The following is a 288,358-nucleotide window of genomic DNA, read 5'->3' on the forward strand; positions in this document are numbered from 1 at the left end:
GCAATCACCAACTAGACATTAGTTGCCTAGTTCCCCTTTTGGACATCTTTGTCCTAGCTCACTTCTAGTGAAATTCAAGGAGTCATGCACTGATCCGGCCTATCCAACATCAAAATTCCATATTGAACAATTAGCAGATACGGTTAGTTGCAGCAAAATAGAGTGGAAACCTTTTCGATTGAAGTAGTCGACATGGTTGTCCCTTGGTGCAATGATGGGAATGTGCGAACCATCTATCGCACCAACAACAAAGGGGATTCCTCTTGCTGCCTCAAACTCACGCGCCAATGTCGCAAGTCGAGAGCTTGAAGGCCATCTGATGTACATATCCCTAAGGCCAAATTTCACGATTGCCTTGCAAAAATCAAGTACAATTCCACAAGATGTACTTTTGGCACATCCATAAGTGTCACCAAGGCCCAAGAGTCCATCGCCAGTAGCAAGTCTGGTAAGAGCGATGGCTACTCTATCTTCTATTGGCACAGTCTTGCAAAAGTTTGTGGATTTCTTCTGCATAAAGGATGCAAGCTTCCCACAAAGGTAATTGAAGGTTTCTTTGCAGACACTTAGACGGCGCTTGAACATGCTAGCATTGTAAGCACTTAGGAGATAGCATCGAACAAAGCCTTGTGGACGTGGGTATGCCCACGCTCGCTGTCGTTCATGGCCCCTCCTTCGGTTGGCGATCTTCTTGAGGCTTACAGACGTGCCATGCTCTCGCAAACATGCAACCAAGTTTGCACTATGGACTCATCATTGCGAAAGCTGTGCTCCTTTAGCAATTCATAAATGGCTAAAGAACACAACCATGCACAATAGAGAGCCATTTCCTTGGATATGGCCATTGAATCCTGCAATCGTTGAAAGGGTACAAGATATTTAGTTCACAATCTTCTATAATTTATTGCATTTTTTTAAAACTTTGAAACCTTGAGAGATTTTCATACACTTTGGAAGCACAACAATAAAATCTGCAAGCTTTGGACGCTTTGACAAATTACAACAAAACTCTGAAAAAACATAGAAGCTGTGAAACATGGAAAGCCTAAAACTACTTGTCACCCCCCTAGACTCCTTCAAAAAATCACTCATAGTCATGCGCATAGCAGCTAGTATATTGAGTCTCTCCTTCTCCAAGGCAATATTCTGGCTAGCGGTCTCCTTGAGATGCTCCAAGAGAAGTTTTTGTGTACCAGCCATCTCGACCAAGGACTCCTCGTACTTCGGAGCAACTTTTCGGCTTGAGGACATGGTGGGTTGGTCTTCTCTTGATGTGGGGAGGGGTTTTCTTCTAAGGTGTCACCAGTTGTTGGGGTAACATCCTCCATTGTTGATGAAGAAGCGTGGCTAACATGAGTAACAGTGGCTCTGCATCGTAGTATTCATCCACTATGTCGAACCATTTGCATATATGCCTCCTATCATTATCAAAAATTGAGTTATGGGCTTTGTCCTGACGGTATTGTTGCAATACTACTTGCCACTTTTTGCGGCAACTTTCACTATCTTTATCAAAGTCATGGTAGGTGGCGGCTAGTTTAGTAGCCACCTTTGCCCATAAATTAATCCCTTGCTTCCCGAGATTATTGAACTCCTCATTCATGCCCCCCCCCCCCCCCCCCCCCGGATATGAATGAGTTGGTCCACCCACCAATCTTTCCACTTGCTTTTCTTGTTGTCGTCGTCATCATCATCTTCCAAGTCGATGGTGCTCTTATTCTTCGAGGCTTTGGGCTTCTTTGTTGCGGTTTGGGTTTGTAGCACAACCTCCTCGTTGGTGACTTCTTTCCTCTTCGACGATTTGGCACGGCCTTGGGTTGAGAAGCTCGCATGGGATTAAGGGTCGGGTCGGGTGATGGAGTGGATGCCACATGATCGGGGACACACTCCATATTGGAGTTAGGACTAGTGGCACTCAAAGGGGGCGAGGGATGAGAAGGGTTTGTAGCCATAGGAGAATGTGAGCTATGAGCATTTAGATAAGGAGAGGGATGAGGTGGTGGAATTTGAGATCCATAATTCGGGGTCTAAACATAAAGGGAGAATTAGGAGAGATGGAGGGAGAGTTCATCATGGCTTGGTAGCCATGAGGTGGCATGTGGAAAGAAGGGTGGGGAAATGGATAGAAAGTGGATTGAGAAAATGGAGGTTGGGAGAGAATAGAGTCGTCATCTTCCCGTTGGGAGTCGAAAAATTGATTTGGGTTGGAGTCCATGGTACCTACAACGCAAAAAAAAAAAACCAATGTTAAAGATGTGCACACAAAGTTGAGATCAATGCATAAAAGTGCGAATCGCTAAACTCAATGCGACCTTAATGAATTGATTTGCACTGCCGTCGGCCTCTTAACGCTTCAACCCTACAAGAACGCCATATTAAAAAATGTTGGTACATCATAGAGCATATCAAACAAGCTTAATATAAAAATACAGCATGTCAAATAAACTTTGAACTAAAGATAACTCATTATGCTTGAAAAGCCCTCAAATGTAAAAGAGCATGGCCTTGAGCTTCTTGAAGAGACCCTCAAATGTAAAAGAGCATGGCTTACTCTGTGCATGCACCTCAAATGTAAAAGAGCACGACCTCCTTGATCTCTGTGTTGATGCGACAGAGCTCACAAGCTAATTTGCCATTTAATAAGGATTGGAAGGGGGGGGGGGGGGGGGCGGGCTTTTGTGAGCGTTGCACTTGTGGAGAGCCGTTAAATTTTTTTAAGGAGGGGTAGGGGGGTGGGGAAGGTATGTAGGCTATTTTGGGAAAAGCCAATGGAAGGGTACGTTGAAGGCAGGAGGGCCCAATATCCTACGTGGAAGGTGGAAGAGCCATGGGCCGGGGGGGGGGGGGGGGGGGGGGGGGGTCGGAAGACTTCACAGCGATTTCTATCGTGCGTTGGCAAGGAAAAGTGGATTGTGCCGCCGCCCACTATGAACGCGATCACTTAACTGTCACACTGCGATTGGCTCCAGCTGAAGGCACGGACTGTGTTGCTGCCCACTGTGAACTCAGCCTTAGTTTGGGGAAGAAAAAGGAAGGGTTTGAACCCGAAGGGAAAGGAGGTCAAGTGGCGCTCTTGCCTTTTTCATCTCTCTCTCTCTCTCTCTCTCTCTCTCTCTCTCTCTCTCTCTCTCTCTCTCTCTCTCTCTCTCTCTCTCTCTCTCTCTCTCTCTCTCTCTCTCTCTCTCTCTCGACTTGTCGACAATTCATATACCTCTCCCTCTTTCATGGCGTTTGCAGGAAGTCCTTTAGGTGGGGCTGAGGTGTCTTTCTCTGTGCAACACTAGTCTGCATTCTCCTCTCCGTGTATATTGTGTGCTATTGTGCTTCCTCTCTGTGTATCACATTGTGCAACCTTCAATTTGTGTGTATTGTGTGTTGCCATGCCTCTTTTGAGAGCTTGGATTAGCTACCTATGTAGACGTGCATGCGAGGAGCGATCAACCGCCGCAGGCGTCAGGCAAACAAGAACAAAAGCAAGAGAGAAAAGGGGGCTCCATAGCACAAGCGCGCATGTCAGGGGGAGAGAATCTTGGGGGTTAATATGAAGTTCCCATTTTTGTGTGCACCACAACAAAAAATGAGAAAAACAATAGGAATCTGAGATGACAAAGCTTGGCAGCAAATGAAAACGTAAAAGTTGGCGCAATCACCAGAGCGGGTGGGCTCGTGCACAGTGCTTGGTACACTGGGGTGAAGTCTTCGACGCCAGCAGAGTGAATGGAGCGAAAACGTGCCCCGAGGGGGGGGGGGGGGGGCTGCCTAATATGTTTAACAACATGGAGGGGCGACTGAGTTCGTAGTGCGAGCATCTGCCTGGATGGCTTAGCCCAGCAACACGAAGTGTCGGTTTGATTTGGTGAGGGCTCAAATCCTAGTCTCCCCCTAGTAAGGGTAAGAGAAAAGGTTAGAGATCAATTCCTCGGAGGCAAGGATGGGATCACAACAAATTTCGATGATATTTGAATAAAATGCAGAAGCTGCCAGTAGTAGGGGTGGCCCAATCACTTTTATTGCTTTATTAGAGGGTATCTCATGTGATACCCTCTGGAAATTGAAGGAAAAAGGCAGTGGTGACTAGGCATTGGCTAATGCATTTGGTAGTGGAGAAGTCGTGGCAAGAGAGGCAATGATGGCGATTTGAGAGGGCGCTGCAAAAGGTGGCAAGCATGGTTAGAGAAACTCCACATGGCGATGGGAGTTGGCACCGACGATGCGCGAGGAGCGAGGGGGTGATGTTTCTTATTTAAAAAAAACTCTCAAGGCTGAGAGTGTAAACATCAGCCAGGATTTGTCGATTGGCTTAGGGCAATCGATGAAGGGTGATCACGACTGACCCGCCTAATGTCAAATCTAGAATGTGAAATTATGTTGGACTGAAGTTTTAGCCTAACAAATGAATCCCACAAAGGTATGTCGTGAGAATATTCCTTGTTAATGAATAAAACAAGCGCGAGCCAGTAGGTCGATAAGAGTCGGGTTTATTTTTATTTGTAAAGCATGCGGATTAATTAAAAAATGCATAGAGAGTGGGGAAAGGCAAAGGATGGCAAGCTTGAAGTGGGAGTTAAAGTGAACAAAAGTAACACAAGCAAGACAAAAAATAGGCAGTATCTGTGGCCTGCGAGTGTTTTCTACTTTTTGGCATGTTATAGGCCTTACTGTCCATATGGATGAAGATCATTCAATTCTTGTTGCTAGACATGTGTCCCTCAAAAGAGCCACTTGAAGATAAAGAAATCATGTCAAATGTTGTTTCCAAAGCTACATTCATTTTTCTTTGGAGGGGGTGCAACAAATGTTCAGAAGTTTGAACACAAGAATCTTTTTAAAACTTTTGATTCTTTTTGGCATGCCCAAAGGGCAAAGGCTTACAGTTGTGTTCTCTTTATTTGGTTAAAAATAGAAAAAAAAAAGAATTAGGATTGTTTTTGTGTTTAACTTCGGGGTTGTAAAAAACGAAGACTTTTAATTTGTAGCTAAGTTAGTGGGCACTCATTGTGGAAAGCGCATTGCAAGAAAATGATGAAGCCTCTGGGTAAGCTCGAATATCGAGAGACATGGAGAAGTCCATTCAATATCAAAGGTGAATTCCCTCCATTCCTTTCGGAGTTCCATAATCGTGCAATAATTCTTCTGTTGCCGTCAACAAAAGCTCTATTCAAGATCATTGTCTACAATTTACAAGAGTATCGCATTAGAACCACACTCTTATACCGTAAATTGGATGATAGTGCTACTTGACGTAAGCTTCCCAAGAAATCCCTCATACCCTCAAATATTGCACCATCGATAACCATCGTAAGCTTATCGCAAAAACTAAGAGACTGTTGTGGTGATTAATTCATTGGGAATTTATCATCATAATGCCGATTTTCATTTGCTACTGGAAACATGATATTGGGACGCCAATAAATTTAGATTTCTTGCACGTAGGCCTACTCAATTGAACGCCAGATTTCACCCTGCTCTTGTGCTACTCTTTTGGACCAAACGTCGTCATCCAACAGCTAAGTAATATTTTTTTCGTTTCTCTTTTATTTACTTGTTACTCTGTACATGATCATATCCATATATAAATAACCATTCACTATATATATACACACACACACAATTTAAAAAAGAGGAAAGAAAAGAAAAGAAAAGCACACCAACATGGCTCATCTTCTGCAGCCGTGCAACGTGTAATAGCTTATCTTCTAATTCCTACCTTCGCATGCGAGCAAGTGATTGTTGCACACCACGAAACTACACCTGCTTCAAAGCAAAACAAAATTAGCAGAAAAGATTTCACATTCAAGGATTTCGATGACACTAAATATGCTATCATGGTGCTGCATGGGTTAGTCAACTAGACGACTATCTTCATGATGAAGACTTTCCCAAGAGTAACATGGTCAAGTTTGCATCAAATCACCTCAGGAATTAGAAGATAAGCTATTACATGTTGCACGCACCAAAATTGCACCTACTTCAAAGCAAAACAAAATTAGCAGAAAGGCTTTCACATCAAGGATTTTGATGGCCCTAAAGATGCTAGCACGGTACTGGCATGGGTTAGTCAACTAGATGACTATTTTCATGATGAAGGATTTCTTGAGTATGACAAGGTCAAAAGTGTGCATCAAATCACCTCGTGAGTAGTGTTGCACTATGGTGGAATGCCACTAAACAGCACGATAGAAGACCTCGCACATGGCATGCATTCAAAAATTTGTTTCTACCTCATTTCTTACCCACATAGTACAAAGCTAAAGCATGCCGCCAGTGAGATTTAATTTGCCAAGCTAGAAATGAGGATATACATGCCTACACTAATCATTTTTGGAATTGTCTCATTCAGTTTCAAGCCATTGAACATGTCAACCACAGGAAACTATATGGGTTAGCACTGCAAATTGGTGGTGAAGTAAATATGTTTGAGCCAGACTCACTCAGTATCAAAAGCCATTAATTTGACACTCAATGCAGAGAAAAGAAATGCGGACATCAACTGGTCAATCTACTAACACTAACCGAAACAAGAGAGTTCTTTCCTCTCCTAACTTTGACAGGAACAAAAACCAGAGTCGTACTTTCTTCAAGAGATGCAGATTTGATAACTATGTTACATCCTCTCAACCTCATGGAAACAACAACAACCACATGCAACGGAGAGGCAACCAAAATTGTTCTAACAATCAACACCCAAATCAATCTTCCAAGGGTAATAAAAAGGTGAAATGTTTCAAATGTTTTTAGATTGGTCACTATGCAAATAAGTGCACAAACAATGTTGCTAAGAGAAATGGGCATCCCAACGGCCAACCTAAAGGAGTCACATGCAATCACAACCAAAGACAATTCAACAACAACTACCCAAACAGTGCACAAATTAACCTCATCGAAGATGCTATTCCCGACAACAACAAAGTTGACGTCAATTACGGTGAGGACTTCGATTTCAAGTATGATGCCAATGACAATCCTTCTTTAGGTATTCCTAGTTTTCCACACACTCTACTCGAAGTGAAAGGCGTAGTTAAAGGTGAAGATATCATAATTTTTTTAGATGATGGTAGTAGCCATGATTTAATCTCTGCATGATTGGCACAACAACTTTCTCTCTCTCAACTCCTTTACCTCACAAAGTAAAGACTGTCTTTAATAATTTGTTAAAAAAACAATGATCAATCTGAGCTAGGGTGGATGGATCCTAAACTTTACCATGATGCATGAGTGAGAGAGAAGTGTGAATATAGTGTGACTCAAGTGAATTAGGTTCCAAGATAGATTAGCTTGGACTCATAAACACGATCTTGATTTAAGTGCAAGTGATCACAAGCTCATAAGAAGCATTGCATGTAATATACACAAACTTGGAGTATTTTCCATTGAGAAATGGGTCTCTTTTATACCAGGTCATACATACTTTCATCAATAGGATTCAAAAATCAAGAGCAACACCAACTTCTACTTTTTATCTATCAAATGAATCAATTCAAAGGGCTTCATGCATTGATTTTTGTGCCAAAAAATGTTCCCAACTTGCAAATCGTGATTAAATGATAATGTTATGACAATAACTTTGGGGAGAGTCTAAAAGAGCACGCACTAATTATGCTTATGATGTTCTTTCTACATGCTATCAAAAAGATGAGAAGATGCAATACCAGTTCAGGGTATATGGCTCCATTGTTTGCTGTAGAGCATGGTATGAGCTACATGGAATACCAAAGACATCATTTTACCGCTACAAGGAAAAGTTTGAAAATGGTGTAATTCACTATGTGCATGGGAACACATGTACATTGAGAAGAGGACTTCAACATACTAGTTTAGCATGAGCATTGCTAAATGAGTTTGTGGATAACAACTCAGAGAAGATGCCACATAGAAGTAGAACACTACTAGATGGCTCAAGGGAGACTTAATTAGTGATTCCATCAATGTACAAACAAGTGGATATTTTAAGTGAAATAAACACGACACTTGGCCAAATGGGCTATGAGAAGAAGCTATCCTAGTCTTCTTTTGGAAGAATTTGGAACAAAGAGCACTCACATGTCAGTTTAACATAGACAAGTTGTCATAAAAACTAATATCTAACCAACCCAAATGATTTTCTCATATTAAACTGATCACTTAATGTGGGAGAATAAACGGGAACAAGGGTTAAGATAGTGAGATGTGCTTATAGATCTATCTCAACACGGGGCCAATGGTAAAGGGGCCCAAATGAGAGATGGTCTATGACAGAGCAACGCTAACCAATGGAGCATAAGACCTTAGAGATAGCTTCATTGAAGACCTCCAATAGATAGTGTAAAAGTCCTTTGACCTTAGGTAAGCTAGGGTTGAGCTTGAGGTGGGAACCCGGCCCGAGCTTGAGGTGCTTGAGGTGCTTGAGATGCTTGATGATTGAGGTTCTTAAGATGCTTGAGGTGCTTGATGATTGAGATGCTTGAGATGCTAGGGTTTCACTTGAGGTGAGAACCCAGCCCAAGCTTAAAGTTCTTAAGGGCCAACCTTATGGTGGGAACTGGGCCTATGCATGAGGGGCTTGAGGTGTCAAAAGGTCAAGATTCAATCCCTACAAGGAGGGGGGGGTGTGTCACGGGGACGTGGCAGCTGTTAACATGTCACGAGGACGTGGCAACTGCTAACTTTAGTTGTTGGCTTCTTTTCAATGGGTTTTGTTTTTATTTTTGATACCCTCTTCTTGAAGTAGCAAACGTGAACGGTAGTTTCACCCGCAGATGGGTAGTGGTCAGCACTGGAATTCGTATGGTAAGAGGATGTCTAGGCTCATAGCAAGATCATATAGGTCCCCCCGTCGCACTTAGCAAGTTGGTGGATACTAGGAAGTGAACTCAATAAAGGCCTAAAGTCAAGATGAGACTACCAACAGAACATTGCACTTTTGGATGCGGTCCCAATGAGAATAGATGGTCAAATGACCACAGGGAGCCCAATGAAATCATTTCCTAAAACTTAGGGAACTGCTATTTTGGGCCACGAAATGTGTTCGCGTCACTACCTCCGGTATGACTAGGGGAACATTTTACAACTCTTCCACGAAGTCAACCGGGCAACCGGTTGGGAGATTTTTAGGCGACAATCCCAAAACGGGAAAATGCTTGTAAATGCGCCAAGTGTCAATTTTTCATGCACTTTCCTCCTACAGAAAAAAGGGCGCTGATTTTTAAGTTGGGAAGAGGCCTCATTTGCTCTCTGTCACACATGTTAAGAGCTATGGAGTGCTTCCTTTCCCCCTTGTGTACAGTGCAGTGCCAGGAGTGATGCCCTGCACGCTACGCACTGCTCTCTCTCTCTCCCCTATGAGCAGTATGTTATGCCACTCTAGTGGGCTTTTCATTTGACCAATGTACAGTTATGTGGGTTCATGCACGATTACCGAGGCAAGAGCCTCTTGCACAAGTACTCGATTAGCTAGTGGCTAATCCCCCGCAGGTACAGGTGAATTCGGAGAGGTTTCATGTGAGAAATCTCGTCCGATTCAAAGAGCAAGTAGCCCTACAAGTGCGGGAGCTCAAGGTCTTGCTACAGATGTGACTGCCACGCGAAACGGAGCCCAAAACAAGAAATTACAGCTTGTTGTGTATTTTTGCAGGTTTAGGGTTTCGGCCCTAAACGGACCCTAATACCCCCAGGAGGTTCGGGGACGCGAGGGGACCGTTGTACAGGCGATCTAGCGCATTTTCGGGGCAGAAATTAGAGAATTCAGCGTGCTGCAGATTCTTGCCAGATTTTGCAAAGTGTCCGTATGTGTCGGGAAAGTCATCCATTGCGTGGGGATACTGACTGTGAAGCGTCCTAGTACAGTTATGCTGCCAAAATCGGGCCAGAACAGGTGTTTCTTAGCCTAGATTGTGCGGGGCAGCTCGTAGGAGATCACAGGTTTTATTCCCTTTGTTAAAGAATAAAGAAATACCGAAAGGGGCACCAAATTTGGGGCCTACAGGTTGTCGGCGTTTGCTCAGAGCATTCTAGCTTCAGAGCCATGTGTGTACTTAGGTGTTAATCCCCGTGACAGGTTACCTTTGCAAAGTACTCTGTGTGTGTCTAAAGTAAAGAATTTCAGGTGAAAGCCAATGCCTACCGCCCTACGGGCCGGTTTCATGGTTCCATTGCCAGGATATCAATCACTTTTTCCTTAAAGGGAGAGCCTCGGTTATTTTGGGTAAAGACACAGAGTGCAGGAACGTGGGATTACACTATGGCTGACAAGGGGAAGGGTTTTATGGAAGAGGGTTCCTCTTCAAAGGACATGCAGGAGATCCCTATGGTTTTCGACATTGGCGAGAGCTCACGGCCACGTCAGTCTGTACCTCCTGTCAACGTCAATGTCCCTCCAGTAGTACTGGGCTTTATGACTGGGCAACTTGAGGATGATGCGTTCAAGACTCAGTTAGTTGCCGCGGTGAATGTCATTTTGTAGCTGGTGCAGAATCCAAGGTTTATGGAGTTCTTGCAAGTGCCACCAGTGCAACAACAAAATAGGAAACCTATGCCGCGTATGGAGCTTGTTGAAAGGGAACACTCGCATGTTGCGGAGTCAAGGGCTCCAAAACCGGTTCCTCCTGTGCTTGAACAGGTGTCTAGAGCGCATATTCCAAAGGTTATGCCAGTTCAGCCCGCCACCTTTCAGAGCCAGCATGCTGTCTTGAATGGACAGGGAACTGGATACCAGGCTATGCACTCGGTTTTTCCACCACCCACGGTACATCCTGGGTATTTTGGGGGTGGATCAGTGTTCCAAACTATGGCTGGTTATGCGCTTGGAAGTCAGTCGTACATGCCAGGAACAGTGTTCCATGTATGGTAGTATCGGCATGTAGCAGGGTTTTCAGAGCAACCACGGCCAGTTTGGGGTGCCACAGGGTCATTTTGGCATGGTTGGTTTTTCTGGACAGCAGCCAGATATCGCACCTCTGACGCAAAATGTGAATGGCCAAGATGTGCCGATCATGCCTACTACAGTGCCATGTTGCAGACCATCCCTTATGACAACTTGGGGACACTCGAGAAGCTGAAACCTTACAAAGAAGGTGGTGTAGCTGTAAAGTTCAGTACCTTCAGTGGTTTTGAGGATAAGACCTTTTAAAGGCCCTCACTTTCCTTCAGTAGTTTGATACAGCTTATGCGGGAGGGAATTTTACAGAGGCCTCGAAGGTCAGGAAAGCTGCCACTTTCTTAAAGGACAATGCCCTTACATGGTGGACGACATTGTTAATGCAAGGACAGGCACCTGCCACTTGGGTATACTTCAAGAAAATGTTTGCATCTGCTTGGCTGTCAAATGAATTTGAAGCCGACGTCATGACACATTGTCACCAGCTTACTTTAGCTTCATGCAAGAGCTTGCTGGAGTACAATAGGAGGTTTGTAAAGCGTTACTCTCAGTGACCTCCTACAAATTTGTGCCATTGATAGAGCAGATAGAGAAGTACTGTTGTGGGCTGCCTAAAGGGATTCGTGATTACTGTACAAAGAATAGAGTGGCTACCCTCACTCAGCTTATGGAAGTTGAGAACACTGGTCTTGCCTTGTTGAAAGGAGAGGACATTGGATTTTTGAGCCACGACAAAGGAGGGCAGCAAAAGAAAAATTCAGCGAATAAGCCCTTTGTGAAAACGCCTCCTTATGCGTCACAGGGGTCAAAAAAGGCCACCAAAGACAAGGATTCAGCCGAGACTTCTGGAGCACAGGCAAAGAAACAAAAAAGGAAGCCTTTTGTACGCAACGAGGAAAAGAAGGTCCTAATGGCTGAGAACAAATGCTTTATATGCGAGCAGCCTGGTCACTTTGCTATCAATTGTCCACAAAGGAAAAGACCAGCTGACTTAGAGGATAAAGAAGACCAAAAAGGCAAGAAGCCTAAACCCACAGCAAGTTTAGTGCCAGACATGGTGGGTGACAGGCCCAACACAGATGCCAGTGAGTTATGCAGGGCATGGGGTAAAGTTAGGGATCAAACGGCACTCATCTTCTTTGATCCAGGTGCCATAGCCAACTTTATCTCACCAGAGTTAGCTATGAAGCTAGGCATCAGAGCTGAAGAGATGGGGTACACATCAGAGGTAGGGTTGGCATGTTGTGGCCACTCAGAGTGTGTTACTCCCATCATTGGAAAGTCACATCTACATATTCAATCGTATGTGGACTTAGAAGAGTTCTACATCATGCCGCTGGAAGGATGTGACGCCTTGTTGGGGATCCCGTGGATGTTCCGAGTGCATGGAGTCTTGGATGCCTACAACAAAAAGATCATTGTACAACATAGGGGCAAAACTCACATCTTGGATGTAAAGCTTAAAGGAGAGTCAGTCCCTATTGTATCTGCTTCTGCTATCACTTCTGTAATAAAGAATCATCTTTCTGTGTACTTGATTTTTGCACGTGATGTTTCAGATAGTGATCAATCAAATTTATCTGTGTTGGATAAACAAAGGTCAGCATTTTCGCAAAAGTTTAGTGACAGTTTTTCTGATTCATTACCATCGTAATTGCTGCTAGAGAGACCAGAGGAGCATCGGATAGATTTGGTGCCAGGGTGTAGCCCACCAAATAGACCTCCTTATAGGGTTAGTGCAGCGCAACAGAAAGAGATTATGGGCCAGGTTGAGGAGTTATTAGAGAAGGGGCTCATTCAGCCTAGTTCTTCACCCTTTTGCTCCCCAATGCTCCTAGTGCAAAAGAAGGATGGCTCATGGCGCATGTGTAATGATTACCGTGCGTTGAATAAGAATACCATCAAGAATAGGTTTCCTATTCCTATAATTGATGATATTCTCGATCGTTTAGAAGGTGCTACAATTTTAGTAGGATAGACCTTAGGAGTGGGTACCATCAGATTTGTATAAGGCCAGAGGATGTGCACAAGACTGCGTTTAGAACGACATTTGGTCTTTATGAGTTTCTAGTGATGCCGTTTGGACTAACAAATGCTCCTGCCACGATCAACAGAATGATGGACCGGATTTTCTGCTCGCATCAACAGTTTGTTGGGACTTTCTTCAATGACATGATAGTGTATTCGAAGAATGAAGAGGAGCATAGGCGTCACTTGACCATTGTGTTCGAAGAGCTGTACAGTCACATGTTACTTGTCAATCCTAAGAAAAGTGAATTCTTCCTTGAAGAGATCCACTTTCTTGGCCACATAGTCTCAAAGGATGGTGTTAGAATGGATCCCGCAAAGGTCGAAGCTATCAAGACATGGCCAGACTTGAAGACTGTGCACGATGTCAGAAGCTTCTTGGGATTGTGTTCCTACTATAGAAGGTTTATCAAAAATTTTGCAGAGATAGCATCGCCTCTTCACGCTTTGCAAAAGAAAGAGGTCACTTTCATATGGACCCAAAAAGAGATTTCAGCTTTTAGTCTCTTAAAGAAAAAGTTGATTTCAGATCCAATTATTCTTTTTCCAGATCTCAGGAAGTCATTTGTGGTCCAGTGTGACATGTGTGGCAGTAGCATCGGAGTAGTGCTAATGCAAAAGAGCTCTTGGCCGTGATTCATGCGCTTTCTAGTTGGAAGCACTACCTCTTAGGTGTTGATTTTATTGTCCAAACAGATCATCAAACCTTGCGATACTTCTTGACACAGTTAAAGTTATCCGAAAAGCATATGCGATGGGCAAACATTCTTTCCATGTTCCACTTTCAGATTATGCATGTGGAAGGTAAGAAGAATGTTGTGGCTGATGCGTTATCAAGAAAGCCACAAATTTCAGTTGTGTCAGTTCCTTATCATCATGAGCTAGATGACATCCTTATCATCATGAGCTAGATGACATGAAGGAACAATATACTGTTGATGAAGATTTTGCAAGGATCTTTGAACAGTTACCAGAGGGGTTGACAAGATCAGCGATGTGGCTTACAGGCTGAAATTGCCTGATGCATGGAAGATTCATAATGCGTTTCACGTGAGTCTTCTAAGACCCTTCGTGGGTGATGTGCCAGATGAGGATCAGCCAGAAGTTGAGAAACTTGATGAGATCCTCGTACCTGAGCAAGTTTTGGCACATAAGGACAGAAAAGTTAAAGAACAAGTTGCTATGCGCTATTTGGTGAAGTTCAAGAACTATCCGCCTATGGATGCAAAGTGAATGGAAGAGCATGAACTGTCAGAGTCACCAAATGTATTGCAGCTTTACCATGAAGCCTTTGGGTTACAGCCTACTTATGCCCCAACCCAATGTGTGCAAAGGAGGGGTAATGATAGAGCTAGTACATCAAATGTACATATGAATTCAGTGTAATAGATGGAAATGACAAAAGTATGAAGGTCTCATTAATTCATTTGTATCTATGTGTTATGACCTTTATTGCGGATACACGTGATGATAAAAGAGTGTTAACATCACAAAATCATCAATGGTGTGTATTAATGATATGCAATCGAGGACGTTTGCGATATCGAGAGGGGGGTATGTCACGGGGACGTGGCAGCTGTTAACTATGTCACGAGAACGTGGCAATTGCTAACTTTAATTGTTGGTTTCTTTCCAATGGGTTTTGTTTTATTTTTGAGACCCTCTTCTTGAAGTAGCAAACGGTCGGACATTGTATGGCCAATGTGAACGGTAGTTTCACCCGCAGATGGGTAGTGGTCGGCACTGGAATTCGTATGGTAAGAGGATGTCTAGGCTCAGAGCAAGATCATATAGGTCCCGCCGTCGCACTTAGCAAGTTGGTGGATACTAGGGAGTGAACTCAATAAAGGCCTAAAGTCAAGGTGTGACTACCAACAGAAAGTATCCGATGGCTGGGCCAAATTGCACTTTTGGATGTGGTCCCAATGAGGATAGGTGGTCAGATGACCACATGGAGCCCAACGGAATCATTTCCTAAAATTTAGGGAACTACTATTTTGGGCCACGAAATGTGTTCACGTCATTACCTCCGGTATGACTAGGGGAACATTTTACAACTCTGCCGCGAAGTCAATCGGGCAACCGATCGGGAGATTCTTAGGCGGCAACCCCAAAATGAGAAAATACTTGTAAATGCGCCAAGTGTCAATTTTTCATGCACTTTCCTCCTACAGAAAAAAGGGCGTTGATTCTTAAGTTGGGAAGAGGCCTCATTTTCTCTCTGTCACACAGGTTAAGAGCTATGGAGTGCTTCCTTTCCCCCTTATGTACAGTGCGGTGCCAGGAGTGATGCCTTGCACGCTACGCACTGCTCTCTCTCTCTCTCTCTCTCTCTCTCTCTCTCTCTCTCTCTCTCTCTCTCTCTCTCTCTCTCTCTCTCTCTCTCTCTCCCCCCCCCCCTATGAGCAGTATGTTATGCCCCTCTAGTGGGCTTTTCATTTGACCAATGTACAGTTACGCGGGTTCATGCGCGATTGCCGAGGCAAGAGCCTCTTGCACAGGTACTAGATTAGCTAGCGGCTACTCCCTCGCAGGTGCAGGTGAATTTAGAGAGGTTTCACGTCAGAAATCTCGTCCGATTCAAAGGGCAAGTAGCCCTACAGGTGCGGGAGCTCGAGGTCTTGCTACATATGCGATCGGCACGCAAAACGAAGCCCAAAACAGGGAATTACAGCCTGTTGTGTATTTTTGTAGGTTTAGGGTTTTGGCCCTAAACGGACCCTAATACCCCCAGGAGGTTCGGGGATGCGAGGGGACCGTTGTACAGGTGATCTGGCGCATTTTCGGGGCAGAAATTAGAGAATTCAGCGTGCTGCAGATTCTCGCTAGGTTTTGCAAAGTGTCCGTATGCGTCGGGAAAGTCATCCATTGCGTGGGGATACTGACTGTGAAGCGCCCTAGTACAGTTATGCTGCCAAAATCAGGCCAGAACAGGTGTTTCTTAGCCTATATTGTGTGGGGCAGCTCGTAGGAGATCACAGGTTTTATTCCCTTTGTTAAAGAATAAAGAAATACAGAAAGGGGCGCCACCTCAAGCACAGCCCTAGCTTGCTTAAGTTTAGGTCGGGTTCGCACCTCGAGCTCAGCCCTAGTTTACTTAAGGTCAAAGCACTTTTAACACTAACCACTGGAGGTCTTTAATGAAGCTAACCCTAAGGTCTTTTAAGCTTCATTAGTTAACCTTGCTCTTTGATAGACCATCTCTCATTTGGGCCCCTTTACCATTGGCCCCATGTTGAAATAGATTCGTAAGCACATGTATATATTCTATCCCTTGTTCATGTTTGTTATCCCATATTAAATGATCAGTTTAATATGAGAAAATCATTTGGGTTGGTTAGATATTAATATTTAATGACATTACCTCTCTCTTGAAATCATAGTCGTCCTCGACTATGAGATAAAAGAGATAAAGTCATAGTCATTAGTCAGTTTGTCTTAGCGGGCAGAGGATCCCTTTTTACCCTACTACATCATTCCAAGATGGATGACTAATCCATTTGGTGCTTAGGGGACATAGCTTCCGCAAGTATGTCTGCTCTTTAGTCCATTTCATCCTCCCAAGTAGAGTGACAAATTCTACATGGTGTTTGAGAGACGTCGTCATCCCAAACATGATTCTTAGTATGGATACTACTTAAATTTGTGCACAATAAAAAGAGAACTAGTCTTATAAGACAAAAACGTTTTTCATTTCAAATGCATTTCCATATGCTTACTCTAGTGCAACATTGTAAGCATTAACAAGGTTCATATTATCCTTAAGCTAGGCTCCTTGCATCCATTTAGCATCTTTAAAAGGATAATTCTTTAATTTAATAAGATATCGTCAAATAATCTTACCGGTTCTTAATACCTTGTCTTCATGTCATAGGATGGACTCAGGTTGTGGACTCAGGTTGAAGTATTTCTTCTTGATCTTCGATTTTTGGAGGGTCTGCAAACTATTGCTTCTTTTGATGGCGCTCCTTTGTAAGGCTTATGTAGGTTCTCATGGAAAACATTGTGCACGAGCCAATGGTTGAGCAACTTCATTTGATAAGCCATCTCATTGACTGGCTTAAGAATTTTAAGGACCATAGTACCTTTTTGCTAGTTTAGCATCATACTCTTGGTGGTCCGTAGGACTCTTGCCTGTAGAATGCCTTAGATGAGCCTTGAGGAACTTTAGCAAGACCCAATCATTTTCCTTAAAGGCTAAGGCTCTTCTGTGCTTATTAGCAGCAGCCCTTTTTTGCATTTCCTGTGAGATGGATATAACCACTTTAATCTTTGGAAAAGATTCTTGTAGGTCTCGGTTATATTCATCAGCAGGGCGAAGATCTTCCCATGTACTTGAAGTAGTAAGGGACTTTTGGATCTTCCCTCTTTAACCTCAAAAGGTGCTTTCCCCATAGAAGTATGTACAATGTCATTGTAGGCATACTCTATAAGAGGTAGGTACTTCTATCATCGAGAACGTTGATCTACTTCCATGACATAGGCTTTTAGTAGATTCAAGAATCATTAGATTAGTAATTTCACTTTGGTCATCCGTTTGTGGATGATAGGCCGAAAGAGAAATTTAATCTACTTCTTAGATTCCAAAAGAGACCCTTCTAGAAATTACTGGTCATTCTAGGATCTTTGTCCGGCACTATGGATAATGGAAATCCATGATGCTTGAAAATTTGATATCTGAAGAGGGTTGCCATTTGATGTGCCTTAATAGTATTTTTGACAGGCATAGAGTGTGTTTTCTTGTTAAGCCTGTCAACTGAAACAATCCAAGTTGCTTCCCTCGATCAATTTTTGACTTTTGGTATACCACGCATTTTGAAACATACTCTTGTATGTTTACTTTTCATGGTAGACCAACAAAAATACATTTCTACTCCTCGAAGAATAGACTATGGAATTCCTCTTTGCCCTGCATAAGGAGAAGTATGGGATTCATTCATACATGACTTTCGTATTGTATGGGTGATTAACACATAGCCTATTGCCGTTTGGAAGATAATCATCCTTCAAGGTGAATGGTTCTTTTTTCTTCCCTATTACAAAGGCTGTAGTTACATACTTAAAGTCTTGGTCAGTAGCATACTCATCTATCATAAAAGATAGATCATTGTGAGTTGCTATAGACAGTACATTTACTCTTTGTTGTTGTGAAAGTGCATCGACCACTTGATTGTGCTTGCCAACAATGTGAGCAATATGAAATTTAAATTGCAAAAGAAAATTTTCCCATCTCATTTGTTTGTCAGAGAGCTTGGTTTGCGTCATGAAGTTTTGAGGCTTTGTGATCCATTTGTAGGATGAATGGAGTCCCCAAGAGACAGTGTTTCCATGTGTTTAGGACATATAGAATAGCTAGTAGCTGTTTTTCGTATTTTTCCAATACTCAATTATCGAAGTTGAGTCTTTGACTCTCATATGCTATGGCATGCCCTTCTTGAAGCAAAATAGCTCCAAGGCAATTACCACAAGCATCACATTGGACCTCAAATGGCTTTGAGAGATCTATTAGTGTGAGCACATGTTGAGAGATAAGATTCTCCTTAAGCTTCTTCAAAAGCTTCTTGCACTTTTGTAGTCCGTGAATACTTAACGTTCTTTTTATGTTAAGTCATGTAATAGACCTGCTATTACTGTGATATTTTATTTTTTTATTTAATGAAGCATCTATAGTATGCACACATACCTATAAAGCTTTGTACCTCATGTAGATTCCTTGGATTAGGCCATCCTCTTATTATCTCTAACTTTGTTGGATCCATACGGATGCCATCCTTAGAGATAATGTGACCTAACTATTGAATCTCTTGTAGAAAAAATTCACTTTTCTTTTGATTAATTAAAAGCTTATTCTCTCTCACAACTTGAAAGATTACCTGGAGGTGTCACTTGTACTCCTCAAGAGAATTTGAGTGGCCTGAAGATTTTTGTCCATCATGAGTTTGAATGCAATCTGGAGCATTTGTCAGGCCAAAACTTTGTAAATTATCAAGTAGATCTTCTATGCGCGGCATGGGAAATCTATTTTTCATAGTAATCTTATTTAGTGCTCTATAGTCGACACATATGTGATATGTGTCGTCTTTCTTTTGCACTAAAAGCAATGACGAACAAAATGGAGAGGAGCTAGACCTCACCAACCCTTTTTCCACCAATTCATGCAATTGCCTCATGATCTCCTCTTATTGAGCTTGCGAAACTAGATAAGGAGGCTTGTTAGGCAGTGAGCTTCCTGGTAGGAGCTCAATTGCATGGTCATCATCCCTCGTTTTAGAGGTAGCTCACTAGGGTTGTCATCAATGAAAACATCTTGGGATCCATTTAGGAAGTTAGACAACTCTAATTCCTCTTGATTCCCTTTATTGCAAGGATATGGTGTTCTCCGACTCATTAGCATCTATGTACATGCTCTTTTCCCTGTAGTAGGTGAAGTAGATTCTCCTTTCAGGGAAATTCATGTTGGAAGCCATGCGGTTAAACCATGGTGCCCCAATGATAACATTCTCATGTTTAAGAGGGGAGATGAAGAAATCCTTTTTGTCCACATAGCTTTGGACATGAAGCCTCAATTTTCCAATTAAGGGAGTAACTAAGATGTCTTGTCCCTTGATAGATCCATCGGCTTTTAATGTATCTCCCATCTCATGGGCTTGTAAGCCTAGCTTGGTGGTCAACTCCGTGGAGTTGAACGAGGGTCAACCAGGGTCAAACAAAATAAAGGCATCATGTTCTTCCATCTTTCCCCAAGCATAGGAAAGGAGAAATCCTTGGAAATGAGCATCCTCTTAGAGGCTCTAGGAGTCTCATTGCGGGCAATTCTATTGGGGCAAGGATGATAACCTTGGCCTTGCTCCCCACACTTAAAACATTTGTGGTCCTTACGAAAAGCTTCTAGCTCTCTAGGAGAGAGTTTATATTTACCTTTGTAAACTCCCTTCTCCTTGGACCAATTGTTGTTGTTGTTGTTGGAATAGCTTTGGTAAGAATTTTGGGCAATCGTTTAGTCCGCCATCGTCGTGGAGCCACATCTTTGGAGGAACTTAGGGATTCATTACTTTCTTGTTCTTTGGATTCCTCCTCTCGTATGGGAGAGAGTCTTCTTTTGGGGGTCTCATCAAGAGGCCTCCTAAGCTCTCTCTCCTCTTGGAGAGGAAAGGAAATACCATAAGCATGAAGTTGTTAAGTAACTTCGCCTTGCAAAGCGGGGTTGCCCATAGCTTGTTGCAACCTAGTGACAAGATAATCAAAAAACATGGGGGCATCATCATTGGCACCTTAAAAAGATGAAAAAAGTACAAATATCCCTATGGAAGGATAGGGGTTATCCTGTCCAACTTGACTAAAGTGTACAAAGTAAAAAAGAGGGACAAAGAGCACTCCTAGAGTAAATATTGAACCCAATAAGTCTAGAAGGCTTATAGAAAGCAAGGGTAACATTTGTCCACTTCTATCAAATGGACTTCTGAATATCTCTAACACTCCTTCATTATATCCAAGAGACTAAGCCTGAGTTGGATAGGGTTTGCAGTGTTGACTCTACTAGAGCAAGACTTTCCATAAGAGGAGGATCAAATCTGCATTGCACTTCCTTGAAGTTGTAGATGTCTCTACACACCTTGGCTAGAGAGAATACACTCCCCTTGAAGCACTACTTATGATTAACATCCTAGTCCATTATATGAGTACCATACCTATGTACACGTAATGAACTATATTCTCATTAGATTCCACCTTCTTATATACTACCATGATTATATCATAATATGAAAAATGAAACATGATTACAAGTTTTATTTAGATCTAGCAATTTGAGATACTATATTTAACTAGCAGTTTTATATTTGGGCATACCTATATGCGAATATATGAGAAGCATCACATCTAACTGAATGACTTGCCACATTTATGCCTATTCAAGATTTTCCCCAAGTGAGTTCGGATCCATTTATCATGATGCATTATTGTTATCTCATAGACATGTCCATGATAAATATCCCCACAGACATTGTATTAGAACGCTAGTGACATTGTTGTTACTTAATCCATCAAAGTAATGGCCATTCATTTTATCTTGGATTCCGTATTTACATCTTGTGCAGGCCATGTTTATGTATTGAGGCCACATCATTAATAAATCTTGTATTCCATATTTATGTACGTCTTGTTACAAGCCATCTTTAATAAATTATAGCTTAGTCACTCTCCATGTTTGCTATGATTATATATTGCCATGATTATATCATAATGGGGCAAATGAAACATGATTACGGGCCTTATTTATATCTTACTTATGATTAACTTCCTAGTCCATTATATGAGTACCATCCCTATCCTATGTACACATAATGAACTATATGCTCATCATATTATACTTTCTTATATATTGCCATGATTATATCATAATGGGGCAAATGAAACATGATTACATTCTTATTTATATCTTACAATTTGAGATATTATATTATTTAACTGAGATTTACGATCCATAATATGAGGCACTACTTATGATTAACTTCCTAGTCCATTATATGAGTACCATCCCTATGTATACATGATGAACTGTACTCTCATCAGATTCCACTTTCTTATATATTGCGATGATTATATCGTAATGGGGCAAATGAAACATGATTACAAGTCTTATTTATATCTTGCAGTTTGAGATACTATTCTAACTAACATTTATGATCCATAATGTGAGGCACTACTTGTGATTAGCTTCCTAGTCCATTATATGAATACCATCCCTATGTACACATTATGAGGTGTATTCTCATCAGATTCCACCTTCTTATATACTGCCATGATTATATCATAATAGGGCAAATGAAACATGATTACAAGACTTATTTATATCTTGCATTTTGAGATACTATTTTTAACTAACATTTACGATCCATAATATGAGGCACTACTTATAATTAGCTTCCTAGTCCATTATATGAGTATCATCCCTATGTACACATGATGAAGTGTATTCTCATCAGATTCCACCTTCTAATATACTGCCATGATTATATCATAATAGGGAACATAAAACATGATTACAATCCTTATTTATATCTTACAATTTATATTTAACTGGGATTTACGATCCATAATATGAGGCACTATTTATGATCAACCTCCTAGTCCATTATATGAGTACCATCCCTATGTACACATGATGAATTGTATTCTCATCAGATTCCACTTTCTTATATATTGCCATGATTATATCATGATGGGGCAAATGAAACATGATTACAAGCTTTATTTATATCTTGCAGTTTGAGATACTATTTTTAACTAATGATCCATAATATGAGGCACTACTTATGATCATCTTCCGAGTCCATTATATGAGTACCATCCCTAAGTACACATGATGAAGTGTATTTGCATTAGATTCCACCTTCTTATATATTGCCAGGATTATATCATAATAGGGAAAATGAAACATGATTACAAGCTTTATTTATATCTTGCAGTTTGAGATACTATTTTTAACTAACACTTACGATCCATAATATGAGGCACTACTTATGATGAGCTTCTTAATCCATTATATGAGTATCATCCCTATGTACACATGATGAAGTGTATTCGCATCAGATTCCACCTTCTTATATACTGCCATGATTATATCATAATAGGGAAAATGAAACATGATTACAATCCTTATTTATATATCTTACAATTTGAAATACTATATTTAATTGAGATTTACGATCCATAATATGAGGCACTACTTATGGATAACTTCATAGTCCATTATATGAGTACCATACCTATGCTCCATTTACACTTTCTTCTTGCAAAACTAGCTGAATGTTTTCTTTCTCAGTAAATCCTCTCAACCGGCTATCTGAAAATGTTTAACCGGCTTAAGGCTACCATGCAACACACTTTTCCAATGCCCAAGTCCTTACTAAAAAAGCTTGGAAGCATATTTACCGCAACATTATTGAAAATCAAATGACCCAAACTATTTATAACCGGCTCCTGTCAAGCTTCTAATAGCTCAACATATTCGTAATTTTATTGAAGCCAACATTCACATGCTGGATGAAATTGATTTTTGAGATGGTCAATCTTTCCCATGGGATGATGATGATGTTCATGCAAAACTGTTAGAATGAAGACATTACAATATGATGCGGCCTTTGGAGTCGAGGGCTTCATAGAGTACTCTAAGCTACGCCCTGCGTCAATGTTGGGATAGCCTTCATGGAAACGGCAAGGCCCTAAAGACATGGTAAACTCTACGAGTTTCCATCATGAAGCAATTCCTTGCAAGCGATGCAAAGGACAAAGTGCTTACGAAATGGCGGAGCTTCAAGCTGCTCTCAACGAGTCTATCCACAAATACGTGGACAAGTTTTGGGATTTATATTTCAAGGCTACTATCACTATTTCAAAAGATAGACTTCGCCAAGCAAAAGCAACAATTCTTCACAGGATTACCTGAAGAGATAGTCGAGTACCTCAACTCCCAATGGCCTGGTTCTATAACCGAAGTAATCCACCACACTATGATTGCTTTGCGCATCAATTTCCAACAAGGGGCTAGAAGGAATGCCAAGCTCATGGAAAGCAAAGACAAAAGTGATGCAAAGGGAAAAACCAATGCCCAAAATTCTTCCCAAGGAAATTCCAACAACAACAACAATCAGTCCAAGGGAAAGGGAGTTTACAAAGGTAAAAATAAATTCTCTCCTGAAGGACTAGAAGCCTTTGTAAGAACGACAAATGTTTTAAGTGTGGGGAGCAAGGACATGGCTATCGTTCTTGCCCCAAGAGAAATGCCCACAATGAGACTCCTAGAGCTTCCACGATCGAAGCTCCAAAAGAGGATGCTCATTGCAAAGGATCACCTCTCTCCTATGCTTGGAAAAAGGTAAGGGAGCATGACGCCTTCATTTTGTTTGACCCTGGCTCTACTCACAACTTCATATCAACGGAGTTGACCACTAAGTTGGATGTTCAAGCTTTCGAGATGCGAGACACTCTAACTGTTGATGGAGATTTCAAGGGACAGCAAGCCTCCGTTACTCCCTTGATTGGGAAGTTGAGGCTTCATGTCCAAATCTCCGACGATAAAGAAGACTTTTTCATCTCTCCTCTCCAACATGAGGATGTTATCTTAGAGGCACCATGGTTCACCCGCATGGCTGCCAACATGAAGTTCCCTAAATGGAGAATCTACTTCACCTACAGGGAAAAGAGCATGTATATAGATGCTAGTGAGTATGGTCGTACTATACCACTTGTAAATCCTCCTGCTTTTGATAAATCAATGAAAATCTCAGTTTCTACGTACATGATTTATGTCAAAGAATTCCTAAAAGGTCCTAATGTTTCATCAAATGTAAATGATAGGAAACAAGAAGAGTTAGACTTCTGTATTTTTCTAAATGGATTCCAAGATGTGTTCATCGACGATATCCCTATGGACTTACCTCCAAAACGAGGGGATGATGACCATCGAATTGAGCTCATACCAGCAAGGTCACCACCTAACAAGCCTCCTTATCGAGTTTCCCAAGCTCAACAAAGGAGATCATGAGGCAAGTACAAGAATTGGTAGACAAAGGGATGGTGAGGCCTAGCTTCTTTCCCTTTTGTTCTCCAATCCTTTTAATGCAAAAGAAAGTGGTACATACTGCATGTGTGTGGACTATCAAGCACCAAACGCAAGCAGAAGATCTGTTTGATAAGCTACAAGGCTCTACCTACTTTAGTAGGATTGACCTTAAAATTGGCTATCATCAAATAAGGATAGTGAATGAAGATATTCTAAAGACCGCGTTCCGTACAAAGTTTGGTCTTTATGAATATCTAGTCATGCCTTTTGGCTTGACTAATGTACTAGCCACGTTCAATTGTTTATGGAGAAAATACTTGGACCCTATCGCAAATTCAGTGGAGTATTCTTTGATGATATCATCTACTACTCCAAGTCCTTGGAGGAACACAAGCAACATCTCCAACTGATTTTTCAAGCTTTGAGGGAGAACAAGCTTTTTATCAATCAAAAGAAGAGTGAATTTTTCCATCAAAAGACTCAATACTTAGGTCATATTATGTCTCAAAATGGTATCTGTATGGATCCATCAAAGTTGGAGGTAATAAAAGCATGGCCTAACCCAAGGAATCTACATGAGCTAAGAAGCTTTATTGGTATGTGTGCATACTATAGACGCTTCATAGCAAAATTCTCTCAAATAGCAAGACCATTACATGACTTAACAAAGAAGAATGTTAAGTACTCATGGACTGTTAAAGAGAAAAATGCTTTTGACAAAGCTCAAAGAGAAGCTTATCTCCCAACCAGTCCTTATGCTTTTGGATCTCTCAAAGCCATTTGAGGTCCAATGTGATGCTTGTGGTGATTGCCTTGGAGCAGTTTTGCTTCAAGAAGGGCATGCCATAGCATATGAGAGCCGAAGGGTTAATGCCAATGAATGAGTCTTGTGCATATACGAAAAAGAGCTTTTAGTTGTTCTACATGCCCTAGACACATGGAAGCACTATCTATTGGGGACTCCATTTATTTTCACAAACGGACCACCAAAGTCTCAAGTACTTCATGACGCAAACCAAGCTTTCCAACAAACAAATGAGTTGGGCAAAATTTTCTTTGGCAATTTTATTTTCATATTGCTCACATTGCTGGTAAGCACAACTAAGTGGCCGATGCACTTTCAGAACACGACCAAAAGTTAATGTGGTGTCTATAGCAACTCACAATGATCTATCTTCCATGATAGATGAGTATGTTATTGACCCTGACTTTAAAGACATAATGTCAACCCTTGCATTGGGAAAGAAAGAAGAACCATTCACCTTGCACGATGGTTATCTTCTCCATGGAAATAGGCTATGTGTTACCCACTCCCTTCGTGATGAGAAAGTCATGTATGAATCCCATGCTCCTCCCTATGTGGGGCATAGAGTCATTCAACCTACTCTTCAAGGGGTAGAGACGTACTTCTATTGGCCTACCATGAAAGTTGACATACAAGAGTATGTTTCAAAATGTATGGTATGCCAAAAGACTAAATATGATAGAGGGAAGAAACCTGGATTACTACAGTCATTGCCAAGCCCTAATTCACCATGGGAGAGTATATCCATGGATTTTATCTTTATTTTAGCCAAGTTTCTCCATGGGAATATGGTCAATAGTCGACAGGTTTAGCAAGCAAGCACACTTTATTCCTGTCAAAAAGACTATTAAGACGCACCAAATGACAACTCTCTTCATATCTAGATTTTCAAACACCATGGATTACCAACATCCATTATGTCAGATAGAGATCCTAGAATGACCATTAATGTTTGGACAGGTCTCTTTGAAACTTTAGTACAAGATTGAATTTCTCTTCAGCCTATCACCCACAAACGGATGGCCAAAGTGAGATAGCCAATCTTATGATTCTCAATACACTAAAGACTTATGTTACAGAAGTAGATCAACGCTCACAATGGGAGAAGTACCTACCCCTTGTAGAGTATGTGTACAATAATATTGTCCATAATTCTACAAGAAAAGCACCTTTTGAAATCATAGAGGGAAGACCTAAAAGTCCCTTGCTACTTAAAGTACATGGGAAGATCTTCGCTGCCAATGAGTATAGCCGTGACCTAAAAGACGTTGCCGATGAGTATAGGCGTGACCTACAAGAATATTTTCAAAAGATTAGGAGGCTGTATCCATCTCTCAACAAAGGCAAAAAGTTGTTGCTGACAAGCACAGAAGGGCCCTAAAGTTCAAAGAAAATGATCAGGTCTTACTTAAGTTTCCCAAGGCTCGATTGAGGCAAACGACGCGCAAAAATCCTATGGGCCATCAAAAGTATTATGCTAAACTAGCAAAAAGATACTATGGTTCTTTTCAAATCTTGAAGCCAATCAATGAGATGGTTTATCAATGCAAGTCGTCCAACCATTGGCTCATACACAATGCTTTTCATGTGAGCCTACTTAAGCCCTACAAAGGAGAGCCACCAAGTGAATCACTTATTGAAAACCCTCCAGAAGTCGAAGACCAAGAAGAGGTGCTACAACCCGAAGCTATCCTTTGACATGAAGATAAAATACTACGACATGGACGGTATCTTATTAAGCTCAATCCTTTTGAAGCTGCTAGGTGGATGCAAGGAATACAACTTAAGGATAGTATGAACCTTGTTGATGCTTACAATGCTACATTGGAGTAAGAAAATATACATGTTTCTTTCAAATGATCAATGTTTTGTCTTATAAGACTAATACTCTTTTTTATTGTGCACAAATTTAAATGGTATGCATGCTTAGAATCATGTTTGTGATGATGACGTCTCTCAAACACCAAGTAGAATTTAGGACTCTACTTTGGGAGAATGAAATGGACGAAAGAGCAGACATGCCCGCGAGACAGCTATGTCTCCCAAGCACCAAATAGATTAGTCATCCATCTTGGAATGATGTCGTAGGGTAAAAAGGAATCCTCTACCCGCTAAGAAACATTGACTAATGACTAAGGCTTTATCTCTTCTACCTCATAGTCAAGGACAACTATGATTTCAAGAGAGAGGTAATGTCATTAAATCTATATCAAACCAACCCAAATGATTTTCTCATATTAAACTGATCATTTAATGTGGGAGAATAAATGGGAACAAGGGTTAGGATATATACATGTGCTTATGGATCTCAACACGGGACCAAGGTAAAGGGTCCAAATGAGAGTCCGTCAAAGAGAAATGCTACCTAAAGGAGCTTAAAGACCTTAAGGTTAGCTTCATTAAAGACCTCCAAAGGTTAGTGTTAAAAAGTCCTTTGACCTTGGGGAAGCTAGGGTTGCGCTTGAGGTGGGAACCCGGCCCAAGCTTGAGGTGCGTGTCATGCTTGATGACTAAGGTGCTTGAGGTGCTTGTCGTGCCTGCTGACTAAGGTGCTTAAGGTGCTTGTCGTGCTTGCTGAGTAAGGTGCTTGATGGGCTTAATGACTAAGGTGCTAACGTGCTCCATGACTAAGGTGCTTGAGGTGTTCCACAAAGTCAAAGCACATCCCTACACAAGGGGGGAAGAGCCCTCTCGCCCCCATTGTAGGAGCTAGAGAGAGCACACTGTTGGGGTATAAAGCCCAATGTGGTCGCCCAGGTAAGTGGGCGGGCCGCCAGGTATGTACACATATTCTTTTGTAAAAACCTAATAAGAACTCACTATGCTCTACACATTACAGTAGAGCGAGTTCACCATATCGTCGTGCTATTCTTCTCGCACTCTCTCTCGCATCACACTTCCACTCGTACTCCTTCAACTGGTATCAGAGCTCAGATCGAGGCTCGGGGCAGCACTGCAGGAGGCTAGAGTCACCAACTCAGATTGGAGTGAAATTCGATAGGCAAAGACACGGCCCGAGCCACTGAGGTCATCTCGGCCACCGTTCGGCTTCGACAAAGGTCTGCGCATGCCATTTTCGACTACGTGGTCTCGACGGGTGCAGATTCGACTCTGCAAATTTGGGGTTTTCGGCCTACGACTGCAGGTGCTGAGGATATTGACACTCCCAGAGTGTTGATTTGTGGCTGTCTACACATCGAAGGACGGCTCACAGTTCTTGGAGGTGTGTCACATACGACACGGACGCATCTACACACAGACTGTAGGCGACATCCACTAGTTCATCAGGTAGCTTGTGTTTGCTGCTTGATATTCCAAATTTCATCCTGACATTGCATGTACTTCCACATGGGATGTATTGTCAGAGATGATGTATGTTTGTTGAGGGTTTGTTGGCTGTGAGTCACGCAGCAAACAACCGCCGCAACGGTTACAACATATAGTGGGAAATTTGTGGATGTATGACTTTGTGGGAAGTCTATGTACTGTCAGATTTACTGCAGCCTTTGTTGAGGGTCGAGTGAGGTTTTATTGAGCTGGGGGATTCTCGAATGTTGAGATCCTTTCGGTGATACAGGTCTTGGAGCGATCCCTCGAGCACCCTTAGATAGGCAGCTAGGATGTATTGACTGTGAGTTAGACAGTTGGGATTGCATCTTTGCTTTACTGCCGTTGAGGCATTGTCGCAATCTATGCTTACAGGACAGTGACAAGACAGTCAGAGACAGTACAGGTGCAGGATAGGTTTACCCGCAGCTTACAGTGTCAGAGAGACAGTGTTTTTTGAGCTGTTTTTTGGTCTGTTTTTTAGTACACCAGAGCCATTTTACAAAGGAGACTCTGCCCAAATTTATGCAGAATCTGAAGCTTTCTTGGTTCATTTGACAGGTTGATATTGGTTCAGAGGTCAATTTACAGGGGAAACTCTGCCGAATTTTTCCCAGGAAAGTAAACCACTGTGAAGCGTAGCTATGGCTGGATCACAGGACACTGCTCTTTACAATATCAAGAAGCTGGATGGAACCAATTTCCCATTGTGGAAGCAGCAGATTTGGCACGTGTTGGTACAAAAAAAGCAGATAAAACCTATAAAGCTCAAGGGGATAAAACCAGAAGATATGGACGAAGATGAATGGAGCGAAATGGATGAATTGACACTTTCTACCATTATGCTGACTTTGGCAGAAAGCGTTTACTTCAATGTAGCAGACGAGATGTCGGCTTATCAAGCATGGTTAAAGCTGAGTGATCTTTATGAGAAGCAGAGTGCAGCTTCACAGGTATACTGGCTTAAGAAGCTTGTTGACTTGAAGATGAAAGAAGGGACACCTATGTCCAATCATCTGAATGAATTCAACACAATCTATAGTCAGTTGTCAGCTCAAGGTGTCAAGTTTGATGAACCTGTTAGAGCTATGTTCCTGTTGATCACCTTGCCGGAAAGTTGGGACACTTTTCGCACAGCTTTGAGTAATTATGCACCTCCAGATGGTTTGAACATAGCAGGTGTAGAAGGAAGTCTGCTTGCTGAAGAAACCAATAGAAAGACAATGGACAAAGGCAAAGGAACAGCCTTAGTTGTCAGGGAAAGGACCAAAGAAAAGTACAAAGGTGGAAAGAGAAATCAGTCTCGTAGCAAGTCCCGCAGTGCTAAAGGCAAGAGTGACGTAGAATGCTACCATTGTGGCAAGAAGGGTCACATGAAAAGAGACTGCAGAGAATGGAAAGCAGAAAAAGGCAAAGAGAAAGCTGAAGACCATGGTGAGAAGAACAAGTCCTCAGTGAAGATTCAAGAAATAAATGTGACAAACACTGTTGCAGAGGATGACAGTCTAGTGTCAGGAGACATCTACTTCTCGAAGAATACAATGGACTCAGCTCTTCTTACAGCATCTAATGGAAATGCACTGAGTGACTGGATTATAGACTCAGGGGCATCACTTCATGTGTCTCCAAACAAGGAGTGGTTTACCTCTTATGTGACCTCTAAAGATTATGTTCGGCTAGGCAATGGGCAGACATGTGAGATCTTAGGTGTTGGAGATGTTCAATTGAAGTTTCAGAATGGCTCTTCTTTCACGCTGAAGAATGTGAGACATGTTCCCGCAATTACAAAGAGCTTGATTAGCACAGGTTTACTTGATGATGCTGGCTACGTCACCACTTTTGGACAGAACATGTGGAAGATATCCAAGGGTTCTATGACAGTAGCACATGGAGTAAAGTCTGGAGGACTTTACATGATTTATGTATCAAATGTCTCTAAAAATGTAATCAATGTAACCGAGCAGCTGAACGTTTCTTTGTGGCATAGCCGGTTAGGACATATGTCCAAGAAGGGAATGGAAATCTTCTCTCGTTGTGGTTATTTGCCTGGCTTTTCATTTAATGATTTTGAATTATGTGAACATTGTCTGTATGGTAAGCAAACACAGCAGCCACATAAGCATAGAAGCAATAGAAGAGATACACAGTTGGCACTTGTTCATAGTGATTTGTGTGGACCTATGCCTAACCTATCTCTAGGGGGAGCTTGTTACTTTATGACATTTACAGATGATTACTCGAGGAAAGTATGGGTTTACTTTCTCAAGCACAAGGATGAAGCGTTGAGTGTTTTCAAAACGTTTGTGACACTTGTGGAGAATCAGAGTGGCAAGAAGCTTAAATGCTTACGCACTGACAATGGTGGAGAGTATGTTTCAAAGGCCTTTCAGGATTTTTGTGAGTCAAAAGGTATAAAATGTGAACTTACTGCTCCTTTACAATCCTCCTCAAAATGGTGTTGCTGAGAGGATGAATAGGACCATACAAGAGAAGGTCAGAAGTATGTTGTCTAATGCACAACTGCCAAATGGTTTTTGGGCTGAAGCTGTATCAACAGTTGTTCATCTTGTAAATAGATCTCCTAACAAGGTTTTGTAGAAGGATTCAGTGCCAGAGATGGTATGGTCAGGCAAAATGCCCTCATACAAGCATCTCAGAGTCTTTGGTTGTGAGGCATATACTCACGTTCCAAAGGAATTTAGGAACAAACTTGAGCCAAAGAGTAGAAAGTGCATCTTTCTAGGCTATGGTAATTCTGGTGAGATGGGGTACAGACTTTGGGATCCCGAATCCAGAAAGGTTGTCCGCAGCAATGATGTTCACTTTAATGAATCCAAATATCATTCTAAACCAGAGAGGGTTGAGGAGATTAGAAGAGTTGTCTTCCAAGAAAATGGACCTACACGTGCAAGACAAAATGTGAGGGCTCAAGAGGAGCAAGGACAGGATAGAGTGGAACCACAGGTTGTGACTGAGCCTGAGCCACCTATTGTGCGTAGATCTGGACGTGTCACGCGACCTCCTGATAGGTTTGTTCCATCTATGAACTATGTCATGTTGATTGATTGCAATGAGCCTTCATGTTACAAGGAAGCAGTGCAAATGAAGGACTCCGGGAATTGGCAATTGGCCATGCAGTCAGAGATGACAGCTCTGCATAAAAACCAGACATGGAAGCTAGTTAAATTACCACGGGGCAAAAAGGCTCTACCTTGTGAATGGGTTTACAGGTATAAGATCACCGCTCATGATAGTCAGCCAAAGTACAAAGCAAGGCTTGTTGCCAAGGGCTTTAAGCAAGAACAAGGCATTGACTTTGAGGAAGTCTTCTCTCCGATGGTCAAGATGACTACATTGAGATGCTTTCTTGCATTGGTTGCCATATTAGATTTGGTGTTGCACCAAATGGATGTCAAGACAGCGTTCTTGCATAATGATTTAGATGTGGAAATTTACATGCAGCAGCCAGAAGGGTTTGTTGAGAAAGGCAAGGAAGATTGGGTATGCCAGTTGTTAAAGAGTCTTTATGGCTTTAAACAATCACCGAGGGCATGGTACCATAAATTCCACAAGTTTATGCTTTCTCAAGGCTACAAACGTAGTGAGTTCGATCACTGTCTATATACAAAGAAGGCTAAGGATGGTAGTTGGCTGATCCTTATTTTGTATGTGGATGACATGTTGATTGCTGGCAAGCACTTGGAAGAAATTTCAGCTTTGAAGCCAAAGATGGCAAAATCGTTTGACATGAAAGACATGGGTGAGGCAAGTCATATACTTGGTATGTGCATTGAGAGAGACAGATCAAAGAAGTTGATTTGGTTATCTCAAACAGAGTATATTGACAAGGTTTTGCAATGTTTCAATATGGAGAAGGGAAAGGCACTGAGTGTTCCATTGCCACCATATGTCAAACTTAGCAACCAAGATTGTCCTGTGTCTGAGGAAGAACAGGCTGAAATGGATAAGATTCCATATGCGTATGCAGTGGGTAGTTTGATGTATGCAATGATTGCTACTCGCCCAGACATTGCATTTGCAGTGGGAGTAAGTCGATACATGTCAAACCCAGGCAAGAAACATTGGGAGGCAGTGAAAAGAATATTGAGATACCTGAAAGCTACAAAGAGTATGCGTATATGCTATGGGAGTCAAGAGCTAAGTGTAAAGGGTTTTACACACTCAGATTATGCAGGTGACTTAGACAACCAAAGGTCTACGTCAGGGTATGTCTTTACATTGGCTGGTGGAGCAGTATCATGGCGTTCTAGATTACAAGATTGTGTTACTCAGTCTACTACAGAGGCTGAATATGTTGCAGCATTAGAGGCATGCAAAGAATCAATTTGGCTTAATCGACTAGTAACAAACTTGGGAATCAAAGAAGAGATGCCTGTGTTATATTGTGATAGTCAAAGTGCTATACAATTGGCTCGCAATCCAGTTTATCACTCAAAGACAAAGCATGTGGATGTGAAGTATCATTTCATTAGGCAAATGCTCGAGGATAAGCAACTTCAGCTTGTCAAAGTTTACACCACTGAAAATCCTGCTGATCTACTTACAAAAGGACTTCCCTCAGAGAGCTTTGCACATTTTCGCAAGCAGTTAGGTGTAGGGTAGTACATCACTTCTCTACATCTCTTGTATATTAGCTTGTATAGTAGCTTCTCTCACACTTAAAGTACCACATTGGACTTTAAGTGGGAGGTTGTTGGGGTATAAAGCCCAATGTGATCGCCCAGGTAAGTGGGCGGGCCGCCAGGTATGTACACATATTCTTTTGTAAAAACCTAATAAGAACTCACTATGCTCTACACATTACAGTAGAGCGAGTTCACCATATCATCGTGCTCTTCTTCTCGCACTCTCTCTCGCGTCTCACTTCTGCTCGTACACCTTCACACACACACACCCTCACACAAGTCAAGCCTTGCCTAATGAAGCAACATGAACACATGTGAAGTTCCTCTCCATGTTGCCCTCATAAGGTGCCTAAAGCCTATTGGTTGGCTCTCAAGGGGTCCAATGATAAGTTAGCAAATTTAATTAATTGTGTATGCATTTATAAAGTCCTCTCTCTCTCAAAGAGAAAAGGGGGACACTTGTCCCAAGGCTAGCATGCTTGCTTGATATACACTTTGCATGTGAATGGTCAGGCTTGAAGTGGTCCAATGAGCTTCCATCATGAGCTAGAAGAGGGGGTCGACCAAAGAAGCTAGGGGCTTGCTTGTAGGTCTCTCTCTCTCTCTCTCTCTCTCTCTCTCTCTCTCTCTCTCTCTCTCTCTCTCTCTCTCTCTGTCTCTCTCTCTCTCTCTCTCTCTCTCACACACACACACACACACACTCATAATGTGAAGTGCAAAGTGCGAGAGCTCCATCTCCTTCTCCAAGCTTGTTGAGAAGTTGAGAGCCTACACCAACACTCTTGGCTATGGAATGCAAATCCAACCAACAGCCATGCTCAAATGCTTACGCTTTCCATCTTCTCCATCTTCATTACTATGCTATTATGTATGCTAAGCAAGAAGAGTGATGATAAGTGAGGAACTATTTCTTTCTTCTATGAATGTTCCTTGTTCCTCTTCCCTACTAGCTCTCTCCACCTTTGAAGGTGTTTGAGGCCTCGGGACTGAGGCCGGTTATGGTTAATGCTTTTTACAAAGTCTATGTTATGCTCGTGATGCATGAAGCTTTCCATCTTCATTGCATCACCTCGGTCACAAGGAACACAAAGATTGTATTGTACCAAGTCTCTCTTGATGGGAGAATCTATAATACAAAAGCCTATTGGAGGGGAGACCGGCTCCACAGAATTTCGGTCCTCAATTGTGTCAAGTTCTCTTACTCTCTCTCTTGCAAAAGTATTGATCATTCCAAGTTAATCACGTATTATGGTTATGTTGCTACCGCTAATTAATTCACCCTCTATGTTCTCAAAGTAGTCTCACAAAAATGTCCACTCTAATTCTCTTAATTCCGTTATACTCAAAGTTCATAGCCCATTTCCATTACACTATTGTTAGTTAGGGGTGTTGAAAGAAAACATCGTGTTTGGCAATGCCTTGGTCGACATGTATGCCAAATGTGGCGTACATAAAAAGCATAGAAAGTACCTGAGGAGCTACCTATCCGCGATGTTGTCTCTTGGACTTCGTTGATTGCGGATATATCGAACATGGGCAAGTCCATGAAGCTCTGGGTTGTTTTCAACAGATGTAAAGCGAGGGCATCTCTTCAGGTGCAATCACTTACCCTTGCATCCTAAAGGACGACACATTTGGCAAACATATTGACCAAGGCATTGCTAAGCACGATGTTTTTTTTCAACCCTTTACTAGCAAAGTAATTGCATCTTCAAAGCGTGTGCTGCCACTCAAGATGTTGATAAGGGCAAAGAATTCACGATGAGATTCTTAGTCAAGGGATGTTGAAAGAAAACGTCATATTTGGCAGAGCCTTGGTCGATATGAATACCAAACATGGTGTCCTTCACAACACACAAAATGTGCTTGAGGAGCCAACTATCCAGATTGTTCTCTTGGAATTCATTGATTGCAAGGTATGTTAAATGGGGGGCAAGGCCAAGAAGCCCAAGGATGTTTTAAATCGATGCAAAGCAAGGGCATCTCTCTAGATGCAATCACTTACACTTGCATCTTGAAGGTGTGTGCCACCACTTAAGATGTTGATACATGCAAAAGAATTTATAATGTGATTGCTAGCCACGGGTTGTTTAAAGAGAACGTAGATGAAATCACCGACACTATCATCTTTAAGGGTATGGGCAAAAGAATTCACGATCATATTGTTAGTCAGGGGCTATTGAAAGAAAGTGTCATGCTTGGCAATGCCTTGGTTGACATGTATGCCAAATGTCGTCTACTTCAAAACTCACACAAAGTGCTTGAAGAGTTGTTTGGCCCGTCGAGCGGCAAGGCCATGAAGCTCTGGGCCATTTTCAATGGATGCAAAGCGAGGGCATTTCTCCAGATGCAATCACTTAAGGGTTACATCGTGCCACCACTCAAGATGTTGATATAGGTAAAAGAATTCATGATGAAATTGTTAGTCAGCAGTTATTGAAACAAAATGCCATGCTTGGCAATGCCTTGGTCGATATGTATGCCAAATGTGAAGTCCTTTAGAAAGCACAAAAAGTGCTTGAGGAGGTACCTATCCAAAATGTTGTCTATTGGAATTCATTGATTGCAGAATATGCCAAACAGTGGCAAGGCTCTCTTTTCAACGGATGTAAAACGAGGGCATCTCTCTAGATTCAATCACTTACGCTTGCATCTTGAAGGCATCTGCCACCACTTAAGATGTTGATAAGAATTAACCATGAGATAGTTCGTCACATACTATTGAAAGAAAACGTCATGCTTGGCAATGCCTTAGTCAATATGTATGCCAAATTTGGTGTCCTTTAGAAAACACAAAAAATGCTTGAGGAGCTACCTGTCTTCAATGTTGTCTCTTGGAATTCATTAATTGCAAGATATGCTAAATGGAGGCAAGGCCAGGAAGCTCAAGGCCATTTTAAACAAATGCAAAGTGAGGGAGACTCTCTAGATGCAATCATTTACACTTGCACATCTTGAAGGCATGTGCCACCACTGAAGATGTTGATTTATAATGTGATTGTTAGTCAGGGGCTACTAAAAGAAAACGACCTACGCTTTCATCTTGAAGGCATGCGGCACTACGCAAGGCACTAATATGGGCAAAAGAATTCACGATCATATTGCTAGTTAGGCATTGTTGAAAGAAAATATCATGCTTTGCAATTATTCCTGGCTAGGCTGTTTTCAACGGATGCATCTTAAAGGCATGTGCCATCACTCAAGATGTTAATAAGAATTCACCATGAGATAGTTAGTCATGGACTATTGAAAGAAAACATTGTGCTTGGCAATGCCTTGTTCGATATGTATGCCAAGTGTGGCGTCTTTCGAAAAACACAAAAAGTGCTTGAGGAGCTACCTGTCTGCAATGTTGTCTCTTGGAATTCATTAATTGCAAGATATGCTAAATAGGGGCAAGGCCACGAAGCTCATGGCCGCTTCAAACAGATGCAAAGTGGGGACGTCTCTCTAGATGCAATCACTTACACTTGCACGTCTCGAAGGCATGTGCCACCACTCAAAATGTTGATTTATAATGCAATTGTTAGTCAAGGGCAGGTAAAAGAAACGACCTACACTTTCATCTTGAAGGCATGGGGCACTACACAAGGCACTAATATGGGCAAAAAAATTCACCATCATACTATTAGTCGAGCAGTGTTTAAACAAAATTACCGGCTATACCCAACAAGGGCAAGGCAAGAAAGCCTTGGCCTGTTTTCGACATGTAAAGTGAGGACATCTCTCTAGATGAAATCACCTATGATTTGGTCTTGAAGGCTATGCCTACCTAAGGTGCTTGTTCTCTCTCTCTCTCTCTCTCATAAGGGCAAGGCCAAGAAGCTTTGGGTTCTTTTTAGTAGATGCGAACTAGTAGATACAAACCGAGGGCATCTCTCCAATTGCAATCACCTATACTTGCATCTTGGAAGGTGTGCGACATTATGCAAGATGATGTTATATGTTGTAGGGCTGTTTTTAGTAGATGCAAAGTGAGGTCTTTCCAAATGAAATCACCTATGCTTTAGTATTCAAGGCTATGCTTACTTGAGATACTTGTTGCCTCTCTCTCTCTCTCTCTCTCTCTCTCTCTCTCTCTCCAAACCTTATATCAGATTCTCTGTGATGTAACTCTCTGGTCTCATAGGTCAGTTGGGGGTACCCAACTGTAAAAAATACAAAAAAAGAAACGAATCTAAATTGATACCCTCTACAACGAGACAGTGAGCAACAATTGATGCGAGGAGTCAGCAAAGCGAGATGCAATAAACGAAGAAGGTATCGGGCACGAGAGGGTCGCACGCAAGGAGCTGCGGGCGCTCGTGCAAGACGTCTATAGTATTTTTTGTTTTAAAGTTTTCCTACATTAACAGCATCTCGCGCCGCTTGGGTTGGCTATAGTGAATGTCTCCTGAGGGAAACCGTGTGAGTTCAAAACTTTCATAGCACCTTTTAAAAGGTTAAGGGGCCACGATGGTTGCAGCCTTGATATAGGGGGAGGAATCTTCCTTATATATGAATAAAATATTGAAGCTCCCAATAGGGGTATGAAGGACGAGGTTAGAGCATGGTCATGCGAGGCTTAGTTCTCACTAAGCTTTGACAGCTACTAACAACAACGCAAAGCGTCCACGGCCGGTAACAAGTAGAGAGAGAAAAAGCAAGGCACAGGTAGGGGAGAGAGAGAGAGAGAGAGAGAGAGAGAGAGTTGACCGGAAGTACACCGGCATAATTTTGTGACTATGCCTATTTAGGCAAAGTTGGCGTACTAAGCCTGTGAGAAGCGTTGGAAAGCTGCCATGAGTCAAGGCCTGTCGCGTGACCATAGCCTTAGTATAACATTTCATTTCTCTCTCACAAACCATAATCACAAACATCAAAAAACGTAGTGCTGTAGTGCTTGGCACTGCGTTGATCGACATGTATGCCAAATATGGTGACGATCGGATGGTCCAATTGAGCGATGATCGGATGGTCTAAATCGCGCACACCCCGCCGTTCGATTGCCGGCGGTAGATCCCTCCACCCTCATACTGTGTTACTTAAAGAGGAGGTCAAACTGGCATCTCAATCACGGACGAGGTCAAACTAGCGTGTCAATCATGATCTATCTATATCTGCACAAGATATGGATAATTTATATATATATATATATATATATATATATATATTACACACACACACACAGAGAGAGAGAGAGAGAGAGAGAGAGAGAGAGAGAGAGAGAGAGAGAGAGAGAGAGAGCACAACGAGCCGGACGGCAATTGGGCAGCCAACAGTTGATGCTGAGGAATCTTCCCTTGCTGGCTGGCGATATTGAGCACAACCTCTCCGGCAACAGCTCGGCCAGCAAGTGGAAGAGGGTTGCAGACTTTTGATTGGATGGCAGGAGGCTGGAGACGTTGCCGGGGGAGGTGAGGCGTGGGCTACAGCGGCCAGCCAGCCACTTGCCAGCCAAAAAGAGCACTCGACATGTATGCACTCGCCCCTGCAAGATTCTCTTTGGCTGGCCGGCTGTGCTCGTGCTAAGAGAGAGAGAGAGAGAGAGAGAGGGGCCAGTACCATTTTACATATAATGGAAACTCCCCATTCTCCCGAAAGGCAGTGCCAACCAAAAGATAAGTACCATTTTACATGTCCTCCCAATGGCTTCCATCCCATTAAAACTGGAAGGGAAGACTTGGGATATGGAGTCGCGGACCCTTCCTAAATTAACAAGGAGTAATGAGAGAGAAGAGGTCCTGGAAAGCATGTGAGCATACAGCAGAAAAGCCAGCCATGGCCTCCAAGGCACCAGGGAGTCCTGTCTGCAGGTTGTTCATCGTCGACACACGCGTGTCTTGAACCGCTCTGTAGTGCTTCGTCATCTCCCCTTCTATCCTCTTCCTCATGCCTGCTATCACCGCCTTCCTTTCCATCAATACCTGCATGCCTCCTGCGACCACGCCGCCCTCCTCCTCCTCCACGGGCCCTTCCTCCCACCTCAATCGCCTCCGCATCCTTCGCCTCCTCCCCCTCGCCTCTTCTGCCAATTCCTCCTCCTCCAACTCCACCTGAGGCTGGAGAGCGCGCACCTTCTTCTGCCATTGCTTCTCCAGCTTCTCAGCTTTCCTCCTCTGCGTCATTTCCTCCCCTTGCTTTTCCACCATCGCCTTCACCACCTCCGCCAGGCTCTTGATCGCATCTGTAGCCACTCTGTCAGGTAAACAGGCCAGTGCTCTCTGCCATTCCTCACATAACCTGTATCCAGGCGGCTCGATTCGTTATTGTATCGATGCATTGCGTAGAACAGCAATCACTCGTTTGGGTGCTCACCTGTAAGTCTCCTGCAGATCGTGCTCCTTTCCATGATCTTCATCATCATCGCAGCCAGCTTCAGTTGAATACTTATCCTGGGCTTTGCCTGTGGGAATGGGGATGCAGCTTAGCTTTATCCAGCCGTACAAGGCAGACACGTAACCTCTCTGCGACGCTACAAGCTTACAAAAGCTCTCATGCCATCCAAGTAGCTCCTTTTCCAGTTGAATGGTAGCTTGATGGTGTGATTTGCTAGTGGGCTCTTGCGACATTGCCGCATCTATGTTCTTGATGTAAACAACGATCCGGGTTTGCCTGGCATGGCTTTGGTGCATAGTCACCCACATGTTCATCAACCTGGGCAGAAAGCAGAAAGACTGTGTCATGCCTAGCTAGAGCTAATGGATTGGGAGAGTTGGAACCATTAAGTCTTATATATGGATGGGGCAGTCAGAAAAATAACAATCACACAGCCGCATATTGTCATGCCTTACTTACCCAGCAATCAGCTGCACCAGTTGAGGATGGAGCTCGTCATCCCTCAGATCTTCGATGGCTTCCAAGGTAGATGCTATCCCATGATTGCATACCAGGATGAGGGAATGTAATCTCTTAACCTCATCACGGGTCTTGTCAATGTCTGCTGCATCCTCCCCTCTCATCTCCTGCCGTCTCAACAAGCTGCATTTCTTGTGTTGCTCAGCACGCAGAGCCTCCACCACCTAGCTTAAGCATACACATTATTACATGTAGAGACAGAGCATAAGATATTTGCAGGCCACAGCACAATACTTTTGCAGTGGGTTTGCTTACATCACGTCTTTTAATAAGACACATGCTCAGTAAGGACACTATTTACCTTAACTTCCTCAAAGAGCTTCTTTTCCCAAGCTGCAAGCCGTTCCAAGGTCAAGGCATGGCTACCTTTCTTTGCGTCATTCAGGTCATTTGTGGCCCTGTTACCCAGTTGTATAAGAGCACTGCGGGACCAGTTCCAGCTGAATGCACTAAACACCTTGGCAGACTTAAAATTCCTCCTAGCTGTGACGTATGGCAAGAAAGATGAGCGATGTTAGTCTGTCACTGCACAGCACTAATACATATTCAATATACAATGATCAATCGAGTGATTTACCCTTCAACATCAGGTCTCCACTGATAGCTGCTTGTGGATGGCAGGTCTCCAGCGTGCGGGCAACATCTGCACCACCTGCTGAGGCCTTGAGAAATTCTTCATCAACCTCCCTCGCAATCTGAGGAAGGTCTTTCTTCACAGTACTAAGTCTCAGCATATCTGAGCAGCTAAACTCATCAAGGTTCCTCAAATCAGCCACACCTTCGGGAAGTGCTGCTTGCTCATCATGATATTCATCAGCTGTGAGACATGTGTGGTGGACATCGACCGGGATGGGTGGAGCACAATTGCTTATAGCCAGCTGCTGTGCAATATGATGATCAGACGTTATGATAGATGGAGCTGGAGGAGTAGAGATGGGCAGCTCCTCCAATCTATTTCTGGCGGGTGATGTGCAGGTGGTGGTGGTGGTGGGCAAAGGTTGAGAGGGGCTGGCCTCGTCAGTAGTTTGAGCACTAGAAAACGTCGTATCAACATCGTGGAAGAGGAGGGGTGGGGGTGGGGGTGGGGGAAGCTCTGGAATAGACGTGCCTGATGCTGCCAAAGGGCCCCCAATACGCTGCCCTGCAAGGGCAGAGAACGCCCCTTCCTCTTCCGCAAACTGCCGCAAAGCTGCCCCTGTGCTCCTCAATGCCATTGAATAGGCAACATGTGCTGCCGCAAAAGCATGCCTCTGCTCGACTGCTTGCTTTATCAACCTCTTTCTGGCCCTGCATCTGCCCACCACGTCCTCTGCTCTTAGCTTGGAGTTTATGCATCCCATGGCGCTGTGCAGGTCAAGAAGCTGAGACTGGAAGCCTTTCGCCCCTTGTGGACCTGTGTGTGTGTGTGTGTGTGTAGAGAGAGAGCGAGTCATAAAAGAAGTGTGTAACTCGCAGTGCTCGAAAAAAACCTAGGTTTAGGCCCGTGTCACACTGGGGCAGGCAAGAGGTGGCCCTGCTCGGAAGAGGTGGCCCTGCTTAGGTGGCGAGCGTCGGTTCGTTGGGCGAAAAGATAAAGTTGGCCGAAGTACCTTGTCAGAGGGACGGGCAAACACCCTCAGCCAAGTTTCCAAACTCCCATGGCCATCTACAAAAAGGCGCGCAGGAAGGGAACTCACGGGCTCTGAGCTCTATTGTGCAGCGTGGAACGCGAGGGCTTCGTCATCTGCCCTACCCCCATTCGTTGTGAGCTCAGGGCTTCTGTTTTGTTAAATTTGTGTGTGACAGCGAAGTTGCAAACCCTCCGAAAATCAGAGTGGGATGGTGTCTCAATCTGACAGGGGCCTTAGTGTATTCCCACCTACAAATTTTGAAATTTACCTCTAAATTTTGAATTTAAAGGTGAGAAAACCTACAAAATTTTGAAAAAAATTAGTGTAATTTGGTGTGAAAACCTTCTAATTATGTCTATTTACCTCTGTTGTTTCACATATGTAGGTAGGTTTGCCAAGTTTTTGGAAAAAAGTTTCTTTCGAGCATTGAGTGTGAGATTGTGACTCTTCTGTAATTCGCTATCTAGCTGCGTGGCGTCAAGGCCTCGACGAGATATATCGCAGTCAATTTGAGGTACGCCCGTCTTGAGGCGGGCGATTGATCTCATGATTACGGCTCATCTGTCATTTGGTTCGAACTTTGTCTGTGGAGACACGGCCGAGCCTTGAGGGAGGGAAATTATGTCTAGTCTTGTGAATCGTGATACAGAAACGCAGCTCGCCATTTTGTCGGGAATTACGTATGACCGTTGGGACTGCCACCTGTCTTTGCATGTCTACACACTAAGAGGGCCTTCCCGCACTAGCTCGTGCGACCCGTCTCTACGGCGGGTCTCACTCGCTCTTGCCAATGTTACAATGGTAAGGCTTCCGCCGGTGATTAAGCATGCCAACACTATCTACATAAGCCCTACATTGATCTCTCTCTCTCTCTCTCTCTCTCTCTCTCTCTCTCTCTCTCTCTCTCTCTCTCTCTCTCTCTCTCTCTCTCTCTCTCTCTCTCTCTCTCTCTCCATATTTATCCCATTCCTCAATAGAGGTATCCTCTCCCTCTCTCTCTATTTGATATGTAACCCATTTCAATGCATTCCAGGAGAAAAACTCCCTGACAAGAAGCTCCTCAAGCACTTTTTGTGCTTTATGAAGTGCACCACATCGGGCATACGTGTCGACCAAGGCACTGGAGAGCACAACATTTTCTTTCAACAACCCCTAACTAACAATATCATCGTGAATTCTTTTGCCCATAACCACATCCCAAGCCATGCCTTCAAGATGCAAGCACATGTGATTGCATCTAGAGTGAAAACCCTCGCTTCACATCCGCTAAAACTAGCCCTAAGCTTCTTGGACCTGCCCAAGTTGGACATACCTGCAATCATTGCATTCCTATAGATGACATCCCGGACATGAAGCTCGTCAAGCACTTTTAGTGCTTTAGGAATTGCACCACATTTGGCACACATGTCGACCAAGGCAATGCCAAACGTAGGTGATTGCATCTAGAGAGACACCCTCCGTCGAAAACTGCCCGGAGCTTCTTGGCCATGCCGAACTGGGCATATCGCGTAATCAATGCCTTCCAAGAGACGACATCCCAGATAGGAAGCTCTTGAAGCACTTTTTGTGCTTTATGAAGTGCACCACATTTGCCATATATGTCGACCAAGGGAATTCCAAGTGTATGTGATTGCATCTAGAGAGATACCCTTTGTTTTGGATCTGTAGAAAATAGCTCGGAGCTTCTTGACCTTGCCCAAGTTGGGCATATCTTGCAATTAGCACCTTCCAAGAGACGACATCCCGGACAGGAAGCTCCTCAAGCATTTTTTGTACTTTATGAAGTGCATCACATTGGGCGTACATGTTGATCAAGGCAGTGCCAAGCATATGTGATTGCATCTAGAGAGACACCCTCGCTTTGCATCCGCCGAAAACAGCCCGGAGCTCCTTGGCCCTACCCAAGTTCGGCATATCCCGCAATTAGTGCCTTCCAAGAGACGACATCCTGGACAGGAAGCTCATAAAGCACTTTTTGTGCTTTATGAAGTGCATCACATTTGACATACATGTCGACCAAGGCAGTGCCAAGCATATGTGATTGCATCTGGAGAGACACCCTCGCTTTGCATCTGCCGAAAACAGTCCGAAGCTTCATGGCCCTGCCCAAGATGGGCATATCCCGCAATCAATGCATTCACAGAGACGGCATCCGAGATAGGAAGCTCCTCAAGCACTTTTTGTGCTTTATTAAGTGCCCCACATTTGGCATACATGTCGACCAAGGCCCAAGCATGGCGTTTTCTTTCAACAACATCATTTTGAATTCTTTTGGCCATAGTAGCATCTTGGACATATCCCACGAAGTGCATTCCAAGAGACGACATTTCGGACAGGATTGTAAGTGTACATCATCGCATTTGGAGAGATGCCCTCACTCTACATCTACTGAAAATAGCCCAAAGCTTCCTCAACCTAACCCTTACCTGTAAGATACAAGCGTATGTAATTTCATCTCGAGAGACATCCTCGCTTCGCATCCGCCAAAAACAGCCCATAGCTTCTTGGCTCAGTCCAAGTTGGGCACACATCACACAAACAGTGCATTCCAAGAGATGACATCTCAGACAGGAAGCTCTTCAATAACTTTTTCTCCTTTATGAAGTGCACCAGATCTAGCAAACGTGTCTAGCAAGGCAATGCCAAGCACGACGTTTTCTTTCAACAACTCGTTGTGATTTCTTTTGCCCATATCGGCATCTTGTGTAATGCCACATGCTCTCAAGGTGCGAGCGTACATGATTAAATTTGGAGAGATGCCCTCTCTCTGCATGTACTAAAAACAGTCCAGAGTTTCCTGACCATGACCCTTGCCTTCAAGATGCAAGAGTATGTGATTTTGCATCTGAAGTGAAAAGCCTTGCATCGCATCTGCCAAAAACAGCCCAGAGCTTCTTGGCCCTACCCAAGTTGGGCATATCTCGCAATCAGTGCATTCAAAGAGACGACATCCAGGACAAGAAGCTCCTCAAGCACTTTTTGTGCTTTATGAAGTGCACCATATTTGGCATTCATGTCAACCAAGGCAATGCCAAGCTTATGTGATTGCATCTGGAGAGACATCCTCGCTTCACACGTACTGAAAATAGTTTCTTGGCCCTGCCGAAGTTGGGCAAATCTCACAATCAATGCATTCCAAGAGACGACATCTTGGAAAGGAAGTTCCTCGAGTACTTTTGTGCTTTATGAAGTGCACTACATCTGGCATACATGTCGACCTAGACAGTGCCAAGCATGCCATTTTCTTTCAACAACCAGTGACTAACAATATCATCGTGAATTCTTTTGGCCACATGAGCATCTTTAGCACCACCACAATCAATGCATTCCAAGAGACAACATCCCAGAAAGGATTGCAAGTGTACGTGATTGCATTTGCAGAGATGCCCTCGCTCTACATCTGTTGAAAACAGCCCAGAGCTTCTTCACCGTGATACCTTCAAGATGCAAGTGTATGTGATTTCATTTGCATCTAACAAGAACAGCCCAGAGCTTCTTGGCCCTGCCCAAGTTGGGCATATCCCACGATCAATGCATTCCAAGAGACAACATCCCAGACAGGAAGCTCCTTAAGCACTTTTGTGCTTAACAAAGTGCACCACATGTGGCATACATGTCCAGCAAGGCAAAGCCAAGCATGATGTTCTCTCTCTCTCTCTCTCTCTCTCTCTCTCTCTCTCTCTCTCTCTCTCTCTCTCTCTCTCTCTCTCTCTCTCTCTCTCTCTCTCTCTCTCTCTCTCTCTCTCTCTCTCATACACACAACACACGCTCATGTGTTTTGAGTATGCATGTCATTTATGCATAAGGGAAGTATAACCACGGCAAGACATGAATGCTATTACATTATGGTTCTCATGCCAGTGATTGATCGTTTACAAACATCCCTTGGTGGCTCAACCCATACACCTCCCTGGAGTGAAAAGCCTCGCTTCACATCCAGTGAAAACAAACCAGAGCTTCTTGGTAGATGTTCCATTGCATCTAGAGAGACACCTCACTTTGCATCAGTTGAAAACAACACTCTTCCTAACCTGACCCTGTTGGACATATCCGCCAATCAACGCACTCCATGAGACAACGTTGCATCTAGAGAGACACCCTCGCTTTGCATTAGTTGAAAACAGCCCAGAGCATATGTGATTGCATCTAGACGACTTTGGTGAAAGGAACCCACAAACTTGAAAGGCCCATAAAAACGCCATCTTCTAGGTGTTTAAGCTAATGAAAGGAGGCCGTCACACAACTATTACTTGACATTAATAGAGATGACTCGTGAAGCAAGTGAAGGGATTTTAGGGACAGTCATCGTGAGGACTCCATCATGGCACACAGTTGAGATGTTCTCCATATTTGCATCCCCTAGCAAAGTGAATTTCCTCATGAATTTGAGAGTTCTCCGCTCCATCGATAAGTACTTTACCTTCACATATGCTGCTTCTTCCTCCTCCTTCCGCTCCCTTGAGAGCAGGCACGCACCTCAGATGTTATCCACCCTTTCATTACTTGGCAAATTGCATTTCCTCATGTATTTGAGAGTTCTCTACTCCAGCGATAAGTACTTCACCTTCACATTTGCTGGTTCCTCCTCGTCCTTCTGCTTGCATGAGAGCAGCAACATATTTCCACTCTCCACAGACACCTTAATGTCTGAGGATTTGAGGCCAGCTATGAATTAAGGTACTTCTTCATGTCAACAATTGTGCTAGCCATCGCATTGCGCTCATGCAGATAAGCTTGGGCAGGAGAGGGATCGAAACTACATATAGGCGACCATGCCTCACGTGCTTGACAATAATGAAGTAATTCCCTTGCACTGTATAGTATAAAAACTTACTGCAGTCTTTTGTGCATACAATGTAAGAGACCATATGATCACATAATTACACACACATGGCTATAATTGCAAGGTCCACATGAGCGTATGCCACATACATAGTCTCTAATATAATCTAGAGCTCTTCAAATTGCAAGTCAAGAATCTAGAAGCCCCAATCTATCATCTAGAAATTTTGTCAAAATTTTTTCTCAAAACTAATAGCATCGACTCTTGTCGTACCCTATCTTGTCGAGATTGGGTAAGCATGCAAGCTTAATTATCGGAGGTGGTCCACACATGAATGCAGCTACGTCCAGAAATCCCATTGGTAGATGTTCCCTCAAAATGCTCTCTCTTATAAATCCAACACTATACCATCAATTCCCTGGAGCTTTTTTTCACTATATCACACATTGATCAGCAGTTCAGAGCACCCCACCTCTTGATCTGAGCTCATCTTGTTGAGATTGGGCAAGCATGCAAACTGAATCAATGGAGGTGGTTTGCACATGAATGTAGCTACATCCTAGGATTCCATTGACAGATGTTCCATTGCATATGGAGAGACACCTCTCTTTGCATCAACTGGAAACAACTCTCTTCTCGACCTGACCCTGTTGGACATATTTGGCAATCAATGCACTCCATGAGACAACGTTGCATCTAGAGAGACACCCTCACTTTGCATGAGCTGAAAACAACCCAGAGCATAAGTGATTGCATCTAGACAACTTTGGTGAAAGGAACCCACAACCTGACAAACGCAATCTTCTAGGTGTTTAAGCTGATAAAAGGAGGCCGTCAGACAACTACTGCCTGACACTGATAGAGATGACTCGTGGAGCAGGTGGAGGGAATTTAGGGGCAGTCATCGTGAGGACTCCATCTTAGCACACAGCTGAGATGTAAGGACATGGGTCCTACGGGCAAGGCACCGGCACGGCCGGACAGTGTACGCTAGGGGGAGGCTATAAGATAGCACGGTTGGGTGGAGACTAGCACACACATTATCACCACCCTTTCATTGGTATTCGAGCTATTTTTGGAGAAGGGGAAAAGTGGGTTACATGTGCATGCGACGCGTTGCCTCTCTCCCACGTTTCCGTTGTGCAGCAAAAAGAAGACATGAACAAGTTCTTGTGCATGCCCTGAAGACAAACAACAACAGTCGACCGCTGACGCCCCATCTACACCCACGACCAAGGTGGGCGACCAAGGCAAACTCGACCATCAACTCAACAACACCGAGGCTCCGAAGGCTTTTGTCGATGCCACTGGCTGTGTGCATAAGAAGGCCCGCTTAACCCTTTCATAAAGGAGGGTTGAACCCACCCCATGAGGGTAAGAGGCTAACACTTTACCATCAAGCTATTGACCCTTGTTGTGTATAAGAAGGAAAGATAGCATACTTGTGTTGAAAGGAAAGCTAAAAGGAAAGGGAAAGCTTCAAACTTCAAGGAGGTAGTTTCACCCTTCCTTTTCACTTCTTGGAGGAAGGCAAGTTTTCCTTTTTTTTTTAAAAAAAATCATCAAAGAGGTAGCTTCAAAGTGAACAAAAGCCTTTACAAAAACGATGAGTTTTTGTGAAGAATCAACAAAGGTGTTCTTACGACGAACGACACGTGAAGCGCCACAATTCTCGTAAGGTGAGGTTCCCATGCGGCGATGCAAATTGCAGAGCATACAAAACACAAAGACGTCAATTTCACAAGGTACAAGTTGACGTTTTTTTTTCTCTTTACATTAGTGTGTGTTTACCATGGCCAGTGAGGATATCCCACCTATACTCTTTTGATTTTGAGCACGTAGATCAAAATCAGGGCACCACGAGTGCTACTGACACTAATATGCATGATGATGATGATCTAGGAGATCACGGCCTTGTAGATATGGCTGCTTTCAAGACTTTGAAAAATCACCAAAGCGTACTTGAACGCAACCTCTCTGCACTCAATGCAAATGTTATCAATCTTACGGAGTTACTTGTGAAATTTATGAATTCACAGACGGCTCAAGGAGCCACAAGTGACACGGTTCAAGGGAACCAAGCTCGCACAACTCAAGGAGTTCAAGAGACAAGTGCTTCCAAAGATGTAGAAGGTAGCAATATATTACTTAAGAATATCACCATTCATGAGTTTCACGGGGAAGAGCGTGATCGTAACAAGGATGCGGTCAATACGTTCTTACACAAATGGAGTGATATTCATAGATTGAGACACATCCCGGGTATAAAGACGGTTGTGGAAACAAGTCTATCTCTTAAAGGCAAGGTCTATAAGTAGTGGATGACATTTCCAATAGATGCTCGTCCTACGTCTTGGGTTGCGTTTCAAGCTTCTTTCTCCAAAGAGTTTTTGGACTCCAATGAAGAATATAAGAATTGGTTAGCATGGGATGCATGCGCATGTCTGGCCTCTCTCTCACACAGTACCTTTCAAAGTATCCGAAAATCATATTAAAACTAGAAGGTCTAGATGAATTCCAAAAGATATGGGGTTTTAATAGGGGTCAAGACCCAACATCCAAAAACTTTGGAAGAAGCCATCAATCATGCCCAAAGATATGATGATGACCAAGAGAGGAAAGGAAATGTTCCCTACTCTAAGTATAATTTTGCTAAGAGCAATGTGGCTAAGAGCCAATGGTGAGGTAGATCTCCCATACGTTCCAAGAGGAATAAGAGACAATCTACCTCTCCACGCCCACAAGAGACTAAGAAGCCTAAGCAATCACGAGATACTTCACATGGGTCTCTCAACACTGCTGATTTTGAGCGTGCAAAGAAACACAATTTGTGTTTTAAATGTCTTTCGGACCAACATAACAAGAAAGATTGTCCTCTTTTGCAAGGCAAAGAAAAGGCCATGCACACGGTGCAACGCCTCACATTAGATTCATCTCCTAAATATTGTGTTGTAGAGGTTCTTCGAATGGAAGAAAAGCACAAGTGTTGTGTGTGTGCTTCAATGTGGTATCCCACCTTTGGCCCCCATGATTTGATTCGCATACATGGTACTATTAACGGACAACGTGTTCGTATTTTAGTGTATGATGGTGCAACTCATAACTTCTTGAACTATAAGCTAGTCAAGAAATTGAAGCTTACATAGACTCCCTGCTCTCACAAGTATGTGGTGGAGCAGATGTCTGGGAATGATAAAGAAGTATGGGACACGGTAGTTCAAGGGGTTGAGCTTATTGTTCAAGATCATACGATGACCCTTGACTTCCAAGTTATGAACATGGATCGTGCTGATGTAGTTTTAGGACGGGAGTGGTTGCATGGTTTAGGAAACACATTGCACGCTAGTTATGAACACAACTCCTTATCCTTTATAGCCAATGGTAAACATGTGATTTTGCTTGGTGAGAAAAATATACCATCTGCACCTCTTATATGTACAGCCAAGCTTTCTATTTTGCAGAAAGAAGATTTAATAGATGAAGTCTTTTTGTGTTACTGCTTGTTTCCAAGTTTTGTGAATTCTCAAGAGCAAAGTGCTATGAATTCTAGTAATGGTATGCAAAGTGCAATGAATTCTAATGATAAGCAAAGTGTTAAAGTTATGCTTGAATATATGTAATTTAATCTTTTATTTTTTCATGTGAAAAAGATTTCTCTATTGTGCAAAGCAAAGTGCTTTGGCAAACTTCATGCAAAGCAAGGCTTCTCTTATGTGCCAACGTACTATCAATTGACTTCAAATCAAGGATAATGGCACACATATTTGCCACTGCGTGTATATAAGCTCACAGTTTACGCAACGACAAATTGTGATATATCCATGTGAATATAATCGTGCAAGGCACGTATAATAGAGGCTCACACGGTTGAGACTGTCATTGAAGCCAAGGGCTTATTATTATTATTTTTTATATGTATGCATGGCGTACTAGTAAGATGAACATAAGCCACCCCATCATTGTATACGCTTTCAGAATAACATCAGCTACTCCCTCCAAGAAGAATTGAGGCTGGTAGATGCCCTTCCAATCGTTGTATGTGTATACATCGATGAGCACTTTACATCATTGACTCTATGTACAAGGTGCAATCAATCCCAATGACGATTTCTATGGGTAATAAGTAGGCATGGTCTAGCTATCAAGCAACTGATTCACGGGAAGACATGAATACATTAAGAGAGCCTCCATGCAAGTATTCTCTTATGTAAACACCTAAGAAAATCTAGTATGACATTTTCTTTGGGGTTATTCGACATCTTCCTCCTCTGTTCATGGAGAGATAAGATCTTTCATGATTTAGTTGTGAATAATATTTCAACTGAATAAGATATGTTGCTTAGTTGTGTCACTCATTATGTCTTCCGGAGTGGTATTTTCAGGGGTATGATCTCACTAATACACAATCACTCCATAGGTGTTGAGGATCACAGTTTGATCTCATCACAATTGTACTTTTAAGGAAAAATGTTTACAATCTACCAAGGAGTAGTGGACAAATTCAACTTTCTCAATTGAATTTGAAACATTTTTAAACATGATAGACCGTGTTGGTCACTTTTGGCTGCTAGGTTGAGCAGTTTTCATGCAAAGTCTAATGAAGCGGTTTGACATTGCAAAAGCTGACCAAGGGGTTTGACTTGCATAGGAAACACCTAAGGTACCAATTTCTACTACTTTTTTTCACTAATCTTTCATTTAGTGTTTATCAAGTCACCAATATGTTACCTCTTTTAGGCTGGTTTTATGGTAAGGCATCTTTCCATTTGTATCTTTCAAGTTTGCAAAGTGCACGTGACTACGAGTAAGTGATCACTATGTTCAATTTCAAGATATGCATCTGATTTAGTTTTATTGCATTTTCAAATATGTTTTGATTGATTTTTCCAAATAGAATGTATAAGCTTCTATGCTTTCATCCATTATGCTCTTCAAGAGACATGACAAGGTCGTGTAGGAGCAAAGTATTTTGGGTTGTAGTGTCCAACATACATTCCTGCATTATGTAGTTACGAATCTCCATGTAGAGTTTGGTTGTCATATGGGATACAACATGGTCTAGGAACTCAAGGAGTTTAGTTTAACCATTGTAGAACAAGGGTAATGAGGGTCCCTCTCACTCATGTCACTCAATGTTAGTTACCTCCACACACAAGTATATCTCGTACTTGAAGGATGTTCTTTTTTCAGATATCCTTATTTGAGACATATTCAACACGTGGAGAATACGAGTCTCTGGGACTAACACTGGTGCTTGCTATTTCAATTATGTGTCACGACAATCCCTAGGTGCTAATCAAATCCGTTTTCTAGAGCATTTTGAGCACGTGGTATCATAAACAATTTTAGTGGCCAAAATTATCGGATACTTAGAACGACTCGTTACGCTTACAAGTGCTACTAAACAACATTAATGAATGGTTGTTTATGTATATACCAAAGCTATGTGTTATTAATGAGAATGTTTCATTGTTTGTACCTAAAAGTGACTTATGTTTCACATTCTATTATGGTTCAAACATTTCAGCAAGGCTTGCAAATGATTGCAGTGTAAACTATTTAGTTTCTTTTTAGGAACTATTTACACTTCTCTTTCGTGTGTGATATGAGCATCATGTTCGCCATAAGTATTGGTAAGTATGGTCATGGATATGCAGGTTCGGATTTATTTTTGCTAAATGCATGAACACTAGGTGTTATGGGCCATAGTGTTTAGCAAAGGTTCATTAGGAGTGGCATGCACATTCATGACATAAATCTTACAATTTTCAATAGGGGTCATGCTCGGTTTGGGTGCATGTGGATCTTTCAAGTTAACCAAGATGGTTATTCATAACATTGTTGATTCCTCAACAATGTCGTAAGGTACTCTGATCCCTGTTTACAAGTCATTTGTGAAGATTCTTTATAAATGGTCGGGAAACACACCTCAATATTGTCATTTATCCAAAGGAGGATAGGCATATTACAAGTGTAATCTTGTGCTAAAGGATATGCAAAGCATGTAAGTTAGCACCAAGCAATCCAATTAGAAAGCATGTATCACTCTAGTTGGAGTTTGCTTACCATAAGGTAAAGCATGTTTGCGACTAGGTTTAGTCTCTTCATGTTTAAGTCAGATTCTCAACGTTGAACACTAGTAGGTGGCCCACGATTTCAAAAAATCATGAGTAGTGCGAATCTACTGAGATACTTTGTCTCTCCCTCTTTTCTACGACGATCAGTAGTTCCGATCCCACTTTTCTATTTTGGAGACTCGAAATTGACGTCTCTCTCTCTCTCTCTCTCTCTCTCTCTCTCTCCCCCCCCCCCCCATGTAGAGACTTCTTCAGGTCTATCTAGCCATTTTACCAACACCTCTTTGACATGATGTTTGGTGCAAAGCTCATGAGAATCCAAAATTTTTTCGGGCTCATGAGGGATGCTTGGTGGTTCAACAAGGTCAACTAACACACCTGTGTCAATGACATTATCATTTTGTCCTAGCCATTTTCGTAAACAGCTAACATGAAACACAGGATGAACTCATGAGTGCTCTGAAAGAGCTAACTTATAGGCCACTTGACCTATACGTTTGAGAATGGTAAACGGTCCACAATAGCGTGGTGAAATTTTAGCTTATTTTCCCGTCTTCGGACTTTTTGAATGCTCCGAAACTTTGAGGAAAACCTTGTCCCCTTCTTCGAAAGTAGCAAGAGGACGATGCTCATCTGCGTTCTTCTTATATCGATCTTGAGCTTGCTTAACATTCTGTCGAGCAACTCGAAGCATGTCAAAATGGTCTTGGAGAAAATCCTTCGCTTGTTGTATCTTCTCCTTAGCCAACCCCATAAAAAAACATAAATGTATTAAACTTTGTAGTCACGTGCTTTGAACTATTATAAGCAAATTCCAATATAGGTAAGTAGTCTTCCCAATTGGTTTACTTCTTTTTAACGTACGCTCGTAGAATATCCTCTAGCACTTGATTAACTCTTTCGGTTTGACCATCTGTTTCTGGATGATCAGCCGTACTTAGATTGAGTTTAGTTTCCAACTTTTGAAACACAAATCTCCATAAGTGATTATCAAACTTTCGATCTCTATCACTAATTATACTAGCTGGAAGATTGTAGAGTTTATATATATGCTCTACAAATAGCCGTGCTTATTTTGGTGTCTTAACCGTAGTCTTAGTGGGAATGAATCGACCCATCTTTGTGAGACGGTCTACAATTACCCAAATGGCATCATGGCCACAATTTGTAGTAGGTAGTCCTACTACAAAATCCATAGAGATACTCTCCCACTCCGCTACTACATTATATCGCCCCTTGTGATATTGTAGCTTACAATCATAATCTTGAAGGATTTATGTCCATCTAGCTTTACGGACCTTCAAGTCCGTTTGAGTAGTAAACCATTTGATACTCTCATGGTCAAAAACTACTTCAAACTCGGCACCATATAAATAATGTCGCCACTTTCGTAAAGCATGAATTATTGGATAGAGCTCTCTCTCATAGACAGAGTAATTATGTTGAGCTCTATCTAACTTTTTACTTTCAAAGGCTATAGGTCTTTCCTCCTGGAGAAGTACCGCACCAATTGCTTTATCACTAGCATCAATAATAATGTCGCCACTTCCGTAAAGTGTGAATTTATGGCATAGAGCTCTCTCTCATAGACATAATAATTATGTTGAGCTCTATCTAACTTTTTACTTTCAAAGGCTAAAGGTCTTCCCTCCTGGAGAAACCGCACCAATTGCTTTATCACTAGCATCAGTCTCTACCACAAACGACTTAAATGGGTCAACAATTGCTAGGATGGGAGCAGTGGCTATAGCTACCTTGAGTTGTTCAAAACTGCGTTTTTGGGCTTCTTCCCGCTTCTTCCCAAGAAAAGGTCTTACCTTTTGCTTTAAGTTGATCCGTCATAGGAACAACAATTTTGGCATAATCACGGATATACTGTCGATAAAATCCAGCCATGCCTAAAAATATTTGAAGCTCCTCCGTCGTGTTGGGATGTGGCCATCGAAGAATGGCAGCGACCTTGTCAGTGTCCATTTTAATGCCAGAGTAAGATATCACATGACCAAGGTAGTGTATCTCTGTTTTAAAGAAATCACACTTGCTTTGCTTAGCATATAGTACGTGAGCTCGTAGTTGTTCGAACACTAATCGTAAGCGTTCTATGTGTTCATCTTCAGTCTTACTGTAAATGAGAATGTCACCAACAACAAATCTTCCAAGATATGGACGTAAGACACTATCCATGAGTGTCATAAATGTAGCTGGAGCATTGGTTAGACCAAAAGGCATAACCAAAAATTCAAAATGCCCAAACCGTGTTCTAAAGGCAGTTTTGGAGATATCTTGCAAAAGGATACGCACTTGGTGGTATCCTGAACGAAGATCTATCTTTGTATAGTATCTTGCTCCATGGAGTTGATCAAACAACTCATCCACTCGAGGCAGAGGATACTTGTTCTTAATGGTTATGGCGTTTAATCCGCGATAATCTACGCACATGCGCATAGTACAATCTTTCTTTTTCACCAATAGAATTGGTGATGCCCAAGGCGAAGTGCTAGGTCTAATGAAACCATGGGCAAGGTAGTCAACCAACTGACTCTCAACCTCCTTGGCTTCTTTAGCACTCATACGGCAAGGTGGTTTACTCACCGGTTTAGTGCCTGGGCAAGACATCTATTCCATGCTGCACATCACGTGTAGGGGGTAAACCCGGCAGTAAATCACTTGAGAATACATCATTATACTCCGTGAGTAAGTGAGTCAGCTTTTGCCGTGCAAAAGGAGAAATTATACTAGCCTTGTCACCCCTCTGAGACGAGTGGCCGTTGCTTGAATCTGGCTCATAGCCATGTATGCTGAGAAATTTAGAGCTGTCAAATGTTGATCGTGGCTTCGATCGTACCAACCTCCAAGAGAAAATCGGATAGACATGATGCCAAGTTTCTCGAAGTCCGTATGCTAATAGCATATTCCAAACTTTCGAAACTTCTATGCAAGATTCTTTGAAGTGAAGCCCTGCTTTGCATAAGTTCATCAAGAAGATGCGAGAGAACGCAACCTGAGTGCTCATAGCTAGTAGGTGTTCCTGGTGACACACATATGTCAAAGCAAAAGAGTCGAGCGTGTCGAGCTTTCGTAAATAAAATCGACCTTGTGGAAGCATACATCTTATTGAGAATCCGTAGATTGCCCAATCTTGAAATAGATATCTCACAAAGAAAAGCTATCAAATTTTATCTTACTGCAAATCTCTACTCGATCGAAGCAACATTTGCTTATCAAGTTGGCATCGTAGAAAATCCTGCAAAAATAAATAAGTTCAAAAGTAAAACTTAAAGGAACATGCTTACCGATTTTTGTAATCATTTTCCTTGGTATCAGAAGTAGGAGGTTAAGGGGTCCTACTTGCAAGAGCCAAAGGTTATAAGTAGGGAGGCTGGGAGGAGATCATTATGCAGGTCCTCCTCTTGATCTTAGATTGGTATTGGAGCATAAGCTTGGAAAGGGGAAGAGAGGTATGGTTTCTCTACACTTGCATGATTTGCATGCATGCAACTCGTGTGCAGGGTGGCTAAGCAAGGGGAAGATGAAGGTTGACAAGTTTCAGCACGTGCAGGCTCGCTAGCATCGAGGGATAAGGAAATGTCGACCATCGTCAAATTTGACGATTTCGAGCTTGTTGCAATCGCATATGCCTATTGAGGAGTTCTCAACTCTACATGCCTACGGGATTCCCAACACAACTCTCTCTCCCTCTTAATTTTTCTCCTACACAGCTGTCTGTAGTGCCATAGTTTGTTCATAGTTCTTTTTTGTTTACGCCTTGGGCGGTGCCCGAATGGCCAAGGGTCAAATTGCCAAAAGTCTTAAGGGGCCTTCCCCCACTTTGGCACTCCTTCGTGTTCGGGAATTGAGGCAAGGGTGGTGATCGACAACGAAGAGCGATTCATTTGAAGTTTTTGCACCAGACAAGTGTTGAGTTCCCTACATAATGGACAAGTTGGTGCTATTGATTCATTCCTTATTGATTATTTTGGGCAATTGATTCAAAGCATTTCAATTTCCTCATATTTTGTATGTCAAACGCAACATAACAACACAAATGGCTTTGGCAATTGAACGAATTTGGCAACACAGAGAATTTGATTGGTTTTCAAAGTAAATCGATGAAGGCTCTCAACAAAGATGTAATATTTGGCAAGTTCAGTAGTTTGGGCAGGGAATGATAGAATTGACAAAGGCATCATGCACAGAGGAGCAAGGCTCCATGTATAATTGCTAAACGAGGCACTCAACCACGCTAAGGATCTACCCATGGTTCACAAGCAAGATTCAACATGATTCAAGCAATGGATATTGGATAACGCAGGTATGTCTTGTCTGTGTAATGATTATAGATATTTTTATGCTTTGAATACGATACCCTACTCAACAAGGTCAAGCATCAAGGGGGTAACTCTGTCTTGACTTTGAGTATGGACACAAGGTAACATATGGGTGTCTCGACGATGCATTTGTCATCAATTCGGAGTACCGCTCCATATGACCAAGGTACATTGAGCATGTTTTGACTATGGAGTACGATTGCGTATGAGGTTAACCACGATGATTATGGAGTACGATTTCGTATGAAGCTGCCCACGAGCAAGGCCCATGTAGACCTCTGGTGTAGACTAATAGGCTAAAACAAGGTCATGAATGTTTTGGTTTATTTATAAGCTAATTTGATTTAGAGTTCATTTTGCAGAACCACTATATGAACTAGGTTTTGATACATGCAAGGCGTGTCGTTATGTCCCGATTAAGGAGCAACGCTTGTATTTTCAGTGGGCACATATTTCGTTGGCCACTCTCTCCTTTGAAGGGAAAAAGCAGGGCTTTCAGGAGCAAGACTCCATATTTATGTATGCATTGGATGCATAAACACTTCAAAACTACCCTTTGGCCTGCCCAAGCCCTCAGCTCCTAGCCGTATCGAGCCCCTTGGCCCTTGGCTAGACAACCTTATAGCTTTGAGCATCCGTTACTATATATTTTTTCTTTGCCACAATGTAGTCAAGGCTGGCCTTTCTCATAGCTATATAATATACATGTATGTGTCATACCTTAGCACTTCCATCCTATGGTGTAACATTGCACAGGGTAGTGACCTTATACTTTACACAATTTTGTACATTTTGTATCAATCATTTCTTGTCATTCGCCACTAAAAGAAGACTATCATAGTACCTATGACTATCGTAGGATAGACAGAGAATCATCAAGGCATTCTACTATCTAGAGCACAATGTAATGTATTTGTAGTAAAGATGACCTACGATCAAGGAAAATTTTATAATTTGTTGTACAAACTCTACTTCTAAGTTGGATTCCATAGTTTTCTAAGGTTGAATTGCTCTAGAGCAGAAGTCAACAACTATCTCACCATATTTTGGAATGCATTATTATATAGAAAATAGTGCTTGATCTTGTAGTCTATTCTCAACTCCCATGGGTTCTCCACCATTTATGAGTTTTGACGAGCTTGTGCAATCGCCTTCAGCGGTTCTCGCTCGCTCTTATCAAGGGGAGGTCAAGTGGTGAGGGCGGATGGGAGGCTAACAAGGCAGCTATAGAATCCGACCATAGATGGGAGAGTAGGGAAGCAGCAAAGGGAGGTTAAGGGACTGCACAATTGAGGTTGAGTGCCATGTCTATGTCCACCACCCCTCCATGGTCACCTTGGAGATTCTGAGCTTGGAAGCAAAACGGAGGGAATTCTGAGCTTGGAAGCGTAAAGAAGGAGACGAAGGGTCTCTTATAAATGTTTCTAGATGGCGAACGGGTGAAGGCATGGTGGAGGTGAGGTGAAGGAAATCTTGACTTGCGTGGATGATGGGCCTCAATTTGTGGGGATGTTGGGCCTCAACTTGAGGAAGGCTAATGTGTTGTATGCACTATAGAGGGTTGCTACCCCTACCTCAACTTGCGGGAGGGTGCAGAATCCATTGCACGTAGCTGCTATGCATTACAAAAGGCTGCCAACCTTGCCTCGATTTGTAGGAGGGTGAGTCCACGTAGGCTCTCACCTTACGTTTGGGGGAAGGAGAGGATCTTGACTACCCATGGGGCATATTAAATATGTTTCCACATAGTATACATGCTTTTGAGTCGCCTTTGCGATTTGATTTTTGCTATTCTAGTTGCAATCACCTTATGGTTGATTAAGCAAGCTAGATGCTTGCATGTTATTGGTGGCCAACCTTCTGCTTCTAGACATAGTTAGTTTACACTCTTCGTAGTTAGTGGGATAGTTCAATCGGCCCCTCCAATGTTCACACTTAGTGATATCTGGACATAGTAATTAGTTTATACTCCTCATAGTTAGTGGAATACTTCAAACATGTCCTCCACATGCGCGAAGGAGCACTGGCATGCTTTCTTGAGACAATACGCATCACTTTCCCTTACAATGCCACAGGGTAGAGTTTACACTTTTCATAGTTAGTGGATAGTTCAACTGGCTCCTTTTATGGACACACTTAGTGGTATTTGGACGTAGTTGGTTCACATTCTTCGTAGGTAGTGGGATAATTCAACTGGCTCATACACATATGGAGAGGAGCACTGGCATGCTTTTTTGAGATGATGGTTATGCATCACTTCCCCTTAAAATGTGATGGGCCGGATTACTTGTTATTATTCCCCATTGCTTAGCTTCTAAACCTACCTATTTAATATTTGTTTATTGAAGTTTAAAAAATTCATAGATAAAAAAACAATGGGATGACAAAGGTGCATACTATGCCAAGATTTTGTCTGGTATCAAAACAACCATCCAAGTGTCGTACCTTCGTGCATCTTACCTACAGAAATGCCTTTATGGATGTAAGGTCTATCCATGCCTTTTTTGGTATGGTTTAGATATTCCAACTAATGAGCTATGGGACAAACTATGTTTTGCATGGTCCTTTATGGACCCCATTAAACTACAGATATGCAATGCTAAGGAAGTTTTTTCTACGACTGAACTACCTCCATGTCAGTGCAATGATGCTACCCCCAGTTATTTGAGTAGTCTAAAGCATGTACTATTTTTTGATCTCAAGTACATTGATGATCAGAATATGAGAAGCATTCTCATGAAAGGGCTTAACCATATCCCTTTCCAACCTTTGTGCAAACATGTTGCCATCAATGAACTATGGATGTGTTTTTCCAACATAATTAAGAGTGGCATTTTACCCCTACCTCCCCATCTGCAATAAGATAGGATTAAAAACCTATTTTGGGCATACTGTGAAATTACACTGCCATCTAAACACTCTACAAAAATGATTGCCCCCATGGATCAACACATTGAGGCCCTCAAAAGCAAATATTTTATTACATGCTTGGACAAAGTGGCCAATAACCCTGTCTTCATATGTCCAACCTTCATGACTTAAGAAGCCAAGAAGAGGCTAGCAGAATCTAATTTTTTGCCCATTAATATGCCCCAAACTAACATTTTGCAAGCAATTGGTGATTTCCTCACCAAGTATCAATTGAAAAACATCTCTCCTTTACCCTACCTAATGGCTATTTATAAAGCCCATAAAAACACCTTTAGGTGGATCACATGTGGGTCTAATTGTTGTTTTTCGGAGGTTTCTTTGCTCTTAGCATGTATTCTCAAAACATGTATCCCATGCCTAAAAAATAGGGCACACTCACTCAACCAAAAAGCCCTGTTATGTTGCAATATCAAGCTACAATCTTGGTGGGTTGTAGGCTCACTATATGAGGTTATCCTAAATCTACCAAGAAAAGTAACCTCAGTATTTTCGGCTGATGTCAAAAAATGCTATGAGAACATTCCCCACCAGGGCAACATCAGAATCATTACCATCATGAACTCCCTCATTAGCTATGTCTTTGCTCATCATGGACCTTTCATCTCATTTAAGAATTTTCCAAGCAAGTGTGCAAGTGGAAACTGGTGGCAGCAACCTTACAAAAACCAGTTATCCTTTGACAAGAGACAAGTCCTAGAACTGAACTCCTGGTTGATTAACAATATGTACGCCCAATGTAATGGGAAGGTTTACAAGAAGATTAATGGGATCCCCATGAGACTTGCATGCTCTCCCATTTGGTGTAACCTTTACCTTCATGCATTGGAATACAACTGCATTAACTCAGTCCTAAAAGATCCTCTTCATCGGCATCACCTTCTCCATCTCAAAACTCCCTTCAAGTTCTTTGATGATATTTTTTGTAACAATGAGCAACCCATGTATTTTACTATTACCAACCCTATTTATCCTCCCTGCCTCTCCATAGATGACAGCAATATCTTTTTTTTTTTAAAGGCAAAGGTATCGGCACAACTTTTCTTAGCATGAAGCTTGAAGTACATCATGGGGAACTACATAGATCCAGGATAGACAAAAGTATGGTGGTACCCGCCCAGGTTCTAAAATTTATCCACAGAGGCAGCAATAGACCTTCTAACTGGTTTCACAAAGTCATATTATCCCAAATCAAACCCATCATCTTTTGTAACCACTCTATAGAACAAGCTTGCTTTGATATAAAAACCCTTGTACAAGCCTTTTGTTAGAATGGCTTTGAGAGAATTAGATTATGGAGAATCATCTTCCAATACTTGGAAGCCACAGAAAATCTGCAATCATGTACATACTTCAAAAAAGTCAACTTATGCCTTAAAGGGTGGGCACTAGGTCCCTAATTAGTGGACTCTCCTACAAACAATTGACCTAGTGAAAAGAGGAGGGTTTTTTCTACACATACCGAATCACTTAAGATTTGTTTTCCTATGGAATCTAAGGCTTACATGAGTGGCTGTAAACATTATAAGGGTAATATTTGTCTGCCAGATAGGAAGTACTACAAATCACCTTCACACACTTCCACTAGACCACTATGCTGGCATACATCCTTGCATGGTGGGTATTGAGTCTGGGCTATATCAAAGAAGGAGACCCTACCACCTCTCCCATGTTGCCCCTTACTCCCACCACCCCACTTTGCATGAGTAAACCACTCTCGCCTACTTTTTCAAAATGGAAAATCTACATATCTATATGAAGGTTGCAATGTGGGATATTGAGAGCTTGAGTTTGCAAGACTTTTTGATTGGACCATAATTCCCTAAACAGCTCAATATGGATCTCCCCAATCAGGTATGGGCATTCATCATAGGATTACTTCCCCTTTAAATTTATTGCCTTAAGCTATGGAGGACATCGATAACAAGGGTCCTTCATTAATGACACCTACCTACCACTTCTAACTCTTTTTTGTTGTTGGTTGTGATGGTGGCAGGTGACATTTGGAGGACTTACCATATCTTGTATGCAAGTGGTTCAATGGGAATGTTTTTTCTTCCTTGATTATACATTGCCCAAGTTACACATGATGAATATACATTTTTTTGGACTTTTTTACCTATGGATGATTGTCTGTTTTATGCTCTGATGGTTGAATTCAACCTACACACACACACACACACACACACACACACACAAAATTTGAAGGTGATTGCAGCTAGCTACCCATGCTGCAAATAGACTATAGGGGAGCAAAAGCAGTGAGCGCAAAGCTATCTACCTCTTCCATCTCCCATTGGTGTGCAGAGTAATGCATTATTACCTGCGGGAGTCTGTGAACTTCTTGTGCAGAAGGAAAAGAAGAGTGCATAGATGCTCGCTTATATAGAAAGAAGCTCAATTGAAGGTGGTAAAGAGAGGGCAAAACACAATGAGCCTCGAGGTGGGGATAGCACCCGCTATTCAAGGGGTCGAGCACTCACTTCATGTGTCCATGCCAAGTCGAGAAGTCGGTTGCCATTGTCCAAGCGTGCAATTCAATTAGCTAGGAGTGACATTATTTTCAGGCCCCACTTGGCAAAGTTGCCCGTCACAGTTCAAGGCAGTTGGCAACCACATCAGCAATTCAATGCAGTTTGGCAAGGGCATATCCATGTAGAAGAGGCATCACAATTGTCGCAGTTCAAGGCAGTTGGCAACCACGTCGGCAATTCAATGCAGGTTGGCAAGGGAAGATCCATGTAGAAGAGGCAGCACAGCCGTAGCTCGCAGCCATGTCAGTAGTTCAACATGGCACTTCCACATGCCAGATCCACTTAGAAGAGTATAGAAGAAGGTAAGGGTTTGATTTAATCATCGTGGCTGCAATGTGGATCAAACCTTTGCCTTTTTAACATAGTATACAGATAATTGACTAACACCTTGATGTTTATTTGCTTAATGAACGACCACACACAAGATGTCACATGACCTATGCTATGTAGGCTCAAATTATATTAGAAAGGCTACATATAGAAACTCAACATAGGTGATCTAAGATAGGGCCAGTCCAAGGGTGATAGGACATAACACATACCGAACAAAGTAGGCCATGGTATGTGTGGGTTGGGAGGGATCCATCACCACAAAGCCTTAGGTTGGTTTCAGATGGAGCCAACGACAGGCTCTGAGCTTTTCAAATGCTACCTCCCTCTTCGTTCACAAGAGGCGAATGCAAGTTGTAATTCTTTTTTCTTGTGTGATCTGCATACGATCAATCTCCATTCAACTTGCAATCTCCTCATCTCACGCTATAAAGTGACCGGAGGCAGTGTTCTTGTGAAAGAAGGGGGGGGGGGGGGGGGGGGGGGGATCGCCCAGATTTATGTGGGTCTTAAATCCATATCTCTCCTTTTGCTCCAATGAGCATTGGACATGAAAGAGCCATGACCCTGTGCAAATTCCTTCTGTCGGGTCTTCTGAACCCAGCCTTAGATCTAGAATATGACTACTATGTGGAATGAGAATGTGTTTGCAATTACTAAATAGAATACCCTACATTGGTTACCCTTTGTTGGTCCCCCTTTTAAAAAGGTTATCCTCAACATTGCCGAGTTATTATCAAAACCTTTAGCTAGAAAAAGTTTATCTTTTAGTGTTAATCTTCATCCAAGCAAAGAATATACCAACAATCAAATTGTTTTGTAATCCGCCATGCCAACCCATTCACATACCTAACGACCATGCAAAAACTTAAAGCCAAGTAATAACCAACCTTAAAAGCCGGGTGTGCTCAAATTGCATGTACTCTTCTTTCCCTTTTTCCCATTGATCTCCTATATGTGTGCTCATTGGGAGTGAGAATCCTTAGTGACAAGGATTCTATATGTGTGCTCATTGGGAGTGAGAATCTTAGTGACAAGGATTCCAAAAGGTGACTAGCATATATACAATACACTAGGAACCCTCGTGTGAAGAAAGGAAAACATCATGGTCATAAAAGATAGTGCCCCCTTAACAAGATATGGAAAAAACAATGGTCGTAGGAAAGGTGGGAGCAAGTAATGGAGAACATTTGCGCGCCAAAGGTTCCGCATCACATGAAGGCATTTCTATGGAAAGTAATTAAGGGTGCTCTTCCGATGGGGGTGAAGAATCAGGAGAGAGGGATTGGGATAGATCGATGCTTGGGGTGCAGGATGGCTAGTGAACTGACCCACCTTTTTATGGAATGCCCAGCTATTAGAGGCCTTACAGGAAAAATTTGCAAGTGGGTCCAAAGAACATGGAAAATAGGTTTTTACAAGACTGATTTACTCCTTGGAGGTAAGAACATGGGTGGCCCTGCCATCCTCATCTGCACTCAAATCATCAGGTTTTGTTTTTTTCATAATGTATGGCAAACAAGAAACCACCGTGTGTTCGAAGGAGTTCTTGAGGTGGCAAGCTTCGCAGAAATTTTACAAGAAAGCAGTGCTAATATGGACGCTTGGGCGCAAGCAAAACTCGGATGATTGGTCTAGGGTTACCTGTGCCTTGTTGTCAGTGGAATGCTTAGTAGATAAGGGGAAAATCAGGAAACCAGAAGATTAATGAAGAGCATGTTAATGAACCTGGTGTATCAAGGGTAGGGGGGCAAGTCTTTAGGGGTGGCTCCCCAGTTAGCTGATGTAAGTTTGGTCTCTGGATCGTGTCATGGCTTGGCACGAGCATGGCAAGTTCTTGTAATTTTTTGAGATGATCAATATAATTCACTCACAATTGTGAGTTTTGCCAAAAAAATAAAATAAAAAAATAGCGAACTTCTCTTAGAGCAATGCAATGAAGTAGAGATGACACAAATTATAGGAAAAATGAAAATTCCTTAGAAGCTAATCCAAAAAGTGTAGCAAATATGAAACTTTAAAAAAATATTCACACTTGTAATGAGGTCATCCATCTATACACTATTTTAAAAAGGAAAAATTTTGATCCATGTGGCTACAAGCCACAATGATCAAATCAAACCCTTGCCTTCTTCTATACTCTTCTACGTGGCTCTAACCTCTCGAAGTCCTATGTTGAACAACTGACATGGCTGCGAACTATGATTGCGTTGTAAGGTTTTTGCCACCCCTAGCAGAGGGGGATCTCCATGTAAAATATTATCATCAAGCCATTTTAAAAAAGTTTCTATTTTCAATAGTTTTTTTACCTTTGTTGGGCTATCGATGTAGACCTCTTAAAATTGAAATTTCAACTTTTTTGTCACTTTTGTGTAAAATTAACAAGTTTTGAGAAGCTTGCATAACTTAACGCAATCGTTTCATCTAAATCTATCGCACCCTGAGTTTCCATAAATTAACTCTCTGTTCCAAAGATTGCTAAATATAGCAGGTGTGTACGTCTGTCGCATTAGGTCATTAACCTCAAGCTCATTTTCAAATAGTAATTTTCAAAATTGAATTCTAATAAGCTAAGCTCACCCAAGTCAATTAATCCTTATCTAATGCTAATAGATTCAATTCATAATTCAAAGGTATGTATGTGTATGCATGTGTATGGATGTCCATGGATGATCCATAGCTATGGACCCATCTCTTTTGGAAAGAATGTCTCTAAGCATGGGGTTACATGAGGTATGTATGTGTATGCATGTGCATGTGTATGCATGTCCATGGATGATCCATAGCCATGGACCCATCTCTTTTGGAAAGAATGTCTCTAAGCGTGGGGTTACATGAGGTGTAGCACCCAAAATTGGCATGGAAGACTTGATGAGAAATGGATATTTTTTACCTTTCTTAGCAAGTATGGTACACTTGACACTTCTATAGCTTGTCTTACAGTAGGGGGTGCCCTAGGAAGGTAGCGACTAGCTTAGGAAGCAAGGGGTCAGCTTAAGCATAGCCTCAACTTACCAAAAAGCTATAAAGTAGACCTTTCTCTCATTCATTTTAGACATAATCTTGAGAAAAAAAGAATTTTTTGTTGCTAGTAACCTTGGTGATTGCGTCTTCGATGCTTTGAGAGATCAATAACTCCAAAGCATAATTTGGTAATGGGATTTATTGTTTTCTCAATTGCTACCATCACTCTCGTCTCTCCGTCATTTGAAATCCTCACCAAATGTTGATGTACTATATTCTACTCTTATTTACTTATATTCCACAAAGATTATGCATATACTATGATCATTTCTCTACATTACACTCCATGAAAGTAATGATGGATTCATTGTTCAATTTCACAATCGCTTGTGTGCGACCATATATTCAATTTCTTAGCAAAGATTATGCCTATCTATGACAATTCCTCTACATTACACTCGATGAAAGTAATGATACAACCGCTTGTATACGATCATATATTCAATTTCTCATCAATGTAGTCTAGATGTTTGCAACATAAGCTAATCTCCTTCAAATTCTTGGTTCAACTAAAGTAACAAAAGTGATTGTAAGAAATTTATGTACGCTAAACCTGCGATAGTGTAAGTTACACCAATGGATGGTATGGATGTGAATGTCCTTTAAGCTTTACATAATCAAAATCTTTTGCCTACGATAAATTTGAATTATTGGAAAGGATGTGTAATTTGATGTAATTATCACTATCACAACCTTATGGTTCAATGGTTTATGTCAAATTAGTTCTTATATAAGTTCAAATAAACTAAGTACTGGTGGAATGGCCCCAAAACGGACCCGTATTAGTGAGACTCATGACGATGAGGCTGATACTATTTGGGAAGCTAATAAAAGAAAAAGAATCGCACAACAAAGGACATGCCACCAAACTTGCAGTAGACATGGTTAAAATAATCTACTTAAGTATTTTATGCATTGCATAGATGATAGAGTAGAAAAAGAAAAGAGAAAACAATTTTCAAATGGGACTAAATCCATTGCAAACTGAGTATATGTTTTCATAATTTACTTTTATAGAAAAGGATTGTTTGAAAAATAGAATGTCTGATCGTAGGAAAGAATTGTTCTCCTAGTAGGAAAACTCAAAAAACTTTGTTCATTCCAAATCTTATATTGATATAGTCAAAACTTTCTTTGAGATTCAAAGATGGAGCTTAGTAGAGTGAACGCTAAAGCAGTGCATATGGGAGCACATATCTTGCGTGTTTGTGCCCAGATTGCAAAACAATCTGGTTGTATGGGCAACCAAAGACATCGGGGATAATAAACTCTCGCGAAGCGGACTTAATTCTTGGGGTTTGGATATTTTAATGAGGAAGGATTGTAAGTTTTTTTTCTTCTAGAAAAGAATGTTTTGGTGTCGATTTGATAATGTTTGAAGGGTTGTTTTAAGGAATCTGTGACATGAATCATAAGGAAGGAACTTTGTGTCATGAACAACCGAGTCATAATAATTAGGAATCAAATTTAAAGTATGAGTGTAGGGGTGGAAAGTGGGTACTGGCTCAGGTTGCCGTGTTTATGGATGGATGGTCTTGATTGGTCCAAAAACTCTCCACTCCCCTCTGTTTAAGAATAGAAAAATCAGAATTTCATTGCACCAAGAGCTGGGAAAGTCTCGAATGTTTGTACCTCTGAAAGCTATGGGAAAAAGGGCATTTGAGGTTCTCTCTTTTGGAATATGAGAATTAAAGACGTTTGAATTCTCATGCTAGTTCATGCTTTTCTTGTGAGACAGGGCTAGGAAACCTCTTCAATGGCTCAAACTTGAGTTACTTCGTGATAAGAGTTTTCCCATTGGATTCAAATCTATCTTGACTATGCTTCTTTTAAACGATTAGAACCTAGTGACCTATCAAGTACCCTCCAGTTACCAATTGGTTATGGTGACAGGGTGGAGACCTCACCGAGCTACCTCTTCTATGTGGCTTTGCCGTTGCTAACTTGTCTTGAATTGCTGATGTGGCTACCAAGTGCCTTGAACTATAAGCGGTGTTGCCAATCCGGCCCTGAAAAAAGTGTCGCTTCTAGCTAATTGAATGGCACACTTGGCCAACAACAAATGGCTGCCCGATTTGGCTTAGATACGTGAAGTGAGAATTTGACCCCTTGAACGGCAGGTGTTGTCCCCACCTTGAGGATCAATGTGTATTGCCCCCCTCTTTACTACCTTGAGCCTTCAACTCAGCCTCTCATTATGTAAGTGAGCATCTAGGCACTCTTCGTTTCCTTCCGCACAAGAAGTCCACAAACTCTTGTAGACCAATGGGAGATGAAAGAGTTGTACATCTTTGCTCTCACTACTTCCACTACCCTGTATTCTATTCATAACAGGGGCAGCCAGTTGTATTCACCTTCAAATCTCTCTCTCCCTGTGTGTGAGTGTGTGTGTGTGTGTGTGAATGCATTAATGGTACGTGTGTTTTGGCATCGGTCTATGACATTACAAATTCATTGATGGCAGAATTGCCATGGGGAGATGAGGAGCTACAGTATTGGGATTCAAGCAGCCAGATGCTCTCTCTCTCTCTCTCTCTCTCTCTCTCTCTCTCTCTCTCTCTCTCTCTCTCTCTCTCTCTCTCTCTCTCTCTCTCTCTCTCTCTCTCTCTCTCTCTCTCTCTCTCAATGCTTCTTCTTACTCTATCATGGTCCCTTCCAACTCATGTTGATATGTCTATCTCAATGTCCATCGTCATGTTAATATGCATGTCTTATAGTGCAACATCTTCTACCATCGTGTTGACTATCACGTTCACAATGACCAATGCTTCTCTATTGTTCCCATTGTTTCATCTTAGCCACATGCTAAGGCAAACCTTTGATTCTCCAAGGGACATAAAGCCTACCTAGGGGAAGGCCAAGGAGAGATCCTATCTACCATTGCGCTTCCACTGGTTGTGCATGTATACCATGATTGCCTCCGCCCCCATATCATCCACAGCCTCACACAACAGAGGCATAACACATTCATTTTAGAGCTGGAGAAAAACCTAGTTGCTGCTGAGAGTTACACTATAATTTCCACTTGCTTCCTTATTAAGTATTCAATATGAATATGAAGCTTGCCATCATCACATATGCACTTTGTCATCCCATCATTTTTTGATCCACAAAAATCTTTAAATAAATCTACAAAATACTCTCTATAGGAAAAAATTGAACATAATAGATAATAGAATTAAAATAAAATAAACAGTTGCATTGATAGTACCTATTTAGATGAATAGGGTTCAAATAAACAAATATTAAAATGGTAAGTTTAGAAGTTAAGTAATGGGGAATAATAACAAGTAATTTGGCCCATCACATTATAAGGGCAAGTGATGCGTAGCCATAATCTCAAGAATGTCAGTGCTCCTTCGCTTTTGTGGAGAAGCCAGTTGAAGTATTCCACTACCTATGAAGAATGCGAACTAACTATATCCAGATACCACTAAGTGTTTCTAGAGGAGGAGCTTGTTGAACTATCCACTAACTATGAAAATTGTGAACTCTACTAGGTGGCATGTGAGGGAAATTGATGCATATTGTCTCAAGAAAGCATGCCAGTTCGCCTTTGCATATGTGGAGGACAGGCTTGAAGTATCCCACTAACTATGAGGAGTAGAAACTTACGATGTCCAAATATCACTAAGTGTGTCTAGTGGAGGGTCAATTGAACTATCCCACTAACTACAAAGAGTGTGAACTAACTATGTCCAAAAGTGGAAGGTTGACCACCAATAACAGGCAAGCATCTAGCCTTCTTAATCAGCAATAAGGTGATTGCAACTAGAATAGAAAAAATCAGCTCACAAAGGTGACTCAAAAGCATGTATATTATCTAAAGACATATCTAATGTGTCCCATGGGTAGTCAAGATCCTCTCCTTCCCCCTCAAAAGTAAGGTGAGAGACTACGTGGACTCACCTTCTTGCAAATCAAGACAGTGTTGGCAACCTACATGGAGTGGATTGTGCACCGTCTCCCAAGTTGAGGCAAACATTTGCAGTGCATACAACAGGTTAAGTTGAGGCCCAACATCCCCGCAAGTCGAGGCCCATCACTTGACCTCGACTATGCCTTCACCCGACCACCAACTAGAAACATTCGTAAGAGACCTTACCCTTTATCTCCTCCTTTCCGCTTCCAAGCTCACTATCTCCTCCTTTTTTGCTTCCAAGATCAAGGTCTCCAAGGTGACATGCAGAGGTGGTGGATGTGGAGACCCCTCAACCTCAATTACCCTGCTTGGACAGTCCCATAACCTCCTTTATTGCTTCCTTGCTCTCCCATCTATGACTGAATTCTATCCCTGCCCCGTCAGCCTGCCATCCGCCCTCACCACTCGACCTCTCTATTGATAAGAGCGAGCAACAGTTAGCGAAACCCGCCTTCGATGGATCGCGCAAGCTTGTAATAATGCAAATTATAGGGAAATGCAAATTCCTTAGTAAGTTAATTCAAAAAGTCTAGCAATTATGAAACTTATAGTAGGGAAATGCAATTTCCTAGTGAGTTAATTCAAAAAATTATAGGGAAATGCAAATTCCTTAGTAAGTTAATCCAAAAAGTGTAGCAAACATGAAACTTTATAAAAATATTCGCCCGTGTTGTGAGGTCATCCATGCCTAATTGCTCACTATTTGACTCTACCAAGCAAGTGTCTCTCTCTTCTCATATTCTTCCTCGTCGTACACACATGCATATACTCTTACACCATGCACTCATAACTAGTTTTACATCGCTCGATTCGGTGCTCACATTGTAGAGAGCTCTCACTTTGCGGCATGCAAGCATTGGTGCATCAGCAAGTAGATGACCATTCCAAAACTCACCATTGGAGCTTACTGCAGGTGAGATCGTTCATGCCTTGAGTAGATTGGAGTAGAGATACATGAGGTGAGATTTAGTTCAAGTCACAATGTGTATAGGAGCAGGTATGAGCTTGCTTATTTGGAGCAGGTATGAGCTTGCTTTTGGCTCATAGAAGCATCTCAGAGTGTATGTTTGGATATATATATGCATTCTAAATGTTTTGTTTGCTTTGCACTTTTGATTTGCCTCCTTATGCACGGCTCATTTTAGTGTGATTCTTGCAATTCTTCATCAATTTTTTTGTATTCTATAGCTTTGTAGATGGACGTTTTGAAACTTGGCCTTGGAGATCATTTACATGAAGTCGCTTCTATGAGTTAGCTCACAAAATTACTAGTAGTTAACACATTCTATATAATTCTACAATCATTCAGAACCCAATATAGGCACCTATAAATAGGACCCATTAATTTGTACTTATAGATTTCTACTTTAAACCACTTTATGGATCTAAATATATAATTCCACTTGTGTGAATTCATGTCATCTAAAGTAGTCTTTCATTTCAGTTCAATTGTCTGTTTGACTTTTCCATATGGTCTTTTGAAGTCTAATTTTGCTCATCTCATTGGATTTGACATTGGGCAGTTGTCTGTAGAATTATGACCCCGGAATATCTACCAAGAGACCAGCTCATTCCATTTTGGTTATCACGGTGGTGAGCTAAAGCTCTTGATGACAAGAACCAGTCTCTTGCTTAGAATTTAGAGTCAATCGGCTATTCTTAATGCCACCACGTTGTCCAACGCAAGGAAGGAGAGCTATTATATTATTTGTTGAAGATCAAAACCATATCAACATAGTACCTGAGGAATCTGAACAAGGCTCTAATAGAGAACCATGCTCTAGAAATGAGAAAACTCATGCCAATCAAGGGAGAAGGGGGAGTAAGGAGCATGCTCCTCACCCCCTCTTCTCCCCTGATTGGCACAATAAGTAGAGACCTGATTCCCAAAATGCAAGTCAAAGGAGAAGCATAGATCTAATGAATGTTGTCAGTGCACTTATTGGAAAGCTTTTGGGTACCTATGGAATAATAACAAAATTAGAATGCATCCTTCCAAGGAAGAAAAAGATATTTCCATGATAGCTCTAACGAATCCAAAACCAATTAAGTAAGAGAGGTTACTTGATAACATGGACAGTGGAGTCAATACCAACAATATGGCTGGAAGAGGAGGCTATCAAAATACAAAGCTAATAAACAGGATTTAGAGATAGAAAATATTTAGTAGCGACAATTTGAATCTCCACAAAAGAATCCATTAACTAAGAGACACAGGGTGTATGAGTCATTCAAATCAACTATGACATCAATAGCATGTGAGCTACTATCACGGGTAATTCTAGAATGGTAGTATATGGGAGTCAATATCCTGGGGGAGCATATCAAGCGAAGATTGAGGATTCAGGAGATAAAACATACTCCTTTTGAAATTAGGATGAAATACCAAAGGATTGTCCAAGCTAGTGGTTTGATTGAGAATCTTCTGTCAATCCAAGTCAAATCAGAAAACTTTAAAACCAATTTTCTTATTGTCCAAGGTGCATATAGCATGTTGTTAGGAAGGCCATGGCTAAGAAGTGCATGAGCCATACATGATTATGTCAGTCAAAGAATCATAATACAAGGGCCCAATTAAAAAATCCAGATTAGAAGACTTCTTATTCTATAAATAAAAAATAATAGAGTTATTAGATGGGTTAGTGGTTGTCTGGTCGACCACTTCACCATTACCAAACACCATATTCCATGAGTCGAAGCTCTTAAAAGATTCCAAGTATCTTATGTTGGTAAGGATTTCAGCATTGATCAATTAAGTTTGAGCACCACGTGTCTTCGATAACCACAACAAAAGCTATATTAGACCTGCAAACATGAACAGAGCGGTGTAGACTCGGAAGAAGAGAGAAAGAGAGAAGCAAAAATTTGGACACCTTATTATTAGCAAATCAACCTTCTTTCTCTAAAAACAGATGTAAATTTTCTTTTTATTTAATTCATCAACTCTTACTTTTTGACCATCAAATTATCAAGTCTAATAGACTTGATAAAAAGGAATTTCAACAGTTAATGTAATTGAGGGTGACCACGGTCTCAATGTATCATCCCAAAATAGCGACGATGCTCCTCCATTTCACCCTAGTATGATTAATGTACTGCTTTTACTAAAAATCTATTCATGTAAAATTGTTTAGCCCCTTTTTTTAATGTAGAATGTCTTTTCACACATATCCGATTGTTCAAAATATTATTCTTAGGGTTAAAGGACATCAAAAAACATGTCGCCTTTTGAAAGCACCAAAAAGAAAGAAAAAAAAAGCACCACGACTTCACTCAACCGACAAGAAGTAGGAAACAACTCTACTTTTCGTAAAAAAACACACACAATTATTTCTTTATATAAAATTGAGCAATACCAACCCTGTTTTTGCTAAAAAATGAATGTCTATTTGACCTAGTGGGTATTGAAAATTGCTTTGTTTTTCACTTCAAAACATTACAAGATTATACAACAAGCACTAGATAAAAAAAATGATAGAGATAAAATTATATGCACCAAAAAACCAATTATCTTATTTTCCAATGAGACTAAAAAATTGTAGAACTTACAAATTTAAATTTCTCACCTTACAAGCTTCAAAAGGGGACCCCAAATAGTTTCGTTTTCTTCGAAAGGACCCCAAATAGTCTCTTTTTTTCAAGTGATTTTCCATGTGGTGCATGAGCTGAGGTAACCAAGTTGCATGAGCAATTAAAAGAGGAGGAAATTCAAAGGCAAGCTCTCCTCAAAGGCTTCAAGTGCTAAGAAAGATAAACAAGTCAAGAAGTGCGAGGATTGAAAATAGTTTTGTGTACCTTGTTGGCATAAAAAGAGAATCAAATAATAGCTTTGGATGTACAACTAGTTGTCTTAAAAACCAAAGTCCATCAATTGAGGCTTGGGATAATGTATTTAAGACTCCCCTAGAGACTTACTAGGCCAATGTCATCAAGCTCATATATGTAGGATACAAAAGAAGACACCTCTAGTCTAGAGCTACAAAAGGGGATTGAGGAAGAAGAGAGTTAGACGATAAGAAATTACTTCCAATGGGAAATCAAATTGCTTAAATTCGCTACTCTAAAATACCTCAAATCTAAATATGCGCTATCAAACTTTGGTCATCCCATGTTACACCTACCTTTGCTAAAGCGTGAAGTTATTCTCAACCAAAGAAAGATACATGCATAGAGATTATTTAGTTGCTAGCGGTAGCAAATGAAAAAGTTATTCAGTTGCTAGCGGTAGCAATGTCCTTCCAAGCAAGCAATATATACTCAACACTTTAAAAGCTACTATCAATCTCTTAAAGGATTTACCAAATTTGGCTTGCCAAATGCTCTACAAGATATCCAAAATATTGATCGTAATCATTGATGCATACTAAGCTGTAGATAAGATTAGTTATTTATAGACCATCTTCATGGAAGGCAGCCAAGACCTTTGCTAAAACCTTAGAGATAGCTCCACCCACAATGTCCTTATGGTGATTTTTTCTTGAGTGATATTTCTACCATCAAAATATCTACAAACATTTGAAGAATGCATCAGAGGGTTCTGCAACCTTAACCACACAATCTATAATCTTATGCCAAAAGGTCTCCAAGCATAGCATGTTATGACTAATAAAAAATGGCAGCTAATCTTTTTCAATCGGTGATCAATCAAGCCAAATATATTAGCTCCTTTGCTTCCCTCGGTCCATGAATTACCTTAACAACCCTTAACATCCCTATAGTTCTCAAAGATTCTCTCGCAGGCATGCATGAGGCAATGGGGGGGGGGGGACATTGATGTTACCATATACATGTGCTAGTGATGTGTGTGAACACACTTAGGACCATCGTGGCATTTTTTTCCCTTACTATGAGGTTTTTCCCCTTGTGCATTGTATATACGCCCATCACTCTGGGACCATCTCATCTTTCTATTGCACACTAAGTAATACACTCTCTGTTGTGTTCCTTGAGCTCCCTTTATCTTCTCCAAGTTGTGTGTTTCCCTACAACCCTAATTCCAACAATTGGTATGAGCTGCTTAGATTTTTTATTTTGGCTCATTTTTGCCTCCATTTTCACTACAGGTAGAATTGCACAGGCTATTCCGTAATTTTGTGCAAATTTTTTGATAGTGCCATTTTCTACATAATAGGTCCCTTACAGTATTCTACGGTTTGTGCTAGATAGCATGTGTTGTTTCTTTTTTTTTCTCCTCTTTTCAGACAGTTTTCACATCAAGTGCAGCATTTGCCATGGCTGATAACAACACAGATGTGTTCAAGATGTTTGCTGCTGAGGATAGATTGGATAGGGACAATTATCCTATGTGGGATTATATGATGCAACATGTCCTTGTGTCAAAGGGCGCTGGAAATATTATGCAAGGCATTGATGTACGTCTTGGTTTGGGGATTAGGCGATGTTGAGGATGTTGCACGTTTTGGTGGCAAGATGGCTGCTGCCAAAGCTATTTTGCCTATGACTGAGCAAGCTCGTTGGGATGTAAAAAATGCATAGGCTCATGCTTTGATTGCCTTGTCTGTGAAGTGCACTATTACTCCACATATTAGTTCAACAAAATCTATAAAATAGGCTTGGGATATTATGACTGATCTTTATGCAAGTTGCAATGAGGCTAAAATTGCATTGCTACGTAAAAAGCCGGAGTCAAAGATTATGCATGAGGAAGATGAGATGGACACTTTCCTTGCTGTTGTCAAGGATATCAATGAGCAACTTATTTTTGCAGGCAAAGTCATTTTTGATAGTTCCCTTTATGACCCAAGGAAATCCAAAAGTTGTCAAGTTTGATGCATTATGCACATTGCTATTGCAAGAGTCACTTTAAAAAAAAAATAGGGCTAAACAATGTGCAATTAAACAGGATTTTATTGTTGCTCAAGGAAAAGGTGATAACAACAATGTAACCACTTCTCATGGTTCTTCTACGAGTGGAAAATCTTCTATTCCTAATGCTTTTGTTGGCAGCACTTCTGTTACCATATACATGTGGTAGTGATGTGTGTGAACACACTAGGACCGCCGGGGCATTTTTTCCCTCTTTAGGAGGTTTTTTCCCCCGTGCATTGTATATACGCCCATCACTCTAGGGCTATCTATCTTTCCATTGCACACTAAGTTATACACTCTCTACTATGTGCCTTGAGCTTCCTTCATCTTCTCCAAGTTGTGTGTGTTTCTCTGCAACCCTAATTCCAACAATTGGTATCAGAGCAGGTTGCGTCCTCCCGGGCTTAGTCGCCAGCTGCTCCAGTACACACCTGCTCACTTTCTCCGATTTCAGTGAGCTTTGACGAGCGTTCGCAAGTCGACAAATTTGGGCTCATTTCGGCCTCCGTTTCTACTACAGGCAGTACTGCATAGACTATTTCATCATTTTGTGTAGAATTTCTGTCAATGACGTTTTCTGCATAACATGTGCCTTATAGTCTTCTACGTTTTGTGCTATATAGCACGTGTTGTTCCCGCTCCGTTTCTCCTATTTTCGGGCAGTTTTCACATCAGGTGCATCATTTACCATGGCTGACAACAACAACACAGATGTGTTAAAGATGTTTGCTGCTGCTGAGGACAGGTTGGATGGGGACAACTACCCTATGTGGGCTTATATGATGCAATATGTTCTTGTGTCAAAGGGCGTCTGGAACATTGTGCAGGGCATTGATGTACGTCCTGGTTCTGAGGATGTAGGCGATGTTGAGGATGTTGTAGGTCTTGCTGCAAGGATTGCTGCTGTTAGAGTTGTTTTGCCTACGGTAGAACAAGCTCGTTGGGATGTTAAGGATGCGCAGGTTCACGCATTGATTGCGTTGTTTGTGAAGCGCACCATTGTTCCTCACATCCGTTCAACAAAATCTGCAAAACAGGTTTGGGATATTCTAACAGGTCTTTATGCAAGCCGCAATGAGGCTAAAATTGCTTTGCTGCGTAAAGAGCTAGAGTCGAAGATTATGCATGAAGAAGATGATATGGACACTTTCCTTACTAGTGTCAAGGATATCAATGAGCAGCTTATTTCTGCAGGTGAAGTCATTTCAGACAGTTCACTTGTACAGACTATTCTTGATGCCTTGCTAGATTCTTACCAGACTTTTGCTAGTACTTGGAGACTTATGACCCAAGGAAATCCATAAGTTGTCAAGTTTGATGCATTATGCACATTGCTGTTGCAAGATTCACTTTCCAGAAAAAACAGGACTAGGCAGCGTGCAGTTGAACAGGCTTTTATTGCTTCTCAAAGAAAGGGTGGTAACGCAATGCAGCCACTTCTTATGGTTCTGCTGCGAGTGGCAAAAATTTTGTTCCTAATGCTTTTGTTGGCAGTAATTCGTCTGGAAATTCTGGTGATAAGGGCAAAAAGAAGATGCGTTGCCATTATTGTAAAGCTAATGATCACTTGATCAAGCAGTGTCCTAAGTTAAAGGCAAAAGAGGCTAAGAAGAAAGAGGGTGGTTCCACTCCAAATGCTGGTTCCACTACAAATGCAGCCATTGTTGAGTCTTCTGTAAAAGGAGACTGTAATGCTGATGTTGATGCAGAATGGGCTTTTAGTGCAGAGTGCACTTACAATCCTGTTGTCCATGATGCATGCTTGTCAGTTGCTACAGATTCACATGTGTGGTATTTCGACAGTGGTGCTACAAAGCACATTACCTCACATCGTGAATTGTTTACCTCTCTCGAGTCCGTCCCTCATGGGAATTCAGTCACTTGTGCCAAGAATGGCTCTTATCCAATTCAGGGAGTTGGAAAGATTGTGCTTACTGCTGCTAATGGCAGTTCTTGCACACTTGTTGATGCACTTTATGTACCTGGGATCAAGAAGAATCTCTTGTCTGTGTCCGCACTTGCTAGACTTGAACTTGTAGTTAAATTTGTGGATGACAGATGTACAGTTCATGATCTCAGTTTTGGTGATGAAATTGTTGCATCAGGCCTTTGGTGCCGTGGGCTGTATAAGCTCACTTTGTATGACCAGTGTGGACAAAATTTTGCAAATGCTATTGCAGATTCAAGGGCTATTTCAGATGCAAAACTTTGGCATGCACGTTTTGGTCATCTGAATTTTGCCAGTTTGCTGCGTTTGCAAAAATCTGATATGGTTGCTTCTTTGCCGCCTCTTGAAGCACTTGTGAAACATGTTTGTGAAGGCTGTATTTTGGGTAAGATGCAACGTTCTAAGTTTCCAAAGGATAGTTCATCAGTTCGGGCCACATGCAGGTTGCAGCTTGTGCATAGTGATGTTTGTGGGCCCATGCAAACTCCGTCCTTGGGTAATTACATGTACTTTGTGACTTTCATTCATGATTACTCCAGGCATGCATGGGTATTTCTGCTTAAAGCGAAGTCCAAAGTTTTTATGTGCTTCGAACTATTTCTGGCTATGGCTGAAAAATGTCTCGAAATGTACTATGGGCACCCTCCGTTCCGATCGAGGGGGGGAGTATATGTCTCATGAATTTAATGCATTTCTGGCTAGTCGTGGGATAAAACACCAATGTACAGTGCCTTATACACCTCAACAAAATGGTGTTGCTGAGAGGAAAAATAGGTCATTGACGGAAATGGCACGATGTATGGTCAAAATTCAAGCTTTGCCGCATTCTTTTTGGCTTGAGGCCATCATGTGTGCCACTTATGTACTTAACAGGTGTCCTACGAAAGCTTTGTAGTCTATTACTCCATATGAAGCATGGCATGATAGAAAGCCTTCTATTGAGCACATGCGTGTTTTTGGTTGTTTGTACTTAACAGGTGTCCTACGAAAGCTTTGTAGTCTATTACTCCATATGAAGCATGGCATGGTAGAAAGCCTTCTATTGAGCACATGCATGTTTTTGGCTGTTTGGCATATGCTTTGGTGCCACAAGTGCAACGCAAAAAATTGGATGATAAGGCTGTCAAATGTATTTTTGTTGGTTATAGTGCTGAAAGCAAAGGTTACAGGTTGTATCATCTGCAAACAAAATGTATTCTTGTTTCTCGGGATGTAGTGTTTGTGGAAGATTCTGTTCAGCCCTTGTTGTCATGTACTAGAGATAGTAATGTAAGCTCACAGGACATTTATAACACTTTGTTGCCTCTTTTCAGTGGTGGAAATACGAATGTAAGTTCCAATGAGGCAAATGTACAACCTATGGGGGTTTTTGAAAATGTTCTAGATCAGCCTATTACTGATGCAGATGTACATGATGTACTTGATGAGGAAAGGGCTGAAAATGAGCAGGCTAGAGGTATGCCAAAATGGCTGGTGCACACTTTGCGTGACAGTAAATTGGATGCACCTTTGTCTAGTCGTACTCGTTCAGGCTCTCGCCATGCATCTTATGCATCAGATTGTTATGTTTTGGCTGTGTCTAGCTTACATGATGTTCAGGAGCCTCTGTCTTTTGATGAATCACAGAATTCAGAAAATTGGATGGCTGCCATGCAATCAGAATATGATGCACTTATAGAAAATGACACATGGACTTTATGTGATTTGCCTCCTGGCAAAAAGGCCATTGGCACGAAGTGGGTTTACAAGTTGAAACACAAGCCGGATGGTGAGATTGATCGCCATAAGGCTCGACTTGTTGCAAAGGGTTATGCACAATAAAAAGGCATAGATTATGAAGAGACTTTTGCTCCCACTTGTCGTATGACTACTGTGCATTTTCTATGTGCATTGGTAGCTCATTTTGGTTGGGATGTACATCAATCAAACATTGTTACTGCTTTCTTGAATGGTTACATATTTGAGGAAGTTTATGTAACGCAGCCTCGCGGTTTTGTCATAAAAGGACAAGAGGACAAAGTGTGCAAATGTAACAAGGCTTTGTATGCGTTGAAGCAATCTCCTCCTGCTTGGTATGAGAAAGTTGACACTCATTTGGTCAAACAAGGCTTTCATAACAGTCCAACAGAAAGCACATTGTATGTAAAGCGTGAGGGTGATGTACTTCTCATTGTGGTTCTTCATGTTGATGATTTGCTGATCACTGCACCGAATGAGAGACATATTGCTGAATTTAAGGCTGATTTGAATGCTACTTTCAAGATGAAAGATTTGGGGATGCTGCATCACTACTTGGGTATACAGTTTAAGCAGTGTGATGGTGGTATTGCCTTGTGTCAGAAAAGTTACATACAGACATTGCTATGTAAGTTTGGACTTGAGGATTGCAAACCTATTTCCACTCCCATCGAAACAGGTTTGAAGTTGAGTCTACATGATGCTTGCGATCCTGCTGATGTCACTCTTTATCAAACTGTTGTTCGCTGCCTCATTTATGTATGCAACACGAGGCCAGATATTCAATTTGCAGTCTCACAGGTCAGCAGATTTATGCATAGCCCAGGGTCTAAGCATTGGCACGCTGTCAAGAGAATTTTCCGCTACCTTAGTGGCACTTTACATGTTGGCTTGTTTTATCCCAAGGGGGGATCATTGCGGCCAGACTTACATGCGAGTGTCCACAAGTGGTTTTTGTTTCATGCTTGGCAGTTCATGTATATCATGGTTGAGCAAGAAGCAACCTACTGTGGCCACTTCGAGTTGTGAGGCTAAGTACAAGGCAGTCTTCACAACTACGGTTGAGTGTGTATGGCTCAGACGCCTTATGGCTAATTTGGGTGTTGGACAGGACATTGCCAACACTATCTACACTGACAGTCAGAGCGGGTGGCAGTTGCGAGGAACCCAGTTTTTCATGCTCGCACAAAGCACATTGAGGTGCATTACCATTATGTCAGGGAGAGGCTCTTAGGAGGAGAGATCAGCTTGGCTTATGTGCCAACACAGGACAACCTTGGAGATCTTTTCACAAAGGCATTGTCTCGTGAGAAGCTTGAAGCTTTCCACAAAGCTTTGGGCTTACTCCCCTTTGTGGACTTATCATGTCCTTAGGGCATGGCACTTCCCTTTACTCATGTGCCAGCTCTCGTTCACCGCATCACTCTAGGGGGGATTTGTTACCATATACATGTGGTAGTGATGTGTGTGAACACACTAGGACCGCCGGGGCATTTTTTCCCTCTCTAGGAGGTTTTTTCCCCCGTGCATTGTATATACGCCCTATCTTTCCATTGCACACTAAGTTATACACTCTCTACTGTGTGCCTTGAGCTTCCTTCGTCTTCTTCAAGTTGTGTGTGTTTCTCTGCAACCCTAATTCCAACAACTTCGTCTATAAATTTTGGTTAAAAGAGAAAAAAGAAGATGCATTGCCATTATTGTGAATCCAATGATCACTTGATCAAGCAGTAGCCGAAATTGAAGGCAAAAGAGGCTAAGAAGAAAGAGGTCGGATCAACTATAGAGTCCAATACAAGTGCAGTTATTGTAGAGTTTTCTATGAAAGGAGATTGTGATGTTGATGTAGATGCAGAATGGGCTTTTAATACAGAGTGTACTTATGATCCTAATATTTATGATGCATACATGTCAATTGTTGCATATTCACATGTATGGTATTTTGATATTGGTCCTACAAAGCACATTATCTCACATCATGATTTATTTACCTCTCTTGACTGTGTCCCTCATGTGAGAATAATGTCACTTGTGCCAACAATGCCTCTTATCTGGTTCAAGGAGTTGGAAAGATTGTGCTTATTGTTGTGAATAGCAATTCTTTCACACTTGTTGATGCATTGTATGTACATGGGATCAAGTAGAATCCTTTGTCTGTATCTCCACTTGCTAGACTTAGACTCGTAGTCAAATTTGTGGATGACAGATGTATAATATGATCTCAGTTTAGATGACAAAATAGTTGCATCTAGCATTTTATGTAATGGGTTGTATAAGCTCACTTTGTATGACAAGTGTGGGTAGAATTTTGCAACTGCTATTATGTATTCAAAGGTTGTTTCAGTTGCAAATCTGGTTCTTTCATCCAGCACTTCAAACATCAACCAAAACATTTCTTTCATTCCTAAGAGTTTACTGCTATCCGCAGACTTTCTTTGTCTAACCAACAAAGCCTTTGCAAAGGATTCACTTATTCACTAACCGCGAAATGCGTATAATTTCCCAATCGCTAACCGTAAGGGAACATCTCGCTAACCGCAAGGCATCTTGCTAACCGCAAGAGACAAAAAGAGAGCTAACAACCTCAGCTTATTCTTTGCTAACCGCGGAATCACCTCGTTAATCACGAGTTCCATCTGGAAACAAGATATTCTTTCAGCAATTGTTTTCTTTAAGTGATTTCTCAAACATGATTAACTAACTTCTAATATCAAACATAGTAAGTTTATCAAACAGTAGCCATAAATCAAACAATTCTTTCTCTACTCTATGAAATCATATGCTTTTTTCTTGTGATATAATCACGTTTCTTGGACAATTTAAGGAAATTTCTAAGCTTGTCTTACTGGTCATTATATATAATGATGCATAATTATAAATTCATCTTACCGGATTAGCAACACATTCGACTACCTCTCGTGGTTGAAGTTGGACGGCTTCAACTTCTTCCGCAGTCGATACCTCCGCTTGAGCTACGTTTGGAGTAGTTGATGCCTTCTTTTGCACGTTTCTTGACATGGAGCGACATGAGTGTCCTTCGAGCTTTGAGTCACTCGCTTCGGGGCCATCGTATCGCAAAAGAGAAGGGAGAAAGTGAGAAAGAGAACTCAAGAATTTGAGGAGCAACACGATGATGGTAGAGAAAGAGTTGGTGATGGAGATGGCTTGAGGGAGGGAAGGTAACTCCGATGTCAAGGCAAGAGAGCTTCCGCTTCTGAGAGCGTGTGTCTTGAAAGTGGAGGGAGAGGGGTCTTTATATAGGCTCTCAAGGCCAAAATCACAGGCTAAGTATAGAGGAAAGCAAAGAGAGATAAATTCGCGCACATTCGCGATTTTTGTTAATTTTTTATTTTTTATTTTTTTGCAGACACGGATTTCGATGCGTGATTTCGAGTCTCTAAGTTTAGAAGAAGCTTGGCTTCCAGAAAAGAAGCTCTAAACTTGACTACTCCTCTCTCTTTTTTAAAAATACTCCTTCTTTGCTAAAAGTACTCATTTTCTTCTAAAATTACTCCTCCTTTCCTAAAATTGCTCCTTCTTTCTTAAGGGTCAACTCTCATCTCTAGATACAGTCTTGAGGCTTAGGTTTCCCATATCAACCTATTGTTTTCTAGTGAATAAGGGTTATAATTAATAGTTCTAGAGTCCGATTTTCAATTCGTTCGTTCCATTAGAATGCGCTTTGACTTAATAAAATGCAAACCTAAAATATTTGTAAAGTAAATGAATAACTTTTATTGAAAAATGTTGGGTAAGTTACAATCTTTCCAACTTAGGGATTTGAGATGTCTTTATCTCGAGAAAAAGTGAGGATAGTCCTTCTTTAGTGTGGCTTCATCTTCCCATGTTGCATCTTCTTTAGAATAGTCCCCGAAGCGAGTCTCTAAAATTCTTCTCTCGAGTCTCTAAAATTCTAAAAGGTTGGAGCTCCAAGATGTTTTGAGTAGGCATGACAATTTGTTCATCGTTGAGGAGCTTATCATCACTAGGAATATAGGATTTTAATAAGCTTACATGAAATACATCGTGGACTTTGATATGAGCTGGCAACTTTAGCTTCTAAGCTTGGGTCCTTATACACTTGATTACTTCGGAAGGACCAAAATAACGTGGGCTAAGCTTCTTGTACTTTCCAAGTGATAAGATACTTCTCTTTGGATGAATTCGAAGAAAAACGTTGTCACCTTCTTTAAATCTTCTTTCGGATCTTTTACTATCCGCATACTGCTTTTGACAATCCTGAGCTGCTTGAATATCCTTTCGGATGGTTATTATTTGATTTTCAATTTCTTCCAGCATCTTCTTAAATGCTTCAACTCTGATGGTAGGGTCAGAAAAGTCGAGTGGAGAGACACATTCTTGACCTATACAAGGCACAAAATGGGGTCATACCAATGCTTTGATGATGAGAAGCATTGTAAGCATATTCCACTAGAGGTAAAAATTGAATCAGTTGTTTAGGCTCTCTACTACAATAAGCTCTGAGAATATCTTCGATGAGTTGGTTGACTCGCTCGGTCTGACCATCTGATTGAGGATGGTAATTGCAGTAGTAAATTTTAATTCCGTTCCAATTACCTTGAAGAGTGAGGCCCAAAAGTTTGAAGTGAACTTCACATCTCGATCGCTTACAATCCGTTTGGGCAGTCCATGCAATTTGAAAATTGCTTTAACAAATAGTCGTGCAATGTTAGTCTTGTACTGTAGGTAATCCAATGACGAAGTCCATACTTATACACTCCCACTTCATTTGGGGAATGTCAAGTGGTTGAAGTTTACCGAGAAGTTTAACTCTCTCAGCTTTAATCCTTTGGCATGTCAAGCATTGATGAACATAGTGTAGAACATTTGCCTTTTGCCCAGTCCAATAGAAACTTTTCCGTACGGCATTGAGAGTCTTCGCATATCCTGGGTGTCCTGACACAGGGTTATCATGGGCTTCAAATAAGATAGCCTTCTTTCAGTTAGGGTCCTTTGGTACACATAACCTATCTCTATAATAGAGACAAGGTCCATCATGTGAGCAGTGTAACATTGAAGGTATATTCTTTGAATCCCCATATCGAACAAGGTTAAGCTGCCTTTGATACTTTGGATCAGATGATGCAACTTCCTTAATCTTTTCAATGATTGGGTTGTTGGGTATAGATATGAGGCTCAAAAAGGGTTTTCAAATGAGTGAATCTGCAACCATGTTTTCTTTTCCGGGACGATAGATAATATCAAAGTCAAATTCTTGCAAAAGTACTACCCATCACCTTTGTCGCATATTCAAGGTTTCTTGGGTGAAAATTCACTTTAAGCTCTTATGGTCGGTTATGAGTCGAAACTTCCTTTTTAATAAGTAGTGTCTCCATAGCTTCAGAGCATGAATGATTGCCAAAAGTTCGATGTCATGGGTGGGATAGTTCTTTTCATGAATCTTAAGCTTACGTGAGGTGAAAGCTATTGGTCTGCCTTCTTGAACTAATAATTCTCCAACTGCTATTCCACTAGCATCAGTGACGACTTCAAAGGCCTGATTGAAATCTGGTAGTTTAGGCATAGTGCTGTAGTAACATATTGCTTGAGTTTGTCAAATCTTTCTTGGTGTAGTGGTTCCCAACTTATCTTCACTCCTTTCTTCAGAAGATCGGTCAAGGGTGAAGCAATCACTGCATAATCCTTTATAAAGATTCTATACCATCCTGTGATTCCCAAGAATCCTCTAAGTTCACTTGCATTTGATGGTTGAGGCCATTCAATAATGTCTTGAACTTTAGCAGGGTCCACTGAGATTCCTTCATGCGAAATAATAAATCCCAAATACTCAATCCTTGCAGTGAAAATTGAACATTTGCTCATCTTTGCATATAGTTTGTGTTCTCGAAGAATATCCAACACCTTTCTCAGGTGGTCTTCATGCTTCATGTTCTTCTTTGAGTAGATTAGAATATCATCAAAGAAGACAAGAACAAAGTCATCTAGGTACGGCCTGAAAATATCTTGCATCAATCTATTGAATGTAGTTGGAGCATTAGTTAGACCATATGACATTACTCAAAGTGTCCATATCGGGTGTTGAATGTTGTCTTTGGAATATCTGATTTCTTTATTCTGATTTGATAATAACTAGATCTTAGATCTATCTTTGAGAAGACCTTGGAACCATGTAGCTTGTCCAACAATTCATCAATTCGTGGGATAGGATAGCTGTTCTTAATTGTTACCGCATTCATCTTCAATGCTTCATGGACACAAGATAAGTATCTTTCCTTTACTGCTTGTTTAATCTCCCTCCAACTCTGGGAGTTCTCCAATACTCCCATGTCATGACAATGTTGTTTCCACCATAACTTTGTGTCACCTGAAAGGTGAAACATCCCTAGCAAAATTTAGATTTAATTCTTGTATACCTTTGATTAGCTCATCAAGAATTGGCTCTTCTAATTTTTACTTCCTAGAGGTTGACTTTTCCTTAATTTCCTCATCTGTTGTCTCCATGGGATCAACCACAATCAGCTTATCCACCTCATCTGCCGCTTAACAATCATGCTGACTGCTTCAGGAACCAACTTCCAATTAGATGTTAAGCCCAATTCACCTGTTGAATCGTCAAGTAGCTGCACCAAGCTCTTTTGAAGATGTGGGTCAACAGCTTGGACAAATAACTCTATCCATTCTGGTTTCAATGACCGCTACTCTCCTAGAGATAGCTGCTCAAATTCCTTTTCAAATTCTCGTAGTAGTTCTTGCGTAGATAAGTCCTTGTTTTTTTGTTGGATCCACTTCATAAAACTTTGCATACTTACCCTTTGAGAATCTTCACTTGGTTTGTAGGTGCAATCTTTGCAGCCAAGAAGTAATCATCCATAGCTTCGATCCATACTTCTGCATCCTTCTCGATATCAGCACCCTCTCCTTTAAAAGAAGGTGGTCGCATTTGTTTGAGCAAAAACTTCTTCTTCTGAATCTCCATATAAATAGCATTGTTTTGAGGGTTTTCCATTATAGGAGTAATTTAAGGGTTCTCCTGAGTATACGCATATATTAACATTAATAATTCATAGTAACCCAAACACTAAGGTATTTGCTAGACTTAGACTTATCTAGTCCACTAAAGGTTCGACCACATCACTTTACCAATCATGACTTACCCAATCCATTTAAACTTAACCAGTCATGGCTTTTATCAATCACGTGACTTAACTAGTCACCACTTACTCAATCTACTACGACTCAATCAAATGACTTAACCAGCCAAACAATTCTTTTGAAGCAAAACATTATTATCCATAAATTCATCAAAAAGTCATATAGGGGTCTACAAAAGATCTCTCCATGAGAATATATAATAGAGATTTCAACCATAAATGTAATACACATCAGTTGACATGTCGTAAAACTTTGGTAGTTGATGATATGGATCTAAAAAGTGAAACACAAGAAGAAGCTCTGGGTAGCCTATGAAAACTTTTTCCTTGAAGGTCGGTCGAGTGTGATTGTCGATAACAACTCGATTGGCAGGGATAATTGATGTCACTATGCCATAAACCCATCGACTACGATCCATCAGGGGCCATGATAGTCAATGGTGCTTCATAAAATTAAAAGTATGAAACCGGCTTCAAGTCTTCAGCCCACTTGATTCGATGTAGGTCAATCTCCAAGTGTTCAATGTGACGTGTTCGAATAGCAAAGGTTGCTCCACAAACCCAACGACTTGTATATAACCATGTATTTGGTGGGTCAAAATTGATGCGAGGTACAAAAACCTTGTCAAAAATGCGGAACACATTCTCATAAAATTTGAATATTGGTGATTGGCAAGCAATGTGATATATTGCCTTAAAGATAGTTAAACAGTTGGTGTCCATAAATTTGTGCTACAAAACAGATAGGATAACAGTGTCAAGCAAGGTATTCATGCAATCAAACCAAAGAATAGTGCAGATGGTTAAGAAACCCAACCTTAAACCTAAGGCTCTGATACCAATTGTAAGGTCTCCAAACCCGAGAAGATTGAGGTGACTTGATAGATGGCTTTCCTTTGTTCTCTTTTTCCGATGACGACACCCTACTCCATTTCCACAAAGTAGAGATACGAGCAATAGAAGAGAGGAAGTCCTCTATCCATCATGTTCATGGTTATAAGCGTCATACACCACAAGCCAGGTCGATAATCAAGGATTCTAATGAAAGCTATTTCCTAGCATAAAGATGAAATCCCATTGACATATTTAGAATCCATAAACAACGCCTTTTTCTCCACGTTCAAGAGGCACAACCGTCATCCATAAACCATAAATATGATATGAGACTTAATCTAAACTAGCTAAAAATCTTGTAAAACGTACCCGACTAATCAGGTCCATAGCTTTCAGGGGCATGTATATTTGGGACTTCTCGACTCTTGGCACAATGAGTCTCTAATTTTGCTTCTCTTAATAACAGGGAGTGGATAGTTTCTCGACTAATCGAGACCACCCATACTTGACTGCCAACCTGAGCCAGCCCCCACTTTCCACCCCACACTCACACTTTTTAGTTTGTTTTCTAATTACTACCACATTGTTTTACAAATACAAACAATATTCTTTTCTTAATTCCAGGCACAGGTTCTTTCATCCAGCCCTTCAAACATCACCAAAACATTTCTTTTTCAAACATGGTTTAATGAAGACAGTCCTATAATTCATCAAAAGTGAATCTTTCAATTATTCTTAAAAGTTTGCCGCTATCCATGGACTTTCTTCGTCTAACCAACAGAACCTTTGCAAAGGATTTACTTATTCGCTAACTGCAGAATGCGCATACTTTCCCAGTCGCTAACCGCAAGGGAACATCTCGCTAACCGGAAGGCATCGTGCTAACCGCAAGAAACAAGAAGAGAGCTGACAACCTCAGCTTATTCTCTGCTAACCGTAGAATCAGCTCGCTAACTGCGATTTCCATCTGGAAACAAGATATTCTTTCAACAATTGTTTTCTTTAATTGATTTCTTAAACATGATTAACTAAATTCTAATATCAAACAAAGTCAGTTTATCAAACAGTAACCATAAATCAAACAATTCTTTCTACTCTATGAAATCATATGCTTGTTTCTTGTGATATAATCACATTTCTTGGACAGTTTAAGAAAATTTCTAAGCTTGACTTACCGGTCATCATGTAGAACGATGCATAATTATAAATTCATCTTACCGGATTAGCAACACGTTCGACTACCTCCCGTGGTTGAGGTTGGACGGCTTCGACTTCTTCCGCAGTCGATACCTCCACTTGAGCTATGTTTGGAGTAGTTGCTGCCTTCTTTTGCACCTTTCTTGGAGGTGGAGCGACATGAGCGTCCTTGGAGCTTTGAGTCACTCGCTTCGGGGCCATCATATCGCGAAAGAGAAGGGAGAAAGTGAGAAACAGAACTTAAGAATTTGAGGGGCAGCACGATGATGATAGAGAAAGAGTTGGTGATGGAGATAGCTTGAGGGAGAGAAGGTAACTCCGATGTCAAGGCAAGAGAGGTTCCGCTTTTGAGACGTGTGTCTTGAAAGTGAAGGGAGAGGGGTCTTTATATAGGCTCTCAAGGCCAAAATCACAAGCTAAGAATAAAGGAAAGCAAAGAGAGATAAATTCGTGCACGTTTACGGTTATTAATTTTTTAAATTTTTATTTATTTGCGGACACGTATTCCGATGCGCGATTTCGAGTCTCTAAGTTTAAAAGAAGCTTGGATTCCAAAAAAGAAGCTCTAAACTTGACTCCTCCTCTCTCTTTTCTAAAAATACTCCTCTTTCCTAAAAGTACTCCTCCTAGTCCTTCTCTTCTAAAATTACTTCTCCTTTCCTAAAATTGCTCCTTCTTTCTTAAGGGTCAACTCTTATCTCTTGATACAGTGTTGAGGGGGTTTCCCATATCGACCTATTGTTTTTTAGTGAATAAGGGTCGTAATTAATAGTTCTAGAGTCCGATTTTCAATCCAATCGTTCCATTAAAATGCTCTTTGAATTCATAAAATGCAAACCTTAAATATTTGCAAAGTAAATGAAATACTTTTATCGAAAAATGTTGGGTAAATTACATGCACACCAAGTAATACACTCTCTATTGTGTGCCTTGAGCTTCCTTCATCTTCTTCAAGCTATATACGTTTCCCCTGCAACCCTAATTCCAACAATTGAGAGAAGGCGACATGGAGATCTGGACGACCATAATTTTTTGGAGGATAACTAATCTCACAACAAGCAAATCAAATCTATAATGTCTCATTTTCTATATTATTTTGCAAAGTCATGCTCATGTAACAAGTGACAAACATTTGAAATTCCATGTGCTTATGCTATTGCAGCTGTTCTCTTCAAGAGAGAGTGTGTTCAATCGTATGTACATAAGGCATATAGTATGCAAGCCTATTGTGATACTTATAGTGGTGTCATAAGTCCAAATGTCGATGCAAGCGAAGATATTAATGATGAATTGAAACCACCTGCAACACGTCGATCACCTGGGCGTCCTAAAAAACTTCGTATTAGAACTGAGGATCGTTTCAAGGAAAAGCGTGTCTTCACATGCTCTCGTTGTGGTGCTCTTGGCCACAACGCTAGACTTGCAAAGCTCCAATTGCAGATTGATATACGTAGTGGGGATCTGGCTTCATTTTGTATTAGACAGCCACAATAAGCGTACTTACAAAGCTCCAATCGTATATTAATATGTGGCAAGAATTGGCTTCATTCTGTATTGGAGGCCAGAATGCGTGTGAGGGGTTTTCTCTCCAATTTGGCTTCATTTTGTATTGGAAATCCAGAATGTGTGTGAGGGGCCATCTCTTCGATGTGGCTTCATTTTGTATGGAGAAGCCAAAATGCGTGTGTCGTATTTTCTCTTTGTTTTGGCTTCATTTGGGATTTTGGGTATCTTGGGAGTTTTTTAAAAAAATTAGGTTATTTTGGGAAATTTTACGTAACATTTAATGGCCTAAAAACTTGTGTGTAGCGGAAATTAGCATGAACATAGTGGGCATTTCATTAGAATAGATTCCTTATGAGAATTACAAGAGTGCTTGGGTGGAGAGAGCAACAAAAAGCATAACACCTAGTTAGATAGCATGAACAATACTTTCAAAAGAGAGAGAAATTAAGCTATTGACAACAGTTGAGGACCGGATTTTCATGGAGCCGGTCCCCCCTCCCAAAGGCTTTGTATTATGATTTCTCCCATCAAGAGAGACATTGTACAATACAATTCTTTGTGTTCCTTCAAGACTAGCTAGTGCAATGAAGATGAAAGCTTCATGCACTAAGCAAAACAATTATTAGACACAACATCAATTATCCCCGGTCTCAGACCCAAGACCTCACACACCTTCGAAGATGGTGAGAGCTAGCAGGGTATGAGAGTAGATTGAGAGGAAGGAGTAGTCTTATGAGAAAGATGTACATCTCCTCACATAATCACTCATATTGGCATAGCTTAGCTTAGTAATTAGCATGGTAGAGGAGATGAGCGTGCATTGAAGCTTGGCTCTTGGTTGGATTTGCATCACAAAGCCAAGAGTTGTTGGTGTAGGCCTCCCTTCTCACAAGCTTGGAGTAGGTGATAAGCTTTCCATTAAAGCTTGAGAAGGAGAGAGAGTCTTCTTTACTTCACACATGAGATTGTGTGAGTGTGTGTGTGTGTGTGATAATGCCTTCCAAAAATCAGCCCCCTCTCTCTCTTGGTTGACCCCTCTTGCTATTTGCTCATGCTCTACCCTGATTGGACCTCCCCAGGCCTAGCCAATGGTAATTAAGCAGTATAAGTGATAGCCTTTTGACACGTGTCCCCCTTTCCCCTTTTGTGAGAGCTTTTGGTAATTTAATAATTCAACTAAACTCTCATTGGACCCCTTTGCCTCCTGGCCAATAGGAATCAAGCAAGCCATTGGGCTGCTGAATGCTCATTGGACCCCTTGGGAGACTGTCTAATAGTGTTCTAGAGGACTTAATTCTCATTGGTTCTTTTATTAAGTGTTTTTAAATTAATTAAACTAGATTTACTCTAGCCTAATTCTCATTGGTCCACCTCCAAGGCGATCCAATAGGAATTGGGTACACCTTGTGGGCATCTGGGCTAGGGAGTTGACATGTGTCCCTCATTCCCTTTGTGTAAAGGGAGCTTGTGTGTGTGTGTGTGTGAATTTCTTTCTCATCCCCTACAAGCAAGGCTCGCCCCCTCCTAAGTAGGGATTTGTAAAGACTTTTTTGACACACACAAAGCATCCAATTCCCCCATGGTTGACCTTTGGGCACAACCTTTGAATTTTGGAACCTTAGCCTTTTGGAAGTCTTAATGGGTTGAACCTTAGGGTCTTTTTAGCCCATTGTTGCACATGGCTCTTTTGCAGATGGCCCCCCCTTTGGATCCCTATTTTCCCTCCTTTGGATCCCTACTGTAGCCGGTCTGCTAGCTTAACCAATATTCTAGCTTTTTCTCCCATGGCAGTTCCCCATATTAAATGATCAGTTTAACATGAGAAAATCATTTAGGAGAATTAGATATTGATTATTATGACATTACCTCTCTCTTGAAATCATAGTCGTCCTCGACTATGGTGTAGAGAAAAAAAAAGCATATTCATGAGTCCTTTTCTTAGCGGGTAGAGGATCCCTATGTTACCCTACGACATCATTCCACAATGGATGACTAGTCCATTTGGTGCTTGAGAGCCTGAGGCTGCCGCAAGCATGTATATCCATTAGTCCTATCAATCTTCCATAGTAGAGTGACAAGCTCTACTTGGTGTTTGGGAGACGTCGTCTCCGCAAACTTGATCTAAGCATGCATACTACTTTATTTTTTTTGTGCACAATAAAGAAAAAAAAAGTCTTATAAGACAAAAACTTTGTTCATTTTTAACATTTTGTACATTTGCTTACTCTTGGGAAGCATTGTAAGCATTGACAAGGTTTAGGTTATCCTTTAATTGTATGCCTTGCATCCATCTAGCATCTTCAAAAGGATAATTCTTAAACTTAAAAAGATATCGTCGGATAGTCTTACCGCCTCTTAGTACCTTGTCTTCATGTCGGAGAATGGACTCGGGCTGCAACACCTCCTCTTGGTCCTCGATCTCCAGTGGGTCTTCAGTAGTTGGTTCTTGAGGTGGCTCTCCTTTGTAAGGCTTTAATAGGCTCACATGGAAAGCATTGTGTATGAGCCAATGATTGGGAAACTTGAGTTGATAGGCCATCTCATTGATTGGCCTAAGAATCTGGAAGGGACCATAGTACCTTTTTGCTAGTTTAGCATAGTACTTTTGGTGTCCCGTAGGATTCTTGGCCGTCATGTGCCTTAATCGAGCCTTGGGGAATTTTAATAAAACCCAACCATTTTCTTTAAAGGCTTGGGCTCTTTTGTGCTTGTCAGCAGCAGCCTTTTGCCTTTGTTGTGAGATAGAGATAGCATCCTTAATCTTTTGAAAAGATTCTTGTAGGTCTCGGCTATACTCATCTGCAGCGAAGATCTTCCCATGTACCTTAAGTAGCAAGGAACTTTTTGATCTTCCCTCAATTACCTCGAAAGGTGCTTTTCTTGTGGAGTATGTACAATGTTATTGTAAGCATACTCCACTAAGGGTAAGTACTTCTCCCATTGGGATCTTTGATCTACTTTCGTTACATAGGCTTTTAGTAGATCGAAAATTGTTAGGTTAGCTATTTCACTTTGGCCATCCATTTGTGGATGATAGGCCGAAGAGAAGTTTAGACTTGTCCCTAAATTCTCAAAGAGACCCTTCCAGAAATTACTGGTCATTCTAGGATCTCTATCCGACACTATGGACATTGGCAAGCCATGGTACTTGAAAATTTGTGAAATGAAGAGGGTTGCCATTTGATGGGCTTTGATAGTCTTTTTGACAGGTATAAAATGAGCTTGTTTACTGAACCTGTCTACTATCGTCCATATTCCCGTATTCCCATGGATAGACTTAGGCAATCCAAAGATAAAATCCATGGATATGCTCTCCCATGGTGAATTAGGGATTGGCAAAGGTTGAAGCAATCCAAGTTTCTTCCCTCTATCAAATTTTGTCTTTTGGCATACCACACATTTAGAAACATACTTTTGTATGTTCACTTTCATGGTAGGCCAATAGAAATATGTTTCAATTCCCTTTAAGGTAGACTGAATCCCTCTATGCCCCGCATAAGGTGGAGCATGAGATTCATACATTACTTTCTCACGTAGTGAGTTAGTAACGCATAGACTATTGCCATAGAGAAGATACCATCTTGTAAAGTAAATGGTTCTTCTTTCTTCCCTAATGCAAGGGCTGAAATCACATCTCTAAAATAGGAATCAATAGCATACTCATCTATCATTGAAGGTAGATCATTGTGAGTTGCTTTGGAAACCGCATTCACTCTCGGCCGTCTTGAGAGTGCATCAGCTATTGATTATGCTTGCCAGCAATGTGAGCAATATGAAAATGAAATTGCGAAAGGAAATTTTCCCACCTCATTTGTTTGTAGGAGAGCTTGGTCTGCGTCATGAAGTACTTAAGACTTTGGTGATCCGTTCGTAGAATGAAAGGAGTCCCCAATAAATAGTGCTTCCATGAGTCTAAGGCATGTAGAACTGCCAGGAGTTCCTTTTCATATATGCCTAGAGCTTGCTCAACAGGGTGGAGCCTTCGACTTTCATAGCCTATGGCGTGCCCTTCTTGAAGCAAAACAGCTCCAAGGCAATCACCACCAGCATCACATTGGACCTCAAATGGTTTTGAGAGATCCGGTAGTGTAAGCACAGGTTGAGAGATAAGCTTTTCGAAAGCATTGTTCTCCTTAGCAGACCATGTATACATAACACTTTTCTTTGTTAGGTCATGTAATGGTCCCGCAATTTGTGAGAACTTTTCTATGAAGTGTCTATAGTATGCACACATACCTCCTATAAAGCTTCTTAGTTCATGAAGATTCTTTGGTTTAGGCCATCCTTTTATTACCTCTAACTTTGATGGATCCATTTGGATGCCATCTTGAGAGATAATGTGACCTAAATACTGAATCTCTTGCAAGAAAAATTCACTTTTCTTTCGATTAACATAAAGTTTATTCTCTCTTAAAACTTGAAATATTACCTGGAGGTGTTGCTCGTGTCCGTCTAATGAATTAGAGTAGATGTTAATATAATCAAAGAACACTCCAGTGAAGGTTCGATGAGGCCTAAACAGCTTCTCCATCAAGCGGTTGAATGTGGCTGGTGCATTGGTCAAGCCAAAAGGCATGACAATGTATTCGTAAAGACCAAAGGTGGTGCGAAATGCGGTCTTTACAATGTCTTGATCAACTATCCTTATTTGATGATAGGCATTTTTTAGGTCAATCCTACTAAAGTAGATCGATCCTTGTAGCTTATCAAACAGGTCTTATACCCGTGGAACGGGAAACCTATTCTTGATAGTGATCCTATTTAGTGCTCTATAGTCGACACACATACGATATGTGCCGTCTTTCTTTTGCACTAATAGCACATGTGAGCAAAATGGGGCGGTGAACTTCCTGGAAGAAGTTCAATTGCATGGTCATCATTACCTCGTTTAGGAGGTAGCTCACAAGGGATGTCGTCAATAAAAACATCTTGAAACCCCTTGAGAAAATTGGATAACTCTAATTCCTTTTCGTTGCTTTTATTTTCTTTTGCTAAAGCATTAGGTTCATTTTGAGAATCTTTAACAAAAATCATGTACACGGAAATAAAGCTCTTTATTGACTTGTTGAAAGCTGGTGTATGTACAATGGGAATAGTGTTACCCATTTCCTTAGCATCTATATACATGTCTTTTTCCCTGAACTTAAAGGAGATTCTCCTTTCAGGGAATTTAACATTGGCAGCCAGACGATCAAACCATGGTGCCCCTAGGATTACATCCTCATGCTTGAGAGGAGAGATAAAGAAGTCCTCTTTGTCCACATAAATTTGGACATGAAGCCTCAATTTCCCGATTAAGAGAGTGACTTAAGCTTCTTGCCCCTTGAAAGCACTGTCTGTGGGTAGAACATCTCCCATCTCATAGGCTTGTATGCCTAGCTTGGTGGCCAACTTTATAGATATAAAATTGTGAGTAGAACCAGGGTCAAAGAGAGTAAAAGCATCATGTTCTCTTACCTTTCCCCAAGCATGGCATAGAGGAGATCCTTTGTGGTGAGTTTGGTGAGTCTCCTACTCTTGGATTTCAACCAAGGTAGCTCTAGGAGGATCTTGGCGGTTGTTCTTTTGGGGACAAGCGCGGTACGCATGCCCTTGTTTTCCGCACTTGAAACACCGGTTATCCTTGCGATAACGCTCAAGCTCTTCAGGAGAGAGTTTGTTTTTACCTTTGTAAACTCCCTTCTCTTTAGCTTTGTTGGAGTTGCCCTTAGGAGACTTTTGGACATTGTCCTTCCCCTTAGGCTCGTTGGAACCCTTGTTTTCTGTGGGCTTATTATTATTTTTAGCCCCCGTTTGGAAATTGATTCGAGAGGCCACCATAGTATGGTGTATTACCGTCAATATGGTACGTGGCCTTTGGGAGTTGACATACTCCGCCATTTCTTCGGTTAAGCCCGCACAGAATTGTTGCTTTTGCTCTCAAAAATTCAACTTTTTGAAGACAATGGCTTTGAGTTGTAGGTCCCAAAACTTGTCTACATATTTGTGTGGATTGATTCATAGGGAGAGAGCTTTAAGCTTCGCCATTCGGTGAGTACTTTGTCTTTGGCATCGGTGGCCAAAAACAACTTCATAATGGAAGCTCTTAGAGCTTTCCATGTTCGCGAAGCTTCACCGTTGGCTCGTAGGCTAGACCACCATTGCGTGGCGGACTTTTGAAAGTGCATAGCTACATGGCGTAGCTTAGAGGACTCCGTGAAGCCCTCATCTCCAAACGCCGCATCAAACTGTTGGATAAAGGCCAAGACTTTGTCCGGAGCACCAAAGGTGCCATCATAGGTAAGGAAAGAGATGCTCTTCCCTCCCTCTTTGAACTTCTTCAGCTTGGACGACCTCTTCCATGCGGCATAGGATTTCCTATTGCCTCTTCTTTTTGATGGTTCAAAGGTTGCACCATCACTTTCTTCAGAAGGTGAAGAATTTGAAGAAAGTGGAGAAGAGGGTGGCCTCTTTCTCGTCTTTTTCTTGTCTTGATCTTCGTCGTCTTCACCATCATTTTCATAAGAGGAAGAGGATGAAGAAGATGGAGAAGAGGGTGTCCTCTTTCTTGCCTTTTTCTTCTCTTGCTTTTTATCATCCCTCTTTGAATTATGGTGTGGAGAAGGGTGCGATGGTCTTCTCCGCTTTGGTGGTGATGGAGAGCGTTAGCCCGCCGTCTTCGTGGAGCCATCTCCGCCGAGGTGGCGGGAGACTCACTTCTTTCTCGTTCCTTCGATGGAGGCTCTTGAGTTCTCCTTTGGGAAGGAGATGCATCATCAAGAAGTAAATTCTTGAGCCCTTCGTATAGATTCTCTTCTTCTTCCCGAATCGAAGAGAGACCTCTTTTGGGAGTCTCACAAGGAGGCTTCCTAGGTGTTCTCTCCTCATGGTAGTGAGCTTGGAGAATCCCATGAGCACGGAGCTGCCGTTGCACTTCACTTTGGAGAGATGGATTGCCCATGGCTTGTTGAAGCCTAGAAACAAGATAGCTAACAAGCATCGGAGCATCATTAGTAGCTTGCTCATTAGCAAAATCAAAGTTATCAACATTAATTTCACTCTCTTTACTATTGTCAACCATTCTAACAACTTTTAGGTGTAAACTTTTTAGGTGTACTTTGGCACTTCATGCCCTAGTTGCTACTCCTCTTTACCCCTTTAGAAAAAGCACTCAAGCTACTGTACCCGTGGCTCTAATACCATTAATTGCAAGGAATAGAAGAGAGGGTCGTCCAACACCAAAACAACACCGACTCCTGTCAAGCTTCTAATAGCTCAATAGTGGTTAAGCCGTAGGCAAGCCCCGTAGGACTCCACTATTAAGACCATAGCTCTCGACGGTGATGCCCCGTTAACTGCACGAAGGCAGGCGCATTGCAAGGCTGAAAAATCCCTATTCTACTTACTCACACACAATTAATAATACCAACCATTTATAGCTAGCTCGAGGACCTCCCTTCTTGAGCAAGAAAAGAGAAACCTTGTGCTCTGATACCAATGTAACATTTAATGGCCTAAAAACTTGTGTGTAGCGAAAATTAGCATGAACATAGTGGGCATTTCATTAGAATAGAGTCCTACTGAGAATTACAAGAGTTCTTGGGTGGAGAGAGCAACCAAAAGCATAACACCTAGTTAGATAGCATGAACAATACTTTCAAAAGAGAGAGAAATTAAGCTATTGACAACAGTTGAGGATCGGATTTTCATGGAGCCGGTCCCCCCTCCAAAAGGCTTTGTATTATGATTTCTCCCATCAAGAGAGACATTGTACAATACAATTCTTTGTGTTCCTTCAAGACTAGCTAGTGCAATGAAGATGAAAGCTTCATGCACTAAGCAAAACAATTATCAAACACAACATCAATTATCCCCGGTCTCATACCCAAGACCTCACAAACCTTCGAAGATGGTGAGAGCTAGCAGGGTATGAGAGTAGATTGAGAGGAAGAAGGAATAGTCTTATGAGAAAGATGTACATCTCCTCACATAATCACTCATATTAGCATAGCTTAGCTTAGTAATTAGCATGGTAGAGGAGACGAGCATGCATTGAAGCTTGGCTCTTGGTTGGATTTGCATCACAAAGCCAAGAGTTGTTGGTGTAGGCCTCCCTTCTCACAAGCTTGGAGTAGGTGATAAGCTTTCCATTAAAGCTTGAGAAGGAGAGAGAGTCTTCTTTACTTCACACATGAGATTGTGTGAGTGTGTGTGTGTGTGATAATGCCTTCCAAAAATCAGCCCCCTCTCTCTCTTGGTCGACCTCTCTTGCTATTTGCTCATGCTCTACCCTGATTGGACCTCCCCAGGCCTAGCCAATGGTAACCTTTCCCCTTTTGTGAGAGCTTTTGGTAATTTAATAATTCAACTAAACTCTCATTGGACCCCTTTGCCTCCTGGCCAATAGGAATCAGGCAAGCCATTGGGCTGCTGAATGCTCATTGGACCCCTTGGGAGACTGTCTAATAGTGTTCTAGAGGACTTAATTCTCATTGGTTCTTTTATTAAGTGTTTTTAAATTAATTAAACTAGATTTACTCTAGCCTAATTCTCATTGGTCCACCTCCAAGGCCATCCAATAGGAATTGGGTACACCTTGTGGGCATCTGGGCTAGGGAGTTGACATGTGTCCCTCATTCCCTTTGTGTAAAGGGAGCTTGTGTGTGTGTGTGTGTGTGACTTTCTTTCTCATCCCCTACAAGCAAGGCTCGCCCCCTCCTAAGTAGGGATTTGTAAAAACTTTTTTGACACACACAAAGCATCCATTTCCCCCAGGGTTGACCTTTGGACACAACCTTTGAATTTTGGAACCTTAGCATTTTGGAAGTCTTAATGGGCTGAACCTTAGGGTCTTTTTAGCCCATTGTTGCACATGGCTCTTTTGCAGATGGCCTCCCCTTTGGATCCCTATTTTCCCTCTTTAGGATCCCTACTGTGGCCGGTCTGCTAGCCTAACCAGTATTCTAGCTTTTTCTCCCCTGGCACTTCCCCATATTAAATGATTAGTTTAACATGAGAAAATCATTTAGGAGAATTAGATATTGATTATTATGACATTTTAGGTGTATTTTGTGGTCGGATTGGGAATTTTAAACAAACGAGGGGCATTTTGGGAATTTCAGCAAATTAGAGGGGTATTTTGGTAATTTTCCCTAAAATGAACCTTGGTCCGGGTCTCTACCATGCACTTTCTTGCCGTCCAATAGAATCCTGGCAATTAGGCGTCTCTCAGGCAGACGCGCTGTGAAAGAGCATCCACATTTGCGACTTTTGGCAGAGGGGGAATGGAATCGAATGAGGAAGAGTTGTGCGCGGCCCTGACGAGAGTGGCGCTAGCGGGCGATGGTGTGGTGCTGGGGTTAGGCATGGCAGTGCTAGCCATTCGGACGTGGCTGCGCTTCTATTTGCATTCGCGGGCACTTTATCAGCTGGAGGATACACGCGTGTCTCGCATCGCCGATCTTCGGGATTTGATATCCAAGCAGGAAAGCAAGCCTTTGGTGATTGTGAGGGGGAAGGTCAACAGCAAATTGCTCATAGACTCTCAGTGGCGCAGGAAGGGCGACGATTTACTCACTACCCATAATGGAGCCAACAAAGCTGTGATCGTTCAGAGAACTCAAACGGTTAGCTTCTCACCTGGAAAAACGGCTGCTATTCCAAGCACGTCACCTATTTCAAATATGACGCCTTTAGTTTTCGTACTCGTGATGCTGGATTAGGTCTTTTTTCAGCTGTCTTATGGTTTAAATTCAAGAAAACGTGTTTCAAGCGAGCCACTTTGTTTGCTGTAGTGGTTTCTGGCAACTAATTTATCATGGGGTTGTTGTCAGTTTAGATTTTCTATGCTCTTTGTTATACATAAAGCGTTCATGCATTACACACACACATACACATTTTAAGGGGTGATAATGTAAAAAGCTTATACTCCCCCTCACTCAAAGGACTCATTGTGATAGAATGAGTCCTTTGACTCCTTGTCTACATTAAGGAATTTTCCCAGGCATGACACCTACCCCACTCTCCAGCAGCGAATCCGATTCAGGGTGCTTCACATGCTTCAAAGCTCACACCCCAAGTCACTACACCCTGCCCTACCCTGAGTAAAGGGTAGACAGCCAGACAGAGTGCTGGATTGCATGCTTGGTTAGGATCTTCACAAAAGTAAACTCATATTTCGGGAGTAATTGCAGGAGTTCAGTCCGTGTAGATGTTTCGCTTGAATTCATTCTCGCAATATTTGAGGCCACTTGGTAAGTGCTTGAGCATCTTTGGATACTCCCTTAGTGGTCAGCAACCGTGCCTGTAAACACTCCTCTTTGTTTCACTATATTCGTGTCCGTGTCTGTTCTGAAGGTGAAGGGTTTGCAATCGTGCCTATAAACGGTCCTCTGTATTCACTATCTTCGTATGTGTGTTTGCAACTGTGCCTATAAAACACTCCAATATGCTTCACTATCGTTTAACCAACCCTCCATGTGTAGATTGTCTATGGATATACTTATTGGATGCTTGATATGGCCAAGGTCCATCATTTCAGAACTTCACAAGCGGGCTACTTTCACTCAAAAAGCTATGTCTCATTTGATCTTGGACCTGGTAGTAATTATCTTGGTGAAAAGAAGGGGGGCGCCCAAATGTTGTCAGAATAGGCAGCAGAAAATGCAATGAAGACACGAACTGGACTCTGATCCGGTGGATGCCTCGACTCTTCAAAAAGATCCTCTGACACTAGAGAATGCTACATACATACACAAGGCAACTGTGGAGAAGAGAGATCACTGAGGTAGAGAGAGAGAGAGAGAGAGAGAGAGAGAGAGAGAGAGAGAGAGAGAGAGAGAGAGAGAGAGAGAGAGAGAGAGAGAGATTCTCCATGCCGATAACAAACTGCATTTACAAGTGACCAAAGGTGGTTTGACATAGATTTGACATGCCCTAGATGGATAGAGTCTAGACCCATGGTACACACAAGTGCTATTGCTACTGCCATTTGCTCTTGCAGAAGAGGCCATTGACTCGGCCTCCATACGATAGCAAGAGAACGGATCTGGAGGGAGAGACATGACTCAAGGCCAACACAGAAGAAGGCTGCCTTGTAGATGCCAATGGATCTCTTTTTCCATAGCGTGCATCTCGGATGAGAAACTCTGCCACTAAATTATCACAAAGCCTTTGAAAGGCTAGAGAACTGGACCCAAGATGAATCACCAAAGATCGCTCCTTTGTTGAGCAGAAATGGTAGGTCGGATCTGGAAAATGCCAGAAAGGGTGAGCAAAAATGCTAGGAGGAGACCTCCAAACTATATTGTTCAAGAGCGATACCCCACTGCTCAAGGTGCTCAATCCACTTTTCAAGCCCTACGACATGTATAAAATAGGCTAAAATAAGGAAATGTAGAGAAATAGATAGTAGGCCGATCAAGGGCTGAGGGAAAAATAGGCCAAGGCTGGGGTCTAATATCCCATGCGTGCAGGAGCCTATATGACGAAAGAGCCAAAAACCCAAAACTACACATTGTTGGAAAATCTCGACATGAGAAAGTTACTTCACTTTGGCCGTGCATAGCCACAAAACAATCCTCACTGTCCCTGGGAGATACCAAGACCTACTGGACGAATTCAGAGAGATGTCATAACTCTTAACACCCCCTCTTAGCTTTTGGAAAGGAAAACGGCCTAGGGAGCTAGAGTGAGCAATTTGCAACTGGAAGGTGAGGGTTTCATGGACGAGGACCCCAAAAGAGGTCGGGAGTGGGAGTAATGGCTTAAACTGTGGGTATTTGGATCATTTCCCAACTCGCAAGTACTCCACCCTCTAAGAAGGAGTCGGGTTTTTGCACCTTTAGTCACATACCACATGCCAAAATCTCCGAGCAGCCACTTCCAAAAAAATGTGGACAACTGAAACTGAGGCTACTGAGAAATCAACTATCCGAAGATGAAGAACTAAAGAACTGTGCCAACCACCATATGTCGTGAATAAATTGCAAAATATATTTGAAGAAACTTCATGTATATTTTGCAATTCATCGGAATTGAGAGTGAAAACTACTATTGATCTTTCTCTATCTAGAACTCTTTTCGAGAGATCATCACCCCACTCTCATAGTGAATGGGGAATAGGGAGACTTAGCTAATACGGCAAGATAAAGAGATCATGCTCCCAAGCACTGCAAAAGAATAACAAGGTAGTAAGAAAGCCGCCAAGTAGGCTGTTAATCCTGTCCGCTGTACGTGGAACCAAAATATCTGAAAGAAAGCAGTCCATGAAACGACTCCCAAGCTGACTTCTCATCCCCCTCTAAAGGGAGAACATGCAGACCTTGGATAACTGCCACGACTCTCCAACAATCTCTACTTGTGCAATTGGATCACCCAAGATAGGTAATTCGATAAGATATACCCGTGGAATGTGGAATCAAAATCAATCCTTAAAGACCATCTCCCTATCGTGAAGTGTCACAAGACGGGCACCACGTGCCAATAGAGAAGAATAGACTGAACAGACTTTTAGCACTCCAATAACAACTGAACTGAAAGAGAGAGAGAGCTTGCAACAGACCATGGAGGACTATAACCAAAGGTTTCTTGACGTCTAGACTCTACCTTCCTATGTCCTTCTTTTAGTTCATTCTCTTGGAGGACCAGTGCGAGCACTACACCATTGGATTACCATCACCATTGCAGGAATATTCTTTGTCCAAGCAAGTTTCAACCATGCAAGAGCTTATGGACCATGCCGCGGTCGGCTACAAAATGATAAAAGGAACGTTGAAGTTTACCACGGAAGCAACTCCGGCCACTAACCAGAGCTCTCGGCAACAACGAACAAATTCTCGGAATCCTATGAAAACCAGCCTCAACGGCCTCGTCTAACACACCGTCAACGAGACGCCTTGTTACAAGAAGGCCGATGTTGCGAATGTTTCCAAACAGGGCATACGTTCAATGCATGTCCTGAGCAAGCCTCCACGTCCTCAGTGCAACCTTTTGCTCCCACGTCAGACAGATCCCCGGGGCCACCTCCGGCCAAGAGGGCTAGACCTATTATTGGACTAGTACCCGGTATTTATGGTAGGCACCTTGAGAGTTTTAATGAATTATGAAGAGCTTATGGAAAATTCAACGGCTTGAAAGCCGTTATTTTCTTTGACCCCGGAGCTATGGAGAACTTCATCCATCCAAAATTCTTGAAGCAGATGCACTTTGATTATGATGCAGAGGGTGGAGAAATTGAAGCTGAGCTAGCCGCGCGCCAAACTATGAAAGTGGTACCACTCATTGGTGCTCTTCCAGTGACTATACAAGATTATCATGGGAAAGCCGATTTCCACATTATGAAGTTGGGCAATTGCGACGTTCTCTTGGGCATGCCTTGGCATGACAAGAATGATGCGACTCTCCAGGTTCGGAACCGAACCATAACCATGATGCAGAAGGGCAAGCCAGTTGTCCTCAAAATTCGGTTGTCCGAACAAAGCAATGAATGACCTCTCTAGTTGTTTCTAGTTAGATACTTTTGAAGATTGTTTGAGAAAGTATTGTTTGAAATGGATGCTATCTGTTTTATACCTGTCTTGGTGCCGAATGAATTGTTACTCTGGATTTAATACTGGTTTCATTAATTGCTGATTTTACTCCCAGGTGGAGAAGTGAGAAATACTGTTTTGGTATTGTTTGAACCTCAGAACCATGCAGGCCGATGTCTGCGGAGTGTTCCGTTGTATACTAGAAAACCCCCGAACGACGCAGGCCGATGGCTGGGGAGCGTTTGGTTGTATGCTTGAACCTCCAAGTGACGCATACTGCAGTATGGGGAGCTGGAGCGTTTGGTTGTACAGTCCTCTGAGCTTGTGGCTTAGACCTTTTTAGGTTATTTACGGGGGGAGTGACGAGGTAGTGCTTGAGTAGCTTCATACCACAGATCGTTTGTCCCGAGGGAGTGCTCAGCGGTGCTATTTGTTGTGTCTTTTAACATGCATATGTGAGCATTTGTGTTGCATTGTGATGTGCCAACTACTGAATATTCCTAACTGGATAAGATTGCATGGATATGTAATTTTAGTGCATCAATTCGTGGAAGATCAGTGCGGTCTGGGTGTGATGGCTTATTTTATTACGCCAGCATATCAAGAGTTCCGATCTAGACGAAAGCAGAAGCCAAATCTTGATCAAAAGAGCCGATAGGAGAATCCAACTCCTTAACAAAAAAAAAAGCAAACTGATTGTCCCCCGGAATGACCCTCGGAAATTTTTAACTTGAGTTGTTTTGCAGATATGCTGTAATCGCGGACGATTACTCTCTTTCAAGAAGGGGGGATGTCACAAACTGCTGACGTGTCAAGTCAGTGAAGAGCAAAGCCAACCTTCAGATCACTGCCGAGGGGGCCTAAACCCTAAGAAGAACAAGCAACAACAGAAAAAGAAGACCTACCAACTCATGGGACCTCCTCCGATGGGGCCCTACTCTGAACTTCGAATATAGAAGACATGTAACTACGTGCAAAAACTGTCTTGAAAGCTTGCCAGGTCCTTGGAGCATGCGGTTGTGTCGCGATTGAGCTCCACCATTGCATAGCATTATCTTTAAGAAATCCCGCTACTCGAGAAATCTTGGATTCTTCTGTATAGTTTCTCAAAGCATAGATGTTGTCGAATTGTTGTAGGAACTGCAATGCTTTCTTTCGATCTTTCACCCCGGAAAAAGTGAAAAATTTGACTGTCATGCCGCCATCCTTGAAATCTTTGGGCTGGTTAGGCGCGTATCCTACGTACGGATAATAAGGGTATCCATATGGGCTCCAACCATTGTAGCCTGGTGGCAGTGGGTGGGGGCAACAGCGGTGGCAAAGGCGGTTGCACTGGATCAGGGTCAGATGGCTGTATTATATTCCTGAAGACTCCCCCGATCGGCAGTAACGACTAGGAAGGTTGCCGGTTGGAAGCCCTCGTACTTTATGGTGCCGGAAGAGGAGGTACCACCTGTGGCATCAGAGGGGGTAACATGTAATTCAAAAATCGTTGAAAGCTTTGCAGCATCGGAAGGTTCTGCTGAGGATGCAACGAAAGAATGTCGTGAAGCTCGTCGAGAAGAAACTGTAAATATTCTACTGAATCCATGAATGCCATGTCTTGGGTTCTTGCCTTGTAAGACAGAGCGATGAAGACGGGAGCGCGCCGATGCGCGATGAAGTAAGGGTGGGAGTAGCTAATAAGTCCGGGGTCGGGACCCGAAGATACTTCAAATAAAATTCCAATAGTCTCTGGTTTGGTTTGCTCTGTCTGCTCTTTTGTAGGACCGGTATGCTTTCAGAAAAGTACACGCTTGATGCTGTGATACCACTGTCACAAGACGGCACACGTGCCAATAGAAAAGAACAGACTGAACAGACTTTTAGCACTTCAATAACAACTGAACTGAAAGAGAGAGAGCACATGCGACACGGAGTGGCGGAATTCCACCCCAAAGAGTATTGGCCCCAAACCTTGGCGCCCCTTTCAATATTATTTTATATTACTTGAACTCAGTACAATGCCGGTACTCGCGCTCTGCACCTTCTTACCGAAGTCTGTCGGAGAATGAGTCCTCTGCATACCTTTAAAGGCCCTTGGCCTATGAAAAGCAGTTTACTTGAAAAGCCTTCAAACTTAAAAGCAATTGGCTTTAAAAGCAATGCCCAAAAGCTGCCAATGTAAATTACGGAAATCCGTACAACTGCCACGTCAGCAGTCAATGCAAAACGCGGAAATCCGTGCAGTCTGCCACGTCATCAGTCAACGAAAAATCCGAAGTGTCCGTACGGCTACCACATCATCAGCTGCTGCGCAAGCCTTTGTGTGTGTGTGTTTGTGTGTGTGTGTGGGTCTTGCTTTATTTTATTGCCTTTACGTCACTTGGGCCCCATCGGACGGGGTCCCATAAGTTGGTAGGACTTCTTCTTCTGTTGTTGCTTGTTCTTCTTAGGGTTTAGGCCCCTCGACCGTGATTTGAAGGTTGGTTTTTCTCTTCATTGACTTGACATGTCAACAGTTTGTGACAGAAGAATGCTCAAGCTAACTGTAATTGGTTCCTAGTCCAAGAAGGACCACTATCCACTTGTACAAAAGCTCCATGCAAGCCCATGGATAAGAGAAGAAGGTGTGCCCTAAAGGATATAGTCTCTAGGGATCAATTTGGAAGACAAAGTATTGGAACTCTTGCTCGGATGCACTGGGGAGAGCAATCGTGTAATAGACTTGGACACTCCAAGCCAAAGATCTACAGCAACACACGTGAGAAAATTGCACTTACAAATCCCGACCGAGGGGCCTAAACCCTAGAAGCAGCAGAAGAAGGTTTATCAACTTGCAAAGTCTTGCCGAGTGGCTTATTTTTAAAGAAGAGTTCCCACCAACTTATGGGACCCTGTTCGATGGGGCCCAAGTGACCTAAAGACATAAATAAAGGAAGGCCCCATCACACACAAAAGACATTGCGTAGCAAACTGATGACGTGGCAACAGTTGTACGGACGCTCCGTAAATTGCACTGACAGGATTATCGGAATTCCGCTTCTGTGCTGCTTGCATGCGTGGCACCTATACGGATTTTCGTATTTCTCGATGGCTGATTTCAGTGCCAGCTTTTGGGGTTTGTAGCTTTTCATGTAATTGCTTTTGAGAGGCCAAGGGCCTTTAATTATCACTTAAGGGCCTCATCTCTGGCATTCTCGCATAAGCGAGAGCAGAGCAAGAGCCTCAGGCTGTTGTATTGAGTTCAAGCAATATAAAGAAATACCGAATGGGGTGCCAGGGTTTGGGGCCAGTGCTCTCTCATGTGTCGTGCATCTCTTTCAGTTCAATTGTTATTTGAAGTGTTGAAAGTTGTTCGGTCTGTTCTTTTCTTTTGACACGTGGTGCCCGTCCCATTACAGTGGTATCAGAGCTTCAGGCGTGAGCTTTTCTAAAAGCATACTGGTCCTACCAAAGAGCAAACATAGCAAGTTGGTGCTGCCAAAGTTTACACGAAATTTTATTAAAGAATCTTCGTGTCTTGACCCCAGACGTATTAGCAACTCCCACCCTTAGTCCATCGCGCATCGGGCGTGCTCTCGTCTCATCGCTCTTTCTTACAGGGCATAAACCATAAAGGACCCAAGGCCACATGGTGTTCATGGATTCGGCAGAGTACCTGCATTTTCTCCTCGACGAGCTTCTCGACATTCTTTCGCAGCACCCTCAACAGAATCTTCCAATGTTGCAGAGTTTTGAATAGTCTGTGAATTACATCTCACCCCCTTTGATGCCCCAGGTGGTACCTCCTCCTCTGGCACCAGAAAGTACGAGAGCTTCCAATCTGCAACCTTCCCAACCGTCTATTCAGATCAAGAGAGTCTTCAGGAGTATGGTGCAGCTATCTGACCCTGATCCTTTGCAACTGCCTTTGCCACCGCTGTTGCCCCCACCTCCCCACCACCACAGCCACCAGGCTACAATGGTTGGAGCTTGTATGGATACCCTTATTATCCATACTCGAAATACACGGCTAACCAACTGAAAGATTTCAAGGATGGCGGCATGATAGTCAATTTTTTCACCTTTTTCGGGGTGAAAGATCGAAAGCATTGCAATTCCTACAACAATTCGACAACATGCGAACTATACAAAAGAATCCAAGATTTCTTGAGCAACAGGATTTCGTAAAGATAATCAATGCAATGTGCGTGAGATCTCGCTCCAACAGAATGAAAACACGGAAGACAGTGAATAACAGAGCAACAACACCATGACTCAACAATGGAACCTGAACAACATGAACATCGACTAACTCAAAGAGACCAGTACTGACTCTAGCATGGCAACACACTCAGCTCTAGCCCAGAACTCACGGGTACAATGGGGGTGTCGAGGCTCAACTGTGCAGGGATGGTGCAGAAGCGCATGTACATGAACTCAAGATGCTAGACTCTAGATGAATGACCATACCAAGTAGGTGATGATCCTAATAAATCCAAACAACTATGGATATATACAACCATAAGAGCCACCAACGGCTCACAAATATCCAATCCAGCTAAGTCTATCTCCAAACTCTAGTCGTGGTGATCTGGCCCTGCGTCGGCACCCGGATGCGTCCCACTTGTCACTGCATAGGCGAGAGTCCGTCCAGTGTGAACTCCAACCCAACTGTAACTAACTGCCTGTGTTGTGCCTGTGACACTGTAGCCCTGTTACTACAGGTTGCCCACCACAAGACCACTCTCCGTCTCGGTGAGAGGAACACTTAAACTGCAAAAACAACCTACAAGTCATTGCATATGTACAAAAAAAAAGCTGAGTAGATCTGCCGTTTCATGTCACCAGGGGAGAGTCGTTGCTAGTGCTGTACCATAAGTATCGGCCTCTGGAGGAGGAGCCATCAAATCGATGGTAGAAGTCTGCTGCTGGACTCTTTTCTGAACAAATTGGCTCCCTGGGAATGGAGAAGCCACGTGCTGCTCAGTGGATGGATGCACGTGTCTTGAAGTGTATACCTGCCGTCTACTAACACACCCATGACGGTGTGCACCAGCAAAGCCATCGCAAGGAAACCTATGTGTCGGCTGCATTTGTGGCATGGGAGCCGGCTGCTGAAACCCCTGAGGGTAGAATGGGAAGTGCTGAGGCTGAGCGTACCCTACAGGAGTCTGTGTAGAAGTACCTCGTTGTGCATGCCCAACAGGAGTGTGTACCTGTAACCCGTGCCGTGTTTATCCATATCCCATACCCACTAGAGTCTAAAATCCCATGTCGTCGTGGAGTAGCATCTCCCGAAATCCTCGCACTTGAGAGTCAATGATTTTAGACTTTCCTTGCAATGCATGATGCAAAGCAAAAATAGTTGCATCTCTATCTGCGATCGCACTCTCTGTGACACGAAGAGACCCTTCCATAGCTGCATAAGTGGTTGAGTGGTGTTGGTGAGTAGCAGCCAACCTCTCTGCTCCAAGCTCAATGGTAGCAATAGCATATCTGGACTCCTGCAGTATCTCCTCAGAGAGCTGAAAGAGCGAGGTAGAGTGCGCCTCTACTGAAGATCCCACAACGGTGATTGGCGGGGCAGGGCTAGTATGTGACAGCTGGTGGACTCGTAGCGTAGAGTGGGGGTAGCCGAGACAAGTGGAGTGGATGTATCTGAGATGGGAAGAGGGGAAGAGACAACTACTGGTGGTGTGTGGGAGCTAGTCACTGTGGTAGGAGTGAAAATGGTAGAAGTAGGGAGAGGGGCACACACTGGAGAAGCCGCAGTTGGCAAATGCATAGTGTGATCTGAAACACCCGAGCATACCATCGGCTGAGCGAAACAAGTAGCGGGAGTAGATAATGAGCGTCGGACAGGGTGCTTCATTCGTAGCTGCTGACTCTCTGATACTAGCAGTGATATTAGGGATTCTGCTGTCCTTCAACACTTTAGCCCTTTTCTTCTTTTTCTTCTCAAGTATTGGGTTGGCCGTATTGGCCATAAATTTATTTTTTCTTTTGAGTGCCTTCCTTGCATATCAGCATCCACATCCATAGTGCTAACATGGATATTGATTACCCAAGCTTACATTGGCGCTGCAAAACACTGAAAGCTCGATTGGACAGATTGCACCTGTGCTCGAAATCTTTTGGCCCTTGTCTGTAAGGATGTATATAGAATCTGGTGAAATCTACAAAGGTATTGTGTGGATCAGATAGTAGAGGCTCTCATAGTGGGAAAACATTGTGGGCGCCTCGCAACCCTTCTTCGACTCTCTTGCATCTCTGAGTAAAAAGTAATACTTGAAGACAGCCCACAACTCTTTTTTCCGCGAATAGTCTGGGTGATCAATATGTAGTAACTCTTGACAAGCCTGAACTGTGGCATCCTTGGAAAGCTGAGTAGCGCATGGTCGTCTTCAAAGACGGAAAGGTGGTCATTCCGAGTGCATGACCAATTTGCATATGCTATGGAGTGGTGGAGCTGAATCGTGACAAAACCGCATGCTCTAGGGACGTGGAATCTTTCAAGACACTATTTGCACGCAGTTATATGACTTCTCTCTTTGAAGTCCGGATCTTGTCAGAATGGGGCAACTTGAAATTGCTTGCCACAGAGATCATTGACGACTATAACCAAAGGTTTCTCGACGTTTACCTCCCGGTGTCCTTTTTTAAGTTTATTCCCTTGGAGAACTAGTGCGAGAGATATATCATTGGACTATCATCATCGCTACAAGAAAATCGTCTATCCAAGAGCTTATGGACCAGTCGGCTACAACCTTAGGGAAGAAATATAAACCTAATTTTGGTGCAGGTTTCATGATGGAAGCCCTGTGGAATGTCGAGCTCGACCGATGTTGAGAATGCTTTTTCAATTTGATTTAGCAGTTTTTTGAATTTTGTTTGACAACTTGTTTGGTGATCCTGTTTGAAATTTGTTTTGAAATGATGGTATTTGTTTAAGCCTGTCTTGGTGCCGTAGAATTGTTTGACTTTGGTTTTAATATCGGTTTCAATGCTTGGTGATTTACTCCCGGGTGGAGTAGTGAGAAATGTTGTTTTGGTATTGTCTGAACCTCGGAACAACTCAAACGGGATGTTTGGGGAGCGTTTTGTTGTACGTTGGAAAACCTCTGACTGACGCAGAGGGGACGTCTAAGGAGCGTTTGGTTGTATGCTTGAAATCGTCTGGGGACGAGGTAGTCATTGAGTAGCTTTATACCGCAGATCGTCTGTTTCGGGGGAGTGCTTAGCGGCACTGTTCGTCATGTTTTGTGACATGCATATGTGAGCATTTGTGTTGCATTGTGATGTGCCAACCATTGAATATATTCCTAATTGGATGAGATTGCGTGGACATGTAATTTTAGTGCATCGAGACACTCGTTAGAGATCAGCGTGGTCTAGGGGTGTGGCTAATTTTACTACGCCAAAGTATCAAGAGCTTCGATTTGGAATGAGAATATACTCCTTATTGGATGAGATTCTTCTGGGAAGCCAACCACCTAGGATATCAAGAGCTCCAGTTTGGAATGAGAAAACTGATTGTCCCTCGGAATGACCCTTGGAAATTTTTGAGCTAACTCGAGCTGTTATGCAGATACGTTGTAATTGCGGGCGATTACTCTTTCAAGAAGGGGGGATGTCACAAACTGTTGACGTGTCAAGCCATTAAAGAACGGAACCAGCTTACAAATCCAGACCGAGGGCCTAAACCCTAGAAGCAACAGAAGAAGTTTTACCAACTTGCAAAGTTGCTGAGTGGCCTATTTTTAAAGAAGAGTTCCCACCAACTTATGGGACCCCGTCCGATTCGGCGGCCCGAGTGACCTAAAGAGATAAATAGAGCAGGACCCCTTCAAAAAGACATTGCGTAGCAAATTGATGACGTGGCAACAATTGTACGGACGATAGGCTAGGTTGTACAGAATTCCACGTTTTGTGTTGGCTGCAGACGTGGCACTTGTACAAATTTTTGTTCTTTTCGCTGGCTGATTTCAGTGCCATCTTTGGGCCGAATGATTTTGGGGGTTGTAGCTTTTCATGTAACTACTTTTGAGAGGCCAAGGGCCTTTAAATATCGCCGAGGGCTCTTCTCTATCATTCTTGCATTAGTGGAAGCAGAGCAAGAGCCTCGGGCTGTTGTATTGGGTCCAAGCAATATGAAGAAATACCGAAAGGGGTGCCTGGTTTGGGGTCAGTTCTCTCTCGGGTTGTAACTTTGCCACTCCCCGTCTCGTGTGTCGTGCATGTCTTTCAGTTCAATTGTTATTTGAAGTGCTTAAAGTTGTTCAATCTGTTCTTTTTTGTTGGCACATGGTGCCCGTCCCGTTACACATACTCAAGCATGGGTAAATACCGTTCCCACTTGCCCTTATTGTCTGACACATAGCATTTGAGCTTATCTAAGACAATAGAATTAGCCTCTTCTAAGTGTCCATCATTTTGTGGATGAAATGAGGATGAAAACTTGAGCATAGTGCCCATGTTTCCAAACAAGCCTCTAAAATAGACTCGTCATACAAGGAGCACGATCATTGATAATTGACCTCTCGTGTCGGTACTAAGGGCTCAAAGCTTGTTTTTTGTAATGAATGCCAATATGGAAAAAAAGTGAGAAATTGTTATTAGTCTAGTGTCTCTTGCAAATTTGATCGTCTTGATCTTGTACATGCTAATGTGTGTAGCATGCCTGTCAAGAGTATGGGTGGTGTTGCGTGTTTTGTTTCCTTTGTTGATGATTTCTCTAGAATAATATGGGTTTTTTTTGCTCAAGAATAAAAGTGACATGTTTGCCTCTTTGAAGATTTTTCATGCCGACTACCCAAACATGTAGGAAGCTGAAATGCTTTCGTACAGACAATGGGGGTGAGTTCACATCTACTGAATTTGTTAAGTTTTACCAAGTATCAAGAGGGAGCTAAGAGCCCTTTTTAGTCCTTCATCTAATGGTGTGGCCGAGAGATATAACATGGCGTTGTGTGAGAGGGTCCGATGCATATTGCTCACTGCTAATCTCCCTTAAGGATTTTGGGGAAAGGTGCTTACAACTGCAGTTCATATTTGCAATCGTTCACCCCACATAAAGTTTGCATCCCCGAAGAGGTTTGGTATGGCACACCGGCTTCATATTACCACTTGCGCATTTTCGGTTGTGAGGCATTTCTGCATGTAAGGCCCGAGTTGAAGAGCAAGCTTGATACTAAGTTCATGAAAGGAATCTTCATGGGATATATGGAGATGAAGGAGAAATGGGCTATAGAGTTTGTCTACCTCAAGTTGAAAGGGTTATATGCAGCAGAGATGTTGTTTTTGATGAGTCAAAGTTGCTTTAAAAAAATGTTGCCTTTGATGTCTACTCTAAAAAGATCAAATTTCATCCAGCCACCTATTAGTTATGAGCCAGAAGATGTTGGATAGCCATTGCATGCACCTAAAGGCGATTTGCAGCCAAGAGAACATACCAAAAATACGGCTGAGGATGATGTACAGCAGCCCATAAATGATGATGTTGTCGTCCAACCTGAACTAGAACCTATGCCAGATAATGTAGATCATTGGGTCAGGAGATCTAGCAGGGTGAGAAGACCAATTCAAAGATTTGACCCCTCTTTGCAATACATTATGTTGACTGATGAGGGAGAGCCTCTTACATATAAAGAGGCCATGTTATGTGATTCTTAGAGCAAGTGGGAGCTGGCTTTGCAGGAAGAAATCAAGGCACTGCCAATAATACTTGGGATTTGGTTAAGTTACCCAAACGTAGGAAAGCCATTCCTAACAAGTGGGTGTACAAAATCAAAACTGTCAATGGGAAACCAAAGTACAAAGCTAGGCTTGTTGCAAAGGATATGCGTAGAAGGCAGGCATTCATATTCAGGAGGTGTTTTCTCCTGTTGTGAAAATGACCACCCTTCGCGTTATTGGAGATGGATCAAATGGATGCAAAGACAACATTCTTGCATGTTGATCTTGAAGAAGAGCTGTACATGATGCAACTGGAAGGTTTTGTCATCCTTGGAAAGGAAGAGCTTGTATGTATGCTCAAAAGAAGTTTGTATGGACTGAAACAAGCTTCTAGACAATGGTACAAAAAGTTTGACACTCTTGTATTGTATGTGGATGACATGCTATTAGTCGGGAAGAACAAGAGTACTTGACACTCTAGAGATTTCAGCTTTTGCCATGAAAGATTTGGGTTCAAGTGAACATATTTTGGGCATGCGCATAAGGAGAGATAGGCAACAGAAACTCTTGGTTTTGTCTCAAGAACAGTACCGTGAAAAAGGACTTGTATAACCGGCCTGTACACAGTAAAGGGCGGAACCAAATCTACAACCTGTTAATCACACACAGAGTACTGATGGGAAAGAGAGAGACTCTCAACACTTGCGTCCAACGACTAGAATGTCACCGCGCACACGAGACCGACACCATGTAGGCCCCAAAGACTGGCGCCCCTTTTGGTATTTCTTTATACAGTTTAAGGTAGATGTAATAGACTTGGACACTCCAAGTCAAGAATCAATCACCACAACACCAAATAACCACTTCAAAACAATTCACAGATCACAATAGATTTGCACTGGACCGGCAGAGTTCCGTGCCCAGAGATATTGGCCCCAAAGACTGGCGCCCCTTTCGGTTTTCTTTATGTATTAAAATCAATGTCAGAGTACAGAGAGCGGTTAGGGTTTCACTCTCAGACTCTGCGTCCAGATGCCCTGAGAAGTGAGGTCCTCACGGCGTATATAAAGATTACAAGGGATGCCTAAAAGCAGAGCCCCAAAAGCTTAAAAATCAAAGGCAGAGATTCTCTCTCTCAAACTCTCTCTCTCTCTCTCTCTCTCTCTCTCTCTCTATTGCTTTTGTAAAATAAAGCAAATCAATCTTTCTCTCTCTCTCAACTGAATTTGCGTCGCTCATGCTGATGGTTTTTACCTCCCGAAATCCTGGAAATCCGTACACTGTTGCCACGTGGCATTAGCGCCTGCTGTTTAGGGTTTCCAGCCACTTTAGGGTTTTAGCAGTTAGGGTTAGGGTTAGGGTTTCCAAAAATTATGGTTTTTGGCAGAAATTAGGGTTTTCGCTGTCGGTAGCCACGTCATCACTTCGTGACATACCCCTCTCTTGAAAGCATTGTAATTGACCGCGATTACGCCTACAAAACCGACAGAAGCCATAAACCGTCTTAACAGACACTGGCTGTTAGTACCTACGTACTAGGAACACACATCTAGCACATGTACCAAATCGACAGTCACATCACACGACATCACAGGACATCACAGGACATCACATGACATTCAACATTCATTTGTATCTTAGACCATGATTTATCGGCGATGTAGCTAGCAATTGCATCTAGGTCCAATCGGGACCTCATCGATGTCTGATTGACTAACCCCTATTGCAACCATGTCTATTCGAGATCAATCAGACCAAAATGCTGTAGTCATTTCGTCTATCAGTTCTTGCACTTAAAAGAAGTCAAGAACAAATCAATATCATAATCAGGAATTCCATTTCATAAAGTCATCCAATAGAATACTGTCAGCTTTCAGTATCTCTGAAGCTCAAAGAGACATCAATGGCTCTAGTATCTAAATCAAGGCATCTGTTGACAAAGGAGTGGAGTGACTCCCCTCTTGTGCATCCCACTGCACTAGATCTCCGGCCAAGCTGAATTCTGGGTTCCGTTTGGAATACACTATGCTAAACCAAAAGCATCGAGGTAAAGTTTCACAATCTGAGGAGTATTTGCTAGGTCCTTCTCAACCATCAACTTCGCATCCAATGCAGAATAGTTCTTGAACTTAACCAAGAACCGCCTTCGGACTTTACCTTTAGTCTTCGTATCCTTATGTGCCAAAATCTGTTCAGGAACAAGAATCTCCTCGTTTTCTTCCACTTCAGGTTGCTCATCAGGCTCCCCATCATTAGACACACACCCTTAAAAGGTTTCAAGCGACTCACATGGAATGCATGTGAATCCTCCAAGTATCTGGCAATTTCAATGGGAAGGAGACATCATTTATCTTTTCAGTGATCCGGAAAGGTCTGTAGTATCGCATACTGAGCTTTGGAAAAAGCCTCTCCTTTCCCTTTTTCTTTCGTAGGCGTGCCTTCTCAAAACGTAAGAGCACCCAATCATCCTCCTTCAATTTCAAGTCGCGACGATGGCGATCCGCTGCCTTTTTCTGTCGTTCTTGAGACTTCTGCAAAGTCTCGCGAACCTTGGCAAAAGCCGTATCCAAATCTCGCGTATATTCATCCGCTTCAAAGATCTTATCTTTCGTGCTTAGGAAGGGTGGAACCTTCGCAGCACCTTCAACAATCTCAAATGGCGCCTTCCCTGTGGAAGAGTGTATCGTGTTATTGTAGGCAAATTCCACCAAAGGTAAGTACTTTTCCCATTGAGTCTTCTGATCCGAGATACAAGACTTAAATAAATCTAAAACCACTGAATTGGCAATCTCAAATTGCCCGTTAGTCTGCAAGGGGAACGATGACGAGAACTGCAATTGCGTGCCAATGTTCTCCCAAATTGCCTTCCAAACAAACTCATAAATCTGGGGTCTCTGTCGGAGACAATCGTCTCAGACGTGCCATGTTATCAGAAAATTATCGTGATCATTGTGTGTTCTCGGGAGATCAAAAATGAAATCCATTTCAATACTTTCCCAGGGGCGGGTGGGTATGGGTAAAGGCTGTAACAATCTCTGTGCCTTATGCCTGTCAAACTTGACCTTCTGGCATACTGAGCAACTGTGCACAAACTCTTCCACATCCTTTTTGAGTTTCGGCCAAAAGAAGTATCTCTCTACCCCCTTCATGGTGGTAGTAGCAATGCCGCGATGACCCGTAAAAGGTGGACAGTGGCATTCAGTCATAACCTTTTCTCTCAACGGTTGTGTAACGCACAACATGGTTTTTCTCATCAAGTAGCCTTTCGGAATGGAGTATCCTGCTACTGTCTCCCCATCCCGTATCCGTGTGAAAATATCTGCAAAATTTGTATCTGTGGCATACTGATCGACCATATTCTCGAAACTCCTATGTTATATCGCGGAAATAGACAGAACCAACGGCTTCCGAGACAAAGCATCAGCCACCACATTCTTCTGACCCTGCACATGGACAATCTGGAAGTGAAACTGTGACAAGATGTTCGCCCACCGCATCTGCTTTTCCGAAAGCTGCTTCTGTGACAAAAAGTAGCGCAAACTCTGATGGTCTGTAAAGACAGTAAAATCCGCTCCAAGTAGGTAATGCCGCCACTGAGTAAGAGCATGGATAACCGCTAAAAGATCTTTCTTATAAATCTGTGCTGTCATCTCCGACCTAGAGAACAATCGGCTCTCGTAAGCAATGACATGGCTTTCTTGCATCAAGACCGCACCTAGACTATGACCACAAGCATAGTCTTCTGCAAGTCCGGCAAAGTCAAAACTGGTCCCGTAGTCAATTTCTCTTTCAATGTCTGAAAGGCAGTCACCTCTGTGGATCCCCACGAGAAAAGGACTCCTTTTTGTGTCAAGATATGCAAAGGGGAAGCAACCTTTGCAAACTTTCGTATGAACCGCCTATAGTACGAACACAGTCCCAAGAAGCTTCTAACTTCATGGACATTCTTCAAATCGGGCCAATCACGTATAGTCTCTATCTTGGCTGAATGCATTTGCACTCCTGCTGCTACTGAGACAAAGTGTCCCAAAAAGTGTATCTCTGAAGCAGATGATTTCTGTCTTATGCCTCATTCTTGGAGAAAACAATGATATCATCAAAGAAAGTGTCAACAAATAGCCTTTACTCTCGAAAAATCTTGTCCATCATCCGGTTAAGTGTCGCAGGAGCATTGGTTAAGCCAAAAGGCATCACCAAAAACTCAAATAACCCAAAAGTAGTCCGAAAGGATGTTTGCTAAAGCACGAGGATCCTTGTAACCTGTCGAGTATATCACAGATTCTAGGAATCGAAAATCTGTCTTGATGGTGATTTTGTTGAGAGTTGTATAATCGATGCACATTCTCCAAGATCCGTCTTTCTTCAAATCCAACAACAGTGGAGAGTAATACGGTGAAGTACTAGGCTGGACAAGACCCTTTTCCAAGAGGTCTTTCACTTGGTTCATAATCTTTTCAATCTGAACTCGACTCACATGGTAAGGTGGCCGGTTCGGTGGCATGCTTCTAGGTATCAGATCAATGGTTTGATCTTGAGGCCCTCTAGAAAGCAATTGGCATGAGTGTGGAGAAAAATCTTGGCGTTCTTTTGTTCAGGTCAAAACATATTCAACCTTTATCCATCGTTCATTTCTCTCCCAAAAGAATGAGTAAAGAAACTGAAGTTTATCAAGTACAATCTCTGAGCCCTTCATTTGTCAAAGTCGCTTTCTCGGCCCGGTAGTCAACCACGGCGTAGTTCTGGTGGTACCAAGGGATTCCGAGTAGAACGTCCCTGAACACCCCTGTCATTGCAAACAAAGTTTGCCAATGCTCAATGTAATGGCAACATCCCATCCGGGTGCCAGTCGAACTACCTCCGCTTGTGGTGTCAGTCTGTCGGGCGTAATTTCAAATCGAGCCGCCAATTCCAAGTGAAAAGAAGTTGGCCTTGGCTCCTTCAAAAGAGCTTCCTGATCCTTCACTTTGCCCCAAAGAGCGGCAAAGTTTGTACTTTCATTCATTTGATTCGGTGCAGGTCCCACGCCATGTGGTACCAGTTCTGCTTTTCTATCTTCCTTTTCTGCCACGTTCCTCAACTGCTCTTGAACTCTCAATTTTGTTCTTTCTGTGCCTTTTTAGGGCACTTTGCGGAGATATGTCCATGTTCCCCCCATCCAAAGCACTTCCCCTCTTTGATGAAGCGAGCTCTCTCCTCAGGAGTAAGCTTGGGTCGTGCATCCTTTTTCTCTGGGTTGCTCTTTTTCTTTCTACTTTCATTCCCAGAAGTCTGTTCGGCTCGTTGTGTCATGGCCTCATCTGTGGGTAGGTCAGATTGCCAGAGTGAATGGCAAAGCCCCGCTTGGCATGACTCATCAACTCCTGAATAGAAGCTGACTTCTGCTCCAAGCAGTGATCTCGGATCTCTGTAAGTAGACCCAAGGTGAACCGCTCAATCTGTTCTTTGAACGAGATCTTCTTGAATGAAGGATCGGGTAATCTTTCACAATAAGCATTGATTGTATCTTTCTTGGTCATTCGAAGATGGTTCCAAGCAGCTCGTATATCTCGTTCATACTCTTTCGTCAACCAAGAAGAAATAAAAAGCTTCTTAAATTTCAGCCATTTAATTGGCGCAGTCTTGTTTAAAAGAAGTGTGGACCACCAAGTGCGAGCATTCCCCTTAAAGTAAGAGGCAGCTCTCCGAATCTTGGAGTGCTCTGAGTAGCATCCTCCCGCGAAAGCGATGTCAAACTGTTGTATAAAAAACAAAGCCTTCAAAGCATCTGAGTATCCTGAAAAAGTATCAAATTTGATCGAGTGGCCGCCTTCCTTAAACTCTCGGACTTGCTTACTTTTATCTTCGAGAAAGTCATACTGGTTGGCTTTGTAAAAATTCTTCTTGTTTGCATAAAAGTTTCCGTCATCGGAATCTGAGCCGTCTGTAGACGAGTCCTCAGTAGAACTGTCAGTCTCTGGGCGAGATTTAGCCTTCTTTGCCTTTTTCTTGCCCTTTCCGAAGCTTTGTTTCTTGCTTCGCTTTTTACCTTTTCTGTCTTCTTCGCTCGAATCTGAAGAGCTAGAAGAACTGTCAGAAGAAGAAGAAGAAGAAGAAGAAGAAGAAGAAGAACTGGGTACTCCTTCAAATCGAAAACTCTTCTTCTGTTTCTTTGCCTTGTCAAATGGCGACCGACGACCCAAATAACCCGGGAAGTCGGTGCCTTTCTTCTGCTTTTTGCCGTGCTTTTTGGCTTTCTTTTGCGCGTCAAAAAGCTGAGCAATCCGTGCATCAACTACCTCTTGTAATTCCTTCTCTGAATACTGTTTGTGATCAGAAGGTTTCTTGAGAGTGGGTTTCAGGGGTAGTGTAGTGGTTTTCTGCCACTGCGCATGCACTTCCTGAAAAGAAGTCTCGCTCATATATTTTGCCAATTTCGGATCCTTCACAAAACTGACCATCATCTTTGTTGCATCGCCAATCAATTGACTACGCTTCATCTCTCTTTGCTCCGCATGAGTAGGCCAAGGCGGGCCATACTCTTTGCCGGAATCTTCGTTGTGATCCCTGCCCGCATCTCTAGATGCAGAGGGAGTCGACTGATCCTTGCATGAAGCCATAGGTGCTGTGGAAAAAATATTGGGGATCGGATTTCCCGTAGAAGATAAATTGGCCGTGCTCTGATACCATTGTAACAGACTTGGACACTCCAAGTCAAGAATCAATCACCACAACACCAAATAACCACTTCAAAACAATTCACAGATCACAATAGATTTGCATTGGACCGGCGGAGTTCTGTGCCCAGAGAATTGGCCCCAAAGACTGGCGCCCCTTTCGGTTTTCTTTATGTATTAAAATCAATGTCAGAGTACAGAGAGCGGTTAGGGTTTCACTCTCAGACTCTGCGTCTAGATGCCCTGAGAAGTGAGGCCCTCACCGCGTATATAAAGATTACAAGGGATGCCCAAAAGCAGAGCCCCAAAAGCTTAAAAATCAAAAGCAGAGATTCTCTCTCTCAAACTCTCTCTCTCTCTCTCTCTCTCTCTCTCTCTCTCTCTCTCTCTCTCTCTGTTGCTTTTGTAAAATAAAGCAAATCAATCTTTCTCTCTCTCTCAGCTGAATTTGCGTCGCTCATGTTGATGCTTTTTACCTCCCGAAATCCTGGAAATCTGTACATGCTGCCACGTGGCATTAGCGCCTGCTTTTTAGGGTTTCCAGCCACTTTAGGGTTTCAGCCAGCAGTTAGGGTAAGGTTTCCAGAAATTAGGGTTTCTGAAAATTAGGGTTTTTGGCAGAAATTAGGGTTTGCAAGATTTTTTAGGGTTACTGGTGGAAATTAGGGTTTCTGTTGTCGGTAGCCACGTCATCACTTTGTGACAGTAGACGATCCGACCACTTAGTACAAGCTTTCACAAAGCTGTCTAAACCTGGCGAGGGCTGAAAACGCAGGTTTCCGACCTAATTTCAACAACATAACAGCGCAAAAACCCCTGTAGGTCAAAAGTGCTTGTCTAGGGCGGATTCCCTCGCTATCTGGAAGCTCCTGGTGAGCTGTCACAGAAATTCAGTATGCTGTAATTCTCTGTTTTTCACTACTGGGTGCCCAAAAGCCTGTACACGCATCCCAAGGCTCTCACGAGGCTCCCCTGGTGTTCCCTTGCAGTTTAGGTGCGAAACCCTAAACCTGTAGAAAAACACAGCAGGCTGTATTTCCCTATTTCTGATCGTTTTTAGCGGAGCAAACATGCCTACGCGTGTCCCAAGGGCTTCTGCACGCAGTGGGACAGTTTCCCTGTGAATTGGACTAGTTTTCACGCGAGAAAACTCTCCAAACTCTCAATCTTTCACGATGAAACTGTGCGTACCTGTGGGGGATTAGCAATTAGCTAATCCGGTTCCTGGTCAGAAGGCTCTTGCCTTGGCAAACGCGCATAAACCCCCAGAACTGTACATATTCATCTGAGTAGCCCAACTAGTGGGGCATTACCATATGTGCCAAAGAGGAGAGAGATGCACGAGAGCAAGTCATCGCGCTACATGAGACAAAGGAGAAGGCAAGCTTATTATTAAAGCTGTAGACCTGCACCCACTACTCACACACACACACACACACACTATAATTGCACTTAGTAGCAAAAATAAGCCTTCTCTCTCAAATTGGGCATCCCGTGTTGATGCTGGAGGTGGCAAAGTCACCTGGAGCCGCCATGTGTCTAGTTTGCCCCTATTGAGTTGATTCTCTAGAGTCTAGTTCCCACTGACATATAAAGTTATAAATGACTTGCCGAGTGGCTCAAATTCCATCTTGCGCACACAAGCTTCCATGCTCATCAGAATTCGGTGCTAATTGGCCTGACCAGTCCCAGACGGACCGACCTAGACTCCGATGTCTTCCATCCATTTAGCATCCAATGATGGATAGTTCTTGAAAGTTGAACTTCACCAAGTAGCGTCTTGCAATCTTTCCTCTAACCTTCTTGTCCTTATGTGCTAGTATTTGTTCAGGAACAAGAATCTCATCCAATTCTTCTACTTCGGGCTGTTCCTCATCAGGCATATTCTCTGGCACATCACCAACAAAGGGTCTTAGAAGGCTGACATGAAAAGCATTATGTATTTGCCAGCCTTCTGGTAGCTTCAACCTGTAAGCTACTTAGCTACATCGTTGATTTTTTCTGAAATTTGAAAAGGACCGTAAAGGGTCTTAGAAGGCTGACATGAAAAGCATTATGTATTTGCCAGCCTTCTGGTAGCTTCAACCTGTAAGCTACTTAGCTACATCGTTGATTTTTTCTGAAATTTGAAAAGGACCGTATATCGCATACTGAGCTTAGGAAACAAACGTTCCTTGCCTTTCCTTTCCCTTAACTTGGCCTTTTGAAAGCGCAAAAGCACCCAATTACCAACTGAAAATACAAGTTCACGACGGTGACGATCAACAACTTTCTTTTGCTTAGCCTTAGTTCTCTCAAGAGCAATCTTTATCTTCCTGTATGTTTCATCCATATCTTGTACATACTTGTCTGCCTCAAATATCTTGTCCTTAGTCTGCAAAATGGGCGAGACTTTCTTCCTGTATGTTTCATCCATATCTTGTACATACTTGTCTGCCTCAAATATCTTGTCCTTAGTCTGCAAAATGGGCGGGACTTTCTTCCCTCCTTCCACTATCTCAAATGGTGCCTTACCTGTTGACGTATGCACAATGTTATTATAGGCATATTCAACCAATGGGAGATGGTGTTCCCAAGTTCCCTTGTGCTCTGACACATAGCATTTGAGCAGATCCAGGATAGTAGAATTCGCCTCTTCTGACTGTCCATCAGTTTGCGGATGAAACGAAGATGAGAACTTTAGCGTAGTGCCCATATTCTCAAACAATGCCTTCCAGAAAAGACTTGTCATACGTGGATCCCTGTCACTGACAATTGACTGAGGCATCCCGTGATACTTGAAGATATTACTCATGAATATCTTAACCATGTGTTTTGGCTTTATCTTCTTCCTAACAGGAATGAAATGGGCCTGCTTACTGAACCTACAAATGATAGTCCAAGTCCCATCATTGCCTGTTTGCGTCCTTGGAAGATCAAAGATAAAGTCCATTGCTATGCTTTCCCATGGCCTATCAGGGATCGGCAATGGCTGCAACAATCCCGGTTGCTTTTGTCTGTCAAATTTGACTTTTTGGCATACTAAGCATGATCTTACAAATGTGTCAACATCTTGACGCAAAGCTGGCCAATAGAAGAATGCCTCAACCCCTTTCACTGTCGCATCAATTCCACGATGCCCAGCATAAGGTGGAGCATGACTTTCCATCAAAACCTTTGGCCGTAAGTGTTTAGTAACGCATAATTTTCCATGCATCATGAGAAAGTCATTCTTAAGCATATAGTGCTCATGATGTTGCCCATCAACAAGCTGATGATAGATCCTTGCAAAATCTAAATCTTCAACATATTGTGTCTTCATTTCGTCTCGTTCACAATGGTACGGAATTGACACTGCTGAAATTTGGGGTTTTCGTGACAACGCGTCAGCCACCACGTTCTTTTTCCCTTGCACATGCACAATCTGAAAATGGAACATTGACAAGATGTTTGCCCACCGCATGTGTTTCTCAGACAACTTCGTTTGCGTGAGAAAATATCGCAAGGTTTGATGATCTGTTTGGACAACAAAATTAGCCCCTAGCAGATAGTGTTTCCAACTAGTGAGAGGATGAATTACTCCCAGTAATTCTTTCTCATAAACTTGCAAGTTCCTTTTGGTCTTCAAAAGAATTGTGCTCTCATATCCACTACTCGGCAATTCTGCATTAGAACTGCACCAAGACTATGGCCACATGCATCACACTGAACCACAAAAGGTTTCGAAAGATCTGGCAAAATGATTACTGGATCTGAAGTTAGCTTCTCTTTCAAGTGTTTGAAGGCTAAAATTTCCTTGGCTGCCCACTTGAAAGAAAGTAACTCCTTTTCCTTGTAGTGCATGAAGTGGAGAAGCAATCTCAGCAAAATTTCGCATGAATCTCCTGTATTAGGAACATAGGCCTAGAAAGCTTCGAATGTCATGTACCGACTTCAAGTCTGGCCATGACCTAATAGCTTCCACTTTGGCGGGATCCATGTGTACGCCATCCTTTGAAAGAATGTGCCCAAGGAAGTGAATCTCTTCCAGGAAGAATTCTCTCTTTTTCGCATTAATGAGTAGCCTGTTCTTGCGTAGCTCATTGAAAACTGCGGTCAAGTGATCTCTATGCTCCTCTTCAGACTTTGAGTAGACAATCATGTCATCAAAGAAGGTACCCACGAAGTTTCTATGTGGTCTAAAAATTCTGTCCATCATTCTATTAAATGTGGCAGGAGCATTTGTGAGACCAAACGGCATAACTAGAAACTCATAGAGACTAAATGTTGTCCTGAACGCAGTCTTATGGACATCTTCTGGCCGAATGCGTATCTGGTGATACCCACTCTTTAGGTCTATCCTTGTAAACAATGACGCTCCCTCAAGCCGATCAAGAATGTCATCTATCCTCGGTATGGGGAACCTGTTCTTGATGGTATTTTTATTCAAGGCACGATAGTCAATGCACATGCGCCATGAACCATCCTTCTTCTGCACTAGGAGTATAGGTGAAGAAAAAGGGGATGAGCTGGGTTGAATCAGCCCCTTCTCTAAAAACTCATTGAGTTGACTCATAATCTCTTTCTGCTGGGCTGCACTAATCATGTATGGTGGTCTATTCGGTGGACTAGAACTTGGCACAAGATCTATGGTATGATCCTCAGGTCTCTCAGGAGGTAACTCCCCTGGCAAAGAGTCCGAAAAAACAATCACCAAAACCACTCCAAAAAGTTAACCTGTCTTTATCTAAAGTAGACAAATTAGATACAACTTCAGGTACTTCTTTTGCAAAGATCAAGTGTGCAGAAAGATGATTCTTTATTATAGATGAAATAGCAGAAGCATAAACAAGTGGAACAGACTTGCCTTTAAGCTTTACATCAAGGACATGAGTCTTTCCTCTATGTACAAGGGTAATTTTTTTGTTGTAAGTATCCACCATAGCATGCAACCTGTAACACCATGGGATACCCAATAACACATCACAGCCCTCAAGTGGCATAATATGAAATTCTTTTGCACCCACATAGCTCTGAATGTGCAGACGAAGCTTCCTCAAAATGGGAGTAACATGCTCTGAATGACCTGGGCATGCCAAACCTGCCTCACCTGTCATACCCATCTCCTCTGCACGAATGTCCAACTTTGATGCCAATTCTGGTGATATAAAATTTGCATGGGCTCCTGGATCAAAGAAAACCAGCATTGTCTGGTCTCTAACTTTGCCCCAAGCTTTGCACAGTTCCGTGGCATCTATGTTTTGTTGATCACCAACCAAATCTAGGACAAGTCCTGCGCTTGGCTTTGGCTTCTTCCCTTTATGGTCTGACTTGTCATCCTTATCCTGTGACTTCCTCTGCGGGCATTCATTAGCAAAATGTCCCTTCTCTTCACAAATGTAGCATCTCTTCACAAATGTAGCATTTCTTGGCCTCCCTTAGAGCTTTCCTCTCCTCAAATGTCTTGCCAGAAAAATGCCTTTTCTTCCTTTGGCTTTGCCCAGAAGAAGGTTTAAACTGCCTTTGTCCTCCGAAAGGCTTCTTCTTGAAAGGTGGTACAGTGAGAGTAGTTGTGACATTGCCCTTGGCTGAAAATTGTTTGCCCTGGGGCTCCTTGTTGCTGGCTTTAAATCCATTGAATTTACCTTGCAACAAGTGATTGGCCGCTGTCGCATTCTCAATCAACTGCATAATGTTGATGACATTGGTCTTTGTAGAGTAGTCTCTGATTTCCTTTGGCAATCCACAACAATACCTTTCAATGTGTTCTGTCAGTGGTACAAACCTGTAAGAGCTTATGGGTAACAAGGCATCCCAAAATTTCTGATTGTACTCTTCCAGATTTGCACAATTTGATGCATTTAAATCATACCATGCCGTGATCACATCCACCTCGAAAGTGTTTGTGAGCCATGCAGGAGCAAATATGTGTTTAAACTGAACTATGTTGTAGGTGCTTGGCCCTGATTTAACAATGTGGTCCACCATCTCAACGCATTACCCTTCAAAAAGGTGGCAGCCTTGCGTATCTTGGAAGACCCTGTGAAGTTTCCACCTGCATACGCCGCATCAAACTGTTGTATGAAGCATAGTAACAAGGGACACCCTTTTTCAAGCTTCCCATCCCCACTTTTCCATTCCCACTTGCCGTTCTCCCCTCTTTTTTACACTAAAAATCCATTTGAGCCCCGTCCCCCGTTCCCCGTCCTGGAATGCGTCCCTTGTGACTATGGTATGAAGGTCAAGGCCTTCATTTTGTCCTGTGTGCCATTAAAAGTGTCAAACTTCACAATTGTCCCGCCTTCCTTGTATTCCTTTGGATGGCTCATAGTAACCACATTATTACCAACAGGTGCTTTAAGAAGTGGTACTTCTGGGTCAAGCATTCCAACACCCATATCACCTGTTTTACAGGGTTATTCGCGTTCTGTGCATTTTGCTGTGAAAAATGAGCCATGCCAAAATGAGTTCCAAGCATCCCAAAATTACCATAGGCACCCTGAAAACCTGGTTGAACACCTATGTTCCCGTACATAGGGTTAACCGCACCTGGTTGCATTGCCCCAAACACATTTCTTGGTATGTACCCTTGTGAACTCGTGGATGGTCCAGCCATAGCTTGAAACATTGAACCACCACCAAAGTAATGAGGATATGAAGTAAACGGTGGAATGGTCTGTTGAACGGCTTGTTCATTACTGCCTTGACCATTCACAGCCTCATGTCCAAATACCACATGTTCCTTTGGACCTGTAGACACATTGGGGGTCTTCACCACCTGCTGCTGCTCTTCCACAAGAGCCTTTCCATGATTGTCATGAGACCCCTCTGCATGTGAACCCTCTTTTTCAGGTGGTAGGGGAGAGACATCCCGTTTAGGAGCCTGTAAGTACTTCTGTAACTTCGGATTCTGAGCCATTTGCTCGAAGATATCCATGATCTTCAAGAACCGAGCTTTGAACATAAGATCCTCATCCTCCGGCTCCATGGGTCGCTTCCTTTTGTCAACAACCCTATGCTCCTCTTGCCCACTGTAAGAGGATGCTTCCTTTTCAGAACCCTCGTCTCTCCTTTTTGCCAAAGTGCTTAACTCTGTATCCTTTCACCCACAACAATCCACGGCGCACTCTTTGAGGAAAAAGTGTCTTATCCCATCGATGGAACCATATAACCAGCCTGTACACAGTAAAGATCGATACCAAATTTACAACCTATTAATTACACAGAGTACTGATGGGAAATAGAGAGAGACTCAACACTTGCGTCCAACGACTAGAATGTCACTGCGCACATGAGACCAACACCCTGTAGGCCCCAAAGATTGGCGCCCTTTCGGTATTTCTTTATTTAGTTTAAGATAGACGATCCGACCACTTAGTACAAGCTTTCACAAAGCTGTCCAAACCTGGTGAGGGCTAAAAATGTAGGTTTCTGACCTGATTTCGGCAGCATAACAACGCAAAAACCCCTGTAGGTCAAAAGTGCCTGTCTAGGGCGGATTCCCTCGCTATTTGGAAGCTTTCTAGTGAGCTGTCACAGAAATTCAGCGTGCTGGAATTCTTTGTTTTTCACTGCCAGGTGCCCAAAAGCCTGTACACGCATCCCAAGGCTCTCACGAGGCTCCCCTGGTGTTCCCTTGCAGTTTAGATGCGAAACCCTAAACCTGCAGAAAAACACAGCAGGCTGTAATTCCCTGTTTCGGATCGTTTTTAGCGGAGCAAACACGCCTACGCGTGTTCCAAGGGCTCCCGCACGCAATGGGACAGTTCCCTTGTGAATTGGACGAGTTTTCACGCGAGAAAACTCTCCAAACTCGCAATCTTTCGCGATGGAACTGTGCGTACCTGTGGGGGATTAGCAATTAGCTAATCCGGTTCTTGGTCAGAAGGCTCTTGCCTTGGCAAACGCGCATAAACCCCCAGAACTGTACATATTCATCTGAGTAGCCCAACTAGTGGGGCATTACCATATGTGCCAAAGAGGAGAGAGATGCACGAGAGCAAGTCATCGCGCTACATGAGGAGAAGGCAAGCTTATTATTAAAGGTGTAGACGTGCACCCACTACTCACACACACACACACACACACACTGATAATTGCACTTAGTAGCAAAAATAAGCCTTCTCTCTCAAATTGGGCGTCCCCTCTTCATGCTGGAAGTGGCAAAGTCACCTGGAGCCGCCATGTGTCTAGTTTGCCCCTTTTGAGTTGATTCTCTAGTTACCACTGACTTATAAAGTTATAAGTGACTTGCCGAGTGGCTCAAATTCCATCTGGCGCACAAGCTTCCATACTCATCATTGTTCAGTGCTGATTGGCCTGACCAGTCCAGACTCCAATGTGAGAAACCCGTTCGACCGCAACCGTTTCACACTGGTGGCCATGCAATGTCCACTTGCACCTTTTCAAAGGTTCCGGGGAAAACAAGTAAAAACAAAGTAAATAAAAATATGTAGTACATATTTAAAGAAGGCAACAGGAAGAATACACCTCCTGGTGACAACTTGACAGGTTTAACATGGGCCGATGGCCCGATGCTAAGCCTTTGAGTGTGCCATTGCAGCCACATGTAAAGTTGAGTGCAAGTTGCTCAAAAATTGATGATGCAACCGATGCTATGAGGGGAGTACCTTATGCTTCAGCTTGCGGCTCTCATATATGCTATGGTTGCCACTAGAATTGGCATTGCTTATTCAGTGGGAGTGCGAGCAGGTTTATGTTTAATCCTGTCAAAGCACATTGGGATGCTGTAAAGTCCATAATGAGGTACCTTAAAGGGAGCAAAAGCAACTGCCTGTGTTATGGAAAAGGTCCATTAAAACTACAGGGATATTGTGATTCTGACATGGCAGGTGATGTTGATACTCGCAAGTCAACTAGTGGGTACTTTTACACCTGTGCTATTGCATGGTGCTCTAGACTTCAGAGAGCAGTTGCACTTTCTACTATTGAAGCTGAATATATTTCAGTTACTGAGGCTTCCAAAGAAGCCATATGGTTAGCCCACCTTGTTAGTGAGCTTGGATTGCCTGATGACACGCCCTTCCTTGGTTGTGATAGCCAGAATGCAATCTGTTTGGCTAAAAATGCCATGTTTCATGTGCGTACCAAGCATATTGATGTGCGGTACCATCAGATGATGGTTTGGTCTCATTGATCAAAATTAGTATACATGAGAACCGTGTAGATACTTTTACCAAAACTCTGCCAAAGGCACAACATGAGCATTGCCTACAGATGGTGGGAGTTACATAGCTTAAAGGCGACTCTTTGGGCCTTTAAGTGGGAGATTGTTGGGGTAAATGTCCAGACGTCACCTCCGGACCGTTCCGATCGAGAGCTTCACATATATATTTTTGTATATTTTTAGCCCACTTTCTTGGACCTGTACAATATTATACTTCATTTATTGGGCTTCGGGCCACTTGGATTATTTTAAAGGTTTCAGATTGTCCAAGTGGCCATTTTAATAAAAAGGGTCTCAAAAACCTCATCACTTGAGTTTTAGGGACTTCATAAAATTGTTGCCTCTTCCTGCAGCTAGTGCAAGCTCTCAACGCAACCTCTCTCTGTCTCTTTGCACTCGACGTGCGCGAAGACACACCACTACCCAAACTCACCCAACTTGGGTTCTCAAACCTCCTCTCTCACTTGATTCCATCGAAAACCTTCTGGACAACTGGCAACTTGAGAAGCTGTTGCAATTCCATGAGCTGAACTCATACTTGTTGAAGTTCGTCTTCAGCAGTTTTCCCTTGGTTTGTCATGGTTCTTCATGTTCCTTACGCGAATCGTCCTCCTTTGCAGAAAATGAGAGGCGACTGAGCACTGATACCACTGTCACAAATGGGAGCGCACACGACCAATCAATAAGGTGGGAATTAAGTAGACTTTCAACTAAAAGAGACGAGGGAGAAGATCGACACATTATTAGGGACAAGATGGGCTTGTTCCTTCTTTTAAAGAGAATTTTTGTTAGGCAGAATCTTTTTTTTAAACAAGCACAAGGACCGGAGAAAGCTCGCTGTTTTAAATCTCAGACTCGATGGTCGATTCCTTCTTTTGCGAGAAATTCTGAGAGGCGAGCTCTCAATTCCTTTTCTGTTTGGATCCGGAGCTTGAAACTCCGTAGACCGTTCCGGATTCGGTTCCCGGAATCCCGGAGCGTAGGGCGAGGCCTCCTTGTTCCTGCTCTGTGATGGAGTACCTGCAAAAAGCACAAACGCGGAAATGACAACTCGTAGGGTTGGCAAAACTGAGGGGAGAGAGAGAAGCGTTGGGTGCTTTTATAGGCCTTCGGAGCTGGCGAGCTTCCCGCAAACAAATAGCAGAGGATGGGGGGTGCTGGAATAGCAGGGAGAGGAGAGAGAGGGCTGAGGAGAGAGTGCACACTATTTTTGCAGACGTAAGGGGAGCGCCAGTCTTTTTTATAAGGCTTGCCTTAATTTTATTAAGTGGCTGCCTACTAATTAAGTGGGTGGTTGATCGCTTAATAAAAAAATGTGAACCTGTCAAAAACTCAATAAAAACTCAATGAGCTGAAAACCTATGCTACACGACACTTCCTAGGCATCCTTGGATGCAATCCTCAGGCATAGATGCTATGTAGACATATATTCCTTGCAAGAAAGCATCTGCTTTACTGGAAAGCACTAAAAAATATCCCGCTTTTCTAGAAAAAGTGTCTTAGAACCCATCTTTATTCTTGTGCCTGCGTCTATACGCGTAATCCTTTATCCTTTTCGGATTTCCTCCCAGACCAATGGAATATTTCCTATTCGACGCTCCCGTCACCCATCATGTGACGCATCGAGAATACCCACTTCCCGGTCTCTCCCACTGAACTACCCGGTCTCTCCCTCTGAACTAACGGTAGAACTCCTTCGTGATGCTTAATGTCACCCATCATATGACACATTAGAGTTGTCCGCTCCTGATGGCTTTTATCAATTCAAGCAGATCTACAATTCCTAACTTTTACAGTTCAAGTGTACACATATAAATATCCTAATTTCAGTAAATAGAAATTACTCAGAAAAATAAGAAAATAGTCCACTTAGCAACATCCCTCTGGGTAAGTATTTGCGATTGGTGGAGTTTTCTCATAACAACACTGTTCACACGTCTACATGGAAGACGCCATTTGAGACGTTAAGGATGTCAGAAAGGTTCCACTAATTCTGTGCACCAAGGACAAGTTTTTAATAGTAGATCAATACTTGTGGAATTTGGAGATTGCTTTTGCTAAGGTGAAGGAAACTTTGAAAAAGTCTCTCAACTATGGCATAAGAAGGCAACAGACAAGCATTGATGCGACTTGCAATTGATGCTACTTCGGTTTGCGAATGATTGATGCTACTTCGGTTTGAGAAAGCACTCCTATGAAAGAGAAAGGGTAAGGAGAGGCTTTTCCCAAAGCTTAGTATGCGATACTATGGGCCCTTCTAGATTCAGGAGGAGATCGACAATGCATCCTTTTGAGTGAAGCTGCTAGATACTTAGAGAATTTGTGAATTCTTTTCATGTGAGTCTTTTGAGACCTTTAAGGGTAAGGTGCCAAAGGATAGGAAGCTTGAGGAGCAAGTAGAAGTGGAAGGGACGGAAGAGATTCTCGTTCTAGAATAGGTCCTAATGCACAAGGAAAGGAAAGTGATGGTAAGCTGGTCTGCCGATATTTGGTCAAGTTCAAGAACTACTTGGCTCTTGATGTAAAGTGGATGGAGGGACGACTTAGCAGATACTCCTCAATTACTAGAGCTGTACCTTAAGGATTCTAGTTTAGCTCCGACTATTCTAGAAGTGCACATTGAATGAGCGGGTTGAATCTGGTGCAGTGCATGCTGCTAAAGAGGGGAGCCACTCCACTCCTTTGTCACATATTGCATTGATGGAATGACTTCATACTTTTTCTTTGAGATTTTAGGGATATTGACAAGCTGACATTATTCTACGGAATGACCGCATGAAAAATGTACATTGAAAATGGGAATTCCTAATAAGAGTTTGTTACATGTGCTTTCTCATGTATGTATGTTTGATGTGAAGAACTCTCGTACTATGTGTGTTTATTCATAACTGAACTTAGATAAAATTTGAAATTGAACTAGAACTAGAGACAAAGACTCAAGAGACTGAATGTGTGTTGATTCCTTGAAATGTGTTACAAGGGTGTTCTTGTATAGAAACTGAAGAGACACGATGAAAAGCCATGACTATAGGTCAACAGACATGACTCTAGGCCAATAGTCGTGTCCTTTTGTTGTAGAGTCGTAACCCTTCGGCATAAAGATGCAGCCATTCGTTGAAGAGGCATGGCTATTTGCCGAACATGTGCGACTCTTGGGTGAAGAGACACATCCTTTCGAGAACAGGGGTCTCTGATGTGGTACGTCTTTGTGCAAAAGAATATAGTGAAGAAGGTAATACAAAGACAAAGAATACGTCACAATCGTGACATTTCCTCCCATAAAAATAAAACCCTGGGATAGTTGTAGAAATTCCGGGAGAAGGAATGTATTGTTGTAGTGCTTCTGCATCCAAAGCTCTTTCTGTTAAGTCTCAATCATGGCACTGTTATTGACCATAACTATTTTGCCAAACTGAAAACTGAGCATATCTGCAACTTGTCTCATCTTTGTCAAAATTGTCAGTATCACATCTGCAATTTGATTAGTGCTTTTGTCAAAGTCATTTGTAACTTCGAGCTTTGTCCAAAGAAAGATTGAATCTTTATCTGCTTCGAGTGAAACTATTGGTAAGCTGACTTGAGTTTTCTGTTGAGTGATGACCACTGGTTGGAAATCTGTAAAGTATTCCATTGGTTTGTCTGGAACAATAAAATCGTCCTGAAGGGATGTCGTAGATTGAGACAGAGTAGTGTTTGGAGGTATATCCATCTATAAAGGTTTATCGATAGAATAAGTTGTGCCCAAAGATTCAATTGCAACCACTAATGTCGTGCTGCAAGAGTTTGTATCTGATTTATCCTTTGCACTGTTGAAGGTAAGGATTGGAGTCTTTAAGTTTGAAAAATTATCATTGACCATTGCATTTGGTATCTGTTCAGAGACAAAGACTTTATTTTGCAAGGGTGGTGACAAGGCGAATTTTTCTACCTGGAACACGGCCAAAGAAGGGGTTATGTGCTTGTCGGTTGTCACACAAGAACGAGAATCTTTTGAATCTTCAGCTTTCTCAACGGGTATTAAGGCTTTCAGTTGAGAAGGGAGAGGTTGAGGGACTTGTGGCCTCTTAGACCTCTGAAGAGTCCTGTTGCACAAGGTAAGGATCAATAAATCTTCAACTTTACCACCATCAAACAAGAAAGACTTAAATGTAGTGCATGGCTTGCGAGGGTGAACTTGTCCATCGCGGCATTCACGATCGAGTACTCGACTAGGGTCGGATATATTTGCCACTAAGTAAAGCCCATCTTGTTATGGTTGATTTCTTTTTAAGATGAGATCCTTTGGAAGCTTCATGTTGCTGCTTTTGTTGCTGATGATTCCAATAAGAAGTAGGTTGCTTAGAACTGTAACTTTTCCAAGAATATTCATGCTGAGACTTTTGCTGCTTGCACGAAGGTACTTCGTGTCTAGTTGTCTATGAGAAACCATGCTTTGGGTGATAAAATTTGAGTTGGAAAACCTCTTTTTTAAGGGGTTCTTCTCGGTCAGCCATTGAAGCTTTAGAAGAAGATGACAGATAAGTAGCATGAATAGTCCGAGAAGCAGTTGTATGACTTCGAGAAGAGGTTTGTGTTTGCATCTTCTCCAAGCAGGTGTGAAGTGATGTGAGGCTCATGGAAAGTGTTGCCAACTGCTCTTTGAGAATTGCTATCGGGTCCTCAGGTGGAATAGAGTTGTTGCCATCTTGTGATTTGGCCATGCTGATTGCTTAGAGAAAGTAACCGATAACTTGGAATAAGCTCATGAACTGATACTTCGAGAGCAGGAATTGTTTTTGGAGTGGGTTCCGGCTCTGACCGAGGCTCGGGAACATGAACAGAAACTGGAACCAGTTCGGGCAATGGAAATGGTTCCGGAGTATCCAAGATAATTATCACTTAGGGTGCGGTAGAATTTTCCTGGAGAACACTGTCGGTTATCTCCTCTATGTATGAAAGATAAGGAATGGGCACCTTGAACTCGTGTATGCAATGATTGCGAAATGTCTTGCGTGCAAAAGGAGCCTTGAGAGCCAACGCTGAATGAAAAGGGGGAGGGGCAATGTAGAAAAATTTGAATCGCTGGCTTGCTGGTGGTCATGTGGCTTCACGTAAGTAAATTGGGGGAATTAAATGTATAAAGTGCTTTTGCATGAAGGGCTTAATAATGTGAGGCTGGGCGGCCAAATTAAAAGTAAGGGTAGGAGCTGGTATTAAAATGTGTACGCTGCCTTCTGATTACGTAAAAGACACCAGCGAAGGGGTTTGACAATTCAGCCCAGCATGCGCTGTGCCAGGGTCCATGTCTCCTGAGAAAGGGTCCTAGCGTGGAAGAAAAGGTGACTGTTGGCCGGGCTGTGCCCTTTCGCACGAAAGGGTGCGATCATAGAGAATGCGAGATTCTCTGTGTACGCAGTACGCACACATCACTGGTATAATATAGTTATTATTAAGTAATAAACAAATACCAATGTTACCTCAGACCGTCGGGAGAAAAATTGCATTCTATCTTTCTTTTGCTTCCATACAACACCGGGAGAGGGTTAGCGCGTAGCGGCGAGGGTGAGAGGCTCACAACCTTGGAGTCCCAGGAATTTTTTTTCTCTGATATCATTGTGAAGAACACTCTTACTATGTGTGTTTATTCATAACCGAACTTAGATAAAAATTGAAATTGAACTAGAACTAGAGACAAAGACTCAAGAGACTGAATGGTTTGTTGATTCCTTGAAATGTGTTACAAGGGTGTTCTTGTATAGAAACTGAAGAGACACGATGAAAAGACATGACCATAGGTCAACAGACACGACTCTAGGCCAATAGTCTGTCCTTTTGCTGTAGAGTCGTGACCCTTCGGCATAAAGATGCAGCCATTCGTTGAAGAGGCATGGCTATTGGCCGAACAGGTGCGACTCTTGGGCGAAGAGACACATCCTTTCGAGAACAGGGGTCTCTGATATGGTACGTCTTTGTATTGGCAAAAGAATCAAGTGAAGAAGGTAATACAAAGACAAAGAATACGTCAAAAGCGTGACATTTGACTATTTGTTGAAACGATGAAATGAATGCAATATCTTATGTGTTAACTTGACGGGTGATGTGAATATGATAGTAACTAGATCAAGACATCTGCGAAAAGATCAGCGTCACAAAATGATAAAGTGGCATGACCAACCTTAAGGACTTGTCGAGAGAACAAGGGGTTAGAGCTAAAAAGTCTAAGCTAGTAGAACTGAATCGAGAAGGTGTGGCCAAGGGGCCTAAACAGAAGGGGTTAGGGTTTTTAAATAAAAACCTAACCTTGCCAACTTATTGAGCACCGATCGAGGGGCCCAAACCCTAAAAGTTCAAAGTGTAAAGGTTGGCTGTATGGATTTTCACGTTTTGCGCTGAGCTGCCATGTGGCATTGCTATACGGCTTTTCGCAGCATGCGTTGACAATTTTTGGCAGTTTGCACCATGCTTTTGAGTGCAGATGCTTTTGGGGGCTCAATGCGTTTAGAAGTGATGCTTTAGGGGCTTTGCTTTTAAGCATCCCTTGTATGTTTATAAGTGTCCAGAGGGCCACTCTTTAGAGAGCATTTGGATCTAGAGTCTCAGAGAGAGTTGGACCCTCGGAAAGTCGTACCTTCGTGAAGCAATAAGAAGAAATACCGGAAGAGGCGCCAGTCTTTGGGGCTAGTGTATCTGGGGACAGAACTCCGTTGTCTAGGGTGTCGACTCTCCTCTTCTCTCTCTATTCAAGTTCACTTCAGTTGTTTGCAGTTTTTGTTTGTGTGTTGCTATGATTTCTCGCTTGAAGTGTCCAAGAGTAACAGTGGCATTAGAGCTTAGAACAATTCTTCTTCTAGGGAGGATTGGATCCTTTATGTAATACACATGGGTCCTTGTAGAGAATCCGACAGAGACAACACGCCTCTTATTGTTTGTTTCGAGGGAGATGAAGAAAAGAAAAATCCTAGCGGAGGAACAAAAGAAACCAACAAAGATTTCGGTAAATAAACCAGCAAATCTGACCTATAAAGGGAGCAACCAAGGCCAACGTTTTGCATCAGATTGCAGCCAGCGCGAGAGACTTGCCAACGTTTTTGGATCGGAGCAGCTCGAGCGCTCTGGGATCAGATCATCCCCAATGTTTTTGGTCCCATCACTCAACGATTGCAGATTTCAGCCCTAGCGCTTGCTAAACCAGGAGATCAGCCCTAGCATTTTCAGATTTCAGCGGGGGCAAGAGTCTTCCAAGGAAAAGAAAGAACTAAAGGACCGGATGATAGTTCATCAAAGAATTTTGAAGAAGTAAGGGAATCGGCTGATAATTTATCTGAGAGTTCCGAAGAAGCAAGGGAATTAGCTGATGGTTCATCAGAGAATTCCGGATTTTGATTGAGGTGCCAGTGGAAAGGGGAGGCCAGCAGGGATACCAACATGTCACAGGGCACAAGAAGAGAACAGAAAGGTAAGCTAGGTCCACTGAATAATTTGGTCAAGAGCACTTTTTGGCTCTTGATGCAAAGTGGATGGGGGAAGAGAACTTAGCAGATTTTTTTCAAGTTTGACCTGTGCCTTGAAGCTTTTGGATTATTCGTAGTGTCTATTCCGAAACTTACTGATAAATCAGCATGTTGAATTTAGTGTTGTGCGGACCGCTCAAGAGTGTGGAAATTTTCTGGAACTGAACATGCTCTTTCTTGTGTGTATTGTTAGAGTATGTCTTGGAAAGGTGAAATGTCTGCAACACTTTATTTGATGAATGATTTGAATTTAGTGCATCTAGACATGCGTTTGAGATCAACAAGATTTGAATGTAATGGCTATGTGAATGTGAAATGAATGTGATTCTAGTGCATCAAGATTTCTATATGGATGAGATGACTGAATACTATTGTGAGTGCATCAAGAGATGGTTGCACATGGATCTAGGTGCATCAAGAGTTTGGACGAGATGAGATGGCTAGATTGAATGATTGAAACACAGTTTTCAGTGCGAACTAAGTGTGTGATTTGCACATGGATCTAGGTGCACCAAGAGTTTCGAGGGGGTGAGATGGCTAGATTGAATGGTTGAAACACAGTATTCAGTGCGAACTAAGTGTGTCATTTGCAAAAATGCATGCTCTGTGAATGTGCCGTCTTGTGGGGATGGTCATGGGCATGGTTTGCTTGAAATGTGAAAAGAAAGGATATGAATTTGATAGTAACAACGAGATTTAGTAGATGAAGACATCCATGAAAAGATCAACGCGGTCTCGATGTGATTACCAAATGGTTACAATGATCTTGATTTGTATTTGAATCTGGATAGAAATGTGATCTGATTAGTGACTCGTGTCTTTGTAGAAGTGCTAGATTTGTGGAAGTCTAGTGCATGGGTACATAGAGTCAGTGTCTATCAAAGAAAGTTGTTGTCCTTTGGCTATTTTTGTAGGTGCAATCGAGGGTGACTACAATTCTTTCAAGACCCCGTATGTCACAAAGTGATGACGTGGCATGACCAACATGAAGGACTTGCCAAGAGGTTAAGTGGTTAGAGTTGAAAACTGTAACCTAGAATAATTGAACCCAGAAGGTATGACCGAGGGGCCTAAACAAAAGGGGTTAGGGTTTTTAAATAAAAACCTAACCCTGCCAACTTATGGAGCATCGATTGAGGGGCTTAAACCCTAAAAGTCCAACCTGCGTTGACTGTTTTGGCAGTTTGCGCCATGCTTTTGAGTGCAAATGCTTTTGAGGGTTGAATTCTTTTGGAAGTGATGCTTTTGGGGCTCTGCTTTTGCTCTTAGGCATCCCGTGTACGTTTAAAAGTGCCCAGAGGGCCATTCTTGAGAGAGCATGTGGACGCAGAGCCTCGGAGAGCGTTGGACCCTTGGGGACCTTTGTGGAGCAATAAGAAACGGAACTCTGCAGTTCCATGTTGACTCTCCTCTTCTCTCTTTATTCAAGTTCAATTCAGTTGTTTTTAGTTTGTGTTCGTGTGTTGCTATTGATTTCTTGCTTGGAGTGTCCAAGCCTTTAACAATCATTGCGGTTTGGATGTGATTGCTAAATAAGTTACATGATTCGTATCTGAGATCTCGACGAGGATAAATGTGATGATGAATGTTCATGACTCGCGTCTTTGTGCAAGTGCTAGGTGTGTTCAATCTGGTGCATGTGTTTGCTCTGCTAGTGTCTATCCCTGTTTGTTTTGCAACTGTAATCGAGAGTGATTGCTCTTCTTTCAACGAGGGGGTATGTCACAAATTGTGATAACGCGGCAATCTGGACACTTAAAAGCTGCAATACAATAACTGGGTGGGCCAAAATTGATGACGTGGCAATTTTTCATGCCCATGCTGATGTGGCACTTACCTTCGCAATCCGCGCCACGATTTGAGGGCTTATGTAGGGCAGTTTTAGTGGTTTACCTTGTCGGACAATTTTAGGAGCCCTATTTTTAGCACTTTCCAATGCTTTTGGGGGCCTAGTGTAGGGGTCTCTTGTACCTTTAAAATGGCCTCGAGAGGGGAGCGTTGGTTGATTATACATGGTTGGCGATTGCAAAGCTTACCTCTTGGCAGTTGTACTTTGTGATTATAATGAAAGAAAGAAGTACAGAAAGGGGGCAAGACTTTGGGGCGAGTGCATCTGGAAGCGGAAATTCGCTTCGTGTCGACTCTTCTCTCTCTCTCTCTCTCTCTCTATGTCTATTTAGTACATTTTTTTGCAGTTCCTGTTCATGTGTTGCTATTGATTTCTCGCTTTGGTGTATAAGTCTTTTACACATGTCAACACAGATTGAAATTGTAGTCAATTGGTTATGCCTTTGACATTTTTGGGGGTATTGAACTGATGCTACTCTACATGATGATTACTATATATGTACATTTGATATGATTTATAGATTTTAGTGCATCCAGACATTTGTATATAAGGTCAATAAGGCCTTGGATGTGATGGCTAGATAGATCCAATGCGGATCAGTGATGCGTTTTAAGTCTAGTAAGGACCAAGATGTGAATGTGATTGATATGTGATTCAAAATCTAGTGTGGATTAGGATATGTACTAGTGCATGCTTTGTGATGTCTTAGTGTGGATGGTCAATGGTATGTTTGCATGTAGTGAGTGTCAACACTGGTTTATGTTTGCATTGCAAGCGTAATTGAGGACGATTACTATTCTTTTATCCCCCCCCCCCCCCCCCTCCCCACGGCGCGCGCAATAGGGGTTTATGTTTGCATTGCAAGCGTAATCGAGGACGATTACTATTCTTTTATCGCGTGTGCGGGGGGGGGGGAGGGGGTAATACCACAAAATTTTGACATGTCTCTATCTTAGTTGACCGAAGAGGATAGTAGTTGAGAAGACTTGCGATGATAGGCGGCGGACCCAAGCTGGATCATGTACGAACAAACCGGTGTGGCTGTTGACATGGCATTACGTATAGATCAGTGGGTGTGACACTGTTTCTACACTTGGTGCATTTTGGTATCTATTATTGATAGCAAATGACTTTTATGTTCTTCTCAGCACCTTGAGAACAATTGGAAATGAGTTGCTTTTGGGGCTACACGCCTATAAGTATGAGGTTAGGGTGCCACTAGCACTCAAGAGTGTTGTGTGGCATGGACTTACATTAATAGTATAATTTACAGCGTATTCAATATAAAAAGAAGTAATGTAAGGGAAGACTGGAGGGGCTAATATCTTTGAGCAAGGAAATCGCCCCATTGTGTCTTGTATGAGTCCTCATTTTCTCTCTTCAAACTTGGATTTTATTGTTTTGTAGCGGGAGGGCACTAAGTGTCAGAGTGAGCAGCTGAAGAGAGAGAGAGAGAGAGAGAGAGAGAGAGAGAGAGAGAGAGAGAGAGAGACAATGGCGATCGGCACACAAGAGACAGATGGAAAAGGCTGGCAAGCCCCAATAACTCCAGATGATAAAAGTTGTTGTGTACAAGATGGCAAGATGAATGGGAGAGTGCATCCCCCCCCTCCTATATATAGGAGAATAGGGAGTAGGTAGGGCATACTAGAAGCCCCAATGACCATGCACAAAAAACCAGTAAATGAGAAAAAAATGGAAAAGAACCAAAATAGGTTCGGCCGGGCAAAGTGCTGAGAAAAACCCTAAATGTGCCTGAAGATCCGTGTCCAACAGGTGTACGGGTGGCCAACCCACAACTAAGGGCCAGTGCACATGATGCGTGTGAAGCCTGTAGGCAGGGAGCGAAGCATCTGGAGATGAAGAATCTAACATCCCCCCTCAACGACAGATGCGGAGTCGCTGAGGAAGAAGATGCAACATGCCTGGCAAATTTGGAGTGTGGAAAGAAGAAGCGCAAGCCAAACAAAAAACGACGAACCGTCCAACATCAATGTGATGATGACCGAAGCTAGGTCAGGCTGATCAAGTTGCACAAGGAAGTTGATGGAGAGGCTAACAACAGAACAAGTCGCTGAAGAGGATATATATGAGGGAAAGATGGAAGACGAGCAGGGAGCTCATCTGTGGAGGTCAGCAGAAGAGAGAGAGAGACGGAAGAGAGAGAACCCCCGCTGAAGCAGAGCACTGTGACACAAAATGATAGAAGGCCAAGGTGGTAAACTGGCAAACTCCAAGCCAAAAAGTGATCTCAATCATAAGAGGGAAGAAGGAGGTGGATGAAACTAGAGGGTGAAGCCATCGGCCTATGAAGGGCTAGAGATGGCGGTGGCAGACGTCTGTCGAGAAGCCGTCCCATCCTCAAGATCTGAATCCTTCTTGCGGTCCCGCCATCGTTTATAACATTTGGCTGCAAAATGACCTTTCTTTCCACAATAGGTACAAGTAATGTCAGGGCGAGAAGGTGTACAACCAGGTGCAGACTGTTTGGGAGCACTACCACCCCTACTGGATGTAGAAACCAATGCAGTTGTACCCGGAGAGGCGTTTGAGGTGGCTCTGTCCTGAATGCGCGAAGCTATCTGCTGCATAGTGGGTAAGCGCTCCTCCCAAGTGATAGTAGGGTGCGTGAAGGTAGTAAGTGAGTGAACAAGGAATCATAAGTGTCGGGAAGCTTGTGTCACAAGACGGGACACACGTGCCAATAAAAAAAAACAAACTGAACAGACTTTTAGCACTTCAATGACAACTGAACTGAAAGAGAGAGATAACATGCGACACGGAGTGACGGAATTCCACCTCCGAGAGTATTGGCCCTAAACCTTGGTGCCCCTTTCGGTATTTCTTTATATTGCATCAACACAGTACAAGCCAATACTCCAGACTCTGCACCTTCACTAGGAAGCATGCCAGAGAATGAGCCCTTAGCACATATTTAAAGGCCCTTCGCCTATGAAAAGCAGTTTACATGAAAAGCCTTCAAACTTAAAAGCTTTCTGGTCCAAAAGCGATGCCAAAAAGCTGCCAGCGTAAATCACGGAATTCCGTACAACTACCGCGTCAGTAGTCAACGCAAAACGCGAAAATCCGTATAGTTTGCCACGTCAGCATTGTCAATGTAATTTTTGAAAATTGTCCGTACAGTTGCCACGTCATCAGTATTGGCGCAAGTCTTTCTTTGTGTGTGTGTGTGTGGGGGTCCTGCTTTATTTTAATCCTTTATGTCACTTGGGGCCCCATGGGACGGGGTCCCCATAAGTTGGTAGGACTTCTTCTGTTACTTGTTCTTCTTAGGGTTTAGGCCCCTCGGCCGACATTTGCAAGTTGGCTCCATTCTTCAGGGCTTTGTCACGTCAGCAATTTGTGACAGCTTGAGCAACAACTGAGTTGCCATGCCCTCGGAAGAGATCTGGTGTCCACAAGCTTCTAGCTCATCACGGAGCAGAAGCATGCGGGATATGAAGTCCTGGATAGTCGGAAATGACGAGACCTGTAAGTCCATCAAAGTCTTTTCGAGAGCGAGGATCCTTCCGGGTGTCTTCGCCTCGTACATGCTGCAAAGGAAACCCCATACCTCATGTGCAATGGTGTGAGAGCGTAAAGACGTCAACACGCTATCCGCACAGTTGATGAGTAAGAAAGAGTAAACTCTGCGATGGTTCAGATTCCACTGATCCACCATAGCTTGTGTAACCACAATACCTGATCTGCCAGAAGCAGTATCATGAGAAGAAGTAGATGAGGAGCTAGCATGTGTAACTACAAAAGAAGTGGTAGCTGATGATGTCGATGTAGGAGCACCAAATGCAGGAGCAATGCCGGGACGCAGGAGCAATGCCGGGACACACGGCATTGGCAAGATTGGTAAGCCAGTCCCAAAGGTCAAACTGCATAAGCATCACCATGATCTTCATCTTCCAGACGACAAAGTTGGAACCGTCAAGCTTCTCGCCGGGAGAAAAGATGGCCATGGTTGGGAGTGTTGCCATAGATACAGACAAAAAATCAGCAGAGAAGTCTCGTGTGTAAAATCAGAAGCAAATGTGATGATAGAAACCCGAAGGGATGCCGATGAGGCAAAGTCGAGGTGCTGTCCAAACCTGAAATCGCAGCAAAAGGGAGCTCAAAACACCGTGAGAACGCAGGGGTTTGAGCAAAAACGCCAGGCGATGAACACTGGATGCCGAGGTTGGTAAGTGAGGGCTGTAAATGCACCAAAACAGGCTGAGAATCTGCAATGGAGAGGTCGGGAAATCGCCGGCAACAGTCACAACTATTCAGCTTCCAAGCGGGAAGACCAAGGGGCAAGGAGCGGGGCTCCAGCTGTCCAAGATTTGCGGCAAAAGAAGGCTGAAGTGGCGATAAAACCGCTCCAAGCTGCTGCTGTCCTGCTCAAAAACGCTAGATCCAAAGGGCTGAAAAACGCTGGAGCAGAGGAGAAAACGCAGAGCCAAAAGAGGCTGCCCTCCTGCAAAAACGGTAGGCCTTTTGCTGGCTAGATCCCAAAAACGCTAGAGGAAGAAGAAGCACTTCTTCACGATGGAAATCTTCGCAGTGTCCTCCCAGGGGATGGCGATGGCTAATACAGGCCTTAAGCTCTGATACCATGTCAGAGTGAGCAGCGGAAGGTGGAGAGAGAGAGAGAGAGAGAGAGAGAGAGAGAGAGAGAGAGAGAGAGAGAGAGAGAGAGAGAGAGAGAGAGAATGGCGATGGACGATCGTCCCCCTCCTATGTATAGGAGAATAGGGAGTAGGTAGGGCAGACTAGAAGCCCCAACGACCATGCCATAAATGAGGAAAAAATGGAAAAGAACGAGAATAGGTCCGGCCGGGCAAAGTGCTGAGCAAAACCCTAAATGTGCTTGAAGATCCCTGTCGAGTAGGTGTACGGGTGGCCAACCCACAACCAACAACCCACAACCAAGGGCCAGTGCATGTGATGTGTGTGAAGCCTGTAGGCAGGGTGCGAAGCATTTGGAGATGAAGAATCTAACACTAAGGGCCAACGGAAAAGAAAAGACGAGACAACTTTAAGAACTTGAAATAACAACTGAGTTGACAAAGATGCATGACACACGAGACGCGCAGTGGCCCAAAGAGAGCACTCGTCCCAAACCTTGGCGCCCCTTTTGGTATTTCTTTATATTGCTTTAACTCAATACAATCAACGACGTCACATCGCTGCACCTTCACGCGGAAGCATGCCATAGAGTGAGCCCTTGCCACGTATTTAAAGACCCTTGGCCCTCCAAAAGCTGTACATGAAAAGCATACAACTTAAAAGCATCTGAACTCTAAAAGCTGGCACAAAAGGACTGTCCTTACAATGTGCCACGTCACTAGCAGTCTGCGATTCGTGGGGATCCGTGTAGTGCCACGTGGTAGTTACCGCGATTAGCGAAAATCGTCCATACAGCAGCTACGCCATCTGTTTACGCTAGGGAACTTCTGTGAGTGAGTGTGTGTCCTGCTTATAATTTTATAGGCCCCATCAGATGGGTTCCCGTAAGTTGGACATACTTTTTCATAATTAGGCCCACTTGGCGAGGACTTGGTAGGTTGTAAGCCTTCTTTTGCTGCTTCTAGGGTTTAGGCCCTCGGCCGAGATCTGTAGATTGGCTCATTTCTTCAGTGGCTTGACATGTCAGTAGTTTGTGACATCCCTCCTCCTTAAGAGAAGAGTAACCGTCCGTGATTACAATATATCTGCAAAACAACTTATATTAGCTCAAAAATTTATGAGGGTCATTCCGAGTGACAATCGGTTTTCTCATTTTGGATCGGAGCTCTTGATATTCTGGCATAGCAAAATTAATCGTCACACCAAGACCGCACTGATCTGTGACGGGTGTCTCGATGCACTAATAATTACATACCTAGGCAATCTCACCCAATTAGGAATATTCAGTGGTTGGCACATCACAATGCAACACAAATGCTCACATATGCATGTTACAATACACAACGAATAGCGCCGCCAAGCACTCCCCTGGGAGAGACGGTTTGCGGTCTGAAGCTACTCAATGACTACCTCATCATCCCCCCCGCAAATAACATTAAAAGGTGAGCTCAGAGGATTGATCAGTGTAATAGGGAACGGGCGGAACACAACCCAAACGTTCGAAACGGCGTTTCGAACGAGTCTCGTTCCCGAAACGGAGTTGGGAACGAAACGCCATTCCGGAACAGGGGTAACCAGAACGGTGTTCTAGAACGGAGAAAACGAGGCGGAACGGCGAAACGGGCGGAAGTAGGCATTTTGGGGGCAAAAAAGTAGGCTTTTGGGGACAAACTTGGGGCTGTTTGGGGAACATATTTGGTGGAGTTTGAGGGCAGATTTGCGGGCAGTTTTGGGAGTTTATTTGGGACTAAGATGAATGAGGTAATTCAAGCCTTACTTTAGTAGACCATTTCGGCCCCGTTCCCGTTCCCGTTCTGGCCCCTCCTCCTCCTCCCCGTTCTTGTCCCGTTCCGGACCCTCCCGTTCCCGTTCCCGTTCCGGGTAACTATGGGATTGATACAACCAAACGCTTCCCATACCTCAGCGTGCATTGCTTAGAGGTTTCAAGCATACAACTAAAGGCTCTCGAGACATCCCGTCTGTGTCGTTCAAAGGTTTTCAAATGTACAACGAAACGCTTCCCAAACATCCCGTCTGTGTCGTTCCAAGGTGTTCAAGCATACAACGAAATGCTCTCCAGACATCTCGTCTGTATTGCTCCAAAATTCAGACATGATCAAACAATATTTCTCACGATTCCACGGAGCAAATCACCAATCATTGAAACCAATTTTCAAATGGGCACCAAGACATTTTTAAGACAGGGGCCATCCATTTCGGACAAATTCCAAATAGGATCTTGAAACAATTTGTCAAACAAAATTGAGTAAATTGCCGAATCAAACTGAAAAAGCATGCTCGACGTCAATCGAGCTCGAAAAGGCGACTGGCTTTGCATTCTAAGACTTGCACCAAAATTTAGGCTTAGGTTTCTTACAGAAAATTGTAGCCAACCGCAACATGGTCCATAAGCTCTTGAATGGTCGAAACTAGCTTTGTCAGACAGTGTTCGTGCAGCGGTGATGGTATTCCCAAGATATAGCAATCACATTGGGCCTCCAAGGTTATCAGCTCCAGAAGAGACACCTGTGGAGAGATGTCCAAAACTTTCAAGTTGTAATTTCCTAGGGTTTTTGCTGCAAGCATTTTAGGATACCCCACTCTGCCAGAAGCTGCACTCTGCAGGAAGATGTCTGAAGACATGTAACTTCGGGCAAAAAATTTTCATGAAAGCCTGCCAAGTCCTTGGAGTGTGCGGAGTGGTTGAGTTCCACCCCTAGAGAGCACTGGCCCCAAACCTTGGCGCCCCTTTTGGTATTTCTTTATATTGCTTCAACTCAATGCAATCGGCGGCGTCATGCCTCTGCACCTTCACACGGAAGCTCCATGCGGAAGCATGCTAATGAGTGAGTCCTTGCCACGTATTTAAAGGCCCTTGCCCTCTAAAAGCAGTTCATTGAAAGTATACAACTCAAAAGCATGTGAACTCTCAAGAGTTGGCGCAAAAGGATTGTCCGTATAATCTGTTACGTCACCAACAGTGCGATTAGCGGGGATCTATATAGTGCCACGTGGCAGTCAACGCAATTAACAAAAATCGTTTGTGCAACAACTACGTCATCTGTTTTACGCTAGGGAACTTGTGTGAGTGTGGGTCATGCTTTATTTTATTATAGGCCCCATTGGACAAGGGTCCCATAAGTTGGACAAACTTTCTAATAATTAGGCCCACTTGGTGAGGACCTCTAAGTTGGTAAGACTTTATCAACTGCTTCTAGGGTTTAAGCCCCTCCGTCGGGATCTGCAGTTTCGCTCAGGTCTTCAATGGCTTGACACGTTAGGAGTTTGTGACATGTTTTCTCTCTGAAACAATCGAGGATTGTTTCACTTCTATTGGCAGAATTCTCTCTAGAATCTGTTGTTTTTCTCTCTAAATTTTTTGGCAAAAGTTCTATCTAAAACGCGGCCAATTTTCTCTCTCTAGAATCGAAAAATTGTCTTTTTATTCTCTCTTTTACTTTTTGTCTTTGAAAAGCAAATGTACTATCTAAATAGGGCTGATTTTCTCTCTCTAGAATTGAAAAATTGTCTTCTTGTTTTCTCTCTTTTGCTTTTTGTCTTTGAAAAGCATAAATGATGGCCCTGTTAGAGTTCAAATTCTTGTCCGTTGGTGGCTCCAGTATCTTCGAGGAGCAGATTAGGGAGTGAGGGCTGTTTTGTGGCTTTGCTTGGCCGTATTTGAGGTAGACGTACCTTTTCTCAGCGGTGTACTCCAAGGTGTTGCCCACCTCGGTAGGCTAGCATGAGGCAGGACCCCGGTTCCTAGGGTTTCCCGGGGTCAGAGTCTTTAGAGTTTTGCACTACTAAATGTGTTTGGTTAAATCAATTATACTAGCGTGCGAATACTCATAAAACAGAGGGTACACAAAAAGCTTTGAGGATTTAGTTTAATTGAGTAGAAACTTGAGAGATTCGCAACATGGCAAATTGGCCAACTTGTTTCGACTTTTGAGTCTCATCAGGGCTGACCATACAATCTCTCTTTAGGGTTATATGTAGGAACATAGAGAGGTCTGAAAAAAAGGAGGAAAACTTGGTCGAGTATTGTAAACATGGAGGGAAGGAAAAGTGGGTGGGTTTCTTTGATTGTGTTTGTCTAGGCTTGAACCTATAAACTTTAGATAGAGTACCCACTATCACGCCCTTATAGGGGTTGTACTCTACCATACTTGTGGGAAAGCTAAATGAAGCCTAAGGCTAATGAGAGAAAGGGAAAGCAAATAAGTGAAGGCTTTCCCCTACGAGAGGATAGGCGGTGTCTCGAGTGCTACATAGAAGCAAGTTACCTTTGGGAACTTCAAATGTAGAGGCCTCAGCAAGGATAGCTTAAAACATAGGGCATTAAGGGTAAAGCAAGAGTTATTGTGTTGTTGGTGGGTAGGTTTGAATACAACTAGTGGGTGATGATCGGAGGAGACAAATACAAGGGTGCAAAGTGAATCCAGCCCCTAATTTGGGAATTAACTTTGGGGAAGGTAAGGGCGGGAGAAAGGAGGGTAGTCACAAGGACAATAAAGATGGAGCTACTTGTTGGTTTGTAATCATGTAATCGAACAAGTAGGTAAGTTGCATGAAGAGTTGGAGGTCCAAGTACAAGAAATAGGAGAAGGGGCGGGGCGTCACCAACACGAAGTGAGGAGGGATCCTTAATAACAAAGTGTATCAAGGGTAAACCCCGGAGGTGGGGGGTGCTATTGAGCCATAAGAGGGCAGGTTTTACTTGTTTATACAAGGGCAGCTGACGTGTCAAGCCATTGAAGACTAGAGCAAAGTGTAGATTTTGGCCGAGGGGCCTAAACCCTAGAAGCAGAAGAAGAAGCAAAATTTTTCACCAACTTATAGATCCTCGCCGAGAGGGGCCAAATAATAATAAAGTATTACCAACTTATGTTACCCAGTTCGATGGGGCCCAAGCTCCTACGGGCTATAATAAAATAAAGTGGGACCTACACACACACACACACACACACACACACACACACACACACACACACACACACACACACACACACACAAAAGATCTCTTTTGCGTAGCAACTGATGATGTGGCAACAGCTGTACGGAACCTCCGGATTTTACGTTGACACGATGACGTGGGAGATTGTACAAACAAGCCCGCGAATCGCGCTGACAACATGCTGTTGTGGTAGTACAGATTTCCGTGAAAAGCTCTGACAGATTTTCACGTTGGCAGCTTTTGAAGACTAGATGCTTTCAAGACTTGATGCTTTTCATGTACTGCTTTTAGAGAGCCAAGGGCCTATAAATAAGTGCCTGGGCTCTTCCTCTAGCATGCTTCCTAGTGGGAGATGCAAAGCAGAGTTTTAGGGGTTGTACCTTCTTGAAGCAATATAAAAAAATACCAAAAGGGGCGCCAGGGTTTGGGGCTAGTGCTCTCCTGGGTGGAACTCCGCCACTCCGCGTCTCTCTCTCTCTCTCTCTCTCTCTCTCTCTCTCTCTCTCAATTCAGTTGTTTTGAAGTGCTTAAAGTGTTCTTTTCCGTTGGCACGTGGTGCCTTCTCGTACAGTGGTATCAGAGCTCAAGTCGTCTGCTTTTTTGAGAGCATACCGGTCCTTTCAAAGAGTAGCTAGAGAAGGATGGCTGTCGTGATAGATCCGAAATCCACTAGCTGCCCGATCTCGAGAGGAGGTTTGCTCGCGGTTGCAGACAAGATCATCACCCAATTCACCCTTCTCCGCTGTGCCTTTGACAGACCCATGATCTGGTGGACTTCAATATTATGGAACTTGCAAGATTTGATACTCTAATCGGCATTGGGCATGCTGGGATTCGGAAAGCATTATGGTACTCTCAATGCTTGAGAGCAAAAGTTCACTCTCAAGCACACGAACAAGGAGATAATGGTGGACATGTGTCCGACTGCTAGTAGAGGAGCCAAATAGACTCTAAAATCTAGAGCAGAATTGAGTACCTGAACAATGAATTGTGTATGAATGAGTATGAATGCATGAATGATGCCATAGTAAGATCAATGGCATGCTTGTCAGACTATGAGGTGAACGTTTATGCTCCCTAAATGACTTTGGATGAGTGATCGCAGGTTGCTTTTTGGCTAAACGTTTAATAACCAGTAACTTTTAAGTGCTTTTGAGGTCAAGTGCCTATAAAAAGAGAGGCTACGGTGCCATTAGCATTTAGATAGCATCAGATCAAGTGTATATAATCACATAGAATAGCTGGAATGTGATAGTTCATAGATAAAATATGGAATATTGCCAGGGGCACCCTTGGGCCAACACTCTCTGACGGGGAGATACACCTCTTCCGGGTCAATTCATCTTAGAATTTAAGTGTGAAGTTTTCCAATTGTGTTCCTTGCACTTGTATTAACTGTTTGTATGAGCTATTCTCTTGCTGGCATGCGGTGCCGGCTGGTTATAACTGGAAAATAGTACGTGTTGAAATTACAGACGTAGGTAGTGCTGGTTGAGGAAGTCTTTGTTCGCCATGCCTGGTAACTTGTAGCCATGTGTAGGAGCCTTCTTTTTTGGCTAAACGTTTGATAACCAATGATTTTTAAGTGCTTTTGAGCCAAGTGAGGCTAGGGTGCCATTAGCACTTAGATTGTGTCAGATGAAGTGTTTATGATCGCATGGAATAGTTGAAACGTGATACTTGGTGCGTAGCTCCCCTTCACACTGTCTGAAGGGGTGCTACGCCTCTTTAGTGGCGACTCATCTCAGAATTCAGGTGTGAAGTTTTCAAGTTGTGTTCCTTGCAATTGTACTAACAATACGTAGTTGCGATTCTCCCATCGGCAAGTGGTGCCGGCTTGTTACAGCCGGGATAGTACTGATGAAGGTGGCACTGGTCTTGAACCGTGTATCTATTACCTTGGACTTTCCTTTAAAGCAAGGAAGAGAATGGGCTTTAGGAGGGCCTCTCTCTTTGGCAGTTTAAGGGAGCCAAACCGTTGGTGTTGAGAAAGCAATCGAAGGACAACTTTTGAATTCAAAGAGGCAAAATGGTTAGATTATTTAAATTCAAATTTTCTTCCCAAAATGAAATTTAAAATCTAGCAAGTAAAACTATATCATGTAGCATATCTACGAAAAGAACTCATCATGTAGATCATAGATCTATAATCTCTGCTCAAATAAGAGATCATATGTAGGAGTTATGAAAGGCCAAAAATCATAAACTTGTCAACCTTCTTTTTGAGGGAAAAAGTCAGAGTTACCCGGAACGCGGAACGGGAATGGCGACGGGGACCCTCCCGGAACGGGGGAACGGCCAGGGGTCCGGAACAAGAACGGCGCGGAACGGGAGGCATATAAAACACCCAAATAATGCAATTTCTAGCTCTACATGTTTGAAATTTGAATACAAGTAGTATTAGAGTCCTTTGACTCTAATACTCACAAAAAACTCGATTTGAAGACCCCTAGGCCATGGATGATGCGAGAGGGAGAGGGAGAGACTCGAGAGGGAGGGAGAAAAAGAGAGCTAGAGAGAGAGAGAGAGAGAGAGAGAGAGAGAGAGAGAGAGAGAGAGAGAGAGAGAGAGAGAGTGAGAGGGGGAGAGCTTGAGACTCCAGAGTCCAGAGAGCTTAAGGCTTAAGCCTTAGACCTTGAGGGCATGTGGATTTGCTTGGAGAAGGGAATGGGTGTGAGGGGGTGCATTTTGAGTCCTTGCACACTTTAAAGAACACCTAATGTTCACTACAAATTTGCAAAAACTGCTTATTTCTCTCCATTTTGAGAGTTGGCCGTTCCGAGCCGTTTCGGTATCAAGTGGTCACCCGGAACGGCAAAACGTTCCGGGACGTTCCGGCCTTGCAAGGGGGGAGGGAACGGTGTTCTGACGTTTCAAGGCCTAGGGAACGCGTTCCTCGGTAACTATGGAAAAAGTGCATCCTTTGACCACTCTTAAACCTCTTCTACACACCCAACATTCTTGCACACATGGCGCGCACCTATTTGTCAAAATGTTAATCGTCTCCATAATCTCATGGCAAATAAAGAGGCCCTCCTCTTTCTAATGGTGAATCTGGTCTTATCGTGAATTCATCAAGGTATATCTTTTAGTCATATAGCAGACATGCAGACTTTACATATTTGTGAAGTTTTCGTCCAATTGTGTTAATTCTTTCCATCTTTTGTGGTGTGTATGCCCTATCAACCACCTTGTTTTTGCGCTAATCTTTCCTATTTAATGCTCGTTTAGTGCGAGGCTGCATTATGACAGAAACTTAGTATGCAGATCTTTGTATTGATGTATGCTGGCGCACGCATTTGTGTGGGAGCATATATGAGTACCTAGTTCTACACTCACTATTGGGCACTCACGACGTTAGTGGGGATGTTGTAGTATTTAGTCATTACTATGCATGATGGAACTGATGATTGTATTGTCTTGTTGATGACTACCATGAGTCTATATCTTGCACTTTCCTTTAAAGGTGAATCTGGGCTAATCCTGGATTCATCTAGGTATATAAAAGCTAATGGTATCTCAAGCATTGGCCTGGCCAGGTAGTGACTTCCATACTCTAGGAACAACTTGCAAAAGTGGTAATAATATTCGGTATGGTGAGGTATGAGAAGATCGTATTTCAATATGGGGAGAACTTGATGAGTGTGTGAGGGACCTTCAAAGAGATATCCCCAAATCTGAGCACACACACTGAGTGTGTGAGTGACCTCCCGAGAGCAAGGTATGACAAGGTTAAATTTTGTCACATGGAGAACTTGAAGACTGTGTGAGTGACCTCTAGAGAGGAATTCCAGAGACCCTGCAAGTCCAAGCAACCTTGTGACAGATCTCTTGTGGCATGCTCTAAAAACCATAGTCATGGGGGACGCCCTTTTTCAGGCTTCCTGTCCCCACTTGCCGTCCCGCCCTCTTTTTTACTCTAAAAATCCATTTGAGCCCCGTCCTCCGTCCCTCGTCCCCTGTTCCTTGTCCCGGAATGCGTCTCTTGTGATTATGCCAAAAACCACCAGATATTCGGAGAGAGATCCCAAAGTCTGAGTACGCACTCATTGGAGTACGCACTCAATGAGTGTGTGAGTAAACTCGAGAGAGGATTCTCTGAAAACCCGAGCAACCATGTGATGGAGATCTCAGGTGGAATGCTCAAACACTCAGAGTCATTGAGAAGCAAGAAATACTCAAGTCACCGAGAAGCAAGGGATTCTTAGAGTCACTGGGGCAAGCAAGGTATGACAAGGTTAAATCTCGCTACGTAGAGAACTTGAGGAGTGTGTGAGTGACCTCTAGAGAGGAATTCCAAAGTCCCTGCAAGTCTGAGTGATCACATGACAGATCTTTGGTGACTTACAGTCTGTATTGTCAATGTCCTTATTGAGAAACCCAAATATCAACACATCCAGAAAATAACACACCCAAATCTAGCAGCCTGTATCCCTCTCCCCTTTGTTGTGTCTTGAAAGTACAAGTAAAGTGGACGACAAATTAAATGGGTGAAAGCTAAATCAAGGTTTAAAGTAAAGTCTACCGCCCTTTTTGGATTGAACAGGCCGGTTTCATGCCCTCTGCTGTCAACAAGGCACAAGTAGTCCTAGACCAATCCTCCGAGTGTTGCTTGCGTCCGAGCGTCCATATTAGCACTTTGCTTTCTTCTGCGAAGCTGGCCACCTCAAGACCTCCTTCAAACACACAGCGGTTCCTTGTCTGCCATACATTATGTAAGAAGACATACCTGACGATTTGAGTGCTAATGAGGATGGCAGGACCGCTTGAATTCTTCCCTCGAAGGAAAAGATTAGTCTTGTAAAAACCAATTTTCCATGTTCTTTGGACCTACTTACATATTTTCCCTGCGAGGCCTTTGATAGTTGGGCAATCCATGAAGAGGTGAGCCAGATCTTCACTAGCCAACCTGCATCCCAAGCATTGATCCGACCCAATCCCTCTTTCCTGAATCTTCACCCACGTCGGTAGAGCACCCCAAATTACCTTCCATCGAAAATACCTTCATGTGCTGCGGAACCTTTGGCTTCTAGACGATCTCCATTACTTGCTCCTATGTTTCCTCCGGCCATTGTTTTTTCCATATCTTGCTAAGGGGGCTAGACCAATTCTTCTTATGCATCATTGTCCGGTAAATGATTTAGGATGGGGTTTCCAGAAGAGACTGCTTCCAGGCATTCCAGTCAAACTCCAAATCACAGATAGGCATCACTATATTGTCAAGCTCTTTCCTCACTTTGTGGACCAACAAGACCTCCAAGCTATTTAGTTGGTACTGGGTAACTAGAAGGTCAATGGTTTTCCAACTCTTGTTGTCACTGTTCCAGAAGTGCCCCAATCGATTCAGACCCTTATTATTCAGCTTCTTGGCTGTCTCTATCCAATAGGGAATTGGTGGCGGATCTACAACTTTGCAAAGCCAAGGGGACCAATGCAAAATGGAGTTCTTGAAGTATTTGGTTTTTTCCTCTCACTTTAAGACTCCTGCTGTTCTATTGCATTTTCTTACCAATTCTCCTGTGCTGCCCCCCAGTCTTAGGGTAGTCCACGTCGGGGCTAACAGCTTGTCATGAACCTCCACCCCTCTCCACTTTCCCCCTTTCGAGCCAAGTTTAGCTGCTTCTATCATATCTTTGATCATGACAGCCCAAACTTGATCCTGTTTAACCAAGGAAACAACAAATTTGGTGCAACAAGCTTCTGCATGGTCCACAGGGTTGAGAATTCAGAGGCCTCCTTGATTCACCGGCCGAGCAACTGGTTCCCAATGGGCCCATTGCCATGGCCTGGTGGATTTTGTGTTGTTTTTCCATAAAAACCTTTTCACTGGTTTTAAGAACTCTTTCCAGTGACACTTAGCCATCATGAGAATCGGGCTAGTGAAGGCAGTATAAGGAATCATAAAGGCATTTATCACTTTTATCCGACTTGGGAATGGGAGAAGAGCATACTCCCACCTACTCATTTTTGTTTTGATTTTTTCAAGCACCCACTCAAATCTTTGCTTGTGAGTTAGGTCCACCCGCAAGGGGGTCCCCACAAAAGGGAATGCCTTCTTGCTATATATTATGGTTTGTATCTTAGGAGTTCCTGCTTCAAGACATGTTTTTAATTTTTCTCCACGCTTTTCTGATTTTGTGTGCTACTGTATTGAAGTTACGGGTACAACATGGGATCACTATGGTTAATGACCACTGTTTCTGATCATCATCAGTCATGCTCAATGTGCAGTGCATTCGATCTATGCATCTTAGTTAGGTACTGTTATCTGGGTATATTTCATAGTACTTTGAGTATGGTTTGACCTCTGGTTATTTTTATTTATTTGTAGTGTCTGTACAACGAATGGAGAGGCTTGCTTGGCTGGAGTTCAGATTTAAGAGGCCTGCTTGGCTGGGGCTCATTAAAAGAACAGGTTACCGTGTCAATACAAAAGGCATGTATGCTTGATTTTTGCTTACTATTGTTAGTCCTATCAATTTTGAAGCATTGTTTGATTTCTTTGCTATAGTTAAAAAAGATTCCTCTATTAGTTTTTGAATCTGCCCAATCGGCTACATCAGCCCTAACCTGAGGGAACACTGTACAATGAGGGGAGACTCTCCCAGAATGGAACACCTATATATGCCGGGGCTATGTCACATAATGGGAGGGGTGAAAGCCAAAAAGGAGGCCTGTAGGCCCAAAGAAGACCATGCCCATCGTGAAGAAAGTCCTGGCCACCACAAAGTGGTGAACACTTGGCACCATCTCTTAACCTTGTCTGAGCTGCCCTCTATGCTGTCATACTAGCCTCTGAGTGTATGTATAAGCTTCAGCCTGATTGCATAAACTGTCCCCGCAGTGGCTCGGGCTGCCCCTTGCCTTTGTCAAGAAATCTGGCATAGGGCACTGTTGAGGGCGGCCCGCCTGAAGTATAATGGCTAGACTGTCCTGCTCTGTCTCACACACTGTAACAGGGAACGGGGGGAACACAGCCCAAACGTTCCGAAACGGCGTTCCGGACGAGTCCCGTTCCCGAAATGGAGATGGGAACGGAACGCCGTTCCGGAACGGGGTGTAACCGGAACGGTGTTCCGGAATGGGCGGAACAGCGAAGCGCGGGGCGGAATGGGCAAAAGTAGGCATTTGGGGGAAAAAGTGGGCTTTTGAGGGCAGATTTAGGGCTGTTCGGGGATTATGTTTGGTGCAGTTTGAGGACAGGTTAGGGGGCAGATTTGGGGTTGTTTAGGAGTTTATTTGAGACTAAGCTGAATGGAGGTAATTCAATCCTTACTTTTAACTATGGTCTCACAGCCTACTGCTGGTCTTGAGCTAGCTGACCACGCTGCTGGCCCAAAAGTGAAGGCAATGTCTGGGAACATGGAAGCCATCGCACGAGGATTCCTGAGCTAAACTTACTATGCCTGCCGGCAATTCCATAAGCACCGACAGTGAGTCTCCACTGGATGTCCAGATGCAATGCAAACAGAGCGATTGCCACTATGGGGGAACCAAGCGTCCACTGCTGCCTCTGTGTGCAACTGGCGGGCATTGTCATCTTACGAGCCTTGATACTAGCCGAGAGTCGTCACGAGAATCTCTGCTAGTGCTCCACAACGAGTGGCCTCCCATGTGAACATCAATCTTGACAGTCAAGTCCTGCAATATTGAAAGAAACCCTAGGCTGGCGAGGGGTGGTAGAGCGGTTCCTACACAACCATCCCCCAGGGTCCCAATGTAGCTGTGTAGAGGCCGTGCTTCAAAAGTCCACAACCTCTAGCCTCTTCAGAGTGCCTCCTCAAGTGCCAGAGCTCTGATCATCTGAAAAGTGTACTCAGAGACCAAGAAAGACTTGCACTGTACACGAGAGAGCTGCCCCTCCTGAACATCAATGATGAAGCACTCTCTCATCTGGACATGGTCGGATTGCAATTAGCACCTCCAACCCATCCATGTAGGGGCATGAAGCTCAAAGGAATGTGCTAATTAAAAATTTGCTCAGAGCACGGCTTGAATGTAATGGCTTAGTTAGATGCATAGCCAAGAGCCTAAAGGCTCGTTTTAGTAGTCCGCGAGGCTTGTGAATTTTTTGTTTGCAAGTTGTTCAACTCGTGTAGTAAGAACAAGCCTAGCTCTACTTCATAGGGGAAAGCTGAGGGAATCCCTCCTAGCTAAGCCATGGCCTTAATTGCCATAAAGGCAAGGACTATGGTCTATGCAAGAACCAATGCTTTTTTCCCAACGACATTGCCGTAGATCCTAAACACCTTGCGTCTAACTAGTGGAAAGTTACCTAATTCATCAGGTTCACCCATCCATAGGTTAGCACTTTCAAGCATCCATCCACCCACTCACCTGATATCTTTGTTTTTCTAATTAAATTACCATGTATCTACTATGTGTCCAACCGTAACCTCGGCATGTCTAGAATTAGAGACTCCTAGCCAAAACCTGCTAGACAGTAGACCTCACAGACATCCCTCTTCCTAGGTAGACATGAGGGCCGAGCCACCTGGTCACCTCTGCAAGCTCTCTCAACGGCTGTCTGAAACAGGCCCGTAGGGTGGTAGACTTTGGCTTTCACCCGGAAACTTTAACTCTATGACACAAAGGAACTTCACGAATAAGCGTGTGACTAGAATTCAACACTTCAAGACAAACCACGGCCTGGCAGCTACCAAGCAGACAACGACACCCTGTTGGCCCCAAAGACTGGCGCCCCTTTCGGTATTTCTTTATTCTTATTATACTTGAGAAAAACCAGTAAAACTGTACAAGCTGTCCCACTTTTATCGGGCTGAAATTCCTCTACTCTAACCCGATTTCGGTAGCATAACCACGGTAGAAGTCTCCACAGACAAAATCCCAAGTAAACATTGACTTTCCACGCACTTTAGAGAACTTGCAAAACCTGGCGAGAAATTACAGCACGTTGAAATCTTTGTTTTTGGCTTCCAATTTGCGCCAAAACACTTGTTCGGTGATTTCCTAGCTTCCCTGAAGCTCTTGGGACCTGTAGGCATCAAAACTGACCAAAACCAAAAACCTGCAAAAAATTACAGCAAGCTGTAATTCTCTGTTTTGCGCTCCGATTCGCGTGCCGATCACTTTTTTGGGTACCCCTCGAGCTCTCGCACCTGTAGGGTCACTTGCCCCTTGAATTAGACGAGATTCCTCGTAGGAAATCTCTCTAAACTGTCCTGTACAAGCACCCAAGGCCTTCCTGAGGCTCCCCTGGCGATATCTTGCCGGTTAGGTGTCAAACCTAAACCTGCGCACCTAAACCCTAAACCTTCAGGAAAACACAGCAGGCTGTAATTTTCTGTTTCGCATCATTTTGGGCAGAACACGTCTACACGTGTCTCAGAGGCTCCCGCACGCAATGGCACAGTTCCCTCTCAAATCGGATGAGTTTTCACACGAGAAAACTCTCCTTCCCGATAGAACCGTGCATCCCTGAAGAGAATTAGCAATTAACCTGTACAGAAGGCTCTTGCCTTGGCAAACGCGCATAAAACCCCCCATAATTGTACATGACCAGTCATCTGAGAAGCCCAACTAGAGGGGCATTACAGTATGTGCAAAGGGGAGAGAGAGATACGCGAGAGCAAATCATCGCGCTACATAGAGCAAGGGAGAAGGCAAGCTTTCCATTTAAGTTGTGAGCACCTGCACCCACTGCTCACACACTGTAGCACAATTGCTGAAATCAGCCCCCTCTCTTGAAATGGGTTGGAGTAGCCATGTGTCTAGTTTGCCTCTTTTGAGTTAATTCCCTAGTACCCACTGACTTACAAGTGTAGCGAGGGGCTTAAATGACTTTGAACTGAGCCTAGACACCCTTTTACTGCTCGGATTCCAGTGCCGATTGGTCGACCAACTCGTGGTGACCTGCCCTTCTCGACTGCGGGTGAAACTCTCGGCCGTCGGTTGTTTCACACTGGCCATACAATGTCCGGCCATTTGCAACTTAAAAAAGAGGGCCCCAAAAATTAAACAAAAATCATCGAAAAGAAACCAACAACTCAAGTTAGCAATTGCCACGTACTCGTGACACTGTCCCTCTTGCTTTTCTGAGGGGACCTCTTCTCATGAGGTGGGCTTGAACGGCAGTAGTAGGCAACATCTGGACACATTGCATCCATGGTAGGGATGCCAAGAACTAGCTGCATGAGAGGGAAGAGGACGCCATGGCCAATCCGCGTCCTACTATCATCCCTGCCAAGCTACACAAGTGAGTACCGGTCAGCCAAGAGGGGGAGAAGAGTAGTGTGCATACATTTTCAAGCATGGCAGCCATACAAAGAACAATTACTTCATGTCACATGAAAGAGATAAGTTGAGTGTAGGATCATGCACATTCCTAGATTGAAACCTAGAATATATTGATCCCTAACTTTAGCGTACTCCAAACAACTTGAAATAACTAAATTGGACATAGAGTGAAGGGACATAGAAACATGATGTCGGAGTGGGTTACCCTTGTACACCTAGGTGCCCCAAAAGCATCAAAAGCAATCTGTGTTTACAACATGGCCCCATAAGCATTTGATAGTGTCAATTGGTGCTCATATAAACACTTGGGCAATAATCCACATAGGTAAGCTAGAACAAAAGCCAATTATCATGGCATATGAAACATCGAGACCATGGAACACGTATGGCATGCATGTATAGATGGGTAGAGCACATTGTGTAGACCAAGCTCGTGGGTTGTGTCACAGAAATGGAAGTGAACACTTAAAACACTTTTGAAACTATTCAATTATATTGTTTAAGAATCCACACAAAATAGAACTTAAAAGTAATCCAGAGGGACACGACGCTGGGACCAGAAGATGGGGCCCTTTAGGAGATTTTTCTATCAATTTATCAATTGATTCTAAAAAACACATGAACTAGGGCAGCTTGCATTGTTCTCCATCCCGGAATTATTATGATGCAAGAAATGCATGCTCATCATTAGCCCAATGGCTGAAACTTTATGTACCTGTAGGCATAGACATTTGTCTATTTTGTTCTGTGTTTCTCTATGCGAGTCATTATTTCTGTTATATGCTTGCTTACGGAGTGCCAAAGCGAGGTCGCCTTTTTTGAATTTGGGGTTAGGAACGGGTTAGAGAGCTGAAAAACTGTCTGAATAGCCACTATAGGACTTGTTTAAGTACCGCTATCCACAGAGGGGCGCATGCATGCTTTTGCTTGCTGCCCTCTGTAGGATCAAGGTGGATTAGAGAGAGAAGCATTCATGGTGCGAACATGCCAATGACAATGTTAAATACACAATAGAGTAGAATGTAGGTGCAAAACTAGATTGATTGGTTCGACATGAAAGTGTGTACAAAGGGTCATTATACAGAGCTGGCTAAGGCATCTCGTCTGGCATCACTGGTGACATCATACAAAGGCTCCAAATCAGCCCATACAAGCTGCAAACTCGTGGGTAACCTTTCAAGCCACATTAGGAGTCCATTAACTAACTCTAGGTGAGTCCACACCCTCTAATAATGACCCCCATGGGTACCCACACCCTTGAGTACCTTTTCAATATGCTACCACATGGTTTTATGCCACATATGCATCCCAGTAGGATAGAGGAGATACACACCAACATAGGACAAAGCTCACACCTTACAATCCTCCCCTTGAGGTTTGGACTATGACAATAGAAAATAGCTACACCAATTCAGGCTGACCATCATCCTCAACCCAGAGGACCATCTCCAATCCAAGAGACCTTCTCTAATTTAGGAGACAACCGTGAAAAGATCAGCGCAGTTTGGATGTGATTGCTAAATGGTTACAATGATCATGATCTGTATCTGAGACCCTCGACAAAAATGTGATTGATTGGTGAGTGATGTCTTTGTTAAAGTGCTGGATTGGTGGAGTCTAGTACTACATGAGTACATAGAGTCAATGTCCACTGAAGAAAGTTTCCGTTCTTTGGATGTTTTGCAGGCGTAATCGAGGGTGATCACAATTCTTTCAAGAGGGGGGTCACAAAGTGATGATGTGGTGCGCACTACTGGAAGAGAAATGGCCGAGTGGACAAGAGGAAATGAACCCAAAAGATGGCCCAAAGGGGGTTAGGGGTTAAAAATCCTAACCACTATCAACTTAACGAACTTATGAGCACCGGTTGCGGAACCCAACCCAAAAATACCAAAGGTTTGATCTCTGAAGCTGATTTCCATTAATCGCGCTGACATGCCATGTGGCACAGCTATACAAAAATTTCGTGATTTAGGCTGACCTGATGATGTGGCAGGTTGTAGGCATTTTCGCCTGTCATGTGACACATCCAACCCTATGTGTCCGTGGACAAGCTGCATCACGACAAGGGTTCTGTCAATCCAGTCAGTCTAGATTTAGAAGTGATCTGGCACTTTTGTGAGACTATTCATAGACCGTGCATGCCCAGGCACTTAGTGTAGATGCATATCCTCTGGTTGCACACAGCATGATCATAAGCATTCCCATCAGAATCCATCAGAATCCTTCAAGGGAATTTTCCAGTGCATTTAGCCTATTTTACCTATTTTTGATATTTTTCACTTATTATTTTTAAGTGACTTTTGTTGGAAAGTAGGTAGGGCAAATTGAGTGAGTTTGTATATAAGCAAAACTAGACTAGCACTAAATGGCAGAAGAGGCAGCAGGAGCTCCACCGCTCAACAGGCAACTTCTCAAGCAAGACTCCCAACTCTAGGCGATTCTACCCCAAGTAGAGCCTCCTAGCGTTTTCCTCAAGAAGCATCGCCAGACATCAGTCGTGGCGTTTCCCAGCAAGCCCCATCGCCATCCAGACCACAAGCCTAGCGTTTTCATCCTCTAACGCGAGCAGTAGCAGATTCAGTTAGCGTTTTCATCAGCAAGAAGTCTTGCGTTTTCGGTCATGTATAGCAGCGTTTTTCAGCATTTGGATCACCGCTGGCAATCTGCACACCAGCGTTTTCAGCCCTTGCCATCGCCAGCAGATCCCCCATGCCTAGCGTTTTTGGTCCTAGCAAGAACAGCCTCAGTTTTCAGCCTTTGGACCATTGCAGAAGGTGATTTTCAGCCACAAAAGACCATCAGGTTCAGCCCTACAGTAGATGCAGATTTTCAGCCCGAGAGACGAGCAGAATCAGCGTTTTCCTTAGCGTTGTCGGCAACAGCAGATTTCAGCCCATAGCGTTTTTGGACAGCAGATAAAAGATTGCAGATTTCAGCCCTTAGGTGGGTCTCGCCATCCCGTCGTCGACATCGACCTAGCCTAGACTTGCATCAGTCACATGCATCCACTTTGTACCGGTTTGTGCAATCAATAGTAGACCACTCTCGCCGATGAGAGTGGGGCCTTCGGAGGAGGGTTTTACAACGTCTCTGGTGTTGTATCTCTCTTCTCTCTCTATCTCTCAATCTCATACACTTGCATGCACAGTGTCCATTCACTTTGTTTATGATCATTGCACTCTCTCATTAAGAACGGAAGGCTCTCCCTTTCATAAGAACAAAAGGAACCTTGAGCACAATTCGGAGCACTCATCTTGAGCAAAGTTCAAACATTCATTCCGTTGCACCTCACATTGGTATCAGAGCTTTGGCAATGTTCGGTATCACTCAAGGAAAGAACCACAAGAATCACAATAATTTTTTTTGTTTGTTGCGGTCGCACGAACCCAAGTTCTCTTGGGCGTGTCGATTCCTAATTCTGTTTTTTGAAGAGTGACAGGAATCCCAAGAAAGAAGGGCTTGTCCAGCCTCCCCTTGTGTTTCTTTCCTCTCATTTATGGATTGGACGAGTATATCAAGTACGATGTCGAGGTGCTCGATCCAATCGATCTCAACAAGGCGGTAGCGATTGCTCTCGCACAGAGATAAAGCACAACAAGGGAAAGGCTAAGGAGAACAAGACTTCCACAAGTACCTCGCAGACTTCTGAGAATCCTCAGAACGGTAAGAATGGTAAGGCCGGTAACTCTTCTAACCAATCTTCCAACAGTCTCTCAGAAAGGAATTCTTCCAATGAACCTAAGGGTAAGGCTAACACAATTGCTAAACCTAAGCTCACTCCAATTATAAAGGTAGCACAAGGAATTGTAGGAGGATACATCACGTCGGAAGAGCAAAGCACTTATTCTAAGGAAGGTCATTGTTTTCATTGTCACAAAAAAAGAATATGTCCTAAGCTTGACTCTAATGAATCTAACGAACCCACTTCCTTTGTCAATGCAATCACTTACAATACGAGTGTGTCCCAAGTTTCTTCCGACCCTCCCATTGATGATTCTCTCATTAATGTTATGGTCATATGACGGGGCACCGTTTTGTCATATTGTTTGACCCAGGTAGTATGCATGATGTGATCAGTCCCTCTCTTGTTGAGAGAGCCCGCCTAGAGGTTAGTCAAAAATCTCCTCTCGAGGTCTCTGGCTTTGTTCCCGGTATGGACTCTCTCATCACGCAAGAGTGTCTTGGTGTGTTGTTTTCAATTACACAAGCTACTTTCCGTAGAAGATTTTTTGTCTCTCCTCTCTTAGGATGTGATATGATTTTGGGCATTTGATGGTTTTGTGATCTTAACCCTCTCATTGATTGGGAGGCTAACACTTTAACTCTCAATGCCAAAAGTGACTCTCCCATTGTCATTCGTGGAGAGAACATTGTTCATTCTCCCTCTCATTGCTAATATGCAAGACAAGATTGAAAGGATTCAGGATAAGGAGACTCTCAGTCTCTTCTTCTCCAAAGCATGACACACATGATTTGCATGATGATGATTTGAATGACAATGATAAGCATGATGAATTGGATGATAATGATGAGCATGATGATTTGCATGAAAAGGATGTGATTGTTCACAAGAAGGATGATGTGTTAGTTGATGCTTTTTCTAGCGAAGCTAACCTGGTTGCAGATTTGATCAATCATGAAGGATCGATCTTGGCTCTCGAGCATAGGTCCAAAGAACCCCCTCAGGAAGAACTGATCTTGGCTCTCGAGCCTAGGTCCAAAGAACCCTTATAGGAAGTACTTTGTGTTTGAATAATTTGTCAGCACGCATTGTTCGAGTGTTTCATTCGTGATCGTTTCCTGTATTTTAGTCAGCGTATTTATGTGATCCCTTTTCCTAGGCATGACATATTGTACGTTGAGCACGTTTCATTCATGAATGAGCACGAATATATGCGGATTATTCATGAAAAGCTGAAAAGTATGTATGTAAGGAAGTCACATTCCATGTCTCTTCCTTGGCATGGCATAGTTGTAGAAAGAGCACATGAAAGTATGAGCACCAAGCATGGGCATTTCCGTTGTGAATTGCCACAGTCGATTGCTTTAGATCACAAGAGAAAGATTTGATCTCATTGTTTATGTGTGTGTGGTGAATGGGTTAGCACTCCGTCTCTTTGTTCATCTACATTGCATGCACAGTCTTTGAGGAAGATAAGATTTTTTTCACTCACTTTACATGGAATGGGTATGATCATGGTTTTGTGTTGGAAATGGGTTCAGGAATTTTCAGCCATGGAGTTTCTAGAAGAAGAAAGAAGCATGACTCTCGACGAAAATGAAGCATCGAAGGAACCTCAGAAGACTTTGTGTCGCTTTCGGCGCGGCCCAAAGAAGCAAGGGTTGCAGACCTTTATGAAGTTCAAGTACCGCACGACCCACACATCAGAGTGGGCCGGCGAAGAGTCCCTTCCAAGATTCTGGATGCTATTGGCGATCTCCCACGACGCCATACAGTTCGGTACCAGTACCTCACTTTGAAAAGGAGGGGATGTCACGTGACACATCCAACCCTATGTGTCTGTGGACAAGCTACAGCACGACAAGGGTTCAGTCAGTCCAGTCAGTCTAGATTTAGAAGTAATCTGGCACTTTTGTGAGTCTATTAGTAGACCGTGCATGCCCAAGCACTTAGTGTAGATGCATATCCTCTGGTTGCACACAGCATGATCATAAGCATTCCCATCAAAATCCATCAGAATCCTTCAAGGGAATTTTCCAGTGCATTTAGCCTATTTTACCTATTTTTGACATTTTTCACTTATTATTTTTAGGTGACTTTTGTTGGAAAGTAGGTAGGGCAAATTGAGTGAGTTTGTATATAAGCAAACCTAGACTAGCACTAAATGGCAAAAGAAGCAGTAGGAGCTCCACCGCTCAACAAGCAACTTCTCAAGCAAGACTCCCAACTCTAGGCGATTCTACCTCAAGTAGAGCCTCCTAGCGTTTTCGTCAAGAAGCATCGCCAGACATCAGCCTTGGCGTTTCCGAGCAAGCCCCATCGCCATCCAGACCAAAGCCTAGCGTTTTCATCCACTAACGCCAGCAGTAGCAGATTCAGTTAGCGTTTTCATCAACAAGAAGTCCAACGTTTTCAGCCATGTATAGCAGCGTTTTTCAGCATTTGCATCACCGCCGACAATCTGCACACCAGCGTTTTCAGCCCTTGCCATCGCCAGCAGATCCCCCATGCCTAGCGTTTTTGGTCCTAGCAAGAACAGCCTCAGTTTTCAGCCTCTGGACCATTGCAGAAGGTGATTTTCAGCCACAAAAGACCATCAGTTTCAGCCCTACAATAGATGCAGATTTTCAGCCCTAAAGACCAGCAGAATCAGCGTTTTCCTTAGCGTTGTCGGCAACAGCAGATTTCAGCCCATAGCATTTTTGGACAGCAGATAAAAGATTGCAGATTTCAGCCCTTAGGTGGGTCTCGCCATCCCCGTTGTCGACATCGACCTAGCCTAGACTTGCATCAGTCACATGCATCCACTTTGTAGCGGTTTGTGCAATCAATAGTAGACCATTCTCGTTGACAAGAGTCGGGCCTTCGGAGGAGGGTTTTACAACGTCTCTGGTGTCGTATCTCTCTTCTCTCTCTATCTCTCAGTCTCATACACTTGCACGCACAGTGTCCATTCACTTTGTTTATGATCATTGCACTCTCTCACTAAGAACGGAAGGCTCTCCCTTCCATAAGAACAAAAGGAACCTTGAGCACAGTTCTGAGTACTCATCTTGAGCAAAGTTCAAACATTCATTCCGCTGCACCTTACATCGCGTTTCACGCTTGCAGCTTTTGGAGATTTGTGTGGAGATTTTGGGTGCAGATGCTTTCTCGTCGGAGTGCTCTTGGGGCTCTGCTTTTGAGTAACCCTTGTACGTTTATAAGTGCCTGGAGGGCCGCTCTTACGTAGAGCATTTGGACGTAGAATCTCGGAGAGAGTTGGATCCTCGGGAGTTGTACTTTGCGAAGTGAAATTAGAAAGAAATACCGAAACGGGTACCAGTGTTTGGGGCCAATGCATCTTGGCTGCCCTGCCGTGTCGACTCTCTCTCTCTCTCTCTATTTAAGTCTAATGATTTTGTAATATCTGTTCGTGTGTTGCTGTTGATTTCTCGCTTGGAGTGTTCAAGCTTGTAAGAGAGGGGCAGCTACATGAATAAATTGGCGACCAAACGTCTATAGTAGGAACAAAGTCCAAGGAAACTTTGGACATGACCAAAAACGAACTGCGGCCATTTTGAAAGAGCATGAACTTTGCGGGCTCCATGCGCACTTGATTATGAGAGATTGCGTGTCTTAGATAGTGAATTTCAACCAAGAAAAATTCACTTTTCTTAGCATTAACTTGAAGTTTATGCTTCTACAATTTTTAAAAAAGAATCTGGAAATGTCGTTTATGTTCCCTTTGAAGACCAAGATATTGCCAAAGAAGATCCCTTTGAATTGTCGATGAGGACGGAAGATGCTATCCATTATTTGATTGAAAGTTGCTGGGGCATAAGTTAGTCCAAAAACTCGTATAATCCGAAGGTTGTACATGGAATAGGATTTGTGATCCTTAGAAGACTTTGTCAACAGAGCGACCTTAAATGAAGCTGTACTGTATGGGATGCATTGTTTGATCGGAGAGCACTTTGTATACGTTTTTATGCTCAACTTTCAACAGAGGTAGAAAGTGAAGTCCAAGAGGTTGCTACACGTGACAAAGAAGTATTACCTGAGGACATATAATGTCCTTAAGGGATTAAGAGTAAGATGATACAAAGAAAAGGGAAGATTACCCTTACGATAGCCTAAGTGTAAAAACTTAAGGCTAAAGATTGGTTGTCACAACTTGTTGACGTGTCAAGCCACTGAAGAACGGAGCGAACCTACAGATCCCCGACCGAGGGCCTAAACCCTACAGAAGAAGAAGCAACAGCAGAAGGAATTTTCACCAACCTACATAGCTTGCCGAGTGGCCTATTTTCAAAAGAAGAAGCAACAGCAGAAGGAGTTTTCAACGACTTATGGGACCCCGTGCGATGGGGCCCAAGTGACCTAAACGGATTAAATAAAGCGGGACCCACACCCACACACGAAGATTTGCGTGGAGCCTGATGATGTGGCAGTTGTACGGACGAAGGCGTTTTGTGTTGTAGTACCACGTGGTGGACTGTACGGACTTCCGCGATTTGCGTTGCTGACATGGCAAATGTACGGATTTTCGTGAAACGTGCTAGCAGCGTTTGGCGCTAGTGCTTTTGGACCAGATGCTTTTGAGTTGATAGCTTTTCATGTAATTGATTTTGAGAGGCCAAGGGCCTTTAAATATAAGCCAAGGGCTCATTCTCCGGCACGCTTCAATGTGAAGGTGCACAGGATGTACGAGCGATGTACCGAGTTCAAGCAATATAAAGAAATAGCGAAAGGGGCGCAAAAGTTTGGGGCCAGTGCTCTTTTGGGGTGGAACTCCACCACTCCCCGTCTCGTGTGTCGTGCACTCTCTATCTCTTTCAATTCAATTGTTATTTGAAGTGCTTAAAGTTACTCAGTCTGTTCTTTTTCGTTGGCACATGGTGCACGTCTCGTGACAGTGGTATCAGAGCTTTAGGCGCGTGCTTTTTTGAAAGCATACCGGTCCTACCAAAGAGCAGACATATCAAGGTGGCGTTTCCAAAGTTTAATGGAAATTTTATTAAAGAATCTTTGTGTCCCGACCCAGACTTATTAGTCACTCCCACCCTTACTTCATCGCGCATCGGGCGCACTCCCGTCTTCATCGCTCTGTCTTACCGGGCATAAGCCATAAACAAGAGAAGAATCAAAGATGTTTCGAGCCACTGTTTTTCTCAGAGGTAGTGCCATGGAGTGCTGGAAGTCTATAGCTACCAAGCCACACACTCCAAGGACTTGGCAAGCTTTCAAGAAAATTTTTACCCGAAGGTACATGCCTTCAGATATCTTTCTTCGGATTGTAGCTTCTGGCAGGGTGGGCTATCCTGAAAGGCTTGCCACAAAAACCCTAGCAGATTAAAACTTGAAATTTCTCGATAGTGGTTACTCTCAGCACCTCCAAACGACGCAGGTTGTGGTCTGGGGGGCGTTTGGTTGTAAAAGGCCTCTATATCTCATGGCCCGGACCTTTTTAGGTTATTTGCGAGAGGAGTGATGAGGGAGTCGTTGAATAGCCCATGGCCCGCCCTTGTGGTTATTTGCGGTGGGAGCATCAACGACTTTATATTTCTATGTCTTGTAACATGTATATGTGAGCATGTGTTGCATTGTGATGTGCCAACCATTGAATACTCCTTATTGGATGAGATTATTCTAGGAAGTAAACGACCCAGGATATCAAGAGCTCCAATCTGGAATGAGACTCCTTATTGGATGAGATTTATTTGGGAAGCCGACGATCCAGGATATGAAGAGCTCCATTTGAAATGAGAAAACTGATCGTCCCTCGGAATGACCATTGAAATGACCCTTAGAAATTTTTGAGCTAACTTTAGTTGTTTTGTAGATTTGCTATAATCGTGGAGGATAACTTTCTTTCAAGAAGGGGGGATGTCACAAATTGCTGACGTGTCATGCCATTGAAGAATGGAGCCAACCTATAGATCCCCGTCCGAGGGGCCTAAACCCTAAGAAGCGGCATCAGCAATAGGAGTTTTAACCAACTTACAGATCCTTGTCGAGTGGCAAGAAGAAGCAACAACAGAAGGAGTTTTCACCAGCTTATGGGACCCCGTCCGATGGGGCCCAAGTGACCTAAAGAAATTAAATAAAGCGGGACCCACACCCGCACACACAAAGATTCACGTGGAGCCTGATGACATGGCAGCTGTACGGATGCCTGCGTTTTGTGTTGCAGTGCCACATGGGAGACTGTACGGACTTCTGCGATTTGCGCTGCTGACATGGTAGGTGTACAGATTCCGTGAAACGTGCTAGTAGCTTTTGGCGCTAGTGGTTTTGGACTAGATGCCTTTGAGGTGATAGAGGGGTTGTCCAACCAAGTAGTATAAAATGCTTGGTCTAGGTATTTTAGGCACTATAGTGCCAAAGATAATTGTGTGTCCCTAAGATCCTAAGAGGTTAGGGGTTGCCATGAAGATATGATAGGACTTAATAGCAGTAAACGCTCAAGGTAACAAGGAGTTTTCAATGAGAGAACTCACTTCAAGAGGATAAAGGAGTTCTAAGTTGAGCTCAGTTTAAGAGAGTTTTTCACCTTATGGTTTTAAGAAGGCCTAGACGGCCATAGACGGCACATCGTAGGCTGATCGCCGTCAATTACACTTGTCACAATTGACATAGCACTCAAAAACAATAGATGTTGACGTTGTGTAGACATGTTAAAGACTAGTCATATATGGCAATGATCAATCACATTAACATCGTTGTCTGGACTAGATCTATCCAGTCATCGCATCCAAGTCCGCTTACAGATGTCACTAATACACTAGAATCATCATCATCTATTGGTGAGTGAAGATAAAATAATGCAGACTTGTACATCTAGGCACTCAATCAAATCATAGAGAATAACACTAAAATATAAAGAATTAACATCTTTGTTGCAATTGTTAATCTTAAGTATATATATAGAAGTCACCAGGTAGAGTATTCTCAACTTAGTACCTCCGCAAATGTCAAAGACATAATCAGTTGACTCTTCTCACAATCCTAGTGGATCTGTTGGCAATAGAGTCCAGTGGCTCTCCTTTATGCATTAGGCATTGCATCCGACCAAACCATTGAATCTGCTTGAACACTTGGCATGGTAGGTTGACAAATGCTAGCCTTTATCATGGCTGAGTATGCATATCATTTCCCTAGGGGGATAGAAACTCAGCTGGTTGGTTTTATACAAACTTGCACCTACTCTTGGGCACTGACCACGTGAGTAGGGATATCTTAGCTGTCGTCCAAGCTATGCATGATAAATATGATAATCTGTTCTTACTGTTTGGACACGGAGCAAAGTTGAGGTCACATATTGTCAAGTTTGGGGATCTTTGTATTTCTCTGGTTATTTTCAGCCTCTTCTTCGCAGGTTTGTAGTAGTATTCATTTGTAGTTTTTAGCTTACATTAGGACTTAAGAATTTGTTCTTTTAGAATCTGTTGTGTGGAGTTCGATTTCTAGGATTAAGTCTTTGAGACGTCTTATCCTTTTTAGTTTAAAGTTGAGTTCTTGTTTTAAGTTTTAGCCAAGTAAGCTGCTTCAACTTATTTTGCGTATGCCTTTTCTTAAAACATTCTTAAGGAAGTAATGGTTTCGTTTATATAGTTTTGTTTAGTAGCAAATGAAGTGATTTAGTGTTTTTTTTTTCCGTTTTCTTGTGTCCCTTGCTTTTGTAGTTTTATGAGTGTTTTATCCCCTTTTATAGTTCGTGAGTTCAGACTATTATGAACTTATGAAGGTATATAGATTTGAGGATGATTCCAGCTCGTCCTCATCTTTTGATAGCTCTGACAATTCTTCGATCTCTGAGTCTAGTGACGAGGGAAGAAAGGGAATGAAGAGGAGAAAGATCCAGAGACACAATAGAGGCAAGAAGGCGGCAAAGAAGTTCTCGAAAGTATTTTGACGGTTTGGACGAGGATTCCTCTTCCTCGGATAGTTCAGAGTTTGATAAGCCAATGTTTGCAAAGAGAAAGCAATTTTCTCGAGCCAACCAGTATGATTTTCTCGAGGATAGGAAGAGAAAACCCAAAGATTTTAAGGAGGGCGGGCAAGCAATAAAGTTTGACACTTTTTCTGGCTTCAAGGATACTCACAGAGCCCTCTCTTTTATTCAATAGTTTGACATTGCATACTTCGATGGACGCTATTTAGAGCACTTTAAAGTCTGCAGGGCGGCATCTACGTCAAGGGGAACGCACATCCTATCGTGCTTCTATGGAGGGAGGCACCAACAAAGTGGCTTCAATTCAAAAGAGTGTTTACGTCCTCATGGCTCACTGAAGAATACGGACATCATATGATGTGATTACCTCTTGGAATCATTTGAAGATGACCAAGGAAGACACTCTAGATACTTATTGTCAGAGATTTTGGGACACTTTCTTACCGGCCTCTTCTGTCAAGAATATTATGTTCAAGCAGCAGATAGAGCGATTTTGCTGTGGTCTACCGAAAGAGATATGATATTATTGTTTACTGCAGAATTCCGAGTCCATGCAACAATTGATGGGACATGCAAAGAAAGGGTTTGCAATGCATGGGGGCACTCTTACGTACCCCACATATAGGTTAGTCACATCTCGGACCGGACAAGATACGATCTATAGTAACAAAAGGAAGGGAAAGCAATAGAAGAAGAGACCTTTAGGCCCTCGATTGTTGGCAGAACAACGAGCCGAATAGTCCAAGGAGGGTAAATGTTACAGTTGTGGAGAACACGGGCATGTTTTAGCGAGGTGCCTTAACAAGGCGCCAAAAGAATAGCTAGAGGACAAGCCTGAGAGTTCTAGAGCAGCGAACGAGTGAGCAAAGAAGAGAAAGGCAAAAAGTTGGATTGGTAGCAGATTTCGTGGAGACCGACCCTGAGCAAATGGATGAAAGTACGGAGCTTTGCAGAGCGTGGGGCGAAGTACGAGATCAAGAAGTCCTTATCTTCTTTGATGGAGGAGCCAAGGTCAACTTCAAATCGATTGAATTGGCAGCTCGACTTGAAATTACGCTAGAGGAAATGGGACCACCGGCTGAGGCAGTTCTAGAAGCACCTCGATGGGATGTTGCCATTACACCTGTCATTGGTAAACTTATGTTGCATTGCCAGGGGTATTTGGGGCACGAGGACTTCTATATCATGCCTTTGGAGGGGTGTGATGTCCTTTTGGAAATCCCTTGGTTCCACAAGAACAACGTGGTGGTCGACTATACAAGGCAAGAAAAGCAAACCTTGAAGAATGAAAAGGGTGGAGAGATAGTACTTGTTGTAAAATTGAAGGGCGAGTCAATCCCACTTACAACGGCTTCGGCTAATGAAATCTAGTCTGTTTGTTTGCTCGAAGTTTTTAAATGAGATAGATGACAAGAAAATGTCAAATTTCTCCGACCTTGAGAAGAAAGACAGGAGTTGTTGCAAGCTCAAGTTGACTGTTTCTCAGAAGTCTTACTAGGAGAGTTACCTCCTCAACGTCCTGAAGATCACACAATTGATTTGATTCCAAGCTACTAGTATGCCACCAAACCGGCCACCTTACAGAGTAATCAGAGTCCAAAATGAAGAGATTATGAAGTTTGAACCAAGTGAAAGAATTGTTGGAAAAAGGATTGATTCTAGCCAGTAGCTCACCATTTTGTTCGCGCATGCTTTTAGTTCTAAAGAAAGATGGATCTTGGAGAATGTGCATTGACTACAGGGCTCTCAATAAAGTCACCATCAGGAACAGATTCTCGACTCCCAGGATCGGTGATATATTGGACATGTTACAGGATTCTACTTGTTCAGTAGAATCGACTTGAAAAGTGGCTATCATCATATGAGGATTGCTCCTGCAGATGTATACAAGACCGCCTTCAGGATGTCCTTTGGATTGTACAAGTATTTGGTGATTCCTTTTGGTCTCACAAATGCTCGTGCAACCTTTATCAAGATGATGGACAAGATTTTCCAAGAGTATAGGTCATGTGTGGGCACTTTTTTTGACGATATCATCTTATTCTCTAAGAATGAGACAGAGCATCAACAACATTTGCTACAGGTATTTCAGGCACTAAGGCAACATCCGTTGGTGTTGAATGGAAATAAGAGTGAGTTTTTCTTACTAGAGATTCACTTTTTGGGACACATCGTCTCTGCGGAGGGTGTCAAAATGGATGCGGCTAAGGTTGAGACCATCAGAGATTGGCTAGATTTGAAGAATGTTCATGAGTCATGTTCGCAGTTTTCTGGGGTTGTGTTCTTACTATCGGAGGTTCATTCGAAAGTTTGCGGAGATTGTTTCTCCTCTATATACTTTGACACAGAAAGGGGTTTCTTTCACTTGGGGACCATCTGAGATTGCATCCTTCAAGACTCTCAAGTAGAAGTTGCTGACCCGATTTTACAGACATCTTTGACCGGTTGCAGAGTGGCGAAGTAGTTACGGGCTATTGACTCAAGCAAGGCTATTTGATGCGGAAGAACTTGTGTGTTACACAAGCACTGAGGAATAAGGTTTTGACAGAGTGCCATTGTCCACCTTTTCCTGGCCACCACGACATAGAGACCACCCTGACAGGTGTGGAACGGTTCTTCTACTGGTCGAGGCTCATGGATGAGTTTGTTCGCAGTTGATTGATATGCCAAAACATCAAGTTCGACATGCATAAGGCACCAGGACTTTTGCAACCGTCACCTTCTCCTAGCCGACCTTGGGAAAGTATAGCAATGGATTTTATTTAGCAGGCAGTCTCACTTTACTCACTTTATTTGAGTCAAGAAGACGGCTAAGCCATATCATTTGGCACTTGCTTGTCTCGCAGATGTTTTGACTTCATGGCATGCCTCAATTTATAGTTTTTAGATAGAGATCTCCATTTTCTAGCTTGTTTTGGAGGGCAATTTGGGAGAAGATCGGTACTCGGGTACAATTCTCGTTCTCTTTCAACCTGCAGATTGATGGGCAATCGGAGTTGTGAATTCAGTAGTTTTGGACTTGTTGAAGTCTTACATCTCTGATCAAAAAGCTCAGTGGTAGAAGTTTTTGCCCTTGGTGGAGTTTTCCTACAACAACACAATGCATACATCTATGGGGAAGGCATCATTTGAGATAATTGAGGGTGCAAAGAAGGTTCTACTTATTCTGAGCACCAAGGATAAGATTTTTGAAGCAGATCAGTATGTTCAGGATTTGGAGACTACCTTTGTAGAGGTGCGCGAGGCTCTTGAGAAGTCTCAAGCTTGAAGGAAGATGATTGGGTGCTTCTACGGTTTGAGAAGGCACACCTACGGAAACGAAAGGGTAAGGAACGACTTTTTCCAAAGTTGTGTATGAGATACTATGGCCCTTTGCAGATTTGGGAAAAGATAAATGATGTATTCTTCAGACTGAAGCTACAAGATACTTGGAAGATTCACAATGCATTTCATGTGAGTCAAAGGTGAGGTGCCGGTGGATAGGGAGCATGAGGAGCAACATGAAGTGGAAGAGACAGAGAAGATTCTCGTTCCAGAACAGATACTGGCTCACAAGGAAAGGAAAGTGAAAGGTAAGCTAATGGGAATTCCTTAAATGATTTTGATATATGTGCTCTCTCATGTGTGTGATGTCAGAGTGCATGGTTGAAAGACGAAATGACTGCAGCATTTTGGTTTTGTTCACCTGAGGGGTTATGTGGATATGATAGTAACAAGATCTAGTCAATCCTGACATCTGCTAGAGATCGGTGAGATTTGGATGTGATTGCTAAATACGTTACGATGATCAGGATTCTCATCAAAGATCTCGATGAGGATAGTGATGAGAATGTCATGTGAATATTCAGTGACAGTCGTCTTTGTGCAAGTACTGAATATGTGTTGTCTAGTGCTTCGGTACTTAGAGTCAGTGTCTACTAAACTGGTTACTTGCTTATGTTGGTTTTGCAGGCATAATCAAGGGCGATCACATTTCTTTCAAGAGGGGGGTGTGCCATAAAGTGATGACGTGGCATGACTTTAAGGACAAACTCCGGACTGAAAGAGGTCAGAGCCCCGCTGAAAGATGTAGAAGAAGTTGTGACAACTTGCAGAACCAATTCGAGAGGCCAAAAATGCAAGGACATGCAATTTTTATAAGTTGTACTAACTTCTGGGGTCCTGTCCGATGGGGCCCAAAGGGACAAAGGCAGCTTGATGACATGGCAGCTGTACGGAACCGCGCCAATTGCGTTGCTGACATGGCTGTCGTATGGACCACTGCGAATTATGCTGCGGACGTGGTACGTGTACGGATTTTCCGCAAATCGCGTTGGGTGCCTAGCGCTCGCTTTTTGGGACCCAGATGCTTTTAGACTTGAAGCTTTTCATGTACACTGCCTTAGGAAGGCCTAAGGCCTAAAAATAAAGTGCCACTGCCTTTGGAAGGCCAAGGGCCTATAAATAAAGTGCCAGGGCCTCAGATAAGCTTGGGAGCACTGTTGAGACGAGGACCCTCGGACATTGTACTTTGTGAAGCGTTAATAATAAAGAAATACCAAAAGGGGCCCCGGTCTTTGGGGCCAATCTCTCTGGGCGTGAAACTTCACCGTGCCGTGTTGTTTCTCTCTCTCATTTTTGTTCAGTTCTTTCAATTCTCTCACTTACGTGGTGCTAGATTCTTGACTTGGAGTGTCCAAGTCTGTTACACCCGTACAGTCTGCCATGTTAGCATGTCAATGCGTTCTCCGGGTGGTCCGTACAGCTACCACATCATTAGTATTTGCGCAAGGGGTTCTATGTATGTGTGAGGGTCCTGCTTAGTAACTTGGGCTCCATCCATAAGTTGGCTAGGGGTTAGGGTTTGAATCCTAACCCTTTCTTTAATAACTGGGCCACTTGGCGAGGATCGATAAGTTGATAAAGACTTCTTCTTCTTCTGTTTGTGCTAGGGTTTAGGCCCCTCAACCGAGATCTGCAAGTTGGCTAGGGTTATTGTCACGGAGTTCTAACCTGTTAGGTCTTCAGTGGCTTGACACGTTAGCAATTTGTGACATCTTCCGTTCTTGAAAGAAAGAAGAGTAATCATCCGCATTATATTTGCAAAACAACTCAAGCTAGCTCAAAAATATCCGCCGTCATTCTGAGGGTCATTCAGTTTTCTCATTTCATATGGGAGCTCTTGATATTCTAGCGTAGCAAAATGAGCCATCACACCCAGACCGTGCTGATCTGTAACGAGTGTCTAGATGCACTAAAATTACATACCTAGGCAATCTCACCCAATTAAGAATATTTAGTGGTTGACACATCACAATGCAACACAAACGCTCACATATGCATGTTATAAGACACAACAAACAGCGCTGTTGAGCACTTGTGCTAGTCAAACGGTCTTAGGTGTGTAGCTACTCATTGACTACCTCCTCATTCTCCCCGCAATTAACCTAAAAAGGTCCGGTTCATGAGCTTACCGGACCCGAGACGTCCGGTCTGCGTCAATCAAAGGTTTTCCAACATACAACATAGTTTTTTTCACACGCGTACGGTTTCCCAGCCATACTTCCTTACGGGTCCGAGTACGGAATCAGATTCCACACGACCAAGCAGTGTGCACAAAAATTGGGGCATATTTTTTTCGCCTTGCAGATTTTCAGCCACGCAAGTTCTGCTGCTGACTAGTTTATGCAGAGAACGCTTTGAGTCATGAGATTTGGGCACATCAGTCCATCCTCTCTCTCTTGGTCACCTTCTCCGTGCCTACAAAGCCACGGCCTTAAACCATCGCGCATCATCTTTCTTGCGAGTCCACCACTTGGCACCAGCGCGGCGTGAGTCGTGACTCTTTCTCGCAAGAGCCAAGACACTCCAAGGCTCAAGTTTCATCCTCCAAGCCGGATTCTTTGTAGGTGGGCCGAACCAAGCGTGGAGAGTGGCAATATGTGCACCAAGTGAAGGCCCTCCCAAAAGGAAAATGAAGTTGTAAATGTATTTTTTGTGGGCATTCATGGGACGGTGGTCCTTTGCGTATACGTGCACATATACTATGCCTTGCTGGCCATGGTGTGGGAGGCCCATGTGATGAGGCCCCAACCGATATTGTAGAGATAGTCACAAGATTGCATGTAGATGCAAGGCTAGAGGGAGAAGACAAATGTGCTTTTGTAGATGCATTGGTCAATGATTTGGAAGGAGATGCCTCCCAAGCTCAAGGAGGTGCTTTAATGAGTATGCATGCTAAGGGAAGGACTAATGTAAGTGGCTCTTCCAAGTCCGATGTGGGACCTCAAGCAAGAAGAGAGAGGTTTTGCAAGGAGGTTTGGCAATTGCACTCGGCTTGCAAGCATGGAAGCAAGTAGACCAAGCCTTGCGCAGGTTTTTTGATGCTGAGGATGTTCCTACATGGAAAGTAAGGAGCCCTTACTTTTGCAGATGGTAAAAGCAATTGGACAAGCAGGTCCTTCGTATGTTCCCCCCTCTTACCATGCTTTGTACACCAGAGAATTGAATGAGGAGATCAAAATGCGTAAAGATTGAGATCATTGGTGTGCACGAGAAATGGAAAAGACATGGATGCTTTGATACTAGACGCATGCCTATAATTAACTTTCTTGCATGCTCTATTCATGGGTTAGTGTTTTTGAAAGCTGTAGACACATTTGGGGAAATGAAGACATCGGATTTCATTTTTAAGCATCTCAAAGAGGTTGGCCCATCAAATGTTGTACAGGTATGCATGGATAATGTAACCGATTGTGTTGGTGCTGTGGAGATGATTGAAAGGGAGTGGGAACACAATTTTTTTACCAGATGTGCTTGCCATTGGTTGCACCTTCTGTTCGAGGACATTGGCAAGATTGATTGGGTTGCAAAAGTGCTTGAGAATGCAACAAAGATTGTCACATTTGTGACAAGAAAGTCTACTATGTTGGCATTGTTTCGGCAACTTAGCAAGAAAAACTTGGTGAAGCCGTCAGCCACTTGATTTGCATACTACTTTATTATGTTGGTCAATCTTGTAGATGAGAGATGTATGCATGGTATGTGCAAGCTTATGATTGATGACAAATTTGTGAAGATGAAGAAATCCAAGACTGACAAGGCTTTCGAGGTTTCAAAAATTGTGTTTAATGCATCCTTTTGGAAAGAGGCTAGGCTGATTTTTAAAATTTGTTCTCCCATTTTGAAAATTCTCCGTTTGGCTGATAGGGAAGGAGCCATCATGGGGCTTGTGTACGAGCTTATGGATCGCATGGTAGATCAAATTGAAAACATGCAAGGCATTGATGTTGCAAGGATGAGAGAGAGTAGGGATCTATGCATTGAAAGATGGAATATGATGCACACACTGTTACATGCTGTTGGATACAAGTTGTATCTTATCTGGCGAGGAAGAGGGCAAGAAAGTGATGGCCAGGTGCATGAAGGATGGATGATGACATTCTTGGACATGTACATAGGGTGATTTGACCTTGCAAGGCGCCCTCATTGATAATTTTGACATTTATAAAGCAAGTCATTTGCTCATCCAATTGCAAAAGATTAAAACAAGATGCAAGAGGGAGTGAAATGGTGGGAAACTTTTGGGGCTTGCACACACCCGCTTTGCAAGCTCTTGCTCTAAGGGTTCTTTCTCAAGGGACATGTGCCTCTTCATGTGAGATATTGGAGCACCTTTCTCTCATTCATATCAAGAGAAGAAATAGGCTACTCCCATCTCATACATAGAAGCTTGTGTTAATATTAACACACGAACTTGAGGCTCGTATCCAAAGTCAAAGAGCGCGGCTATGAGAGAATGGAGGTCACATTAGAAAGAGCCTATTTCCATTGCTGGTAGCCTGGTACCAATCATATTCGGTGAGTTGGTGGTGATGAGGATGAGGATGAGGACGAGGACGAGGATGATGGTGATGGTGATGATGATGATGATGGTGATGATGATGGTCATGATGAGGGTGCCGCTTATAACGATGAGGATATGGTGAGAGTTAGAGTTCGCTGCACCTGGCCGCCTACTTATGGTGTTGGACCTCTACTTATGGTGTTGACTCTACAGTTTAGATTCCAGCCTCTAGTGTCTACTTAAGTTTGGATTCAGGAGACTACACTCCTGAATGGTTTTTGGCTTGCTTCTACGATCCCGACTCCTTTTTGTTTGGAGCCTACTTCATTACTTTTTGAGGCTCCATCTCTCCATTTTTTGTTCTTTCTTTACAAGCCTTTGGGCCTTGGCCAATCAAATTTGTCTAGTTATAAATCATGATGGTCATTGATTGATTGGTGTACCGTGTGCGCACTGCAGATTAAAAAACAAGCTAGTCTCTAAATTCTAATTTCCAAAGTTTCTATGGTTTTGTGTTTGTGTATAAAGTTTTAAACATGGTGGTGTAGTATGTAGGCTTTCAAGCATCCTATGTAGTAGGCTATCTGACGCGTGGACTTTCGGGGTAGTCTGATCCATATAGCTTCGTGCAAAAATAGCCTTGAAATCTTGCCAAGTCCTTGGAGCATACGGTTGGGTTGTGATTGAACTCCACCACTGCATAGCATTATCTTTGAGACATCTTGCAGCTCGAGAAATCTTTGATTCTTGTGTTTAATTCCCTAAAGCATAGATGCTATCGAATTGTTGTAGGAACTGCAAGGCTTTGTTCCGATCTTTCACTTCACAAAAAGTGACAAATTTTACTGTTGTGTCACCATTCTTGAAATCTTTTGGTTGGTGCAACGCAAACCCCGGATGTGGATAGTAGGGATATCCATACGACCCAGGTGGTAGTGGTGGTAGAGGCGGTTGCACCGGATCAAGGTCAAACAGTTGCACCATGTTCCTAGAGACTCCCCCAATAGGAACAAAAGGCTGAGAGGGTTGCCGGCTAGAAGCTCTTGTGCTTTCTGGTGCTGGAAGAGGTAGTACCACCTGGGACATGAGAGGGGGCAATATGTAGTTCAAGAACTGTTGAAAACTTTGCAGCATTGGGAGATTCTGTTGAGGATGCCGCCAAAGTATGTCTTGAAGCTCGTCGATAAGAAACTGCAGGTACTCTGTAGAATCCAAAACGCCATGATGCTCTGTCTGTTCTTTGTAGGTCCGGTATGCTTTCAGAAAAGCACACGACTGAAGCTCTGATACCACTATAATGGGAGGGCAGCACGTGCCAACGGAAAAGAACAATCTGAATAGACTTTTAGTACTTCAAAACAATTGAATTGAAAGAGATGCACCACACACGAGACACAGAGTGGTGGAGTCCCACCCCGAGAGAGCAATGGCCCCAAATGATGGCACCCATTTCGGTATTTCTTTATATTGCGTCAACACAATACATCACCGGTGGCTCTGCTCTGCATCTGCTCCCCCTAGAATGCCAGAGAGATAGAGCCCACCGTTCATATTTAAAGGCCTCAGACCTTTTAAAAGCAGTTTACATGAAAAGCATTGGACTCAAAAGCATCTGGTCTAAAAGCTTGCGGTGAAAAACAGCCAGTGTAAAATTCGGAAATCCGTACAGTTTTGCCACATTTGCAGTGTGAAACGTGGGCATCTGCATAGTCTACCACGTCAGCATGTCAGTGCGCTTTCTAGGTGGTCCATGCAACTGCCACGTCATCAGTTTTTCCGCAAGGCCTTCTCTGTGTGTGTGAGGGTCCTGCTTTGTTTTGAATAACTTGGGTCCCATCGGTCGAGGTCCCATAAGTTGGCTGGGGGATAAGGTTTTAATCCTAACCCTTTCTTTAATAACTGGGCCACTCGGCGAGGAACTTGGAATCATGGTGCCATCATGAGAAAAGTGCTCACGCTGCAGCCAAAGCTAGAGGGCCCATTTGTAGCATCTCGGTCACCATGTTTGAGCTCTCAAACTCTAGCTGATAGTATCCTTGGCCCATAATCTGTTTGTCAGTGATAGGAGGCGAGCTTGTCCCAGTTCATGAAGTTCCTATTTGTCGCAGCATCTTCAGACAATTTTGTAGATAACTGCGGTCCCATGGAGATGGTTCGCTTTAGTTGCAAGGCTTGCTTTCTTCTCCGGCAAAAGAGAAAGTGGAGCGGCCGAGGGGACCGCATCAAAGTTTTTCAGCGAAGGTGGGGTGGAGTCCTCCATCCGTGTCTATTGTTGCACAAAGAATGGAGAGCGATTAAGATGGAAGCAAGCAATTGAGCAGAAGGACGAGAGTAAGTGAGAGGTTGGAGCTTATTCATTAATTTTACTGCCATTGTTTGAGGCAAAGCTTCTACTTTGGTAAATTGTTCACCTGATCGATCTATGTAACAATATACATCGTGCAACATGCAAACACTAAGAGCCCTGCCACATGTAATCTACATCCTCATTTCCTTTCATATATGGTTGAAGGTTTCTCTTGGCTCTAGCAAGATGTGACAAAATAGAGTCTACGCTAAAGTGATGTCATTGTCTGAGTTTGGCTTATTGAAAGTGTTCCCAAAGCAGGTTTCTTGAAAGCGGAGTACTTCCTTTCTTGAGAGTTGCCTGGTGGGTATCAATAGATTCCTCACCAAGAAAAGTGATTGGGGGTGGTACATAAGTATGTAAACATTGGTTAAAAAAGTTCAATTTTAGGTTAACTATATATGGTTCTTTCATTCACTCATTTATGGGTATGTCAATAGAATGTGGGTTTTAGAATTGTGAATCAGGGTTCTTGTAACCTCCCAACCAAGTAGATAATCAAGATGCCATAGGAACAATCTGACTGGGATATGGATGTGAGCATGTCTATTTTTCTTTTGCACTACTTGTATTGTTGTGTTGGAAATCTGTCAATAGGAAAAAACAGATAAAATTCTACTATATGGTATTTGCATAAATGAAGCAGGTAGACTAATGTTGTGCGTTGCTACCTCGTTTTTTTGACATGTGATTGGGAGAGGCATCAAGTTGAAATTGGCCGCTTTACCTTTTGCATTGTGATCGCATTCAAAAGTTCAATGCTCCATTGTTTACCACTAATTACCTTGCACCAATGGTTGGTGCCATCAGATTTGGAGATGCTAAAAAGGATTCCTGATGACTCTTAGGTTCCTTTCGTGTTGGTGGAGAGTCAAGGATTTCATCGTGGTGCCTTTGTTCACGTTGACTTGGATGAGTCTAAACACACATTGCCATTGACAACTGTGTATCACCAGCTACATCCTGTGCAAGCGTCTCCATACACCTTCTTGCAAGCAATTTTTGGAAGAGGATATCCTGTAAGTGCCCAAAGAAGTTGAGCCATCAATCTGCTGCAAGTTCATGGCTAATCAACACTCTTTTGTTTGGTGCAGGTTGGACTTCTGGATGAGGAGAAGGTTCTATCTCCAGGAAAAGACATCACAGCTGTTGGTCTCTTGGATCGAGCTGTGGATAGCCAACCTGTTATCAAGTCATCCAAGCAGCTACCTCTGTTCTTGTATGCATACTGTTAGGATCAATTACGATCTTTTGTCCACGAATTATCACTCTTAACGGGTTTCAGTCCTTGGATTTCTGATGCCTGGCACTGGGATCTGTAGTGAGATGTTATTGTCAAATACACTTTTCTTTTAACAGCATTTGCTTGATGGCAGGAATTATCTCATTGAAATCTCCGCTTGGGTTGTTGTAATGCTACTCAATCACTGATCTTTCCCTTGTTTGTGTCTGGCTGCTACACACGGACTCCCTGTGCCATGTGGAGACTTGCATGCCCAAATGTATCCATTAAATGAGTTAGAAGCCTTATATAACCCTTATTGCATAAATATTTTTACAAGGCGTAGTCGGGCATTGCTACACTTTTGTGTACCTCTGACGGCGTCAACATGTAGCTTAGGATAAGTCGCAGTTATGGCAGTTTTCGATGGTGTGGCACTCAAAACTCTCAGCCCAGAAATTTAGTGTAAATGGGACTCTTAGCCTCTCATTTCTCATTCCTTCATGTAGAGATAGGTGGAAGAAAAAGACCTCAGCCAATCCTCTGCTACCCTTGCATTCCATCAGCAACGGGAGCTTCTCTCTTAATGTTCTGCATTTTTGCACCTTCATCTCTCTTCCTCTTCTCTTGCGCTCTTTCTCCTATTTTGCATCCGTTTTTACAGCTTTTCATCAGATCTGAACCACCCATCTATAGGATTCCTTCTCTGAGTTTTACCGTCGTCTGTCTGTGGTAGAGCCTGGGTATCCGGCAGCTTGGTGCTTTCTGTCTCTTGCTAGCTTGGAGACTCTCGGCTGGCTGAAGTATGACCCCTTGTTGTGTGGGCGTCGGTATAGGGGTGGACTCCTGAAACAAGTCTGTAATCTGTAACTGTGTCCTCCCCCTTGTGTGATCTCGGTCTGCAGGGAGATCTCTCTGCAGTGCTCCACATCAAGTAAGTAACGCCAAGTTTGTGATGGTCTCCAATCTCTAGGAGCTGGCTTTATGAGTGTGGTAGGTTAGTATACCTCTCTCTTGTAACAGAATATGCCCTGCAACTGCATATATATGCTCCTCACTCTTACCTCCTCTCAGCATAGTCTGCATATCCTCTGTGTTCTAGGGATTCCAGCTGCTCTGCCCACCTCTATCTCAAGACGGTGTGATGATACTTTAAGCTGACCAATTGTCACCCTGGCACCATGTGATAAGAATCCCTCCATGTATGTGGGTCTTTGTGTGAATCCATCCTCCTCTGTATTTCGTGTGTAGAACTCCCATAGGTCCTGTCTCAGTGCTTCGTTATTCTCGCTAAGTGAGAGGCGGATGTGCAGGGAAGCCATGTCGTATTGGAATGGTAGCTGTCAATTTCTATCCCATGTTGGACCAATCATTGTACCACCTTTGCATACCTCTCTTTTGCCTCAGCAAGCTGTCTGGGCCCTGGATGCCTCGAAATCTCCATGTTAGAGATGGTCCGGTGATCCTTCTCATTGTCCTGTGCCCACTGTGGAGGCGTCTGCTGCCCTTTTTGCCAGGTGTGCAGCCCCGTTGACGCTGACCTTAGTTACCCCTGCCCCCTCCCCCCCTGGGTGCCTTTTCTTTTCTGCTGTTGTTTTTGTTGTTTCTTTCTTGTTTTTGTCTGATTGTTTCCCTCTCGCATGCGGGGCTGTGGGTGTGTGCGCATGTGTGCAAGTCTGTTTCATTTTTGCCTGTTGCCTGTGGTTTTTCTCACGTGAGGGCTTTCTGCGAGTTTTGTTTTGTTGATGTTTCTTCTTTTTACTGCGGGGAGTGGGTCCCAATGACGGCAGATTGATGGGTTTGGCTGGGATGAGAGCCTCCACTCCTGCCTTTGAACAAGCGGTCTTCTTCACCTTGTTGTTGCTCTTCCTTCAGTCATCCTCGTCATTCCCCTTTCCTTTTGCTGAGGTTAGCTCTGCTGGATTTCAACGCCGACTTTGCTGGCTCCCGTGCTTTTTAGCGGCTACCTGATGGTTGATCTGCGGTCTTCTCGACTCCCTTCAGGCATTTCACTGGTGGTTTTCTTCTTCATCCTCGTGCTGGTGTTTGCTCTGCTGGCTTTCGATGCTAACTTTGTTGGCTATCTCTTGCGGTAGTTCCATGAGCGGCTACCTGGTGGTTGAAACGTGGTGTCCTCTACTTCTTCGTGGCATTTCAGTGGTCATTTTTTTCTTCTTCCTCCTGGATGGGGCACCTTACTGTGGCTGCAGTTGGGTCATGCTCTTCAGCCTCGAGCGACCCCATTCTTCGTCATCCTGTGGGGTGGTCGCCTCTCAATGTGTCCTTTGATGTTGTCTAGGGCTTCTCAGTTATGCCCCTACCTTTTTGGGTGGTTTTCCTCTCCACAGCAGTTTGGAGGTGCCTATCTTTCAGAGGCTTTGGTGGATAACCTCTCCCTCTTCTTCCTTTCTCCTACAGTAGTTACCGGGACACTTTTACTCTCACTGGGAGGGTTTTTTCCCCTTGTTTTTTTTATACAGATTTCATGCTTTTGGCCATTGGCCTTTGTAATAGCCTATGGGCGTTTCATATAACAGTTTTTACTTCCCCTTCGGGTACGCACCATTTTGGGCGCTCCAAGGGGGTTCAAGTAATAGAATGTCAGCTCTGTCTTTTCTTTTTTTTGAGAGAGAGAGAGAGAGAGAGAGAGAGAGAGAGAGAGAGAGAGAGAGAGAGAGAGAGAGAGAGAGAGAGAGAGAGATGGACGAGATCTTTAGTGCTTTTCAGTCTGGACCATGGTCACATAATATGACATTACATACCTCCACAATGGTTCATTTTGCATAAATGAAATGTTATATTAGTGTCTGCAAAAGGGCAAAATGACCGATGAGACCGAAAGGTTACAACCATGTGGGACTCTAGTAGAGTGGTAGGGGAACATAAAGATAAAAATAAATGAGGGTACTAGAGTGGGTAGGTATGTAAGCCTAATCTATATCCTCATCATGATCAATCTCCTCATCACATAATACATCAGCTCAAAAAACATATGGGGAGTGGGTACATTCACATGAGCGCTATGAGGTGCACAACGGGGGAAGTAGAAAAATGTTGAACGGTGATCATCCCATGAGCTCTCTCATGGGTCTCTGCATTACAACCTCAATGTCCTCCATGGTCAGCTCTCGGGAGGGGTGTGCTTGATGTCACTCAATGATGCTCCGTAGCCTCCGATGTAGACCTCGTCTACGGTGTGAAGATCCTTGCATCCTCGGGCGTCGTGAGCGGCCAAGCTGGATGGCTCGATCAAGAAGAGTGCCCGGATGAGGGTGTGACTGGGTAACCTGTTGTGGGCCATCCGGAGTATCTATGCGTAGGCCTTTTACTCCTAATGGTAGTCTCTCTCAGTCTAAGAAGAGAGCTGGGCACCTCTGATCATAGTAATCCATGATGCGGGATAAGGGGCCAAAGACCTCTCTGAATAAGCAATGAAAATGCCCGCGGATCTCGTAGTGTGTTGTGCATTGGCAGATATAATGCTCCTCTGTCTCTGGCTCTCTCTGGCAAACCTGGCATGATCTCTCCTCTAAGGGTATATCTTTGTATCGCCAGTCTCTATTTCCAACTGGTGAAATGAGGTGCGTAGCTGACCAATAAATCATATAATGCCATGAGATAGGTGGGTGTCGATATACTTGGGGCGTGAGGTGAACCCGTCATCTGTCGTCCGGAGAAGACGGTCTCGATAAAAAGCCATCTTTGTCTGTAACTCATGTGACGGAGATAGTGGAGTCCTGCCAGTATCGAGCTGAATGAGATCATGTCTGATAATCTTGCTAATTTTTGAATGTGTGAGGGTGAGGGAGGGTGCATCCAGGGAATACTGAAAAGGGGGCAGCCTGTTCATATTAAATCCATGTAGCTTAAACCAAGATGATACCTCTACAAACCAAGAGTTGGAGGCAAGAAAGCATCCTGGGACGTGCACCACCAAGTTAGGAATGCATGATCCAAGCGACTGTGAAACCCCTAGGCTATGCCTCAAAAATCATCCCCATCCACTCTAACCTTTCTTGATGATGTCCCCCAAAAAGGATGCAGATCTACAACACAACCATTGTCACGTGACACATCCCAACCGTATGTGTCCATGGACAAGCTACACCATAGCAGGGTTCAGTCAGTTCAGTGAAGTCTAGATTAGCAGTGATCTGGCACTTTTGTGAGTCTATTCGTAGACCATGCATGCCCAGTCATAGATGCATATCCTCCGGTTGCACACAGCATGATCATCGGAATTCCCATCAGAATCCATTAGCATGAGTTAGGGGAATTTTCCATTGCATTTAGCCTATTTTCCTATTTTTGGTTATTTTCACTTATTATTTTCAAGTGACTTTCCAACAAAAGTAGGTAGGGCAATTTTGCTAAGTTAATATATAAGCAAACCCAAGTTAGCACTTTTTGGCAGGAGAGGCAGCAGGAGCTTCCCGCTCAACAGGCAACTTCTCAGCAGTACCCCCCCCTCAGCACTTAGCCTCGCCATCCCCATCTGCGTTTTTCACAGCATCATCATCGCCATTGAAGTTCCCCCTTATGGCGTTAGTCCCCAGCAGATCAGCCCCATCCTTGGCGTTTTCCCGCGACCAACCCACCTCAGCCTGTAGCGTTTTTGGGGATCGCTAGCATATGCAAGATCAGCGTTTTTTTTCAGCAATCACTAACGCTAGGAGAAGCCAGCAGATTTCAGCATTTGTAGCGTTTTCTCAGCAGATATACCTCAGTCTTTGCAGCGTTTTTCAGCAGGTGCAAATCAGCATAAAAACGCAGCCAAAGAAGGTACATCAGTTCAGCGTTTTTGTCCTCAGCAAGACCCCTGATAAAGCCACCAATTTCAGCCCTTAAGACAGCAAGAAAACAGTCATTTTCAGCCACCAAGACAACCCCGAATTCAGCCATAGAAGATCACAGATTTCAGCCTAAGTCGTCGTCATCACCGTCGTCGTCATCGGCATAGTCCCATTGCATTCACATTGTACACCCTTTGTGCAATCAAAGTAGACCACTCTCGCCGACGAGAGTGGGGCCTTCGGAGGAGGGTTTCACAACCTCTCGGGTGTCGTATCTCTTCTCTTTCCTTCTCTCAGTCTCATTCACTTGCACGCACAATATCCACTCACTTTGTTCGTGATTATAGCACTCTCCATAAGACGGAAAGCTCTCTCTTTCCCTAAGAACTAAAAGGAACCTTGAGCAATAAAGATCACTAATCTTGAGAAAATACAACATTCATTCCGTTGCACCTTACATTGGTATCAGAGCTTTGGAAGTGTTCTGCATTACTGAAGGAAAGAACCACAAGAATTTTTTTGCTTGTTGCGGTCGCACGAACCCAAGTTCGCTTGGGCGTGGCGATTCCTAATCGTGTTTTGTTGAAGAGTGACAGGAATCCCAAGAAAGAAGGGCTTGTCCAGTGTCCCCTTGTGTCTCTTTTCACTCATTGAGAGCGGACCGTGCACTTAGCGGCCGGCCAATCGACGTGAGGTGGGAAAAAGCAACCTTGGTGTGAGCACAAGGCCGCCAAGGGGTGCGCCCGCAGAAAAGGGTAGAACTCGGGTGAAGAGACAACGCGGTTTGCAAGCGAAAGAAAACCTCAAGAACCTCAAGAACCCAAGACCCCCAAGAACCCAAGTTCCTCGTGAACTTCAGAACCCAAGACCCTCAAGAACCCAAGTTCCTTGTGAACTTAAGAACCCAGACCACAAGAACCCACAAGAACCCACGACTTCATAATGGTCATCACTCGAAGCGGAATGGATACTTCGCTTGGAAGTGATGAGCATGAGAGAGGCGAAGAAGAATTTTCCTCACCAAGAGGTTTTTCCGACCCTTCCTCATCTACGACACCGATTGCATTAACTCCAATGGAGGAGTTGGAGGTGTTGTTTATGGAACGGAATTTACAACGCAAAGCACGAAATACCGCAAGAATGGCAGCCATAGTGCGTGAGCGTAAGCAAGCACGCTTGGAAGCCAAAGAACGACAAGCCAAATTGGATCGTGAATTCAAAGAAGAAAAGCAGAAATGGAACGGAGACAAGCAGAGAACCAAGCAAGACAAGCAGAATTTTATCGCGAGAACAAAGCACGAATGCAAGAGATGTTGCAACTCTTTTCTCAAGTTCAGGCATCGATGCAAGAGATTCGGGAAAAGGAGACTCTCTCAGTCTCTTCTTCTCCATCGCATGAAACACAGGATTTGCATGATGATTGAATGATAATGATTTGCATGATGATTTGAATGACAATGATAAGCATGATGATTTGGATGCCAATGATTTGCATAATGATTTGGATGACAATGACAAGCATGATGATTTACATAAGCAAGATGTGATCACCACTGATCACCACTATATAATTTTCTCCATTGTACACCTCATTAGCCCTCATGTGATTGTACCCTCTCCATATGTTTTGAGATGATGATGATGATGAGGATGTAGGCCTACATACCTACCCACTATGGGTATCCCCATTTATTTATTTTTAAATGTTCACAACACATTGTACTAGTTACACATGGATATAAACTTTTGGTCTCATAGGTTCTTTTGGCCTTTAGCAGACGTTAATATAACATTTCAATTCATTTCTCTCTCCCTTTTTTCTTTTTTTTCTTTTTGGCAGGAAAAGTGGCAATGTATTGTGTACAAAAGTGACCTCTAGAGATGCTCAAAATCCTATCACCCAAAAAATGTGCAAAATGGGGCGAACAATGTGAGGGCTATGCATACATCAAGGTGGCCTGTATGAGGAATGCAAAGTGGAGGTATGTAATGCCATATGATGTGACGATGACCTACACTGAAAAGAATTGAAAATCGCTTTCCATTAAAGCTGAGATCACACACCCACACCCACACACACACACACACACACACACACACACACACACTCATACACACACACACTTGGTCACTGCATCGACCTTGATAACATCGGGTGGGCTTCTGATTGTGTCCTGAAGCACTGTATCTGGCTGCAAAATATGACATCAGCCTTTTTACTCATACTTGATTTGAGTTGTTGCCTTACGTGTGTCTACCTTAGGCTTCCCGCGCGCGCGCACGCGCACACACACACACACACACACACACACACACACACACAAGTCAGTTATGAACTCCATAATTCAGCCCCATTCAAAAATGGGCACCACCTCAAGGATGAGGCTTCTGGAGAGAGTGTTGCCTGCAGGTTGCTCTCCTACTGCCATGTGTCTAGTTCGCCTCTCTTGAGTTAATTTCCTAGTACCCACCAACTTATAAGTGATGCATGGGGCCTAAATGACTTTGAAATGAGCCTGTGCTCTCCTACTTCCATGTGTCTAGTTCGCCTCTTTTGAGTTAATTTCCTAGTACCCACCAACTTATAAGTGACGCATGGGGCCTAAATGACTTTGAAATGAGCCTAGCCAACCTTTTATTGCTCAGATTTCAGTGCCGACTTGCCCGACCATCTCGTGACGACCTGCCCTCCCGACTGCGGGTGAAACTCTCGGCCATCGGCCGTTTCACACTGGCCACACAATGTCCAACCATTGTGACTTCGACAAGAGGGTCCCAAAAATCAAATAAAAATCAAGGGAAAGAAACCAATAACTAAGGTAAGTGGTCGCCACAACTTTATGACATACTCCCTCTTGAAATCGCTAACGTCCTCGATTGCATGCTAGATATACATGCCATAGATGATTTGGTGTGATTATCACCCTTTTATCATCACATGTATCCGTAGGAAAGGTCATCAAACAAAGATACAAATGACTCAATGAAACCTTCGTACTTTCGTCATTTCATTTACAATAGAAGTGAATAATACCTTTGCCATTTGTAGAGCAGTATACACTTCCATTACACTGAATCCATATGTACATTTGATGTGCTAACTCCATTATTGCCCCTCTTTCAAACATGTTAGTTGGGGCATACGCAGGTTGTAACCCAAAGGCCTCAAGGTAAAGCTGCAATACATTCGGCGACTCTAGCACTTCACACTCTTCTATCTACTTTACATCCATAGGTGGATAGTTTTTGAACTTCAGTCGTGCAACTTCTCCCTTAACTTTTCTTTCCTTATGTGCCAAGATTTGCTCAGGTACCAAGATTTCATCAAGTTCCTCATAGTTGATCCTCATCTAGCATATCTTTTGGCACATCATCCACGAAGGGTCTTAGAAGAATCACTTGAAACACATTATAAATCTTCCAAGTATCAGGCAATTTTAGCCTATAGGCAACATCGCTAATCTTCTCAAGTACTTGAAAAGGCCATAGTAACGCATGCTGAGCTTCAGAAACAACCTTTCCTTGCCCTTCATCTTCTTTAACCTTGCCTTTTCAGACCGCAAGAGTACCCAATCACTAGGTGACAACAACAATTCACGTCGGTGACGATCAACAGCCCTTTTCTGCTTTGCCCAAGTCTTCTCCAAGGCAAGCTTGATCTTCTCATACATTTCATCCATGTTTTGTACATATTGATCTGCCTCAACAATCTTGTCCTTTGTGTGCAAAATGGGAGGAACCTTTTTGCCACCCTCAACAATTTCAAAAGGTGCCTTGCCTCTTGATGAATGCACCGTATTGTTGTACGCATACTCAAGCGTGGGTAGATACTGTTCCCACTTGCCTTTATTATCTAACACATAGCATTTCAGCAGATCTAAGACAAGAGAATTAGCCTCTTCTGATTGTCCATTAGTTTGTGGATGAAATGAGGAGGAAAACTTGAGTGTGGTGCCCATGTATTCAAACAATCCTCTCCCAAAAAGGCTGGTCATACGAGGATCACGATCACTGACAATAGACTATGGCATACCATGGTACTTGACGACATTGTACATAAACAATCGTGCCATCTGATCAGATTTTATCTTCTTCCTGACAGGAATAAAATGGGCCTGCTTGCTAAACCTGCAAATAATGGTCCATATACCATGATTCCTTGTCGATGTTCTTGGAAGATCAAAGATAAAATCCATAGCAATGCTTTTCCATGGCTTATCTGGAAGAGGCAGTGGCTGTAACAGCCCTGGTGCCTTTTGCCTGTCAGATTTGACCTTTTGGCAAATCATGCATGCTGGCACAAAGGCATCCACATCTCTCCGCAAAGTAGGCAATTAAAAGAATGTCTCGACCGCTTTCACTGTCGCATCTATACCACGATGCCCTGCATACGGTGGGACATGGCTTTCTATTCTAACTTTTTGTCGCAATGGGCTAGTGACACATAGTCTGCAATGCATCATCATAAAACCGTCCTTGAGGAGGTAGTGCTCATGGCGTTGCCCATCTTGCAGCTGTTCAACGATCCTTGCAAAATCTTCATCAATAGCATATTGTTCCTTCATGTCATCAAGCTCATGATAATAAGAAATTGATACAACTGAAATTTGTGGCTTTCTTGATAATGCATCAACCACAACATTCTCCTTGCCTTCCACATGCAGAATTTGATAGTGGAACATAGAGAGATTGTTTGCCCATCGCATGTGCTTTTCGGATAACTTTGCTTGCATCAAGAAGTATTGCAAGGTCTGATGATTTGTCTGCTCAGGTGCTCCCGTACGCAATGGGAAAGTTCCCCTTTGAAAGGGACGAGTTTTCACACGAGAAAACTCTCCGTTTTCGCAATCCTTTGCGATGGAACTGCGCGTAACCCCCATAACTGTACATGGTCAATTGAGAAGCCGCATGGTCAATTGAGAAGCCGCTACTAGTGGGGCATTACCATATGTGCAAAGGGGGGGAGAGATGCACAAGAGCAAATCGTCGCGCTACATGAGACAAGGGAGAAGGCAAGCTTTCCATTAAAGCTGAGATCACCTGCACCGACTACTCACACAAACACAATGTAGTCACTTCTGAACTCCAGAATTCAGCCCCCACTAAAAAATGAGCGCCCCCTCAAGGAACAGGCTTATGGAGAGTGTGTGTGGCCTGCAGGTTGCTCTCCTACTGCCATGTGTCCATTTTGCCTCCATTGAGTTAATTTCCTAGTACCCACCAACTTTTAAGTGTCGCGTGAGGCCTAAATGACTTTGAATTGAGCCTAGCCAACCTTTTACTGCTCGGATTTCAGTGCGGATTGGCCCGACCATCTCGTGCAACTTGCCCTTCCCTACTGCGGGTGAAACTCTTGGCCACCGGCCATTTCACACTGGCCACACAATGTCCAACCATTTGTGACTTCAACAAGAGGGTCCCAAAAATCAAAGAAAAATCAAAGGAAAGAAACCAACAACTAAGGTTAGTGGTTGCCACAACCTCGTGACAGAGGGGCATCATTTTCTATTCAGAGACGCATCAGATTCCAGAGAGCACACTCCCGAGGGTGACAGATACATATGGGAGAGATAATTTGTTCACTCACTACTTCTACAGATCCAGTGACTCATTTGGATGCATGCATTATTGTGTCGTCTCAAGCTGGCAGATACGTACTGGGGATGCAATAACGATCTCTATTTTGCAGGTGGAGAGAGAGTTACAATATCTTTTGGGATGCATACGCAGCCAACTAGAGGTGTTTCCAAGAGATGGGTTTTTGGGTGAGCGAGAGACTGATGCCTGAGAAACTCTTAGCTACGTCCAGACGAAGAAATTCGAGTTCTCCTGTCATGTGGAGGTATCTACATGGATATCGTAAGCAGATAGGGTAAATGAGGATTTCTTTGCACATTTCAAGGAGCGTCCCATGGAAACTCTGGATTAAGGGCCTCGCGTGATTCTACAGACAGGTTGCACACCAATCTTGATAAGGTCTTTTGCATAGCTTCAAACTATTTTGAGCTCTTGTTTATTGTAGATTAGTTGACTGATGATGTCACGCATGTCAAAGTGGAGGTTTAGTCTCAAGTTTAACCAGCGGTTACAAAGGCTATGAGTCATGCTTTACTGGCTCCTTTCACTATGCAGGAGATTGCATGATACTTTGGTTCGTATTGATGGTGGGTGCCTCTTGTCTTGGAGAGGATGGGTCGACATGACAATTTTTCTTTCAGGCTTCGGATGTGCTCAGTCTAGTTATGCTCTTTGGTTTGCGGCGTATTTGTGTGATTCATGATGGGTTTGTGACGTCGGGGGTTGTTTCATGGCTATTGCAATTCGTGGGATCACACACGTTCAGGGCTCTCCAAGAGATCCATTCTTCATGCTTACATCATTGTTATATAGACCGGGCAACTCTACAGATCCTGTTGATTAGTTGGACCTCCATTAGAGGAATACAATTTTCACCACGATATGTAGTATCACTCTCGGGACCATGTGGAAGGCTCCTTGTGCTCACATTCTGTGCTTGCAGTCTCCCCCTACATCAGCCACTTTGACAACTATTTGGATTGATTTGCTGCACACTCTTCGCAACCAGTGGGATACATCAAGAGGCTCCTCCATCTTAGTTATCTCATCCAAGTTGGAACTTCTGATGCGGTAGAATTTGACATTTCCAGACTTAATACTTTACAGACGCATTACAATTCACTTGAATTTTGATACCACAATAACTGCAGTGCACCACATTGTTACCGGGGAACACGTGTTCCCAACGGTGTTCCCCCCTTGCCTGCCAACTTTGGAACGGTCTAGAACGCTTTGGCGTTCCGGATGGTGCAGTAGTACCGGAACGGGCTAAATGGGCAGAAACGGCTAGCTTTTAAGGAGTCTCAACTTTCAAGCCCTCTCTCTCAAGCTCTCAAGGAGTCTTAACATTCAAGCCCTCTCTCTCAAGCTCTAAAAAATAACGCTAAAAATTGCATTATTTGGGTATTTTTTATGCCTCTGTTCCGCGCCGTTCCCGTTCCCGTTTCCGTTCCGGACCCCTTGCCATTCCCTCGTTCCGTAGGGAGGCCCGTCGCCGTTCCCGTTCCGCGTTCTGGGTAACTATGCCACTGCACCCACCATGTGCCGATGGGAAAGAATCGATTGTGAGACACTTTAAATACTTGAACAACTGAAAGAGAACTTAACAATTGAGATGAGACACGGAGTGGCGGAGTTCCACTCCTAGATGTAGTGGCCTCTCAACTAGGCGCCCCTTGTGTGATTGCTTTATGTTATTTGAGGTGTTTACAATTGCCGGTGTGAGCGTGGCTCCAACTCGATTCCCAAAGCTTACACAAGGCCTCAATTTATAAGCACTTTGCCTCTTGCTTTTATAGAGAGATTATAGATTCTAAAAGCTCGGAAAGGAAACTGTTTTAAAGAACTTCGTGCTTTCTGTCACAAATTGCTGACTGTCAAGCCATTGAAGAACGGAGCCAACCTGCAGATCCTGGCCGAGGGGCCTAAACCCTAAGACAAAGCAGTAGCATTAGAAGAAGAAGCCCTTCCAACTTATGGGACCCCGTCTGGTGGGGCCCAGGGTACCTAAAGGAACTAAAATTAAAGCGGGGCCAACACACACAAAGCCTAGAATATGATGACGTGGCTGTTGTACGGAACTCCTGCAAAACGTGCTGGCATGCTGACGTGGCAGGTTGTACAGACATTCCTGCAATTCGTGCCGACATGCCACGTGGTAGTTTTACGGATTTCCGCAAAATGCGCTAACAGGTTTTGGCCACCCGCCTTTGGACCAGGTGCTCTTCTTTTCATGTAAACTGCTTTTCATAGGCCAAGGGCTCATTCTCTGGCATGCTCTGCGTGAGGTGCAGAGGATGGAGTACCGGCGATGTATTGAGTTCAAGCAATATAAAGAAATACCAAAAGGGGCCCCAAAAGGGTTGGGCCAGTGCTCTCTGAGGTGGAACTCCTCCACTCCGTGTCTCGTGTGTCGTGCATCTCTTTCAGTTCAGTTGTTATTTGAAGTGCTTAAAGTTGTTCAGTCTGTTCATTTCCGTTGGCAGATGGTGCCCGTCCTGTGACACCTTCAAAAAGTCAATGCTTTTAATAACCACGGCCAAAAAGCATCAGCATCCTAACTGCCACATCAGCACTTTGCTCCTCTTTTTTGGTCCAGTTTGGGCTTTACTCTTCCTCTTCCTCTTCATGTCCGCTATGGGTCATGCCACATCACCAGGTTGTGATAGTGTAAGGGTCTTTGATTGAGGATGTCTGAATTATTTGGTTCTTTGTACCAATTACTTGTTGCTGGTCGGGACTCGGGAATAGAGTGGTGACTAAGAGGACACACAAATATCACAAACATAGCAGCCATGTATTGCACCGATTATGGTTGCTATGATCAAGAATACGAAGAATTGGAGGCTGTAATCCATGATGCAAGATAAGGGGCCAAAGCCCTCTCTGTATAAACAATGAAAACGCCCGCGGATCTCATAGTATGTTGTGCATTGGCAGATATAATGCTCCTTTGTCTCTGGCTCTCTCTGGCAAACATAGCATAATCTCTCCTCTAAGGGTATACCTATGTATCTATCGGTCTCTTTCTCCAATTAGTGAGATGAGGCGTGTAGTTGACCAATAACACATATAATGCCATGAGATAGGTGGATGTCCTTATACCTAGGACGTGAGATAAACTCATCACTTGTCGTGGGGAGAAGATGGTCTCTACAAAAAGCCATCTTTGTCCGCAACTCATGCGACAGAGATAGCCAAGTCTTCCTAGTATCTGGCTGAATGAGATATGTCTGATAATCCTGCTAGTTTCTGAATGAGAGAGAGAGAGAGAGAGAGAGAGAGAGAGAGAGAGAGAGAGAGAGAGAGAGAGAGAGAGAGAGATTGGAGAGGATGTGTTCGCAGGTTCAATTGAGTCTAGTTGTCTCTTACACGGGTGGAGACTACTAGACTCATTCGCAAAGACCTGACCCAGGAAGACATCGATAGAACCGACACAAGAGTTGGACATGAAGATGGATTTCTATAAAGAGCATCTTCTCCAACTCACAAGGGATGGGTTTGCGATTTGACCCAGCATCTCATGGGTTACGGTGTGCCATTGGTCAAATACGGACATGTAACAAACTTGGACACTCCAAGTCAAGATTCTACCGCGATACAACAGGAATTCACTCCAAAACAGTTCACAGTTCACAATTGATTCGACACGGCCTGGCGGAATTCCGTGCCTAGAAATATTGGCCCCAAAGACTTGCATCCCTTTCGGTATTTCTTTTTGTATTAATTTGGAACTCAAAGTACAAGGGAGTGGGAGGGTCTCACTCTTAGACTTTGCGTCCAGATGCTCTGAGAAGTGGGAGCCCTGCCCACACCTATAAGGGTTTTACAAGGGATGCCAAAAGCAGAGCCCCAAAAGCTGTAAATCAAAAGCCTTGCAATAAATAAAGCAAAAAGCTCTCTCTCTCTCTCTCTCTCTCTCTCTCTCTCTCTCTCTCTCTCTCTCTCTCTCTCTCTCTCTCTCTCTCTCTAATGCCTTGTGTAGCTAAAAAGCAGGCCAAAAAGTTGTCGTCCGTACGTTGCTGCCACGTGAGCATGTCCCGCTTTTTACGCCGTGAATCGCGTAGATCCGAACGGCAGTGCCACGTCAGCATTCAACGGATTTTCCAGGCCACATCACTGCCATGTTAGCATTTCACGGGGGGGGGGTGGATGTGTACTCGTTGCCACGTCACTGATTTGTGACATACACCCCTTTTGAAAGCATTGTAATCGCCCTCGATTACGCCTGCAAAAGAGACAGAGGCCATAAATTGTCTTAGCAGACACTGACTGTTAGTACCGACGCACTAGGAACACACATCTAGCACATGTACCAATCGACAGTCACATCACACGACATCATTTGACATCAGCGGACATCACATGACAAATCACATTCAAAATTCATTCGGATCTCAGACCATGATTTATCGGCAACGTATTTAGCAATCGCATCTAGATCCACTCGGGACCTCATAGATACCCAATTGACTAATCCTTATTGCAACCATGTCTATCGAGATCGTTCAGACAAATGTTGCAGTCATTTCGTCTATCAGTTCCTGCAGTCAAACAAGTCAATAACAAATTAATATCATATTATCGGTAATTCGAGCTTATAAAGTCATACAGCAAAATACTGTTAACTCACAGTATCGCCGAAACTCAAAGAGACATCAGTGACTTTAGTATCAAAAATCGAGGCAATTTATTGACAAAGGAGTGAAGCGACTCTCCTCTTGTGCATACCCGCTGCACCAGATTCCGCCCAAGCTGAGTTTGGGGCTCTATTTAGAATAGGCTATGCTAATTCAAATGCTTCAAGGTAGATTCACAATTTGAGGAGTATCTGCTAGGTATTCCTCCTCCATCCACTTCGCATCCAATGCAGGATAGTTCTTGAATTTTACCAAGAACCGCCCTATCACTCTATCCTTAATCTTTCTGTCTTTATGTGCCAATATCTGTTCCCGAACAAGGATCTCCTCGTTTTCTTCCACTTCGGGTTGCTCATCAGGCTCCCCATCCTCGAGCACATCGCCTTTAAAAGGGCGCAAGAGACTCACATGAAAAGCATTGTGAATTCTCCAAGTATCGGGCAGCTTCAGTCTAAAGGAGATATCGTTTATCTTTTCGGAAGTCTGGAAAGGTCCGTAGTATCGCATACTAAGCTTTGGAAAAAGCCTCTCCTTTCGCTTTTTCTTTCTCAGGCGTGCCTTCTCAAAACGTAAGAGCACCCAATCGTTCTCCTTCAATTGCAAATCGCGACGATGGCGAGCTGCTGCCTTTTTCTGTCTTTCTTGAGATTTCTGCAAAGCCTCCGACCTTGGCAAAAGCCATGTCCAAGTCACGCGCGTACTCGTCGGCTTCAAAAATCTTATCTTTCGTGCTTAGGAAGGGTGGAACCTTCGTAGCACCTTCAATAATCTCAAATGGTGCCTTCCCCGTCGAAGAGTGTATCGTGTTATTGTAGGCAAATTCCACCAAAGATAAATACTTTTCCCGTCGAGTCTTCTGATCCGAGATGTAAGACTTCAATAAATCTAGTACCACTGAATTGGCAATCTCGGATTGCCCGTCAGTCTGCGAGTGTAACGACGATGGGAACTACAACCGCGTGCCAATGTTCTCCCAAATAGCCTTCCAAAACAAACTTGTGAATCTGGGGTCCCTGTCGGAGACAATCATCTCAGGCATGCCATGTAATCTTAAGATCTGGGCCACAAACAGTCTCGCTAAGTAATCCGGCTTGACTGTTTTCTTCACTGGAATGAAATGAGCTTGCTTGCTAAATCTGTCAATAACAGTCCAGATACCATTGTGACCACTCTGTGTTCTCGTGAGATCAAAAATGAAGTTCATTGCAATACTTTCCCAGGGGCGGGTGAGTATGGGTAAAGGCTGTAACAATCCCTGTGCTTTATGGCTGTCAAACTTGACCTTCTGGCATACCAAGCAACTGCGTACAAAATCGTTCACATCCTTTTTGAGTCTTGGCCAAAAGAAGTATCTCTCCACACCTTTCAAGGTGATAGCTATGCCGCGGTGACCCGTAAAACGTGTACAATGGCATTCGGTTAAAGTCTTTTCTCTCAACGGCTGTGTAACGCATAACATCGTTTTCCTCATCAAGTAGCCATCTCGAATGGAATATCCTGCTACTATCTCCCCATTTCGTATCCGAGTGAAAATATCTACAAAATCTGTATTTGTGGCATATTGATCGACCATATCCTCGAAGCTCCTATGATGTATCGCGGAAATAGAGAACCAACAGCTTCCGGGACAAAGCATCCGCCACTAAATTCTTCTGTCCCTGCACACGGACAATCTGGAAGTGAAACCGTGACAAGATGTTCGTCCATTGCATCTGCTTTTCCGATAGTTGCTTCTGTGACAAAAAGTAGCGTAAACTCTGATGGTCTGTGAAGACATTAAAATCCGCTCGAAGTAGGTAATGTCGCCACTGAGTAAGAGCGTGGATAACTGGCAAAAGCTCTCTCTCATAAATCTGTGCTGTCAATTCTAGCCTTGGAAACAATAGGCTTTCGTAGGCAATGACATGGCCTTCTTGCATTAAGACCGCACCTAGAGTACGACCACAAGCATCACAATATACTTCAAATGACTTCTGCAAGTCCAACAAAGTCAAAACTGGTCCTGTAGTCATTTTTTCTTTTAGTGTCTCAAAGGCAGTCACCTTTGTGGGTCTCCACGAGAAAGGTACTCCTTTAAGGGGAAGCAACCTCTACAAACTTTCTAATGAACCGCCTGTAGTACGAACACAAGCCCAAGAAGCTTCTAACTTCATGGACATTCTTCAAATCGGGCCAATCACGGATAGTGTCTACCTAGGCCGAGTCCATCTGCACTCCTGCTGCGGAGACAATGTGTCCCAAAAAGTGTATCTTGTAATGCCTGAAAGTCCTGTAGCAAATGTTCTCTATGTTCTGCTCATCCTTGGAGAAAACAATGATATCATCAAAGAAAGTGCGAGCAAATAGTTTGCACTCTCGAAAAATCCACTCCATCGTCCTGTTAAATGTCGCTGGAGCATTGGTTAGGCGAAAAGGCATCACCCCCAAAAACTCAAATAACCCAAAAGTCGTTCGAAAAGCTGTCTTGTAGACATCTCCGACGCGATTCAGACCTCATGATATCCGCTCTTCAAGTCGATCCTATTAAAACACGAGGATCCTTGTAGTCGGTCAAGAATATCATCGATCCTAGGAATCGGAAATCTGTTCTTGATGATGATTTTGTTGAGAGCTCTATAATCGATGCACATTATCCAAGATCCGTCTTTCTTTAAAACCAACAACACTGGAGAGCAATATGGTGAAGTACTAGGCTGGATAAGACCCTTTTCCAAGAGGTCTTTCACTTGGTTCATAATTTCTTCGTTCTGGGCTCGCGGCTCACACGGTAAGGTGGCCAGTTCGGTGGTGTGCTTCCAGGTATCATATCAATGGTATGATCCTCAGGATCAGCGGGTGGTAACTTGCCTGGCAAGCCCTTTGAAAAGCAATCGGCATGAGTGTGGAGAAAATCTTGGCGTTCTTTATCAAGTTTAGACATATTTGTCCTATTCGCATCATTTAACTCTTTCAAAAAGATCGAGTAAACAAACAGATTGGAGTTCATTAATTTTGAAATGGCCGAAGCCGATACAATAGGGACAGACTTGCCCTTAAGTTTTACATCAAGTACAATAGTTTGGCCCTTCTTTGTAGTCAAAGTCGCTTTTCTTGCCCGATAGTCGACCACGACGTTGTTCTTATGGTACCGGGGAATTCCTAGGAGGACATCACAACCTTCCAATGGCATTATGTAGAAGTCTTCGTGCCCCAAATACCCCTGACAATGCAACCGAAGTTTACCAATGGAGGTGACTGAAAACTATAGATACCTAGGGATCATCGTGGATTCCAAATTTCAGCATGAAGACCATTATCCAAGATAGGACGCCAAAGGGGCGGGGATGCCTCTTTGCAGCCAAGCACGTCCTCACCTCCCGTGCTCTCCCTCTATGGACGAGGCTCAGCATTTTCAAAGCTTGCGTTTGCCCCGTGATTACCTACGGAGCAGAGATCATGGGGGCACACGACCAAAAGCAATTGTTGCCGCTCGAGTGCCTTGTGGCTACAGGAATTAGGTGGTTTGTAGGGAAAGCGGCAAAGTCGACGTCAGTCGCAGCGTCGACCCTGCATCACGAACTGAACGCCCCCCTGGTCGTCGCCTTCTGCGGTGCCCAACGGAAGCGTGCATATGACAAGTTCGGTTTGGTTAGCACGCTTATTAGGGACCTAGTAGCGACCACCTCGAAGTCCTGGAAGGGGTGGTCTTGGACAACTAGGACGGGTAGGTGGTTTCGTCAACATTGTCCAGCGGCGACCGCGGAGATGGCCAGGGATCTGATGTGGGAAAAATGGGACTCAAGAGCGGTTTGTGCCTCTCTGACCAACTATAAGCTTCGTGGGATGAATATCACGCGCAAGTACCTTTTACGGTGTAACTTATCTCTGAATATGAAGCGTGACGGCGAGCGCCTCTTACTGCTCGCCCGAGTAGGAGGATTAAGACTGGCGGATAAAGTCTTACCAAGGGGGAGTGCATGCCCCCTATGCAATGACTTGGAGGGCAGACAATCAATTGACCACATTCTTTTGCACTGTCCGGCCTTGATTTGAGCTCGAGATGACTGTCTCGGCGGGTTGCTGTATACCATTCGGGACCAACAGGACCCGGCGGGTGTCGCTCTAAGTGACGGTGAATTTACCATTTTCCTCCTTGGTGGGGAGGCTCGCGGAGTTAGGTTGACCCATTGGGTTAGCTCGCATCCGCATTCGAGGGGAGCAGTTGCAGGGCACCACCTTGTAGCGGCTTTCCTTGGTGAGGCAATACCACAATATCAAAGAGCATTAAACGCTAGGTTGTTAACCTAACGGACCGATTAGATGAATCGGAGATGAATCAGATCCCTCTGACGTATAGAAGGGGGGAAAGGACGAAATTCTCCTTAATAGCAAAAAGTTATGAAACTATGTGCTAAACCGAATGACTTAATGATATTGGTACATGGGTTGCCTCATCAAATGGGCAAGAGGAGTGTTGGAGACTCTGATTGTCACCGGATCGGGACTCCACCTACGAGCCGACGCCCAAGTTGGGTATGGCAATTTCTCTCAAAAACCCGCCGGGGTGATCAAGGTTTTGGTGAGTGAGGGAAACCAAGTCTCGCAGTATCTGGATCCCTACGGGGCTCTTGGGCGCTGTCACGCCCCTAACGAGGTTCTCCAGGGATCCCTTGGATAGACTAACAAGGGTGCAAGTTCTAAAAGATTGAACGGGCAATCCATCCCCAAGGCGGTGTCTAAGGTCTCTAATTGGGATTGAAATCAGTGACAAAAGCTTCACCTTGCGAGAGTAGGTGCCCGGCCCCCCCGCACGCTAAAGAAAAAAAAACAGGTGTAATGGCTACGTCTTTGCTAGTGGTCCCATCCGATCAGGTGTGATCTCGAGCCGCGCCGCCAATTTAGGTGAAATGAAGTTGGCCTTGGCTCCTCCATCAAAGAAAATCAGGGCTTCTTGGTCTTTCACTTTGCCCCAAGCTTGACAAAGTTCTGTACTCTTGTCAATCTTGCTTGGGTCAATACCCATGCAATCAGGAACTAGTCCTGCTTTTATCTTGCCTTTTCGTCCACATTCCTCAGCTGCTTTTGAACCCTTAGGCCTGTCTTCATCTTTGTCGTTCTGTTCTTTCGGTGCCTTTTTAGGGCACTTCGCGGAGGTGTGCCCCGTTTCCCCGCATCCAAAGCACTTCCCCTCTTTGATGTAGAGAGCTTTCTCTCGAAGAGTGAGATTAGGTTGTGCATCCTTTTGTTTCTTTTCTTGGTTGCTCTTCTTCTTTCTACTTTCATTGTTCGAAGTCTTTTCAGTCCTTTGCGTCATGATTTCATCTGTGGGGTAGGTCAAACTACCTGAATGAATGGCAAAACCTCGTTTCGCATGACTCATCACTTCCTAAATGGAATCTGACTTTTGCTCTAAGCAGTGATCTCGGATCTCTGTAGGAAGTCCCAAGGTAAACGCTCAATCTGTTCTTTGAACGAGATCTTCTTAAATGAAGAGGCTGGTAGAAAAGAGCTCCAGAATCTCTCGCAATATGCATCCAATGTATCCTTCTTCGTCATCCGAAGATGGTTCCAAGCAGTTCGTATGTCGCGTTGGTACTCCCGAGTCAACCAAGAAGAAATAAACAGCCTTTTAAATTTCAGCCATTTATCTGGCGCTGTGAAGTGTGGACAACCAAGTTCGAGCATTTACCTTGAAGTAAGAGGTAGCCCTACGAATCTTGGCGTGCTCTGTGTAATGCCCTCCAGAGAAAGCTATGTCAAACTGTTGTATGAAGGCCAAAGCCTTCGAAGCATCTCGATATCCAGAAAACGTGTCAAATTTAGTTGACTGTCCACCTTCTTTAAACTCTCGGACCTTCTTGCTTTTATCCTCTAGAAAGTCATACTGGTTGGCTTTATAGAAATTCTTCTTCTTTGCATAAAAGCTGCTGTCTTCAAAGTCCGAACTATCCGAAGACAAGTCCTTTGTAGAATTGTAAACAACTGGGCGAGATTTAGACTTCTTTGCCTTTTTCTTGCTCTTTCCGAAGCTTTGCTTTTTGCTTCGCTTTTTCCCTTTTCTGCCTTCTTCGCTCGAGTCAGAAAATCTAGAAGAACTGTTAGAAAAAGAAGAAGAAGAAGAAGAAGAAGAAGAAGAAGAAGAACTGGGTACTCCTTCAAATCGCACATACTTCTTCTGCTTTCTTGCCGAGGCAAATGTAGACTGACGACCCAAATAACCCGGGAAGTCATTGCCTTTCTTCCGTTTTTTGTCATGCTTTTCGGCTTTGTTCTGCGCTTCAAAAAGCTGAGAAATCCGTGTATCAACCACCTCTTCTAATTCTTGCTCTGTAAACATCCTTGGAGTAGGAGGTTTCTTGAGTGCCAGTTTGAGCGGTGGTTCCGTGGTTTGCCGCCACTGTGAGTGCACCTCGTCAAAGGAGGTTTGGGTCATAAATTTTGCAAATTTTGGGTCCTTCGTAAAATTTATCATCATCTTTGTTGCATCGTCAATCGTTGACGCTCCATCTCTTCAATCTCCACCTGAGTAGACCGAGGCGGGCCGTACTCCTCGTGTGAATCTTCTTCATGATCTCTTTCCGCATCTCCCGATGCAGAGGAAGTCGATTGATCTCTGTCTAAATCCATAAGTGCCGCGTAAAAAGGATCGGATTCCCCGGTAGAAGAGAAATTGGCCGCGCTCTGATACCACTGTAACAGACTTGGACACTACAAGTCAAGATTCTACGGCGACACGAGAGGAACTTCACTCCAAAAGAGTTCACAGTTTACAATTGATTCGACACGGCCCGGCGGAGTTCCGTGCCTAGAGATATTGGCCCCAAAGAGTGGCGCCACTTTCGGTATTTCTTTTTGTATTAATCTGTAACTCAAAGTACAAGGGAGTGGGAGAGTCTCACTCTTAGATTCTGCGTCCAGATGCTCTGAGAAGTGGGAGCCCTGCCCACACTTGTAAGGGTTTTACAAGGGATGCCAAAAGCAGAGGCCCAAAAGCTGTAATCAAAAGCCTTGCAATAATAACAGCAAAACTCTCTCTCTCTCTCTCTCTCTCTCTCTCTCTCTCTCTCTCTCTCTCTCTCTCTCTCTCTCTCTAATGCCTTGCGTAGTCAAAAAGCTGCCGTCCGACCGCTGCTGCCACGTCAGCATGTCCCGCTTTTTGTGCCGTGAATTGCGGAGATCCGTACGGCAGTGGCACGTCTGCATTCTACGGATTTTCCGGGCCACGTCACTGCCATGTCAGCATTTCATGGGGGGGGTGTGGATGTGTACTGGTTGCCACGTTACTGGTTTGTGACAGACATCTTCACACCAGCTTGAGATTGAGACTGGTAGATTCAGAGGGATACCAGCAGCTAGCAAGATATGCCGCCTATGCCATATAGAGCCAAAGATGGAGATGCATTATATATGTCAGTGCACAGTGTATTACGAGATACGAGCTCGCTTCCACTGTATATTGAGAGAGGGCTTTGGACCCTTTTCCAGAGTCACGAGCTATCAGGACCAGAGATGTCTTGGACTTATATCTACATGAGTTACATAGACACATATATTTTTCTGAGGTCTGGTGAGAGGCAATCCCAGAGACAGATTATTGATTTGTTCACACCAGACACTGGACAGAGAGGAGTAGCCACCATTGCAAAGCTTAGCTCATCATACTCACACCCGTGGTACTCACATTGCAAAAAGGGGGCATTGGAACTGAACGTGGGAACACACCAATCCTCCCAAGGCGACATACGCTCTGGAAGAAAACCTTGGCCTAGTGAAGACTACCCCAAGATAAGTGTATGCATCTGTGTATCCACTGTCTCCTAACCATAAGTGAATGTAACTTGTAAGTGCTGATCTTTTGATCCACTGCGGTGTGGTGTTAAACATCATAACCAAGGTTCACAGACAATCCACTATCCTCCGCAAATCTATGTAATGCATCCAAATGTTGTTGCATATCCTCCGGTGAGTCAGAGATCAACACAATATCATCAGCACATAACAACAATGGAATCCATGTCCTTGCCATCTCTGCCTGGCAAGCTCTTAGGGATGGTGCCCTTCAATGAATCGCAAAGAGATCTACTCACACATACAGTTTCTCAGTGCAATAAGAATTGTGTTAGACAGTGAATTGTTATTGAGATGTAGCTCGAAAGGAATGCTGCCTGTGAGGCGGTTATTTGAAACGCGAGCCATTCCAAGCTGCTGCAGTTTGCAAGGGTAAGCAGGATATTTTAATGAGGTTCACATTAAGGCTGGGCACCTCTGTCACCCTCTCTGTCAATGTAGTCAAAAACCTCATATATATACATACCAAATAGAGTAGCAGACAATGGACAATTTTGTTTCACTGAGAGAGAGAGAGAGAGAGAGAGAGAGAGAGAGAGAGAGAGAGAGAGAGAGAGAGAGAGAGAGAGAGAGAGAGAGAGAGAGAGAGAGAGAGAGAGAGAGAGAGAGAAGAAGAAGAAGAAGAGAATTTTCACGTCGTAGGAAACTATCCCAAGAGACCTTAACGATCTATCCGACGAGGAGAGTTGAGAGAGAGAGAGAGAGAGAGAGAGAGAGAGAGAGAGAGAGAGAGAGAGAGAGAGAGAGAGAGAGATTTTTCTTTTACAGAACTGAGTTGACAAAGGAGCAGCTGATGGTGAATCTAGCTATGCACACACGAGTTCTTTTGTGGACAGGCATATTATTTAGCACATGTGCAGTGGGTGTGCTAGGCTATGCTTTCTTCAGGTTTCTAGCTTGCTCATTCTGGAAAAGTTTGCTGTCGAAGGGAATCTTTTTAATTTGGTTTCTGGTTATTCAAAAGTGATGTATATAATAAAAGAAAACAGCTTAATCCGGGACCAAGTATTAAAAAAAAGAAAAAAAAAACTTAATCTGGGGCCAGGTGTTAAGCGGGAAAGGCTGGAGGCTCTTTTGTTACAGTAGGCTTGCTTGCATGTAAATAGAGTGTGCCCATCCAGAGAATTTGAGATCATTGTTTTCTTGTCATAATATCAAGAGTCAAGACCTTGAAAGTATTTAATGAGTTGCTGTTTGTTATTGCACTGCAGGAATTGGCGGAGGTATAAGGAGTGGAAGTTGGAGAGAGAGAGGCGTCGGGAGCAAGAGAGGCGGCTGTCTGTGGAGCGGAGTGAAGAGGAGGTGACAGACGTGCCGGACGGAGAGCTGTGCGTTATTTGCCTGCTGAGGCGTCGGCGAACAGCGTTTCTACATTGCGGGCATCTGGTGTGCTGTGTACATTGCGCACAAAGAGTAGAACAAGAGAGTCATGCAAGGTGTCCAGTTTGTAGACAGGATGTCAACGGCATTGTCCGCATATATGATTCGTAAGCCATGCATGCACGCACTGATCATTCTTGTAATTTAGTTGTATAGATGATTTTCTGCATGGTATTCTTCTCTCCCTTTCTTTTCTGTTCAATCATCCCCATGCCACTCTTATGCTGTTGGAGAACCACAGAATCCAAGAATGATTACATTTCGCTGTAGATTAATTAGTGGAAATACCAGAAACCAGAGTTAATTAGTGCACAGACTAGAGAATTACGTAATTGTAACACAGTAAAAAGGTCATGGTAGTGAGTAGCAAAAGCCTTTTGGTGAGGTGTCAGCAATGGGTATCAAAGGCAATTCTGTTCTTTCACCTGTACCTGGTCCTTCAAAAGCCATCTAGTTCCCCCCTTGATTTTAATTCAATCTATATCTGTGCACGTTAACCGTTATTAATGCAATCTCTCTCTCTACTCTCTTGATTTGTAACCCTTTTACTTTCCTCTCGTAAGCGCTAGAAGTTTCATGCATTTGATAAAACATTGTTAACAATAATCTCACAAATTCTTGACCTTGTTTTTTTTAATAAAAGTAATAAACTAATTACACTTCCGGGTTATGCATAAATCTAAGAGAGATGGCGAACAGCAAATGCTCAAAGTTGGCTTTGGAAATTAGGATATGAAATCATCACTAACAAGAAATAAGGGTGCCCATTCCGAAGTACGTCTTAAGAAGAGGCTAAGCATCGGCTTTATAGAGGATAGAGACCCCCACAACATATTTCTAGCAAGGGGTTACAATAGTTTGAGGAGGAAAAAAGAAGAAAAGAGCTCTAAGAGAAAACCATATCCATGACATGTGTGGTTGTTTTTAAACCTATACTTACACACAAAAGAACATAACAAGTCAAAAGACAAATGGCTTTAGACAATGGACAAGGAGTAGCACAAAAACGATTCAGTCTTTGATTCATTTTTGCACATAAAAGTGAGAATGAGGTATCATTCTAGTGTTTTCGTACAAAGGATAATCCGGAATAATTGATTCTAGAGTGAAAGAGGTCAGGTACATCAATGATGGACAATAGCTAAGCCAAAAAGATCATAAGTTAAGGTAGAGTCCTCACCTGCATTCATGAAAACAAAACATCAGTTTCATTAACTTAGAATACGTACTATAGGTGTCCATGAACCCTATCGATTGGTATCCATGTCTTACTTTAAAAGAAAAATAAACATATACCTACTATTCGAAAAGTAACTGTGAGTATCCATTTGCGAAACCATTGATATAAAGCTGTCACTTGTCTTTTTAGCAACCAGAAAAGGCATGGCCCTTCTGATTTAGTGAAAGGTGTGTTCCTTTCAATTCCTTTTAAATTCGTTTTAACTTGAGATGAGAAGGTCATCACTCCTTTAGATCCAAGTGAGATTATATGTTATACATAAGGTTAATAATTATCCTAATTTTTTGAGGACTTTATACATATTCAATTAATAAGATTAAGTTTTGATGAGAAGGCTCTTTTGATCCAAGTCTCTCACCCATACTTTTTTTCCATAGAGTTTGTGTTATGAAGTTTTCTTTTTTCAAAGCCACTTCTAGTTTTCAAAGGTCTATGTTTACAAAAGATGCATCTCAGTCACAATCTCTTAAAGAAGCTAGTACTAGCAAGGTAACTTGTGAATTTGAGTGTTCAATGATTGCCAAACAATATTTTTTAACAGGACATAAAAAACTATTTATGTAAGATATTGGACATCACTTTTTATGGAAAAACTTAGTTTATGTAAGGGTTTTTTTTAAGGGTGAGGTCAACCCTAGACAAATATTTTTAGTCTAGATAGGAGTGTTTGATGGTTAAGTGAAATCTAGTATATAAGCCTAAATCGTGCAGAAGGGGAGCTATCCCTATAGGGGAAGTAGTATTATAGTAATTTAAACAATTTGAGATACAAGTTATAGGGTGCAAGATAAGCTAGTATTCAATCAACATAAGGCTAGTGATATAAGTGTGTCAAATTCCCACAGCAATTGGGGTTAAGTTACACTAAAGGCATATCTAGAGGTTTATGCTTCAACAATGAGGGTTTATAGTCGTTAAGTGAAGGAAGATTCCAAAATTAGGTTTAAAACATGATTGCTTTAAGGGTTGAACTAAACCTTAATAATATTTAGGCCACACATAGTTAGTATCATCACCCAAAATAAGCTAACCTCAGTTTTCTATCCAAGCCAAGACCAGGCCTTAAAAGGGGGTTATAGTTTAAAAGCCACCAATGGAGGGCTGTTTTAGCTAAACATGGTCACATCTGATTCTAAGTAAAAGGTAAACCATAGCAGAAAGTGACATGTGTGTGTGTGTGTGTGTGTGTGTTTGCTCGTACAAAGATACTTTGGTTAGTCCCACACGCCATCACACATGCATCTCTCGTCTTCGCAAGGAATGCATGTAGATTCTTTGTTGTTGTCTATTGGCATGGATGTAGATGTGCCAATGGGCTACTTATTGATGGTCTCTTCTTGCGAGTCTCATGTAAATATTTTACAGATGTATTCTCCTCTCACATGTTTTACATATAGTGTGTGCGGATTGTGCAGCCATGATAAGTGGAATCTATATATACACACATAAAAGCAGATATTGTAGTTTTATAGGAACATAATTAGCATAAGTTTGTAGGTCAATCTTCATACTTTGAAGGATTTTGGATTGCTTATGTTGGCACTGGAAGTTATTCTGACTTTTTGATGATGGTGCGACACGAATTGCAGCCAATATTGGCACACAATGACTCTAAGGGGCGATGGATGGTTGTTCAATGTCTTGTTAAGGGAAAATTTTTGGAAGTTGTTGGTATATATACTTATACTACTTCGGCCCAAATACCCTTGGCAATCGCTTGCAACTACCTCTGGTTATTCACACATGTTAAGTTTTGAGCATTCTTCTTGAGCCATGGTGCAGCTGCTGATAGCGTGCAAAGAGAGAGAGAGAGAGAGAGAGAGAGAGAGAGAGAGAGAGAGAGAGAGAGAGAGTCGACAAGGCAATGCTATATCATTGATTAAAAAGGCTATTTTATATATATATATATATATATAAATTTCCATGCATACGTAACCTGGAGTTGGAGTGTGACTGCATGCTACAAAGGAAGTTCCCACCACGAGCTTGACACATTGGACTCCGAGATTGAATACCCAACAACCCCCCCTCAAGCCCGAACTACTAAGAAAAGGCTTGATACAAACTATGGCAGAGTTCAATCACCTATAACTGTGAGTAGAAGCCCCCCCCTTGACAATAACATAGGTGTGTGTGTGTGTGCACTTCCCACAAACAACCATCAGTGTCAGACTACAAGAACTTAGAACCAAACGTAAAAGGGCTATCTTACCACTCATGTGTGGCAGTGTCTAGAACCCGTACATTTTATTGACAAATGACTGTCATAAAAGGAAACATAAAACAAACTGAAAACTACAGGACATCATTATCTACGAGAAGCTTTGTCTTGTGTTGCTCATGTAGCAAGTATCTTGCTTTCTTGCACGCCTTTTGATATGTTGTTGCGCTCTCACAGGCTTTTGAAGCTTGATGTTGAAGAACACTTTTGATTTGTTGCTGCAGATTATGCTCGGAGCCAAGATTTGTCAATTTGCTGTAAATCCAAAATTTACTGCCTTTTTGTTGCTGCTAATCTTGAAAAGTTTTGTTAGACCTTCAAGATCCATTATCAATTTGATATCCGATCACCGAGGGTGTGAATGAGCTCTTGAAGGGGTTAAATTAGGTTGGCCAAAAAAAATGAGCTCTGTTATGGCAGTGCAGATATGCAACAACGAGCAGGGGAGTTTTGCTTGCAGCGGGTTGAGGAGGCCGAACTAGGAGGGTGTGCAGTGTCAAAATGTCATCACAAGGCCTAGGCAAACAGGCTGATGGCAATTGTGCTTGATTTCATTCAGGTCAAGGAGATCCTTGTCTCTTCCACAAGTGACAGCTCCCGCGTGGTTTGGAGTCGAGCCAAGAACTCCAAGAGCATCAGGCTCTGATACCAGTTGATGGGGTTATCCCTGCTATGGTGGGTGAAGATGAGCCATGGTGCAACTGTTAATAACGTGCATAGAATGAGAGAGAGAGAGAGAGAGAGAGAGAGAGAGAGAGAGAGAGAGAGAGAGAGAGGCGACAAGGAAACGCTATATGATTGATTAAAAAAGCTATTACATATGTATATAACCAAAACTTTCCATGCATAGTGAACCTGGAGTTGGAGTGTGACTGCATGCTACAAAGGAAGTTCCCACCACGGGCTTGACACATTGGACTTCGGGCTTGAATACCCAACAATTCGCTCTATAGAGAGGGGAGGGGTTATACTTGTATTCATGATGCACACTTAAGGTATCGAGCGCAGTTGGATCGATGGAACTTGCTGGGTACTCAACAATATAATATGTTTGCGTGTACCATGAGGGTTGATCGTTCCTTTACCTTATCTGATCATTTCCCTCTATGGCTGCTAGTTTATTTTAATGCATCTCTGATGAGACTCCTCTTCCTCGTAAGTGGTTATTGCATATCAATAATGTGTATCTTTTGCACAAAGCCTTCCAAAATATGGTTGAAGTGGTGATTCCTCCCTTGTGTCTCATATGTTTATTGATGTGGATGTAGCATGGTATCATTTTGTTATGTATATCCAAGACCATACATGATTATGGTACATGGTACATGCAACAACAAAGAGGCAAGGTGAAATCAAATAAGGCCACCTGTCAAGGGTTAGAGAATCTTGTGGATTCTAAACTGCTCATTGTCTATGAAAAATAGACTTTATGTGGTGCTAAAGTCTCTTTGATGCATATTAAAAACCGAAAACTAGAAAAATGAAAAAATGGGACAAAGGTTGTTCATAAAAACAATTTTTTAAGCACTAGTCTTGCATCATTCACGGGAATCTACAGCCACATTAAACTAGTATAGTACAATTATCGCATTCCATGGTGAATCGTTTTCAATAGATTTTTGGAGCGTTTGAGCCTCCTTCAAAAGAGGTCTCGCAAGCTAGAGAAATTGGTGTTATCGTATGTACATCCTATAGTGACTGTGAATGATGCATATACACTGGATGTTGACTTTACTAAAGCTGAACTTCATAATACTTTGTTGCATCTTGGTCGTTGAAAATCTCCAGGGTGGGATGGTCTTATGGTTGAGTTTTTTCTTTGCTTTTGGGAATCTTTAAAACAGCCTCTACTTTTCATGATGAACCATGCATGTACTACGCAATCTTTGCCATTATCGTGGAAAGAAGGCATGGTGAAATTGTTGCCAAGTAAGCACTTTGTGAATCCTTTTCTCATCAACGTCCCATTATGCTTATGTCGGTCATTTACAAAATAATTTAAAAATTAATTGCTACATGAATTAAAGATCATTTATTTTTCAGTATACATGCGCTCAGTATGGATTCATTCCTTGCAGGCAAATTATGGATAATCTTGCTAATGTCTTTATTGGTATTGAGTATGCAAAGTATACTAAACAAGATGTGCTTATCATGCAAGTTGATATAGAGAAAGCATTTGATACTGTTCAGTGGAATCCATTGCACAGATGATGGAAGACTTAAGTTTAGGATTGAAAATATGTCGTGTGGTCTACTTTCTTTACAAACAGAGTCAATCTTATTGATGGTGAGCTTACACAGTCATGGGATCTTGGTCGTTCAGTCAGGAAAGGATGTCCTTTGAGTGCCATGCTCTAGTATATTGCCACTCATCCTCTATTGCTTTATTTGGACTCCTTGATAGCATTTGGTCAATTGCATGGATTGGAATTACCTTCTCGTAATCATTTTGTGGCACAAGAATATGCTGATGATTTCATGTTCTGTCCAGAAATCATCCATATGATGTTTGTTGTGTCATGGATGCCTTACACTACATTTATGGGTTGGCTGCTAGTCTTTATCTTAACTTCCAAAAATCTAAGCTTTTGCCATTACATTAAATGGATTAGCATTCTATATTATGGCCAGGTGAAATAGTAAAGCTTGATGAGCTAGTGCAGCATCTTGGATACCCATTGGCTTGGTTGGTGAACAATGCAAATTGTTTGGATTGGGTTGAGCATAAAATTAGATCCAGATTACAGTATTGGAAATTGTCTGCTTGGTCGTTATATGTACGACTCAAAATAGTACATTCCATCTTGATGGCTTATATGCAGTTTTCTTACCATTGTTGCATTGGCCAACTCATCGACTTCGTGCTGTTATGTCTCGGATTCTGGATCATTTTTTATCTACTTGCTCTCTTTAAAAAAGGGTTGCGACTGTTTGCCATGGATAAACTATGTACTCTAAAGAAGTCTAGTGGTCTAAATATCTTACATTTGTGTTCACATGTTATTTGCAAGGAAGACCACATTGTTATTGGTATTAGTGGAACAAAAACAGTCGTGGACACTAATGTTTGCTTTTTTGTGCTCTCACACGATTTCTTTTGGTCATTAGCATCCTTCCTACACGGATATGGTTTTTGGGAAATTTGAAGCTACGATTCCAGGATTCCCCCTTGCTTCCAGTATGGTAGCGGATTGGAAACAAGCCACGAAGCACTTGTCATGGCTTGGTAGGGATGCTGCGAGTGGTAATTCGCTCAGACTTGAGAGTTTGAATTGGAGTTTGGCTTTCGATCAAATCCTTGTTCAATGGTCTCTAAAGACATGCATATTTTCTCTCCTAGAAAGGCATTGATGTGATATCGGATGTTGTCGGTGTTGATGTGCATGTACTCTCATTTTGACAAGCTGCTCTTACTTTTGGTCTTAGAATGCATTACAGACACAGACGAACATCAAGGAGATTGTTGATTCTAGATCTCCCATTCTGTCGCTTGTCGATGAAGATTGATTGTGTGATTGGCATTACACAGGATCCTCGATCGTCTCTCTATCTGCACAAAAGGTATGAACTCTCCCCTTTTCAGTAAGCTCTACTTTGATTGTTTTATATTTACCACATGTAATGTATTCCACGAGGTTTCCTTATTTTGAGGTTTCCCATTAGTAAATCAAATGATATTACTAAAAACAAAGTGTATGTTTGTTCATCCATAAAAGGAGGTAGGTGTAAAACCAACTTGTAAGGCTATTGTAACAAATGAAGAGTTCTGGGACTATTTAAAGGTAAAATTCCATTTCCATAGGGGTAACACCCTTTTGTTTTAAATGTGAAATAAGGGAAAAAGATGTATTTGGTGCTCTAGAAAGAGAGCAAAGACGAGCTCTAGTAAAACAAGTATGTAATTGTGTGTGTTTGTGTTTGGGGGGGGGGGGGGGGAATGGTTGCTACTACTGGTACAAATGGGCTATATCTTTAAGATTGGGAAAACTCCTTACCCATAGTACTAATCGTTAAGTTTTCTAGAAAAAAAATCAATTTTCCATTTATGTACAAGATAGAAACCTTGTAGTATTGCTAAAGAGCCCCCAATAGACCATGCTCTTTGTACAATTATTCACAAATCAAAATTTATAAGAAATAAAGTAAAAAGGAGAACCGATCAGGTCCAACGTAAGAGATTTTTCGAAACTGTGTACTAGCAATACAAGCAAAAAAATTATATCCATCCTTCAGACTAGTACCCAGCCAATCAGTTATAAAATAATCAAAGATCATCAATAGAATTTTAGTTTTCCAAGCGAAGAGCATAGACACAAAATACTCAAAGTATTGCACACCTTTACACATTAACAATGCCATCAATACATTAAAGTGGTGTCAATATCATCAGGTAAAGAGCCATATCATATGAACAATAACTAGCCAATTAAAAGAACGAATTGATTTATTTGACTTGTATCATACTATAAATAGCAATCATACCAAAGAAATGAGCTAGGAGAAGCCAAGAGCCAACACTACTAGAAACCTTATTTCATATAAGGTGCATTAAGCAGCATTAGTAAGCATTAACTAGAAGGGTGGATAACCATTACAAGGAAAGAGCAAGCTATCAAGACCCTTGATAGCTTGTGTAAATTCATGAACCCTTGAATTTTAATACTGACCATCCGAGATGAGAACTAGTTACCTTAGGCAAACCATATCAAAGAAAATGCTCAAGAAGTTCCAGAGTAAGAAACCAACAAAAAATAGTAGTTTATGTAGACTCTCCAAGCTCATTCCTTTCTGTATCCAAAATGCTTGCAAAAGTTAGGCCTAAATTAAGATGTAGCTAGCTAGACCTATGATAGTATAAATGGAAAATGGGAAAATCATGGTATCTTGATAAGGTGTGGCAACCCTTGATTTTGAACTAGGGAGGCATTCCACTTGAGTAGTCTTTAGAACCCCTCCAGTTAGGATTTATAATGGGATTATTGAATTGGATTGGTTATCTAGGAATCAAGCTAGCATTCACTATGGCCGAGGAAGTTTTGACCTTTAGAGATAAAGGTGCAAAACAAGTCGGTGCAAGGAAAGATTGGAACTCCAAGGACTTAATTAGCTAAAGAAGACCACCTACTCAAGGATATGAGAGTTAGACACCATATATTTGTGGTCAAATTGAATAAGGTTGATTCAGAGTCAAATGATTGAACCTTCATGGTTACATGAGTATGCGATGTTTTCTTTGAAGATCTCATCCCTCTTCCTCCTACTCAAGAAAATGACCATGAGATAGAGATTCTCTAAGGAAGTGAACTTGTATTAAAAAAAGATCTTACAAAATGTCCCTACTAGACACCATCAAATTGAAGGAGTAGCTTTGTCAATTTTTAGAACAAGAATTTATTAGATCAAGAAAATCAAGTTGGGGAGCACCCATATTGCAAGGGCCATGCCAGGAACCGTTGGCTGCACCATCTCCAAATGGATACACCACGATTATTGGCATCCCTCCCGCTTGAGACCGACATTAAGACATGACTCGCTCTGATTCCACTTGTGAGGGCCATGCCAGGGACTGCCGGCTCCACCATCTCCAAATGGATACACCACGATTCCTGACATCTCTCCCGCTTGAGACCGACACCAAGACATGACTCCTCTTGCTCTTCAATGCCAACTCAAGGGAGTGATAACTAGCATTCAGTTTTTCTCATATGGAATCCTTAACCCAAAAACACCTTTCCTTATTGGTTCAACTTTCAAATCAATGTCATTATACTAAATTTGAACTTAACCTTCCAAGGTCAACTGGTGGGAGTTTGCTAATTCACCCTTGGTTCAAGGTCACTAACGATTTTTTTCTGGTTATGACCAAGCATAACCATCAGTGTGTTCCCCTAAGATGAGTGTATTTACTAACTACACAAATCCCTCATTCCAAGTCTGATTCTTGCTCCGTAGTTCGGAATCCCTTTCCCCTTTCTTGACTTAACTTAATGGACAACATAAAATTGGGTTCAACTTTTCGGCCAACAATTAACACTTTAAAATCCACCCTCCCACCGAAGTGTTTCGTAAATGCACCTTTCCAAGGTAGTACTATGATACTATAAAACAATATTCTAAACATGTTGAACCAAGAATACATTTCAAGCATTTGAAAGCAACATGCAAACTATTGCATACCCTTGCAAGTGTGCATTTATCATGTCGTTCTTACCTTTTTCCGTTTTATAATGTTTTACTTCATTTTTTATTTAGTATTATTGAAGTAATCTAGTTATCTTTCAAACAATGACATATACTTCTCGAGGCGTATCCCTATCCTCGTCCCAGGACTTGGGTATCATATCTCCTCTGCCATGTGTGGAGGCGACACCTTTACACAATTTTTAATTCTTATTTTTATTTATCTTTTTTGGAAAAGGCTTGCAAATTAACCTACCTTAAGTTCCATTTAGATAATTATTTTGAGAAGCAGAGCAAAGGTCCGGTTGATGAGGACAATTGTGGAATAGTCCATTTTGGTTCCTAGTCCTTCCAAGGTTCCTTTTTATCAAACAATTGGAAGAGTCTCTTAATTGAATCACATCCTCCTCCCTTATCCAATCCCTTCTTGGATCCATTTTTGTTCCTCCTTTTTTCGTTGGCATCAAGCCTACCCGGATTGGGCCAATTTCGAGACGCATTCACAGGTCTCACCACTTGATCGAGACTCACTCCCATCCAATCCCATGAATGAACCCGAACTCAAATCATAGACCAACGGTTATCAGTCTTAGCCGAAAACGACCATCCTCCATTGCATCCCACAGGTAAACACCTTGCCAAAAAGGACCATCCCTCATTGCAACCCACAGGTAAACACCTGCACTGGCCTTTTCCAAACATGTAAGACAAAGCTCACACTTTAATCTTCTATGTTATGCTAGGGCTATCCACATGAAACCTTCTCAGTAAAGTTTTTAGTCCTAGTTGAAATTTAGTGAGTTCCTTGGTTATATACCTTTGTTCCTATTTACTTTTAATATTTACTCAAACAAAACCTTAAGAAATACAACGAGTCTCTCCGGAGTTTAAGGTTTTGTCTCGACGTAAGTTTCAAGTTAACCTCGTCTTGGGTGCTTCCCATTTGTTTTCTTTGCACCATTTGCCATCCATGGGACATCTCCATGGAAGCAATGGGCGTTTTATGCTCAAGCAACACGATCATCACTTTCACAAAGCTATCCCCTTACTCCCCCCTTCTTCATAGTTGCAAAACAAACTTGAAAATAGACAAATGAACAATGTATATGCTCTACACAATGACCTTTGCTTAAGTGTGTACCATGAGTAGTAAACACTAACATTTAAAATGCATCAACTTATGATTTTTTGAGATAAATAATCTAAAACTTCATTTAATTGATTGTGGAAAATGATTGTTTTTGCAAGAGTAAAATCCTTCGACGAATGATAGTCTCAGAGTAATTTGTGAAATTTCTAAGAGTGGACATACTAGTGTCGTGAAAATTTATCATGCAATGGAGCACGAATGATCAACAAATTCTTTTCAAGATAGGGTTTAGGCTTACCCCTTACTTCTGTGGAGAGGATTATTCGCACAGCTAGGAGAGGCTTAAAGATTTGGGATTTTCCAATTGGCAAGAGGGAAGGGAGGGAATGACCTTATCTGGAATGGGAATCTTCTTTCTCAAAGAAAACTTCTTCGGTTATGATAAATTTACCCTTTAAAACTCAACTTCCTTTTGAAAATTAGATATTAACTTAGTATGCCACTAAAGCTTTTACACATATAATTTATGTAAGATCAAGAGAATTTCTTTTGAAGAAATTATCATTCCTCTTTTGGAAAATAATGTTAGTTCCAAAAACAATTTAATTACTTAGTTGCCTTTGATTTATGGCATTACTTTTATAAAATTGAGGGATAATTAAGGATATTAGTCACCATTCAATCATGCATACTATTTAGATGAATATGATCTCCAGTCACCTATGGTTAAAAAGAGTGCTTTCTACTCTCTCTATATCATAATAGTATGGTAATCTAAAAAACTTGAAATAACAGAACTTGATATATTTAGATAATTATGACTCCAGTGGCGTATAGTTAAAGAGAGTGCTTTCTACTCTCTCTATGCCATATTAGTCTTGTAATCTAGAGAACTTGAAATAACATCACATGGTTATTTATGATTAGTAATGAACCATAATTAGAAGGAAACAACAAAACTTAAGAAGTCAACTTAAGATGCTATGCTATGTCTTCTTCCTAAACAAAAAGGCTTGCTTGTGGAAATGTGAGAGCTTAAGCATGAAATTAAGTATGCATAAAAGTAAATCACTTTCAATAAAGTGCAACAGCATAAAGAGAACAAAAAAACATTACCTTAGTGTGTATGTGGTAGAGTCTTCTCCTCGATTTGGATGAGCATTGAAGAAGAGTGTTGATGTAGTCGGCTCTTTTCCTTTTTACTTCACTTGAAGACCACCAATTTGGCTATTTGGAATGAGTGAATGGCAAGAGGCAAAGGGAATTCAAGCTATGGAAATCTTGAGAATGAGAGGGAGAGGGTAATGGGAAGAAGAAGATCAAGTTTTGACAAAGTTGATTAGGGTTTTGGCCATGGCTTCTCTTGGAGAGGGTGTGTGTATGTGTAGGAGGTGTGTGTGAAAGAGGCTTGGCTATGGCTTTCTCAAACTTACTCTCAAGTTTGCACCTTAAGAAATGAAGGAGAGAAGTGTAAAATGAGAAGAGACCTCTTTTTATGCACATTTTAGATAAGTTCCTTCTTTTATCTTGATAGCTTATCTTCCTTATAGATAGATTCTTTTTACTTATCTTGCTTTTCAAAACTTCTTCAGCAAGCTACTTACTCACCTCATCCTTATCTTTAGCTTCTCTTTCTTTTTTTCCTTTTTTCTTTTTTTTAATGCTAATTTTCTCAAAATGACGAGCTAATTTCTCATGCATTGGTTATGTCCATGTTCCCATGGTGTAAATTGAAAGCATCTTGCAAGTAGACTAGAGTGCTTGGATTGAGCCTAAATTTACTCAAATATTTTTTTTTCTTCTTTTAAGTCGGTGGTTTAGATGTGTTGGCATTGCATAAGGGCTAGGAGAGAGACCTTACACGTACTATTCCAAACTTAAAAAGATGAAACACTTTTGACTCTACGTAACTATAGAGGACTTAACCAGGTGATCGTTGCAAACAACTACCCTATGCATATTGATAAATTATAAACAGATTACATGGATCCAAGGTCTTCTCAAAGATAGAACTAGATAGGGGTACTACAAAATGAGAATAAATGAATCAAATATCCCAAAGATAGCCTTCAACACACAATATGGCTTTTTTTCAATGATACCAATGTCCTTTGGTCTAACTAATTCACCTATTACCTTCAATAGATTGGTGCAACATAGTTTTAGGCTTTACCTAAATGACTTTGCTCTTGTCTTCTTTGATGGAAGTCTAGTCTAATCAAAGATGATAGAAGAACATGAATTCCACTTGAGAGAGGTGTTAGATCTTCTTTGAAAACACAAACTATATGCTAAGATGAGCAAGTGTATCTTCTTCTGTCTAAGGATCAAATGTTTTGGATTTATTGTTTCTCAAGAAGGCATCTTAGTAGATCCTACTAAATTTCAAGGCATTGTTGAATGACCCCAATCATATGATATAAGAAATCTTAGAAGATTCTTGGGGATCACGGATTGGTATAGAATCTTTATAAAAACCTACGTTGTGATCACTTGACCCTTGAATGACCTTCTAGAGAAGGGGGAAAGATTAATTGGGGACTACAACACCAAAAAAGATTTGCTTAACTAAAGCAATATGTCAACCCTCTGCCTTGTCTAAAGCTATCGAATTTCAACCAAATATTTAACCACCACCTCTCCTGCCTCCTGCATCGGTGGCACCACTTGGTACACTACCTACTAGTGTACCAAGCAGCACAACCAGCAAAGGAGGTGGAAGAGGCGATGGTCAATATCAAGGAAGGTAATTTTTCAATTTTTAATTTTTTTGTTAATTCACTCAATGAAATGTGTACTTTGCCTAGAATGTGCTTCACCTGGAATGTGTACTCAATCTTCAACCATGGAACAACAAAAATGCCCCCGGTTTTAGACAATTGCCACCAAAATCATCCCATGTCAAGGCGGAACTGTTCTGATAGTTGTCTAGCACCATCGGCAAGCCGAGAGCATTTTTATGGTTCCATGATTTTTTTGTTACATTGAATTGATTTCATCTCATCAGTCTATTTACGTCATGCATATAGCATCCTCTCCATGTACCACATGATATCGTTTACCTTTCAAAAGGTTCTTGTCCTAGTATATGTTATATATTTGCAGACATGATACAATGTAATTTGAATTTTGTATGAACATGCTCACATTGATCATGCATAACACAATATGATGCAAGTAAATCTATAAGGGGTATACTCTCATTTCTTACAGTTCGTGATCTTCAAGAAGTCTCCTCTTATGTCTTGTCCCACATACTATACTTTGGATGATTGGTGATAGAATCACACATAAGCTTGCACAATCATGTACCCTTTCTCCTTTCCCTCCCCCCACTGATTGCATTGCAATCTAACACTCATGCTTCTTAGGCCATATCGTGCTATTGTGTCTCTAATTCTTCTTCTCCTCTCCTCTCTCTCTCTCTCTCTCTCTCTCTCTCTCTCTCTCTCTCTCTCTCTCTCTCACACACACACACACACACACACACACACACACACACACACACACACACACACACACACACACACACACACGCACACACATGCACATGCACATGCACATGCACATAGACAAACACAATTACATTGTCTCGACTTGCCCCCTCAAGTGCATCAATTGCAAACCAACGTTTTGTTCTCTCCATGTGTCCATTCCCGTATACAATTCAGAATATCTACTTGAGCAATTTCTACCTTGCTTTTCTTGATCTTTATAGCAATGTTACCAAATTAATTATAAGTTTCTCTATGTCTGGCCTCTTGCAACTGCTTTTATTGAAATTGAGTAGTGGAATTATTATAAAAATGTGTAAAATACAAATGTCACTAGTGATTGTGCATGATTGAAGGGGTGCTTATTTGAAAAGTTTGGCATCGTCATGCAATTGAGAGAGCTCTTGTAGAAAAGAAAGAGAATTTGTGGCTTATCCTCTTTTTGCAGTGACCAAGTGAGCTCTATGTTAGTCACAGAGGACTTTGATAATAATGATCTTCATGGTGTTGAGAGCAAGAGCATAGACATTGGCTTGGGGTCAATGAATGAAGTAGTCACCCACACAGCTAGGCAAGAGGTAGTCTTAGAATAGGTTCCATTTCATATTACCCTTGAATTTTGGGCATCTGCAAATGACGGGGATGACAATCATTTGCATATGGATAGAGGAGAGGACAATCTCAAAAGTACAAGGATTTTTTGTTTTTTTAAGTGCCATTTAGTGCCTTTGTGTAGACACATTTCATATGCACGCATACACAACCATATATTTGATGTTTTTGGCCTGAAAACTACATTTGCCAAGGAGTGTGAGTTTGCTGGTTGCCAAGCCTCGCTATCTTATTGTAGAGACAGTGAGAACCACGTACATGTATGTCATACCATGAGATGGAGTCCACTTGACTAGTGTATGGAGTCTACAAGAGGTTGTTAGGATCTTGGAAATCCTTATCTACCCAAAGCTACACTCAACTGCATGTCAGAAAACAAAAACTAAATGAGACACAAGCAAGAAAATCTCATTAATTCACCAAGCAAACGAAGTACAAACACAACCGAACTTGTAGAATGCATGACAATGACTAAAGACCCATGCCTATGGCCTCAAATCCCCCTTTTGATCACTTTTCAAAATTGTGCTCATTATCTACAGAGCGGATTTAACCTAGCTGTCTCGAATGCACTCCAGAGCTTAACAATGTTGTACTTAGTGGGGTAAGATGTTTAACTTACACTCAATACATGACCAACCCCTAAATCCAAGCATACCAACCATGCACCCTTATGTATATGTATGCATCCCACTACATAGATTTCCCTAAAGATATGCTTCTTTATAGTCACATATTCGGTATAGCCACATGTTGCTTGGCCTTTCTCCAACATGCCTCTTTTCCAGTTTGAGCCTATATAAAGCCATAATGTGTGGCTTGTAATTTTCTCTATCATCATAATCAATCAAGCATTTCTATTTTCATTGAATACACTCTCTCAAAGTCTAATAAAATTATTATGTTCATTTCAATATGAATGCTTTGCTTGTCTATCCACCATAGCCTTTCAACTGGTACCAGAGCTTGCAATGTGATTAGCATTCCCTAATAACCACTCTATTTGGTCCTAATCTACTCACCCCCTCCCTCCCTATGCTAAATTGAGCATCACCATATGCTCGCTAATCATAATATCCCTTTATACTATTTAGCAATAAGCATCACTAATCAATTTAGATCCTCCATGCTTAGACATGTTCTCGAATTTTCTCCTTGAGCACTACCCTTCATGTTAATTTGAAATTAATTAGCATGTTTGTATAGGTTGCATTTTTATTTTAGGTTGCGTTGATCGGAGCTACTCCATTGATGGACACAAATGCACGTCCTGGAGCCATTCAATTGGAAGCTATGCTAACAAATTGAAGAAACACACTTATGTGTGTATGTAGCCATAGGCATTAGCTTTTGATTTAGCCATCTACACAAATTTTGAATTAAGCTATGCTAAGTAACACCTTGATTAAATTCTAAGCTTTAAATCTCAATCTCTAGTTTTTCTATAGAGAAGACTTACAAGTTTTGGGTGTGTGTAATTGAAAGCTTTAATGCCCAAAGTATTTTTTAGGTGGAAGCCAAGCTTTACATTTTTCAAGGTAATTCAAAAACCTGTGAAGGTAGCTTTTTCTTTTAAAAGGCATTGTTTGAATTTGGAAAAGAGCACAACTTACAAACATACAACCATCTCAATTCTCAGATAGCACCAAGTGCTCACCTGGCTAAGGACGCTCTCCCATGTAGTTTCCGAGCATTTTTCCAAGTTCAACAATTGCTCTCAAGGCTTTTTCCCACAAACCTCAAGCTTCAAGATCTTCAACCACTGTGAAGAGGTGCCTCACAAAAGTGAAGCGTGACTTCACATTTGGTCAGAATTTTTGCAAAGTCCATTGAAGATTCATTTGCACAAATCTCACCTTGATATGTATGAACTATTTAATCCCAAGATTACAAAGGCACTTGTAACATCAAGCCATGCATTCACACAAGTATTTTTGCATTTTCAAAAAATCACTTGCATCCATATTTTCACGATATAAACACTATGTCAACCAATAAGAAGGGACATGCACCTTACCGGTGTTTCTTCAAAGATAATGCTAGGAACAAAAACAATCCTAGAGATTCCACACATTGTGGAAGAAGAAGAAGAAGGAGATATCCACATTGTCCATTACGATGATGTATTGTAATGGGTCCTTAGACACAGCACCAAGCCCAAAATTTGGAGGTAAGGCCTACCCTCTTTTGCATCAAATTTCATCTTTATGAGCCCCATATAGTTACCCAATGTAACCCATGTTAGACTCCTTTATTTAGAATCCATGCATCTCGTGTAAGATTCAGCTTACGGGGGCATCTCTTGAGGTAAGATGTTTAGCTTACACTTGATATGTGAACAACCCCTAAATCCAAGCATACCAACCGTGCACCCTTATGTGTATGTATGCATCCCACTACATATATTTCCCTAAAGACATGCTTCTTTATAGTCACATGCTATTCACTATGTCCACATGCTATTTGGTATAGCCACATGTTGCTTGACCTTTCTCCCACATGGATGAAAATCACTTTTTAGCATTAAATTTCATCTTTCAACTTTGAGCCTATATAAGGCCATAATCAAGCATTTCTATTTTCATTGAGTACACTCTCTCAAGTCTAATACAATCAATATGTTCATTTCAATATGAATGCTTCACTTGTCTATCCACCATAGCCTTTCAGTGGTGCTAATATCCCTCCTATGCATAAATGTGATTAAGATATGTAAAACTTGAGTTATGAGTATATTTAAAAGATGATAAGCTACAACAAAATCATAGATTTATCGCAAGAAACTTAAATGTCGTATAGAGCTTTCATTTGCAAATGCAATGGAACCAATGATGCTTCAAACATACCATTTGCAAGAAATGAGCTTGAGAAAGAAGAAAGGAGAGCACACAGTGCTCAGTAATCACTTTGTATCCTCATTATCCAAAAATTGGGTTTTATACCTTAGCCATAAGATTCCAAGTAAAAAATGACTAGCTTGCTAACTCTTTTATAGCCTAGAGATTCACTAATATAATCTGGAAGCATTTAACTCCACTCAATCTAGCTCATAGTTATATAATCATTTACATGCTTGGCTTGAGAATCAATAAATAATAAATGTATATAGCTCTAAACTTCCAGATTACTCAAAAAAATGGAGAATTACAATATAGACTATTACAAGGCTCGGAGGTTAGCTGTGCAGCTAACATTTCTCCCCCTTTGATTATGAGTCATCCTCTGCAACATAGCTAGCTAATAGTTTGGTAGTGCTCGGTCTGTCGTGCTTGATCGCGTTTGTGGAGGTCCTCCAAAGCTTTGTAATACTTGATGCGAAGCTCCTTTTTTGTAGTGGTGATAAATGGCATGGTGATTTTGTTATTTTTTTTAATACTTGAGTAGGCCACAAACCGTGCATGAAGGTTTTGTACAACTGAGCCAAAGATTTAGAGTGGAAGGTGAAGAATCTTGTGTAGAATGCCTCTTTGAATGTTTGCATGTAGCATGAGGGAAAAAACATGAGTCTGGCATAGAATCCATAAAGCACTTCATCCCAGGGTTGGCTAGATAAGTCATAGCACAAGCCTTTACCCTCAAGGAAGGACATGCAAGCTGTGTCACTCTGCTCTACCTCTTGGAAAGTCTCTATACAAGTAAACAACATTTTTGATATCTTGATCAACATGCACGCCAAATATGGAATTCTCTTAAACATTTGCATTACCTTTGTAAGAGTCTTAACCATATTTTCATCATATGGGTTTACTATCTAAGGGTGGTGCTAGCCTTGCGTATTCAACCATATCGGATGCTTCTTCTTGACAACCTTGTGGTTTTTCCAACTATATGTGTGTGGTACCGAGAATTATGTAGAATCTTTCTTGATATCTTCAAGAGAATTCATGTGAAGTATGAGGTACCTCGGGTACTTTGACAGCCAGATTCTTCACTGATTAGGATATGTCAATGTTGAATCAACTTCATGCTCTTTACTAGTCATCTTTGATAGAGAGCACCTCAAACTTGATCAACGGGTATGGCAGATGTTGTTGTTGCCATTCTTCTTTAATCATCTTGGAAGTGATTAGGGTGACATTAAGAGAGTACAAAACCCTCTCTTCCCATTGCATGCCTTCCTTCCAAATTTGCTCTATCTCTTCAAGCACCATATATTTGAGCCCTAATTCTACTAGACTGCTTAAGCTGGACACTCATGAGGTCCCCACTTCAACTTTTGTAGGTGTGATTTTAGGCCGTCGTGTAGACTCACCGCCCTGCTCTATCAAGCACTTCACAAATTGGAGTGCCTTTGAATCCCCCATGGGTAGCTCTAGTGAATTTTCATCTTTCTTGGCTTGCTTCCCTTTGTCCACCAATGCATCTTTCAGTGAATTCTTCAAAGTTTCTATCTCTGCTTGGTAGGCTTGCTCTTTTTGCATAAAATTGATTGCCAACTTCCTTCGCTGCATCTACTCAATCTTTAACTCCATTTCCAAGTCTTGATTCCTCTTTTTTAATTCCTAGTAAGTCAAGTCTAAGTCATGTACTATTAGAACTATGGGATTTGCTTTTAACTTAGCAAGAAGTCCATTTTGGTCCTTTACTCTGGCTTTTGCTTGAGCTACTTGTAGGTTAGCGACTTCCAACTATGTTTGCAACAATTTTGCCTGCACATTTGTATCCAGAAGTGCTTTGTTTGCCCCATGTAGCTTTCTTTCTTGCTCTTCCATCATAGCAAATAGCTTTTCCATGATTGTGACCATTATCCGAACTTCCTTTGTGTGTTTCTAGGCCTTGTCTTATAGGTCCTTGATCAATGCTTGGGATTGGTCGTGCATATTGTGGTATTTGTCAAGAAGTTCGTCGGTTATCTTGACTCTTGTAGCCCAATAGTGATGTTTTCTCTTTACGGTCCAAATGCTCCATTGGTGGGTACTTACTTCTATTTTTAGGAGCTCCATCTTCCAGAGGAGTCATTTGCCTGTTAGTTGATGTACATGTCCAATTATGCTATCCACTTTTCCTTCATCTTTGTCTAGAATCATGTCTTGTGGACATGCTTTTTGTCCTCCAGTTTTTTGCTGACTTTTTTTTGGAGGTATCATCTGTAATGTCACCCACTAGGGATCTTCTTGTATAGATGACAAGGTTGCCTGCTTTGTTTGCTGTGTAGGGGTAGTTGCACGTGTATCTTTCTTTTTCAATTTTGTAGATGTTGATGTAATTCCTTGCTCCTTTGAGGTGTCTATGGTGGTGGGCACCTTTGTTTGCACCACTTGTTCTTCTGCTTGAGAGGTTGTTTGAGATTTCATCCTTTCTTCCAAGCTATAGAGATATTTTAACCCTGCCAAAGGGTCATCGCGGCTTGTTGGAACATTGGGTTTTTAGTCCAAAGATTTTGAGGATCGGGTTGCCAATATTCTTCAAATCCCCTTGTAATCATGTTTCCAAATTGAAATCTTCTCTCTCCCTTTGTAGTTGTGTTGTCCTTTGAGAAGGTTCATCAATTCTCACTAGTGGTGGCAGTCTTGCTCGTTTGTTTTTCCTCTCGTCCATTTTTTGATTACCCTTTACTCTTTTTTTCTCTTCTTTTGTTTTTGAAGCGATTTGTTCTTCTTCCTTCTCATCTTGGCCATCCCCATCAGATTCCTAATCTTCTTCTTCTTCTTTGGAGCTCTCTATCAATTTTCGCTTTGAGATAGGCGTATTGAAGCGGAAACTAGCAAGATACGAGGAAAAGTTTGGTCCCTTGGAAGAGGATATATTAGAAGCAGGGACAAGCAGGTCCATGGGAAAATATGAGTTTTGCTTATCAAAAATCATGGGAGATTACACCCAAGATCTAAGCTTGATCTTCTTCATGCAAAGCCCATCTTTTTGTAACTCTTCTTTTTGTAAAAGCCCGCACTTTTGTAATAACCAAATTAATGAAGTTACTTGATGTTTGAGAGAGTCACACACACGCACACACACACACACACACACACACACACACATGTTTGACACCCAAGGACTTTACTTGATTAAAGGTATGATGTATTTTTCACCGACAAATAGCTCTAAAATTGTCATGGGACTTTGAACCATCATATACAAAAGTGTTATGTATGAAAAAAAATGAAGTGAGTATATATCATCTTGAGCGTCAATCACATGCACCATATCATCCACTTCCTCCACATCTCAATAGTCTGGGTCCACATCTTTTAGATCCCACTCAATTTCGTCATCAAAGTGGGATTCACTTGCAATTGCTTCGTGGGTTTGAAAACATCCAAAGCTTTGCTTTGTATCTCATGTAGCTATCCTTCTAGCTTGTGCATCAGTTGCATGTTGCAAAAGAGGTACACTAACTTTGCAGCCCGTTTAGGAGTCAATCGACTTCTTTTCTTAGTGTACACAAAATCAAAAGATGACCAATTTTTCTCACAGCTTCCACTAGAGGCGACCACTGACAAGACTTTGATGGCCAGTTCAGGTAGTTCTAAAGGTCAAGGACAGGCAAAGGGCAGCAAATATGTATGCTTTATGTGGTTTTTAGGGCCAAACTGCTCTGCTATGGAACTCGTCAAAGATGGATAGTCAAAGTGTGCAAAATGGAGAAGTGAAAGTGCCAAAGGTAGCCCTTGGATGGCCTCAATGTTCTCTACAAGCCAATCCAGACGACTCCTCAATCAGAGCTACTGAATGTAAGTTATGGCGGTTTGAAGTTTAAAGTGGTTTGCAGATCCTTGCAGGATAGGGAAGTAGCAAATGTGGGATTAGGGTGGAAGTGAATGCATAGGTCTAAAGTGCTTATCTTATGGTGCATGTTGGCCTTTTGGATTGGAAATCAAAGTTCGAACGGCCAAGTTATGAGCAGTTAAGGTTTCACCAAGGGCCAGTTGTGTACGTGTTGGACTGCCTTGCTAAGTGTGCCATCAAGGAATTTTTGAAGCTCATCAAGATTCTAGAGGAAGCGTGTAAAATATGGAGTTCATTGGAGTTGATGGCGTGTCGATCAGAGTTTGAAGTGCAAAGATGGAGCCCATCAAAGTTGACAGGCACCCGTTGTGGAGTAGTGGCAAATGTTATTTGCTAAGTTTGGGATTGTGATTTGGGGTCCCAAAGGTGTCAAACTGCGGAGAAAATGGTGGGTGTTAAAGCCAATAACCAAGGCTTCTGATGGGATTTCACAGGGGCTCAATCCTTGATGGGCGCGCAAAAAATGGTGGAGGGCCACAACTGGTGCTAAGAGTGGATTTTTTTGAAACTTGGTGGAGGGGTTTTTTAAGGAAAAAAAGCTGGAATAAGGGGGCATCCAAGGGGCTTCCATGTGGCCATGTTTTATCAGTTGAGCTGTGAGGGAGGTGCGTGCCCCTCTGTACGAAGTGGTGATGGCCATGGTGTGGCCTAGCGCAGAGTATTTGGATTTTGTATATGGTGTTTTTGATTGATGTTGAAGCTAGTCAGTCCCCCCTTGTGGTGCCGGTGTGTGTGAGTGTGTGCCCCCCCCCCGGGACCATCTATGTGTGAGAGAGAGAAAGAGAGAGAGAGGTGTTGAGTTGTAGACGTATGTTGGAAGTGAACAAAATTGGGGTGATTGATGTCTAGTAATTGTGCAAATCATATGTGTGTTGGTAACTGTGCAAATGGTGTTTTGCAATTGTGCAAATCGTATGTGTGTTGGTAACTATGCAAGTGGTGTTTTGCAAACGAGAAGGTGAAGTTTTGAAGGTGTTTCACTATAAATGTGCATGATATATTACTTACTTATATCATTACTTACTTGAAATCACTTAAATGAATAGATGCCAACACTTGATGTTGTAAACCGCACAGTATTATGAAGAAATGCCTCACTAAGCTATAGCTTTCAAAACTTAGTGTTGTACTTTGCATAAACCATGAAGAAATGTCCTCAACACCTTTCACACTTTCCTCAATTCAACTTAGGAAAAGTTAAAAAGGATACCCACATAAGATAACAAAGGCTTTTCAAGCTTGAAACCTAGCGTACACTATGCCTCACCCATATGTAGCTTTGTAATGCCCCTTGACGTTTCCAATCCACTAGAATAGGAGCTAAACTAAGACACTAGCCACTACTAGATAGACTCAAACGACTTGTGCTAGCTTGTACTCTTTCAAAAGCCTGTCTATCATCTTCAAAGTATTCACATTTGAGTTGATCGAGCACACCAATATGACAAGTTGCATCTAAAGTTTATGCAAGTTAGCTGATTACTTATTTGGTGAAATGCCACCTCCAAACATGCAATGATGTGACCAACTAAACCAATGACTTCATTTGGAGTGAGAAGGCTACCCACAAGATTTTCTTATCATCATAATACAACCCGCCTCCATTTCCAGCATGGGAGCTAGTGGCAATAATGTTGTTTGCAGGTTCTCCATATTTGTAGGTCGGTGCCAGATCGAGAGAAAGAGCTCAACTTTGACAACTCAACTTCAAGGAAGGATGCCCGAGGCAAGGAACGAATGAGAGAGAGAGAGAGAGAGAGAGACTCCAATACCCCACGTCGTCTTCAGTAACTGAAAAACAAGGCCACACCACAAATAGTAGGGAATGAATAATATTTTTTATGGACATTTTAAATTGAAACTTCACTTGCTCTTTGGTTTTCAATATATGCTAACAAGCACAAGTAACTAGCATTGGCTCATACAACATTTTCAGTGACATGTTTTCATGCTTATACCCTATTGTTCCAACTTTCCTAAATCCTCTCATCACTATTGACAATGAATGAATTTGACAGATCAGCGAAGGATCTTGAAGGGAGTTGAGCATTTAGAGCCAGTTCACATGTGTGAGGGATTGCACACTTGTGCGCACCCTGCAGCCTCTCCTGGCCATGTTCAAGCGAAGGCTACGCAAGCAGCGAGAAACTAATTAAAAAAGGGAGTATTTCTATTTGCGAGCCGAAAAGGGGCACATCCTGCCAAGAAAGCAACGAACGTGGCCTTGTCGTTTTTGTGCGGCTCCCTGCTCGCTCCATCCCTTCACCATAAAGAAGCTCCGCAATTGGTTGCCAACCAATTACGACTTTGTTTCAAAAAACCCCTCATGGAAACCAAAAGGATTCGCAACTGGTTGCCAAGTAGTGGTGAACCCGAGGCACATGTGAATTGCTCTTAGTAAGATATGCATTAATCTTGAATTTGTGTTGCGTGTGTGCTTTGGGATCCGGGGGGGGGGGTGTGCTCAGGAGTAAGTAACACACAAAATTTAATGCGGGGTGGTGAGGGATCCACAATTCACAAGTCCACACACAAGTTTTTATGCAATTGCACCCGCAACAATCCCCTCAAAACTAAACCCAGCCACAAATTGGACCCCCTAAACCCGAGCAGTGCATGTTTTTTAAGCATAAAACATCATAAAAACAAGTTAGGGTACAACATGTGCGCGCGGGTGAGTTGGTTAGCCCATGTGACTCAAAACTTGGGTCACGAGGTGGTGGGTTCAAAACCGGTTGACAAGGGGTTGGAATTTTGCGATGTCTGGCCTCCTTTCTGCCTCGATTTTCACGTTGCCTGGGTTTATCCCGCCTCGAGATTCCGCCTCCCACTTCCGAGCCGTCAATCCCCTCACCCCTCACATTAAATTTTGTGTGTCACTTAGCTAGTGTACAATATGTGCACGCAGGTGAGTTGGTTAGCACATGTGACTCAAAACCTAGGTCACGAGGTGGTGGGTTCAAAACCGGTTGATGAGGGGTTGAAATTTTGTGATGTCCAGCCTCCTTTCTGCCTCGGTTTTCACGTTGCCCGGGTTTATCCCGCCTTGAGATTCCGCCTCCCACTTCCGGGCCGTCAATCCCCTCACCCCTCCCATTAAATTTTGTGTGTCACTTGGTTTAATCCAGCCATGCAAAGGGCCCTTCATCGCTGTGATCGGCAAGGCTACTGTGACGTTCCGATGCAAGCTGTGGAAAGCACGGTGGTTTAGTGCATCTGTGGAAAGCTGGGCCTACGATGGGTTTTCCACATGTTCCGTCCGGCTGCATGTGCGTGGGGGCTCGCCGCTTGCGGATTGAGCAGTCGGACTCTTGGGGATTGTTCCTACGACATTAAAAACTTCTCCGCTCTTCTTTTCTCCACACTTCTCTCTCTCCTTCCTTCCTCTGCGCTCTCTCTCTCTCTCTCGCTCGCTCTCTCTCTCTCTCTCTCTCATGCACACACAGTGTGCACACACACATACATACGCGCATGCGCAAGCACCCGCGGGTGGCCTGATTCGTGGTTGTAAACGACATAGTACCAAAGGCTGTCAGGAAGAAAGAAAGGAAGGAATGAGGTCGAGGAGCAGGCGTACTTCCACGTATAGCTGTGCAGCTGCAGCGCCAAGGGCGGCCGACGACGATATAAGGAGGAGGCAGATGAGAATACGTAGTAGAGCTACAGTTAGCAACGGTACCTGTAGAATTGGAGCAGGATCCGCACTTATAATTACTTATGACTCAGTAGGCCGGGCCTCTCAAATTCAGGCCGTAGCTCTGCTGCTCGGTAGCATTATAATGGCTGCAGCTTCTGTGTCCCAGTCCCACGCAGCTCGCCTGTCTCCACCGGCTATCTCCACGTTGCAGCATTTGCCGAAGATGCAGGAGCACCTCCAGTACACCGCGCGTAAACGTACCTTTCTGCTCTTTCTCTACTGCTTTAACATTTCGCCTACATGATGCCTTCATGTCATTAATTACGATGCTAGCTGCTTGCTCTGAGAGAGTGTTAACACAGCTTGAGCTGTACGTGGCAGATCTTACGCAGATTCTCCGTAGTGAGTCCGAAGCTCTGGCATCCTCAAAGGTGCAAGGCAATACAGTCCATGTAATCACAATTTATATTATCTCCTCATCGTCGTCCCTTTCAAGTAATTGAGCGTGATTAATTTCTCTGTCCAATAACGTAAGTGTGCACGTCTGTGTGTGTGTGTACACATTTTGTCGATCCTCTCGTAGGTTACCTCCAATCATCAGGTACAAAGCAAGCCTGCAAAAGTTAGCTTCACATTGTAAAATGATATCGTATCTGATGAGGTGGATTGTGTGGGTCTGTTTATGCTTGGCATGTAGCCTAGAAGGCTTGTTTCCATCTAAGTAATTGTTTTGAGCTGAAGAAATATAATAGTTCATTGCCATTTAAGTGATCGTTTTGTGCCTTGACATCTGGATATTTGACAGGCTCACAATTTTGAGGGGGCCGCAGTTGCACGAGAGCTCACCTCTAGGACGCCTAGCCCAGCCGCGGCCAGCAATGTTGCTCAGACTGACTACATTTGTGCAGACTCCTGCTAATTACAGCCTACTTGGGTGGATCACTGCAGCCGAGGTAGATTTGCCTAATTCCTCTGTACTCTCCTCCTCCTCCTCCTCCTGTATCACCTACTGTCATGATTACCATCATTCTTTTAGTTCCTAAATTCAGCTTAAGTGCCAGCAGATTGGCAATATATTGTATTACAAGTTTGGTTTTGTAAGCTTTGAGGCTGGTTTTTTTCTTTTTGTGGCATGTCAGGCCGGTATGAATGAAAAGATTATACTATTTTGCAGTGCTGTGGTAAACGCTCTCTGTCTTCCCCCCCTCCCGCATGTAGCAGGCCATGGCAGTTCTACAGTGTGTGTAGTGTGCAGTGTGTGGGGTCTTGCCTTGTTGACTCGTCAGTGATTACCTACTAGTAGGCTATATTATCTTTATGGGCTAAATTCTAATAAAACTCGCTATATTTCTGATTCGGAAGTTTGGTTTTGCTTTGAAAATCATGAGCAGGCCTAAATCTATTGACCACAATTTGAGGAAGCAGGGGAGATGATGATGAGAAGCACATGGCACTCCACCACCGCCACCGCTTTTGCATTGTGGGGTGTGCAGTGTGCACTGTGGGGTGGGGGAGGAGGGCGTGTGCGTTGAGGCTGGGTGCCGGTGGGCTTTTATATTACGGTTGGTGGGTGGAACTTGGAGGAACTTGGAAGTCAAAAGTACTTTTGCTATCCTTGTACATGATTATGATTATGATTATGATGTTACACTTGAATCTCTTTTCTCCCACACGCTCGTTTCTCTGTACAGTGTATGCGGTACACACACACACGTCTCTCTCTCTCTCTCTCCCCCCATCGCCCACCCTCACCACTAAAGGGCACAGGAGAAAAGAGATGGGATCCGCGGTGGGGGTCCAAAGGGGAATCTCGAGGCGGATGGATGGTGGAAAAAAATGGGCGTCGATCGCAGGCTTAGAGCTCGAACCCACGCCACCACCAGGAGAGGCCAATGCTCTAACCGCTACACCCGCGACGGGGAAGTTGACATATGGGCAAACCAAATAATGATAAATAAACTCGGACAACCCCCCTGCTTGTCCAAGTTTACCTTTCCGTGTCCTAGTTTACCCCGACATCCTACGGTTGCGCACGTCTCGATCGTCGTGTCTTGACTTCGCTACCATGGATCCCACCGCTTGAGCTTCAAAAATTTCCCGTACCCTTTAGTGCTGAGGATCGCTCACTGGCCCCACTGCCACTCAGGCAGCCCTTAAATTCGACTCCCACTTGGGTCCTCATCTATATATGACACGGGGTCCGTTTGAAGGAATCAAGGGTCCAGGTGAAAATAGACGAGATGTGCCGTCAGTTTTTTTAAAGGGCGAATTTTGCTCTGCTGAGTGGGAAAACGACGAGCAGGTTCTCTGCGGTCTGCAAATTAAAGTCCGCGGACTCCTTCTCTATATACTGCTTCGCGACGTGTTGACGGGCTCATTCTTTGCATACTGCCCATGTGCAGCGTCGATGGGCTCATTCTGCGCATACTGCCCCACGCTCGTTATCTGACTCAATCAAAAGAATGAGTTGTTGTGTGTAATTGTCCTGCGCATACTGCCCCGCGCTCATTATCTAACACAATCAAAAGAATGAGCTGTTGTGTGTAGCTTAGGACATTGGAAACTTTGAAACCACACAGAACCTGCCGAGCAAAAGGTCTCCCAAATGCCGGTTTACTTTGGGAACTAGGTTGGTTTTGGGTGCTCATCTGTAAGGACATCTTGATGCTTTTGTCCTTATGGCTCCAAGAATGTAATGGAAGCACATGCACCTCTATTGCAAGTGAAGAAATAGCTTCAAGCGATCACGTGGGTGTTTTTGAGAGTGAATGGCAAGCGAAGGCAAAGTGGACAGCTATATCAACATGAGGGAGACTGAGGTATGTCGCGATCGAATACTTTTGATTTTTGGGTACGCCATTGGCTTCATTGATGCTCTCCTTATTGAAAGGCTAATGATTCAATTTATGAAAGTATCTCAATTATCTTGTACAATGTTTGATGATGTGTTTTGTCTAAACTTGAAAATCGTTAATAAGACATGTCATGGGTTGTGCTTGTGTATGTGTAGAGGTCATACGATTCGTATGATCAATAAACTTCAATCTTTTTTCTGTATCTTGGTCATGATGTGTCTCCATTTATTGAGGTTGTAGGGGCAAATGGAAAAGTGGTCTGTGAGTGTTATGCGTCACAAATGTGTATTGATAGAACGCTTCTCATTAGACATCTAAAGAATGTACACAAAATCAATAATATCCATGTTCCAGAGGATAAATCAGGGCGACCTAAAACTAGTGAGAGACCACCACAAACAGTGTCTCTTGATCTAAACACCAATGCATGACAAGATTTGGGAATGTTGCACATAGAGTTACGATGGCACGAAGAAAGTTTCACAAAGATTTAGAGCAACGAGCAACTAAAGAGTGAGAAAGATTCTATGACCCAAAAGGGAAATCACAAATAGAATGGGAACACTCTTGGATCAAAGCTCAAAAGATTGCATGGGAAGCAGACATGCCAAGTAGAGTAGCAAAGATGGAGGCAAAAATAAAGTGCGGGTACAAAGCTCGCGCGAATGAGGTCCCACATGATGGTGATGCCTCTCATGAGAAAAAATTTAGTGCCGACGAAGAAGAAATCAATGATTGTGAGGATGGGTCTTTTATTGTAAGTTTTGTATAATATATTGTGTAACTCTTTTTTCCTTGAGAAGGGTTCTTTTCTATATTTACTCGATTTACAATGTTTGTTATTATAGCATGTTTCGTCATCGATATCTAGCTTTACATATGTCGAAAGGATTACTTTCGTGGTGAGCCACGACCACCTTGTATGTGAGAGCCCACAACTTGAATATGGAGCAACTTCTCGATAGGTTTGTTACCAATATAGATTTGTATAACCGTGTAAATCTTTCAAGCGTATTGAACAAATGTAAACAATGTAAGTGTATTCATCTTAATATAGGTGCCATAAGGGAGATACATTTCTCTTGTGAATAAGTCGGGTTGGGCTTGAGTCAGGGCTAGATGCCCAAGTTATCGACGATGTTTTAGATTTTGAGGCTTTGACAAACGTTATCAATCTCTTTGCATTGTGAGAAAAATAACACTATATTTAAGTAACGTAGATTTTATGCTCTTACAATTTATTAAACTACGATTTAATAGATGGATGGAAAATATATTACCGCCAGATGTTCTCTCAGCGGTGTGGTGGATCGACAGCATGTGGTATCCTTTTGTCTCAGAGCGTAGTATAGGAGACCATTCTCTCCACAATTTCTTTTCATTGATAATTTATTGATAGTTTGTTGTTTGCAGTGTCTCCAATAACCAAATGCAAGTAAGTGGATATTATATAATGACTGCAATGAGATTGTTGATTAAGACCACGTTCAAAGACAAGAAACCTCAAGTCAATCTAGTAATTGCATGTCTTGAATGAAACATTTATTATCAAGTGTGCTTGAGACCTATATTCTTTTTTGATGCATATATTTTTTGGCAGTTAAAAAAGAATTGATTCTAGCATGAAGAGGTTGATTTTACGAGAAAGAAACTCAACGAGTGGTTGCATAAGCAGTTGGGTGAAGTCACGGTTGGCTAGGCTACAATTTTAGTGTTGAACTATTTTGAGATTACATCAAAATGTGATTACCATTTTTGTATTGAGTGCTAGCTTTGGATGTAATTGACACGCATAGCTCTTCTTTTTGTATTGAACCTTTTTAAGTTTACATCAAAATGTGATCACCATTTTTGTATCAAACGATAGCTTTAGATATAATTGTCACTCCGTGTCGATGTTACTATCAAGAGACCTTCTCTATCTCTACATTTTGAAGCCTTTCTTGTTGCATACAATGTAAAGTTCAGTGTTTATATTTGTTACTCCTTGCTTTTGATATGATTGTCTACCCGTGTCGATGTTACTATCAAGAGACCTTCTCTATCTCTACATTTTGAAGCCTTTCTTGTTACATGCAATGTAAAGTTGAGTGGTTACATCTGTTACTCCTTGAACTTCAAATGAATGTGTAACAAGCAGGTCGGGTATGGAAATAAAGTTCGTTTGATTGGTTATATTCTTTATGTACATAAAGTGATCTCGACACAATGCCCATACTCTTGTCCCTTGAGTAGAGGATTTCTTAGTGGTTGATTACAATAGAGTTTGTTTCTTTGTGCTTGGGCTTCTTTTGGTTTGTTGAAAGGCTCTTGACAAAGGCTCATGTACAAATCAAGTGGTTGGAAGTTTCATTAATTGGTCTTCAAATGGCATCATCTCAAATCATAGACATTTTGGCTCAAATACTTAAGCAATTCAGAACTCCATGCATATTACTATTTAGAACTCCACGCATTTCTGTATTGAGAGAGTGCTCTCTCTCTCTGTAAAAAAGTAATCTTTGCACATCTCGAAGTAGATTATTTTTCTGGTTTGCGTTCGGACAAAAAAGTAATCTTGTCACGCCAGGCAGAGATTACTTTATTTGCAGAGTTCATAAATGTTGGCAGAAAGGTTAAACTTTATGAGGCACACATATAATGTTTGTGTTAAATCAAAATAGAATAAAACTCGTCAAAATTTATCGCTTGTATTAAAAAAGCTGCTTGAAATTGATTTGTCATAAATACTTTATTACATAGCTTCGACTAGAGGAATATAAAAGTAGCATTTGATGGAAGCTTTGATACCTAGCAGTTGTTTCTTATTTTCTTGGAAAAGTGTAAAGCGATACTCAACATCCTCTCAACCACCAGATTGACAAGCAGAGATCATCCCTCCAAAACTCTCAGCTTCATTATAAACACAAATTACTTGACCCACTAGAGTTTGTATGACATGTTCTCTGATGTGCATAGGCTTTACTGTGAGGAGAGCATGGCGCGTGTGACACGTGGGTGTGATTTGGGAATCCACTAGCAAGGTTTTGGTGCAAAAGTGTGGACACCAAATATAGGGCCGTTTATCAAAACGGACACCAGATCTATCCCTTTGGTGCTTGCATATGAGTTGGCCCATTTGACACAATGGTTTGGAAGGTTGGCTAGTTCCATCAAGATTTATGCTTTGTTGTTCTTCATTTCTGCGAACTAGTGGTACACCATGACCAAGCCGAGTTGCTGTAATGTGGGTCTAGATTTGTCTAATACTTTCTCTGGCAGGAAGAACAATTCGTAGGGATCATAAATGTTTTCATATTTTGCATTGTTGCCTGATGACTTTAATCTCTTTGGGATCCTTGGAATACACCTCTTTCTGTATAGTTGAAAGTGCACCCTTGAGATGGTTGATGAGATCCACCACATCATCTTTTCTTTATGTATATCATTGTCACCATCATGAGCTTCAAAATCACGATGCATGGCATCTTTGTAGACATTGGATGCGTCTTCATGTGTACCATGAAGAAATTCTTTCAAACCAGGAAAGTGAGTCAGCACTGTCATTCAAACACCATTAAGATGCTTACATTGGCTGCTCCAATCCGGACAATTACAATAATTTCTTGCATGCAAGAGCTCCAAGATAGATCAATTAATATGAGCGTCCAAAAGAGTATATATAATATATTGCCATAAGCGCTCCACCAAGTTTGTGGTGTCAACATTGCCATGTCTAAACATCCGTCCAAACCTTGGCAATCACGTTCTCCATATGCAATCCCCTCCCCACATCCATTAGTAGCATAACGAACTATATTTAAGTATGGTGAATACCTCACCAAAAGCTCTTGAAATCTGCCTTCAAAATCCGATTCTGTCGCACAATGCATTAAGTTTGACGAATCAATATAAACATCGTCGCTTAACTCCTTTGGAATCTACATTTCAAAACAAACATGCATATAATGAGGTTACTTTTTTTTGTTAGATCAAATAGTTACAATTAAGTAACTAAGCAGTATAATACCTGAGGCATGAGATTCTCCACCCATGCCTTTTTGGTATAGAACCAACAAAGTAGAACACGGCATGCAACTTGATACTTTGTTCCATTGGCGTCGATACACCAACTATGTGGGTCTTCATCCACGACCTTTGATATAGCCTCTAGCTCTTGTTGTGACTTATCAATCACAATAGCTGACGGACGAATGTGGTCCATCCTCTAAAAGACTACAATACCTGTCAACTTTAAAGCAATGATGTCATGATGACTCTGAGGATCTGTCGTACACAACATGAACCTAATTGGTAGGCCAACACATTGTTGGATTTGCAACACTACAGCATACAATGGTAAACCATATATGTTTGGTTTAAATGTGCTATCAATAGCCCATGAGTTATTTGTAGAGAATTGCTTGGCCATTTGCAACATCCAATCGTCTTGAATGATCAAGATAAAAGGCTTATCTTTGTCATTAACTGCTTTTGGATTGTACGGTTGGCAATGAAACACCTGCATAAAAATTTGAATGTAAGAAGAAAATAAATTTGAATTACTCTCTGTGACTTATGACAAAGCTATTACCTTGTTGGTTTCCTACAAATTTATAGCCTTCGTATACATAGAAATCCAATCATCATCTGATATGTGACCTATATCAACTTGATCACTTAGAGGGTATCCTCTGTATAAAGCAATTTATTAGAGAAGCAAATCAAAGTGCTATCTTGATAACGCATTTGATAAGACAAGATACTGATTTTATGCAGTACTTAAAGAACCTGTAGATAGTACAACCAAGAAAAGAGGCCCGCTCCATGTGAAATCTTTCTTTTGACAATTACATGGAAGCAACATATCAAGCATTCCCGACATCAAAGAGTCTTCCATGCAACACTCAATTACGGATTGATGGACGGGCAAGTGATACATATCACTTCTTGAACCCGGGACATGACCACTGTGACTAGTGTTTAGATAAATATGAACATCATTGCCCCATTGGTAGTTATCACTTGTAATTTGAACGGACAATCACATTTATTGGATGTCCTTGTTCTCTTTTTATCTCCCCTTTGTCGAGGCGCACCACCTAGATGACATATATAATCAATCACAATTTTTGATGCGCCAGATTTTTTGGAAGAGCGGACCATCACTAGCCTTGTCTTGTGCTCGATCATGATGGTGTTTAGGTGCCTGTCTACATCGGACATGTTTGTAGTAATCACAATTGGAGGCTCTTTATTCACGTCCATTCTTTGACGCCATGATCTTGAATGAGAAGCGTTAGTTGCATTGCTACACCCACAAGCATTTATGTACTCTTTGATGTATATGGTAGATATACCATGCTTCCTAACTTCAAATGCACCATTTGGACTTGATGGAAATTAGGGTTTTATTAAACCCTTGGTGTTTTGATCCTTCAACAATGTGGGCAACTTTTACAATATCCTCCCAATCTTTAACACATGGAACTCTCACTGTCTGCAAATCTCTCAAATATAAAGAAAGCCTGTAGTCCTCATCATGTCCAACATGAAGCTCATCCTTCATCTCGCACCACTTCTTCAAATCCAACAGTATCTAGAGTCATAGGTTTTAAGAGTCTCCAATGTTGTGGAGAGGCCACTTTGAAGCACTCTTATCATGTAATTATATGTCTTTCTATCAAAGGAAAAATATGTTGTAGAGATATAGAGATTTGGATCGAAAAACACCTTAACCATTTGATCATCAAGAGGCCAGTTTTCTCCAAGAACATCACATTCTTCATGGAGTACATCGAAGTCATCATCAATACTTTCAATACTTGCATTGCTTGAATCCTCATCAAAGAACTCTTCAAGCATATGATCACCTTCCACGTTTTCTTGATCCCAATCCATCACTTGGTTGTGATTGAGGGTGATTGGATGAGAAAGCACACTTCGTTGTGTGTGTGGGTGTGAATGTGTGTATGTGTGTGTGCAAGAGAAAGGGGCAGAGAGAGAAAGTCTTCTCTTGAGTGTGTCAGAACTACACACAATGTGCTCAGATTACATACAGTGTGAATCTGCACCGTATTTTGATGTGGACAGAGAGTTAGGCTCTTTAAAGTAGGAAGAGTGAATGCTACACATACTTGCACGAACATAAATGAAGGAATCTACTTTTAGCTTGACTTCAATACACAAATAAAAGGCGTCATGCCACGCTGCCAAAAGTTATAACTGTGCAGAGATTACTTTTTGTGCAGCGATTACAATTCCATGACGCCAAAAAAATCCGCAGTCCTCATTGAATCTTGATCCAACTTTTCAATACCACCCTTGATCCCTTCATTATGACCCCGTGTTACATATAGACGAGGAAGTGCGGCCTCAAAGGCCATTTGAGGTGTCATATGAAGCCCGCACATTATGCCAAGCTATCACGGGGACGTCTAAGGACAGGTTCAGACGGGGGCGGGCTGCGGCAGTAGCACTCCCATCACCATAGTACTTTTGCATTGCTTGTTCACAAAGGCTAGCGGCAAGGGTTAATAGCAACGAACAAAGCATCACATAATTGACTCACACCTGCACCCACTAGGCTAGGGACGAATACACAGCCTTCTTGTTGTTGACTACATGCAAAAGTCTACTTCTTTAGGGGGGCCGCCTATTCTGAAGGTGGGTCCAAAAATGTAGAGGTTAAGCAGATCCAATGGTTGAGTGCCATGTACTCTCCACGCCTCTTTTGCTTCTTCCCCGTCTGAACCCAACCTAAGTTTTCATAAAAAGTGTCAATGGAAGCTTTGACTACGTACGGGACCTAGGTATCCCTCAAGACTAAAGAACATTGGGTCTTGAATGAAACCTTGTCATGGGATCCATGGGGAGGAGAACTGCACGCACAAAAGCAGAGGTGCATGACGTCGTTGGATTTCTGAAAAGTAAACTCGGACAGATTTTGTAAACTTGGATATCTACAAAGTAAACACAGACAAGCATAAGAATATGTGAACACGCCTCCATTTCACTGAAACGCATACGCGTGCTTGGTTAGAACACGGAGATGCCACAACACCCGCTTGAGATCGAGTCCAAGGCCAGGCAAGCACCGCCAATAAAAATTCACCGTCCAACCTCCTAGATATGCCTGCCCTCAATCCTCCTCCGTCGATCCCATGGCGGGGGGGGGGGTCCATTTAAGACCCCGTGCCATTTAGTCACGAGGCTAGGTGTCTAGAAAATATAGATGTACATGTATAGATAATGTGCATACATTATGTACGTACATGTATATTATGAATTCACACTACTTAAATCATTGGAGTACATTTTAATGAACTAGGAAATAATATCTAGCAATTATAATGAAAAGCTGTCATGGCTAGATTATTGATTACAGTATAGACTCTAAACCATGTTATGGAAAAGCCTTGCTTTATTTTTAGCGTGAAAAGTCATATGCAGCTCAACTAAAAACAAGCAAAGAGTCACTAATTCTTCAAACATGCTTAGAGGATACTAGCAGTTTGGGCAATGAACAGGCCAACAAATGTTCCAAGACAAAGGGTTGGGAGGAGGAACTTAAAAGACGTAGAAAGAAGGTAGAGGAGATGTTAAGATTACAAAGCAAGATGCCAAACAAGGGGGAAGCATGGTGTATTCATTGTCAAGACAACAATCATACAACTAGGGCAGGGGAAGATCTATGGGGATGGAGGGCCTTAGCATTATCTAACACGAGGTCTTAAATAAAGCTAAGGTGGTGGGATCAACGACGGAGAAGTGCTAGCACAAAACCAAATTCACACGCGGGCGTTTGATGTTGAAAAGTAAAGAAGGGCAAGAAAAGTAAACAAGGACATGGGAGAAAGGGGGGGGGGGGGTAGAGATAAACTAGCTTTATCATCAAGGGCACTCACATGGGGGTTTCAACAACCCACATGCGTCCGTGCGGCTAGCTCATCAAGCTTCCATCTGTGGTGGATTCAAATCTTTGGTTGTTGTTCGTGGAGTTGACTTTTTAAGCATGTTCTTTTGCCTCAGATTCCCATGCAACGTGCTCCATCGTGAATCCCACCATTTGGGCCTCATTAAGACCCAATGTAGATAGTGCTAAGGGGTTGAGGGGGGGGGGGCATCAATCATGAGGGAACCTGGACCACCAAGAAGATTGGTGAACTAGGGGGTCAACTTAGAGTGAACTAGGATGTAATGCACTAGGGGCGAACTCGAGGTAGAGAGATGTTCTACCGATGATTGTTAGTGAACTTGTGGTAAACTTGCGAGGTCAAAAAGTGGATTAGCACATTATTTTAGGAGATTACCTACCACCCTAAGCAAGTTATTGCCTTGAATGGGCCTATTTTCAAAAACCATAGCCTTTAATAGGGTATATAAATCACTTAAGATGTCCTCGTCTATATGTGTGAGGAGAGGAAATTCAAAATTAGTGACCTAAGAGTGAATTCAGGGTGATCCTGAAGTGAAACGTGCTACATTTGGGCTTAGTTGTTGGTGAAGTATAAGTGAACTCAAGGTGAACTAGAAGTAAACTAGGTTTTCTCTCGTTATATTGGATATACTACTACCTACAACATGCAATTTCTTGAATATCTCTAATTTTGACGTGGATAGTGATGTCGATAGTAGCAAAACAATTGATCATGATAGTGACTTGTCAAGCTCCTTTGACACATAGAGGCACCTCATTAAGTTTTCGGTAATGAAACAGACATAAGAAAGTCAAGAGTAAACATGGAAGCAAAGTCGACATCTCCGTCATGCGTAGCCACATACACTACATCTGCTCCCACATCATCCAAAGTGATAGCATCCCTCTTGTGTTGTCTCCTGCGCTGTCTCATCCGCCGAAAACAACGCCTACGTACATGCCCTGTATAACCACAATGCCAACACACAACATCTCTATGTCTGCAAGATCGTCCTTTGACTATAGGTATCTCTCTAGACTCATTTGTGCCAAAAGCATTGCACAATCTTTGCCATAACTCTCTAGCTGTACATGCATCCAAACCAATGCGATAGACAGACTCACCAAGGTGTAACATGATCGTCGAACGTGCAAGCTCATCCAAGTCCTCCCACTCATCGTCAATCATTGACTCTGGCCTAGCATCCATGCCTTGTAGTGGCAACACTTGGCCCAATTGAGTCAATGCATCATGCATACCTGCTTTTCAATGCTCAAAGTTTGAACCATCAAACTTTGTATGGAAAAGCACAAATCTTGACAATGATGTACATGCCAAATCCATGGTGATAACCTGTGACAAGACCAAGCACAAATCAATCAACTGACAATAGCCAAAGCCTGGCTAACTCATACACCAAGTACTATCAAAATACAACATAAGCTGGCATAAGCTGTTTAAGAGAAGTGTCAACAAATATGGCGATCAATGTAACGAAACAAGTGAGAAAAACCGTTCAAATGATGCCAAAACACCCACTCTAATCCAAGAGCACTATGTGGTAATCGATGAAACTATCATCAACAATCTCCCTCCTGAAGAGATTACCACATGTATGTTAAATGACATAATCCGGTGAGCAAACACTCTCACAATGCGATGCCAAAACACTATGGCAAAGCAATCACTGAGTGCCAAATGCAATCAAACCATGCGCATAAACAAATAAACAAAAATTCGGCAGAGTTTCGGCAGTATTTGGCTATCTAACCATAATAACCATACATGCCATAAACATGCTCAAAACCATGAGCAAATCATACGCAAAATCCGAACTTAAGCATACATGAGTTGCCCCAAAGTCTCAACTCCTTAAACTTGGAAAACAATCATGTAATCCGAAACACAAAGTGCATCAACCACACTCTACAAGCGAAGCATATACTAGCATAAACTTGGATGCAAACCAACCAAAATATGACACAAATTTATGCTCAAAATAGTTGAAAATCAGCCCACATATGCCATTGTAAGGCGAAGAAGACCATCTGCCGAAAAGTGCACATCATGTGCATCCACATGGCATTGTAAACGAGCATCAAGCATGTACCAAATGTGTATCAAAGAGCACCCAAATTAGCTGAAAATTCATCTCACAATCATGCTATAAATGCTTGCAAAACTCTCTGCAAATCTATACACCACACTTTCCGCTCAATCGCATAAGTCAATGCACATAACGTGTGATGAAACCACTCTCGAACCTGAGAGTCCACAAGAATGCATACATCCATGAACTGTTCTCAATGTGTGCGCATAAATGTGCTGAAAATATCAACCCACACTCTCTTCACTGAGAGCAAAACATCAATGTGCAAAACAAGAGAATGTCAAAAGCTCAATCCGAGCTCTCTGAATGTAGCAAATCACCACAATATGCATACATAATCTTCAACTTTTCGAATACCTTGCAGCCTGTCAGCTCATATCTTCCAAACCGCTCAGAATTTGCAGAAACTTCCTTCTGCAAAATTGTAGACCACGCGAAAACGGTTGGGCCGACTTGGAATGGACCTGAAATGTGTTGTTTTTACAGGTCAAAACAGATCTGCAAAAATATGTACTTGTGTACCCTAAACCTGCAGGCAGTTTGAGTGATGTATCTCAAAATTGGTAAAGATTTTGAGAAAACTTTCTTCTGCAAAATTGAAGAGGACAAAAAACTGGTCAGGTGTTGTGGGAATCAGCTTGAATGAAAACGTTTTGGTAGGCCAAAACAGATCTGCAAAAACATGTTGCTTTGCTGCTTCTCTGCCTGCTTTCCCGCCGCTGAGCTCCAATGGTGCTCCCAATCCCTAAGCTCTAATACCAGTTGAAGTGGACGAATGAGAGCGTGTGTGTGTGTGTGTGTGTGTGTGTGTGTGTGTGTGTGTGTGTGTGTGTGTGTGTGTGTGTGTGTGTGTGTGTGTGTGTGTGTGCAGCGATGGAGAAGAGAGGAGAAGAGGAGACCTTGTGTTTGCAGGGGCTGAAACTTACTCTCTACATGTGAACCCCCTTATTCTATTATGTACATAATGAATAAGTATAGTGGGTGGGCACCTGGCCTAACCGGCCACATGGGGCTTTACCCCAACACATCCTTGCCTAGCGGTTTCACTAGTAGTAATAGGAAGACATCACTTGCATGCAACAAAATTTCACTTCTATATACGATTACCTCCTTTGTAAAATCTATCCTTTTTTCCTTATAAAACTCCCCTATTGTACACTCATGTACCACCATTCGGTAACCTTTACCTATGCTTGAGGAAAAGATACCTCTATGTGTTTGGTGCATCAAAAAAGGGTAGATCACCAAACTTGAGATCATGGACTATATTTTTGTCATCCACAAATTTGACAACAAGACAAAGTCTTACAAGAGAGAGCAGATACATACTTTTTGATCCATGGTACATAAAGTGCATCAACAAGTGTGACAGAACTGCCATTCATAACAGTTAGCACAATCTTTCCAACTCCATTGGTCGGATAAGAGGCACAGTTGGCACAACTGAATGTATTCCAATGAGAGACAATCTTGAGAGAGACAAACAAACATCTCTATGCACGAGTTGCAACCTACATGTAGCCCTTACTAAACCATCCTTTGGAAACTTTGAATGTTGGAGCTTACCCAAAATATAGCCTTCACAAACATACTTAGAAGGTGCTTTGAGAGGTGGCAAAGAAGCAGCCATATCAGATTTGTGCATACGTAGCAAACTAGAAAAATTCAGATGCCCAAAATGTGCATGCTAAAGTTTGTCATCTGAAATAGCCTTTGAATTCACAACTGCATTTGCAATGTTTTTCCCGCGCTTGTCATACAAAGTGAGATTATACAACCAATGGCATAAAATGCTGGATGTAACAATTTCATCACCAAAATTGAGATCATGAATTGCATATCTATCATCCACAAATTTGACAACAAGCCCAAGTCTTGTAAGAGCAGATACAGGAAGAAGATTCTTTTTTATCCATTGTACATAAAGTGCATCAACAAGGTACTTTTTCACTAAGGTTCATGGAGCAATGAGGAGTCACCAAGGAGGAGTACCAAAGGGCATGGAATTGTTATAAAACGGCTTATGTCTATGCTTTGTAATAATCAAGCATTGAATCAAATGAATGAGAAGTTTATCTTTTCTCTCTCTCTCTCTCTCTCTCTCTCTCTCTCTCTCTCTCTCTCTCTCTCTCTCTCTCTCTCCCCCCATGCCATGTCTCTCACATTATCTCTCTAACCACCACCATTCTCTTTCTTCCTTGTCCATGGGCAATGGGGCTTAACACATGGGCAATCATGCTGGGGAGCGAATCCAATTTTTGTGAACAAGGGATTCTTGGGTTTCGAGTCTGAATTTTGAGGAAAATTCTACCATCGAGTGTGCCAGGTGTTAACTTGTGATATTTAAATGTGTAGTTTCTTAAGCTTTTCACTAAGGTTTATGGAGCAATGAGGAGTCACCTAGGAGGACGTACCAAAGGGCATGGGATAAAATGGATTATGCTTATCTATCTATCCTATAATAAAAATTGGAGGGATTCTGGCCCCCAACACGTGGCAGTTCCTCCTAAGTCCGACGCCTTCATTCGGGCCGTGAACTCTGTCAGAGAGAGAGAGAGAGAGAGAGAGAGAGAGAGAGAGAGAGAGAGAGAGAGAGAGAGAGAGAGAGAGAGAGACTTTTGACAAGTGTTCTCCTTACCCCTTAGAGAGAGAGAGAGAGAGAGAGAGAGAGAGCTTGAAAATATAGATATCTGTTGGATGGAACTAAAAGCTCATTGGACCCCTCTTTAGCCCAACCAATAGCATTCAAGCACTTCATGTGGTTAAGCTTAGTGAGAGTCTAACATGTGTCCCATGTGCCCTTTTAGAAAAGGGGTGTCCTTTCGATGAGTAGAAGGTTAGGTCAAAGATTCCCCTAACTTTGGGACTTTTCATGCATAGGAAGCTTCTCAAGCAACTTTCTCATTAAGTTTGTATGGTCTCTTTTTGACTCAAGCACCTTAGCCCCCATGCATAAGAAGCTTCTCAAGCAACTTTCTCATTAAGTTTGTAGGGTCTCTTTTTGACTCAAGCACCTTACCCCCCATGCATAGGAAGCTTCTCAAGCAACTTCCTCATTAAGTTTGTAGGGTCTCTTTTGACTCAAGCACCTTACCCCCCATGCATAGGAAGCTTCTCAAGCACCTTCCTCATTAAGTATGGCAAGTACCTCAAGTACCTTAGTCATCAAGCTTGACAAGCACCTTAGGTGGAGTTCCCACCTCAAGCTCCTAAGGTCAAAGGCAAAGTTTAGGTTGGGTTCCCACCTCAAGCTCAGCCCTAGCTTGCCTAAGGTCAAAGGCAAGTTTAGGTTGGGTTCCCACCTCAAGCTCAGCCCTAGCTTGCCTAAGGTCAAAGGTAAGTTTAGGTTGGGTTCCCATCTCAAGCTCAACCCTAGCTTGCCTAAGGTCAAAGGACTTTTAACACTAACCATTGGAGGTCTTTAATGAAGCTAACCTAAGGTATTTTAAGCTCCATTAGATGCACATTGCTCTTTGATAGACTACCTCCTTTTGGACCCCTATTGAGATGTAAACATCTCTCCTCTTGGTCCCTTGCTGAGGTAAGTCTAGAAGCGCTTATTGCACATTGCTCTTTGATAGACTACCTCCTTTTGGACCCCTATTGGTATGTAAACATCTCTCCTCTTGGTCCCCTGCTGAGGTAAGCCTAGAAGCGCTTATTGCACATTGCTCTTTGATAGACCATCTCCTTTTGGACACCTATTGAGATGCAACCATCTCTCCTTTTGGGCCCGTGTTGAGATAGGTCTAGAAGCACATGTCTCTATTCTAACTCTTGTTCCCGTTTATTCTCCCACATTAAATGATCAGTTTAGTATGAAAAAATCATTTGGTAAAGTTAAATATTATATTTTATGACATTACCTCTCTCTTGAAATCATAGTCGTCCTCGACTATAAGGTAGAGAAGATAAACCCCAATCATTAGTCCATGTTTCTTGGCGGGTAGAGCATCCCTTTTTACCCTACGACATCATTCCAAGATGGATGACTAGTCCATTTGGTGCTTGAGAGACGTAGCTGTCGCAAGCATGTCTGCTCTTTAGTCCATATTATACTTCCAAAGTAGAGTGACAAGTTCTACTTGGTGTTTGGGAGACGTCGTCACCACAAACATGATTTTAAGCATGCATACTTTTAAATTTGTACACAATAAAAAGAGATCTAGTCTTATAAGACAAAAATATTTTTCATTTAAAATGCATTTTCATATGCTTACTCTAGTGCAGCATTGTAAGCATTGACAAGGTTCATATTATGCTTAAGCTAGGTTCCTTGCATCCATTTAGCATCTTTAAAAGGATAATTATTTAACTTAATAAGATATCGTCAGATAATCTTACCGTTTCTCAATACCTTGTCTTCATGTCATAGGATGGACTTAGATTGAAGTACTTCTTCTTGATCTTGGATTTTTGAAGGGTCTGCAACTATTGCTTCTTTGATGGCGCTCCTTTGTAAGGCTTATGTAGGTTCTCATGGAAAACATTGTGCATGAGCCAATGGTTGGGCAACTTCAATTGATAAGCCATCTCATTGACTGGCTTAAGAATTTCAAGGACCATAGTATCTTTTTGCTAGTTTAGCATCATACTCTTGGTGGTCCATAGGACTCTTTCCCATAGTATGCCTCAGATGAGCCTTGAGGAACTTTAGCAATACCCAATCATTTTCCTTAAAGGCTAAGGCTCTTCTGTACTTATTAGCAGCAGTAGCAGCTCTTTTTGCCTTTCCTGCGAGATGGATATAACCCCTTAAAGGCTAAGGCTCTTCTGTGCTTATTAGCAACAGCTCTTTTTGCCTTTCTTGTGAGATGGATATAACCCCTTTAATCTTTGGAGAAGATTCTTGTAGGTCTCGACTATATTCATCAGCAACAAAGATCTTCCCATGTACTTTAAGTAGTAAGGGACTTTTGGATCTTCCCTATTTAACTTCAAAAGGTGATTTCCCCATAGAAGTATGTACAATGTCATTGTACGCATACTCTATAAGAGGTAGATTTTTCTCTCATTGAGAACATTGATCTACTTCCATGACATAGGCTTCTAGTAGATCAAGAATCGTTAGATTAGTTATTTCACTTTGGTCATCCGTTTGTGGATGATAGGCCGAAAGAGAAATTTAATCTACTTCCTAGATTCTCAAAGAGACCCTTCTAGAAATTATTGGTCATTCTAAGATCTTTGTCTGACATGGATGTTGGAAAGCCATGATGCTTGAAAATTTGAGAATTGAAGAGGGTTGCCATTTGATGTACCGTAATAGTCTTTTTGACAGGCATAGAGTGTGTTTTCTTGTTAAGCATGTCTACTGAAACAATGCAAGTTGCTTCCCTCAATCAAATTTCAACTTTTGGTATACCAGCATTTTGAAACATACTCTTGTATGTTTACTTTTCAAGGTAGACCAAAAGAAATACAATTCTACTCCTCGAAGAGTAGACTATGGAATCCCTCTTTGCCCCGCATAAGGAGAAGTATAACTTTCTTATTGTATGGGTGATTAACACATAGCCTATTGCCGTTTGGAAGATAGCCATCCTTCAAGGTGAACGGTTCTTTTTTTTCCCTATTGCAAAGGTTGTAATTACGTACTTAAAGTCTCGGTCAATATCATACTCATCTATTATAAAAGATAGATCATTATGAGTTGCTATAGACACCACATTTACCCTTGGTCGTTGTGAAAGTGCATCGACCACTTAATTGTGCTTGTTAGCAATGTGAGCAATAATGTTACCATATACATGTGGTAGTGATGTGTGTGAACACACTAGGACCGCCAGGGCATTTTTTCCCTCTTTAGGAGGTTTTTTCTCCCGAGCATTGTATATACGCCCATCACTCTAGGGCTATCTATCTTTCCATTGCACACTAAGTAACACACTCTCTATTGTGTGCCTTGAGCTTCCTTCGTCTTCTCCAAGCTGTGTGCGTTTCTTTGCAACCCTAACTCCAACAATTGGTATCAGAGCAGGTTGCATCCTCCCGAGCTTAGTCGCCAACTGCTCCAGCACACGCCTGCTCACTTTCTCCAATTTCGGTGAGCTTTGGCAAGGGTTCGCAGGTCGACAAAAATGTCGGGAGAACTCATAGAGCTCATTTTGCTCAGATTTTTTATTCGGGCTCATTTCGGCCTCCGTTTCCACTACAGGCAGTATTGCACAAGCTATTTCGTCATTTTGTGCAGAATTTTCGTCAGTGCCATTTTCTGCATAACAGGTGCCTCATAGTCTTCTATGGTTTGTGCTATACAGCACGTGTTGTTCCCGCTCTGTTTCTCCTATTTTCGAGCAGTTTTCACATCAGGTGCAGCATTTACCATGGCTGACAACAACACAGATGTGTTGTTCCCGCTCTATTTCTCTTATTTTCGAGCAGTTCTCACATCAGGTGCAACATTTACCATGGCTAACAACAACACAGATGTGTTCAAGATGATTGTGTTGCTGAGGACAGGCTGGATGGGGACAACTACCCTATGTGGGCTTATATGATGCAACATGTTCTTGTGTCAAAGGGCGTATGGAACATTGTGCAGGGCATTGATGTGCGTCTTGGTTCTGAGGATGTAGGCGATGTTGAGGATGTTGCAGGTCTTGCTGCAAGGATTGCTGCTATTAGAGTTGTTTTGCCAACGGCAGAACAAGCTCGTTGGGATGTAAAGGATGCGCAGGCTCATGCATTGATTGCGTTGTCTGTGAAGCGCACCATTATTCCTCACATTCGTTCAGCAAAATCTGCAAAACAGGTTTGGGATATTCTAGCAGGTCTTTATGCAAGCCGCAATGAGTCTAAAATTTCTTTGCTGCGTAAAGAGATGGAGTCAAAGATTATGCATGAGGAAGATGATATGGACACTTTCCTTACTAGTGTCAAGGATATCAATGAGCAGCTTATTTCTGCAGGTGAAGTCATTTTAAACAGTTCACTTGTGCAGACTGTTCTTGATGCCTTACCATATTCTTACCAGACTTTTGCTAGTACTTGGAGACTTATGACCCAAGGAAATCCAGAAGTTGTCAAGTTTGATGCATTATGCACATTGCTGTTGGAAGAGTCACTTTCCAGAAAAAACAGGACTAGGCAGCGTGCAGTGGAACAGGCTTTTATTGCTTCTCAAAGAAAGGGTGGGAACAGCAATGCGGCCACTTCTTATGGTTCTGCTGCGAGTGGAAAAACTTATGTTTCTAATGCTTCTGCTGGCAGCAACTCGTCTGGAAATTCTGGTGATAAGGGCAAAAAGAAGATGCATTGCCATTATTGTGAAGCTAATGATCACTTGATCAAGTCATATCCTAAGTTGAAGGCCAAAGAGGCTAAGAAGAAAGAGAGTGGTTCCACTGCAAATATTGGTTCCACTACACATGCAGCCATTGTTGAGTCTTCTGTGAAAGGAGACTGTGTTGCTGATGTTGATGCAGAATGGACTTTTAGCGCAGAGTGCACTTACAATTTTCTTGTCCATGATGCATGCTTGTCAGTTGCTGCAGATTCACATGTGTGGTATTTCGATAGTGGTGCTACAAAGCACATTACCTCACATCGTGAATTTTTTACCTCTCTCAAGTCTGTCCCTCATGGAAATTCAGACACTTGTGCCAACAATGTCTCTTATCTGATTCAGGGAGTTGGAAAGATTATGCTTACTGCTGCAAATGGCAGTTCCTTCACACTTGTTGATGCACTTTATGTACCCGGGATCAAGAAGAATCTCTTGTCTGTATCCGCACTTGCTAGACTTGGTCTTGTAGTCAAATTTGTGGATGACAGATGTACAGTTCATGATCTCAGTTTTGGTGATGAAATTGTTGCATCTGGGCTTTTGTGCCATGGGCTGTATAATCTCACTTTGTATGACAAGTGTGGACAAAATTTTGCAAATGCTATTGCAAATTCAAGGGCTATTCCAGATGCAAAACTTTGGCATGCACGTTTTGGTCATCTGAATTTTGCTAGTTTGCCACGTTTGCAAAAATCTGATATGGTTGCTTCTTTGCCGCCTCTTGAAGCACCTGTCAAACATGTTTGTGAAGGCTGTATTTTGTGTAAGATGCAGCGTTCTAAGTTTCCAAAGGATGGTTCAGTTCGGGCCACATGCAGGTTGCAGCTTATGCATAGTGATGTTTGTGGGCCCATGCAAACTCCGTCCTTGGGCAATTACCTTTACTTTGTGACTTTCATTGATGATCACTTCAGGCATGCATGGGTATTTCCGCTTAAAGCAAAGTCGAAGTTTTTACGTGCTTCAAACAATTTTTGGCTAAGGCTGAAAATGTCTTGAAATGTACTATGGGCACCCTCCGTCTCGAAATGTACTATGGGCACCCTCCGTTCCGATCGGGGGGGGGAGTATATGTCTCATGAATTTAATGCATTTCTAACTAGTTGTGGGATAAAACATCAATGTACAGTGCCTTATACACCTCAGCAAAATGGTGTTGCTGAGAGGAAAAACAGGTCACTGACGAAAATGGCACGATGTATGGTCAAAAGTCAAGCTTTGACACATTCTTTTTGGCTTGAGGCCATCATGTGTGCCACTTATGTACTTAACAGGTGTCCTACGAAAGCTTTGCAGTCTATTACTCCATATGAAGCATGGCATGATAGAAAGCCTTCTATTGAGCACGTGCGTGTTTTTGGCTGTTTGGCATATGCTTTGGTGCCACAAACACAGCGCAAAAAATTGGATGATAAGGCTGTCAAATGTATTTTTATTGGTTATAGTGCTGAAAGCAAAGGTTATAGGTTATATCATCCGCAAACAAAGCGTATTCTGGTTTCACGGGATGTACTGTTTGTGGAAGATTCTGTTCAGCCCTTACTTGAGACAGTAATGTAAGCTCACAGGACATTTATGACACTTTTTTGACTCTTTTAAGTGGTGGAAATACGAATGTAATTTCCAATGAGGCAAATGTACAGCCTATGGGGGTTTCTGAAAATGTTACAGATCAGCCTATTACTGATGCAGATGTACTTGATGAGGAAAGGGCTGAAAATGAGCAGGCTAGAGGTATGCCAAAATGGCTGGTGCACACTTTGCGTGACAGTAAATTGGATGCACCTTTGTCTAGTCGTACTTGTTCAGGCTCTCACCATGCATCTTATGCATCAGATTGTTATGCTTTGGCTGTGTATAGCTTGCATGATGTTGAGGAGCCTCTGTCTTTTGATGAAGCACAGAATTCAGAAAATTGGATGGCTGCCATGCAATCAGAATATGATGCACTTATAGAAAATGACACATGGACTTTATGTGATTTGCCTCCCAGCAAAAAGGCCATTGGTACGAAGTGGGTTTACAAGTTGAAACGCAAGCTGGATGGTGAGATCGATCGCCATAAGGCTCGACTTGTTGCAAAGGGTTATGCACAGCAAAAGGGAATAGATTATGAAGAGACTTTTGCTCCCACTTGTCGTATGACTATTGTGCGTTTTCTATGTGCATTGGCAGCTAATTTTGGTTGGGATGTACATCAATCAGACATTGTTACTGCTTTCTTGAAAGGTGACATATTTGAGGAAGTTTATGTAACGCAGCCTCGCGGTTTTGTCATAAAAGGACAAGAGGACAAAGTGTGCAGATGTAAGAAGGCTTTGTATGGGTTGAAGCAATCTCCTTGTGCTTGGTATGAGAAAGCTGACACTCATTTGGTTAAACGAGGCTTCCGTAACAGTCCAACAAAAAGCACATTGTATGTAAAGCGTGAGGGTGATGTACTTCTCATTGTGGTTCTTTATGTCAATGATTTGCTGATCACTGGACCAAATGAGAGCCATATTGCTGAATTTAAGGCTGACTTGAATGCTACTTTCTAGATGAAAGATTTAGGGTTGTTGCATCATTACTTGGGTATACAGCTTAAGCAGTGTGATGGTGGTATTGCCTTGTGTTAGAAAAGTTACATAGAGACATTGCTATGTAAGTTTGGACTTGAGGATTGCAAACCTATTGCCACTCCCATGGAAACAGGTTTGAAGTTGAGTCTACATGATGCTGGCGATCGTGCTGATGTCACTCTTTCCCAAACTGCTGTTGGCTGCCTCATTTATGTATGCAGCATGAGGCCAAATATTCAGTTTGCAGTCTCACAAGTCAGCAGATTTATGCATAGCCCAGGGTCTAAGCATTGGCAGGCTGTCAAGAGGATTTTTCGCTACCTTAGTGGCACTTTACATCTTGGCTTGTTTTATCCCAAGGGGAGATCATTGCCACTAGATTTACATGCTTTTTCGGACTCAGATTGGGCTGGTTGTTTTGACACGCGAGTGTCCACAAGTGGTTTTTGTTTCATGCTTGGCAGTTCATGTATATCATGGTTGAGCAACAAGCAACCTACTGTGGCCACTTTGAGTTGTGAGGCTGAGTATAGGGCAGTCTTCACAGCTACGATTGAGTGTGTATGGCTCAGACGCCTTATGGCTGATTTGGGTGTTGGATAGGACACTGCCAACACTATCTACACTGACAGTCAGAGCACATTGACAGTTGCAAGGAACCCAGTTTTTCATGCTTGCACAAAGCACATTGAGGTACATTACCACTATGTCAGGGAGAGGCTCTCAGCAGGAGAGATCAGCTTGGCTTATGTGCCAACATAAGACAACCTTGCAGATCTTTTCACAAAGGCATTGTCTCATCAAAAGCTTGAAGCTTTTCCCAAAGCTTTGGGCTTACTCCCCTTTGTGACTGATCATGTCCTCAGGGTATGGCACTTCCCTTTACTCATGTGCCAGCTCTTGTTCACCGCATCACTCCGGGGGGGATTTGTTACCATATACATGTGGTAGTGATGTGTGTGAACACACTAGGACCACCGGGGGCATTTTTTCCCTCTTTAGGAGGTTTTTTCCCCCGAGCATTGTATATACGCCCATCACTCTAGGGCTATCTATCTTTCCATTGCATACTAAGTAACACACTCTCTATTGTGTGCCTTGAGCTTCCTTCGTCTACTCCAAGCTGTGTTAGTTTCTCTGCAACCCTAATTCCAACAAATATGAAATTTAATTGAAAAAGAAAATTTACCCACCTTATTTGTTTGTCGGAGAGATTGGTTTGCGTCATGAAGTTCTTGAGGCTTTGTGATCCATTTGTAGGATGAATGGAGGCCCCAAGAGACAGTGTTTCCACATGTTTAGGGCATATAAAATAGCTAGTAGCTCTTTTTCATATTTGCCCAATACTCACTTATTGAAGTTGAGTCTTTGACTCTCATATGCTATGGCATGCCCTTCTTGAAGCAAAATAGCTCCAAGGCAATCACCACAAGCATCACATGGGACCTCAAATGGCTTTGAGAGATCTAGTAGTGTCAGCACACGTTGAGAGATAAGCTTCTCAAAAGCTTCTTGCACTTTTGCAGTCCATGAATACTTAACGTTCTTTTTTTGTTAATTCATGTAATGGGCCTACTATTAGAAAGAATTTTTTCTATGAAGCATCTATAGTATGCACACATACCTATGAAGCTTCGTACCTCCTGTAGATTCCTTGGATTAGGCCATCCTTTTATTATCTCTAATTTTGTTGCATCCATATGGGTGCCATCTTTAGAGATAATGTGACCTAAATATTGAATCTCTTGTAGGGAAAATTCACTTTTCTTTTGATTAATGAAAAGCTTATTCTCTCACAACTTGAAAGATTACCTGGAGGTGTTGCTTGTACTCCTCAAGAGAATTTGAATGGCCTGAAGATCTTTGTCCATCATGATTTTGAATGCGTTTGGAACATTTGTCATGTCAAAACTTGTAACTTATCAAATAGATCTTCTTCCCGCGGCACGGAAAATCTATTTTTGATAGTGATCTATAGTCGACACATATGTGATATGTGTTGTCTTTCTTTTGCACTAAAAGTAATGGTGAACAAAATGGAGAGGAGCTAGGGCCTCACCATCCCTTTTTCCACCAAATCATGCACTTGTCTCATGATCTCCTCTTGTTGAGTTTGTGAAACTCGATAAGGAGGCTTGTTAAGTAGTGAGCTTCTTGGTAGGAGCTCAATTGCATGGTCATCATCCCTCATTTTAGAGGTAGCTCACTAGGGATGTCATCAATGAAAACATCTTGGAATCCATTTAGGAAATTAGACAACTTTAATTCCTCTTGATTCTCTTGCAGGGATATGGTGTTCCCCAACTCATTAGCATCTATGTACATGCTCTTTTCCCTATAGGTGAAGTAGATTCTCCTTTCAAGGAAATTCATGTTGGAAGCAATGCGGTTAAAACATCGTGCCCCAACGATAACATTCTCATGTTTGAGAGGGAAGATGAATAAATCCTCTTTGTCCACATAGCTTTGGACATGAAGCCTCAATTTTCCAATTAAGGGAGTAATTGAGATGTATTGTCCCTTGATAGCTCCATTAGATTTCAATGTATTTCCCATCTTGTGGGCTTGTATGCCTAGCTTGGTGGTCAACTCCGTGGATATGAAGTTGTGAGTTGAAACAGGGTCAAACAAAATAAAGGCATCATGCTCTTACATCTTTCCCCAAGCATAGGAAAGGAGAAACCTTGGCAATGAGAATCCTCTTTTGGAGCTTCAAACATAGAGGCTCTAGGACTCTCATTGTGGGAAATTCTCTTGGGGCAAGAACGATAACCATGGCCTTGTTCCCCATATTTCAAACATGTGTGGTCCGTGCAAAAAGCTTCTAGCTCTTTCGGAGAGAGTTTATATTTACTTTTGTAAACTCCCTTCTCCTTGGACCGATTTTTGTTGTTGTTGGAATGGCCTTGGTAAGAATTTTGGGCATTGGTTTTCCCCTTGGCATCACTTTTGTCTTTATTTTCCATGGGCTTGACATTCCATGTAGCCCCTAGTTGGAAATTGATGCGCAAAGCAACCATGGTGTGGTGGATTACTTTGGTGATAGAACCAGGCCGTTGAGAGTTGACATACTCGGCCACATCTCTTTGGGTAATCCCGCACATAATTGTTGCTTTTGCTTGACAAAGTCTATCTTTTGAAAGACAGTAGCCTTGAGATATAAATCCCAAAACTTGCCCACATATTTGTAGATAGATTCATGAGAGAGAAGCTTCAAACTTCGCCATTCGGTGAGCACTTTGTCCTTTGCATTGCTTACAAGGAATTGCTTCATGATGGAAACTCGTAGAGTTTTCCATGTCTTTGGGGCTTCACCGTTGCCACGAAAGCTAGCCCACCATTGACAAGCCGATTTTCAAAAATGCAAAGCTACATGGTGTAGCTTGGAGGACTCCGTGAAGCCCTCGTCTCCAAAGGCCGCATCAAATTGTTGGATGAAGGCCAATACTTTGTCGATTGCACCAAAGGTGCCATCATAGGTGAGAAAAGAGGTACTCTTTCCTCCCTGTTTGAACTTCTTGAGCTTTTGTGACCTTCGCCATGGAGGATAAGATTTGCGATGTCCTCCCCTCTTGTATTCTCTAGGAGAATAACTATTGCTTTTTGTCGGAAGAGAAGGAAGGTGAAGAAGAAGGAGAAGAGGGTGACCTCTTTCTTGCCCTTTTCTTCCTTTGTTTCCTCTCTTCCCTTTTGGAGTGATGAGGAGAAGGACTATGGGTTAACCATTTCCTCTTGGGAGGAGTTGGCAATCGTTATCTTCATGGAGCCACATCTTTGGAGGAACTTAGGGATTCATTACTTTCATGATCTTTGGATTCGTCCTCTCGTATGGGAGAGAGTCTTCTTTTGGGGTCTCATCAAGAGGCATCCTAAGATCTCTTTCCTCTGGGAGAGGAAAGGAAATCCCATTAGCACGAAGTTTTTAAGTAACTTCGGCTTGCAAAGTGGGGTTGCCCATAGCTTGGTGCAACCTAGTAACAACATAATTAACAAACATGGGGGCATCATCATTAGCACCTTCATTTGCAAAATCAAAGTTGTCAATGTTCATTCTACTCTCTTGGTTATTGTCAGCCATGTTAATTAAACTTATGTGTTTACTTAGTTTATGCTTTGGCAATTCAAAACCTTAGTTGCTACTCCTCTTAGCCTTTGAAAGTAGGCACTTAAGTATCTACACCCACGGTTCGAATTGGTTAATTAAAGAGAGTAGTGGAGTGAGTCTAACATAGCGAAGTTGTCGAGGGATAGCTCCTTTCGGACTTCTTATGGCTCAATAATGGTAAAGCCATAGGCAAGTCTAAAAAGACTCCATTATTAAGACCAAATCTCCCGAGGTGTGCACCATATCCCACATAGTGAGCTCAACGAAATCGATAATAGATCCCAGCTTACCCTAATATAATTAAAAAAATCAACCATTAATAGGCTACTTAAGGACCTCTCTTCTTAAGCAAGAAAAGAGAAGCCAAATGCTCTGATACCAATGTAATGGAAATGGCCTATGAACTTTGAAAGTAGCGGAATTAGGAAATTAGATGAAGCACTTTTGTGAGATTACTTTGTGAGCATAGCGGGTGAACTTAATTGATGGTAGCAACATAAACATGGTACTTAGTTAACTTGGCATGAACAATACTTTTGCAAGAGAGAGAGTTTAGAGAACATGACAATAATTGAGGACCGTATTCATATGGAGCCGGTCCCCCCTCCAATAGGCATTTGTATTATAATTTCTCCCATCAAGAGAGACTTGGTACAATACAATCTTTGTGTTCGTTGTGACCTAGGTGATGCAATGAAGATAGAAAGCTTCATGCATCACAAGCATAACATAAACTTTGTAGAAATCAGTAACTATCCCAAGCCTCAGTCCCAAGGCCTCAAACACCTTCGAAGGTGGAGAGAGCTAGCGGGGAATGAGGATAGGGAAGAGGAAGAAGAAACATTCCATAGAAGAAAGAAATAGTTCCTCACTTATCATTATTCTTCTTGCTAGCATACATAATAGCATAGTAATGAAGATGGACAAGATGGCAAGCTTAAGCATTGAAGCATGGCTCTTGGTTGGATTTGCATTCCATAGCCAAGAGTGTTGATGTAGGCTCTCACTTCTCACAAGCTTGGAGAAGGAGGTGGTGTTCCTCAACTTTCACCAAGTGAGAATGGTCCACAAAATGAGTGTTGTATATCCCCCTAGCACCCCCCTTGCTTGCTTGGGGCGAGTTGCAACTTTTCCACATGCTGCAAGCTCATTGGACCCCTCTCCCTCTAGCCAATCACATGCAGCATGTAGTCAAGTACATGGGTAGTCTTTTGACAAGTGTCCTCCTTACCCCTTAGAGAGAGAGAGAGAGAGAGAGAGAGAGAGAGAGAGCTTGAAAATACCTAGATATTTGTTGGATGAAACTAGAAGCTCATTGGACTCCTCTTTAGCCCAACCAATAGCATTCAAGCACTTCATGTGGTTAAGCTTAGTGAGAGTCTAACATGTGTCCCATGTGCCCTGTTAGAAAAGGGGTGTCCTTTGGGTGAGTGGAAGGTTAGGTCAAAGATTTCCCTAACTTTGGGACTTTCATGCACAGAAAGCTTCTCAAGCAACTTCCTCATTAAGTTTTTAGGGTCTCTTTTTGACTCAAGCACCTTAGCCCCCATGCATAAGAAGCTTCTCAAGCAACTTTCTCATTAAGTTTGTAGGGTCTCTTTTTGACTCAAGCACCTTACTCCCCATGCATAGGAAGCTTCTCAAGCAACTTCCTCATTAAGTTTGTAGGGTCTCCTTTTGACTCAAGCACCTTACCCCCCATGCATAGGAAGCTTTTCAAGCACCTTCCTCATTAAGTATGACAAGTACCTCAAGTACCTTAGTCATCAAGCATGACAAGCACCTTAGGTGGAGTTCCCACCTCAAGCTTAGCCCTAGCTTGCCTAAGGTCAATTGCCTAAGGTCAAAGGCACCTCAAGCTCAGCCCTAGCTTGCCTAAGGTCAAAGGACTTTTAACACTAACCATTGGAGGTCTTTAATGAAGCTAACCCTAAGGTCTTTTAAGCTCCATTAGATGCACATTGCTCTTTGATAGACTACCTCCTTTTGGACCCCTATTGAGATGTAAACATCTCTCCTCTTGATCCCCTATTGAGGTAAGTCTAGAAGCGCTTATTGCACATTGCTCTTTGATAGACTACCTCCTTTTGGACCCCTATTGAGACGTAAACATCTCTCCTCTTGGTCCCCTGCTGAGGTAAGTCTAGAAGCACTTATTGCACATTTCTCTTTGATAGAATATCTCCTTTTGGACACCTATTGAGATGTAACCATCTCTCCTTTTGGGCCCGTGTTGAGACAGGTCTAGAAGCACATGTCTCTATTCTAACTCTTGTTCCCGTTTATTCTCCCACATTAAGATCAGTTTAAAATGAGAAAATCATTTGGTAAAGTTAGATATTATATTTTATGACAAGTGCGATACACCTGATCCGCGCGTGGCACCATTGAATACCTCTTATACCTTGGGTTTCATGGCCAAGCTCATGGAAATACCATTTCATCCTCTGATGAGGCCTACGTCACTCTCTATAGTATCCGCTTCATTACTGAGCTCATGGAGTGTGATTTTTCACACCAGCCTCACCTCGAGCACCATGATCATCCAAGCAAGCCGTCTAGCATCAAAGTATCGCACAATGATTATGCTTCTCATACCCTGCAGAGAGCATCCACATTGTACCCAAAAACACAACACATCTCATTGCAATTGGATGGATTTGGACATTCAGTAGAGCATTTTTTCCCCTCTTGCAAGATGCATGCAACCTCCATGAGCAGACGCTCATGACAATGACGGAGTACATGATGCAAGTCCCCATGATGGCAACAAGCGATCACAAGATTTTCAAGTTGGCAATGATGATAATGAACAAGTGATTACAAGCTTTTCAAGTTGGCAATGATGATACTTACATGAATGCAAAAGACCCGTGCAGTCCATCGATATGACTTCCAAGCTTTCCATAACAGCAATGTCCACAGAAAAGATAATGCTACCATCAGGTGTGGGTGCATTGAGGCAGTGCATGGTCAGCACGATTGCAATGTTCATAAAAAAGTTAATGATGTCATTGGGTGTGGGTGCATTGAGACAATGCATAGACACCAAGGTGCCAGGAATTGTCTTGCACGGCATGGCCACATTCGCCGCTTGAAGTACTTTGGCAGCTAATGACGTGGAATTGGGCTCCAGGTTTTTCAAAATACTCTCTCTCTCTCTCTCTCTCTCTCTCTCTCTCTCTCTCTCTCTCTCTCTCTCTCTCTCTCTCTCTCTCTCTCTCTCTCTCTCTTTCTCGTGACGTCCCATTGTGAGCATGTTGCCTACACAGAATAAGTCTTTATCAGCGAACACCTTCTACTTTGGCAGAGAGTCCTATGACGTCCCATTGTGAGCATGTCTCTCATGTGATGTCCCATTGTGAGCATGTTGCCTACAAAGAATAAGTCTTGATCAGCAAACACCTTCTACTTTGGCAGAGAGTCCTGTGATGTCCCATTGAGAGCATATGTAATGGAATTGGCCTATTTAACTTGAGAGTAGCGGAAATTAATGAGAGTACTTTTGAGAAATAACTTTGTGGGCATAACGGGTGAACATAATTGAAGATAGCAAAATAATCATAGCAATTAGTTAACTTGGCATGAACAATACTTTTGCAAGAGAGAGAATTTAGAGAACATGACAACAGTTGAGGACCGGATTTATGTGGAGCCGGTCCCCCCTCCAATAGGCATTTGTATTATGATTTCTCCCATAAAGAGAGACTTGTTACAATACAGTCTTTGTGTTCCTTGTGACCTAGGTGATGCAATGAAGATGGAAAGCTTCATGCATCACAAACATAACATAAACTTGAAGAAAGCTTTAGCTATCCCAAGCCTCAGTCCCAAGACCTCAAACACCTTCGAAGGTGGAGAGAGCTAGCAGGGAATGAGGGTAGGGAAGAGGAAGAAGAAACATTTCATAGGAAAAAGAATTAGTTCCTCACTTATCATAACTCTTGTTGCTAGCATACATAATAGCATAGTAATGAAGAAGAAGGAGATGGCAAGCTTAAGCATGGAAGCATGGCTCTTGGTTGGATTTGCACTCCATAGCCAAGAGTGTTGGTGTAGGCTCTCAACCTCTACTTCCTTGGAGAGGGAGCTCTTGCACTTTGCATAGCACACAATGAGAGTGTTTGTGAGTGTGTGTGGGTGAGTATACCCCCTAAGTAACCCCCTAGCTTGCTTGGGTCAACTCCCCCTTGTAGCTCATGCTGGAAGCTCATTGGACCCCTCTAGGCCTAGCCAATCATAAGTAGGAGGCATTACAAGCTGTAGGGGTAGCCTTGAGACAAGTGTCCCCCTTTCCCCTTTGAGAGAGAGGGCTAGATAAATGCTAAATCAATTAATTAAATCTCCTAAATTACTATTGGACCCCTTGGGTGGCCAACCAATAGGCTTCAGGCATCTCATGAAGGTAACATAGGTAGGGGCCTTACATGTGTCCCTGCTGCCTCTTCAAGCTTGGGCCTTCCTTGTGTGTGTGAGTGTGTGTTCTCTCTCTCTATCCCCTAGGAAAAGGGCTCGCCCCCCCTCTTGTAGGGATACTTTTGACTTTTGGTGCTCAAGCACCTTAGTCATCAAGCATGACAATGCACTTGAACTAGGGGTGTTCCCACAAGCATCTCAGGCAAGCATGTCAAAGCACCTCGAGCACCTTAATCAAGTAGCAAGTCAAGCACCTCAAGCATGTAGCAGGTCAAGCACCTCAAGCACCTTAATCAAGCACCTCAAGCACGACAAGCACCTCGAGCTTGGGCCGGGTTCCCGCCTCAAGCTCAGCCCTAGCTTACCTAAGGTCAAAGGACTTTTACACACATTATTGGAGGTCTTCAATGAAGCCAACCCTAAGGTCTTATGCTCCATTGGTTAGCCTTGCTCTTTGATAGACCATCTCTCATTTGGGCCCCTTTACCATTGGCCCCATGTTGAGATAGATCTATAAGCACATATCTATATCTTAACACTTGTTCCCGTTTATTCTCCCACACTAAGTGATCAATTTAATATGAGAAAATCATTTGGGTTGGTTAGATATTAGATTTTATGACATTACCTCTCTCTTGAAATCATAGTCGTCCTCGACTATGAGGTAGAAGAGATAAAGCCTTAGTCATTAGTCAATCTTACTTAGTGGGTAGAGGATCCCTTTTTACCCTATGACATCTTTCCAAGATGGATGACTAATCCATTTGGTGCTTCGGAGACATAGCTGCCACAAGCATGTATGCTCTTTAGTCCATTTCATTCTCCCAAAGTAGAGTGACAAATTCTACTTGGTGTTTGAGAGACGTCGTCATCACAAACATGATTCTAAGCATGCATACTAGTTATATTTGTGCACAATTAAAAAGAGGACTAGTCTTATAAGACAAAAACATGAGTTATTTAAAAGAAATTTGTACATTTGCTTACTCTAATGTAGCATTGTAAGCATTGACAAGGTTCATACTATCCTTAAGCTGTACTCCTTGCATCCATCTAGCATCTTCAAAAGGATAATTTTTGAACTTAATAAGATACCGTCGGATAATCTTACCATGTCGTAGTACCTTGTCTTCATGTCGAAGGACAGCTTCGGGTTGTAGCACCTCTTCTTGGTCTTCAACTTCAAGAGAATCTTCAATGATTGGTTCAATTGGTGGCTCTCCTTTTTAGGGCTTAAGTAGGCTTACATGAAAGGCATTGTGTATGAGCCAATGGTTGGGCAACTTGAGTTGATAAGCCGTCTCATTGATGGGCTTCAAGATTTGGAAAGGACCATAGTATCTTTTTGCTAGTTTAGCATAATACTTTTGATGGCCTGTAGGATTTTTGCCCGTCGTTTGCCTTAATCGAGCCTTAGGAAACTTGAGAAGACCCAATCATTTTCTTTGAACATTAAGGCTCTTCTGTGCTTATCAGCAGCAGGTTTTTGCCTGTGTTGAGAGATGGATATAGCCTCCCTAATCTTTTGAAAAGATTCTTGTAAGTCACGGCTATACTCATCGGCGGCGAAGATCTTCCCATGTACTTTGAGTAGCAAGGGACTTTTAGGTCTTCCCTCAATGATCTCAAAAGGTGCTTTTCCCGTAGAAGTATGTACAGTATTATTGTAGGCATACTCTACAAGAGGTAAGTACTTTTCCCATTGTGAGCGTTGATCTACTTCGGTAACATAAGTCTTGAGTAGATCGAGTATCGTAAGATTGGCTATCTCACTTTGGCCATCCGTTTGTGGGTGGTAGGCCGAAGAGAAATTCAATCTTGTTCCTAGATTTTCAAAGAATCCAGAAATTACTGGTCATTCTAGGATCTCTATCTGACACGATGGATGTGGGTAATCCATGGTGCTTGAAAATCTAAGATATGAAGAGAGTTGCCATTTGATGTGCCTTAATAGTCTTTTTGACAGGAATAAAATGTGCTTGCTTGCTAAACTTGTCGACTATTGTCCATATTCCTGTATTCCCATGGATAGACTTGGGTAATCCAAAGATGAAATCCATGGATATACTCTCCCATGGTGAATTTGGAATAGGCAATGGCTGGAGTAATCTAGGTGGCTTCCCTCTATCATACTTGGTCTTTTGGCATACTACACATTTTGATACATACTCTTGTATGTCCACTTTCATGGTAGGCCAATAGAAGTACGTCTCCACTCCTCGGAGAGTAGGTTGAATACCTCTATGCCCCGCATATGGAGGAGCATGGGATTCATACATAACTTTCTCACGAAGGGAATGGGTAACACATAGCCTATTGTCGTGGAGAAGATAACCATCCTGCAAGGTGAATGGTTCCTCTTTCTTTCCCAAATCAAGGGCTGACATTATGTCTCTAAAGTCAAGGTCAGTAGCATACTCATCTATCATAGAGGATAGATCATTGTGAGTAGCTATAGACACCGCATTAACTTTTGGTCGTCGTGAAAGTGCATCGGCAACTTGATTGTGCTTACCAGCTATGTGAGCAATATGGAAATTAAATTGCGAAAGAAAATTTGCCCACCTCATTTGTTTGTCGGAAAGCTTGGTTTGCGTCATGAAATACTTGAGACTTTGGTGGTCGGTTCGTAGGATAAATGGAGTCCCCAATAGGTAGTGCTTCCATGTGTCTAGGGCATGTAGAACAGCTAAAAGCTCTTTCTCATAAATGCCCAAGACTCGTTCATCAATATTGAGCCTTCGACTCTCATATGCTATGGCATGCCCTTCTTGAAGCAAAACTGCTCCAAGGCAATCATCACAAGCATCACATTGGACCTCAAATGGCTTTGAGAGATCTGGAAGCACGAGGACTGGTTGGGAAGTAAGTTTCTCTTTGAGCTTTTCAAAAGCATTTTGCTCCTTAGTTGTCCATACAAACTTAACGTTCTTCTTAGTTAAGTCGTGTAGTGGTCCTGCTACTTGAGAGAATTTTGCTATGAAGCGTCTATAGTATGCGCACATACCAACAAAGCTTCTTAGCTCATGTAGATTTCTTGGGTTAGGCCATGCTTTTATTACCTCTAACTTTGATGGATCCATTTGGATACCATCTTTAGAGATAATATGACCTAGGTATTGAATCTCTTGAAGGAAGAATTCGCTTTTCTTTTGGTTGAGATAAAGCTTGTTCTCCCTCAATGCTTGAAAAATCGCTTGGAGATGTTGCTTATGTTCCTCCAAAGACTTGGAGTAGATGATAATATCATCAAAGAACACGCCAGTGCATTTACGATATGGTCTAAAAATTTTCTCCATCAAACGATTGAAAGTAGCTGGTGCATTAGTCAAGCCAAAAGGCATGAGTAGATATTCATAAAGACCAAACGTTGTGAGAAACGCAGTCTTTAAGATATCTTCATCCACTATCCTTATTTGATGATAGCCACTCTTAAGGTCAATCCTACTGAAGTAGGTAGAGCCTTGTAGCTTATCAAACAGATCTTCTACCCAAGGTACGGGAAATCTATTTTTGATAGTGATATGGTTTAGTGCTCGATAGTCCACACACATACGGTATGTACCATCTTTCTTTTGCATTAAAAGGACTGGAGAACAAAAGGGAGAGGAACTAGGCCTCACCATCCCTTTGTCTACCAGTTCTTGTACTTGCCTCATGATCTCCTCTTGTTGAGCTTGTGAGACTCAATAAGGAGGCTTGTTAGGTGGTGAGCTTCCAGGAAGGAGCTCAATCCGATGGTCATCATCCCCTCGTTTTGGAGGTAAGTCCATAGGGATATCATCGATGAACACATCTTGGAATCCTTTTAGAAAATTAGACAAGTCTAACTCTTCTTGATTCTCATTATTTACATTTGATAAAACATTAGTATCTTTTAGAGACTCTTTGACAAAAATCATGTACGCAGAAACTGAGCTCTTCATTGACTTATCAAAAGCAAGAGGATTTACAAGTGGAATAGTGCGACCACGCTCACTAGCATCTATATACATGTTCTTCCCCCTGTAAGTGAAGTAGATTTTCCTTCCAGGGAACTTCATGTTGGCAGCCATGCGATCAAACCATGGTGCCCCTAGGATAACATCCTCATGTTGGAGAGGAGAGATGAAGAAGTCTTCTTTGTCGACATAGCTTTGGACATGAAGCCTCAACTTCCCAATCAAGGGAGTAACGGAGGCTTGTTGTCAATGAAAGCTGCATCAGCCACTACTATATCTCCCATCTCAAAAGCTTGAATGCCCAACTTGGTGGCCAACTCTATTGATATGAAGTTGAGAGTAGAGCAAGGGTCAAACAAGATAAAGGCATCATGCTCTCTTACTTTTCCCCAAGCATAGGAAAGTGATGATCCTTTGCAATGAGCATCCTCTTTTGGAGCTTCGATGGTAGAAGCCCTAGGAGTCTTATTGCGAGCATTCTTCTTGGGGCAAGAACGATAGCCATGTCCTTGCTCCCCACACTTGAAACACTTATGGTCCTTGCAAAAAGCTTCAAGCTCTTCAAGAGAGAGTTTGTTTTTACCTTTGTAAACTCCCTTCTCCTTGGACCGATTGTTGTTGTTGTTGGAATTGGCTTGGGAAGTATTTTGAACATTGGTTTTTCCCTTTGCATCATTTTTATCTTTGTTTTCCATGGGCTTGACATTACGTCTAGCCCCTTGATGGAAATTGATGCGTGAAGCAACCATGGTGTGATGGATTACTTCGCTAATAGTACCAGGCCATTGAGAATTGATGTATTCGGCCATCTCTTCAGGTAATGCCGCACAGAATTGTTGCCTTTGCTCGGCAAAGTCTATCTTTTGAAAGACAGTAGCCTTGAGATGTAAATCCCAAAACTTGTCTACATATTTGTGGATAGACTCGTGGGAGAGGAGCTTCAAGTTGCGCCATTCGGTAAGCACTTTGTCCTTTGCATCGCTTGCAAGGAATTGCTTCATGATGGAAACTCGTAGAGTTTTCCATGTCTTTGGTGCTTCACCATTTCCACGAAGGCTAGCCCACCATTGACGAGCTGATTTTTGGAAGTGCATGGCTACATGGCGTAGCTTGGAGGACTCTGTGAAGCCCTCATCTCCAAAGGCCGCATCAGTCCCAAGACCTCAAACACCTTCGAAGGTGGAGAGAGCTAGCAGGGAATGAGGGTAGGGAAGAGGAAGAAGAAACATTTCGTAGGAAAAAGAATTAGTTCCTCACTTATCATAACTCTTGTTGCTAGCATACATAATAGCATAGTAATGAAGAAGAAGGAGATGGCAAGCTTAAGCATGGAAGCATGGCTCTTGGTTGGATTTGCACTCCATAGCCAAGAGTGTTGGTGTAGGTTCTCAACCTCTACTTCCTTGGAGAGGGAGCTCTTGCACTTTGCATAGCACACAATGAGAGTGTTTGTGAGTGTGTGTGGGTGAGTATACCCCCTAAGCAACCCCCTAGCTTGCTTGGGTCGACCCCCCCCTTGTAGCTCATGCTGGAAGCTCATTGGACCCCTCCAGGCCTAGCCAATCATAAGCAAGAGGCATTACAAGCTGTAGGGGTAGCCTTGAGACAAGTGTCCCCCTTTCCCCTTTGAGAGAGAGGGCTAGATAAATGCTAAATCAATTAATTAAATCTCCTAAATTACTATTGGACCCCTTGGGTGGCCAACCAATAGGCTTCAGGCATCTCATGAAGGTAACATAGGTAGGGGCCTTACATGTGTCCCTGCTGCCTCTTCAAGCTTGGGCCTTCCTTGTGTGTGTGAGTGTGTGTTCTCTCTCTCTATCCCCTAGGAAAAGGGCTCGCCCCCCCTCTTGTAGGGATACTTTTGACTTTTGGTGCTCAAGCACCTTAGTCATCAAGCATGACAATGCACTTGAACTAGGGGTGTTCCCACAAGCATCTCAGGCAAGCATGTCAAAGCACCTCGAGCACCTTAATCAAGTAGCAAGTCAAGCACCTCAAGCATGTAGCAGGTCAAGCACCTCAAGCACCTTAATCAAGCACCTCAAGCACGACAAGCACCTCGAGCTTGGGCCGGGTTCCCGCCTCAAGCTCAGCCCTAGCTTACCTAAGGTCAAAGGACTTTTACACACATTATTGGAGGTCTTCAATGAAGCTAACCCTAAGGTCTTATGCTCCATTGGTTAGCCTTGCTCTTTGATAGACCATCTCTCATTTGGGCCCCTTTACCATTGGCCCCGTGTTGAGATAGATCTATAAGCACATATCTATATCTTAACACTTGTTCCCGTTTATTCTCCCACACTAAGTGATCAATTTAATATGAGAAAATCATTTGGGTTGGTTAGATATTAGATTTTATGACAGCATGTTTCCTATAGAGAATAATTCTTGATCAGCAAACACCTTCTACTTTGGCAGAGAGAGAGAGAGAGAGAGAGAGAGAGAGAGAGAGAGAGAGAGAGAGAGAGAGAGAGAGTTGCAGGTGTAATCTGTAGAGGTGAACCGGAGCTCACATGTGCTACATGCCTTCCAAGTGAAAGTGTACGTGTTTGCATTTGGAGAGATGCCCTCTCTGCATCTGCTACAATCCAGAGCTTTGTGACCCTCACCATGTTGGTCATATCTTGCAATCAATGCACTCCATGATACAACATTGCAGACAGTAGTAGCTCATCGAGGACCTATTGCACTCTTTCAAGTCCACCGCACTTGACGTACATATTGACTAATGTGTTGCCTAAGTATGTGTTCTTTTCAAGAAACCCACTATCACAAATATTAGCATGTATCATGTTTCCTAATTGGTACAAATCCTTCTTCTTAGCACATTCTTTAAGCGAGCTCACAAAAGGAATACTTATTCTCTTCCCTTGCATGTTTTCCTTCCCGATGCTTTTCATCCACCGGAAATAGCCTAGCGCTTGTTGGCCCTGCCCAAGTTTGACATATCTTGCAATCAATGCATTCCAAGAGACGACATTCCGAATGGGATTCTCCTCAATCACTTTTTGTGCTTTAAGAAATGCACCACATTTGGCATACATGTCGATCAAGGTAGTTCCAAGCATGCATGTTTTCTCTCAACAACCCCAATCTAACAATATCATCGTGAATTCCCTTGTCCATGTCAACATCTTGTGTAATGCCAAATGCCTTCAAGGTCCAAGTGTACATGATTGCATTTGGAGAGATGCCCTCTCTTTGCATTGTGGATAGGAAGCTCATTGAGGAACTAGTGTGCTCTATCAAGTCCACCACACTTGACATATGTACTGACTAATGTGTTGGCCAAGTATGTATTTCTTTCAAGCAACCCACTATCATGAATAACATGTATCCTATTTTCTTGGTACAAATCCTTCTTCTTAGCATTGTCTTTAAGTGAGCTCACAAAACATATACTTAGTCTCTTCCCCTTCCATGTTTGCCTTCAAGCTGCAAGCATATGTGATTGCATCTAGAGAGACACCCTCACTTTGCATCAGCCAAAAACAGCCCATAGCTTTGTGACCCTAACCTGCTGGACATATCCTACAATCAATGCCCCCCATGAGACAACATTGTGGACACAAAGGTCATTGATGGCCTATTCTACTATGTCAAGTCCATCGCACTTCACAGACGTACTGACTACCATGTTTCCTAAGTATGTATTCTTTTCAAGCAACCCCCTATCACAAATATCAGCATGTATCCAACCCCATATCACAAATATCATCATGTATCCTATTTCCTTGGTAAAAATCCTTCTTCTTAGCATTGTCTTTAAGTGAGCTCACAAAAGAAAGACTAAGTCTCTTCCCTTGCATGTTTGCCTTCAAGAAGCAAGCATATGTGATTGTATGTGGAGAGACGCCCTCGCTTCCCATCCATCAAAAATAGCCCAGAGCTTCTTGGCCTTGCCCAAACTGGACATATCTTGCAATCAGTGCATTCCAAGAGACAACATCCCGGACTGGAAGCTCCTCAAGCACTTTTTTTGTTTTGTTTTGTTTTCCAATACTTTAATATTTTGTCATGATTCTCTCAGCATTAAAGGTGCGGAGATCCAGAAGGAGCGTAGGATGAGGGGATGCTCTCAACCACGGAGGAGGTTGCAGAAGAGGGTTTGATCTATGTTGGTGAGACATGGGCGATGACATCACTACAAGAGGTTGTGTGCTCTTGTGACGCTGTTAGCGACGGAAATACACTGGGTTTTTATAACCCCCGGCGTCGCTACAACCGTCGCTAATAGCGTCGCTACGAGAGCGTCGCTATAACCGTCGCTATAGGTGTCGCTATGAACGTCGCTATATAGAGACGCATATAGCGACGCCTATAGCGACGGTTATAGCGACGTTTAAACAGAAGTCTATAGCGACGCTACAGAGCCATAAATAGCGACGGTTTGAGCGACGCCCGAGAGAAATTTTTTTTGGTGACAGGGCATTGAATGCCCTACCACCCATCAACCATATTGTACTTGATTCACTTTTTTAAAAAAGTGCAAGGGTAGATAATAGACCCAAAATAATCACCCACAAGACGCATTGTTTGCAAAATTGACAAGCGTAAAATTGACAATTGTACACATCATAGGCAAAATGAATTGATTGGCAAATGTAATAATGACAATTGTACAACATCATAGGCATAAAGAATTGATTGGCAAAATGAACTGCGGTGACAAATGTAATAATATACATGGTTCAAAAAGACGTATAAAATCCGTCTCATGATACATAAGCTATGAGAAACCCTAAACTAATGCTATCTAGCTATGGCTAAACTGACGTCGTCTAGTCAGACGTCTCATCGCGTCCAAGCGGCGTATCTGTCGGATTCTGCAAAAAAAGACAATAAGACAGCTTTTAGTAAGTATAAACATATAACGACATTTATAAAACAATACAAAAAATAGAAAAGAGTAAACCCTAATACTAACCATGCCGCCGCGAGAACTGAGAATGTCCATCAGGGCGTTTAAGCCCTTCCTGCCTGCGTACTCACGCTCGTACGGTGTGGGATCACGTCCTGTCATCGACCACTGTCAAAACATACAAAGAATTCATTATGTTAGAATTAAAAAAGTCATAAACCCTAAACTATCGAACATAAAGAGCAATGCAAAAACACTTACAAAATCGGCCTCAAATGATGCCCATCCACCGCTCCCCAAGTGGTGCGAGCTCCCTGCCTCTACTCGCGCTCTGGCTGCATCCTTTTGTTGCTTCCACTTGTCGGGATTCTCGCGCGCTGCTTTCTTCGCATTCTTCCAATCTTCTTTGGCCAGCCAATCTGGCCTGTTCCACCCATGCTTGATTGCTTTTTGCACTTTGGAACCCTTGTGTTTGCAGTATTCGCGCATTCGAATCTTCATCAGGTCTTCATTGAAGCGTTGATCCCCTGTTGGAACGGGAAACTCATCATGAAGTATGCTGATGACTCTGTTTTTAAAATCACTTGGTACTTCACTCCATTTGTTTAGTATGTAGTGTCTAAACAGCTAAGAGCAAAGACCACGCATGCGCGAGATCACCTTCTTGCCGTCATCATCCATGATGATGCCGCCGCTGAAGTCGACGGAGTAAGGCAAGCCCTCTGGCCGGTGACGCGTGAACCTGGGTGTCCCGGCAGGGGTCTCTAGCGGTGTGTCGATGGGGGTACGGACGTCAGGTGTCTCCACCGGCGTCTAGGCCCCGAAGTGAGGAGTGTCGAGTGGGGTGGCTCCTGGCGGAGTAGGTAGAGGTGTGTAGCTGCTAAGAACAGTCAGCCGTGCAAAACCTGGCGTAGATGGCGATGTTGTGGCTGGTGTGGGGGCGGGCAAAGAAGGGGAGGGTAAAGAGCCTCGTCGAACACGAGGCGGTGTGGAGGCATCGATGGCGGAATCCCCACAACAACCGCCACCGCCACCACTAGAGCGCCGGTGTCTAGACGAGTGTGAAGCTCGTCTCGTCGACGCCGAAGCTTCGGAGCGCGCCGAATGCTCCGAAAGAGAGGGAGATGCGGATGGAGTAGGAACGCGCGATGATGCGCCAGAGCGATGACGCTCCACGTACCACTGTCTCTGCTGCGGTGACAAAGAAGAAAGAAACTCCTCATCATCCATACCTGCATTAAACACACGAATATTTAAACTTAATATTGAATGAATAGAGTAGACAATGACGCAAAGACCATTAAATACAATGACGTAATGACGCATATAAATACAATGATGCAATGAATTGAGTGATAGAAGAGGCAAGTCGAAAACTCAGAATTTTCAATCAAAAGATGTGAGCGCGAGTAGAAAAGAGCGTTATACACCATGGAAGGTACTTAGAGAGCCAGAGCTTTTACAACACGGGGCAAAATTGTTCAAATACAATATTTGTGGCTTTAAGAGATCTCTCTCTCATCCTCGCATAACTCAGCATAACTTCCTATATCTATATAGAGCTCTCCGTTTAAACACATATCCTCTGTTTCATTTTGTAGCTCCTCTGCATGCACCCCATATAGAGTAGTAGCATCTTGATGCTCGTCTGGCACCACCGTAGCGGCTTCTGATTGAGCATCTTCTCTGATCTCCTCCATTGATGCCGTTGTGATTGGCACATGGTAGCCTTCATACGTCCTTGCACTACGAGGGGCTACCTCTATGACATACCACCAGTTTGATGTAGACTTTGTAGGATGAAATATTACCTGCCAGAGCCACATAACTTACATGAGAGCTTTCAAGCACATAACTTGTAAAAGGGGGATGTTAACTATTTACATACTTACTTGTTCACAATGCTCGGGTAGTACAAAAGTGTCTCTTAGGTCAGTCCATTTCTTAGTAGAATCCACCTCAAGAAAACCAGACTCTCCTCTACGCACAGTAACGTTGCGACCCTCCATGATTATCTTGAACCATTGCACGTCGAACAAGTCGACAAAAAATCCTCTGTAATCGATCCTCAAAATCTCTTCCAACGTGCCGAAGTAAGTGAGTTCCGCCACCACAGGATCTGCATCAGAGGAACGTCATCGACTAGACTGTTCAAATTTTGCCATGATTCCACAATCTTGAGTAAAACGCTTTTTGTCGATTCGTTCCACCCTAAAATGTCGACCTTTACACCATGCTGCTGTGTATGACTTATACTACAACGAACAAAGATTATGAGTGGCCGTTCAAACGTTTAGAAATAAAGTCACTAGCTAGTCGTACATTGCAAACTTACCTTGGTCGCGCAACCCCGAGAGTACTCCCACTCTTCCTCAGTCACTTTGTCACCGCATTGTTGTGCGCTTTTCAATTGGTTGTGCAACCATCTTAAGCTCATGAAGGTTGGTAGGCTCTCCAAAACCGTCGGATAGTGCATCGGTGGTCGTCTTCCCCGTCTCCACTCGATTCGTGCCCTTTGTCACTCTTGCTTTGCATCCTCATATTGTGAAATCCACTTTTGCATCACTGGATTGTGAAGCATGCAAAATCGGTTGATTTTAGCCTCTAGATCTTCTGTCATCTTCTTCTCAACACCGAGATTGCACATGACAATCCCAGATATGCGCTCATCATCTATGGTTCGCCATAGCGTGTCCCGGGCTTTATCAAATCCATCTAGCCACTCTCCAATGTACACTAGGGACTCTGATACCAACCAACCTTCTGCCATGCTACCCTCCGGACGTGCCTTTTGACGCACATATCCCTTAAGCGTTTTCATGAAACGTTCTAAGAAGAACATCCATCTGGAATGAACTGTGCCAGCTATTTCCACCTCATCAACTATGTGAACAAAAAGATGCACCTGAATGGTTAGCATGGTAGTAGGAAAATGTTTCTCAAACATGCACACAAGCTCCGCAGCATTTAGTTTGGCGAATGGTATGGAGTCTACGTTGATCTCCTTTTGTGAGATCCATTGCACCAGCTTTGCAGTTTGTAGATTGTGTTACGGATGTCGAGAGACAAACATCCCTCAATGGCAACCCGTAAAGTAAACTGTAAAGTATGTGCAGCAATGATATTAAAGTCCACATTTTATGCAATGATATTAAAGTCCACTATGAACGTACCTGACACATTTTATGCCAATCGTGTGACTTCAAACCGGTAAGCTTTCCTTCTTTAGTAAAACACGTTCGGAGTGAGTGCATTACGCCAGTGGGGGTCCGCAAAGATCGAATGGTCTCTTTTACTTTGCGTTCTTGGGCTCCTGTGAAAATCCATGTTGCTTTAGGGAGTTTTATCGATCCATCAGACGCTGTTTGCGGCCAATATTGCTCCATACGATCCACATTTCTAAGGTCAACTCTGGCTCCCAAAGTATCTTTCTTGCCGGTCAGATGGTCCCATAGTAGATTACCCACATTCTTGAATATGTGCATTGGATCGAGCAAGTGATTGATCATGAGTCGGGGCCAGTATGGTAACTCGTACCATAGAGATAGTCTCTTTATCCCTGGAGGCAATCCGTCATCGCACATCTTCTTCTGCTCTAACCATGCTTGTGCAGACATCCTTGGTGGCTCTCTTCCCAAAAAGCCGTCGCGTAACACATGATTCTCTGGAAGATACGCTTGATGACCTTCGTAGATTTGCTTCTTCAGTGAGGGCGCCCTACGTGCATTCAGTCTAGGTCCACATGTGACACATGCTCTGTATCCGCTTGTTTGAAGCCCTGCATGTATACACATGATAATAGATCAACTATGGGAAAAAACAAGATTTACAGTGTCTGAGTGAGGAGTGTCAATAGATCATGATAATAGATCAACTATGGGAAAAAACAAGATTTACAGTGTCTGAGTGAGGAGTGTCAATAGATCACCTGAGCATTCTGTTAGCCTGGGATAGTCATGCATGGTCCACATTAGAATGCCTCTGATCAAAGCATTCCATCGTCCTGTGTGTCGGTTCATATCCACCACCTCTATGCCAATCCACAATTGTTGTAGCTCTTCCAATAGTGGACGAAGATACACATCCATAATCCCCACTTTATATCGCCCTGGCACAATCAAACTTAGCCATAGGTGCCCCTTCTTCGTAGTCAACCATGGGGGAATGTTGTAGTTGACGATGACAACGGGCCATACACTGTAAGATGTTGATCTTTGACCAAATGGATTTACGCCATCCATAGCCAGGCCTAAGCGCAAATTTCGAGCTTCCCTGGCAAAATCCGACCATGTTCCATCTATATGTTTCTAGGCTGCGCAATCTGCAGACATTCGTAGCACAATATCCGAAGATTTATTCTCCTCATGCCATGATGCTAGGGCAGCCATGGACTTACATTCGAAGAAATGCTTGATGCGAGGAAGCAGAGGAAAATGTCGCAAAACCTTTTGTGGAATTTTTGTCCCGTGGAGATCTACTCGATATCTTTCGGAATCACATTTCGGACACTTCTCCATGTCTATGTATTCCCCTCTGAAAAGAATGCAGTCATTAGGACAAGCGTGGATAGAATTGTAATCCATCCCCAAGTTTCGCAAAATCTTTCTTGCTTCATCTCGGGAATCTGGCATCACATTGTCAGCTGATAGTATCTGCTCTTTAAGCAATCTACACAACATAAAAATACGATACAGTCGTGTAAAAATCTATCAGATCATTATACATTTAGAGTTTTATTAAAGTAAACTAATTGTAATAGATCACCTGAAAAGCGCTGTGACGCTAGTGTCACTCCATCCAAACTTTGCCTGCATGTTGAGAAGAACCAAGAGTGCTTTCAATCTAGACATACGTGCTTAATTATACAATGGCGTATCAGCTTCACTTTTCATATCATCATAGATAAGCCTTTCTGAATCCATGATCGTCTCGATCATTTCATCAATCTCGGGCTCAAACATTGCCTCGTTGGGAATGTGCTCTGCATGATCATCCCCTGAGCTGTCAGAGGCTACATCTTGTGGCCTCACATATGCTGCTTGACCAAAGCGCCTGCGAACACGTCTATTGGGTTGCAAGATTGTTGCTTGTTGGCCAGCGTCAGAGTCCGACGAGTTATAATTGGCAACAACTCGATCTATAATAGATAGATCGAACTCGCCAAATTCGCGAAGGTGCTGCAAAGAAACACGTCTTGTCCATCGCACAGCATGCTTGCATTGATTACAAGGACATAAGACCCTCGTTGAGAGATAGGTGTTTCGGTTGGACGATCCCACATCCTCGTCACTACTCATAATGAGGATAAAAATCTTATAACCTGGACAACAAATTTAATATTCTATTGGCATTCTTCGTCTTATCTCTCTCTCTCTCTCTCTCTCTCTCTCTCTCTCTCTCTCTCTCTCTCTCTCTCTCTCTCTCTCTCTCTCTCTCTCTCTCTCTACCTCACATTCTCTAGTCATGTCCAATCCCCGCACACCTCGGTCTAGAGGTGCATGGAGATCAGAACCACCGGGTTATAATCTCGTCTTTATTGGTCAATACCTATATTTGTGGGTACAAGAAATCTACAGACCCACGTCTACATGATACTGCATGTAGTGGACAAAACCCCTTTGCCTCTTCTCTAGCTGTAGCACTTCACAGCATCTTAACATCTTTTCACAGTAGATCTTTTCACTGTTCGTCTAACTCTAAACCCTAAACCGTAAGTAATTCTTGCGTGGACTCGATCTAACGTAAATAAGCATAAATCTAAATAAACGTAAATCTAACTAAAAATAAACCTAAATCTAATTTAACGTAAGTCTACATCTAACCTAATCTTTAACGTCTTTTGGGATAGTTTCCTACGACGTTAAAACTCTCTTCTTCTTGTGTGTGTGTGTGTGTGTGTGTGTGTGTGTGTGTGTGTGTGTGTGTGTGTGTGTGTGTGTGTGTGTGTGTGTGTGTGTGGGTAAACCTAAATAAACCTAAGTCTAATCTAATATAACATAAATCTAAATCTAACGTAAATTATGTTATATTAAAAACAAAGAACTAAACTAACAGGGATTATAAGAACCTTAAAACTGATTTAACACATAATTTTTCACATAACTCAGCAAGAGTTGGCATTCTCATCACTAAAGATGTGAGAGTTAACTTCCGACGGTGACGCTGCCTCATCTCCATCCACATCTGACGACAGCAATTGGCCCTTTAGACCGTTCTTGCTCTTGTTACTAACTTTGAAGTTGCTGTTGAATGACTAGAGGTTGTCTAGATGGTCATTGTGTCGGGGATGTAGTGACTCTTGCCGCCCTGAAGATCCACCTTCTTCCCTATCTTCTGAAGACATTTCACCAGTACTTTTGGATCGACGCAGCCCACCATGAGTGAAGGCAGCAATACCCTATATTCCATTGAGGGCTTTCTTCACCCGCTTCATGCAGGCATCGCAGTCTATGGAGACCTAAATCTAATCTAATATAACGTAAATCTAAATCTAGCGTAAATAAACGTAAATCTAACTAAAAATAAACCTAAATCTAATCTAATTTAACTTAAATAAACCTAAATCTAATTTAACGTAAGTCTACATCTAACCTAATCTTTAACGTCTTTTAGGATAGTTTCCTACGACGTTATAACTCTCTTCTTCTTGTGTGTGTGCGCGTGTGTGGATGTGTGTGCCAATAAAAAGAGATAAATGGTATAACCTTTCTATCACCCATGCCAAGTATGATAGATTGGTTATGCCATTTCCCTCTTGAATAATAGGTCTTGAGTTCAACTCCTCGTCGGCTAGATCTTTAGGTCTTTTAATTTTAATTAGTTTCCTACGACGTTAAATTAGTTTCTCTCTCTTTCTCTCTCAATGTGTGTGTGTTTTTTTGTTTATGCATGTTTTCTCTCTCTTTTCTCCTCTCAATGTGTGCGTTTTTTGTTTATGCATGTTCTCTCTCTCTTTTCCTCTCTCAATGTGTGCGTTTTTTGTTTATGCATGCTCTCTCTCTCTTTTCCTCTCTCAATGTGTGTGTGCATTCTTTGTTTATGTATGTGTGTGTGCGTTTTTGTTTATAATTGTACTCTCTCTCTCTCTCTCTCTCTCTCTCTCTCTCTCTCTCTCTCTCTCTCTCTCAAAAACACTATGTGTGTGTGTATGTGTGTGTGTGTGAGAGAGAGAGAGAGGGAGAGAGAAAGAGGGGAAGGGAACATGAGAGTGAGGAGAGGGAAGGAGCATACCTGGCTCTCCTTCCTCTCCTCGTGTGTGTGTGTGTGTGTGTGTGTGGAGAAGAAAGAGAGAGAGAGAGAGAGAGAGAGAGGGAGAGCGTTACCTGCTCCTTGCTTGAGGGCGTCGAAAAACTCAGATCTGAGATCTGAGTTTTTGGGCGCTCTCTGTTATTTTTTTAGCCCAGTCGGCGTCGCTATAAGCGTCGCAAATTTACTTGTAAATTTGCGACGCTCATAGCGACGCCGGGATTTTTTTTTTGAGCGTCGTTGTGTGAGCGTCGCTAATATGAATAGCCTCTTGTAGTGCATGCCAGTGTAGGCTCTCACCATGGAGGGCATCGACATGATCATGCAACAACCAATGTGAGCTATCTCTAGATTCTGATACACATATATCCACCATTTTGTATTTGTTCTTTGAGACACACACCCACTTTTTGTATATGTACCTCTCAGGCTCGTGGTACCTACCTTTTCCAACTCTGTTAATGTTTCTAGTTACTTACTTACTTTCTTTTCTTTTATCCACATGTTGTATCAGGTTCACCATGATGTAACTCTCTCTCTCTCTCTCTGCTTTCACTCCCTCAATCTCTCTCCTCTTTTTTTATCCCCTCTCTAGTTTTTTGTTTTTTCATTCTCTCTCTATATATATATATATATATATATAGAGAGAGAGAGAGAGAGAGAGAGAGAGAGAGAGAGAGAGAGAGAGAGTCAGATATATGTGTATTCATATCATATCCTGCATTTCACGCGATTCTTCTACTATACCATTACTTAGCGCTTCCCCAGTGATTGGTGCGGAGGGGAAACCGGCGATAGCACTATGACTACGAGGTCAGGCCCTCTCTCTCTATATCCAATAGATATATAGATTCAGACATATGTGTATTCATATCATATTATATTCAAATTCAAATAGATAAATTAAATTAAATCACCAATTTATTAAATTATATTTACATATTTATATTTATATTCAAATATATGAATTAAGTTATGCAATGATATAATGGACCTTGCCTCCACCGGCTAATTGTGGCATTGGCCACTGCACTACTTGCAGCATGCAAGGAATCTCTCTCTCTCTCTCTCTCTCTCTCTCTCTCTCTCTCTCTCTCTCTCTCTCTCTCTCTCCTGTGACGTCTCTCCCCCCCCTCCTGTGACGTCCCATTGTGAGCATGTTGCCTACAAAGAAGAAGTCTTGATCAACGGACACTTCTACTTTGGCACAAAAAGAGAGAGAGAGAGAGAGAGAGAGAGAGAGAGAGAGAGAGAGAGAGTTGGTCTAACGGTAAGGCTTTGGCCTCTCAACCTACGGGTTGTGGGTTCAAATCCCCTATTGGGTCACACTCTAGAGGGACACCTTGTGCTCACCTGGTGTTCACGTTGCTAGGGCTCTTGCCCTTGGACACTCGAGTGCATCCTCCTCCTGGGGTGGGTCACCCGAGGAGGAGGTTCCTAGCTGGTTGCTACGAGTTCTCTCCGTCGTTCCCAGCATGTGGTGCATCAATTAGGTGGCCATGGTGATGCCTACGCGTGGCTCTTGCCCGATGGTACGCGGCCCTTGCCCGACCATGTAACATGGCTAATATTTGGAAGGGATAAACACCTCCCCCTGTGGGCCCTCTGGTGTGTCGGAAAAAAAGAGAGAGAGAGAGAGAGAGAGAGAGAGAGAGAGAGAGAGAGTTTTGCAAAACCTAGAGCCCAATTCCACGTCATCAGCTGCCAAAGTACTTCAAGCGGCGAATGTGGCCATGCCGTGCAAGACAATTCCTGGCACCTTGGTGTCTATGCATTGTCTCAATGCACCCACACCCAATGACATCATTACCTTTTTTGTGGACATTGCAATCATGATGTCCATGCATTGCCTCAATGCACCCACGCCCGATGGTAGCATTATCTTTTATGTGGACATTGCTGTTATGGAAAGCTTGGAAGTCGGATCGATGGATTGCACGAGTCTTTTGCACCCATGTAAGTATCATCATTGCCAACTTGAAAAGCTTGTAATCACTAGTTCATTATCATCATTGCCAACTTGAAAAGCTTGTGATCGCTTGTTGCCATCATGGGGACTTGCATCATGAACTCCGTCATTGTCATGAGTGCCACCGTCAAGGGTTAGTGAGGATTGTGTGCGCCGCCTTCTCATGGAGGTTGCATGCATCTTGCAAGGGGGGGGGAAATGCTCTACTGAATGTCCAAATCCATCCAATCGCAACGAGTGGATGCTCTCTGTAGGGTATGAGAAGCATAATCATTGTGAGACACTTTGATGTTGGACGGCTTGCTTGGATGATCATGGTGATCGAGGTGAGGCTGGTGTGAAAAATCACACTCCATGAGCTGAGTAATGAAGCTGATACTATAGAGAGTGACGTCGGCCGTATCAGAGGATGAAATGGCACTTTCCATGAGCTTGGCCATGAAACCCAAGGTATAAGAGGTATTCAAGGGTGCCACGCACGGATCAGGTGTATCGCGGTCCACCATTCAAACCTATTGGAGCCTCAAGGCTCATCCTCTCCGTTTGCGTTGCCCTGTGATTTGACACCTTCCCTACTCTCCTCTGTTATAGGAAGACACGTACACAGCTCTCTATGACCACTTCGGCTCTCTCTCGGCAAAATTCTTTGGATCCCATTCTTCGATTCATTGAGGAGCTGCTCTAGCAACGTCACACAATATTGGTGATGACTCGCTTGAGGCGAGAGGCGAGAGCCTAGCTTGGCAGTCTACACTACAGTACTCGACTGGGTGCGGCTCAATATAGTTGTCCACTGTTAGTGCCAAGTTCAACGGCTGTGTTTTTGAAGTTGGCATGCTTGGCCGGGGGTGGCACAGCTATGATCGAGTTTGGGGAGCACCATCGGCAATGGGCATCGTGATCAGGAGGTGCAGGAGGTGGTTCGAAATTAGCATGAGAATCAGCGTGGGGACTGGCACGGGGACTCGAGGCACTAGTGTTACCTGCAATCTTGCGCCTGTGACCTCACCTCCTGATGACCGCCACCGCCCCTATCGGCCAATAGTGCACAGGGCACTCTACAATGAGCACTGATCCACCAACTGGCACCGTTCGTCGACGCTCTCTGTCTCCCCGTCTTCCCTTGGGGTTGTCGGACACATGTCTTCCAGCTTCCACGGTGGAGCGCAGACCACACCTAATGGGGTCTCTCTCCACCACATTCTATAATGGTAAACACCATCAATCGATAGTTTTCTTTCCTAGTCATTTCCACCCCATTAACGTTGAAGAATAATCTACACTCGCTCCATTTGGATTAGCTTTGCAAAAAATAACGTAAAAAATTCGTAATTGCAAATGACACATAAACAATGTACAAGAGAATCGTAGTCTTTTCACTATATTTACCAAGCATGTTGCAATCTAAGCAACATCAATTCCACAAGAAGGTTGTATAATCTAATTTCTGTATGCTTTGGATATGTTGGTCTTGGAGACATCTTGTGAGACCATGTTGGAGATACCTTGCCCACTATGTTATAGAACTAATAGAGATCTCTTTAGTCATCACTCTAGTGATCAAGCTCCATACACACACACACACACACACACACACACACACACACACACACACACACACACACACACACACACACACAGAACATTTTGTAGGCAACTATATTCAAAAGCTAAATTTTTAATATCTATATAGTTGGAAGGTCAACTTTTAGAAAGATTACGTCAAAAATAAAGACAAACATAAAATTCTTCTTTTTTGGGTTTGGGGGGGGGGGGGGGGGGGGGGGGGGGGGGGGGATTATTGACATTTTTTATGTAGTAGGTTGGCAAGGTAGTGTATGGGGTAAAGAGAGAGAAAAGAGAGTACCTATATGAAAATGTGTGATATGACAAGTATTAAACTTAGTAAGGTAGAGAGGAGAGGGAGTAAATGAGGTGTTTAGAGAGGAAAATGATATGATAAAGATAACTTTTTACATAAAATTATGTGAAGGGTCCACTTTTCGTAACATAGGATATTAGATTTGCATTGCAAGCTCTTCCCGACAATTGTATTTTGTGATCATCAATCAAGAAAGAAATACCAAAAGGAGCACCGAACTTTGGTGCTAGTTTGTCTAGAAGTGAAACTCCTCCTCCCTCTCTCTCTCTCTCTCTCTCTCTCTCTCTCTCTCTCTCTCTCTCTCTCTCTCTCTCTATATATATATATATATATATATATATATATATATATATATATATATATATATATATATGTGGAATGCGCTAGTCGCTTGACAGTTATTCCAAGTTAGTGTTTCAAAGTCAGATGTCAAATCTAATCAGACCTAATAGGATGAACCGAATCAAATGTCAAATGAATAATTGAGAAACCAGACAGACAATTGGATTGTGCTAAAAGTATAGAATCAGATGTTAGACAACGACATAATTAGAACTAATACATTTAGATTGCTGAGTCAGAAGTACAAATGAACTAGGCACTAGGTGATGGATTAGAGGAAAGTACAAGAGTTCCGAAAGGCTTATGAATACAACAGAGCTCTGATCAAGACTAGCCGATTGGAAACCGACAGACCGACCCCAAAATGAAAGTAGTGTTGGTGTTGCCTTGATATAGTTGAGGACGATCCGATTCTCTTGTTGCATCATCTTTCTCACAACCCTCACCAAATGAGAAAGACTTTTCAAAGTATTCTTCTACTCTCAGAGGGTCATCTAAGTTCTTGGGCCTCAACTGTTAGGCACGTTGTTCTTTAAGAGAGTTGTGACCCTGTGATCCAAGCTATCTGCAACTTCACTAATAATGCCTGGATCTAGTTCTGATATCTTGCATACATTTGTATATTGGCTTGTGTCCCAATAGCGCTTTCGACTAAATTTCCCAGCTCTGGATATTCATTGTAGTAAGATGCTTGGTTTGAGGATTCACTATTAAATCATCTCGTGTCAGCACACACTTTGTTATTCTATTCAACACGTGAATAGCATTCAGATGTGTTGATAAACTGCAGGTTTTTTGTTCATGACAATTGATGATTTTTCCATGCTTGATTAGTCTTTTAGCCCCTACATACAACATTTGGTACCTCTCCATATCCGAATATAGGGCATCATCCTATAAAAAAGTTTGGATCTAAACTGTCTTTACTCGATGCAAGCACTTGCTCAAACTCCGACATTGGTTAGAGAAGTAAGAGCTACACAGTGTGAGTCTAGTCGTGTCAACGCGTCTTTTCCTTTGTATTTACTTGTAAACATCCTCAACTGCGGGGTTCTAGATTGTTGCTCTAGAGGTGCATGTTCCTGTCCTCCTTTGGTCTAATCAACTGGTTTGTCAAGGATCTGGTCCCATGGACCTTGAGAACTTCACAGGTTCTAACTAGTCTGATTTTCCTCTTGAGTGGAGCATTAGAGGGGTCATCATCTCCATCATCGTCCTTCTTATCTGATGGTCACCCATCTTTTGCATCTTGTTCTTTGTCTACATTTGTAGTGAAATACTCTATGAGCGCTTGGTTTGCCAAAGCACTGATATATGTGGAGCTTTTGTCCTCCAAATCATCTTTTATAGTGGTTACTAGATTTTGTAAGACTTTTATATTTAGAGTTCAATCCCCCTCAAATGTCCACTAATGCCTGACAGATGTACTTGTTAATAATTTATTGTTTTAAGTACACCATGAACCTCTTTTAACTCCATAGTTGTTGATTTTGATTTCTTTTCACTAGGGGTCATTACTGATTTCTTCATCCTAGCACTTAGTTGGTCCCATAATTCTTTAGTGAGTTTTTGTTTTTTGGTTGCTTGTTCAGAGTTCCTGATGCGTCTTTTCCAATTTCCTTTTTGGACCTTGTGTGACTAGTGCTTTTTGCTCTGTCTGGGTATCTAGAGTCGTCGTCTGGTCTTTTGGGACTTCATCCACTTTCAACTTTAGTAGTACATTTTGTCACATTTACATGTTCTAGCATGCTAGTTGCCCAATACAAATATTGCCACACATACCATGAATTGAGTCTTGACCTTTACTGTCTGGGTCACCACACTACTAGTTGCCCAATATAGATAGTGCCACACATACCATGAATTTTAGTATTGGCCTTACCACACTGCTAAACAAAATTGAATTGAGATTGATAGGTGTTTTGCTATTTACCACCCTTGCCAGAAGCATACTCAAAAATGTTTTTTTGAGACATAAGTCATAATTTTTTTAGGTTGATGGCCTCTGCAACAAATCTGTATGTTGTGTAGATATTGAAATGCCTTGCCCTCCCGTCTTTCTCTTCTTCCTTGTTTGGGGCATTTCACTTAGAAAATTTCTAATTCTATCTCAGCACTACATGGTTATGCTTTCTGGTCTGAAGATATGTGAGATAACAGTAACAATAATCTAGAGGTTCCAACCATTAACGACGATTGTTCTTGTCTCAACATCAAGGGTATCTATCACTTATTCAATGACGTTGAAATCAACAGGTAATTGGTAGCTTCCAACAGAATCATCATTCTTCAATTCTACAATAGTTCCCTTTCCCTAGCCTGAAAGACATACTTGCCAATAGGTTGATAGGAGATTATGAGTTGAGATTGACCTGGTACTAATCCCTCTTTCAGGTCTACTATATCTTGGTTTTTTCAATTGAGGGTTGCTTGCATGGCATATGTAGATATTGTGACGTGCTTTCCAATCTCTGAGCTTTGTGAAAGCGGTTAGGTGGAGAAGAACTTGCTCAATGAAGTGGGTGAAGAGAGCCAAGCATGCATAGGTATCTCTACGTGCGTAGCACTTGGAGGTGAAGACATTGAAGTAGGATGCTCTAGAGTAGAAGGCTTTGTGGACGCAAGAGGTGAAGGAATGCTCGCAGGATTGCACACCCTCCTCATAGTTATTCTAACTCGAGCGATGAATGCTCCACTCTTTTCATGCCTCAAGACTTTAGTAGTTGTAATTGAAATGGCATTCTGGTAACTAAGACTAGAGTTGGATAGCCCAAAAAATGGTATGAGGGTTTTCAGAATCAAATATGTCATTAAGGATTGGGTGTTGGAGATTCTATTGGTCTGGAATAGTACAACTTAATCTTGCTCATTATAGACCCCCGATAGCATTAGTATAAATAAGTCCTTTATTTTGATTGTGCCATAAGAGAAAACCCAGTCCACTTCATATGGTCCTAACCATGCTATCTTCAAATTGGGTTTTCTCTAGCTTTGACTGATATAAAAAAATTAGGTCGCCTTTTTTGAACTCTCTTACTTTCAACACTATTATGCTAGCATTTCTTTCATTACTGCACTATTTTCATTTCTAACAATTGCTCTTTATTTGTTTTCATCCAGCTTAAATAGCTCACCCAGCCTCTTCTTTAACGTAAACTGTAATCCATATCATGCTCTATAGCCAATCAGAGATTGGGAATAGCGAATTCCATAGGTAACACTGCTTCCGTTCCATACACTATTTTGAATGGTGTCATACTAGTTGTAATCGTATAGGTTGTTATGTATGGTCAAAGTGTTGTCAGAATCTTGTAATCCCAGGCGTGAGGCTCCTTTTGAACTATCTTAGTCAAAATGGTCTTAATAGTCTTGTTGCTACTTTTAGCTCGTCCGTTGCATCTGGGATAGTATGACATAGACTTTCAATGCTTGATTGAAAATATTTGGGGATTGGACCGGAGCGAGCTTTTCTTCTCTTTTTCCCTAGATTCTGTATTTTATATAAAATGCTCACTCAACTTGGTGATTGGAGCAATTGGAGTGAGCTTTTGGGAGAGAGCCTTTTGTTTATTGCGCTCTCTCTCTCTCTCTCTCTCTCTCTCTCTCTCTCTCTCTCTCTCTCTCTCTCTCTCTCTCTCTCTCTCTCTCTCTCTCTCTCTATAGATGTCTCCCTCTCTATCTCTCTCTCCCTCTCTTTAAGATCAAGTGGGTCTCAAATCCCCCCTCTCTCTCCTCCCTCTCTCTCTCTAAGCTCAAGTGGGTGCTTAGAGAGAGAGAGAGAGAGGGGGGGGGGGGGTTTGGAGACCCACTTGATCTTAAAGAGAGGGAGGGAGGGAGGGAGGGAGAGGGAGCAAGAGAAAGGAAGAGGAGAGAAGATAGAGAAAGGGGAAAGGGAAAGAGAGAGAAAGGGAGAGGAAAAAAAGCTCGCTCCAAAAGCTTGCTTGAAAAGCTCTGTTTGGAGCGAGCTTTTTTGCAGCGAGCTTTTTTACTATATTTGGTTAGTAGAGCAATATCCAAAAAAGCTCCCTCTGAAGCTCGCTTCAAACCTCTGCTCAAAAAATTTCAACTAAAATCTAAATAGTTTCATCAATGAAATGGATCCCTTCATCTAAAACAATCTCAATCGTACAACCATATCGACATACAATGTGTTCATATAAAAACCAGGTTGTGTTGTTGGGCTATGCTTTATCTTTCACCCATTTACTTACATAACATGTAGCCATGACTATATACTTGTTCTTTTTGGGAGTGACCTTCTTGAATGGTTCCTAATGGTTGTATTGTGGTCAGAGGTGTCATGTCTGTTGTACCGCCCATTCTCTAGCAAATGTCTCATGTTTTGCTAAAGGCTCTAACATTTGACATCATGCTCTGCCACCATAACCTTGCTTTCAAAATCTTCTTATCAGTATATCATTGGAAATGTTAGGAGAAATTTGGACTCAATGTTGGAACCTGTAAGAAACACCAACTCAGCATAGAGAGAGGTAATCCTAGAAAATAGCAAAGTAAATTTTTTGGAATATTATTTCTCATAGTGTATATATAAAAGTTTGCTCAATCACTTGAATGCATGCTCGTACAAAATGCTTTTTGAGAGACCAACTTAAGTGTGCACAAAAATCTATGTCCATGAATCATAATGAGTGATGTGATGTGCGATGAGAGATAACACATAAGGTATGTTTTCAAACTAGAAAAAGAATACCATGGATGCATCTAGAACGTCCAAAGCCCTTAGAATGGCACTTTAAAATGCTCAAATCCAACGTCCCTAGCTCAAAATATAGGCTTTTTAAGCCTAGGGCCTCAGGAAGTCAATACCAAGCGAATAGAGGCCTTGGGGGGTCTCATGGGCCACTATTCGCTTGGTTCTAACCCCTTGATAGTCTTAATTAGTACTTATCAATTGCTATCAAGTATGATACGTTCAAATTCAAATTGTGAGTAGCTCATAAAAAGGCGATTGATGCTTGTGTGAGATGCACACTTACAATTACCTCACTTTATAGGATAGCAACAGTGAGTCATAAAAAGGTGCTCGATGCTTGTACAAGATGTCACTATCAAGTGTCTTACTTTATGGTGACAGTGACAATTTCACCAAAATGGTTTTCATGGACATTTAAAAAAATGAGGAACAAGGCTTTTTCTAGGTAACGTAAGCCTTCTTCCTATTGACCGAGGAGCATTCTCTCACTAGAGCTAAAAGGCCCAAAAATGAGTCCATTTCTTCCCTTATAAATGTCCCCCTAAGTGCCAAAGTGAGCTTCAATTATCACTTGTATCCTTCCTTGCATGGATACACATCTCCTCAAGACCCCATCTATACCCAATCTTCACAAATATCCAACTATAATAGTGAATTTCAAACTTTTGATTATAAGCGCCTTCTTGATGGACTAAGACTAGGCTTCTAGAAAAACTCCATATTGCAAAAATTCATATACATCTTGCCATTCTGGATTTGGCCCATCTCTTGCCATTGTTTGAAATAGTTCAACACCAATTGGTTCATCCCTTAAGGATGTTGTTCAAATACATTATGTGCTTCTAGATAAGGAATCAACACCACAATGAGTCTTGCCTGGTTTGTGAAAAAACATGAATTCAAATTCCAAGAGAAACATCATCCATCTGATTAATCTTCCTTGAATCACCACTTTGTTAATCAAAAGAGTATTGTTGATGGTCCACATAAAAGTGAAATAATTTTTCCAACCGATAATGCTTGAATTTTGTTGCACTAGAAACCATTCTTAGTGCATCCCTTTCTATTGTGGAATACCCTTGCTCTATTGTGTTGAATCTTCTAGTGGAAAAGTACACTAGATAATCTATTTTCCCAGTAGGTTGCGCCAAAATAGCTCCCATCACCATACCAAAATCATCTAAATAAACATTGAAAATAACATCCTGATGTGCTAACAAAGGATCGACTTCACACTAATGGCCTCCTTAAGAGATTGGAAACTTGCCTCACATTTTGGGGTCCAAACAAATTTAACTCCTTTTTGGGTTAATTCATATAATGGAATGGCCTTTGTTGCAAACATATAAATAAACCTTCTGTAGAAGTTGATGCACCCAAAGAAAAAACTTAACACATTCATTGGTGATTTGGCTTGCTGGATACTTTGGATCTTATCTTTTATACAATTTTTGGACACAATATGTCCCAACAGCTATCCCTTCCACACCATGAACATTGATTTAAGTTCAGACAAATACTTGTCTCTCTGCATCTCTCAAATACCATCTCCATAAATAGGAGATGCATGTCTTCACACTGTAAAATCATCCACAAATATTGCTAGAAATTTGTGCAAAAACTCAGTGAAGATCTTCATCATACATCTTTGAAAGGCTGCTGGAGCGTTACATAAATCAAATGGCATTATTAAAAACATGAAAGCTCCCCATTCAATGATGAACATCATTTTTGTTGGATCCTTTGGTGCTATCTTCAGTTGTTTGTACCCATTGTACCCATCCATGAAGTTGCGCATCTCATGGCTTGCTATCTCATTTAAACTCATATCCGTGAA

General features: G+C 42.6%; 2 protein-coding genes, 1 long non-coding RNA gene and 1 pseudogene across 3 annotated transcripts; 2 read left to right on the plus strand and 2 right to left on the minus strand.

The window, feature by feature from the left end:
* Positions 1-698: 698 nt before the first annotated feature.
* LOC147454978 (uncharacterized) lies at positions 699-2,215 on the minus strand (annotated as a pseudogene).
* A 36,561-nt stretch (positions 2,216-38,776) lies between these two features.
* Positions 38,777-41,991, minus strand: LOC147454979 (protein ALTERED PHOSPHATE STARVATION RESPONSE 1-like). The gene is made up of 5 exons (XM_086516827.1): positions 40,636-41,991; positions 40,360-40,541; positions 39,999-40,222; positions 39,519-39,857; positions 38,777-39,443 (listed from the first exon to the last, which is right to left on the minus strand). Exons 1-5 carry the CDS (start codon positions 41,489-41,491, stop codon positions 38,915-38,917), a joined length of 2,130 nt encoding a protein of 709 aa, XP_086372953.1. The 5' UTR covers positions 41,492-41,991; the 3' UTR covers positions 38,777-38,914.
* A 56,989-nt stretch (positions 41,992-98,980) lies between these two features.
* Positions 98,981-205,547, plus strand: LOC147454980 (E3 ubiquitin-protein ligase SPL2-like). Its single transcript, XM_086516828.1, has 6 exons — positions 98,981-99,383; positions 153,971-154,075; positions 180,538-180,708; positions 180,784-180,908; positions 204,517-204,636; positions 204,960-205,547. The coding sequence occupies exons 1-6, from the start codon at positions 99,042-99,044 to the stop codon at positions 205,237-205,239; spliced, it is 1,143 nt and encodes a 380-aa protein (XP_086372954.1). The 5' UTR covers positions 98,981-99,041; the 3' UTR covers positions 205,240-205,547.
* Positions 205,548-230,501: 24,954 nt separating this feature from the next.
* LOC147454981 (uncharacterized) lies at positions 230,502-231,504 on the plus strand. The gene is made up of 3 exons (XR_015188782.1): positions 230,502-230,588; positions 230,713-230,762; positions 231,137-231,504. It is a non-coding gene; the product is annotated as an uncharacterized LOC147454981 (long non-coding RNA).
* Positions 231,505-288,358: the final 56,854 nt, after the last annotated feature.

This window comes from Adiantum capillus-veneris, chromosome 7 (genome assembly GCF_014529385.1).
Source record: "Adiantum capillus-veneris isolate H3 chromosome 7, ASM1452938v2, whole genome shotgun sequence".
Taxonomy (NCBI): Eukaryota; Viridiplantae; Streptophyta; class Polypodiopsida; order Polypodiales; family Pteridaceae; genus Adiantum; species Adiantum capillus-veneris.

Bases quoted from the DNA above. Each gene is read 5' to 3' on its own strand.
- LOC147454980 (XM_086516828.1), top strand. From the start codon at position 99,042: ATGGAATCGAATGAGGAAGAGTTGTGCGCGGCCCTGACGAGAGTGGCG. The intron at 154,076-180,537 runs GCATGTATGCTT...GATGACTCTTAG, and splicing joins TTACCGTGTCAATACAAAAG to GTTCCTTTCGTGTTGGTGGA. The intron at 204,637-204,959 runs GTTTCTAGCTTG...ATTGCACTGCAG, and splicing joins CTAGGCTATGCTTTCTTCAG to GAATTGGCGGAGGTATAAGG.
- LOC147454979 (XM_086516827.1), bottom strand. From the start codon at position 41,491: ATGACTCGCTCTCTCTCTACACACACACACACACACACAGGTCCACAA. The intron at 39,858-39,998 runs GTAAGTAAGGCA...CTTTCTGCCCAG, and splicing joins CTGGTGCAGCTGATTGCTGG to GTTGATGAACATGTGGGTGA. The intron at 39,444-39,518 runs GTGAGCACCCAA...GCCTGGATACAG, and splicing joins GATCTGCAGGAGACTTACAG to GTTATGTGAGGAATGGCAGA.